This window comes from Lycorma delicatula, chromosome 9, assembly GCF_047948215.1.
Source record: "Lycorma delicatula isolate Av1 chromosome 9, ASM4794821v1, whole genome shotgun sequence".
In the NCBI taxonomy this organism is placed as follows: Eukaryota; Metazoa; Arthropoda; class Insecta; order Hemiptera; family Fulgoridae; genus Lycorma; species Lycorma delicatula.
In genome coordinates this window covers 12331453-12619810 of record NC_134463.1, presented here as the reverse complement: position 1 = coordinate 12619810, position 288358 = coordinate 12331453, and the positions used below count along the sequence as shown (strand labels likewise).

The 288358-nt window shown below is 30.2% G+C and overlaps 1 protein-coding gene across 1 annotated transcript; it reads right to left on the bottom strand.

Annotated features, from left to right (window-relative positions):
- Positions 1–50136: 50136 nt before the first annotated feature.
- On the bottom strand, positions 50137–215185 carry LOC142329990 (meteorin-like protein). Its single transcript, XM_075374988.1, has 5 exons — positions 214516–215185; positions 67559–67792; positions 64198–64349; positions 55747–55803; positions 50137–51318 (listed from the first exon to the last, which is right to left on the bottom strand). Exons 1-5 carry the CDS (start codon positions 214650–214652, stop codon positions 50978–50980), a joined length of 921 nt encoding a protein of 306 aa, XP_075231103.1. The 5' UTR covers positions 214653–215185; the 3' UTR covers positions 50137–50977.
- Positions 215186–288358: the final 73173 nt, after the last annotated feature.

The following is a 288358-nucleotide window of genomic DNA, read 5'->3' as shown; positions in this document are numbered from 1 at the left end:
CATTTTTAATTTATAACTACTAATTATTATTAACTATTATTAGTATCATTATGTTGTTTTGTTATTGATCAGTTGGTAAATGAAGAAATAAAACAAAACACCAGTGCTAGTAGTCCTCTATCATTTTCTATTTTAATCATTTCTTCTTCTTTTTTCAGAAATTATGAAGGTGTTTCTGCCTCGTACAACATTTATTGTGCTGTTTTTTTTTACTTCTATACTAAGATAATTTAAACGCATCTAAGACCAAAGTAAATAGATTGGTTAATAGTACTGAATCCTTCCTTTGTTGTTCGTTGTCGGACAGTACATCGTAAAATATTTTTTTTTAATTTTCTTTTTCTTTTACAAATCTGGTTGTGCTACCTTCACCGGTTGATTTATAAACATTTCACACGCCAAACTTCTTAACATTTTTGCTGTATAACATTATTTTGTATGTAAATCGGTTCAAATTCTATAAATATAAAATGGCACGTAAACTGACTTATAAAATTGCCCATAATTTTGTTCAAAATTTAGATCAAAAATACGATTAAATTTTACTTCTTTCAGTACCTGTGCTACACATGTATGTAGTACATATGTAGTACACTGAATATGTAATATTCAGTGTATTTTTCCTAAGCGTCATATTTTTCGTTTTTTCACACAAAATATCAAAACGCACCAAGCCGTGATAAACTATAAAATTATGAAAAACGTAATAAATCGTATAAAGTGTAGGAGTTGTACTGTTCGTACGTGTATGTAGAATTATATAAATCCAGTTCATATGATATACATAAATAGTTCGCCTTTTCTTTGTAGATAAATATCCAAATACATATTCTTTAAAAATTACGTATATATTACTTACTTATATATATATTTTTATTATGTAAAAAATATATATATAAATATATATTATTCATAGCATATATACTTTATACTTATTATATACTTTATATACTTATTCATAGCAGTTTGTATATACAAACTGTTGCAACTTGTCGTCGCAAATCAGTTGTTTAACAGCTTATTTTCGAAGTCAGAGGTTCAAATCCTAGTAAACGTTACTTGCTTTTATACGAATTTGAATACTAGACAGTGGATATCGGTGTACTTTGGTGGTTGCGATTTAATTAACTACACATCTCAGGAAGGGCCGGCCTGAGTCTGTACAATACTGCACCTCATATACAAGTCGTATTTAATCCACATCTCATTGAAGCGTGATGTGCGGTTGGTGGGGGGGGGGGGGTAATTGCTTGTTGCTTACTAGTTGGAACAGGTTACAACGTATACATTAGCAAAAAAATTAACACAAGAAAAAGACCTCAAAAACTCTTATTACGGTCATATTTAGTAAATTAAATGACTTGGTTTACAAAAAAAGTGTTAAAAAACTAAAATTTCATCATTATTTTTCATTTAAAAAATCTACCAGCAGTACTGGCTGTAGCATCTTTAAAAATAATATTTATTTATTTTTGTATTATTTTCATTTGTTTCCGATAAATGTTTGTTTTTTTTGTCTTTGATTAGCTTTAAAATTACTTTTTTATACATAATATTTTTTTTTTAAACATTAAAATATATGTATTTTTTAAATCTAATTTTCAATCTTTTCTTTTTTGATGAGATTAAAACAATTTTGGTTTTTCGGACTGGAAAGAAGATGGCAACTATAATTTGTTATTTGATTTTATTTAAATTGTTGTGTATTCAGTTTTTACTTACTTATACGAAGTAAAGGATGTATTTTCGCGGAAAATTTCGGTTTTCAGATTTCAACGGAAATATCCATTTTAACCATCCATGAATCCAGTTTGACTAGTTTCGTCGTGAACGTACGTAAGTATCTCGCATAATTCAAAAACTATTTCATGTTGAAATTTTGTGTTTAGGATCGTTGTAAAATCTATTTGTGCACCTCTCCTTTTGATTGCAGTTGACTGGGCCATAAATCGGGGGTGTCAATTTTGAAACGTTTGGATTTTGAACTTTTTCTTAACTGCAGTAATAAGCCCACGTTGAGAGCTTTTCATCGATTTAAGTGGTACTTATTTTCATTGGTTCCAAATAGAATTTTAATTAATGAAATATTTGGATCTTACAAGAGGAAGGCATATCGGTTCGAATCAGACTTCATATAGATACATTTTTTTATCTTTTTTTTAAATTTAATATATTGATTTATTAATCATTACTAACCTCTGATTGTAAAAAAAGTTTTCAATAATTAATAATTCAATCGTAATAAAACAAACAAAAAATATGAAAAGAAATCAGAATTTATTAGTGAAATAAAATTTTACTTTTAAAAATGTGTATATATAATTTAATAGGCATTATTACGTATGTCAATATATAATAGATTTGGTGAAACATCTGATTATTTAATATTAATTGAAGATTATAATTTAGAATCGTATTATTTTTGGATTTTCTAGTTTAATTTCTGTTTAATTTTATCTACAATAATGTTAATTACAGAGCGAGTGAAAAATAGACCCTCACAAGTACAACATATACACTGAGGCATACTTGCCCGATCTTTAATAAATTGCAAAATATTTTTATCTTATAGTTGATTATTTTTCTGATATTGTCGGACAATATTCTCCCTAAGTCGGAGCTAATCGTCATTTCGTTTATTTGTTTTTTGTTACCGATCATTTGATTGCTTTTTAGTTTGATCTTAATTCTTTTGATCTTAATTTGTGTACACGTTCTCTAGTTTTCAAATTTTCTCTCTTTATATTCATCATCCTCTCTTAATATTTTTATTCTTTCCTTTGTCTTAACGTTTTCTACCTCTTTATATTTATCATCTTCTCGTAATGTTTATATTCTTTCTTTGTTTGTAAAATTTTCTTCCTGTTTATTTATTATTTTTTTGGTTTGCATCATTTTCTTCCTTTTTATTCTTTCTTTGGTTTTAACATTTTACGATCTAGTAATACGAGTAATAAAGGGAGTTTTACTCTATCGTAATATTTCATGTAAGATTGTTGAATTAATAATCGTATAAATATTTGATGTTAATAAAAACTAATATTACAGCAGTTGTGTAACTATCCACTTTATTAAAGAATTGGAGGAATGTATCTCACGTTCAAATTAAATAAATTTAAATGAAGTGCAGGAAAAAATTGTTAACCCACCGGTTGGTCTAGTGATGAACGCGTCTTCCCAAATCAACTCGTTTGGAAGTCGAGAGTTCCAGCGTTCAACACCTAGTAAAGTCGGTTATTTTTACACGGATTTGAATACTAGATCGTGGATACCGATGTTCTTTGCCGGTTAGGTTTCAATTAACCACACTTCTCAGGAATGGTAGAACTGAGACTGTACAAGACTACACTTCATTTATACTCATACATATCATCCTCGCTCAACCTCTGAAGTATTATATAAACGGTAATTACCGGAGGCTAAACAGAAAAAAGAAAGGAAAAATTGTGTATATGTAATTTAATAGGCGTACAAGGAAGTAATGTGGTGTCCACATTAGATTTTTTATCGTATGATTGAGAAGAATCTCTTCATACATACTTTAAAAAAAGTTAGCTCAACCAACCATTTTGGTGTTACAGTGAAATTAAAAAAAAAAAAACGTTGCTATACTACACTTTACCGGCATAGTCGGGTGATAATTAGATTAAATTTTCGTATTTTTTCAAAGAAAAGTACGGTAAAACTTTCGGTTGCATAGTAAGAATATTTTTTTACGTTTTCAGGTAAGATTACTAAAATACCATTTAATTAAATGTTGGTTTCCTTATATATTTATTTATGTATAAATTTATTTACAGGCTTATGTTTAAAATTTTGTAGCTCATAAATCTTCAAAACTACTAAACCAATTTCATTGAAATTTATATATGCTGCATTAGTATATTTGCAGTTGTTCATATGAAAATTTGATAAAAATTGATTGAATCGTTCTTGAGTTACGCTCAATTTAAGGTCGATAAAGTTTGAGCGGGACAAGATAGAAGCGTGGTTGGTTATGATGTTGCAAGTTAGATCGTTGACGTTTCTTTATCTTTGATATCTATTGTTATCAATATTAAACCAAATTAAAAAAAAAAAAATATTAAGACCAAATTAAATTAATGAAATTAAATTAATGTCTTCTTGCGCAGAACTGCGCAAGAGTTGTTTTTTTAATTTATATAGGATTGTGTGCTTTGATTAATGTCATATTCATGAAATTAAATCTTTTTTCTTACCGTTTTATTTATTTTACTAACATATAAAAAAAGATCTTAATTTTTATTCATCATTTAATTTGAAAGTGTTAATGGCACAACTGAACATCGATCGATTTATTAACTTCGGTATATCTGCTCAATAGTGTTGTCACATGGCTTCTAGTAGCCCGGCCAAGACTTCCATTGCCACACCTGGGTGATTACATTAGAGTTTTAAAAATCGTCACGAATCAGCGCGGCTTTTCAAATTAGGGTTACAACAAATTATTTAAGTTAATATAATGAAAAAATATTGATAATTTGTTACTCTTTGTCGTAGCCTAAAATTTATAAAATATAATATATATTTATTTATAATATATAATTTATAATATATAATTAAAGCATTGATTTATTTATTAATGATTAAACGTAAAAGGTCATTAAAAACAGATAAAATGTTCAGTTTCTTCATTAAGAAAATAACAGTAAAATATTTTATTGTTTGAGCCTTGTTTTGTTATAATAAAAAGACCATTAGGAGAATATCGTATTGTTTTCTATAAATTAATGTTTACCCTAAAGGTACAATTAAATTTTATAAAAATAAAAAAAAAACAAATTTAGAAGTAATATTATTCTAAACCATTATAAAAAAGGAGGGAAAAATAATTCCAAGTTCAATAAATTAAAAATTTATTTCAATATGTATAGTAATAATCTATACTAGAGAAAGTTATGTTTTATGGTTTATTGTTATACTAACTATGTAAGGTAGAATATGTTAACTGGAGTTAAGGGTCTGGAACCCAACTGAGAGAAGGTAGAAAGGATTCTGTTTTGTTTTTTTTTTTCTTTTTGACCACCTACGAAATCTACACAGGCGCTACTTTATGTAATATAATTTTCAATTTTGTGTTCTAAAAGAATTTAATTCAAATTCCTTTTTTTAAAGGGTAGATTTAATATTTTTATTACACAGTTTAACATACCTGAAAGATTTTAGAAAATAGAAAAATTAATGTGTTGGATACACATTAAAAACAATTTTTTTTAATATTTGTTCGATACTAAATTTCCTCACCTTAAAAAAAAAATAATTTTTAAAGCAATTATTACTTTTATGATTATGATTCACCATTTTTTTCTTACATTTACCTCTTAAATTAATGGATCTATTTCTAACATATGGCAAAAGAGTGAGATAAACAAATGTCATTGTAAAGCCATGCGTAAAAAGATGATGTTGAAAATGTCGAGTAATCAAATTAATATTTAATTTGATGTACTTAAAATACCAGGCAAAATGCTATTCATTTTTTTTTTGAATTGTCAGTCATTGACTTATCAGATGTAAATAGTTTCTATATACTAAGTTTTCTGTTTTATATATCCAATTTTTATCCTTCGCACAGTATTTACCTATTACTCTTCCCTTTATTAATAAATAAACTAAACCCGAAAACTTGGATTAAATATATGATCCACCAACCTGGTTCGTTTCTTTACTAGATATTGTATTCACGAAATTTTTTTTCGATATTTTCGTAAGATTTTCCCGCTTTACTTTCCCATCTAGAGGGCGCTATAACAGAGCTGTAGCTCTAGTAGGGAAGTATTGTAATCGGTCCAATTTGGGCATATAAGGTTTTCACCGGATCTTAATGTATTGACACCTAAGAAGCCCAATAAACCAAAAAATCGAATTTAAATTTTTCACATATTAATGTTCGTATGTACGTGCGTTCGGTGTTGGCCTCTAAATTACCTTATATTTGTAGATCTACTGGAAATAGCAATATTTGCAACAAAAAAGATATGGAAAATCGCACCCCCACACCAAAAAAAAAAAAATGTTGTAATCGTCTACCATGTTGTCACGTCACTGGTGAGAGGTATAATTAAATAAATGAATAATATTTCTTTTCCTGTTTAGTCTCCAGGAATCACCGTCAGGTCTTCAGAGGATGAATGAGAATGATATGTATGAGTGTAAGTGAAGTGTATAGTCTTGTACAGTCTCAGTTCGACCATTTCTGAGATGTGTGGTTAATTGAGACCCAACCACGATCTAGTATTCAAATAGTGAACGGTATCCACGATCTAGTATTCAAATCCGTATAAAAATAACTGCTTTCACTAGGATTTTAATGTTGGAACTCTCGTCTTCGAAATCAGCTGATTTGCGAAGACGCGTTCACCACTGGACCAACCCGGTAGATAAGTAAATTATATTTAAAGTGTAAAAAAGTAACTTGGTCTGGCTGTGTCTCGAACACGTTGCCCGGTTTTTTCCGTACCTGGTGCGTTAAGCCTCGCGGCTATAACAATCTGCCAACCGTACTAGCGAAATTTGTTTTATGTATGTTGTGAAATTATATTAGCTTAATTAGTGCCGACCGTCGCCGGTTGTACCGTCACTCCCGCACGAATTAAACACGATATGCGCACGTGCTTTATTAGTACTTAGAATCATTGAATTAAATATACGAAAAAATACTGTATTTAAATAAAATTATAAATATTTTAAATTAGGTTGTGTGTGAAATCCGTTCACCAGAAACAATCAATAGTTGTAGGACTTTCCCGGAAGCGGCTTTTGCCTCGTGACAGGAAAGTCCTATAACTGTTTTGTCAGCTTTTTTTTTTGACCCATAAATCAATTCACCACAGAAGCTTACAAAGAAGCGTGGAAATATGAAAATGGAAATTTGTAGCGTATGACAAATGTTATGTCAGACCGGGATTCAAACCTGGGACCAACGGATGAAAGGCCGAGACACTGCCGCACCGCCACGGAGATCGGTATTAATTTTAAAAATATTATTTTCCTTTCTTATTATTCTTTGTCCGTAGTTTGCCACCATAAGACGCTACGCCTCTGAAATGTTTTTACGAATTTTTTAATGTTTTTTCACCTGTAATTTATACCGGCAACTTCGTTTTTTCATGAAAGCTGTTTGCTTTAGGTGTCTACTTTACATCATCCATTCACAGTATTCAATCGAACTACTTTTGCATTAATTAATAAAATTAAGTTTATTTATGACGTTTACAAAATTTATTTAGTTTTATACGAGTATACACAGCCGTTTATAACTTAGTCGCTTCTCGCATCCTGACTTCCATTTTTCAAGAACTTGCCGGCCTCTTTCCTTCAAGTGTCTTGGATCCACAGTCAGGTGAACTTATTCCTTCATATCTTCCTTGGCCGTCCACTTCATTATAAATTCGGTTCTTGCTGTGAACGAGGTCAACGTGTAAATTGTAGGACTAAATATTACATGTATTTCGGTTGGGTTTAGAATGGTGATATATCACAGTTTATTCGACCCGCTGAAGAAAGCGACGAGAAATCAATTCACTCCTTATTTTTCCCCTTAAGCTTAACATGGGGGATACTTATTATTCTTCATAATTTATTTTTTGGCGTTTACGAATGTGTTTGTTACCTCTTGTTAGGTTACGCTAGTTGTTTGGCTATAGGTTAAATATATATATATGTTTTTACGTTACAAATATTTGCCTTGTTTTTGTATAAACTGTATCGTTAATTCATTTCTACTTTTTTTTAAATATTCAAAATTACCAATAGGTAGCGTGGAATTAAATTTTATGACATGGATAACCGTAGATAAACAGATTAATTAAAAATAAATTGAATTTATTATCTTCTTCCGTAAAAATTAAATAGAAGTTTTATTTAAAAAACAAATCTTTTATTAATTTAAATTAGAAAAAGTATGAAAAGGCAGAAATTGACTGATATTTATTTTTAACCACTGATCTTTTTATAGGTAATTAAGTGAAGGGAAGGCATACGATGTCGATTAACATCACTAATTTGGAATAGAAAGTAGGTCTTTTTATTAGAAAAAGAATTATTTTCTAATTCTAGTACTAACAATTTTTTTTTTAACTTATTTGAAGTGACACCTGTTCCCTATAAAAATGTAGTTAACATATGGTACAGGTTTTTTAATTAAAAATAAAAAACTTCGTTTATACTAAGTAATTAAATACTTTTTTAAAGTTCTATACTTATCCATTAATTCAAATTCGAATAGTTGTGTTGACCATAAGCTATTCATCCTGGTAAAGGATGTGGATGCACTTACGACTCAAGAGGAATTTGCAAAAGACTTCCGTCGGGTGACAGGGGAGGCGGTGACGCTCGAAGTATTGACCATGCGGCCGGCCTATGAAGCGACACAAGTGGTGACGATGGCTGTGCCACCCATTCTCGCCGACAAGTTGTTGGTAGATGGTCGGGTGCGTATAGGATGGGTGGGGCTTGTATGGTAGTGCGGCAATCCCTGGAGGACCGCTGCTGGCGTCCGGGTCACAGGGCGAAAGCGTATACTGGCCCGGACCGTACTGTTTTAATTGTGAGGAGGTCGGCCACGTCAGGTGGGACTGTCGCTGGGAGGCCAGATGTCCTTCCTGTAATGTGCATGGACATGCCCCCGGATGCCGGGGTTACAAAATTACCTATACGGCGTGAGGATCGGCTGCTGCTGCACCTGGGCAGCAGGCGGTTCCGGTCTGGGACAGCCCCGTCCGGGAGGGGTGGGGTGCTCCGGGGTCTCACTTTCGATAATCGGGCGGGGACTCCTTCCGGAGCCGCTGGGACCTCCCAAAATTAAGACCGTAGTTCCAGTGGGGGATTCCTTCGGGGGTTCCCCATTTAAGGCGAGGCACCGTAAAGATCGGAATCCCGGTGAGGTTATCCCCTCGGGGGTGTCCTTATGTGAGGCATGCCAAAAAAAGAACGAGTCCCGGCTGCCTGGGTGGGGCCTTGGGAACGGCATAGCCGGGCCCAGGGTTATTTCACAGGTGGTTTGAGGTAATGGCACTCCCCGAGGCTGTGATTATGCTTAAGTACGGGTCCGGCTCTGGGGGACGGGGCAAAAAATAAGAAAAACAAAAAAGCTAATCATACTATATCATCTTGTATATATAACTAGCATATCAGTTGCGGCTTCACCCGCGCCATATGGTTACTTGCGTTTGCCGAAGCGGTCAGGAGATGTGTAGCCGGGAAACATTAGTCTAGCCAGGGGGTTGTGCCCCGTAGACCCCCTGCATTCTTTAAACTCATGCTTGTGAGAATAATAATGATAAATAAAAATTGAAACATGTTCAATTTATAAAAACTATTAGCGTTTTGAAACGTCTTCAGAGCAACAGTTTGGTCAGTACAGAGCCCACTAACTTTTAAATTTCCGTCGCGGCTTCGCTTGCGATATACATAACCAGAATTACAAACACAAATTAATATCACAATGTTACCAAATCTCATAAAGATTGATTCAATAGCAGTAACATAAAACGGCAAAAATGTTAAAAACAATTATGTTTCTTCAGCCCTTAAAATATTAAAATTAAAATACCCGAAAATGGTTTTCAGATATTTATGTGAAGAGGAGTTGCAAGCCAAAACGAGTGAATATCTCGTTTAGTTAGTCGATGGGGAAAATTTGCAATCGTTCGATATTTATTTTTTTCGCCCCTTTCAAGGTCGAATATCAGAAAATATAAAACATGGCTTTTAGATATTGATAAGAGCATTACACACAACAAAAAACAAGTTTTTATCTTTATTTATCATCGAGAAATTAAAAAAAAATAATAAAATTTAATGTTACCCCATTTTATTCCTATAAACACCCCGAATTTCAAAAAATCCTTTCCTAGTCTGCACATACACCATAAAAAGAACATGAATACAAATTTTCGTCAATTTATCTTCTGTAATTTTTGCTAGGCGTTGATTATTATCAGTCAGTTAGGACATATTATTATGCATATCTAAACATTACTTGCAACAAATATTATTTTATTAGAATGGAAATTTCCTTTCACTCTAAAAAAATTATTTTTTTAGAAAAAAATTGACTTACTGGAAACAAAAATAATTTACTAGAAAAAATATCAATTCAAATTCTACCGTGTAGAATTTATTCTGATAAAAATCAGGTAATGGTACGTTTATATAATTAATAATCGATGGATTAAGTCATGAATAATACAATCATTTAAGGCTCTATCAAAAAAAAAAATTAAAAGTTATTTAAAGATAACTAATGACTTTATTATTAACCATTATAAAATGTCGGTAATAGATCAAGGTCATATCTATCACGCAGTAAAATCAATAAATATTTATTGCCGCACGTTCCTATAAACAAACGGTCATTGTTTTATATAACGTGTATTGTTGTTTAAAATACGGAATGTTTAGTCCTTTTATGTTTGGCTTTCGTGTTACAGTACGCACGGTGAAAAAATACCTCGTTCTATAAGTACACAAACAGGATTTTTAATTAATATTACTTAAAAGTATAAATTTACCGAATGTATTGTTCAACTTAAAAGAGCCCCAACACTTAGTTTAGTCTATAAATAATAGTTTGTTGTTAAACATTTATATAATAATTTACTGATGGTGTTGGAAAATTATGTCCGTCCACTTCTGTGCACTTCTCAACAAGTTTGACCATTTTCCTGTTTACTGATGTTTGCTGTACCCCTGTCTCCTTTTACTTATTCCCCGTTTGATGGCATTGGTAATGTTTGTCCTCAATCATTGGATTGCTCCTATAAACAATTTTCTTTAAAGTAACCCCACAGAAAGAAGTTTGGACTAGTCAGATCAGGGATCTTGGTGTCCATAATCCTTAAGAAATGATTTCTTCACCGAAAAAATCCTGTAACATTTCCATAGTGAGCGTGTAGTATGGCAAGTTCCAACCAGTAACCAACTCAGAGACCTAAATCTCCGCGTGGGTGATCGCAGACTAGACCGTGTGGCAGTAACAAAATATCTTGGTGTCATTATAGACCCAGCTCTAAAGTTTAGTCCTCATCTCGCACAGAAATGTAAAGAGGTCGAATACCGCAAAGGCTTTAAGAAGATTGTTGGCTGGACATGAAGCTCTACGTGCATCTAGGCGGCGGGTCATTGTCTCAACTTTAACCTCCGTATTATTGTATGTTGCACCTACATGGGAAAAAGCACTTTGTGTTGCAAGAAATGTCGTAAGACTTAGAACTCTGCATAGGCAAGCTCTTATAAACATCACTTCTGCATACCGCACTATCTCTTACGATGCGGCTTGTGTATTATCGTCGGTTCCCCCTATCGACCTCTTAGTTAAGAGCGATCACTTAGGTGTGGCATGCCAAAACAAGAAGCCCAAGCCAACATCAGGTGCATATCGCAGGACAGATGGAATCTTTCCACTAAAGCTACCTTTTTTTTTTCTTTTTCCTGTTTAGCCTCCGGTAACTACCGTTCAGATAATACTTCAGAGGATGAATGAGGACGATATGCATGAGTGTGAATGAAGGTGTAGTAGTCTTGTACATTCTCAGTTCGACCATTTCTGAGATGTGTGGTTAATTGAAACCCAACCACCAAAGAATACCGATATCCACGATCTAGTATTCAAGTCCGCGAAAAATAACTGGCTTTACTAGGACTTGAACGCTGGAACTCTCGACTTTCAAATCAGCTGATTTGGGAAGACGCGTTCACTACTAGACCAACCCGGTGGGTTCCACTAAAGCTACCTGGACCAGGAGATTGATACCCGACTTGGGCATGTGGCTTGATAGAGGGCATGGGGAGGTTGGTTATTATCTTACTCAAATACTTTCTGGGCATGGTAGCTTCGGTTCGGTAGAAGGCCAGCACCTATTTGCATGTTCTGCCAGGATTCGGATACTGCCGAACATACTCTTTTCCACTGTAATAGATGGACTATACATAGACGACGTGCAGGGCTGCAAGAATTAAATCCGGAGAATCTGCTTCTTTTTCTCCTGCGATCCGCTAACAATTGGAACAAAATGGAGGAGTTTGCCAAGGCTAAAGATGATGTAGCCCTTTTAAGAGGCCATTGAGGCCCCGTGGTAACTTAGTAGTTTAATATTTTCGTTAAGGCAAGCAGCTATGAGGAAAAGATCATTCCTTCGTTTGGGGATCATAACAACTGGGTAATGAAAAGACCGAGACCCGGTTCCCTCGGCGGGGGCTAGGGACGGCTTCGTCGGGCCTGGTTCTCTGTCGGGGGGCTTGAGGCAGGCAGATTAAAACAAAAGATCCAACCGGGGGGGCTGACCTGCCGTGCCGGACGTACAGCCGGCGGGTGGGGAGGCCTCCTTTGAGTTTAAAGGACACTTTCCCGGGCTGCGCATACTTGAATGGATACCCGGCCCGGGGAAGTAGGGAAAAGTTCCAACCAATATGGTTCCTGCTGCAACCAGCAGACACGCTCATCCTCTTGCAATAAAGTCTTATTGCAAAAGTCTTATGAACTGTTGAATAATTTCTTGATAAACAGCAGCATCCAGCAGCTTTTCAAAAAGCAAGAGCCCTATTATTCGTCACTTTGAAACCTTACACCATAAGCCTATTTTTTGTGGGTTAGGGTAGATTAAAAAAAAAAAAATGTGCGGGTTTTCATTATCCCAGGTCCGGTAGTCCTAACCGTCAACATACCAACCAAGGTATAATCACGTTTAATCTGTGAAAAACACTTGATATAAAAAACCAGTGTTGGCTCTAATGAAGGTCTTTAACCATTGACAGTAGTATAACCATAATCATTGACCCTTTTAGCATAATCAGCATTAATTAGTTCTAGTGGCGGCTCATAGCTAAAATTAGTGGGGGTGCTGCTACAGAAAGTTTTTTCTGGACCTTTTCAAGGCCATGGTTAAAATTTTCTGTAAAATAAAAGAACCCCCAAAAAAAAGAATCAAATAGAATAGCTGGAAGCAGAAGAAGAATCTAATACACTTTATCATATTCAAGAATAAGGTACACGGTTTTTAAGCATATTGTGCTTAAAAACCGTATTCGGTTTAACCGAATAAATATTAAACATTATCGATAATATAAAGTGGAAATAGTAAGTGCTGCAGTTCCACAGTAACTAAGGCGAAACGCCATTGATTAGCTTACAGAAAACCTGCATTCGATGCGGGTAACATTTCAGCATTCTCCTCACTGCAGTGAATCTAGTAAAATGGTCTTTTACCGGCTTACTCTCCGCATAGATTTATGAAATCTTATAGCTGCCGCTTTAATGTCCTGTCCACTTTTTTTTACCGTCCCCTGAGTCGGACCTACAGCTAAGTATAACTCAGCCCGAAGGAGTGCCCTTTAATTCTAACGGTCCTTCCCGCCCACCAGTTGTAAGTCCGGCAAGGCAGGTCAGCCTGCCGGATGGATCTTTTTTATTGTGCCAGCCTGTAACCCTCAGCGACACCGGATCCAGTTAAGCTGTAACCTTTATCCCCACGCGAAAGGCAGGATCTTGGTCTTGTCTGTGTCTTATGCCTCAAATGAGGAGTCCCCAAGCAAATCCCCCACCGGGACACTGGTCTTAAGTTTCCTCTATTCTCAGAACGATCTTCAGAACGTCGGGTTCTGAAGATCTTCATCACAAGAAGGAACTGTTATAGCGGTACACGTCATGTACATAGTTTCCAAATGATCTTCCGAGCTGGCACACCAAGGCGTACCAGTCCTCACAGCTGAGCCAGCCCAACGCCTCTCGCTAGAAGCCCCTTCTCTGCTCTTCATCATCCTTAGCTCGAACCACCGTCCGAGAAAAGAGGCTGAACGCATCCGAACGAGCCGCAGAAGCAATTATGTGAGTCAGTAAGGTCCTGTACGACTGTGTAGTTAAAACTGAACTGTGTCGGACATGTTGCTAGTCTAACACAAAACCTGTTTAACGAAAGTTTTAACTTCTGAATAACAGTTTTCACAGTTCTTCCTTTTCAGATCTCTCCCTGAACTTTCGCTGACACATAACATGAAATTTCGTTTCTAAATAACTTTCCGTTACGAATAGACGTTCTTCAACAGTTAACCACATTTTAGCTAACAACACACGATTACGCAACCTTGCTCAGAAGCTATTGTTCGACACAGACTGGCAATACTCAAACGTGCAGGCAATAAACAGTCCTCCCTACTCCAGCTCCAGTAGTACCAACATTTTCCACATTATTTTACCCACCACACCAATATATGCTTTTTAACATAAATATGCATTTAATGTTAAATACTATGTGATGTAGCCTCTGTGGCACTCTGTAGAACGCTAGTCTATTTGAAGACTAAACAGACACAGGATTACAACGTAACTACATTACTTCTTTTAAATAGAAACTAATTTTTTTTTTGTTTTGCTAGTGTTTTATTAAAATTTGTGTATTGATAAAATTTTTTTTAATTAAGAATTGTATACAAACGCATCGTACCATTTTCCTGTTTGGCCTCTGGGAATTACCGTCAGGTATTACTTCAGTGGATGAATGAGGATGATATATATGAATGTAAGTGAAGTGCAGTCTTGTACAGTCTCAGGTCGACCGTTTCTGAGGTGTATAGTTAATTGCAACCCAACCACCAAAGAACACCGTTATCCACGATCTAGTATTCAAATCCGTATAAAAGTAACTACCTTTACTAGGACTTGAAAGCTGGAACTCTCGACTTCGAAATCAGCTGATTTGCGAAGACGTGTTCACCAGTAGACAAACCCGGCGGGTTACGTTTATAGGGATAAATTTTTGTTAACTCTGTTGATTATAAAAATGGATTTAATTTGGTAATCTGTAAACATTAATATGTTTACATTTTTTCGATATTATTATCGATTACTGAATAAATTGTATGGCTTTGTAAGTATTAAGATATAAATAATGTAACAGTACGATAAAAATCAGTGTAGTTAAATATAGAATAAATAAATTAAGAAATAATTCTTAATTTCAATTAACAATTTCTGCATAAATATATATCATTTTTATTTCTGCTAAAGAATTCATTATGTTAACATAATTACAGTACGTTTTTATAACTTAGTTTTAATATGACATGTAATGTAAAGAAGATTGTGAAACGGGAGTGACGTACGGATGTTTTACGACTAGTACGCAAGCTCAGACCAACCCACTCTTACCACTTTAGCTAATCTGTAGAATCATTATATACGAATAAATTTCCAGTATTCTAATGGGTATATGGAAACTGCAAAATTTTTAAACGTTTTTCTGTTCTAAAAATTTTTAAATACCGATCTGTTACAATAACTGAAATGTACGGTGTGGTAAATTATTATCTCACAGATATCATTGTACGTACAACTTTACTTACCTATTTGGGTCCTGTAAAGTTTTGTATCTACTTCGTGAAGAAGTAGTATGCGTGTAATATTAAAATTCAACCTAATACGGTAGTACGGACAGAACCAATAAACGAAAAGTAGTTAAAATTTTACTATTACTGCTTAGCTTCGATCTGTCCTATTTATAAAGTCGATTTCCGTGAATCTGTGCTAACCCAGTTTGCTTTTAACTGAGGAAAAGTTTAAATGATATCGATTCGCTCGATTTGTCGAGTTTACACACTAAAAGCCAAACTTTTTACCGTAGGAAATTTGTTGGAGTGATCTGTTAGGATTATTTTTCCTTTAAAAAAAAAATATTAAAAAATAACACTTATAGATTTGTATTTATTTGATTTGTATAGATTTATAGATTTATTTGATTTTGATTATTTTGATTATTTGATTATTTTATTTGATTTATTTATAGATTTGTATTTATTTTTTTAATTCAACAGTTTAAATTTAATCAAATAAAATAAATTTGATTAATGGTAATCAACATTTTTGAATATAAAGTAATTTTTTCTAAATAGAATAATCGGAATTTGTAAGAATTTTATTAAAACTGCTTTCATTATATGCATGAGTGTAAATGAAGTGTCTTTGTACAGTCTCAGTTCGACCATTCCTGAGATGTGTGGTTAATTGAAACCCAACCACCGGTAGAAAGAACACCGGTATCCACGGTGTTCTAATATTAAAATCCTTTACTAGGACTTTACTAGGGCTTGAACGCTGGAACTCTCGACCCCCAAATCAGCTTATTTGGCAAGGCGTGTTCATCACTAGACCAACCCGGTGGGTCCATAAAAATCAGTTTAATCGTACATAAACGAACGCACATACGTACAAACATGATCCCCCACTTTTTTTATTGTTTTTTAAGGTCCCTGGGTCATGAAACATCGAAAAATGCAAAAAAACTCGTACTCCGTTTTTTGACTTACCGTAACTTTCCGTCTTGGAATGGAATGGAATGCAAAGTTGGCAGGAGTCTATTACTCCCTATTTTATCGCAGAACCTGGACAGAGTCCCTTGCTGCTGGATCATTCTAATCGGGCTTGTTTTTAAAAGGGTTATTTTTTAATCCCGGATCTAATTTTTCAAGTTTTGTTTATTATTATTTTAGTGAATTTAAGACGGATTTAATTGCATTCCAATCCGTTGTTAAACCAGCGTTATCGAACCCATTTCATGGGCCGACCGCGGAAGGCTAGGCTTATAAAGCCTGTCCTCCCGACGTGATTCCCCTTCAGACCGTCCACTGAAGTCCTTTCGGTGCTAACTCTTTAATAGGCTAGCAGGAATACGCCACAACGGGGCACTACCTGTAAGGAGGGAGCAATGCGTCTCCTTTTCCGGAGGAGTCGCAATTGCTAGGTTATTTTATCTTACTTTCCGTCTTGCATCATAGCTCTAGAGCTATGATGCCAGGAAAATAAAACACATTTTCCAGCAGGAAAACTTATCGTTGCTTTATATCTGGTTATGAAATTCGTGCTCGTAGATAGTAAAAAGCATAAGGAATTAATTTTTGGACCTACCGTTCCAATAACTCTCCGTTTATGGAGAATAGCGTATGGGTACGCTATTAGTACAGCTGGGGGTAAGAATCACATTAAATTCAACCTCAACAATGTTTAAATTAATTTTTTACAGCATACAAATTAAAGGAAAATTAACAGACATAAAAAGAAGTTTTCAGTACGATCAGAATATATTTTAAAACATTTTTCTGCAAGTTCAAGACTACTTAACTAACAATTTACGTTTTTTTTTCTTCTTTTTTGGAAGAATATTCTCTCACTGTCCATATGTAAGTTTTCTCTAGATTGTTTTGATTGTTTGCAATTGCTATAAAAAATTTCAGCTTACAAGCGATTAAAATACAGTGTAAAGTAGGGTAAAGTTTGAAAGTTCAGGTTATATTTTACTCTCTAGGAGTATAGGCTGGAAAAGTTTATTTTTTAAATTATCCTTTTACAGTTTCTTTTAGTTCAAATACTACTGGCTAATTTTAACGTTAATATGTTTTACGAAGCAAACGTTTCACTTCCAAGAATTCTAAGAAACGTTGAAGATCTTTACGAACCCCCGCTTTATCAACTAAGCACTAAGCACCTAAATCATTAGGATTATTATCCAGCCACCCGATAGAAAATGAAGTCTCCAGTTTACCGGCGGCCTTACCCACTTTACTCTTAGAATGGGCAAGCAATACAGATCTCGGCATCATTAGCGTCGTTCTAACAGAATCCGACTTTTTAAGATATATCTGTTTAGTAATAAAGGACGATCTACTTTATCCATTTATTAGTTAAAGGGGCCACTTAAGACCACGTCAGGCGGTGGAAATCTCCTGCTCAGTATTCCTCAGTAGCAAGGGACATTATATATATGATTTTAGACTCAATTATATAGTAATGAAAAAAATATTGCTTTTCTCTAGAAAAATATGTACTACTCGATCATTTGGAGACAGCCATCAGAGATTATAAAATGTTGGCGTCTTGCTTATCGGGACAAATTTATAAAACTTCTTTAAATATAAACATACAGACATTTCTTCAGTTTTTTTTTTTTTTTTTTTAATAAAAATTGTTACAAAAAATAAAACTAGTAGAAGATTTGGTTTTATTTTGCAAGCTCTAATAGATGTTTTATAGGCATCCTGAATTATATCATGTTTGTATCAAGTTTGTCATAGTTGCCAAAAGATGGACGCCAGAGCAAGGAGATTCTTTACTCAAAAATAAATACAAATAAATTATCAAAAAAAACTTATTTATGTAATTAAGATTATTATTATAAAGAAAACTTTAGGTGACAATTTAAATTCAAAATTGTAAATAAAAAACAAATAAATCATCTTTTTAATAGAAGATGGATATGGAGAATAACTATATGTTTTGACAACTCTTTGACTAAGATTGATGGTACATCTGTTTCCGGCTGCGCTGACACATGACCGATATGCATCGAACGAAATACATAACTATCGAATTGAAGTTTGAATCTACTATAGGATCGAGATTGAAATTCCGTATAAACCTCCGTAACCTTTCTCTTTCTCTTTTCCTGTTTAGCCTCCGGTAACTACCGTTTAGATAATACTTCAGAGGATGAATAAGGAATATATTTATATATAATATATATACCATACAATGTATGAGTGCAAATGAAGTGTAGTCTTGTACATTCTCAGTTCGACTATTCCTGAGATGTGTGGTTAATTAAAACCCAACCACCAAAGAACACCGGTATCCACGATCTAGTATTCAAACCCGTGTAAAAATAACTGGCTTAACTAGGACTTGAACGCTGGAACTCTCGGCTTTCCAAATCAGCTGATTTGGGAAGACGCGTTCACCACTAGACCAACCCGGTGGGTAAACCTCCGTAACCTGTAGGCCAAACAAACTTCCTGTTCTATTTCAAAAATGATACCGCTAAAGCTGAATCAATTAAAAGCGGTGTGCATTGATTTTTGAGATTATCTTTGACGTTTCTTTAAATGACATTTTTTAAGAAAGTAGTAGAAGTTGAAAAGTAGAAAAAGTGGTGGTACTCATTCGGAATTTCCTTCACCCCAAAATTTTTCAATTTTTTTTTAACGATATATGACGAATCGTACGTATATCAACATAATCTACGCTTGGTAACCTCGTTTAATTAACGTTAAATACACAAATTATATTAAAAAATGATGCAATCTTTAATGATTGCTAATAAAAGTTTGTCGGATTCTTATTTATGTAAATTTCTTTGACGTCACCGACATAAGGATGAGGAAGATTTGTTCAATTTGATACTTCAACATATCGGCGAGTATCATCCAGTAGTATAATTATGTTTAGTAAAATAAGTATTATATTGCGTTTATAAAAGTAACTGTAATGTATAATTATGATTTATAATAAATGTTATATTTAAAAATATATAAATTTTTAATTATACTCACGTTTCTCCAAAATAATTTTATCTAATCATTAAAATACATGCATTTTTAAGGAATTATGATATTTCACAATCTTTTACAGATTTATATCGTTAAAAAATAGAAAACATTTGGGGGAAATTCCGAAAGAATGCCAAAGTTGTTTCCAAAAATAAATTTGAGCACAACAAATACTGAGGACCCAAATATATTTGGTTTCTCAATATTAGAATTAAAATAAAAATTTTCATATATCAGACTAAATAGTATTATAATTTTTCTTATTAAAAAACAAATCAAAGATATTAAATTTTTAATTTTAAAAAAGTCACTGAAAATTACTATATTGTAGAATTTTATTCAGGAAGAACGTGAAAATGGTAAGTAAAACGTTTTCCTAATAGATTAATTACAGTATTGTTATAACAGAATCGTAAAATAATCAAGCAACCAACTACATAATTTAAAGTAAATCATACGTTCAAACTTTTGTGGGCCCGATTAATTAAAAAAAGTACATCATGTATTTTCTTCAAAATTTTACTTCTTAAACTTTCTAAACATTTTAAATAAATATGAACATATTAGAAAATCTAATTTTCTTTTTTTTTTCAAGAAATTAGAACAGAATGTATGGTTTAAAAACACGAAAAAAATAGAAAAATATCAGTTTTCAAGCTTAAATACATAGAATTAATGTTTGACCTTGCTACTATGTCAAATTAAAGTACGAAAAAATATCTGGAAGAGGTGGAGAAGATATTTAGTAGTTTAGTCTGACGATGAGGAAAAGACCCACGCATGCTTGGCTTATGGATGTAATTAGCGGTAGCAACTCTTCGTTGTCTAGTCGGATGCAAAACACCAACGCTCTAGTCTTGTCTATTCCCGTCTTTTTCTTTTAGTTTTTATTCTTCTTCATCTTTGAATAACGTCTACAAGAAAATTATGTCCAACTTCTTTCTTATTCTTCTTATCGTTAACAAAGGTCGTAAAATGAACTGGTTCCGCATCTTTTCTAAATCTTTTTTTTTATTTTCTTCTTTTTTTTCTAACAATCAAAAAAACACAACCGCGACCTCCAATCAGTTTATACAAAACAGAAACTTTTTGTTATTTGTATAGCAGATGATGGTATTTCTTTCCAGTTTGGGAATACACATTTTTAATGTTTTATAGTTTATAAAAAGTTTAAGTTTACTATAAACGGTTACGAATATTAATTACCAGATTTTTTAGTAAGATAGAAGACTTTTAAATTATACGACTGTTAATATATATATATATATATATATATTTATTTTATTTGCTTGATAATGACTCATATATCCTTTTCTTCTTCTTCAGTTCTTGTAAAAAACATAAAATTAGTATTTTATATTTTACTAATAAAATATAAAAATAAAAAATAAATTAACCATCTCTTAACTAAATTTGAAAGGATTAAATCTAATTTTTACCATTTATAATGTCTTAATAACTTAGTTTTGATGGAAAATTGGGTGTAAAATTATTTATCTGCATGTTGTTATACGTATTATTACATGAGACTGAGTTCTGTATACTTGAAAAGAATTTGATTTGTGTATACGAATTGTAAAAAACCATACTATCCAAACTGAAATAATCTTTTAGTAAAAATCATATTGTATATTAATATTATTTTGTACATTTTTTTTTTTTTTTTTTTAAATAAGTACAGGGAACGAAGTTCGCTCACAAATTTCTAACCTCGAAAATATATTCCAAAAATTTGGATTAAGAATCGCTTATGAAAAAACAGAAATTATGGTCATTGACCCTCTCTGCACAATAAAATCAAAATGAATCCCATTAATTTTGTCTTTAGTCTAATTTTATTCCCATAAAATTAGACTAGTGCAGCAGTTTAAATATTTAGGGGAAATCATCACTGCAAATTAGGTGTATTTTTCTTCTATATTTGTTTTTGATGCAACTTGCACTTGTATCACTATCTTTAGGTGATCTTCGAAGGCTTAAGATATTTCTTTTTACTAGTTGTTTTGTTGTTCATATTGTATCTGGGAGTGGCGACTTATTCGGTGCAAAAAACGGTTGACCACCATTCTCTCTGGTTGATTGTTTTGAATGAAACGTAAATTGTTTTTCTTTCTTTTGCTGTAATATTGTTCATGGTGAGCCCTTATCGGCATATGTTGGTACTGACGGAGATGCTTGCTTTTGGGTGCAAAAAATTACTGGCACCCGGGTACAAAGCGTGGAACCGTGTAGGACCAGGGAGCAGCCTCACTGCTGAGGGCGTCTGGGTCTAAACCGCAAGCAAGAGTGGTTTAGATCGGGACGTGCTGATGACTTTGAGGACCCAAAGGGATGAGTGAAGGGCGCGCATGACGGGGGGGGGGTATGCGTGGGGGGCATACTCGGACCCTGAGTAGTTGTAGGCACGGGAAGGGCAGCCCACTTGGGGAGGTGAGCTCTGGCCTTCCAGAAGCGGAAGGTCAGAGTACTCCGATGAACCAAGGGGGACCCCGATATTAGGGCCAATATGGGTCCTACGCTAGGGTGGATTTATTCGCCGCCACGGCTCACGGGGGCAACTGAAGTAACGCCTACTAGGCGGATGCTGATTGCCCCCTTGGTTAGTTTAGAGATGGTTGAAAAAAAAAATATTTTTTCAAAAAAAGAATTTAATAATTAAATATATATTCAAACAAAAAAAAAAACTATCGGGAATATGTAGATTGGAATTCTAGAAACTTAAATTCACGGACTCAGAATCTGAAAAAAAAATGATAAAGATACGGGCGCAGAATAACGGTTGGCAAACGAAGGTAACTATCAATATCAGATTAAAGAAGCCTACTTACATCATATTATGACTCCGCAAAGGTAATTGAGTACTATCGGACGATGAGAGTACAAGAAAGGTTTAAATGACACCTGCAACAAACCAACTATTAATTAACTGGTAAAATTCTGATTCGTATAAATTTTAACACTTTATTTTCTACAAATTCGATAGTATCTGTATTGCTTTTGTAAGTTGATAAAAGTTTAATGTCTTCTTAACAAGTTGCAAGGTTTAAACTCGTATATAAATAATTTATTTTTATCAAGAAAAGAAATGACAGATATAGTTGAAAAGATGGCTATTTATAGTTGGATTCTAACGATTGTCATATCAAAATAATTGTTTCAAACATATTTGGCATTAAAATGATGAGAATGAATGAATATAGAAGTTCTCGATTCCGAACGTCGATTGTTTTTTATCACAATCTACGTTACTGCATTACTAATATGAATGATAGTTTATTAATATTCTATCGATTTTTATTTCTATTCATATTCTGTAAATTTTATGGAATAAATGATTTCATTTTGAAAGCGGATAAAAGTATGTGTATATACAAAGTATATATATATATATATATATATATAGTAATACTATATAATATATATATATATATATATATATATATATATATGTGTGTGTGTGTGAGTGTGTGTGTACATAGTCATTAGGATGAAACATTAAAGAATATGAATTTATGAATTTTCAAAAAAATATTACTAGGAAACATGAACACACATTTTTCTTATGACCAAAATAACTAAGAATAGTTCAAAAGTATTATAACATGACCCATATTATAACATGGTTTATCGGCATAATGTTTTTAACCAGATTTGGCTTTGAAATGAAGGTAGACATTTTTTTTTTGTCTTCAGTCGTTTGACTGGTTTGATGCAGCTCTCCAAGATTCCCTATCTAGTGCTAGTCGTTTCATTTCAGTATACCCTCTACATCCTACATCCCTAACAATTTGTTTTACATATTCCAAACGTGGCCTGCCTACACAATTTTTCCCTTCTACCTGTCCTTCCAATATTAAAGCGATTATTCCAGGATGCCTTAGTATGTGGTCAATAAATATATAAATATATATCCAGATAGTTTTAGAATTCTGAAGTTAAGTTTCATTTATCATCTAAAATACAAGTAAATAATATACGCAGATACAGTCGCCGCCAACTAACGGCTAGCTTGGAATGGCAACGATTACTACCCAATGTATGAAAACTATTTTTATTTATACAACATACTTTACATAACTACCAATTTGAAAACAGATTTAGATGCGTTTCATCCACTAGTGAAGAATAAGTAACCCCGTAATTTTCCGTAAGTATAAGAAAAATAAACATTTTTTTTTATGAAGGCCATGGTGTATCAGGAAAAGATACAAAATCTAAATCATTTCAAGGAAAGTATCACCGACGTGATTTATATTTTATATATTTTCCTGTTACACCACGGTCTTGAAAAAAAAGGTTTATTTTTCCTGTTAATGGAAACTTATCGAACACAGTATTTATGCAATTAAAGGATTATTTTTTGTAAAACGATTATTTAAATGCATTTTATGGAAAGGTCTATGCCTAATTCTATTAACATAACCTTATTTTCAAGGTTTACACTAAACCGTGTAATAAAATATATTTCGTTTGCAATAAAATATTTAGTTAATTAGAATACATTAAACAACAGAAGAATATTCTCTGCTTGTATATTTTGTGTTTTCGTATGCGCATTTGTGTGTGTGTGTGTGCGCGCGCGCGCACTGCTTGATAGGTGTTAGATTTATATTTACGTGAAGGCAGTGTTTTTTTTAATAATTATCTTTAACAGCGTTCTTTAATCTTTCATTTAAATCAACTTAATCTTTTGTTTCATTTTCATGGTTTTTCTTTACAAGAGATATATAACGTTAAAATTAGAAATAATTTTAAATTGTCAACAGTAATTACAAATAATTACCTTTTTTTTTTCTTTAAACAATTTTCATTTATTAAGACTAAGAGTATTATGTCGGCTATTCCTTTACGAAGGAAAAAGATAATTTCCTTATACAATATTTTTCTAAATTAAAAAAAGTTTCTTTTTTTTCATAATTTACATAATAATAAAGACAACAATTAGTTCTAATGCCAGTTAATTTAAATAAATAACACGGCAACTTTCAAACGAATATTGACTGAAGAAATTTTTTTTAATCTACGCCTGTATTGTTATTTAATTTTCTTTGTGAACAAATTAACTAATGTTTTTTTCGAAGGAAAACTACAAATTAACATTATTCATCAATTTGTTGAAATTTAATTGTTCGTTTTTGTATTTTTTTTTTTTTTTAACTAAAGAACAGCATATTACTTTAAAGAATACATTCATGTGTGCTCTCACGAATTTATTATCACAGAGCAAGGTCAGATCATTGAGATCCGTCAGTGTCCAATACTGGGCAAAATTAATATAATTTATCAAAAGATTTCAATGTATAGCACGTTTTTATTTATTAATTATAAAAAGAAATGTATAAAATAACAGTTGAATGTTAATAAATTAAACAAAAACAATTATACACATAATAATATCACGGAGTTACTCTGAAAATCAAAGTTTACCTAAGAACAGGAAATTTAAGTTATTGTAACAGGAATGTTAACAATAACTTAAATTTCTGAAGGTTAACAGTATTCATTGTTTGCGTAGTTAAAATAATTTTCAGATATAAAAATTCTGTTTTGATTGTTTTTATAGTTGATAAGTAGACTAATTTTTTACACAAATATGGGCAGCAATAATTTGAAGTACATATTATTTGGGTACGTGACATCACTCTCTGCTAATTTCAAGCAGCTGCCAAATCATTTCCACTAAATTCACTAATAAACTAATATTCTAAAAAAATTTTTATATTAGGTTTTTTTTATTAGGTAGAATATTTTTTTATACATAAATGACATTTTAATCAATGATATATTTATATCTGACACATAGAGTGGGGGAGAATTATTTTCACGTCAGTTGCCCAATACTGGACAATTCCTTTCGCAGAATTAAACTCGTGAAAACAGGTTTTTGCTGAACAAAATTATTCTTTCCTACAGTTTTGAACTCTGTTACTAATCTTACCTTCCTCACTACATTTCTGTTCTGTTTAAACGCGCCAGCATGTGAATCTTGAAAATCTAATGTTTTATTAATCCTTTGTCATCCAAAAAATTATCTTTTCCATATACAGATCTATCCAATAGTAATTAATAAACAGGAAATATCCCTTATTTCCCCGTTCAGTCAGCTGATCTCCGTTGTGAAATAAGAGCATAGCATCATCACCTTTCATTCAAAATTTTCAGGGTTCGCATCCTGGTAAGATTTGGAATTTTAAATGCGATAAAAATATTACCTACCAAAACCTTTATTTTTTGCAACTGTAGTAGTTGTGAACCGGACCCACTTTCTAAGCATTACTCAGTCCCCACTCTGTAAAAGAGGTCAAAAAACGGCCATCTCGTAAATTTTCGACCACACACTTGCAATTAATTGTTCAGAACGATTTTCATGAACTGAATAACACATTTAGGAACAACTTTTGGATTTTATCACAATCTTTGTTTTTTCCCTTACACCCCTGTGCCGGACCCACATTTAAGCGTTGAACTGCAAAGGGGAGTGTCCTCGAAACTCTAAAGACCCTTCCCGTCTACCGGCTCTACGTCAGGCATGAAGGGTTGGTCGCCGGTTGGATCCTTACTGTTTTCGTGCCCGCTCAAATGGAGGTACACTAAATCTGGCTTCCCCCACCTGTTCGGGTCTTTTCTGTTTCCCAATCCTAAAACTCCCCCGGGGTCTCCGATCTCTCATAAGAGACAGCCCACCTCAACGAGCTGCCCCCTCCCTATCGGAGCTACCCGCCCTTCCACTATTGTCTAAACCACGATGAACTTTGCGCACAAGGTGATTCCCTTACTGTCGTCTCTGTCTTTCCGTTTTAGTATTTTTGTGACAAAACTAGATACCGTCTCATACTTGCGTTCGTTGGACAACATACATTTAATAATGTTGTCTATCTCTAAAATGCCCGTGACTCGCTGGCACCTATCTCTCTCCTCTATCCATATTTCACATTCAAAAACTACATGCTGTGGAGAGTTATTCTCCCCACAGTAGAGGCGATTTGCATCAGCAGCTCTTCTACGCCCATACAAGTATGAGCGGAACGCCCCATGGCCGGTCAGGAACTAGCCAGAAATTAATTATTCTATGCGGTCGTACAGTGACCGGTGTCGAAAAAAAATCAGTGTTATTTCTGATCGTGTTGCATTTATTTAACTTCTTTGTCGTTTAATCAAATGTAGGACAAATTTGTTTTTTTTTCTTTCTTTTTGATGAGCGTTCGATATATAAAGTCCCCTTTATCACAACCTTTTTTTCCTTATCACTGGGCTGGTCCTGCGCCGAAGCATTGCGCAGCCACAGCGGGTGCCTTGGCCTCTAACTTTCAGGGGGACTCCATGAGATCCCGCTGGCCGGGACTCGGTTCTTTTTATATTGTCTCGCCTCTAACCGGTTCCCTCCCGTGAGGGAGGACTCCAGCCGAGTACTGTTTTCCAGGAAGAGGGATCTTCGGTCGCTCATCAAAGACGGCCCACCTCACCGAGCCACCATCTCCCGACCAAGGCTACCCTTGAAGTCTCTACCTATCAAACCCCGTTCCACTTCCTTGCATCCCGATATTTAGTCTTAAGAATCCGCGTAGTTAACTTCACAACCGACTCCCACTGTCTCCTTCCAATTAGCATGTATAACAGTTCAATTTTCAGGACTGAGCCAACTCAGCCCCAAACGCTGTCGGATAACGACCCGGTGTAATAAATTACAACGAAAAATAGTATGTTCAGTTGTTGTCTAACATACTACAGTACCTATAGTCAGACGAATCCCTCATACCAAAGCGACCACTTCCGACCACTTTAGGTCAGTGCATTCTTTCTTCCCCTTCTGAATACCTTTGAATTCTAAAGATTATTTCCTAAGCACTCTTCTGTCTTCTAAATCCGTCACGTCTATGTTTGCTACCTTTAGGTTCTCTTTAACTTGATTGAACCATTTAAAGTTCGTCTTGTCACCGTTACACTTGCCAAAAATTGTTTTCCTAAGCCTATTTGAATCCATTCTTGTCAGATGTCGTAGAATGCCAGTCTTCGCTTTTTACGTATGCTTCTGTGATTGTAACTCCCGGTAAATTTACTCATTCTTCCCTAATTTCCAACCACGGTTAGTTTTTCTGGGCCCTTAGATTTTCCTTAGTATCCGTTTTTAGCAAGTTCCAGTTAATCTATTTTCCCTTGGTTTTGAGCTACGAATTCTGTCGCGTATAAAACTCATAGTCGGATTACCGTTGCGTAGTGCCTGATCTTTCCCATCCTTGAGATTCGGTTCTTGTTGTTCACGTCCTTTCGATTGATTTATTAATAAAACAAAAGAAAAAGCGAAGTTATAGGTTCATATATTGAATAAAAGGAATTAAAGAACTGGTAAATCATATAGAATTCATAGCTAATTTTTCGTTAGTTATGAAAAAGACAAAAAACTATAAAAAAAATTTAAGAACCGTCGAATAATTATATAATCTTAAAAGAAGGAGAGGATTTTGAAAATCCTTCTTCAGCTGAAGTGCGTGTAAAGGAAGTTAAATTTTATTTATAATTTGTATGGCCCAGAAAAAATAATAAAATCAAATTTTGTATATTTGAATTCTTAATATTTATAAGAGAGACTTTTAAATTATAATAAATGTATACAGATACATCTTAAAATAACAGAATAACATCTTAAAATAACTTAAATTTTTTAAAAGATATTTGTGTTTTATTCTTGCGTTTAATTTACTCGTATTTTTTAAGTAAATTATCCGTAATAAGAGAGAGGTCGTGGTCTATTAAATGTTGACAGAATCTCTTACAGTTAAAGGGGGATTTTGCAATGAAAGATTTTTTCTTGCTAATTAATTTACGGTCCGTAACGAGAAAATCAACAAATTTTGAAGCTAAGGATCTGTTGGAGAGAAATTTTTATAACAGTACCTTTAATTAATGAACACCCTATTATAAGCTGTGAAGTTGAGCAAGAACATGATTTTAGAGTAAAATCATTTACCTTCCCAGGAAGGTAAATGATTTTTCCTTTTTACTTCCATGTGAAATAAAGGAAGTGAAAAATTTCGTTTTTCAGATGTCAACGGAAATATCCATTTTCACTGGTTTCACCATGACATCTGTACATACGCACGTATCTCGCATAACTCAAAAACAATTAGCCGTAGAATGTTGAAATTTTGGATTTAGGACTGTTTTTACAAGTAGTTTTGCATCTAATTCTCAGTTTTCCCCCAAAAATCTGGATTTTAAACTTTTTCTTAACTGCAACAATAAGCCCACATTGAAATTTTTTCAACGATATATATGAGTATCATAAGTGATACTTATTTTCATTGGTTCCAGAGTTATAGCCAAATAAAATTTTAATTAACTAAATATTGGGATCTTACAAGGGAAGGTACATCGGCTCGAATCAGACTTCATTTCCTTTTTTTTTAATTTTTTTTAACGTAAATATATTGATTTATTAATAATTATTAACCCGTGATTGTAAAACCGTTTACAATAAATAATTATTCAATAGTAATAATAAAAAAAGAAATGAAAAAATCACATGTTATTAGTGAAATAAATTTTATGCATTTTAAAAATGTGTATATATAATATACACATAGGCGTTATTACATATGTGCATATGTAACGTATTTGGGGAAATATCTGATTATTTTATATTAATTGAAAATTGTAATTTAGAATCGTATTATTTTTGGATTTTCTAGATTTTTTCTAGTTTAATTTAGTTTTCTTTTTAATTATATTTAATTATTCTGAATTTCTGTTTAATTTTATCTACATAGAGATAAAATTAAACATTCTGTTTAATTTTATCTGTTAACTACAGAGTTACTGAAAAATGGACCTTCGTAAAAACAACATATAAACTGAGGCATACATGCCCGACTTTTAATAAATTGCAAAAAATTCTTATCTTTTAGTTCATTCCTCCTCTGATAGTGTCGGACAATATTCTTCCTAAGTAGGAGTTGATCATCCTTTCGTTTATTTGTTTTTTTTTTTGTTGCCAATCTTTTAATCGCTTTTTGATTTGGTATAATTTTTGTGATCTTAATTTGTGTAATTGTTGTACTCTTTCTTTGGTTTTAACAATTTTTTCCTCTTTATATTTATCATCTCTTAATTTTTTTATATTCTTAACATTTTCTTCTTCTTCAAATTCATCTTCTGGTCGTTTTTTTGAGATATATTTCTTCATATTATCTTTTTTCCTGTATGATTGTCTCTTTTTCATTTTTGATTATTCACCAAATAATCCAAAAATAACAGCTGAATATTTTACACCGTAAGATCGAAATTAATATTTGTAACCAGTATACAGGAATTTACTAAACGGAATAGTTATTAACTAAATTATTATTAACTTTTATTATTATTATACGACACACCACACCAAAATCTGAAACTTTTCAACTCACGAAGGTACAAATAATACTGATTTAGTAACACGAGTAATAAAGGAACTTTTACGGTATCCTAATATTTCATGTAAAATTGTTCAATTAATAATTGTATAAATATTTGATCTTAATAAAAACTATTATTTCAGCAATTGTGTAACTGTCCACTTTATTAAAGAATTGGAGGATCGTATCTCACTTTCAAATGAAATAGTTTAAATGAAGTACAGCAAAAAATGTGTATATGTAATTTAATAAGTGTACAAGGAAGTCATATGTGTCCACATCAGATTTTTTAGTAGAAGAAAAAAGATTTGAGTAGAAGAAGCAAAATTTCATATAATAATTTTTTCTTCTTCCTCTTCTTAATTTCAAATTGTAGGCGTTTCTGATTTTTTGTGGAATTCTTTCTCTCCGTCTTCCCTTCATAAGACCTTTATTTGTCCTACTAGTTTAATATAACTAAAAATGTGAGTTTTTAAGATCTATATCCGTAACTGTTTGTACCTTTCTTTTTTTTCTATTTAACCTTCGGGACCACCGTTAGGTATTGCTTCAGAGGATGTGATGAACGATTTTGTAGCGTGTGTGAAAATGCCATGCCTGACCGGGATTCGAACCCGGGACCTCCGAATGAAAGGCCGAGACGATACCACTCGCGCCACGGAGGCCGACTGTACCCTTCTCTAGTATGCTGTAAAAATCGACGTATGAATTCCATAGTTATATTTTTACCCGACTATACTAGGATAAGTAAGAAAATAATGTATTCGGATGTACTTGGATAAAAATGGCATTTGTACCTTTTTAACTTTAAAACCACTAGACTGATTTTCAAAAAATTAAAACATTTATCTAAGTAATTGTTTATTAATCTCAATATGTCCGTGTGAGGTAACTGATACTATATATAACTTGGAAGTTCTAACCCGTGCATTGTTTTATAATTAAAATTAATTTGGAAAATTTCATGTTACGCATTCTTATCGCTTCAAAATTACGTCAAGATTTTTATTAAAAAATCGGCAATTTCACTGGTAAATTTTCCTTGCAAATGACTTGAGACGTGTTCCCTGATCCCCAGACTATTTTTCTCTCTTTTGAAACTCTCAACTCCAAATTTTAATAATAACAGTCCCCCACTTTAGAGGTGGTAATGCTAAATTTGAAGACATTTAGTTCATTCAGTCTGAGTATTAACCAAATAAATCTATACGTAAACATACGAATGAAAAAATTACCCCTCCCCCGTTCGAGTTTATATCCTCTTGAGTGAAAAAAAAAAAAAATGATGGTACGATTTTCATATTTTTCAGTTACTGTAAAATATAATTGTTTTATAACAGCCGTGAAATAAACAAAAAAGTTAATATATTCAGTGAAGATCTAATTAAAATATAAAATCAGAAAAATTTGTTTCTTTAACTTCCAAGTTATTTCTAACATCAAAAACTTTTAGAGTAACGAAAAAGGAATTAATTATCAAAAGAAACTGTTATTTATTGTTTTATTTTTTTTTCTACTTTTTATATGATTTGCTAAGAAAACATCGACTCTGGTTTATAAAGAAATGCTTGAATTGGGAAGTTGTCGGACATTTGCTAAGTTTAAAAGGCTGGACACGTTCACAAGCAAATCGCTGCTGTAGCAAAAACACTCTACTAAGTTAGGTCGGTTTGAAACAGGTAAAATATTTTAACCCGGTATGGAAAGCATAAACCTTCGACAACAATTTTTAATCCGGCTCACAGATATGTTACCGCCTTTTCATTGTGACTTCTACTCAGAATTAAACGAGAAACCATAGAAGTGAAACATTTATATAATAATACAATTTAATTTTTATTAAAAAAAAGTAATCGTTTTACTCTGATTTACATTACGACCAAATATTTTAACTAGTTAAAAACACATAATAGGTTAAGGAATAGTTAATATGTATTCATAGTATAAAGATGTTACATATTTTTTTATTAAGAAACCAGTTTCAATTAAGTCACAGATAATAAAGCAATTCATTATTATTAGGAATTGGAATTACATCTTCTTTGAAAATAATTCTGTTTATTTAAATTTATGGTTATAAATTCATAAAAAGTAATTTTAATTCCTCAGTCTTTTCAACAAGCTATTTAATACTACCTGATGAATGAATAATTCAGTAATTACTTTCAGTTAAAATGTATACATCTATTTTCATTTAAATTAATGCAACACACACACATCAGAATTCCCGACGCGGATTCGTCCGCGCTATATTGTTTCTTGCGTTTCCCATCGCGTCAGGGAATCTTTCGTCGATAAACGTGAGTCTAGCTAGGGGGCTTTACCACCTGGACCCCCTTGTGTTCATTATACTCAAACTTGTGTAAATAATAATGATAAATAAAGATAAAAAGATGCCTGTTCAATTAATATTTCAATTGTAATTTCTCCAGAGAAACACTTTGCTCACAACAGAAACCACTAATTGGTTTTTAGATTTCCCGTCGCGGCTTCGCTCGCGAAATACATAATCATAATTACAAACATAAATTACCATCATAATGTTACCAAATCTCATAAAAATTGATTAAATAGTGATCATTTTTTCATAAAAAAACCAAAATGTAAAAAAAAAAATATGTTCTTTTACCACTTAAGATATTAAAATTCAACATCCCGCGAAAATGGTTTTTAGATATTTATCTGAAGAGTATTTGTAAGCCCAAATGAGAGTGAATATCTCCTTTAGTATAGTCGGAAATGGGGAAAAGTTTAGTATTTTGGGAGTGGGATGGCCCAAAAATTTGTATAGTAGTTTGAAATCCTACTGATACAGAATATATAGATATAGAAAACTCCTATTACCTCTTTTTCTGAAGCAAAATATAGCTAATAAATGAAAAATATATGAAGTTATTTTTTGGGGAGGAGATGATTAAAAAATTTTTGGTAATTTCTCGACAAAAAACTTCAACTTATATAAGAAATATTTTTTTCCAAAGTTCCCCAGAAAAGATTTTAAATATTATTTAGGCCGAAATAACTCCCATCGCTTTTTTTCAATCTTTGCAAAAATTTAATAAATTCTTTTCCTCCGAAGGTAGTACCCGTCTATCATGTTTGAAGAAAATCGGTCAACGAGGTCCGAAGTTATAAGACCAAACACAGGCCAACATATTTATATATTTACGATAAAAGTCCGCCTAATAGAATTACATATTTTTTGGAGATGAAAGCATTGGAATAAAATTTTTTTTCGCGGATTATTTACACATTTAAATACTTCTTTTTTTGTTTTGTTAAAATAAATGATTTTAATGTGTCATTCTGGCACAAAACTTAAATAAGACAAACTTTTTTTAACAATGTATTATACTTTCCCGTTAAATCTGTAGCTGCTTAGCAGCATATTTTGCTATAGCCGGGAAAGTTAAAGTCTGCACAAAAAGTTATTACAAGATTACGGTGTTCTTTGATGGTTGAGTTTCTATTAACCACACGTCTCAGGAATGGTTGACTTGACAGACTGTACAATATTACACTTCATTTACATTTATACATATCATTCTCATTCATTCCTTGAAGTAATACCTTACGTTGATTCCAGAGGCTAAACAGAAAAAGAAAGTAAGGACTAAATTGTTTATCGGGTAAATTTTTCTTTAAATACATAACTAAAGAATCCTTCTAATCTAAAAAAAAAATACTCGTAAATGTCTACAAAACAATTTTTAATGATATCGAAAAAAACGTTAAAATTAAACTATTTTAATTACATTTCTACTGAATGTAGAAATATTCCTATTTAATTTTTAAAATTTGGAACTGAAAAAGCCTAGAAAATTTTAAACGATAAAAATCAGGTTGAATATAATTGATTTTTATTCCGGTAGAAAACTGATACGTAATAAAAATGTGGTAATTTTATTTTTATACAATCCATATTCTGCGTTTATTCTTAAGATACCAAAACGATGTAGTACATAATTTTAAGCCGCAACATAGATTTACGATCATTATTATATCTTTTTCAATGCCAGTAGATCGATGACTTGTTATTTTTTACTACTGTCAGGATTATTGTGTGAAGGTCATACTGTTACTTGCATTAAGAAACCGAATGAAAAGAACAAATCGAATTGAAATTCTGCTTTATAAATTATTTTACACCATTAAATCTGCATCGTTAATAATACTACTACAATATTTTATTACACTTGTCATAATATAATTGATTAAATTTTTAATGAAAAAATAAATGGACAGCCAGAATTGAAAAAAAAATTTAATGTTGAAAAGTAAAATCATTAAGAAATAAAAATCGAACTTTATGAGTATATTTTTTTTTAATAACATGCCTTTTAAAGATTAAATCACTAATACGCTCGAGCATATACAAACAGATATCGATTGAATTAATTAAGACGTAAGACCGACTGTGACAGACGTTCCTTTTTTCTCTGAAACCACTTCCAAAAGAAGTACTTTTACTAGAACCAGACAGTCAGATTAATGTGAATCAGTGATAGTAAGTGTAACAGTCTCACTTTGGTATGACCTATTCCTTAACACAGTTGAAGGTAATTCCACTAGAATTAAATGTGGCCTTCCTTATATGTTATTATATTAATTACTGTTTGATCTGCAATCCTCTCTCTCTCGAAAAATAAATAATTTGGATCTTAATACGTTTTTTTTTTGTACTTATTTATCCAATAATTTATTGCTTTCACTTTATAAAGGCTGCTACTTCATGACTAATTAATTAATAAAATTTCAATACATCTTGTTCCTTTATTGTCTCTAGACGTAATTACGGCACCAAATCCGTGTCGAAGTGGTTAAACTGGACAGCCAAAAAAAAAATTTTTTATGCCCATGGATACTTCCATTAACTTATTGTACTAGTAAATCGGCTTAATTTTTCAGTAAACTACATTTAAAAACAACAAAAGACTCAAACGTGGATGTCAGCAAACATCCACATATATTGTACTTACACTTACTACTTATTGGTTTAAACAGTGTATTTACACTTTCAGGTTTAAGCAATTAATTCCCTTTGTAAACCATCATAAATTTTAAATGTTCTTTCGGCTTCATCGAAACGATATCATTTATTGCTGAGCTCTATGTAAGGTATTTGTTTTCTAGATTCTTGGTTATGTAGGGATCGTAGAAAATGAATGAGCTGTCTTTAAGAAAGCTTACAGCCAACTGACTTTTGTGGATATGTTGCCAAATTCAATTTTATACCTACTTTAAGAAGCATAGTTTCTAGACAGTCTGGCAGAACGAATTATCGACAATATGAGAAGGAACGTTAAGGAAACTGTGAATGTCGTCAATATGAGACAGTACCATATAATTATCACTTCTTTTTCTGTTTAGACTCCGGAACCACCGTAAGGTATTACTTAAAAAAAACATTCTACAGAGATTAATGAACATGATACTCGTATGTATAAAAAAAAAAAAAAAAAAAAAAAATAAAGTGTGTCTTGTACAGCCTCAGGTCGACCGTTCTTGAGATGAATGGTTAATTGAACCTTAACCACCAAAGAACATCAGTATCCAAAATCTAGTATTCAAATCCGTATAAAGGTAACTGACTACTAGGATTTGAACCTTAGAACTCTCGACTTCGAAATCAGCTGATTTGCGATGATGAGTTCACCACTAGACCTTTTTGTATTTTTCCTGATTAACTTCCGGTAATTACCTTTCAGGTAATACTTCAGAGGATGATGATATGTATGAGTGTAAATGAAGTGTAGTCTTGTACAGTCTCAGTTCGACTATTACTGAGATGTGTGGTTAATTGAAACCCAACCACCAAAGAACACCGGTATCCACGATCTAGAATTCAAATCCGTATAAAAATAACTTACTAGGACTTGAACGCTGGAACTCTCGACTTCCAAATCAGCTGATTTGGGAAGATGTGTTCTCCACTAGACCAACCTGGTGGGTATCTTTTGCACTTGTCATACTAGGTCAACGCATGAAAGTCTGATAATGTTTTATGCGGCTTTTAGATATTGTAATGTAAAGATTTCTTGTCTCGTTTTTATAAACTGCACTTTTATTGCCTGCAGTTACGCGGCAGACGTGAAAATTTTAACCTGCTAGTAGAATATAAGATAATATTTCTAAATGATAATGAGGAAGAATAGACAAACTTTTTAAATTTGTATAAGTTACTAGGTTGACATTAGAGTGTGTTTTACGTAGATATGCATACACATTTCAAGTCAAGTGCACTTCCAAATTCTTTGGAAATGTGCTAAAAAAAAAAATCAGTCCGATCCGTTCAGTAGAACGTCTGGACGGACTGGTACTTACGTATTAACGCCACCGCAGCTACAGCTTAATTTAAAAACAAAGTAGTCAATCGGATTTCGGTGGAAAATGGGCCGATATAGAGTTTAACATAGATTCAAAATAGTCTCTTTATTAATTTTAATAAATGCTGATTTGGGAATAAAATCTTCCCAAATCAGCTGATCTAGAAGACTAGAATTCCAGCGTTCAAGTCCTAGTAAAGTCAGTTATTTTTACACGGATTTGAATACTAGATCGTGGATACCGGTGTTCTTTAGTGGTTAGGTTTCAACTAACCACACATCTCAGGAATAGTCGAACTGAGACTGTACAAGACTACACTTCATTTGCACTCATACATATCATTCTCTGAAGTATTATCTGAACGGTAATTACCGGAGGTTAAACAGGAAAAAGAAAGAAAAATCTTGTGGCACATACAGTAATAATGACTGTGTTGGTTGGGCCGCCATAATGTACACCGTTGCATCGCTTAATAAATCGAAATTCAGAAATTGCGAAAACGGTTTTTAGATATTTATCTGAAGAATATTTGCAAGTCCAAATCTATTGAATATCTCGTTTAGTATAGTCGGAAATTGGAAAAATTGCAGTCATTGTTCGAAATTTTTTACTTCTCTTCACCCCTTTCATGGTCGAATTTCGAAAAATTTACAAATCGGTTTTTAGATATTATGTGAAGATCATATACCAAAAATCAAGTTGGTATTTTCATCTGTTACCGAGAAATTAAAAAAAATAGCCCGGTCCCAAAAAATTCATTTAATCCTTTAAATTCGGAATTCAATAAGTCTAGAAATTGGTTTAGGTATTTAGATGAAAATTACTCACACTAAAATTCAACTTTATATATTTCTTTATTACCGAGAAATTAAACAAAATATTAAATTTCATTGTTACTCCATTCAAACTTGGAATTAAAAAAATCTATTCTTGTGCACTTACACTGTATAAAGAACGTGTATAAAAATTTCCACCAATTTATCTTCAGTAGTTGTTGATGGGTCTTGATTATAATTCAGTAACGACCTGTTTTATATGTATAGATTATAGACAAAGTTAATATCAGGTTTTAAAAAAAGTAGACGAGAAAAATTTTAAGTTAGATTTTGCAATTTCAGTAAAGTTCATAATTCAGCAAAGGTAACCAGTGTAACTCATGTTAAATTTTTTATGTTTTATAATATTGGTAATTTTTTTTAATATGTGAATGAATGTTTTTTATCAGAAAACAGCATTGCTTATGTATTAAATCATCATTCATGACTAGTGGCACTTAGCTGCTCCGTAGCGTCATTATTAAGCAGTAATGTTATATATTTTAAAAATCTGCTTAATACCTATTCCGGCTAAAAACCTGGTGGACCTATGCTGTTCGGTACCGTTACTACAAAGTAGTAATGTATATATTTAAAAAAATGTTCTAAAAACTTATCCTATTTGCAACAGGTCTCACCGCCAATCCCCTTTGTTTTTCTATTTCCTTTCCTACCGCATGTAAAATGCGTGCTCAAAACCTACTTCGGTACTTACGTATTAACGCCACCGCAGCTACAGCTTTATTTAAAAACAAAGTAGTCAATCGGATTTCGGTAAATAATAAATAATTGCAATAATTACTGAATTTATTAAATACTCAAAAAATTACGGTGTTAATTAGTCAAGGTTAGCGAGCGAAGCGTGCGTAGGTTATCTTAAATTATATTTATAAAATAAATAAATCTAATTAACAATTTATTAAAATTAATAAAGAGACTGTTCATTTTCCACCGAAATCCGATTGACTTTATAATCTTAATCTTAATTGACTTAATTATAATCAAGACCCATCAACAACTGCTGAAGATAAATTGGTGGAAATTTTTATACACGTTCTTCATACAGTGTAAGTGCACAAGAATAGATTTTTTTAATTCCGAGTTTGAATGGAGTAAAAATGAAATTTACTATTTTGTTTAATTTCTCGGTAACAAATAAATATATAAAGTTGAATTTTAGTGTGAGTAATTTTCATCTAAATACCTAAACCAATTTCTAGACTTATTGAATTCCGAATTTAAAGGATTAAATGAATTTTTTGGGACCGGGCTATTTTTTTTAATTTCTCGGTAACATATGAAAATACCAACTTGATTTTTGGTATATGATCTTCACACAATATATAAAAACCGATTTGTAAATTTTTCGAAATTCGACCATGAAAGGGGTGAAGGGAAGTAAAAAATTTCGAAAAATGACTGCAGTTTTTCCAATTTCCGACTATACTAAACGAGATATTCAATAGATTTGGACTTGCAAATATTCTTCAGATAAATATCTAAAAACCGTTTTTGCAATTTCTGAATTTCGATTTATTAAGGGATGCAACGGTGTACTATGGCGGCCCAACCAACACAGTCATTATTACTGTATGTGCCACAAGACTTTTCTTTCTTTTTCCTGTTTAACCTCCGGTAATTACCGTTCAGATAATACTTCAGAGAATGATATGTATGAGTGAATATGAAGTGTAGTCTTGTACAGTCTCAGTTCGACTATTCCTGAGATGTGTGGTTAGTTGAAACCTAACCACTAAAGAACACCGGTATCCATGATCTAGTATTCAAATCCGTGTAAAAATAACTGACTTTACTAGGACTTGAACGCTGGAATTCTAGACTTCCAGATCAGCTGATTTGGGAAGACGCGTTCACCACTAGACCAACCCGGTGGGTTATGTGCCACACGACTGGCTGCACCTGCCTAAAAAAACATAAAATAAAAAGAATTGACTGCGACAGGAAACTAGAACGTAGCATGGTAGTAGCCGCGACGGGGGCTAATATACAATTGTAGTTTTACCATATCAATAACCATTATGGAGATTTTCATCCACCAAAAACTATTGATGCAAATTTTATATAGTGTCTTCAATGGCAGTAATAATAATTTTACTAAATACAATATTTCTGCTTCTACATGACCAATATCCAAAAATCAACAATAGAAAATAACTGTTAATGTAGGATGATTTGAAAGTAAAATTTAACGCAGATCTCTTGAAAAACGGTTTTGATGTCTAATAATATCTCCTGCTGAATTTAAGCAACGTATTAAATCGCACCAGAACACTGATTAGTTGTTATACATTACCTGTTCCAATTTTTCTTATATCTATACCACATGTGGAATAATTAAAGAGTACAGCAAAACTAAGATGTAAACTAGGAGAACAGAGAGCCAGTGTTGAATATCACATGCACTTCATTAGGTTTTTTTGCACAAATCTTTAAGATTAATTGTATTGTTACACGGTGACATAATTGAACAATGACAAAAACATTTTCATTCTTCACTTTCCCAAGTATGATAAGGGAGGTTTGCTATTCCTGACAATAACAATGCCATTTTCAAGGATTAATTTTATCTTATGTTAGGTCATCAATGATCATTTTACTGTGGAACTTGACAAAAAAATAATGAATGTAATGTTAATGGAGATTAATATGTTTTTTCAAGATAGGGCAATGTGCTGCAAGAATGTGAAAGGTTGGTGGGTCAGCTGAACATGGAAAATATCATCGCTAAAATGCTGGAAAACGAACATCAGTTTAACACCATTTCAGTTATTTCACCATTGAAATAACAGTAGTGTTTTCTGGATAACTTCGCAGGAGTTATCCAGAAAAAGGACCAGGAGGCGAGGAGACAGTACCAGCATAATATCTGAAAACGTTCTGGAGTAGGTGAAGAAAAGAACCAGAAAGCAAAAGAGTGAAGGACAGCCCCCTGCGGAGCCATCATTCGTCTGCGCATGCGTGGATGGTCGACGGTGATGAACCATGGGGACATTGGATTCCCCTAGCTCGAAGGCACTTCCCGAGACTGGGAATCTTTAATTCCGGATCTGGCCCCTGGAGGGGAGGATTGGTGAAATGGGAGGTTTAGTCACATGGGAGAGCGCAGACACACATACGCACTCTTAGTAACATTTTGTGGAACCTGTTAGCGACCCCGACACTTCGCCCGTAAATGGGGTTCCTCCAATTAATTGAGGGGGGGGAGATTTTTTACAGTTCTCTCTACCATAATATAACCAATTACTTTACATAACTTAAATTTTTTAGTTATAATAAATAGCAAGGGACGTCAAAATAACATTTTTGTGTTGCAGATAATTTAATGAAATGGATGAAAACAAACCTGGCTATAAAGTATAAATATCGTAACAATTAGTTTAGGCCATTTACATAAAAATGTTTAAGTAGATGTACATATGAAGATATGTATACAAATAAATACACAAAAATTATTATTAGACAGGATCTAGAAATACTTTTTAGAAAATAAAAACAACATAAAATGTACGTATTAAAAATATTTATTTTATTTGAGATCAAATATTAAAGAAATTAACAAATTGACCAAAATATAAGATATAATAAAACAATTTAAACTTCATATTAATTATAAAAAACAAACAATAATTAAATCAGTTCTTTATTAGCATTTTAGCTGATAACACTTGTACTGAATATTGAATAAACCTCAGTAATAAATTTTTATTTTACATACATATATATATATATATTTACATAAAATATATATTTTTTTTATAATAATACAGTATTAATAATCTAATTAATTATTAAAATATCAGGCTGCATAATAAAAAGTTTTATATATCAGATAATTTTCATGAAAATATTCCACATTTTATTATAATTGGTGTTCTTTTATTTTAACATTTAACTTAATAAAGGAAGATTGCAACCACCAAGTATAATTATTATTATTATTAAATTAATTAAATGTTATCAGCTACTAACTTATTTTCAGAAAAAATCACTACTATGAACGTCTACATAAAACAAAAAAATAAACCTTTATATATATATATAATTGTCCATAAATTGTTCACAACAAATTATACCGCATAAGATATTGTTAGAAGCTTGACCTTGAACTGGTAATAGGGTGTTAAAAACTGTATTTTGAGGTTATGAAAGACTACAATTGTGTCTTGCCTGCTGTAAAACCACTGCTACACCGATGATAATGGGGACTGTGTTATTTGTTAGATAACAAAAAATAAAGTTAATTTTGTTTAACATAATGGTAATTTGTGTTCGTACAGTCCATTCTAAAGCATAACAACTCTTTTATTATAAATCAATACATATAAAAAATTTACATTCATATAGATATGGAAACATCATCAGTAAAAGATGGAATAAAAAATAACTAGTTGTACTGATATTAAACAGATTAATCAATATAATAATAAAATGGACCGGTAGAGCAGAAGTTTCTTAGAAATGGAAAAAACTTTTTATTTAGTATGGAACCAATAAGCTGTTAAAAATAACCAGTAAAGTGAACTGTAATCTTCTTTGCAATAAATTATAAAGATCCAAGTGATTTACCTTGGTACATAAGATTTTGTGTTGTAATAATTACCTAAACCAGGTCAAGCTACCTGCAATATCTAACGTACTATAACTTTATTTTTAATAATTATTCACTATTGCTATGCTGAAATTAAAAATATAAAACTACAAATTTACAATAAAATCTACCTGATTTATAATATACAATTTGTCAGTATCAAATAAAAAAAAATTACTTCACAGTGTACTAGTACGGTAAAATATTGTACAACAAAAAAAATGTATTATGTTTATAGAATAACATAAACAAGAACAAATATATAATTAAAAAAAGGCACTTTACTTATATTAAGCAACAATCTATATTATATTATCATTATAATTAACAAATTATATATTTATTATTATAGTAGGTAAATTAAAAATAAAATTAATTATTGGTCTAAATTATTATTTTTATTTACAATAATTAATTATAATATATAATAAAAAAAATAACACATAACACCACTTACAAACAAAGGCTTCTTTTCAAATCACAGTTACTTATTTTTTTTTCTATTACTATAAGTTATCATTAAAGATAAAAAAGGCAATTATTAAAAAACACTAATCTATAAATTTTAATAAAATAATGGCACTTAATAAAAAAAAATAAAAATCAATGCAATTTTCAGATTAATTAAAAAAATGCTTCACGATTAATAATTATTTACTTATTTACTCCAGGAACGAACAGGTTGATGCCCATTTATAGTTACTTGATATTATATGAATTTTGTAGCACGTAAAACATGCCAAATTTATTTGGGATTTGAACCCAGAACTTTCTGGATAAAGTTGGCTAAGGTACTGTCATGAGACCATAAAGTCAAGTATATAATTATTACATGGTTGGTTATAATAATTACAATCAAAGTTATCTTTTTATATATCCTTTTCTTTGCAATTATTTTTTTTTTTTACGAGGCAAAAAACTTTATAATTACAGATTAATAGCATATAAATCACCACCCATTCAACCTATTGCTAAAGTTTTTTCTCTTTTCATAATTCACAGCTAATCATAAACCAAAATTATAATATCATGGCAAAATAAAGGGAAATCATTTAGTAAAATAACTCAAACTAATCTTTTCATTTTTTACATTAATTAAAAGTTCAGTTATATTCATATTTATGTACATATCACATCAGTTATATTCTAAAGATAAATTTGGAAAAAAATTTGAAGCAGGTTACACAGTTCCTTTTAACACTTCATGTCACACTTATATATATATATATTGATTACTTTTCAAAATTCTAATTACACAATTTCTTATGTACAATTTTTTTTGTGTTTGTTCTCCCACTCCCCTGGGCCGGCTTAACAACTCAGCCCAGGGTAGTGTCTATGTGACTCTAATGAGCCTCCTGCCTACCGGCAGTACATCCGGCATGGCAGGTCAGCTCACGGGTCCCAATCTTTTCCTTATTTTCATCTTGCCTCTGCCTCTAACAACTAAGGCCAGGGACAACAGGCCCGGTTATGCCATTCCCGGGCCCTGCCCCAGCAGCCAGGTCTTGGTCATAAGTAACTCCTCCCACTTCTTGTAAACCATCTCCTTTTCTCATATAACCTCAGCCACGAATCTCTCTATAGTCAGCTGTTCCTCTTTACCTCATTACCTTATTGTAGTTTTCAAGGTAATCTCTTTTATTTTATATTTTGCTTTTAGATTATATTTAGGTTATTTCTTAGGTACAATTGAATTTTGACAGTATTTTTATTTTTTTGGTGAAATCTAAAAATTAAATTCATTGACAGTATAATTTTCAGTAATAATAATCCTAGATAGACTTACGACAATAGTTTGATGTAATGGCCAGTTGTTTTTTTGAATAAAATTAAATCTTAAAATTCTCAATAAGAAAATAATAATAATAAAATGCGTTTTAGTCCTGGATTAATAAAATACATCCTCTTAAAACATATTAGTTCCACAATATTTAATGAAGTATGATCCTACAAATTGGCAGATGTAAAGTAAAAATTAAATGCCAAAAGTAAATGACTTAAGTTCATGAAATAATGACTGTAGTTTCATGGCACACTGCTGGCATTTAACAATGAGACTAATTACAACAATAGCCTCAATTTCAAAATTGATTTAGAATGCCATTTAAAATAGAAAGAAAAAAAATATTTTTAATGCTATGCAAGAAGGAAAAAAGAAGTTAAATCAGACAGAAAAGATTGTGACAGATGCCTAATAAGTAGAAAAATACTCAGAATGCAGTAAAAGTAATGGACTAATATTATTCTGGAATATTGAATAGGTCCCTGTAAAAAAAATTCTAATCTTTTTTAAAATGTGTGTGTGTATGTATGTGTGCATGCGCCTTACACATGTTATGACAAAATAATAAAGAGTTTTAAATAAAGGTTGTTTGATTTACTTAAACAATAAATTATATTATAATTTTTTTCTTTAAATGTCACTTTTTATAACTTTTGTTCTACTTTTTCAAAGAATAAGCTACACCACAAAACATAAGTACTAATAAATATTCTAAAACATTCTCATTCTATTTTACAGGGCAGACATACTTTTTTTTTAAATTATTTTATTTCTTAATAGCAACGTACAACATTTGCTGTATTGTCTATTAGCATATTAATACATTTAAAATGAACAATGTTACAAGTAATAATTGTAAAGGACATAACAATGCACTGAAACGTAAAACATTGCATGATTTATTCATGAGCTGCATGGACAAGAAGTTTTTTCTTACCTTGCAAGTAATTTTCTAAATGTTTTGTTTTGTTATGAATAAAAGTAGAGAATAAAGATGAACAGAAAAATAATAAGAAATTCCTCACTCTGTAAATTATTTATTAATTCGTTATTTAATTAACATTATGAACATATTTTTTTATTTTATTATTAACGCCACATTATAGTAAGCATTAATGAATATTCGAAAATAAATTTATTAATGATTACAAAAATTTACAGTAAAAAATTTCATCACCTACAAGTAATTAATTATTAGCAAAGTATGTGATATAAAAATTAAGAGGTTAAATTTGAAATATATATATAATTTGTTCTATTATGATGGTGCCATGAAGGCATAGGACATTTTTCGTACAAATACACCTCCTGAATAAGGATAATAAAAGGTAAAATTATTACAACAAAGGATTTAAATCAAATCTATATAGGTAAAAAAATATGTCAGATAAATATATCATTCCGCATTTATAAAGAACAAATCCAAATTTACATCCAATGAAATGAATTTCTTCGAGACCAAAATGAAATGAACCTAGCTTCATAAAAGTATAATATACCTACATAAAATCCTTGGGCACTTCTCATAATACCTACCGCTAATAGTTAAGAAGGTTTTATCATATCACTAGAACTAAGACAAGGTGATATGCAAGAAATGTTCAAGATAGACATAAACTGAGAAGATTAAGACAGCTGAACAAGATGCAGATGGAAGAATGATATTAAAGAGACTATGAAGGATGCATATCTACAACTAGAAAACCATTACGATTGAAGAAACTGAAGAAAAGCTGTGAAGAAGTGATGACAGTTCTAACAACTCATTAAAAGAGAAAAAATGAAAATAAGATAAATTTACATTTCAAGAACATACAATCTCAATGGTATTTTACTTATCCACATTTAATCTATGATAAGAACTTGAATTAAGCTTTTATAAATTTTATAAAACTGTATGATGATAAAAAAAAAACCATAAAGAATTCTTGCTAATTATTATTTAAAATATGAAGCATTTTCTTATACTTATATTTTTTTATTTAATAATTTTATATAATTATATTAAATAATATACAAATAATAATTACAAATATATAATTTATAAGTTATTAACAATATTTTTTTTAGGTATATACAGATATTTATAAATTTACAAAAAAATCAAATTTTTTTTTAATTTAAAAAAATAATGATATACACGTAAATGAACCAAGAAATGTGTTTTTTTTTTTATGTCTTTAGTATAATTCAATAAAACTAAAATATTTTTAAATTCATATTAAATAATAAATTTTAATTACCTAATAAATTTTTACACCATTTTTTTCCTACTGAATTTCAGTGTTCAGTTTTTTTTTTATAAGTTAGTTAGAATTACTATATAATATTATGTCCCATCTTCATAAATTTTTTTTTCATATTAAAAAAAAAATTTATAAACACTTTTCTTTTTATAAAAAGTTAACATAGTGGACAAATATAACAACTAATTTGTTATTAAAAAATAAAAATAAAAACAAAAACATTAATAAAATGTTTATTGGTCGCATTATATGGAAATTATTATTTTTATTTTTTTAATATATCTGTAAGAGAATTTAATTTTTTTTAAGCAGTAAATAAATAAAATTTCTTGTTTTTAAAACTATTTATTTATTTAGTTTTTCGAACATGGCACCATTTGGTACAATAACTATATATAATTTAAAAAAAAAAAACAGCTTACCAAATCCAGTTTAATTTCCTCAGGCGCTTTCGGCTATTCTGCTATTCTGATGGATAACAGTTGAGAAACTATTACAATACAGATGTATTCACATAGACTTAAATTTTAATTTTTGATGAATAATAAAATGATGATCAATTGTTATATATGTAATTCAATTGTGGTAGTTGTATAATTTGAATCATAATTATAGTCCTCTTGAAGATGGCAGAATAGCCGAAAGCGCTCGAGGAAATTAAATTAGAATTTGGCAAGCTATTTTTTAAAATTATATATAATTCATTTATTACAATAAATTATAAATTTTTTTTAATTTTGTTATTCTTAAAAAGTAAAAATTACATTTTTCAAATTAATAAATCAATATTACAGAAATTGAAAATATTAAAACTTTTTCTAATGGAACATAAAATAATAATTACAGACAATTAGCTGAGAAAAATGGATATAAAATTTACTGGTTTTGCTTCCAAATAAAATAAATTACAAAGCAAAATATATTTTTAAATACAATTTATTATAAAATAATTTATGTCTCTTTTAAGTCTAAAACAAACCTATCTGTATATAATAATGAATAAGTTTACAAAAAAGAATTTATTCTAAAAAAAAATTAAGTACAATTTAAAAATAAAATGGTTGAGAATGAACTGAAACTTAACATCATTATTTGTGTTGTAAGCATTATTTAATTTTCACAAAATTGAAAAAATGGTATTACAATTTAAAACAGTTTTCCATTAAAAAAAAATTAAAAATAATTTTGGGTAGACAATTGGAATGTGTTACAATAAAAAAAGTATTTTATTAATTTTTATTAAAGCAACCCTTATCCTGTTTAGCCTCCGGGAATCACTGTCAGGTATTACTTCAGAGGAAGAATGAGGATGATATGTATGAGTGTAAGTGAAGTGTAGTCTTGTATAGTCTCAGGTCGACCATTCCTGAGATGTGTGGTTAACTGAAACCAAACCACCAAAGAAACCGGTATCGATGATCTAGTATTCAAATCTGTATAAAAGTAACTAACTGCCTGTACTAAGATTTGAACGTTGGAACTCTCGACTTTGAAATCAACTGATTTGCAAAGACGCATTCACCATTAGACCAACCTGGTGGGTCTTATTAAAAAAAACCTAAAAAATGCTATGTATAAATTTTAACAAGGTAAAATGACAAATAAAAAAATTCCACAGGAAATGTAAATACTTCTCTGAGCTAACATGACTCAACACAACAGGCCATAAGTTTCATATAGGTAAGGTTGCCTATGAAAACAAGTCAACAAAGCCACTATGTTTTAAGAAATGACTTGAAAAAACTTGACATAAAAATTTTCCAATTAACTTTAAGATTGGGTGAAAATATCATCTAAAGGCATTGGTTGAAGTGCAAACTAAATTTTCACACGCCACTTTTACCATTGTAATCTTCCAACTATCATGTTATAACAAGCCAGTATTAAAATATTTGCTACTTCCACATAACATTATTGTAAAAACAAACAGATAAGATAGAAAAAGAATATCATATCATAGAATTAAAAAAAGAACCATTATAGATTAAAAGTAACGAATTTTCGCTTTTAATTTATTTAATTAATTAAATTTTTATAAAACACTAATATATTCTCATTATCACAATAAATAGATCTAAATAATAAAATAACTATTAAATAAAATTATAGAAGTTATATTAAATATATAAAAAGAATAAATGAAGGAAATTTTTTTAAAGAAAATTGATTTGGCACTAAGAATTCACACAACTAATTGGCAATAAAAAAAAAAACAACAAACACATATATAAGCATAAGAATAAGCTAGAATATAGTTAAGCAGAATTAATAAAAAAAATAAATGAATTCTACCACCAATTGATGATTAGTTAAAAGTTTTTTTTTAAGGTTAGAGAGTAATTTATAAATAAATAATTCTGTAAATAATGTTTTCCAGAAAAATTACAATATAAAAATAAATATAACTATAAAACTATTGTTAAATTCTTAAATATTTAGTTATTATTAAAAAGAAATCTGTATCACAAAGTAGGGCAATTGAAAAAAAATCACACAACCTGATATCTAGATTTTACGTTACCTGGGCTGCATGACATTTTGATCAATATATTTATGAACTAACGGTAAAAACTGAATTTAAACACATTCTCCATTAGTAATGAAAGAAATTACATTGCATTACAAATAAACCTTGTGTGTACTGATTGCCACAACCTAATATTGTAGTTGAAAATATCAGCAAGTACAATATTTATAAAATTGATAGAACAGCCAAACACATTTAATAATAACGTTAACATTGTAGTACGTGAAATTATAATCTATTTACCTAAATACTATTACTTAAAAATTTATACTATTTACCTAAATTATAATTTCATTTGTAAAAAGACAACAAATTATAATTAAATCTGAATTGTTCAATTATATCCTGTCTGTATTACTTTTTATTCTTAATAATAAAAATAATAATTAAGTATACATGCTATTGTCAATAAAACGGGTTGAAACTTATGATACAGATGAGTTACATATTGGTTAGGTTAACTGAAATTTCCATTTTATTACACAGAAAAAGTAATAACATATAAAAGTAAAAACTAAATTCTTAATATTCATTGCACACAAATATATTGCATCTTATGGTAGTAAATTAATAGTAATAATAATATAATAATTTTTATTTCATATTATTCTAAATTAACAGGTTTTTTTTAATATTATAACAATATGATTATAATTTAATAATAAAAGTAATAAAATTGAAATAATATTAATTAGACAAATTTATACTATACAATTTTATTATAGTATATTTATTTATATATATATATATGTATGTATATACAAAATATTACAATTATACAAAATATTTACAAAAATTATCACTTTCTTCATTAATAATTATACTAATAATATATTTATAAAATAAAATTTTTACTATAGAAGTTTGAGAGTAAATTAAATTACATTAAAATCATAAATAAAATTTTTATCACCGAAATGATTTTTTATGTGGTTTTTACTTTTCTGAAATTAAAATTACTCAGTTTTTATTTAATACATGAATAAAATGAAAATGGACATATAAAATTTTTATTAATTTACAAAAGCAATAAACTTATTTTATGATAAAATATAACTAATATTAAATTCTAAAAAGATTAATTCACTGTATAATATACTTTTTAAAAATTACATTATGGCATAATTTAGTAACGTGTGAAATAGATTAAGTGAAACAGTTTTCATAAATAAATTTAATATTAATCATTAAATATATGTATATAATAAAATAGATTTTTTATTATTATTATTAACTTAACGTAACAAATAAGATTGGATATACGATAATGTAGAAAGACAAGTTCATATATTATTCTGACCTTTTGATATCATTCACTTAAAGTTAATTACATTTTAATCCATTAGAGTAACATAAATAGAATATGAACAATTGTATTAGGTGTTTAAATGGATGTTTATAATCAGTGAAGTAGAAGAGAAAGTTAATTATAAAAGATAATAATGAAATTAAATGAAATATAATTCCGGTGAATTATGGTTCAAATAACACAATTTATATTGGGTATAAAGTTACGGTACATTACTTCTGGGTGGTCTAAAAAATAATTAACACTAAACTTCAGCTCTATCTCATTAAAAAAAGGAAGTTAATCTTTAGGTAAAATTATCCAAATGAAATAAAAAATAAGAACATAAAAATCTAAAGATTATTAACTTTTATACACACAAACACTAATTTTTATTGGAAAATAAATCTGCTTAAAAATTTTATAATTAACAAAACTTAATCTAATTTACACAACCTTGTCTAAAATAAGCTTTTATTTTAATTATTGAAAAAAATAGATATAAACTCAATGGATGATCAGGAAAATGACAAAAAAAAGTTGCCTACAATAAGTTTGGAAAAATCAGTTTGATGTATTGATTATTTATTATTAAATAAAATTTATATATCATATACACATGAAATATTAAAATTGTTCTTCTATCCATAAAGGAAAGAAATTAAAATAGCAATAATTTATATTATCGTATAATTATAATGGTAACTTAAAAAAAATCTTTACTGCTTATTTTTATAACCGTATGTGATTTTTCAAATGTTAATTATTAGTAACAAACTACAATAATAAAAATTATTAATTAATTAAAAAAACGGTCAATAAAAAATTAAAATTATATAATTAAATAAATTTAACTAAATATTTAAGCAAAATAAACAAAAAATACAATCCTGAATAGTGAAAGGAACATCAGCTCAAATAGCTACACAAAATATAAATTGTTGCAGTTACTACTAGTTCACACAATACAGTAATTAACTTAGTCCACAAGAACAGAAAAATTAAATTGATTTTGAATCTATATTTCAACACTAAATTGTCAAAATAGCTTTACAAGATATTACAGAAGTTTTTTTAGGATGAAATATTCCTAACAAATTCTCATACAACTACTATGAAACAATTTTAATTTTATTTATTTTACCTTGAATAGAGTAAAATGTAACCCAAAAAAAAGAAGCATTTTGAATGAACTATTTTCACTACATTCCCTATAAATACATAACCTAACCGTAAAAAATAAACCTATATTTCAGGTTTGGTTATGAAACTCTATACTACAAGTTTTATGATTTAAAAACTAGCATTCATCTTTTCCAAAAAAAATTTCATTTTGTAATAGTATTTATTTTTTAATATAACAAAAAGTCTTCATAAAAAATAACAAACAGCAGTCTACATTAAATATTTCTCATTTAAGAACAAGTTTTATAAACAATTAAAAATTGGAAAAATGATTAAATTTTTAATAAAGAATGTAAAAAAAATTCATCATAAAAGGAATAAAATATTTTAAAAACTATTTCACTAAATATTTTTATAATAAATTTTTAATTTTTACTGACTTTAATGATAAAAAAATTGTTAAAAAATGAAACAAATATTGTTTAAAATGGTATAAGCCATAACAAGAAAAGTAAAACAAGCCAACATACCATACTAGCTATGAAGAACACAATGTGCACTGCCTTTAGCATTTTCACTCCGTACGATTTCTGCCCAATCTTCTAACCTTGGAGCACATCTTAAAACTAAATCTCCTAACTTTCTTCTTCCCATAAATACAAATTCACCAGCTCCTCTTCTTGCACCACAATGTTCTGGAACATGTAATTTAATTTCTTCTTCATTATCTAAACTGCTAATATCATTATTTTCAACCGATTCCTCTAAATCATCACCTGGTGTCGATTCTCGTAATTGCTTTGTTACTTTCACTGTTAATTCTGATACTTTAAGATCTTCTAATGTTTCAACACTTCTTATTATTCCTCTTGTAACTGAAACAGAATTAAAAATATAACCGATTATGTGATATCCACAAATGAGATTATTATAATTTAACTAAAACCGAGCTTAAAATAATAACAAAAAATCATTACCGAATTAATAATTTTATCTAAAATAAAAATAAATTTTAAATGTAAGATGTATATTACAACAATGGTAAAATCTACATACTGAAGTTAATTTCAATTATATATCATACGAGCACACGTAACAGATAAATATTTTTAAAAAAATGAAACAAAAAACTGGTAAGGATTTTAATGCTAAAATTCTTTATTGGGTTATAGAGTTGTGTAGTTAACTTTGTATAAGTGTTTATTTTTTTCTTCAATTGATTTTGATTATTAAAATTTAATTACCATAACTTATCTCTTGCATAATGCACTTCCTACTGATGATTGTTTTGCTACAAGAAATATGAAGTAATATTAACTATATTTAGAATTACGATGGAATCATAGAAACATGATTTTAATGTTACTTAAAAGGGTGCAGGAAATTTAAACTTTTAAGCTAAATGATGATACAGTCTGTGTGAAAATTGTGTCAAAGAAGTTTGTTAAAAATTAAATCAAGAGTATTTGTTGTATAATTATGAATTCCTCGCATTATTCTGCTGCATTTAATTATTATTTTATATATATATATTTTTTTTTAATATGAAAAGAAAGTTAGATAGCATATTACGTTTGGCAGTACTTTAATTTGTTTTGATTATTAGAATATTAATTATATTTTAATACTAAATATTATAATACTTAATATTATAATACTTATATAATATATAATAATACTTATTATAATACTTAATATTATATATTTTAATTGTAAGGTTTATTGGTTAGTTATGTGATGATTAACAGGTCATAAGAGTCATTTAGTTTTATGAACAATATTATGAAGGGTAATGTTAAAGTAGAAGGGTAAGCGTTAGTATAATTGAGTTATATAAGTATATAGTAAAATATTTGTGTTATTATTTTGTTTTAAAAGTATTATAGTTCTGTTATTATTCAAAAAACAATCCGAAACCTATATGCCTCTAGTTTCACTAGAGGCAAAAAATATTTTTAAAATTTAATGTTACTAGAGGCTTAAAAAATAATAAGAATAAATAAAATATATTTATAGTTTCTGGTAATTATAAGCATCACTTTTAACATTCGAAGGATCATATTTTTTTCTTAAATCATGATCAGTCACGTAGTTTATGATCTAATTGGGGAAAAAACTTATATTCATAACCTCCATAGGTACATAAAAAAATAAGTTTTCAATATAATCAAAATGTAATGGTTAATAAAGGGTAAACCTAGAGACACACAATTCATCTCTAGATGCAAAACAGAGTGAAATCAATTATTATTAAAAGACAAAACGACCTACTTAAGGAATAATATTACTTAATTAGATTTATTAATTAAATAATATTACTTTTAAGATACAGTAAATAAAATTTTTTCTTTCAATTTTGCTACAAAAGCTTTTATGCAGAAAAATTCAAGTTTATGAATATAAAAAAAATAAAAGAAAAATCAAGTGTACAAAATGATATGTTACTATTTTTGAGAAATAGCATAATATATATTATTGGACATTAATCTATATAATTAAATGTCACTTAATACAAACAAAATTCTATAACACTCATTACAATTAGAGAATTGTAACAATTATCCATAACAGAGGCATATAAGGCTCTACATCAAGATGATGACAAACATCTGGTCAAGCAATCCAACAATTGCACACTAATACAGGAATGTAAAAATAAAATAACAAGCTCTTCATTTATAATTTTTTTTTAAGAATTTCTCCATAACCTTTATTACACAACTCATTTGACAAGTGTTTTCCTACTTTTTTCTTTCATATTGACTACCATCTATATTAGCTTATTCTCTATCATTATTATTATTACAATGATTTATTTATTCTTTTTTTTTTTTCAATTCTCTAGCCCGTAAAAAAGAAGAAGAAATAAAAATCACATCAAATTTATTAATTAATAATAGGCTAAAAAAGCAAAATTAATCAGTTAAAAATAGATTTTTTTTTTAAATTTCATCTTTAACACATAACTAAAAAAAAAAAAAAAAAAAAAAAAACAGTGTACATACAGCTATATTTTGAAATTTTTTCAATAGGCAATGACACCTAACCAAACCCCACACATACCTACACATGTTCTAAAAAATATGTCCTCACTACCCACATTCGTATAATAATATTTATACTAAATAGACTAACAATGTCCTCCACTAACCACCTAGACTAACTAACCACCTCCAGTGTTAATAAATGAATGCAGCAGCGCAAAATTGTTTGTAGAATAAATTACAATAAAGTTGTAATGTTAAAATTCAGCCTGCATTTTAATGTATTATAAGGATTTTTCATATCAGGTTTTCTACTTTTTAATTCTCCAGTAATGGCAAGGAAAAATGCTAAAATACATTCATTTATTCTATAGGGACAGTTTATTTCGAAGTGTTAATGAACTTTTACAAAATTATTACCTACCTAATGAGAAAAACGAGACATAACTTATAGCCCTAATCTGGGATACGACACATTACTTGTTTGACACATTAGAATAAATTTAAGTTGCCTTTTTTCTCATTTTTTTATCTAAGAAACTTCATTACTGTTTCAACAAACTGATAAAAAAAATTTCAGTTCTTAAAATTATAATTTCTTGAAATTTACTCAAACTAAAAAGATTTATTAAACCTTAATCTGGTATCGACTTCCAAGAATCAAAATTGAAAGACTTGAAAAAGTCTTTATTATAGTTTCCTTTTGAAGTCGATTATAATTTTTTAAAGTTTATTTTATATTTTTCGTTTCATTTTTATTTAAAATACGGGTAGATTTACAAAAAAAAACTTTTCCCACAAGAAAAAGACCTGCATCATGATAAAAAGAAAAAGAGAATAGCGGAGAACAACATCAAGAGACTATTTACAAGCATGAATATATAACTACTCCCTGGTATGTAGAAATATGTATAATTTTTTATTCTGTCTATAAAAACAAGAAAAGTAATGTATGCAAACTTAAAGAGATTGTTGCAGAGCACGAGAATTACCTGAATGACATCAGGCTATGCATCAACATCCAGATTTAGTTTTAAATATAATACTAGGCAACAATGATGACAAAAAAATCTTCAAATCATCAAAGCAGAACAATATAGTGATTTGTTTAAAAATCATCCACATAAATTAATATAGTACTTTTACTATATTTTTTTACATCAGAAATTAGTTTTGTAGTGTGTGAAAAATGCCAAGCCTGATCAGCATTCAAAACCAGGACTGATAGATGAAAGGATGATTACAGCAAAACAGTGTCACTCCACCAAGAAGATACGCTGAATACAGATCAAGAGAAAACTTAACAGTCCCAAGATATAACTGTACATTTGTATCTACAAATGTACAGTAACACCATAAAGAATACTCTCTAACAAGATTAAATTCATAGCATATAAGTATTATCTTAGCCCACTAACATCAGATGTGAAACTTGGATTCAATAAAAAAATTAATGAAAAGTGCCTGATCTATCCAAGAATTAAATTATATGGATAATATTTAGTACAATAAAAGATAAATATAATTAGAGTAAAGAAAAAAACAGAGAATTGAAAGTCTTGGATAAACATCCAAACATTATAGCTGTGGTGAAATCAAGAGTACTGCTCTGGGAAGGACATATAATTAGAAGGCAGAAGCACAAGGTTGAAGGAAGCATGCAGGAAGATGCCAGAGGGAAGAGATGATGGCTGGTAAAGTCAAAACTCAAATGACAGGATCGGACGAAAAAGAATCTTATTCATATCTGAGCAGAACAAATAGTAGAGAAGTGAAAGGTATAGATAGATAAGGTCTACAAGGCCAAGAATCAATTTGGGTTTATGTGGCCAAGTAATAAAGAACAATGCACAGATTTAAATTTAAAAAAAGTTAAATGCACTTGTTTAATAGGAATTAAGTAAAAATTCCTTGGCAGTAAATCAGTGTCTTCCATTAACCCCAACCTTTCTACCATTCTTTGGTAAATAACTTGACATCACTTTACATTTCATCAACATTTTGTACAATTTATCAAATTAGCTTCTTGGTCTATCTTATGATTTCTTTTCAGTTAACCAAAACTTCAAACATTTTCTTAACCAATAATTCTTCATTCATTAAATATCTGAACTATTTCAGCCATTTTTACTCTTATTTATCCTATAGTGTTCAATTCTTATATTCAGCTTTTCATTATAATTTATAAAACCAGGAAAATATTCTACAAAAACCAACTAACAACCTAAAATAAATAAGGTACTATAGAATGTCAACGACCTTCTCAGCTATAAATATTAATAATTCAACATAAGAAAATATTGAAATAATAAAACTTACCAAGGTCACTTGAGCAGAAAGCATGTGTCATTTCTTCTGGCGAACATGGCCTGCATTCTGAAAAGATAAAAAAAGAATAGTTAAAATATTTAGTTACCATATGATAGCTGTTTATGCATAAAGAAAGTGTGTGTGTGTGCGTGCGCACGCTGGATATATGAATGTTGCAATATTTATATTTAAAATTGCTGTAATGATAAAATTCTGAAAATAGTTTATGTAATATTAAAGCAAACAGACTGTAAATGAATAAAAATATTGCATACACTTTTTCTGTACTATGTTAAAAGACATTCATGCATCAATAACTCAACCATGTAACCCAGTGGCAGTCAACCTTTTTATACCTACCGCCCACGTTTGTGCCTCTGTTAGCGGTAAAATTTTCTAACCACCCACCGGTTGCACAGTAATGGTGGTTTATAAAGTAGGGAAGTAACTTTACTTTATAAAATTTATAAAGCAGAGTTACAGCAAGTTAAAGCATATAATAATAATTACTTACCAAATAATTTACGTCAGACTTTCGCTAAGCTTGGCAGAACAAATTTTTATAAAACAACTTACTGTAGTTAAATCTATCTTTTTATTTATAGTTTTCATTCATAGAAGCATGACGTCTGATGACATTATATTTAATTAATTAGATTAATGACATCCCTGAGGCTAATGCTGCGAAACTAAATACAAGATATCTTTCTTTTTTTCCTGTTTAGCCTCTGGTAATTTCCATTCAGATAATACTTCAGAGGACGATATGTATGAGTGTAAATGAAGTGTAGTCACTGGAACTCACGACTTACAAATCAGTTGATTTGGGAAGACACATTCACCACTAGACCAACCCGGTGGGTTAAATACTAAATATCTGGCTCAATTTATAAAAGGAACAAACGAAGGTCTCCTCTTTTGGAAATATTCAGCAGGTTTCTTTCTTTGATCATAATATGATTATCAGCACTAAAGCCTGACTCTACAAGATATGAGGTAGGGAAAGGTATTAATAACCCAAATCTCATTTTCCACATATTTGGATAAAAGTCAGGCACTTTTTTATTTTGCCACAGGTTTTCATATCCACTACTATCGAATTTATGTTTACTTTCTACATCATATCTAATTTCTAACAGTTCTTCTCGGCAAGTTGTATCAGCCTCTTCAATATTTGTGGTAAAAGGATTTTTCACCCAGTCATACACCTGCAATTCAAAAATATCTTCAAATCATTTTTTCATGTTCAATTTAAGTTCGTTGAGGCGGCTACTGAATCTGTTAATATCCTCTGGAGTTCATCATCTTTTGTAGATGATAATTTAGAAAACTTATAAAATTCTCTCTTCAGTAGATTACAACGAAGTAGTTCAAGTTAGTTAATAAATAATGACACAATACTTTGGCAACTTATAAGTTTTATTAGCTCCTTGAAGCTGGAAATTTACATCATTAAATCTCTTGAAAATATCTGCCAAATAAAAGGCATCATTCTTTACTCTTTTTAACTATTGACACAGATTGGTCTCATTATTACTTTCAAAAAATTGTATAACACTATCATATAATGCTACAAAATGGGCCAAATATGTATTCTTTGACAGCCACCGGACTTCTGTGTGCAAAATTAACCTAATAAAATCTTTATTATCACCCTGGCAAAACTGTCAAAACATTCTATCATTTTTTGCATTGGATTTGATCTTGTTTATGGTTTGAATTATTATAGTTAATGATGAATGGACACTTGTACTTAGATGTTTTTCTACAAGGTGTTATCTGTGCACCACGCAATGACTAGATAAAACATTTTGTATTTCTTCCTTCAAATAACCAACAATTCACGATAGCGACCTACCATTGATTGTGCTCCATCAGTAGTGCATGCAACAATATTATTATTCAAAGGAATATTATTTTTTTTAAAGTACGATTTCACATTATTAGATATAGATATCTTCTTGTATCTGTAATGAGATTTATTGCGAACAGTATTTCTTCTCGTAATGTATTGTCTTCATCAAAATAACATACATATGCCATCAATAAAGCATTATTATCTGCAATGGTAGACTCGTCCAATTGCATGGAAAATGAAGAGTTTTGGAGAATACTAAGTTTTTCAACTCATATTAACTACCATTTCTTCAATTCATTGCTTTACTGTGCTATCGCTTAGGGACAACGTTTTTAAAATTTCAGGTACATCCTGATGCGTTTCTGTTGAGATATATTATTTTGTAAAGGGTATTATCTCAGTTTCTTTAATATTATAGCTTTTACTACTTTTTGCAATGACTTGTGAAATACGATAAGCGGCAAATTAATCCATATTCGTTTGCTGCATGTTGTTTCTTAAATGATGCAACGATTGTTGAACAATTTTGAAATTTTGTATGTATTTTCTGAAAATATTCAATGAGCTTGTCCTTATCATTTGGATGCTTTGTAGACAGATGTTCTCGCAATCAACTTGGCTTCATTGCTTCGCTGGATAATGTTTTATGACACAATAAACACATTGGATGTAGTTTATTTATAACAGATTCTATGAAACCCATCTTCAGATACTCTGGCAAATAGTCATGAATTTATATCTTTTTTTGAGACATGGCTCACAATATATTGTTTGAAGCTGTAGGCAGGGTCACTCTCACAAATCTAACTGCATACTGACTAGATGCGCAAGCTATTCTGGGATGAGGTTCTTCTGTTTGCGATTGCACTATAGCACCATTTAGTTTTACTTACATAATGTGAACTACGTGCAGGCGATACAAATAGTATATTTTCTGAAATTTCAATTGTCAAGGGGAATTTTATAAAACCTAATGACAATGTTTTTAAATAATGCTATGAAAATTTTTTAAAGTCAATTAAATTAAAAAAATAGGAAACTGCTACAGTATCAGACAAAACCCCTGCTGCCCACCATGAAAGCTGGAACGCCCACTAGTGGGCGGTATAGGCCAGGTTGACTATCACTGATGTAACCAATAGGTTTTTTTTTTTTTTTACAGTAATTAATATCTTATTACAATATGTCTCAGTCAATCTGAAATTACTACTCTTCACGTGGTTAAGTCTGAATAATAATTTATTATTATTATTTGTTTATGAAAAAATAATAAATTTATAAACCCGTAACTTTCAAATTTTTAAGTTTTCTAAAAATTCACAAATTTAATAGTTATAATTATAATAATTTTATCAAACATGGGTTGTTAGAATGATTATTTAATTAATAATCCACTTAGAACAATTTTTTTATGCGTTCAACCGCTTTCGGAATAGAATTCCATCATCAGGAACTTAAAAGTGTATATTATAATCTTAATAAAACTAAAAATTGGTTGTCATATGTAAAGTATATAAAATAAAGCAGTGGTTGTCACATGTTTAAAATTGTCTCCATTGTTATAACAGTGGAGACATTCATAATGACAGGACGTTAAATCGACACAATTTTAAACACATGGTGACCACTATTGTTATACTTTATATGGTTTACGTAAGACAACAAAGTTTTAGTTTTATTAAGAATATAATACACAATTTTAAGTTCCTTATGATGAAATTCTATTCCAAAAGTGCTTGAAAGCATAAAAAGAATTGTTAGTAAGTTAGAATTACCATTTATTTTTAAATAAAAATAGACCGCAATACTTACTTAACCACAAGTGATGACAAAATTATTGGGAAAAAATTTAAATAATCAAAAATATTCAATTCATCTGGTATAACAAATAGATTTAGATGTGTTTTAAAAACTAAATAATACAGCCCAGAAGAGCATTTTTAAATGCAAGATGTATCATCAAATTTTTTTCTCTTTTTTGTTAAGGGAATTTTTATAGAAGTACTTTAAAAATATCAAATTACATTTTAAGCAAAAAATTCCACAGCTGCAATTTAGTTAGAATTTTTTTTTTAAATTCAATTTTAATAAAATTCCAGAATTATAATTGCATATTTTTAATACTTAGGGTGGAAAATCTTATGAAGTTAGAACTAAACACCGCCACCAGTCACATTTTGTTTTTGGGTTCTAATTAACAATATAGTCCAACCTGGCAATCCACAAATTTAACAAGCTGCAGTTACACACATATTAATAAGGCTGAAACGGCTACCTAAAGGACCTGAACCACGAAAACTGAGTAAATATCTGAAGACTTTCTGAGTATATCAGTTAATCACTCCAAATGTAAGAAATTAATGACATTGTGATGTTACTAAAGCATCCATTACTCACATAATACCAGTTTGATTTATCATTTAAAAGAAATAAAGGAATTGTTTGAAACTTTGGTATTACATTGACTAAATAATAACATTAACATAAATAATTAAAATTCTATCTTTGCTTTCACTCTTTCACCAGGAAACAATGCCGCCAAATTATAAATGTATTTGCAAACTAGGACTTGAAAACATTTATCTGATGTTATATTCACTACATTATCTTATACAGGTTTATCAAGCTCCAAATATATTTATTTTATATTCAGTTTCTTTTTTAAGACGACTAAAATTTGTCCCACTTAAAATTCATAAACATTATACAAGAGTTTTTTTTTTCTTAAAAAAGAACATAAAAAGTTAAAAAGTATAAAATATGTTATTCTAATAATAACAGAAATACTGAATAATATCTGTTGTTAAAAAATATTGAAGATGATGTCATAAAAGTGGTCATTTGAAATATTAGGTTGAAGATATTAGTATACTCTCTCATTCATTTTATACATGTGTGTGCATTTTAAGGAAAGATTCACTGGGTCAATTATATCCAACAGTTTTAAAAATAAATTAATGACCCATTTAATAATTCATTCACAGTTTTTAATTGGTGTAATGCATGTACATTTATAAAATAGCATTTAACACATGCAAGCCTTATAAATTTGGAAAGAAATAAGTACGACAGATGAGAGAGAGAAGAGGGGATAAGATGATGTTTCCAAGCATGCAAGTGAATGATATATAATGCCATACACTAAATGAGACATAACTGAACAATCCAAATGGTTGGTTGAGCCAACTAACAACTAAGTGGTAGAAAAAAGCAAACAGACGGTTTCCTGTTAGTCACAGCTCACAGGAGATGAGCAAAATACTAAATAAACACACATATATACATCACACATACACACACAAATGGTAAATACACGACTAGGGTTAACATCATAATATCCCTGCTTTAATTTCTATCTCTCTTGAATCAACCATGTATAGTACTATTACAATTAGGCCGACTACCAGTACAATAACTAATTCTTCCTCTGCACCTTAATATATCACTTCCCACCCGCTTTCAATAATCCGACAAACCCCACAACTTCCTTTTAAATTATCAATCTGTAGTAGTCTGTCTTTAACAATTATTTCCTCTTTTAAAATTACATTACTAGAATAGAGAAATCCATACACATAAATTTTATTATGTTTTAAAGGCATTATAATTTTGTCTAATGAAAGAAAACAACAAAGTTTGAACCGATATAATTTTATAAAAAAACTCTTTTTCATATAATAAATCCTGTTATTTTCAAAATAATTTAATTAAAACTTTACTCAAACAAGTAAAATTACATTTATATATTTTTTTAAAGTTTAAAATTTTTTTTTTAAAAAAGAAAAGACAGTTCAGTACCATAGTTAACATAACCAATACCAAGAATAACAAGCATCAAATGCCAGCTTTTTAAAGAAAAAAAGTAAAACAGTTTGTCATTCACTTTTCACTAACTGAAATATAAGCTACATATCAGTATAAGCCTACAAAAAAATACATATAGTATTAAACCCAACAAATGACATTTTTACTTTGTTCCACTGCACAGATTGGGTGTAAATATAACATCATTACTTTCAAAGAAAGCAATTCAAGTTATCTTGTACCTCAGATACTTTAAGTGGATCACAGATGTAAGGAAAACTAAGACAGAGAGGATAAATCACTAAGTTATACAACCTTCCACTATTTCAACCATGAGGAAAGACCTTGGTATATGCAGTTAGCATGTTAACTCAAAATACACAGTTTTAGCAAATTTAAAGATTTTTTATGTTAATTAAATTTCTTTCAGTTTTATCCATTACTCTGATGGTAGATTAAAAAACAAAATGACAATTCATCATCTGATATTGCATTGAAGTACTTACTAAACAGCAACTTAAAATTTTAATGACCAATAAATTTGGATTTGTTTGATTATGCTTAACAAGAAAATGAAAAACATAATTTTTTTTTTAGATTCTGAGTTTGTTCTGCAACAAAATCAAGTACATGACAGCATAAATGTACCAGTAAAGTCTCTTTAAAATAAGTCAGAAAATGTTTAAAAACAATTGCTAATGTATTTATTGGGAAGTACCTTGAACAGGTATATATTGTTATGATACTGTAGGCAGCTAATTATTAAACAACGGGTTGAATATTTTTATTACTGAAGCAAAACATAGTTATTACTGTGAAAAAACTTCATTAATATTTGGGGATGGTTTATTTTTAATGTCAACAATCGCAAAAATAATACACAAAGTGACCTTAAATTTCATGAGAGTAATGATAAAAATCCACGTTTTAGCAGGTTAACTGTTGATGTTTTTTTTTGTCAAGATTATGAACATTATTAATCACATAAACTAAAAGAAGTTTTAATAGAAATGATTAAGCAAAAAACAGAATTTTGGATTTGTAAAATATTTTCTTTACAATGATTTTCTACATAATTATAACAATTCAATCTCAGCTGTTATCTTTCATTGTCAAAAATACAAATTCAAAAATGGTGATTTAAAAAGAAACAATTATTATTCTTCAAATCACTTTCTTCAACTCTATATATAATGATAAACTCATATGAAGTTCCAGAAGTCTCCAAATAAAATGTTATAAATATTTTTTGATTAAGGGCTCATAGTCATCTATGTTTTTTCTTTATATAAGTTTATACCTGAAACATGTTGCATCTCTGAATCACCAGACCAATGAAGCTAACTACCATGCCAATTCAGCATTATATAAATGCACACACACCCACATACAACACAAGCATATGCATACACAAATATACAGATCATGAAGGTATACTACTCCATTCTGTCCTTATGGCCAGATCGTTTTTTATCTAGACCCTTTTTCCTCTTCCTTGATTCCTTCTTTTTAGTTGTAAGACCTGTAAATGCAGGTTTGACCCTATTAAGTTTTACTCATTGAAGATATCAGAAATTAAAGAGCTAATGCATTGTTTTCTGGTAGGAGGGTTATACCTACGGACCAACTTGGTAACGAATCTGTTTCCAGTCCAATATCTAGACAACAACCCAAAGTTGAAATAAATATCAGATAGAGCTGAACTCAGGCTTTAATCCTCCCTTCAGCCACCACCCACCCAAAAAATATATCAAAATACAGAAATAATATATTTGATATACTGAAACCAGTTACAACCATCCTCCATTTTTTTACAATGAGAAATGAATCTTGTAGGAAGTGACAAATACCATGAGTATCTAACATGAGAACCTAAAACCTTCATTTGTGTATTGAATGTATATGTAATTCTGCACAAACAAGGAAAGTATGTTAAATACATATTTTAGGTAGAACTTAAACCATAATTATTCACAAATCACAATATCACTGCAGTTTTATGGAATCCTGACAGAAAGGGTAGATCAAAATGATAGAAAAAGCAATTCGCTAACATTTTTAGTAACTAGAGTCTTGAAAGTCATAACAAAAACTGTTGTTAGTATTTATAACAGATAAATTGATGAAGAAATCTCAATTGTAGGTCTTAAACTGACATTTAATAGTATAAGTCAGTACATTTACAGCAAAAACCCATTTATTAAATATCCAAATAGTGAAGAATAACTTACAAATTTTTTCAGATCTTCAGATTTCTAAGTACAATTAGAACATGTAAACAACTACAATTTCAGAAAAACTGTTTCCTATAATCAAATGTTATTGTAATTATTTTAAGTATTTGATTTGTGTGAAATAACCCTGTTTAGAGGTTGCTCTTTCTAAATGTGTAAATACATTAAATTTGGTTATTCAGTACACATTTCCCTTTCTAATTGGTTGTATCATTCATTTTCGGATGGACTTTGTTTAGTTTAGAAGACGTGGGAGCTCTGCTAAATAAAAAAAAAAAATCTGTTAACACAGCTTGGTTTCTTGTTACCAAAACTAATAACAGTAATTTTTCTTTAAATATTGATTTCATTTAGTTACTCCCTTGTCCTTTAATAAATCTTTTTATTTCTATTTCTGTTTTGACCGTAGGAAATAATTAATTTCTTTTTCATTTTCATGAAGGTTTAAATATTTTGAATTTCCTTTTTTTATAAACTACTTTCCTTATGTACAATAATCAAAAAATTCTAATTTAATTATACCTCTTAGATAATGTACAGTCGCTTACATAAAGTAACACTAACCTTGTGATGCATCATATAACTGCCCGCTCCGAGGTAACGCTTCCAAGTCATAATCAAATTGTGCAACTAGTCTTGGAAATGCAGATGGTGTTTTCTGTAGAGCTTCAAGATACAAAGCAACTTGGCCACTTTTTGATGTGAAACACTGAACCCTGTAACAAAAATTAAATTACCCGTAAATTTTAATACTTTTTTCTTTTAATTAAATAAGTAATTCATTTACTGTTAAAAAAAGAAACATGTTAATAAAACATGGGCTACATTAATCATAAAAATCGTCTAAGTCAATGATGTCATCTTCTGTTAATATAAATAGACATTCGTCTAAACTGCAGTAGATGAGATTGATTCTTAACATGCACCACCCTCCACTAGTTAAACCTCAGCTACATTTACTGCATATGAATTGTTCTTTTATCATCTTAACATGTTGGTTTCATTCATCTACACTCTACTGAAGATGTCTGTTACAAATCATCTCTTATGAACTATTACTGCTACTAAGTTGCACTTTTCTTTATATATATATATATATATATATATATATATATATATATATAAATTCAAGGCAAGTTTTTTTTTTTTGTAATAATTGATTCGCGTTATTACTTTTACATCTTTTATCTAAGCTTATGAATACTTTAGTAGAAATTGCTACTTCATCATAAAAGTTATTCACTAATTAAAAATCGTTAAATATACAGAGAAAATACATCTGTATTCTCAGTCATTTTACATAACTAATTATAATAATATTCCAATTGTTTACAAGAAATAAAAACTAATGTTTTTGTTCTTTGTTTAAATGTGATTTAAACTTAAAATTCATTTAAATTTATAACATCTCTGATCCATCCAATCATTGTGACCAAATTTTAGTTAATCATTTTTAATATTTTCATTATGTATAATTTTTCACACGTATAACACTAATTTCTTAATGTTATATTTTATCATTCATTTTTTAATACGATTAGACTAATTTGATTTTTGTTTGTATATAATTTTATTAAATTTTTGTCATATCCACATAAAATTGATAAGCTGTGAAGTGAGATAATTATTATTAAAATATATATATTCTAGCTCTACCCGCCACGCTTCGCTGTGGCACATTATGGTTGCATGGATGAGAAATGAGAAACAAAACAAAGCATACGTTTCATAGAAGTTTAATTTTGCAATACTTGTGGATATACAATATTTTTTTGTTTTTCCGCTGTCTGCATAGATATAGATGAAGGGAAGCAAGCGGTCAATATAATTGCGAATAATGCGCGAATTTGGTTTGGATGTGCAGTGTTGCACGCGTCATTAATACATATATCCCACTGTTGGTCGTTTTCTAATAAATTCAGAGCTTTGTGAAAGGCGCAGCTCAGTCACGACATGATCACACAAAAGTACCTCGATTAAAGTGAATATTTAATTCAGATTGTATAATAATCTGAATCAGATGCAAGTGGAAACATATTTTTTTTTGTTAATATACAATGTAATTGGGAACAGGTATTGTTTCACATGTGACTGCGGTTGTCGTTAGCTAGTATGGCGAGTGTTCCTCGCGCTTCCGGCAGATGGCGCGGTCACTGGTACACAGCTGACCGTTAAAAATTTTCTCGCGGTCGCGGGCATGTGACTGATGCGAAAATTAGATAAAAACAATCTTTGATGCGGGTTATATATCGTGCTAAAATTTGAACATTTTGAGTTTTTGAAGACGTACACAAACGAACTTAACATTTATATATATATATAGTATACCTTTATTAACAGTACAAGATCAATGAGATACAAAGAGGTTGAGTCTTAATTCATTTTTATTTTAAAAAAAGATATAAGAATAATGATTAAAAATTATAATTTAAAAATATTTTTAAATTTCAATATATATATATATATATACACGCGAGGTGCTACCCAAAAGTTCGGGGAATTAGAATTTCGCGGGCGAACCATTGCCGGTACGTCCTGCTGCGGGTAGATGTGGCTAACAGTACTCTTTGTGAATCAGTGTTTCAACAGCTGTGACGGTGGGAGGCTGCATTGTTAACTTTCGTGTGTTGTGTAAAGTGTTTTACTGCTTCAGCGAAGTTAATGGCAGATTTTAAAGAGCAAAGAATCTGCATCAAACTTTGTTTCATGCTTAAAAAACTAATGCAGAAACCCATAGCATGGTTGTGGAAGCATTTGGTGACAATACTATGAGTAAAAGTAAAACTTTTTTGTGGTACAAACGATTCAAAGATGGACGAACGACAGTCGATGACGATGAGCGTTCAGGAATACCATCAACAAGCGCACCACCGGAAAACATCGCGAAAGTGCAAGAGGCTATTGTTGCAGATCGTAGACAAACAATCCACCATGTTTGTGCAATCGTACAAATCGTCATATAGGTCCGTGCAACGCATCTTGTCGGACAATTTGAACATGAGACGCATTCCTGCAAAATTCGTACAGAGACTGTTGAACAGCGACCAGAAACAAAATCGCGTAGCTGTCTGTAGTAAATTGAAGAGACAAGTTAGTAGTTAGGGTAATCTCTTGCTGACCCTTACTTCATCTCCAACATCAGAACCGGTGATGAAACATGAGTGTACAGGTATAACTCTGAAACTAAGCAGCAGTCATCGCAGTGGAATTCGCCAAGTTCACTGCGACCAAAAAAAGCACGCCAAGTTCGCAGCAACGTGAAGTCCATGATGACTGTTCTTTTCGACTACAAAGTCGTTATCCATAAGGAATTTGTTCCTCTTGGTCAAACTGTCTATAGAATGTTCTATTGTGAAGTTTTGAAGCGGTTATGTGAAAGCATTAGGCGCAAACGTTCAGATCTGTGGGGTAACAACAGCTGGGTTCTGCACCATGACAACGCCACCGCGCACACATCTTTAGCCGTTCGGAATTTCTTGGCTTCCAAAAAGACGGTAGTGATTCCCCACCCACTCTATTTGTCTGACCTTGCCCCGTGCGACTTTTTTCTCTTTCCGAAAATAAAATTTCAATTGAAAGGCCGTCGTTTTAACACAATTGAGGAGATTCAGGAAGAAACGCAGAACGTGCTTCGAACACTTACACCTGCAGACTTCCAGGGAAGCATGGAATCATGGGGAAAACGCTGGGGTCACTGTATCAATGCCCAAGGAGATTACTTTGAAAAAGTGGAAATTATAAGTTATGGTAAGCTATTTTATTTTTATGGTAAAATTCCCCGAACTTTTGGGTAGCACCTCGTGTATATATATAGATAGAAGAATAGAATAGAATAAATATTTATGATGATATTAATATAATGATGATATATTTATAAATATATATAGATTTTGATAAATATACTTGGGATTTTCATCTAACTTACCTTGGTGTTGGTTCAGCATCTAAGAGCGAGACTAAACCTCGTGGTCCTTCTAGGAATAGTCTAGCACCAGCAAAATCAGTTGAAGCCTTAATACATCCTCTGAACTCTCGTCCAGATGATCCTAACCTTAATAGCACTCTCAGAGCTCCTCCTGGATAAACCCATGATACTCGGCCTTTCGCACATCTCAAATAAACTGGAGTAACTCCTCTTTGTGGTCCATGGCCCAATCCACTGAAACAAAAATAAAAAGAACAAACCTATTAGTTAAAGATTTTTAATGAAACAAATTGAATACAGTAGTTGAAATCTAATATTTTAGGAAAGATTAAATTATTTTTATCCAATTAACACAAGCCATCAGATTTAATCAGTAGTCATTATACAGAAGTGCCCTCAGATTGGTTCACAGACATACTCATCATATCATACCAGGGATTGACTGGTTTTACAAATCCTGGTATCATTAACATGAATCTAGCAGTCTAACCTAAACTTACAGAATCCAAAAAGTTGAAGAAGGATTGAAAAGTAAGAAAAGTGGATATGAGAAGGGCTAACTGCTGAGAAACCACAGCACTAGACAAACAACCCTATCCTGAGGATAGCTTAAGAGTTGTCCAAGCCACAGGCACCCATCCAGCTCACATATCTTTAGGAAAAAGGGATATATTTATTCAAGGTTGGTAAACCACATTAATAATATTTTTCCATTCACCAACTTAAAAATAGCAAACAAAATAATTACACGAACAACTACGACATAAGCAGTAGGAACTGAATAAATTTTATGTGTAAGTGGTATTAGTTTTTACTTGAAACCTAATAAATTAATTTTTGAAAATCAATGAATTATTTGGTTTAAGAAACAAAGCTGACTGTTACACACATGCTATTTTTCCTGATGGTGGATTTCCCCTAATCAACAAGTTTTTTTCTGAATATGTTATATTTTGAGATAGGCTGGCAAGATTTGGTTTGATTAATTCAGGTTTATTTCAAATGTTTAGAGCCACTAATGTTGTGACAAATCCTTACGTATCTGCCCCAGATACAAAGCTGAACGTATCAAATTAGAGAGCTTGTGAGGATCAATTCTGATTTTGATCTACAAGTAAATTGAAAAACTGAAAGGAAATGGAACATAGGTTCCTGACTTTCTTAAATTCTTAGCACTGTGGAAGATGGCTGAGGGGATCTGATGGTGTTATAAATTTACAGATAGATTAGCAACCCGGGTTGCATTGCCTGGCTGGGTGCTTACTTCGTCAAAATAGGCGTTTTGGCATCGAGCCCCAGTTATCTGAGATATTCACTGTTAGAATGAGATGGATGTGTGGAGAACTCCATCCAGAAAATAGAACTGCAATGTGGGAGGTGTAAGAATTGACCTCACTCCGGAAAGCGGGCCAGAGCATAGAGATAGGGTTTGTTTTATTGGTATGAGGGTAGTAAAACTCAATCAAGTAATGATTTGACTGCATACTCTAACTGAAGTTAGATACAGGAAGAGTTGTACCTAAAAAAAAAAAAACACGAGAAAAAATTCACCAAATTTTTTTACACTTCTATGGATTTATATAAAGAACTTTTTTTGAAATAAAATTATTTTTACAAATATAAAATTTAAATCATTCCAAGTTTTAAAAAAATTACTTTTTTATCTAGATATTATTTTGTTTATATAATAATGTCTTCTTTAGATAAAGAAATAAAACTAACAAGAATAAGAAAATTGGAATTAAAAGATATTTCCAACAAAAAAAACATGATGACACCTATTAAATTACATGTACACATTTTTTTAATACTAAAAGTACATAAAATTTTATTTCATTAATAACTTCTATTTTTCATACTTTTTTTTATTGTTATTGAATTAATTATTATTTTATTGTAAACTTTTTTTTGTAATCTCTTTTTTTTTGTCTTCAGTCATTTGACTGGTTTGATGCAGCTCTCCAAGATTCCCTAACTAGTGCTAGTCGTTTCATTTCAGTATACCCTGTACATCCTACATCCCTAACAATTTGTTTTTTTTGCAATCAGAGGTTAATAATTATTAATAAATCAATATATTTAAATTAAAAAATAAACAAATGAGATGAAGTTTGGTGTGATACGTGAGTTACTTTTACACAGTAGAAGCAAAGTACATTAGTAAAAGCTGGAAGTGTATGTAGAATACACTTCCTTGAGCAATGCTTGTATTTATTGAAAATAGTGAAGACGATTCAGTCTGGAATTTAGCCTTGAAATATCTTTTTCTTAAAAGTTAAAATACCGATAAGGTAGATGCTGATTAATTTTAAAAAGGTTAGTATGCCACACTTAATCTAAAGGCTTGGCAGATATCAAGAAAACCAGTAGTGCAGACTTTTTTTGTCTAAAGCTATCTGATTATTAGCAAAAACTCTATGAATCTTCGATGGTAGTATGATCTGTTTGATAGTCAAACCGGTAGTTAGATATTTGTTTTGTTGTAAAAAGGTTTTAATCTTCTACGTAGAAATTTCTTGAAAACTTTTGAAAGTACAGCTAGCATGCTAGTCGGCCACAATTGGATGTTATAAAAAAATTAGTATTTAATTTTACACGACCAAAAAATCTAATCGTATATTAAAAACAGAATACAATAATTTCATGTTGTCGGGTTGTGTACCTGATTTTTCATGTGTTTCTTATTTCTGCATGCCAAGTCTGTAAATTAAAAAAATTTTTTGAATTAAAAATCTTTTTAGATGGACTTGAAATTAATTTAATATATATTGGAATTAACCCTCACCAGGACATAGCAGTAATTTATTGTTGACACTTCTTATCTCTTTTGAGTTATTTAAAGATATTTTCTGATAGTGTTTGGTCTTACATCTTATTCCAATCTGCATAAAGGGGTGCGGGTAATTTTTTCTTTTTTTTTGTCATTTCTGGATAAAAATCACGTTTTTGAACTAATTATTTGATTCCACTACATTATTGTTACTTATTGTTATAGGAAGGCGTGGGGATCGTCCTTCCATGAATCGGTTAATTTGATAGTTGAGGGTTGTAAGTTACGGTAGTGGTCTTGGTTGAAGAGGCCATACGGAGGTGATAGTAGGTTGTGTAAATACACATAGAAATTTATGCAGAGGCATTTGCATCCGTGGCATTCTGACAGAAGCCAAATTGATGACTGTTGTGTTATCAAGTTTAGAGGATCTATAACATGACCACCGGTGTAAGCCCATCAGGGCTAGAAACTGAGGGGGTGGTGTGGCGAACGTGATCGTCATAAAACGGGTGTCTTCCCATATGGAGATCAGGATGTTATATTTTTATACTATGGTCTGAAAAAAAATAATACCAGCAAGTTGTTTTCTCCTAAGATACAACTTTACACTGATGTAAATAAGAACAATAATAATTTCAAAATATTTTAAATTACACTATTGCAGTGATGCTAAGTACACTGTGTTCTGGAAATTTTTTTTTTATTTTAATGTAAAGAAGCAGAGTTTCTGTAGTTTTTTTTTTAAATTTAACCACCTCACTTGATATGTTTATTTTTATAGCAACTACATCAATGTGATTAACAAAACGTCTTCTTTTTTACCGATAAAATATATATAATATTTTATTTTAATTTATACAACTGTTAAGAATGTAATTCTTTTACGTACAATAAAAGTTTAGAGGCAAATTTGTTTCGTATTTTTACTTCCTTGTACGAAGTAAAGGAAGTACTGTGATCGCAAAATATATCGGTTTTCAGATTTCAACGGAAATATCAATTTTGATCATTCCTGAATCCATTTTGACTAGTTTCGGCGTGACATCTGCATGTACGTACGTATATACATATTTCGCATAACTCAAAACCGATTAGCCGTAGGATGTTGGAATTTTGGATTTAAGACTGTTGTAACATCTATTTGTGCATCACCCCTTTTGATTGCAATCGACTGAAACAAATTTCTAAAATATCTCAAAAACCGTATTACTTATTTAAACTTTCACATATTCTAACTAGCAAGAGTATATAACTAGCGGAGTATACTAAACTAGGAAACAATCATGAATGCGTAATCATTTTAATTTCTTAACTTAATTTTATAATACTATTTTCTTCTCCTGACATTGGTCTAGAGTGAAAGATCTAGAGAAACACATTTAATTTGCCGGTAAGGTGGATTTTCACTTTTTTAAATAATTTTCAATAGTTTAAAAAGTTGTTAAATAATTTTTTTTATTGAAAGTAAACAGTTGTATGGTAACATTTCGACGAAGCAAAATGATAAATTTAAATAAATTTCAGAAGTTTGTGTAATTAGTTTTTTTTTTTATAAGTCTCGTAACATGTTATAAGCCATAAATGTTTTGTTCATTATCATCTAATTGACCGCAGATTTATATTAATTAATTTTTTTTAGAAACAAATTTGTTAAAGAAAGCGTTAATTTATTCTTCTTACACACAGTGTTGTTAATAAGTTTATACCCAAATATATATGTTACCGAATATTATCCCACGGTTCTTATCATTTACTTAATTAGCATGATAAAATACACTGTTAAAAATATATGTATATAAATAAACAAATAAATGTACGGACGTATAAACAAAATGTAGCATTGTGGTTTGTGGTTTAGTTAGCGTCCATGAGAACTTTGCAACCCGGATTGTCTCGCCGAAGACTTATTCAACTTGTGATTTTTATTTGTCCTCACAATATTCCATGTGACAGTCGAACAATAGTATATTTCCTATTGAGAATTTCATATCCATAATTCAACCGTATCATCGATTGATTGTAATTTATGCTTTGAGTATTCTGATTGAATTTTGTTTTTTTTTTGTAGTTATATAGGTTATTTGAAATATATGTAGTATGTCTGATAACGAATGATCAACTCTTAGAAAATTGAGATGTATATTTTTATCTTTATTACTATCATTATACAATGCTGTGGAATTGTAGTTTATATTTTTTAGAGCCAAATAAATTGTAATAAAGCGTTCAAAATTAATATATCTTTTAAAAGTCGTACGGTTTAATTTTTTGAAAAATCAATGGATTTCATTTTTTTGTTTTACAAATTTTTTAAGGTTTTTCATATATTGTTTCTTCTACGTTGCCTAGAATTAATTATAATATGGTTAGTTAAATAAACACTGAATGAAAATTTTTAATCGAATAAATAAAGAGTAAATATTAATTTCAATAATTATTTTTCATCTTATTTCAATATTTGAATTTTTATATAAAGTAACTATTTTTTTTGTAAATATTAATTCTTTTAATTCGAAATAAAATGAACAATAAAAAATATTAATAAGACTAACTTACAAAATAAATAACCCTAGTTATCGATAAAAATCTTATAAGAACGAACATTCTTAATTCTTATTATGTATTCAATTATTATTTTTAAGAACTTTATAAGAAAGTTATTATCTCTAGCTTCTACTTCCCGGTATATACGCTAATTTATTTACCTCGTGTTTTGCAGTTTTATGGGAATTTCGTTTTATTAATGTTCGTATTTTTTTTTTTTTAATTATTAAAAATTTATTTTTTTGCAATTTTGAGTTTATATTTGATTTAAAAAATTGATATTTATATATTTGATGCGTTTTAGGAAATCTTACAGTAGTGCGTTTCAAACAATTTGATAGCTTACACGGTTATTGCTTAACGATTATTACAAAACTTTAATTTTAGGGACCATTTTGAGATGAAACTGACGCGGCCGTTCGCTGCAGTTCGTGTATTTTTTTAATCCTCTAACGATGCTTAAATCCAAATCCGAGACAATTCAATTATGTACGTTCATATTGAATCCATCAACCTTGGTTGAATATAAAAAAATTAATACCTTTTTCAATTATTGTTTAAATATTAACTAGAAAAAACATACAATCATCATCATATTACTTGTACATAATTTGAAACGGACTTCAAAAAATAAAAATTTAAAGACTGATCGAAAGATATTATTTAATATTCAGTCCATTTTTTTTTTTATGTCTAAAGTTTATTTAAATTTAGACGTGCCTAAAAAAAAAATCACCGCTCCCAAGAAACGCAAAAGCAAGAAACCTATGTGTTGATAAAAATAAGAAAATAGGATTACAGAGTAAAACAGGGAGCATTAGGTGTAGACTCAGGTATGCGGGTATATATATATATATTATGTGTATTACTACAGCTTGATAAAAATTGGAAAAGGAATGCAGACCAACAACATAACAACTACAGTGTGAGCTAACGTTGTCTGGATTTGCAAATACTTATTATTTTATTCTTATACTAAATTTTCTAGCTAATTTTCGCTTGAAAATATTTTAAATATCAGATTATTATAAATCAATCTATTTCTAAACACTAATGAAAAAATTTATATATATTTACAAAGGTGATTCACGAAGAATATAACAAACTTTCAGGACACGTTTTATACGTTGGTTAAAATATAGTAAAACGTTCATATAAACATCGATTCGGAATCATTTCGTTAGCAAGTATCGGCTGGCGAAAGATTTCACCCGAGATTTCTGCGTCTTTCGGTCAAATTAAGGAAAAATATTATTTCTAGGACCCAAATTAAGTGGTTTTATATGAATTCCGATCTAAATATTTGAAAAAAAAAAGAAAAAATCGATCCCAGAACTGTATTTCTACTAATTTTCGAGAAATTTGGGTAAAAGACAAAAGATTGGGATCGAAAAATACTATTTTTAGTTTGAGGTAAAATTGCTTTGTTAAATGGGTAATAAACCATGAGCCGGATAGACCTATCTCAGCCAGATAGGTCAGGAACGTGAAGGGCAGCCTCCCCACCGAGGGGATCTTTGGCGGTCCTGAACAGGTTGGTTTGCTGGGCATTTCTCCTACCACCACTCCATTCGGTCGCCCTAAAGGATAAGATCGAATGTCTGTACCACAAACGGTTACTGAGCCTCAATACAGTTTAGCGACCAGAATCCTAACTAGCTCCTTCAGCTAACCCAAAAGGGTGAGCGGAATAAGCGTGGTGTCATACACCATTCGCTTGCGTGTCCCAACGCCCACTTGTCATATATCAGTAAAATGGGTAGGCGTACCCCGTAAACTACTAAAATATTTATGTGTATCCTGACTAGTCCTGAACAGGTGGTCGAATTACCCCTATGACGCAGGGGGGACTCCGATGGGTTAAGTTCTTCGAGACAATTTAACGGGGGAGTCAACTGCCACGGCATCCTGTGGCGACTGGTGTAATGCTTAACGGCGTCGGTTCTGGTTGCCCCGGGGATGCCTAAATAGAAAAGAAAATAAGAATATGGGTATTGTGAGGACTTTCTTTTTTATTTTTGTGCAATTTTTAATATCAGGGTCCTTTACACCCTGTAAATGTTTAGTGTGTTTTAATATACGAGTGATTAAATAAATGCTTTGTGTAATCAATTTTAGTGCTTTTTTTAGATAAAATGTAAGGATCCTTTACACCCTTACATATGACGAACCTGATGGTGATTTAAATCTGTTTTAAAGGATATGACAATGGATAATGACCTTAGAAGTTGATGCCCGTATAAAAAAAAATGTAGAGAATTCGATTCTAAGTAAAATTTTATGAATTAAGGCCACAGAAACAAAATTCAAACGTAAGAATTTCGAAGTTTATTAAAAATAAACCGTATCAAAATATGGCAAACTTTAACTACGTAGTTAACGAAACAGAATTTTCAATCATTACATCAATGCTAACGAAGCGTTGTTTAATATAAACCTACGGTTATATTACCCTTCATATAAACCCTTATATATAACCTTTCATGTAAATCTACTATGTTTATATGATTTTTTTTTTTATTTCCACTAGTAAAACATGTCATGAAGATTTGTTACTTTCTTGGGGAATCACTCTGTATATTTCTTCAAACAATGTATTTTTCGTTTAAAATATCATCTACGTATCCTTTTCCCTTAGGAAAAAAGGTTGATAAGAAAACACCTCCAAAGGAATCATATTTAGAAAAAAATCATAGAATTCGATCCATTTGGTAACGATTAAATCCTTGACGCATATAAAAAATAACCTGTTCTAATCAAATTAGAAGCTCTTTTATTGAACTCTGTTAAAAAGATAAACGACAGTAATTTATTTATTAATGTATCCAATATAATTTAATAACTTTTGGTCTGTATGATATAAATATATTAAAAAATTAATTCGTGCTGATGAATAAATAAATCCATAGATCTGTAACTATACTTGTAACTTGGACTTGTCTGATAGACCTACTAAATGAAATGAATATCAGTTCGTCGATTAAAAATGATACTACTTATATAGGTTGATCATTTCTTTTGATTACAATTTTAATGAGATCGATTTTCAAAGAATTACAGTTTTATAATAAACATATTTAATAATTAAAAACAGATTTCTCATCTATAAAAGTATACCGTATTCTTTTATAATTAAAGATTTTTTTTAATATTGTATTTAATCTCTTGAAATATTTACTCGTGAGTGTTCAATTATTTAAATTAGACGTTACGTTTGGTGAAACAATTATTCTAATAATTTGTTCTGTATATTCTATTTTTTTTTTGTCTTCAGTCATTTGACTGGTTTGATGCAGCTCTCCAAGATTCCCTATCTAGTGCTAGTCGTTTCATTTCAGTATACCCTCTACATCCTACATCCCTAACAATTTGTTTTACATATTCCAAACGTGGCCTGCCTACACAATTTTTCCCTTCTACCTGTCCTTCCAATATTAAAGCGACTATTCCAGGATGCCTTAGTATGTGGCCTATAAGTCTGTCTCTTCTTTTAACTATATTTTTCCAAATGCTTCTTTCTTCATCTATTTGCCGCAATACCTCCTCATTTGTCACTTTATCCACCCATCTGATTTTTAACATTCTCCTATAGCACCAAATTTCAAAAGCTTCTAACCTTTTCTTCTCAGATACTCCGATCGTCCAAGTTTCACTTCCATATAAAGCGACACTCCAAACATACACTTTCAAAAATCTTTTCCTGACATTTAAATTAATTTTTGATGTAAACAACTTATATTTCTTACTGAAGGCTCGTTTAGCTTGTGCTATTCGGCATTTTATATCGCTCCTGCTTCGTCCATCTTTAGTAATTCTACTTCCCAAATAACAAAATTCTTCTACCTCCATAATCTTTTCTCCTCCTATTTTCACATTCAGCGGTCCATCTTTGTTATTTCTACTACATTTCATTACTTTTGTTTTGTTCTTGTTTATTTTCATGCGATAGTTCTTGCGTAGGACTTCATCTATGCCGTTCATTGTTTCTTCTAAATCCTTTTTATTCTCGGCTAGAATTACTATATCATCAGCAAATCGTAGCATCTTTATCTTTTCACCTTGTACTGTTACTCCGAATCTAAATTGTTCTTTAACATCATTAACTGCTAGTTCCATGTAAAGATTAAAAAGTAACGGAGATAGAGAACATCCTTGTCGGACTCCCTTTCTTATCATGGCTTCTTTCTTATGTTCTTCAATTGCTACTGTTGCTGTTTGGTTCCTGTACATGTTAGCAATTGTTCTTCTATCTCTGTATTTGAATCCTAATTTTTTTAAAATGCTGAACATTTTATTCCAGTCTACGTTATCGAATGCCTTTTCTAGGTCTATAAACGCCAAGTATGTCGGTTTGTTTTTCTTTAATCTTCCTTCTACTATTAATCTGAGGCCTAAAATTGCTTCCCTTGTCCCTATACTTTTCCTGAAACCAAATTGGTCTTCTCCTAACACTTCCTCCACTCTCCTCTCAATTCTTCTGTATAGAATTCTAGTTAAGATTTTTGATGCATGACTAGTTAAACTAATTGTTCTGTATTCTTCACATTTATCTGCCGCTGATTTCTTTGGTATCATTACTATAACACTTTTTTTGAAGTCTGACGGAAATTCCCCTTTTTCATAAATATTACACACCAGTTTGTATAATCTATCAATCGCCTCCTCCCCTGCACTGCGCAGTAATTCTACAGGTATTCCGTCTATTCTATATTCTATTTACGGGAACATTTATTTTCTAATTTAATTAGGGGGTTTTTTCAGGTATCAATTATAGAATTACGATTCAATACGGACTTTTTTTTTAATTCAGTACTAAAGTCAATAAAAATAAGTAATGTAACATGCAATAAATTAATATTTTTAATTACGTCAGCACTTGTTTTTTTTTTTAATTTTTATTATTCTTTTCAGCTTATTCAGATTCAGATTATACATTTCCTATTTTATCGTAAAATATTACTTCTTTTAAATATTAAATTAAGGAAGAGAAACGTTTAATATTATTATTATAATAAGAGATAACTTCATGTTGGTTAGCTGTCATCTTGAAATGTAATTGCGGACCATTACAACGTGCGGCGTGACAGACACTGGATAGAATTGAATTAACTTAACACTCAACCGTGAGCGTGTTTAATTTCCCCGGCAGTGATAAATAACAGACTTGCTGCTTCTAGTCTCAAATTGGATGACGACACTGCCATTATTAAACTATTGGTTTTGTTGTTTCTTGCTTTTGTATTACATTAAGTTAAGGAAATAATACTGTTTTCTAAGAAGAATATTATTTATTATTATTTTTTTGTAGTTATTGGATACATTGTCTTATTTACTGGTGGAATTTATTTAAAATAATCTTTACGAGTGAAATATTTATTTTTACTTTTAAAAGATAGTTATTCCTTTTTTTTCGTTTATAATATTTATTTGCGTAGGTTTTTAAGCCTGTCTACCAATACTAAAATACTACCAATACTAAAGAGTTTATTTATTAGAAAAGTGCAACGTACTTTTAAAGTGTTTCATAAAATATACAACAGTAAAAGGAAAAAAACAACTATATTTAAAGCTTTTTATATTTGTTCGAGATTAAAGTCAAGCGACTGTAATCAGCCAATCGGAAAGTATTTCTAATGTTTTTCTTAAGTTACCAACCGCATACGAGTTACCGGTATACATTTATGCAAGTACAATACAAATAGATTGTAAAAACTACATAAACAGTCTAGTTTTTATAAAACAGAATTAATGTAAAGTTATCGGTAAAAGAGAAATAAATTTAACGCATAAATAAATAATGAACGTAATTCTATTGAATCCACGAATAATAAAAGTTACTGAACTACATTAAAAAATCCCTTTCGGCAAGCCAGAAGGCGGAGGTAGATTTCACCGGTGCTACGTAGGGGGATAAAAAAAATTTCCACCTTAAAGTTAACAAAAACTTCAAATTTACTCAACACGACAGTGGTTGCATGTGAAAAAAGTTTCACATGTTTAGCATACGATAAGCCAGCAACCTTACAATTCCAGTAATATGTTGGTCATCTTTTACCGTAAGGGTTGGTCATATGAAAAATTGTTTCAGACAAAAGTTTTAGGTAATGATTAGAAAACTAGTGATCACTTTAAACCGATTTGATACTGTGCCTATTAATGGTGGTACAGTTTTTTTTGTATTCGAAACCCTATTTTCTCCATCCCCTGGACCAATGGTTGGTGATATCAAAAAACTTTACTCAGATAACTTTTAGGCCCTTATCCAAAGAATAGTAGGAACTTTAAACGAATTCGATATTTTACTTAATAAGAAAGTTATAGCGATATTTTGTGTTTTCGAAAAAGCCCCCCCATTTCCACCCCCATGATTCGATTTTGCCCATTAACGAACTCGACCAAGATTTTGGGTCGTTATATTTTATGTTTCAATTTGAAAGTGACTGGCGCAAAATTACGGCAGTTATCGTATCCACAAGAAAGTGAAATTATACATAAACTTTTGAACGGACGGTGGTTTTAAAAGTCTGGGGGATGTGAAACGCGAAGATATGTCTAAATTTTCCGGAAGTAGAATCATAGTACCCATTATAATAGGTAGCTTTCTAATGAAATCTACCTAAAAGAAAAAACGGTTAAAAATAGTTACGTAAAGAAAAATATTATGAATTTATAAGATATTAAAAAAAATAATTTTACAAACCTTGAGCAAGTTGACTGTTGGAGAACTGTAATTGGTAGAGAGTAGTGTTTTCATTATTCTAGTGCAGATGTTTTATTATTTATATGAAAAGATCAATCCCTCGTGTATTCTCTATAATTTATTAATGTCAGTCTCTATTAGTAATGAAACGCGATGGGACACAAGTTATCAGATGTTTTTAGTAGGGCGCATAGTGCGAGTGGACTGTACTCGCTCCCTCTACGTTTTAAATTCTATTAATCCTATAAATATGCGGCCTTATAACATTCAATGAATATTTTAGATTAACGCTTACTAATCCTTGCTTTTACTAAATAAATGTTTTTCTGAAACATTTGATATGAATCAAATCGGTAACAGAATTAATGTTATCCCATTGGAAAAAATGGCATGACCAATTTTTTTTTAACTTAAAAATAAAAATCTGATGTGGACATCACATGACTTCCTTGTACTTATAACACTTTTTCATATTTTTATTATTATTATTGAATTATTATTTATCGTAAATTTGTTTCCAATCGGAGGATATAGAATTATAAATTCCAACATACTTTTATTTTTTCGAACATTTTTTTTAGATTCAGTAGTCTATTACAAATTAAACATTTCGTGTAGTACATAAAAAAGTTCTTTAATACCCTCGGTAATATGTGAACTAAAATTGTAAAAATATTTTCGACCGTATAATGTTTTTTTTTTTACTGATTTTCTACCATAGAGTTAAATTTCTCAAAATTTTTATAACTTACACTTACACGGGGAATAAAAGTCTGTATTAACTTAAACTCCTGTTATTCGTCAATACTGTAATTCATTTATTCTCAAACCTTTTCGTCAACCGCCCACATTGAGAATCAAAAATTTTCTAGCGCCCCAAAATTTTTAATTTTACCATTTTAAAAATCATTTGCAATTTTTACTTTTACATAATTTGCGAAAAATTAAGTCCTTGAGATTACTTTTACCAACAATACTTGTTTGCAATATATATGTTTAATGATAATTTTCTTGAGTTCGCTATTTTTCATTTCTGAATTTTATATAATCATTTAGCGGTGCACGATTAAAATATTTTTGTCAAAAAAATAATTTTTCAATATTTTAAACGTAATAATATCATTAATAATTTTAATAATTTTTATAAAAATCTAATAACAAGAATTAATTAAAAACCAGTTGTCTTTAATTGAAACTGATTTGTATAAATTATATTCGTATTTGTTTTTTATAGTAATAGGAGAAGGAGTGAGAAGGAAATAAAGCAAGAATTACTATAAACCATTTACTTCGTTCAGACAAGACATTGAATTTTCTAATTTAAATGTACTTTCATGTTTACATTAATAACTCTCAATTTGTGCCTAATATACCGCAAACTTTATAGTATTTATAACAGGGTAGAAAAAGAAGATGAATCTACGGGGTCATTAAGAAGAATAGAAGTAGAAATATTGAAAGAAGAAAACGAAGACGACGCAAAGTAACCGACAAAGAGAGTAGAATGAGAAAAGAAATTGAAAGTGGACTCAGGTAATGGAGATTTTCTAAGAGAAAGATGAAGAAAAAAATATTCAACAACAAAAAATAAGAGGTAGCAATTTCCGTACGGTCAGATTTAGTCGGATACATCATCTTACATTAGCTATTTCTTGCCCGTATATATAATATATATGTCCACATAACTAGGGAAATAAAATAGGAAATAATCTTAACTTAATGTAACGTACCAAACAATACAGTGATGCCAACCTTCTCTTTTTATTACTATAAAAAAATATCACTAGGAAAAACACGTCTGGACAGATAATACGAAACCATTTTTTCCCTTTCATTTTACATAATAGCTTCAGACACCGGGCAAATTACCATTCGATTTATGTGGGCAGACTGTCTTCTTATATCATATCCCCTAACGCTAGCTTACACAATACATCGTATTACAGCAGTGCCTTTTAATTCAAAACACATCTAATCTAAACATTTAAAAAATTAAATAATAAAGACTGCAATAAAATATTATATTTCCTCAATGTAATGTAGTGTACCAATCATATAAAACTACACAATTGTATAATATATTTCTATATATATATATATATATATATATATATTTTTTTTTTTTTACTGACCCCAAACACAAATATCTTACATTTGTTTTAGACAAAGGTTTCCATTCATTCTTTTATTAAAAAAAGAAAAATTACGAAAATAATTTTAATTTTCTTTTAAAAAAAAAATATTTTTCTGTAACTTATTTAATGTTCAAAATGTTTAATACGTACAGCTCCATTTATTTATACAGGCTACTAATGAATAAGCTCGTCGCAGGCAAAATATAAAGGAATCCATAAAAATGTAGTAAGCATTTCTTACATAAAAAAGATAAGTTCGTTAAGCAACAGCAAAAGTTCGTTAATCCTTTCAAGAAAAATATTTCCCTTTCCCGTGTTTCTAATTTTTTATAACTAATTTCTGATTTTTATGGTTCAATTGTTCCTTAGTATGAATCCCTTTATATTATACACTTTTTTTACAAATCACTCAAAATATTTATTTATACACTTTTTTGTAAACATTTTTACCTGAATCGGGACGTATTTTGTTTTCCTCTGGTTCATGAACAACGTAAATTTATATAATGAAAAGATGTAACTTTTAACAATGTAGAATTAAGGGAAAGGATAAAGTTTAATTAAATAAGTTTTGAAGTCATCAAAAAAAAAAAAATGATTAAAGTATCTTCAGTGAGGTAGATCTGAAAAGAAATGTTTTTTTACGTTTAAAAAACAGTGTAGTTGTTTAAAGAAAAAATGTCGGAAAAAAGTTTTAATTTCTAAGACATATTTCTGTAGCGGAAATAAATGAACAAACGATTGTACAACTTGACTTCTGAGCTACAACTCGCTTGAGTGAAATGTAAACCTCAACTGAAATGATAGTAATTGTTTGAATTGTTAATATTAAGATAATTATTATTATTATATGTTCTGCTAGAACACTACAATTTCTATGTTGAGTAATGTTTCTCTTAGCTTCATTCTTTTATTATATGTTGACGCGATTCGGAATAACCCCATAGTCAAGACTCATTCTACTGATACTATAACTTTAGTACCAAGCTTTCTTTTTCCTGTTTAGCCTCCGGTAACTAACATTTGGATGATATGTATGAGTGTAAATGAAGTGTAGTCTTGTACATTCTCAGTTCGACAATTCCTGAGATGTGTGGTTAATTGAAACCCAACCACCAAAGAACACCGGTAATCACGATCTAGCATTCAAATCCATGTAAAAATAACTGGCTTTACTAGAATTGAACGCTGTAACTCTCGGCTTCCAAATCAGCTAGCTGATTTGGGAAGACGCGTTCACCACTAGACCAACCCGGTGGGTTTCAATACCAAGCTAAGAATGGTAAACAGTACTCAATATAATTGTTTGAATTGGGAACGAGTACGAGAATACAATCTAGAATGGGGATTTAATTAATTTGATAAGTAGGACAAACAAAAACGGATCGGGTATTACCAACTGAAGAAACTTTTTAAGAAAGTTTGCGACAAAAATTTACGTACGGATTTTACACGTTTTCACAAAAAATATTTCCCGTAATCTAGATCAGGAAATGTATTTTAATAGTCCCACCTGATATCTTCTACGATTAAGGAATTAATTAGATTTTTCCAGAAGGATTTCCAAGAACAGTACATTCAATATCATTTATGTAAAAAACGTAAATACGGTTCATCTATTTATAATATATTACATAAAATGAATACATGAATATATAAGGAGAAAACCTTTAAAGTTGATTAGAATTTATTGTAAAAATTAATTTTACAAATTTAATTTAAATTTATGTCCGAAGATGACACATATGAATGTAATAATATTTAAATATAATCTTACCTACGGTTTAAAAAAAAAACAATCGTTAAATTAAACTAATATTAAAATACATAGAACTATTTTTCCATATTTGAAAGAAATATAATTCCGAAAAATTAATTTAACAAACCTTGGCTTGTATGACATTCCATCGTGATGTAATACGTATATACATATATATATCTTTTCAGAAGCCTTTATTATAATTACCATAAGAAAAAAATACTAATAAAGGTTTGAGAAACAATCAGTTTTTTAAAAGCAGAGGTTAAACTAATGTGAACAGCGACAAAGAAAGTATATAAACACAAGTTAACGAGTTTCCGACTTAAGTTGACCTGATAGTCATCATTACAGTATCTATATAAACGAACACGCGACAATTAAGGGTCTGAAGTTACCGACCATAGATCCTCATTAATAATAGTGGAAGAACTCGACTAAACAAGCAAAAAAAAAAAGCAGCCAATAACTAGGAACGTGACAACCAGTTCCGCTCCAATTGAGGGACAGAAGACCGTCGAATGCTATCAGTTTCGGTCAGTTTAACAATTTTAAATTATTAATCATTACGATTCTATAAATTATAAATCCAATCCAAATTTACATAAACGTTTAAGTTTAGTTATATTCAATATAAATAGGTTATTTTTAAAAAAAAATAAAAAAAAACTATTTCAAAACACAGCCACCCAAATGGAATTGTCAAGGTCGTCTACTTATATTATAAACCTCACTGGATGTTACATTTCATTTCCCCTAAACTTTAATAACAATAATAAATAATGATTCTCTTTCTAGCCGTAAAATTAAGTTAAATATAGAAGAAAACTATAAAGAAATAAACGATCAGTTGTAAAATAGATTCCATTAAATAAACATAAATTTAAGGGTTTTGACGTGCTGGCCTCCGTGGCACGAGTGGTAGCGTCTTGGTCTTCCATTCCAAGATCCTTGGTTCGAATCCCGGTCTGGCATGGCAATAAAATCATTCATCTCATTCCCTGAAGCAGTACTTAACGCTGGTCTCGGAGGCTAAAAAAAAATATTAAACGTATCGTACTTTTAGGGACCGTTTAAGAAATTTTAAACAATTAACTGATACGTCTTTCATTAAATTACAACAATTTTTTTTTTATCGGACAACCTACCTACTATTCTTTGGATGACTTTTTTTAATTCGCTTATGATGTTTTAAAAAATTAACAAATTAAAAACAGAATATCAAAAGACAAAAATTAAATAATGGAATTCCAGTGCATTCAAGGGGTTTTACTAATTCGATAAATTGATTTCGAGAGATATTGTATACCCAACTATACCAACACTTTTAAGCGGGTAACGATTAACATTTTTCATGGATCTCTAGAACTGATAAATATGTATAAGAAAAGAATAAACTCACAGAGAGGAACCAATATCTGACCTGGTCTATGTTACCTTTAATATGCTTAATAATTTTTTTGTTATCTTAAAATCGCTTTGAAATGTATTTATCCTATAGAAAATATTACTTATTACGCATGTTATTTTAGCAGTCAAATTTTAATGTAAATCTAACTATCAAAATTACGTTTAGAAATTTATTAAAACTAATTTGTTAAAAAAAAAACCCGTGGTTACTAATAAATCAACCATAAAGCAGAAAAATTTCGTAATTAAATTCTTAAAATAAATCAGGTTAAATTAAACATAGATCAGTTAACTTAACATAAACAACTGTTCTGGTCTAGCGGTTAACTCATGGTCACAAATTAAATTACAGCTGATTTTCGAAGTTGAAAGTTCTGAATTGCAAATCCTAATAAAGTTTAGTTGCTTTTATACAGATTTGGTACTAGACAATGGGATACCGGTGTACTACGGTGGATGGGGATCAAATTAACCAAACGTTACACCTGGGTCGACCTGAGTCCGTACAAAGATTACACCTCATATACATGTCAAATATATCATCCTTATTTAATTGGGCCGTGGGGGATTGCTTATTGATCACTAGTTGATCAGATCGCAACGTACATATTAGTAAAATAAATTAAATTGATATTAATTTACATATTTGATGAAACAGAAAGGTTTATTACTCAGTTGGAGAAACAGAGGAATTGGTTTTCAATATTTTGATTAATATTCAGCCCGATATCAAAAAAAAAGCTGACAACAAAGTTAGGTTTGTTTCTTGATGCACGGTGTACACACACAATTTTATATTTATCATTTAAATAATTTTTTCGTTAGCTTAATTCAATGATTCCAATTAAAGCGCGCGCGCATACCGTATTTAAATTGCGCGGGTGGGGCGGCGGTACTAGCGGCGACGGTCGGCACTAACTAAACTAATGTAATTTCACAACTTACATAGAAAAAATATCGCTTGTAAGATCGGCAGACTAGTGTAGCCGCGAGGCTTGACGCACCGAGTACCGGGTCAACCGGGCCGGTTAGACCCAACCAGACCGCGTTACTTTTTTCTACACTTTAAATATTCATCATTTATTTAATTCTAACCCTCACCTTTGACGTCACAACATAGCAGCAGTTAAGAGCATCATTTTTTGGGGTGGGGATGCAAAAAATATATTTTTGCAAATATTGTTATTTTTTAATCGGTACAAACATGCCTAAGAAAAATATTACTTATAATTAGGTGAAATCTCGAGAAACTGAGGGTGACCTTTTTCTACAGCCTCACCCTCTTGACCTTTTAAGTTGAAAATTTAACGGCATCAATTCTCCACATATGTAGAACTATTCTGACCGAGTTTTGTCAAAAATTGGTCCAGTAGTTCTGGAGGTATAAGCTGATTTAGAGGCCAACAACGAACACACGTACATTAACTCCAGGAAATTTCCATCCGATTATTTGGATTCCTGTAGTGTCAAAAAAATCATGATCCGGTGAAAACCGTATAAGTCCAAATTCGACCGATCACATTACTTTCCCTTCTAGAGCTATAGCGTTGGACGGGAAAGTAAAAATGTAGCATTTCGAGAAAATATCACCTGTGTAAAATTATATCTGTATAAAAAATGTAATTGAACTTATTTTCTGTGGCAAAATTTCTCAAATTGACGATCCATACATAGAAGGCGTGATTATAAACATGATCAAGAAAGTTTCATAATACCTAAGGCGACATGTATTTTCTAATCCTACACATAACATTTCCCAAACGGTAATACATAAAAAAATAAAACATGATACCGTTAAAATGGGATCAATGAAATACCTTTAAAAAAAAGTATTCGGCTTTCTAAGATCAGAGCACTTAAAAAGAATTCGTAATTAAAAACTTTGGGGGAATGCACTCTACCCGTTTTATGTAAACTACATTATTAGTATTTTTAAATACAGTTAATTACTGCAAAAACAGTTTTTTTTTTCTTAAAACTTCTACTCATTATTTTGTAGTCGTGATACTTATATTTCTTTTTTATTATGACAGCCGTGATGAAATTATCAGTGTAGGCTAACATTAATAACAGTAAACAGTAAATTCCATAAAAAGCATCTCGTTTTTTTTTTCATTTATTTTTTTCTTTGCAACGATTATATCGTTAGATATACCTTGCTTTGTACAGAATACCACTATAAAACCAAAACATGTACAACAGAATAAAAAAAGCCACGGTTTCTTTGCATAGTCTTTCTACGATAACTACAACATTTATGTCGACAAGTAAAATCCAGTAGGTAAAACATAATGTCAGAACAACAGGTTTCATTAACCTTTCTTCGTATTTCATGATTTAAACATCTAACAAGAATTTATTATTTTTTTTAAAAAAAAGGTAAACAAACAAGCAGGTGCAGCAAAGTTGATCATAAATTAGTAATATATAGAAATTTAATATATTAGGACTGATATTCCTGTCGATTATTTTAAATAAAATTGAATTATTAAAAAAAGAAACTTGAAATTTCATATGAAAATATAAATAATAAATATATAAAAACAGTTAAAATGAATAGATAACTCTTTTTATCCATCTATTTATTGCCTTAATGTTATTACTTATTAAAAAAAAAAGATAATTTCATACGTGTATGTAGTATAAATTGCTATTTTTTTTTTCCGTTATATTCTACTTGTGACTTTACTTCCGCCGATTAACATGACTAAGCGGTAGTATATTTATTTGCCTTTCATCCTGAGGTTCGGTGTTTACGTTCATGGTCAGGGATGGCATTTTTCATACGCTACTAAATTCATTACTTCATCGGAAACTGTTTTGAAAGGTTTCAATGTATTGATGTTAACTAAATGTAAATAATTTTTTTAAAAAACTAATCAATTTAACCGTTACCGATGAAAAAATGTTATGGATGCTAAAAGTTAGAATTAATGTATAAATTTAAGTATTTTATTACAAGTACTATTATTTTATCATTATTGGATGATTAAATATGAAGTAGAAAAAAGTAAAGTAACAAACAATTCGAAAAATTTCAACCTAATATAAGGAATACAAAAAAAAAAAATTATAAAAGACAAGACGACTGTATAAAAGGATTGAAACATGATACAGAGCAGAACGTTTAAGATTACCAATTTTTTGTTTTAAACGAAGTCTACTACTTGTTATACTTGACCGGAAGTATTCTCTAACGTCCATACAGTTTAAAAATCTTGTTTTTGGGAAAGTAGCGTCGTAGGGGTAGTTAGGTCAACATTCCTTACCACCAAATATTCAAAACGTACTATAAAATGAATCTTAATATTTAGTGTTTTTACACGGAAACGAAGACTATAGCAGCAGCAGCTCTCACGATTTTTTTTTCTTTATTTATATAAAAAAAAAAAAAACTAACACCGTGAGAACAAAACGTCCTATTTATTTTACTTAAATATTCACACTTGAAAATCTGTCGTCACATTGTGATTTTATTATTATTACTCCTTACTCCCCTGGGCTCTCTCTCTTTTCCTGTTTAGCCTCCGGTAACTACCGTTTAGATAATTCTTCAGAGGATGAATGAGGATGATATGTATGAGTGTAAATGAAGTGTAGTCTTGTACAGTCTCAGTTCGACCGTTCCTGAGATGTGTGGTTAATTGGAACCCAACCACCACCAAAGAACACCGGTATCCACGATCTAGTATTCAAATCCGTGTAAAAATAACTGGCTTTACTAGGACTTGAACGCTGGAACTCTCGGCTTCCAAATCAGCTGATTTGAGAAGACGCGTTCACCACTAGACCAACCCGATGGGTCTACTCCCCTGGGCTGGACATAAATTGTTGTGGTACGTTTTGTTTTTAATAATCATTGAGATTCTTACGTTTGTATTTAGTTTTTTGGACTTTATTCATAAACAATTTTACACAGAATCCGAATTCTCTACAAATTTTATTTAAACTTTCATGTGTTTATTAAACATTTATCAAAGTTATTTACGTCAAATATAAAGGAGCGAGTTTTTCAACCCCAATCTTTTGTCTCTTACCCCAAATTTCTCTATAACTACTAAAAGGACTAAATTTAAGCCTGTATAGAAAATTTATTGCTAGATTTTTCACAGATAAAATTTCTCTCGTTTTCAAACTTTAATATTAAAAAAAAAAAAGTATAAATACTTTTACAGATTTTTAAATAAAAATTATTCTTTATCGTAGAATCATGAAAAAATTGTTATATATCCAAAATAATATGAGCCATTCCATAAAACTTCATCTGAAAACCGTATGGCTTTGACCTTACATGTACGAACTTCATATGTTATGTTTATTCCGTACAAATAATTTTTTCTTTTCGTTTAAAATGAATTCATTCTTATGCTTATTCCAGTTTCGAACATTTAAATAAACCTGATTTCAGTACAAAATGAATAATTTAAAAAAAAGAGAAAATGTTGTTAGTTTGGATGAACTACGTAAGAAAATTGATAGTTTACTTAAAAATAAGGACGAAAAACAATGTTGTACTTGGAAATATAATTCATGTCATTATTATAAAATTGATGTACAGTCATCTTCATATTAAAATGATTCGTTTATAATGTCTTCAGAGAGCATTAAATAACAGCAATCTAATCCTATTATAAAAAAAATTATTTTTGATAGTGTATTTATAATCGTTTCCCTTAACTCCACTCATATCTTTTCTAAATCGCTGAATGGCTAATTATAACCATTGGTACCAGCTAAGAGGTAGAAGAGAAAAATCTGTACGCGTGCGATTTGCTATTGTAGATTCATTACACATACGACTATTGTTTTTGTATAAATAAAATTAAAACAAAATGTTAAAAATAGCAGGTACATTTAATTTTAATCTGTACACGTATAAAGACACAATTTATGGAAGTTATACAATGTAATACTAAAGCACGTACGGTTCAATAAATCCATATTTCAAAAGATATACTAACAGGTCGCACAATTTTACAATTTTATCATTCAATTTTATTTTGTCAAGAATATAAAAATATATATATATATATATATATACACGTAAGTTTTAGTTCACAACCTAAATTTTATTTTTAAGTATTATTTCTGGTTTTCTTTTTTATCGACTTATCGAAGAAAAGTACGGTATTGCTTTCGGTCGCATGGTGGGACTAGGGAGTAAAAATTAATTTCTTTACGTTTTGAGGTATAACACGAAAGTACCATTAGCCTAAATTGAGTTTTATTTTTATAAATATGGAGCCTAACTATATAGGCCTATATATGGCTATAAGTCTGTCTATGTATGTACACACACACACACACACACACACACACACACACACACACACACACACACACACACACATACACACACACACACACACACACACACACACATATATATATATATATATATATATATATATATATATATATATATATATATATATATATATATATATATATATATATATATATATATATATAAAATATTATGGCTCAAAAATCTCCAATACTACTCCATCAATTTCACTGAAATTTACGTATGTTCTAATCCTCTATCTGAAGGTTTTCATGTGAAAATTTGATTGAGACTAGTTGAGTCATTCTTGACTTACGCTCAATTTAAGGTTGAAAAAATTTGAGCAGGACAGTTAGAAGCGTGGATCGTTATGATGCTGCAAGTTGGAACGTTGGTGTTTATATGCGGTGTATAGAAAAAAAAAAAGAAGAGATTAAATTAAGGAAAAATCAGAACACAACTGCCCAAGATTTTTTTCATTGTGTTTGTGTACTACGCTATAAATTTAAACATTGTAATCAAAACGTAAAAGTTTTTTTTCTTTCTTTTCTCTTTTTTTATACATCTTTAATATAAAATATCCATTATAATACGTAATTTATAACCGAAAATAATATAAATACACATATACAGAAAATAATTCAAATTTTATTGCCTAATAAACTCGGGCAGGTTTAAATTATTATTTTAATTTTATTTTTTTACGAAAAAGCGGTTTAACTACAATTCAAAAATATAAACTCCTTTTATTAATATAATATAAAAGGAAATACAAGAGTACTTATTTTTTCAAATTTTTTTGAAAGTTGTTAACTGTAAAAGTTTATTTATAGTTCTGTCTTATACAAGATTCTTCCGGGATTTTCATTACCCATCTATTCGTGAAAATAATGGAAACAAAACGTACGTCCTAAAATGCTTCGTTGCCCGTTACCGTTAGTGAAAAATTTCGCTCGGATTTCACAGCTACCCAAGTAAAATGAGGACTTAATTAAGGGGCATAATTGGTGATTTCTTATAATTTTTTTACCTGAAAAAGAAAAAAAAGAAGAAAAGTAGGTTCCAGAATCATATCCTCGGTAGTTTTTGAGAAATCTGGGGTGAAAAACAATAAATTGGTGTATAATCCACTGTTTTTTGGGTTTTTTTTTTATGTTTGACGTACAATGACATTGTTAAATGGATAATAAATGTATAATACCTTTAAAAAAACCTTGTAGAGAATTTAACTCTGAAAAAAATGGCGCAAGATAAGTTTAATAAAATAAAGAACTGTTAAAAAAATTCAAGTTTTATTTAGAAGCAATTACTACATTTGTCACTTATTTAATGTACTTATTTAATGTAAATAAAAATTAAATTCTTGTTTGGTGTTGTGAAAAATTTGTAAAAACAAAATTTTCTGTTAAAAAATAATAAAAAAAATGGAAAATTACAAAATTATAAAATTAAATCTCTACAAATTTTGTTTAAATGTTTTATGTGTTTATTACCTATTTAACAAAGTTATTGTACTTCGAACATAAAAAACAGGGTTTTCACCCAGATTTCTCAGTAACTACTGCAAATACGGTTTGATCTTTCAGGTTAAAAACCATTAAAAAAAAATCACCAATTCTGCATCTTAATTAACATCCTAAAATTTTCAGTTCGTCATTTCATCAGGGTAGCTGAAATCTGAGCGAAATCTTTCACTAGCCGTAACTCGCTAATGAAACATTTTAGTACGCATGTTATATGAACTTTTTTCCATTATTTTCACGAGTTGAATAAGTTATGTAAATCCCGGGAGAACTTCGTGACAACATCCTGAATATTAATATATATTTTATTACATTTTCGTTATAAAATTTAATTAACTTTTATGTGAATTTGAAATGTTTAAAAATAGTCAAATATTTGTTAAATATTATTTAGAAATAAAAAAGTAAGTAAACATCATAAACCTGGGTTGTACGTTTTGAAAGTCTTACGTAATGAATATTAATGATAATTATACCTAACTTAAAAAAAAATTAACTACAACTATAATAATATTTATAGGCAATCTTTTTATTTATTTATTTTACTTATATGTACGTTACAATTGTTCAACTAGTGAACAATAAGCAACCCCCGTCCACGGCCCAATGAGAAGAAAATGATATGTAAATGAGGTGTCGTCTTGTACAGACTCAGGCCGATCATTCTTGAAACGTGTGGTTAATTGAACTCCAACCATTAAAGTAAAACGGTATCCAGAGTCTACTATTCAAATCCGTATAAAAACATTTAACCTTTACTATGATTTCAACCTCAGAACCTGCGAATGAAAATCAGCTGTTAAACAACTGCTTTGCGACGAGTTTACCACTAGACCGGCTCGATGGGCTATTTACAGGCAATGGGGCAATATTTTTTTTAATTTTTAACTTGCGGAATCATCCAAATAAAGGAACCATTATCCTCTTTATTTTTTAATGGATTACGGCAATTCCAAATATATAACTACATAAATAATACTTTTTGATATTTTACTATTAATGTATAGTTAATACATTTTAATAAATTCATAAAGTGATCATTTTAGACCAGATTACGTATATACAATTAATTAAACGAGGGATAATCATGTCATACAATTTAGAATCTAGTTTAACTAAAAAAAATCAACGTAAAGTGAAATCGCAACATATTACAGTTAAATACGGTAATAGATAATAAAAACTTTGTAACCTATGTCTTATAAACTATTTTTTAAAAGTTAATTTTATAAAAAAAGACAAAATAATAAATTAAAATGCTTATCTGTACCGATTTACTTCATTTGTTTATACATCTTTTTTCGTAACGAAAAAAAATTATAAATTCCAGTCCAGTTGAGTTGATTTTTATCACCTGTTCTTTTATATCTTCTCTCTTTTAAAACCCCTTCATGCGTTATATAATAATCTTTTAATTTAAAACGACATTTATAGATTTGTAGGCACATAAATTTTAAAAAAGTACAAGAAAAAAGAATTAATAATACAAATACTAATCTTGGCTTTTTTTTAAAGATAAATCCACTTATCTTTACAATGACTGAGAAGGAAGAAAATGAAGCACGTATTTAAAAAAAATAACTGGAATTTTTTAATTATCAATTGAATCATAAAATCTATCTCTTCCGATTAATGTCTCTTAAATCTTCTTTTTTTTATTTTACCTTTGTTAGAAAATTCAAGGTAAATAGAGTGGTAATTCCTTTCTGAGCAATTTCCTTAATTATAATTGAATTTCTGTCTTTAAAAAAAGCCATACGTTGTGTGCGTACACGTGATTTATATTTTAAGCGTTACATCTTTTAAGCTTAGTAATTTGTATCATACGGTAAAAAAAAAAATCAGTATTATTTTATCAACAAAAAATTTTTCTGTTAACCTACACCGTTTCAATTCATTACTGAAATTTTTCTTCAAAAACCGGAACGAAATTTTAAAAATAATGCCCTATTTTGACTACTTTGTAATCTAATTCAATTTTACTTCCGCGCGAAACGGGCGAAAAAGATAGCTAATGAAAAAAAAAAATGTTTAGTAGCGGATGAACTGATATTTTAAAACGAAGCTTTAATACTATATTTGTGCCAGAGCCAAAGTAAATCTAAAAAAAATAATTATTAATACGAGCATTATCTCGTACAAGCAACTGTCCACAATAGTAACATACACTTTGTTATTACGTGTTTTTATTACGTGTAATAAACATTAAACATTACATGTTTATTACAGCAATGTTTCAGATTAGTGAAAAAAAAAAAATATTTTGTTAAATAACGATTTATTTCTGTTAGTATTGTATATTTTCAATCACTGTAAACATTTTCTAAATTTTTAGAACATCAAATAAACGAAACGGTCCTTTTTAACTTTTTAAAAATAACTATTTTCATTGAACGTGTTACTATTTTTTTTAAAAATGGGTTGATCCTATGGGTAAATGAAAATCGTAGGCCCATATTTAGAAATGATAATGAAAAAATAGGCCACGATATATGCTTATATTTTTTTCTCGATTTATATAGGCGTAAAATGAAATTCAATTAAAAAATATTTGTTTTTTTTTTTTTTTTTTTTTTTTTTTTTAAAGACTTTTCGAAGAAAAGTACGATATTACTTTCGTTCGCACACTAGAATTGTGAGGGGGGGGGGTGAAATTTAATTTTCTTTACGTTTTGAAGTATGAAGAATACGAAAATACAATTCGTGATTTCCTTTTATAAATATATATATATATATAATTTGTCTCCGGAAAATTTTCAAAATTACTACATCAATTTCATTGAAATTTAGATATGATGTAGTAGTGTATCTGAAGTTGTGGGTGTGAAAATTTGATGAAGATTGGTTGAGTCGTTCTTTACTTACACTCAATTTAAGGTACTCTCTTTTTCTGTTTAGCCTTCGAAATCACCGTGAGAATTACTTCAGAGAATGATATATATGAATGTAAATAAAGTGTAGTCTTGGACAGTCTCAGATCGAACTTTCCTGAGATGTGTAGTTAATTGAAACCCAACCACTAAAGTACACCGGTATTATGAAAACTAGATCCACGATCTAGTATTCAGATCCGTATAAAAGTAACTGCCTTTATTAGGATTTAAACCGTAAAACTCTTGACTTCGAAATCAACTGATTTGCGATGACGAGTTAACCACTAGACCAGCCCGGTGGCTCAATTTAAGGTCGAAATGACATCATAACCTCATTTTGAGGTTATGTTGAATTTGTATGGTGTATTTCTAGTACGCCTTTACGCGTGTCTCATTGGTGAGCAAGCTTAAAATTGATGCTCATGTATAAATTACTTATTATTTTTAATTATTCATCAAATTACGGTTATAATAATTTAATTTTCTTATAAACAAAAAAGATATTTTAATATTAAATAAACAAAAAAATTATACCTCTTTTAGTTTTCTTATTTAATTTATGTTTTGTATATTTCAAATGCGAAAGATTATACAAAATAATATAATGAGATTTCAGTTTTCTTCTCAAAAGAACAAAGAATTCCGTATTTTTAAAAAGATTTCTTTTAATAATGAAATGAAACTGCATATGTCAATAGAAAAGCGTGTGGTGATAAAATACAACGTGCCTCATTTTTTTTAATTATTATGAAGCGAGTTATAAGCTTAAATTTTTATCAGCAAAGATACAGCAGATTATTACAGCCGATTTATTCCGTTTTGCCTGGGAAAATAAGTGTATTTAATCCCTTTTGAATTATTATTTATTTATTATATTTATATTAATATCTTATTTTATTTAATAATAATTAATAAAGCAATGTTATATCTTTAACATTTACAAAAAAAAAAAATAATACTAGGAAATTGTTTTTTTCCATTAACTTTATTCATAACTTATACAAATTATTGCGTTGTAAAAAGATTACAGAAAAGTTTATTTAGATTTTTTCAACCGGTTATTAACTATTGATTAAAAATAGATTACATTTTAGGAACAGTTTAAAATTAATAAAATCTTGTACAACTTAAGCCTAAAATTTTGCATTGTTATCTGTCCCCTAATAACAATTTCTTAAAATATTCTAATACTTTAATAGATGTATTATTTTAAAATAAATATCAATTATGAAAGCAGGTGTAGCTGCTGTTTTAAATCTAGAATTTTTTTCTATCTAAATTCTTTGAAGAGAAAATAATAAATTTGTGATCGTGTGAACTCTTTTTAACGCATTTTTTTCTCAACACTATTTTGATTAAATAAAACTTGATAATTTTAAATAAGCAAATACATTGAATTAAAATTTTACAGTTTAGTACAAATATATTTTTCATGTTTTAACGAAATTTTTAAATTATTATTCTTTAAAGAATTCCTAGTTTTATTCCATAAATTAGAATACTTTTTTGTATAATTAATGTATATTTTTTTAATTTTAATAAAAAAAACACTGAAAATTAAAAATATTCTCTCACTGAGTTAAGCAGACTATAATCATTAGATGGAAATAATTATGTCGATGCATCTCTAATAATGATTATTACAAAAGAAATATTAAAAAAAAAAAAAAAAAACAGTTAGGAGCAATAAATGAGTCCATTCGGCAAGGTTTGTTGTAAATCAATTTTTATTACCTCATCAAATTCTAATAAATATTGACTGACATCAATTAGTTAATAATTATCGATTTATTTCTTTGTTTTATAAGAGAAAAAATTATAAAATGTTAGTTAATTCCAAAAATCTTCTTCTTAATTACTAGTTATAACGAATCGTTTTTTTTTTCCTTAATTTTTTTTTCAGTTTGAGTAGCTACTACACAAGCCGGAGGGTGATACGGTAAGGTGTTGCAAGATAGGCCATCCTTAATACGCCCGCAGCATATGTCGTTGTTTACCCTGCTACACTGACCCTCCTACGTTTCTCTAATAAAGGGGCGGTTTTTGGGGAACTTGAGACAAGGTCCTTCCGCCCGGCTTCTCCTGAACTCAATCTCTCCTTTTTTTTATTTTATACGGTTATGTGGACAACCAGTAAAGTACCTGCCAAGGGATCGTCCTCTATTTTTAACAACAGCAGTGAAAAATGTTTGGCTTCCCTTTCACTGTTTAGTTTATATTATGCTCAGGATCGTTTTTAAATCTATAAAATATTTTTTTTTGTCAACGATATCTATGTTTTTAAATTTATCTTTTATTTAAACAACAACAGTTTTTTTATCGGCAAAAATTCTAAAGCTAGACAATGATAATATCCAGCTTAAATATTAATCGTATATTACTGGAATATAACCTTTGTTTTAATTAATTATTTAATTATCTTAACTAAATTAAAAGAATAATCACCCCTTTGTCAAACGGTTTAAAATTAATATTACACTAAAACTTACATACAACAGCAACAAATGGATATAGTTAAATAGATTTTATTTATTTAGTTTTATAGGGCAATAATTTATTTTAAAAAAGCTGGCACCGATGTTACTGAACTTTTAAAATGTTTGCAGAAAAATTAAAACCGTTCTAAAAAATCACGAAAATAATTTATTTGAACAAAAAAAAAACTAAAAATGATAAATTATGATACTATTTCCATCGTATAACACTTTTTTATCTTAAGTAATCCGATTTTTAAAGATAATCTCTGTAGCGGTGTGGTAGGCGCCTCGGCTTTTCATCCGGAGGTTCCGGGTTTGAATCCCGGTCAGGCATGGCATTTTTCATACGCTATAAAATTATATTTTCATATTACCAGACACAAGCTTCAAGCTTATATGGTAAAATCATCAAGAAAAAAATAACCTATTCCATTTAATTAAAGAATTGAAAACTTTGCCTATCCTAAAAAATTTACATCTAGTGGTAATATTTAAAATATTTTTTTAAACGTGTAAAAAGAAATTTGATAAAATTCAACCGGTTATGAGAAATAGAGTAATCAGTCAATATCTTTTTACCTGCTCGTCCAACTGTTAAAAAATAGATAAGATTTTAATCGTAAAATTGCAACAAATTATTTGGTTATAAGATAAATCAATCATGAGGTATGATTTAAAATACATACACTAAAACCTATCCTTTTCTCGAAATTTTGAAAAATATAAAAATACTGGAAGAATTATTTTTTTCTTCAAATATTCAAATTATTATGTGAATAATGAAATATTGAACCGTCTTTCAGCAGAAATAATACTTAAATTTATTGTTTTTTATTATGCGTACCATCATTTTTTACTACAGCTGTGTAAAACAAGTAAAATATAAGAAGCATTATTAAGGGTTGCATTTTCTGAAAATAATAATTTTCAGTGTAGCGAATCCCTGTGATAAACAAAATAAAGGTTCAATTGTAGAGGTGAACATCTCCTGCATTTAGATCGGTTTGGCATGCCGACGTGTGATATATATTTGACTTACTAGAAAAAAGCAACGACATATCACTTTAAATTTAACTTTCCTTAGTAAACCTGGCATGAGTTGCTTATTCAGTTGAGATTGTTATATCGGTTTTAGAAGTAACTTGTGTTTCATATCATTACGTATACAAGTAACTTGTGTTTCATGTCAGAATGTGTACACTCATTTTACTTACGGCATTTCTTAATCGCAGGCGGGAAAATAAATTATTGGGGAAATGACAAAAGGAGGTTTTTCTTTATAATTTACCTTTTGAAAAATACTTTTTGTGTCATTTTTATTTTCCTATATTTTATAGGTAACGAAAAAAACCATAGCTCTTAAAAAAAATAAATGTAAAACATGTTAAGCAGATAGAAACTTATTATGTAAAATTTAAAATAATTGTTTGTTATTAGTGTTTTATACTGGTTGCTCAATTTTTTAAATTTATTTTTATTTTTTTCTTCTAACGTGTAATAACCGGGATAAATTTCAACACACTTATAAACTCTCTATAATTAATTAAATACAAAAATCGTTACATGTCAAAAAACAATACATAAGTAAAAAAAACAAAAAAAAAAACAGTTTAACAGACTGTAGAAGTAATAATCGGTGTATAAATTATTTTTTAACACTACGTTACAATAAATTTATTAATCAGGTTTACCAGATGACCTTCAAAATACGTATTATAATCATAATAATAATGAATTAATGTAGGTAGAAATTGGTATCAGGTTTCATGTAATTACACTCGCTAACATCAATTAAATGTAATAAGACAAACGTAATTTAAAACTCATCTTGTCATAGTTATTCAATAATGAATATTTTGATATAATTCAGTTTGGTAATAACGTAATACAGGAAATGTTATATATTATACCAGTATCCCCCACCGTCGCGGCTTCGCTCGCGATAAATGGTTACTTGCGTTTTCCGTCGCGGTCAATTTTTATCTTTATTTTCTGTTTGTTAGTCAAGTAACCGGAGGCTGTCGCGTCGTACATCCAGTAACAGCGGCAATGGCTGTGGTCGGTTGAGCAGCCGGCGCGTTCACCCTCATCCTCAAATCGGTTTCGCATCCCTCAAATCAAAATTCAAAACCCTCGAAAATGATTTTTAAATATATATCTGAAGAATACTTGCAAGCTTAAAAATATAGGGCATCCCCGTCGCGGTTTTGCCCGCGCTATATAGTTAATTGCGTTTCCCGTCGCGTTCAGGGGATATTTGCCCGATCATGACTCGTTTAGCTCGCCCTTTCTGTCTAGCCAAAAGGTCCTGCTCCTTGGACCCCGCTGTGTTCATTAAACACATTCTCATGAGAATAATAATGATTAATAAAAATTAAATCTTGTTCAATTAATAAAAATTATCAGTGTATTGTTATTTCTTCAGAACAACAGTTTGGTCAGTACAGGACCCGAAAATTTTAGCGATCTGAAGAATATGGGTTTCAAAAAAATCGACCTCCATTTTAAAAATATTATTCATAACTGGTTACCCCTACTTTGTAGGATAAAAATGTATTTGGTGCGGTTCTTAGCGTTAGCCGACAAACACCACTAAGCGGTGACCGTTCTTCATTTCTCTTTTCTTTTTTTTTTTCTAATTACTTTTATGTTTTTCAGTCAAGCAACCGGAGTCAGATGTAGCCAATGGCGTTGCACACACAGTAACAGTGGGTGTGTTGGTTGAGCAGTCGCGCCGTACACAGTCTCACCACATAAAAAATCGAAATTAAAAAAATCCCAAAAATGGTTTTTAGATTTTTATCTGAAGAGTATTTACAAGCCGCAATCTAGTGAATACCTCATTTAATATAGTCGAAAATGGGGACAATTTACAAATCATTAATCAAATTTTTTTTACCTTTCTTCGCCCCTTTCAAGGTCGAATTTCGAAAAATCTATATATTAGTTTTTAGATATTCACATGTAGATTACACTCGCTAAAAAACCAAGCTGATATCTTAATTTGTTACAGAGTTATTAAAAAAGTAGTAAATTTCATTGTACTCCATTTTAACTTTTTAAACTCGGAATTTCAAAAAAATTCTTGCTTGGTGTGCACTTCCACCTTAAGAACACGTATACAAATTGTCATAATTTTATCTTCAGTAGTTTTTGCTGGGTTTTGATGAATTTGTCAGGACAAGTTACAGCTACAGGAAATTTAATTTAATAATATAGTAAAGATAAAAAAATTTAAAGCTGAATTATTACGATATGAAACAAATGAAAACTTTTATTTTTAATTTAATCTATTAAACAGTTTGTAACATGAATGGCAAATTAACAATTTTTGTCATTTATTTAAATGTACAACGTAGTATATAGGATACTTTTTTCAGTCAAACATTCACGCAATATTTATTCTTCTTTTTTATCTACATTAATTTTATCGCAATTATTAATTTTCTCTAGACATGAACAGAAGGATTTTGGGTTTTTTTTAAGGTGAATGTTCTTCCTTACGCCAATCTGCTACACGGAAAATTGTTCCTATGGAAATTTATACAGCGTTACAAATGTCACGTATAACCTTCATCCAATACAGAGATTAGTTACATTCGTAATTTTTGCTTAAGGCCTACATCACCAGCATTTTCTAAAATAATTTTATTATTTTAAAATCAAATTGATCTCTTTTACGGTCTACCAAAATTCTTTTTTCATAGAAAATAATTTTTATGATATAGAATTTATAATTTTTTTAGTTCATTGTCGTAAAATTCTAAATAAATTCCCTAATATCATTTTTCAAAATTTTATTCCAAGTTTTTGTTGGGCAATGATGGATTTCATTCCTACGTGAAAACCTTTTTCAGGTTTTGATATGTTCCATAATTCATTCATTCTTGGTAAGTTTTACAACAAAAATAGCAAATTATTTGGTTTCTCGGACTTATTCCATTTTTTTTTTATAAGTGGTGGATTATTCTACTTTTAAAAAAATTCGGATTCCCTTTATTTTTTAAGGAAACGCTGAATCTTAATGAATTAAGAGCTGAAATTTCTTCCTTTCCTCGCCTGATTGATCACAGTTTTTTACGATTTGTTTTTTCTCAGCGTTTTAATATTTATTTCAATCGTCAAATTCCTTTAATAAATACAATGACCTGCAAGACATTCCTTTTTCTTCAACTTGGCTTTTAAGTTCAACTTATGGTTGTGTCTGCCCCTCTCTCTCTCTTGTTAATATTATGTTATACAACATAACTGTTTTATATATATATATATATCTTTAAAAATACTTTTTATTAATTCGCCCAATCTTTGTAACTTCGGTATCTGAATAACAAAATTCTTCTAGGAGAATTTGTAAATAAAAAGACAAATTAGTTAATTAATTTAAAAGGTGAACAAGTAATGCCCACCTTTAAATTATAAAATGATTTTTTCTCGTATATATATATATATATATATATATATACCTAGTAAATTAGTAGAACAATTTTTTTAATTTTTTTTTCTTATGAAAGAGCGGGAATCAACAACTATGATCATTAGCCCGATCGAAACTGGTAGCGTATGAAAAAGATGCCATGCCTAACCGGGATTCGTATCCGAGACTTTAGCACAGAATGCCGAAACCGCTACCTACTCAGCCCTGGAGGTCGGCAATTTTTTAATGAAAGAGCGGGCGGACTGCTGATGTCTGTTTCATAGAGAAAAAAATTATAAAATTATTCCGGCATATAATGTCAAATAAATTAAAGTTTGAATTTTTCTTCCTAAACATATCTTAAATAAAAAAAATAACCATTTAAAATAATTATCAATAATTTAATAATAAATCAGAAATATTTCCTACATAAAAAACAAATAATTTTAATAAGTATTAAAATCTAAAATAAAAAAGAAACACACAAAGTTCTGTAACCAATAGTAAAAATTACTCATGCGGAAAACTGTCAAATATAATCCCTACTAATAAATTTTTTAGTTAATTCCGTTGAGATTTTTAAGAAACACAGAGTAACATAACATCTAAAACATTTTTTTTTTTGTCTACTGCATCAAGATAAGTGAACAAAAAGTTTGGCTTGAATGACCCTCTACTCACTTCTTCATCAACCACACGTAGGCTGACCAGTAATACAGGCCCACCACTAAATCGTTACCTGATCTCTTTTATACTTTCTAACCAATTCGCCACGATGTAACTGGATATACTTTTATAACAGATGAGGCAGTGTCTTTTTCTTTAAAATTACTTGATAAAATATACTGTTAAAAAATAATGAAATATTAAAACTTCTATATCATGTTTTCTATTAATAATTTTTTTTTTGTTTTTCGGAAAAAAATCCAATGTAAATTGATTTAAAATAAAAATGAAATTAAAAAAAAACATTAGATTTAAAATTTTTTGAAGTTATGGAAGGGAAATTTGAATGTCCATGGTTTATAGTTACCATATCTAATAATTCGATCAATAATATCAAAATATCACATGAACATAATCGCTAGCCATCATAAAGGAAGTCGGTTTTTTTTTTTAAATGAGTTTATGGTTAACGATTTTTTAAAATAAAAACGCAGAAAAAATGAAAGTGTAAAATCTTAAATTAGATGAGCATTTGGGAATTGCTAAACAATAGTTTTCAGTGCGTACATAATAAAAATAGATTATTTATTTATTACTTATTTTCCTAATGTACAAGTTGCAATCTGTTCAACAAGTGAATAGGCAATTGGCCCTTTCGCCACGGGGGACATGACATACATTTCGTCCGCAATTTGATGCAGACGATATGTATGACAAGTATATGACGTGTAGTCGAGAATAGACTAAGGTAGACAATTCCTGAAACGTTTGATTAATCGAATCCCAACCACCAAAGTACATCGGTATAATATTCAAATCTGTATAAAAGCTTTTACTACCTTCGAACCTCAAAATCTTCGACTTCGAAAATCAGCTATTAAACAACTGATTTGCGAGGACGAGTTAACCATTAGGCCAGTCCAGTGGGCTATTAAAAGATCAAGGCCGGTATAAAAAGACCTGAGTAACAAATTCCAGCCGATTAAGAAGAAAGTAATAGAAAATATAATAACGGGAAGAATCCAGAAAGGGGCTAAAAGAAACCCTTTTAGTAAAGGTAAGAGGTCCGTTCAACATTCGTCTTTTGTAATACCGCTAACCTACACACCTAAACACATGTTTATTCCATGAGAAAGTTAACGGACCAGGGTAGGAATTTCATGGGAACGTGTGAGGGGGCGGACGATTATTATCATGTTTCGAGTTGGGTTCCGTCCGGCAGATAAAAAAGATAGGAGTATAAATACTCCCAAAAAGACCAGTTGATATGAGTTCTGCGAAATGAGTCTAGGCGAGACGTTATGATGCGAGTCTGCGGGATATCAGTTCTGCGAATCTGAGACGTTTGATATCAGTTTCCCGAGATGAGAGTTCTGCGAATCGGTCTAAGCGGGACGTTACAACGTCGGTTTGCGAGATGTCAGTCAGCGAGAGTGTTCTGCAAGGAGGTCTGTGAGGAAGCGAATTTCTAGTGAACTAAGTTCGGCGCGATTACGGTGACGTTACAAGTAATTTCACTAAATGAAAATAAGAAATAGTTCGGTGAGTTACTGTAAGACTATAAGTGAGACAGATAATTTACTAAATTTCGTTCATAAACTGTTAGGATAGTTTTATTTGTGAACAGCAAAGTGAAGAAATTTTATACTTGTCTTATTTATTGTAACAATTGTAGTTAATACAAGCTGGTGGTTAAAAGTGTTTAGAATAGCGGTCGGTCATGCAGTCTTTTGTCAATTGGACTGAATTCTGGTTTTCATTATTTATCTATCTTGAATAAATACTTAAGGTTACTATAAATTCCGTTTTGTATGTATTCTCTGTTTATTATTATTATTATTATTATTATTGTGGTAGTGATTACCGCAATCATTATTTGTTATTTATTACAGTATATTAAATATTCTAATTATTAATTCTAATTAGTGAGTTGTTTATTATTGTCGCTTATTATCATTACTATTGTCATATCGATTTTTTTTTTCTTATGTTCTTTAACTAATAAATTGTATTATATTAACATTTTCAATTGCCAATATCACAGTATCCTGATCGAACCGCGAAAATATGAAGATAAATTTACAAAAATAAAAATTTTAAAAAATAAATTCAAAAATATTAATAAATTAAAAAAACAATTCTTATGAAATATTAGAAAAAAAATGTTACAATATTACTTCGGGCAATCCAAGTTAAGTGAAAGGGTAAGCTTTCACTTTAAAATCACTTGGTCGATACAAAATGATGTTCAATTCTTTCTGAACTGTACATCATATTGTATCGACAAAGATAGCACGAATATTTTTACCGACTATCATGTATATGAGGCATTATCAGGATGGTAACAGTTTTATATTCTTATCAAAAGATGAGGAAATATAACCTCTAACTGTAAAAGCATTATTAATTGTATATTTTTTCTGCAAATTTTTACTTTTCTTCTTTATAAGGAATTGTCGTAGTGGAAATATTTCTTAACTTAATTAAGGAAATTTTTAAGAAAAACTTTTGGTTGAAACATCCCAAATTATTTTCGTCAAGATAAATTATAACCTAAAACAAGGGACTGACTGGTTTGGTTAATTTTTATAACTTTTTACCTGGTTTAACAAATCATTCTACAACGATTATTCTGTTATTATTAAAACAAATAATAAGTAAATAAGAATATAGGCAAGGTCATTAAGATAATAATAATTTTCAACTTTAAAATCACCAGCGCAGAATAAATTTTTAATTGCTAAACAAATGCGAGGAAATTCATCAATATCGATAACAACAAAATTAAAAACAATTTAATAACCAACTATAAAAAAATAAAATATAATAATCCAACAAATCAATCGATAATGTTTTTTTTCAATTTTTTTAAAATTAATAATAAGAAATCAGATGTTGACAACACTTGACTTCCTTGTACGCCAGTTAAATTTCATTTACACATTTTTTTAAAATTAAAGTATATAAAATTTTATTTCATTAATAAATTCTGATTTTTTTTATTATTATTGAATAATTTATTCATCGTAATTTTTTTTTTAAATGAGAGGTTAATAATTATTATTAATAAATCAATGTATTTAAATTTAAAAAAAAGGAGATGAAGTCTGATCGAACCGATGTGCCTTCCCCTAAGATCCAAATATTTTATTAATTAAAATTTTATTTGGCTATAACTCTGGAACCAATGAAAATAAGTACCACTATCATTGAAAAGTACCACTATATATCATTGAAAAGCTCTAAATGAGGACTTATTACTACAGTTAAGAAAAAGTAAAAAATCCAATTTTGTTTTATTTTGGGCTTTTTACAACACTTTTGATTCAGTCGACTGCAATCAAAAGGTGATGTACACCTTTTTGTTGAAATCCAAAATTTCAACATCCTACGGCCACTCGTTTTTGAGTTATGTATTATACGTACAGACGTCACGCCGAAACTAGTCAAAATGGATATATCCGTTGAAATTAGGAAACCGAAATTTTTCGCGATTACAATACTTCTTTGACTTTGTACAAGGAAGTAAAAATTATTCCAATATTCGTAACAAATTATAATTTAAAGTAATAACCTTGATTTATTGACAGCATTACTATAACTTTTTTTTTTACAACTAACTCAAAAAATTATGAATTCGGTTATTTAGAAATTCAAACAACTAATTTTCTGTTAATCAAAGTGCATGTAAAATATATATTTATTTAGATATGTTAATATTTATACATTGCACAAAGTCATCCTCAACTAAACCCAGTCAATTAAAATTAAAAAAGAGACATGTACACACACACACCACACAATTGATGGAATTCATTAGCAGGCATACGAGTTTATTAAATAAAATTTCATTAAATAATACACTCCATGTTGAACTAATAGGCAACTTAATACTTTTTTGTTTTTGTATTTTTTTTGTTGTAAATATTGCTATAACTTGGTTTATGTAGTAATTTCCTTGAATTTCATAGTTTACGAACAGTTTTTTATAACCTATCTTAAAAAACAAACCAGTAACTTTAAACCAATTTTTAAACAGTAATTAAATCGTTGCCTTTAAGTTAAGCAATACAGCAATATAATTCATACAATTTTTTTATTTTAAAGTAAAAATATTAATTAAATTAGTCCATAATGTTTATAACTATACATTAGAAAAAAAATATTCGTCATGTTTAATAGTATTTTACTAATTCTCACGGCAATTTACAACCAAAAAAATAAATACTACCTACGTTTTAAATAACAAGAATATTACAACACATTAGTTGACAACGTATTTTAACATATTATTGACAACATATTTAGCAACATATATGTTGCGTTGTACTTATTTTTGCTCATCAGTTTAAATATACGAGAATGATCTGATTTTATTCCTCATTCTTTTTTTTTTTTTTGTAATATAACTGTACAATTATTACCACACATTTTAATTGCTTAGCTAATGAATCGTACAGAATTGCCGGTTGCGAAACAATAAAGTGAACAAAATATTAATAGGTTAGACTAATTTATTTGAATTGAAAAACAATTATTTTTTAATATTTTAAGAACCGGCACACCATATAAATTCTTACTAGTAATGATTTAATATATTTTTTAAAACTTTAGGTAGTTAACTTTTAGGATCTTTGCCGGCCTCTGTGGCGCGAGTGGTAGCATCTCGGCCTTTCACCCAGAGGTCCCGGGTTCGAATCCCGGTCAGGCATGGCATTTTCACTCACGCTACAAATCATTCATCTCATCCTCTGAAGTAATGCTTCGCTGTGGACTCGGAGGTTAAAAAAAAAAAGACATGTTACTCGTTTGATGAACCGTTCAAGACTAAAGAAATAAACAGTTCATTAATAGTCATATATTATATAAGTATAGATTCACAGGAATCTTTACAAAATAAAGAAGAAATCAGTATTTGATTTCACGTCTGAACAGTAATATTTCATTATTAAATTTCACCTTATACTGAAGAAAACTTGTTCCTTTTACTTCCTTGTACGAAGTAAAGGAAGTATTGTGATCGCGAAAAATTTCGGTTTTCTGACTTCAACGGAAATATCCATTTTAACCGTCCCTGAATCCATTTTGATTAGTTTCGGCGTGACGTCTGTACGTACGTATATGTCGCATAATTAAAAAGCGATTAGCCGTAGGATCTTAAAATTTTGGATTTCGGACTCTTGTAACATCTAGTTGTGCACCTTCCGTTATTAGTGCAATCGACTGGACCAAAAGTGTCCAAAAAAGTACAAAAAAAAAAAATGATTTTGGACTTTTTCTTAACTACAGTAATAAGCCCTCATTGAGACTTTTCAACTATATATTATAACTGATACTTATTTTTATCGGTTCCAGAGTTATAGCAAAATAAAATTTTAATTAATGAAATATTTGGATCTTAAAAGGAGAAGGAACATCGATTCAAATCCGACTTCATCTCCTTTTTTTTAATTTAAATATACCGACTTATTAACAATTACTAACCTCTGATTGTAAAAAAATTACAATAAATAATAATTCAATAATTTTTTTTTTTTGTCTTCAGTCATTTGACTGGTTTGATGCAGCTCTCCAAGATTCCCTATCTAGTGCTAGTCGTTTCATTTCAGTATACCCTCTACATCCTACATCCCCAACAATTTGTTTTACATACTCCAAACGTGGCCTGCCTACACAATTTTTCCCTTCTACCTGTCCTTCCAATATTAAAGCGACTATTCCAGGATGCCTTAGTACGTGGCCTATAAGTCGGTCTCTTATTTTAACTATATTTTTCCAAATGCTTCTTTCTTCATCTATTTGCTGCAATACCTCTTCATTTGTCACTTTATCCACCCATCTGATTTTTAACATTCTCCTATAGCACCACATTTCAAAAGCTTCTAATCTTGTCTTCTCAGATACTCCGATCGTCCAAGTTTCACTTCCATATAAAGCGACACTCCAAACATACACTTTCAAAAATCTTTTCCTGACATTTAAATTAATTTTTGATGTAAACAAATTATATTTCTTACTGAAGGCTCGTTTAGCTTGTGCTATTCGGCATTTTATATCGCTCCTGCTTCGTCCATCTTTAGTAATTCTACTTCCCAAATAACAAAATTCTTCTACCTCCGTAATCTTTTCTCCTCCTATTTTCACATTCAGCGGTCCATCTTTGTTATTTCTACTACATTTCATTACTTTTGTTTTGTTCTTGTTTATTTTCATGCGATAGTTCTTGCGTAGGACTTCATCTATGCCGTTCATTGTTTCTTCTAAATCCTTTTTACTCTCGGCTAGAATTACTATATCATCAGCAAATCGTAGCATCTTTATCTTTTCACCTTGTACTGTTACTCCGAATCTAAATTGTTCTTTAACATCATTAACTGCTAGTTCCAAGTAAAGATTAAAAAGTAACGGAGATAGGGAGCATCCTTGTCGGACTCCCTTTCTTATTAGGGCTTCTTTCTTATGTTTCTCTTCGAAACTAGGCCCATTATTAAGCGATATTAATAAAAAATGAGAAGATACAAATGCAATACAAGGCATACAAATTATTAAATACGATTAAACGTCTAAGTATTAGGAATTTTATTTACGTAAAATACAGTATAAAAGTTACATAAACAACATTATTAGTTTGTTTTTGCAGTCTTAGTATTATTAAAAAAAATAAATAAATAAAATAAAGCTTGATAACGAAATAGAGGTACAAGTCGGCAAGACGAAGTTCATATACTACGTGGAGGACCGCAGCGCAGTCGTTTGTTTGGCTATAGACAGAGATGGAAATATAACCCATCGGGTTGGTCTAGTGGTTAACGCGTCTTCCCAAATCAGCTGATTTGGAAAGTCGAGAGTTACAGCGTTCAAGTCCTAGTAAAGCCAGTTATTTTTACACGAATTTGAATACGAGATCGTGGATACCGGTGTTCTTTGGTGGTTGGGTTTCAATTAACCACACATCTCAGGAATGGTCGAACTGAGAATGTACAAGACTACACTTCATTCACACTCATACATATCATCCTCATTCATCCTCTGAAGAATTATCTAAACGGTAGTTACCGGAGGGCTAAACAGTAAAAAAGAAAAAGAGATGGAAATATAATAAATTAAATCCTACTGAATTAAGTGACATGCTTGTCAATCCGGTCTAAACAAAATGAGGGCAGTTAAAAAAATACGTACCGTATATTTTTTGGAACCTGTAATTTTATAATTTTTCTTAGCGTTTCCCTAGTAGCGGTAAAATGCAGCGCAACAAATAATCGTGTAATTTTCGTATAGTAGGTATCTTCTTATAGAATTCGAAATATTTAAGACATTCTCTGTAATAACACGCCTGTCGAAATCATCTATTTCATATTTATTATGAGGAGTATATTTCTTTTTTTTATTTTCATTGGCGTCTGAAATTGAGTATCACTAGCCTCCGTTTCGTATCCGATTTCCCCGATGTCAATTACTGTACCGGCATAAGTTTAGCATTATACAAGCACGTGGCTTCGCTTTCGCAAGAGGGACCAATAATCCATTTTTTCTATGTCTGTGAACTTAATATTAATATTACACGCGAGACGACGCGCTTGACTACGAAGAGGTTTTCCGCGTTCACTTGCCATTTTAACAGGACTATTTTTAAACAACAACTTTTGCAATGTATAGAATATTTGTTTTTATTAGTAATAACACGTCTACAAATTACGTAATGCTTATAACTTATTAACTGCACGTCTATTTTAAACCTTTACCGGTAATTCTATGACTCCAAGTGTGTCATATCATTACTTAAACCAAAACAAATGATGTAAGAAATTTACTTCTACTTGATATACTATTTTTTTAGTAGCATTTATATTTTCATCGTGCTTGCGTATTAAAACGTACTTGACTAAGAAAATAATCGATCTTATTACAAAATATCAGGGCAAAAGATAAAAGTCATTACTTATTCAAAAATGGTAATAATTAAGCAGAAAAAACCCGATTTATTATTAAACCCTAAAATTAAAATGACATCAATTAACTCATTAGTATGAAATTACATAAAGAATAATAGATAAATATAATGTTAACTTCATCGTGATACGTCCATACACACAAACAACAATGTTTAAAACAGTAATACAGTCTCACCGCAGAAGTCGCAATCACTTTACTGGTACCATTGGAACGTGACTGAACACAGACGGCAATAATTCGTAAACTCTCCGAATCTGCACATCGTCTTGTCGGCCAGTAAGTCAAAATAATGGCTGCCTTTAATGGTCAGTAAAATACAATATTAAGTACTTGATTACACTTAAAAAAATCCTTATTTTGTTCTGTCGTCTCCTCCGTTTCACCTTCTTTTTTTTCCTATTTAGCCTCCGGTAATTACCTTTCAGAGGATGATATGTACGAGTGTAAATGAAGTGTAGTCTTGTACAGTCTCACTTCTACCATTCCTGAAATGCGTGGTTAATTGAAACCCAACCATCAAAGAACACCGGTATCCACGATCTCCCTTTCATTACCTATAAATTTTGCACAGACTCACAGTAATGCTAGCGGGGGCTTCCTTCACTGCCTCTTGCGTAAAATCCTGCTGAAGTCTCTCGATGATTTTTTTCATCTTGTGTAGGTACGTGTTTGACTTCGGGTTTCTCTTCATCATCTTCAACTTCATCCGGTTTTTGAGTAATCATTTTGATTATTTGATTATCGTTCCCACACAATTTTAAATTACGTACAGGGCAGACCAGTAATTACAAAATATTTCTCCTAGTTCTTGAGAAGTTATCTCCCTTCCTAAACCGTTTAAAAGACTGTTAATGAAATACATTACTAATAAAATTGTGTTATTTTAGAATAAAAAGAAACGACTAGTCAGCCTTAAAGCGGCATCTTGGGCGTAGTTTTAAATAAATTATACCAATGTTTCTGTTTTTACAAAACTGCCCAAATTAAACGGCTGCCCTGAATAACTGATGGACAATTAACTGGAATCCATTGTATATATTTTTTCCTATTACATAAAATCTGCTTTCATAATCGGATATTATAATATTTTATTATTTACCCGAAATTATAAACAAATAATTTTGATTTCATAAAATGGAGTATATATATATTATTTTTTACTACGTTTTCAACTGTGTACCTAAGTTGTACATTATTGGCAATATAAACTAACTAACTAAAACATTCTAAAAACTAATTCGATAACAGAATAAACTTTAAATCAAAATTTGTCGGTCAAAATACAAAGTAGAAAATTTATCAGTTCTAAAAATAGAAATTATCAAACACTTCGACATTCTTTATTTTTTTCATATAAAAAAACTCCTTTTAGATATACATATTTTACATATTAAAATGATATACATATTTTGTTTTATCCGAACAACCCACAATTTATAAGAGAAGAAAATAATACAATAATTACAAGTTATATATATGAATTCAAAATCTCTTCTTAATAAAATAAATAAAAATAAAATGAAAAAGTATATAATCTTCAGTTATATTTCAAGATAAAAAAAAATAAACATCATATATCTCAGTAAGAATAAATAAAATATATCTTTAATAAACAAATACATTTAAAAAAGTTAATACGTAAAAAATAACACAGTTATATGTCCTTTTATATAAATTATTTTGTTCCTCACATTACATCTTTTATATATATATATATTAAATGTTTCTTTGTTTGTCCTGTATGCGTTCCTATACCATTCATCCGATTGCAATGAAAATTTGGTGAGTTGTTCGAACGCCCGGGAAAGTTTCTGAATTAGTTTGGACCCGCTAGGTGGCGCTGGGGTCGAGATATATCAAAAAATTGTATTTATGGACAGATTTGACTGATATTCAGAATATGTGTTACATAGAAAGAAACACCTCTCCAAAAAATTGACTCGCTAGTTGGCGCTGGGGTTAAGATATTTGGAAAAATTGCATTTATGTTCGAATTTGGCTCATATTCAGAATACATAATAGTTACGTAAAAAGAAAAAATTTTACAAAAAGCTATACTCGCTAGGTGGCGCTGGTGTCGAAATATTTACGAAACAAACAAATTTTCTTCTATCTTTACATAAGGCAATGTTCGTATGCGTGTCCGCTATGACTAAAAAACTGCTAGACCAATTTACGCGCGGAAAAAGGAAAACGGGAAAAGAGAAAAAAGAAAAAAGGCGGTAAAGGGAGAAAGGGAAAAGTGAAAGGTTAAATTTTATGAAGGTCCGTAATGTTCAGTTTTTTAATGTTTCATCAAACTTTCAATCGTGTTTATTTTATTTATATATATACTCAAATCTAGCAATACCGAAACATTGACGGGTCTGCTAATATCTGTATAAATTTATATTATTAACTTGGCGTACGAATTGAAAAGATTTTTCATCGCGCCAAAAAATTTAGGGCGGTCTTATTTTACTTCCAATTTTTTTTTTAACATATGCAATTTTGGTTTATTTCTAATATTTGGACTAAAAAAAAAAAAAATAAATAAAAAATCTGAACTTTTTTGGCCCCCATTTTTATCCCACCTCGATTCAGAAACCTATAAAAACACGCATAAATATTCTTAACATATTCCCTATTAAATAATTTTTTTAAACAATTTTAGTTTTTCTGGATCAACTGCTCCGCTTATCAAACATTTTTTCAGTAGTAACTATTTTAGTCAAGAATATATCATTTACTTAATTAATAATGGAAATGATTTTTGTTTTAAATAAATTAAATAAGAATACATAAATATTAATTAAAATTATTTTAGAACGAGGAAGAAATTATATTAAAAACAAATTTTGTTTGAATAATTATCTGTTGAGGGGAGGAAATGATTACTTAATAAACTACATACATAGCTGTTTATTGGTTTACCTGTTGAAAATTTTCTTGGGAAAGTTACTTACTGTACATCAGCCATACAAGTACACAAAACTTATCTTCTATTTTTTATTTACATAAATCACTTCGTCCACACCGTAATAAATGGTCCTTTACATTTATACAAATACGTATTTTATTATAACTTTTAAAAATAACTAATAAGCAGAAAAACGTTAGCAACAAAACATAAAAATTAAGCAAGGACAATGAGGAAATGTTGGACAATAATTTAATACGGCGTAGACTTTTTTAATCGTAGGGCACGGGCGTGTAGTATTAAATATACTTTTCTTAAGTTTTTGATGTAAAATTTTAGAAATAAAAAGAGATACTACGACGGTATAATTAAGTTTTAAATTCGTCGATAAAGATGCAATGGATAGTATACTGTTCTAATTCTTGATCCAGTACAATCAAAATATAATAAATATCCTATGTACTTTGTATCGCTTAGTTAAATATTACTTAGTCTTGATAACATATGATAAACATTTGCTCTAGTAAATAAATATATTTCAGTTTTCTTTTTTCCATTAAAATATTTATTTTCATTAATTCGATAATAATATTTTTTAATTATTAAATGAACGAATGAATTAATTCCAGTTTAACATTTACAAATAATATTAAACGTAGAATCATATGAAATATAATACCTGCAAAGATACGAGTTACTACTACTGTACATTAAATTATATGTAATGTTGTGCGTAAATTTTAGTATAATTAAATTGTATTGTATAACATTAAACAAACAATTTTAATGAATCTACCAAGATTTAAGAGTATACGCGGGTATATCAAAGTAAATGAGGTTTAAATAGTCTTATTTTTGTTAATGTATAATAATAAAATTTTAATTTAGAATCGCCTAACGGTTAAAACTTTAAATTTCATGAATAAATCCTAACTTAGGATTTATCTAGGTCTACCTAGTACTGCCGTTAACAGATATTTTTGAATTACATAAATTTTATTCAAATGAGCATTAACGGCACCTATTAACACGACACGAATCCCATACTGAAGAGAAGATTGCCTATAAGCAAAATAAACAAGTCTGGATAAATTGAAACGTCTTATCTGTTTATATTATAAAGTTTGAAAATTAATGTTTTTGTCTCCTGCATAAATTACCAATATGCATATCCCACCGTAAATGTGGCTGAATCTAGTACGACACCTAGATATTTCATTTGTTTAATTCTCTAATTTTGAGCGATTTACGTTAAGTTGATGTTTTATACTTATATTTTTCTGTAAATATAATTTTTTTTTACTTATTCTTTTTGAAAAAATTGATACAAAACTCATAAAAAAAGATGCAAAAAAACAGGGTCATCAGTGTTATTGATATTTTGAACCAATTTTCGGGCATACTTTCATATAAACCTATATAACAGATAATTTAAGGGAGTATATCTTTCCTATTGTTTATATGAATATTCACTCCATCTGATAATGTTATTTTGAAATACACCATATGTTATATCAGGAAGATCACTCAGAACTTTACAGCGTTTAGTCACGAAAACTAAACATCAATCTTTTTTTTTAACGGGGTTAAAATCTAATGACCGATTTAATGTTATTTTATGTTATTTCTTATTTTCTGATAGCTTTTAACCTAAAAATATTTATTACATTCTAAGTAAGAAATTTAAGAAGGGAGAATTCTATTAACAAAGAATAATTTCGTCAAAAAAAATAATCGCCAAAATTATCGATTTCCAAAATAAATAACTAAACTAGTTTTTTGAATTAATTGTAGAGTAATAAATGAGTCAAAAATACATTTTTTAATATTTATTTATAAAGAAAACAGACTTAAAAAAATATAATTTTTTCCTCAAATATTCCTCCTCTCCGTAAAGGAGAGAAAGATGTTATAATTTGTAATATATTTTTAAAATAGTCGTAAATTTAACCCGTTAAATAATTTTTTTTTTTTAATTTCCTGTGTATAACAAAAGAATCGATGAACTTCTAAGGCTTTTTTATGACTATTATTGCAAAATCTTCAGAGTTTATCCTTATTTCTGCTGGCTAAAATAATTACCATGTATATATGATTTGATTATAAGCTATGTGTAGTTGTAATACATTTGTTTTCCCCTTATGAAACTACGCTATTAATTAACAATTATAAATCGCTATAATTTTTTTTTAATAAAATATAGTTTGTTTTATACATATAAATTATGAAAAAAGGCAAATAAATTTAAATAATATGAATGAAAAAAAATCGCTTTTAATCCTAATATTTTTAATTAACAATAAAGAAAATTATCTAATGACCACCTTGGTGGCAACGTGTTTACCTGTTACAGTGTAGATATCAGTTCGATTCCCGGTTAACGTTAGGAGAATTTGTTACAAATAGAAGCCTGATTTATCATCCACTTTAAAAAAACAAAAGTCCAGTCAATATTATATTTAAAAAATATAATAAAAATTAAATTCTTTATAAAATGTTGTAACTAACATTAATTGTTTATCGGATTGTTTAAAAATTAAATCGTTCATTAACCGAAACCGGATAAAGCCTATACAAAGAAAAAATCCACTATTCACATAATAGAACTACTAGACTAACGCAACTATAATTATATATAAATGGAACGGTAAAAAGATAAACCAGAAATCAATCTTTACTGAACGTTGTATTTAACTTAACGTTGATTCTTTTTTATAGTTATCCTAATGATACTTCAATAACCTAACGCACAAAATCATTTCTCAAAACTTGAAATGAAAAAATTCATTTAATTTCAACCGTTTTGAAATCACGTAAATCGTTCTAATAAATAATGATAATAAAGCAACTCCGTTGAATTTTTAATACAATCATTCGTGAAAAGAATAAAGAAGTATACTTAGTCGTTCCTTTTAAAATTACCTGAGGCAAAATTTCAAAAGTAAAGTGACCTGAAGAAATGCTTGAAGCTATTAAACAACCAAAACAACAACAAAAAGATCACACAAACCTTGCCGCGCTAAGTTGTCATTAGTTGCCTCCGAGTTTGTGTACACCCTATGTTTAGTGCTAAATATTCGACCTGTAGTTAAAAAAATAGAAACTCTCCATTGTTGACTGTCGAACTACCTACGAAGAATAGGAATTTTTAAAATAAAATGATAAAAGCACTAAACAAAAACTATTGTTATTCATTTGAATCGACGATATAAATATGTAGAATGTGTTTTTGTTTTCCTTTAATCATCGTGAAATACAATCGACGATAAAAATATAGTACTTAAGACTTTCAGATGGAGAAATCAAAAAATTCAACCGTTTAAGATCGAAGTAGTTAAGAAAAATATTTATATATTCAAAACAGTTAAAGGCCAGAAAGTTTTTACTATCAGCTCATACTATTATTATTCTGCATTCAGCAGACCCAGCATAGGGAGCAAGGTATCAAAATATACATCATGATGATTATTAACCGGTCGTATTTGATCCTCGGCGATTCCATACGCAAACGTTCTCCGCGATTGTCGATCATTTACGGCTTCTTTAAGTTGTGCTATTGTCCTGCCGGTGTTGCTTTTGATGGTCACCGTGTCCGTGATCGTCCTCTTTTTCTTTTTCCGCTGACCTTATTGAACATAATCAAAGTTTCTAAGCAATTTGCCCCCATGAAGTGACCAATGTATACATAAAAATATGTAAATGATAACAAACTATGATTTACCCGTGTAGAAACTGAAACAAGATATGAATCCCCCATCTCTTAAATCTCTTCTCAAGGCGGCCGTTTCCTTCTCACGTACAACCGCTTAAGAGATATCAAAATGTTTCGTTCAGGATATCAGATAAAAGATAACTGAACAGTTCTGTGAAAGCTTAAATAAAATAAATAAATGAAAGAAAATCCAACAAAATGTACATTTTTTGTTGTCGATTTTTGTTGGATTATTTATTAAATATATTTTCTCCGGAAATTATAAGATCCAACCGAGGACAAATTTAGGTTTCCTGAAGGAAAACTATAACCGATCTCTGGAACCGAATGGCAGATCAAAGTGAAATTTAAACCATTCCGTCAGATTTCCGACAAGAGGGTAACGGAGCATCACATTGTGTTTTTTTTTTTGTCTTCAGTCATTTAACTGGTTTGATGCAGCTCTCCAAGATTCCCTATCTAGTGCTAGTCGTTTCATTTCAGTATACCCTCTACATCCTACATCCCCAACAATTTGTTTTACATACTCCAATCGTGGCCTGCCTACACAATTTTTCCCTTCTACCTGTCCTTCCAATATCAAAGCGACTATACCAGGATGCCTTAGTATGTGGCCTATAAGTCTGTCTCTTCTTTTAACTATATTTTTCCAAGCGCTTCTTTCTTCATCTATTTGCCGCAATACCTCTTCATTTGTCACATTATCCACCCGTCTGATTTTTAACATTCTCCTATAGCACCGCATTTCAAAAGCTTCTAATCTTTTCTTCTCAGATACTCCGATCGTCCAAGTTTCACTTCCATATAAAGCGACACTCCAAACATACACTTTCAAAAATCTTTTCCTGACATTTAAATTCATTTTTGATGTAAACAAATTATATTTCTTACTGAAGGCTCGTTTAGCTTGTGCTATTCGGCATTTTATATCGCTCCTGCTTCGTCCATCTTTAGTAATTTTACTTCCCAAATAACAAAATTCTTCTACCTCCATAATCTTTTCTCCTCCTATTTTCACATTCAGCGGTCCATCTTTGTTATTTCTACTACATTTCATTACTTTTGTTTTGTTCTTGTTTATTTTCATGCGATAGTTCTTGCGTAGGACTTCATCTATGCCGTTCGTTGTTTCTTCTAAATCCTTTTTACTCTCGGCTAGAATTACTATATCATCAGCAAATCGTAGCATCTTTATCTTTTCACCTTGTACTGTTATATTGTGTTTATATTTTACAATTGTGTTTATATATTTATATCACATTGTGTTTATATTTTACAATTAAAAAAATTATTTGAAAATTAGAAAATAAGATTTTGGTTATATTGTAATTTTGGATAACTGTTATCAGATAACAACTTGGAAACCTTTTTTTTTTTTGTTAAGAGCATAAATTTTTTTTTTGCTATTTATGATCACAGTTAAATCATTTTTTTTTTAAATCAGTAAGCAATTACAATATGGTAGCCAATGATTATCGGCTACCATATTGCAATTGCTTAAAATTGTGTAAATTATCACAATTTCAAAAAAGAATTAAGTTATACTGTATAAGTTGTGTTCTGAGTTATTCAGGTTATCTTTTTTATTTTTTTCCATTACCATAGCGACTAGCCATTAAGTAAATTTTGCTAGTAATTTTATTCTTTAATTTTCTAAAAACTTCTGTAATCTTCCAAAATTAAAAATAAATTAACTGACGGTTCATTCTGCTTGCATCATTAAAAGTGAAATTAGTTTTTATTTATTTCCTTCTTTTCTTAAATAAAACTGTATAAAATTATTCGCGTCATTTAACGCTCTCTCTTCTTAACAACTCCCTAGACAAAAACTCGTTTCACGACACAATCATCCAACATAGCCAAATTAAATTTTAAGTTTTATTAAAAATTAATAATAAAACTAATAATAGTAAAACAAATATAATTTATATAATAAATATTACCTCTCGGTTAATTGATCTAAATAATTTATATATATATATATATATATATATCTTTTATTACATTAAATTTCTTGTAATATTACAGGAGTAAATTCTAAAATCCCTTGACATGTTTGGTGTTATTACTACCAGTTTCAGATCTTACTGCTTAAATAATTAAGCGAATACTTACAACTAGAGACTATAATATTTCCGACTGGAGGTTAACAAAACAATACAGTTTATTTTACAATTTAAAAAATATTTGAAAAATAGAAATATGATTTTGGTTATATTGCAATTTTGGAGAATTATTAAAAGACTATTTACAGTAGAAATTATTCTATTTACAAAAAAAAAAGTAACGATTTTTATATTAGACTGAAGTAACGTAATAAATCCAAAACCCTTGATTTAATCCGCATGTGATTACCAGAAAACTTTTTTTAATCAATAATATATATATATATATATTTTTTTTAGAGGTGAGGAAAAAATTATTTTAAGAAAACCTTTCCTAAAAAAATATTCATTATAGGCTAAGCTTATCAAATTTGCTTAGGTAAAGATTTCTCTAAATCTAACAATAAAAGCTAAAATTAGAAAAAGATAATGTATAAAAAAAATGTTCTACATTTAAGGCCTGGGTCTATAATTATAAAAAAAAATGTAGATATTTCCTCATAACTCTATATAACTGAGATATAAACTTTCAAAACATTTTTTGAAAAATATTTAAACCGAAGAGTGATAAAACAAAGAAACATAATTTCAATTTTAATAGGTGGGGGTTGATTTTTTAATTTTTCTTTTATTATTTATAGATGCATTGTAAGTAAAAAATTTACTTAGATAACTTTTTCTCTGAAGAAAATGGAAATTTTTTCGCGATACCCTGTACCCCTCTAACGCATTTTTTAAAAAACCGACGTCTCCCGAAGTATCGTCTTTTTGCCTGTCACTTGCACCGTTACTAGGAAGTAAAAAAAAAAAATAATTTAAAAAATATGTAATAAATAACAAATAGGTTTTCTTAATTTTTTTGGGAAGGGGAGGATTTTGGGGTATTTTTTTTTAAGGGTAAGCTAAGTATGTATTCATGTACTGAATTTTATATAAAGCCTGATTATATATGCATACTTATGAGAAAATTAACCCCCAAAATTTTAACAACAAATTGCCCCATGTGCAAGATTGTTAATACAATATTTTATCAAAATAGTTTTATCCATCCAAAAGTTATTAAGATTCAAACACGCCAACACACGTACATACATTACATACGTAAATACGAACATTACCCCTCACTTTTTTTTTTGTTTTTGGGCCCCTGAATCATGAAATGTTGAAAAAATAAAAAACCTATATAGCATTTTTTGACCGATTACCATATTTTTCTTCTTGCAGCATATTTGTAGAACTATGATGCCATTAAAGTGAAATTAATATGATCGCACTGATCATATTAATTTTATGTACAGAGAGGCACTCTCTCTGTACATAAAAATATTTGAGCCAAATTGGTTCGGTCAGTCCTAAAATATTATAAGGCAAAAAGCAATGTGACATATGCATATTTTTAATTTTTTGCAGCATATAAACATATTTTTTTGTCTAGATAAACTAGCTGGACCCTAAAAAAATTTGCAAAAAAATCTGACACCCCATTTTTGACACGATCACCATCATACATTCTCTTTTAATATGGTTGATCTAGTTATATATGCCGGAAAAGTAAAAATAGAAAACATATACGTAAACTCTTTAAAAGAATGTAGTTCAATATTAAAAAAGGCCTTCACAGCCTTGTTTTTTTTTGTCTTCAGTCATTTGACTGGTTTGATGCAGCTCTCCAAGATTCCCTATCTAGTGCTAGTCGTTTCATTTCAGTATACCCTCTACATCCTACATCCCTAACAATTTGTTTTACATATTCCAAACGTGGCCTGCCTACACAATTTTTTCCTTCTACCTGTCCTTCCAATATTAAAGCGACTATTCCAGGATGCCTTAGTATGTGGCCTATAAGTCTGTCTCTTCTTTTAACTATATTTTTCCAAACGCTTCTTTCTTCATCTATTTACCGCAATACCTCTTCATTTGTCACTTTATCCACCCGTCTGATTTTTAACATTCTCCTATAGCACCGCATTTCAAAAGCTTCTAATCTTTTCTTCTCAGATACTCCGATCGTCCAAGTTTCACTTCCATATAAAGCGACACTCCGAACATACACTTTCAAAAATCTTTTCCTGACATTTAAATTAATTTTTGATGTAAACAAATTATATTTCTTACTGAAGGCTCGTTTAGCTTGTGCTATTCGGCATTTTATATGGCTCCTGCTTCGTCCATCTTTAGTAATTCTACTTCCCAAATAACAAAATTCTTCTACCTCCGTAATCTTTTCTCCTCCTATTTTCACATTCAGTGGTCCATCTTTGTTATTTCTCTACATTTCATTACTTTTGTTTTGTTCTTGTTTATTTTCATGCGATAGTTCTTGCGTAGGACTTCATCTATGCCGTTCATTGTTTCTTCTAAATCCTTTTTACTCTCGGCTAGAATTACTATATCATCAGCAAATCGTAGCATCTTTATCTTTTCACCTTGTACTGTTACTCCGAATCTAAATTGTTCTTTAACATCATTAACTGCCAGTTCCATGTAAACCTTATGTATGTATGTATGTAAACCAAGCCTTATGTATAAGATGGAAAAAATTTAATGATAGCAATATTCTTACATAAAATTTGAATAATCAGGAAGAAAAACATGAGAAATATTTTTAGGCAGTAACATTTATAAATATCATTCCTGCATGAATAAATTTTACAGAATAACATGTAATAAATATAACTTACTGTAATACAATTTATCTTTTCATTTTTCAAAAGTATATGGAAAAAAATTGTTATTTTATTACGTACAAGATAACATATTCATGTTTATGAAAATTTTATTTTATTTATTTTTTTTTTTTTTAGTACTCTTCATGTGCAGGTGAGCGAATATACTTCAGTTATGATATATGAGACAGTTAAACAAGCGCGGTTGTTTGCTATTCGAGAATGCATCCACCCAATGTTATATCAACATTCAACTACTACTTTTGTTGTCTGAACTCTTCTCTACCTAAAATTCTTTCGTTCCTGAGACACCTTTTATAAAAACAAAAATGAACCCACAAAAAGTGTGGTGTAAATACAAATACACCTTACCAAACAAACCCTTTCCTTTTTTTCCTATAAGGTATTATAAGCATTAAGCGTTTCTGTACTTTGTATTAATTTCCTGCTGATTTATTTTAAAATCACAACTTTGTAATTTTTTGATTATTTTTAAATGATAGTAATCGTCCGATAAAATAATCACGGTGCCTTGGTTTGTTTGTTGAATGTGCTCATATTTTTAATTCGAATGAAGCGCATGAACCTTCATTCGTTCGAATGATTTATCTAAAATTATATTTGTGTTTTTATGATAAAAAAGGAAAATATTGGAGGTAATGCTGTGTTAAAAAATCGCAACACAAGAAACTGGTAAAAATGTTAAGAATTTTGAAGCTTATCGTTGTATAAGTTTCTGTTGTTTACGCTAAATTCATGAACGTTCTTTAGTTACAATTGGCAAAAACATTTAATAAAATCACGCGTAATGAAACATAAATCATGTAATATTTTAGCGGCGCCTTTTTTTAGTTTCGAATGAATAATCCTACGTTATGAAATCATATTTACAAAATTAAAAAAATAACTATTCTAAAGAAATTTTAATCCCCTTTATTAAATGTTGATTTGTATACTTAAATCCCACATAAAACTTTTAATAAATAACTTATTCTAATTATTGTTCAGTAAATGTAATGTAAATCTCATTTTATAATTCTTTATTCATAATCTTTTCTTTGTTTTATTTAATTTTACAAAATATAATTGTCTATACTTCAAAAATTATATATTTCTTGCAGTAGTGTTGAATATAACAGGGAAAACATACTGTAATTATATAATTGCTTTGAATGTAATAACGGTTAAGATCATATGACAAAAATATATCTGTTACAATTACGTAATTAAATAAGGAAAATTATTTCTTAGAAGTACTCCAAATCGAAACATGTTTTTTTCATTATTACTTTTTATTATTTACAAAGATTTTATTTATCGTCAGTAATAAAAGATGTATTGATATTTAAAAAAAATTAATATAATTATTTGTGCACATTTTTTACATAAGATTATACGAGAACCGATTTAATTTTCCTTATATACTTATTACACGTTTTTGAATAAAAAAAAAAATTGTAATCAAAAATTTTAATCAGTAGTAATAAAAAGAAATCAGTTAAAATTATAACAAGATAGATGAAATCGTAACATGTAATCTTTAATCCACAAAAATATTGTTTATTCTAATCGCATGCATGAATTATATACCAGAATTTTTTTTAAATTTATTTAATTTTTTTGTATCTTGTATGTCATCTTTATATTACATAAGCTAAGCTGGCGGTGTTTAGTTTCTATGCCGACATATCAACCAACAACAAAATAATATAAACACGTACTTAATACAAAAAAAAAATATTTCTTAACAAAAAATAAACATAAACACTACTAAAATTATAATAAATCCACAATAATGTAACCATGACGGTTGTTGTTTTTTAGACACTATCATGAGTAATTTTTTTATGGTTAGTCGCTGAAAAGAAAAACCCGTATATAATTTTTTTTTAAGTAATTTTTAATTTTTTACTGTTTTTAATCTTTTATCACAGTAATTTATCTAAAAAAATATGCTTATTTAACAATGTCATGGACGCTAGTTGTCAAGAAATAATTTCAACACAAAATGGCGTATAATTAAAAATGTAATACGACTAGTTTAATATTTATGTTTAAAAAAAGGCTATATCTCATCGACCACAATATTATATACCCATTTTTGTTTTTTAATTAAATCACCATATAACTCGAAGTTTTTACGTGGGAATATGGAACAGAAATTTTTAACATGCGAAAACTGCTATACTTGAGCGGGATTTGAATTGGGAACCTTCTGGATGACAGGTTGAGATACTATCACTCGGAGGATACACTACACGTTGGTCAACATACAAGTAGCGTTTTATCAAAGTGCTATTTATTATATTAACTGATGTTTATAAAGATTAAACGTATATAATTAAAATAATTAACATAATTTTTTTTTAATTACTCACCGGGTATTTCTGATATGATTATTTGTTAAATTAATTACTTCATAAGAAACAACTGAGTACTAACCTGAAAAAAAAACAAATATTTCAAATTAGATTAAATAACTTTTAAATATTTCAACAAAAACGAAAAGTTTGTATAATAAAAAAAAGAAAATTTATCAAGTTAATTAAAAATAAGAACACCTCTGTAATTTGGTAACCTTTCTTAAAATAAATAACTGATATTTTAATTTTGATCTTATTCATTACAAAAATAATTCAAAGCACAATAACATGTACGTCCGCGTTGGTTGAGTGGTAGCATCTCGGCCTTTCATCCGGGGTTCCCAGGTTCGAATACCGATCAGACAAGGCATTTTCGTACCCTACAAAATCCCATTTCCATATTCACACGTATAAGCTGCAATAGCTTCTTTGGTCAATTAAATCGTAAGAAATAGAGTAATAATAATATTTTTTAAAGTTTAATTTTACGTAAAGGAGAAATGATTTCATCAAATCGATAAGAGTAAATGTAAGAAGAAAACGTTGTGATGAAGGAAAGGTTTCCTTCGCAACATATGTGACATATTTTTGAATTCATTTTAAAGCCACTTATCTGTCGCCCACTTTTAATTATCTTAATACAAAAAAACTTGTGCGTTCACGTAAATAAAAATATGAGTTTACGGAATTTATATGTTCTTGAAGAACGGTATGCTTCCTGTAGGATTACCCGTGCATCCTTTTAAGCCATTAGACTGAGAGTCAGTGTAAATGATAAATCAAGAGGAAAATTCATTCGGTGATTCTAATGTAAATGGCAATAAATTATTTGCAATTTTAGAGGTTGTCAATAAATTACGTAATCATAGTTTTTATCATCCTCTCACCCTCTCAAATTTCCGTTATATTTTATATTTCCCAAATCACATACTTAGTACATACAATTAATTTACTTCAAAAATAAAATTAAAAAGTATGAGGACAATGAAATAATTTTTGCAAAAAAAAACCGAGTTATTTTTATGATTTCCAATTGTTGGTATAATATAAGAATTAGACGCTTACTTTAGGTTTTAAGTTAAAGATGTAAATCATTGTATAATTTTTAGGAAAAATGTGTACATAGTGATTTACTTATTTTTAAACCAAAATGGGTACATGAGGCGTAGACACCGGCGGGTGGTGTACATCGTCTGCGGCGTTCACGATATGTGGCATGGAGAGCCACCGGACTGAGGGGTGTGTGTGTCATCACCATGAGAATTTCTGAGTCGTCACGATTGTGTGTGTGTGTGGGGGGGGGGGAAAGCAAGGGAATTGTGGACAGCTCCCTGCGGAGCCACCGTTCGTGCGTGCTTGCGCGGGTGGTCGGTGGAGATGAAGCACGGGAACTCCCACACCTTCGCGCTGAAAAAGACCGAGCCCGGCGGGGCTGCCCCTTCCGGGGTGTCCCTGTTAGAGACATTGGCGTAACGACCGACTCCAGGCTTCTGAGGTGGGGTGCAGGAACGACATAGTCGGGCCTGGTTACCTTATTCTGGTTGTTAGAGGCATGCACCGAGGAAAGATCCAATCGGCGGGCCGACCTGTCATGCCGGATATAGCCGGTAGGCAGGGAGGCCTGTCTGAGTATATGGACATTCCCTGGGCTGTGTTATACTTAGCTGCAAAGATCCGGCCCAGGAGTGAGGGGGGAAAATAATGGGTGACCCTCGAAAATATAATTTTTTTCAATATGTATAGGCCTTTTATTTGATTTTTTAACAACAAAATCGTTTAAATATTAAAATTTTATTTATATTTGTTTTTATTAATATGTGCATAGATTAGCATTATACACATGCCTTGAGTTAATTAGGTATACGTTACCCATTTTTTTGTAAATATAAATTGAATCAAAAATATTTTTAGACCGCTTCAAATTTTTAACAGGTCGTTTGATTCGGTTTCAATCTAAAAGAAGCAAATAATCTGTAGACATCTTATAGGTTATTAGGAAAAATATAAACTCCTCCCACTCGCATGTAAAATCAAGTAAGATTAGTTAAACCCCCTCTCATCTTTATATTTACGTTATTATTTACGGCTTCTTATAGGAAACGCAATTCAAAACAAAATGAATTTCATCAAACTATATTCGTTGCCTTGAAACATAAATATTTGCATTTTTTTTACAAACATTTCGAAGAAACATACGGTATTACTTTGGGTCGCATGGTGGGATTGCGGGGTGAAACTGAAATCTCTTTACGCTCAATTATGAGGACTACGATAATACCGTTCACTTAAAAATTCCCTTATATGTATATATAGTCCTATGTACAAAATTTGTGGCTCGAAACTACTAGATCAATTTTATTGAATTTTAGATATGCCGTAGTAGTATATCTGAAGTTGCGCATGTGAAAATTTGATGGAGATTGATCGAATCGTTCTTCAATTACGCTCAATTTAAGGTCGACTACAGGCAACAACCTCAATTTGAGGTTACGTTGACTACGTATTTGTGTATTTTTTATACGCGCTTATGCAGTGAGTGGTGGTAGATCAGTCAACAGGGCTTTTTATCATGATAGAATTTCTAGCCGGAAACCCATTGCGGAATATTTTGAAGTAAGTTTCGTGTTTTAAACTCGCAACTAGGTGTAACAATTGTTTAAACAACGTTTTTGTGCAAAAAAATGCTTTTATATTCGTTTTTACTTCCTTGTTCGAAGTAAAGGAATACTGTAATCGCGAAAAATTTCAGTTTTCGGATATCAACGGAAATATCCATTTTGACTAGTTTCGGCGTGACGTTTGTACGTACTTACGTATGTATCCTCGCATAACTCAAATATCATTAGCCGTAGAATGTTGAAATTCTGTTTAGGAATGTTGTAAGATCTAGTTGTGCAACTCCCCTTTTGATTGCAATCAACTGGGCCAAAAATGTGTATACAGTCGGACCTATTAATAAAGAGGGGTTGCAATTTTGAAACATTTGTATTTTGGGCTTTTTCTTAACTGTAGTAATAACGCCTCGTTGAGACCTATTCAACAATATATCATAAGCGGTACTTATTTTCAATTGTTATAGAGTTATAGCCAAATAAAACTTTAATTAATGAAATATTTGGATCTTACAAGGGGAAGGTACATCAGTTCGAATCCGATTTCATACACATATAGTTTTTTTAACCTTTTTTTTTAATTTATATATAATGATTTATTAATAGTAGTTATTAAGCACTGAACCTGAAAAAATCTCAGAAATTATTAGAGAAATAAAGTTTTATGTACTTTTCATTTTAATTCAAAAATTTTTACAATCGGAGATTAATAATTATTAATAAATCAATACATTTAAATTTAAAAAAAGAAAGAAAAGTATATGAAGTCGAATTCGAACCAATGTGTGTATGGTAGGGAAATGGTTACGGATTCGATATGTTCTCACTTATATAACATAACTATTTGAGCGACGTGAAACAAAATTAATATATAAACTAATATAAAGTGCTAAGGAAATTTTTAGTGCCATTTTTTTTTTTTTGTATTAGTATAATTGAATATTGCATGTTAGTATTTTGTGATGAAGACGCGTAAACAGTGTACATGATCTGAGAACTACTGAAAAATTACGAATTGTAGTAACAACTGTTATAAATTCAGAATAAAAATACAAAGACAAAAACCGTACAACACAAAACTAAAAATGTTAAAAAAAGTAAACTAAAAATTTAGTAACCTTTTCCAATTTTGTTTTTATTTTCATTGAATTTAATGAAATATTTATATATATATATATAAAATGACAATGAAATAAGATATGCGTGAATAGGTAAAACTTAACTTGGTTCTCAATTTTTTCTTTTTAAATACATAATTTTTTTTTTTATTTATGCATTTGTTTCCAGCCTACTTGATAATAAATGTCGTTATAAAATTCAGTAACCTTCTCCTGTTCCGTTTTTGTTTTCAATTTGCTGACGGTTACATCATAATAATTTAAAAAACATATTATTAGATAGATATAAGACACACATTTATTTGAAGAGTAATAAAGGGGGACTTTTACTCTATCATTATATTTCAGGCAAGATTGTTGAATTAATAATCGTACAGATATTTGATGTTATAAAAAAACGAATAGTTAGCAATTTTATGATTGTCCATTTTATTAAAGAATTGGAGGATCGTGTCACACTTTGAAATGAATTAAGTTTAAATGAAGTGCAGCAAAGAATGTATATAATTTAATAGGCGTACAAGGAAGTCATGTGGTGTCCACATCAGATTTTTTTCTTATAAAATGAAACCGTTCGAGCAATAACAATACATTCTATACAAAAGTTGTAGAAAATTGCAAAACCTATAAAAGGAGACCTTTATACGTTTTGACTGATGCGTTTACCGCCGAGAAAATACAGAAAAACTGCTAAAAATTGTTATTTTTGCGAAAATTCGCAACTCGCTTGTTTTTGCGTTTGAAGCATCGGTCTATAAGGAAAATATAGGCGTCTTATAGAATATATGTGCAGAAGCAGGATTCTATTGAATGCATCCTTTGTGGACAATAGGTATTATAAAATTTTCATACCTTTATTTTACAGTATTCATTCTATCTTGTACGATCGCTTAAATAAAAATTAAACACGGATTCGGAAACTAGAGAAGCTAAACAATTCATTAATTAAAGCCGTTAAATTGCTTTAAAATGTACCCAAAAGTCGAGTGTGACAAACGTGCGAGCGCGCCGAGCGAGGTGGTGGTAGTGAGTATACATTTGGGGGTATATGCTTGCTGGGGCGCCGTGCATTAAATACAATTTCAGTAATCTGTTTTTGTAGTAATACCGATTTCACTATTTATAATTCTCTCCCATTTAATACTTAAATCCATTCAAGCCAAGCTTCATCCTAAATTAAACGAGTTTTACAAACTACACAAAACAACATCGTTAAATAATCAGTAGCTGAAAAATTTTATTTCATTTTTTATAGGCTACTGAACTGCCGGTTTGGTAAGTTATTACATCTGGTCATACAGCATACTTTGCGTAAAATTTATGACATACTGTGTATGTAGACTCTATATATATATATATATATTTATGTGTGTGTGTGTGTGTGTGTCCACACACACACACACACACACACATCACAGAAAGAAGAGTGACGGGGGTGTGCTTTTTATAATTATTTATTCAGATAATTAACTTGAATAAATTAATCCAACCCGATTTAATATAATTAAGGAACGAAGACGTTTCTATATTAAAAAAAAGAAGAAAATTACAACCGGTTCTATTCTAATCTTAAGCAAACAGTTAAGATATTATACTAATAATAAAATCACTTTTATAATAACAAGTTATTAAAAATAAGTATAATTTTTATTTTTTTACGATTTCATATTTTTATCACGAAGAAAGGACTATCTCTTTAATGTCATATAATTTTATTTCTTCCTGTTTATGTTTTTTTCTTCTTCCAATCAAAACTGTAGTTTTGAATAATTTTTGTCTGCAACAACATTTATTATATTAAGCAACTGTCAGTGAAAGGTAACTAATATTTAAACTGTCCTTCATGCTGTTAGTTTGAATAAAATTTATGAGCTTTATTCATTTAACAGGCCAAGAAAACTAAACCGATTTATTATTATATGAATATATAAACAACATTGAGCCTTTAAAATTGTGCGATATAGATACACAATGTAATATTTATGTTAATACTTCTTATAAAAAAAATGTATCAAACTTTAAAAAATTTCATTTAAAGATTTATTTTAACTCGCCGGTCTATTTAATAAAAACTGTTTTATACGAACCCTTTTTCTGAACAGCACCTTTCCTTCTGTTTTCTAGCATACGAGAATTAACGAATTTTTTTTTTAAGTTACTTAATGTAGTCAAAGTGGGGTGATTGTAGGAATATGTATGTATTTAAAACACTCAAGATAATAATAAACTTCCACTTTAACCCCCCGTCACTCATCCCACACTAATACTTTAATCACTCCTACTACTTAAACCACTTACAAATTTTTCATTACTTAGCGATCAACCGGAATCGGACAACCAAGAGCATTCAAAAAGATACTATGAGAGATTTAAACGAAGAATTTAACTGAATAAAATCTAATTTTAACAAACCATCATATCTTCAAATATATTGAGATTTCCTAATTAGTTTTGGTTGCTGATTTTGACTAATCTCTGATTAATCAGTCTTTCCCTTTTTTATCCGGATTCGAATGCCGGTAATGTTAGGTATTTCTCATCGTAAAAAAAAAAGAAATAGGAGATTGTAAATGGGCTAAGCTTGTTGTTGATTATATGAGGTAATATTTGTAGACCCAAGATTGGTAATAAATCAAATAAGTAATCGCACATCAAATTTGATAATGGCAAGTTGTGATCCGAACCTAAAAGCAATCTTTTGTTAAAATTGCTATGGCAAGAATAAAAATGTTATTTTTTAGAGTAGTAATTTTTTTAAAGAAAATATGTTAAAATTACTGAAACTTTTACGTAAAAACCCCGTGTTTTTCACTTAGTTTTCCATTAGTTCAAATTTCTAGGTACCATATTTTTGTTATATAGTAGTATTTCCCATCGCGGCTTCGCTCGGAAGGGAACGCAAAGATAGCGGGAAATTTACGTATCTCCCTACTAATCGCAGAACCTGGACAAAAGTCCGTTGCTGCTGTTCTTTCTTTTATCAGGCGAGTAATTATTTACGTAAAATACTAATCAGAATTTGAACATGAACATAATAATTAATTTCTCAACGCCAAGCTTATTTTATTTTTCGATTATAAAAAATGACTAATTATACAAAAATACAAAGTATCTTTAAAAAAAAACAAACACAAATAGTAATATAAGTGCCCGAGCTGAGAAAGATAGAAAAATAGCCGGTCAGGATTCGCTTCGCTCTACCATCTCGTCTAGTCACTGGACCCCCTCTACCCTCTCTTAGAAAACAACCAAGATTTCCAGCTGTTTTAATAGAGATTCTTTTTTTGATAACTCTTTATCCAGTGTAATAATAACTAAAATTATAAAACTGTCTACAGTGATTGACCTGTTAGTGGAAATTTTTTTTATTCTTACTAATGCCCAGAACCAAATATATATTTTTTTAAAATTGGGCTGAAAACCTATTTCCAGTCCGTCTAGGGGTTCTGCTGGACGAATCGGGCTTGTTTTTTTTTCATTCTACTCGTGTAATGATTGACAGATATGTCATCCAATCGTCATCTGACTCCAAACTTGAGTCTCCACTGAGAAATCCTCATTTATTCCTTAACTAAGCAATTTCCGAAGTTATTCCTCACAGGATAATACTGTTAAGTCCATCGATGCTTGATGACATATCTTCGGGACATCCCCAGAAAAATAAAATATCTCTTGTGGACACCACGTAACTTCCTTGTACGCCTATTAAATTACATTGTACACATTTCTTTTTACAATCAGGGGTTAATAATTGTTAATAAATCAATATATTTAAATTTAAAAAAAGGAAATGAAGTCGGATTCGAACCAAAGTGCCTTCCCCTTGTACGATCCAAATATTTCATTAATTCAAATTTTATTTGGCTATAACTCTGGAACCAATGAAGATAAGTACAGTTTATGATATCGTTGAAAAGCTCTCAATGAGAGCTGATTACAGCAGTTAAGAAAAATTACAAAATCCAATTTTTGGGGGATTTTCGACTTTTTTTGGACACTTTTGGTCCAGTCGATTATAACCAAAAAAGGAGGTGTATAACTAGATGTTACAGCAGTCCTAAATACAAAATTTCAATATTCTACGGCTAATCGTTTTTTAGTTATGCGAGATACATACGTACGTACAGACGTCCCGCCGAAACTAGTCAAAATGGATTCAGGGATGGTAAAAATGGATATTTCCGTTAAAATCTGAAAACCGAAATTTTTCGCGATAACAATACTTTCTTTACTTCATACGAGGAAGTAGAAATAATCATCCCGATCCGTCCAGTAGAACGTCTCGACGCACTGGAAAAGATTTTGAGCCCACATTTTACCTGTGGTAGGAAAGAAAAGAGAAAAACAACTGTATTTGGGGGGGGGGGTGAGAGGTGTTGTAAATGGAACAATCTTTTTAATCAATTTTTTTTAATTATATAATGTTATTTGTTAGAATAACGCTGCGAAGCAGTAATGGTCAACTATTTTTATAGTTATTTTATTTTTTTATTAATCTCTACATTAATGAAATCGATCATCGTAATAAATTGTTAATATGTAATTAATCATCTAAATTAATAATTAAATATGATGACATGTAAATAAATAATCCATATAATGGCTTAATAATGTCATGGAATATTGAAATTATACAACCGGAAAACGGTCGATAAACGAGACACTTTTGATGCGGTTTTTCGTAAATCGTATATGTTTTCTTAAAATGAATTGAATTTCTCAAGCATAACACAGAAAATAATAAGGCTTAATGTGGTATAAAACTCAATTTCTTTTATCAGATGATTTTTTTTTTTAAATTATTACTTTTCAAAAATAAGTTCTTTCGTGTTAATATAATATTTTTATTTCATCATGGCTAGATATGCACGATCGGCGATGTGCCTAAAGCGAGGTATTGCAAAAAAAAACTCTAATATTGACAGTTTATCATCGTACAAAGATCTCCGTAAATATTTAAATTGATTTTATCTATTAATTTAACAACAAAAATTAATGAATTAATATTATTATTATTATTATACTGATAACAGAATTTATAATTATTTGTATACAATTGCTGCAATTAGCAAAATTAAAAGTTTCAATTTACAATTTTTTTAACAAAATTATGTAATTTTGGCCGCTTTGCGGCAAGCATTTCAGCATATTTCTTACCATGTTATACTATAGGGAAAACCAATGTTCGCTCATATCTCGACTCAGGGTCATGTAAAAAATCTTTGGTAAGGCCTCATTAGGTGTGACTTAATTCTCAGAAAGTTTAAATGTTTAAATGCCCGTTCCAGTAGATCAGCTCGAACAGTAGATCTCGAACATTGCAATTTTGTGTTTTCAGAATTTTTCTTAGCATAATATAATATAGAACAAACGAATGATCGCTCATACTTGACACAGCGTTGAGAAAAAGTTTGGGGCGAGGTTTCATTAACTTGATTCTACGAGTGTTTGAAGCCACGGCCATTCCAGCAATCAGTTAGTTCTCGAGTTATTTCAATTTCGTGTTTTTAGCATTTTTCTTACCATTTTATAAGATAGGGAGGATGGATAACGTCTACAATACGCGAGTTGAATGTTTGCCCCCTCGAAAACTACTGTCTAGTCTCTAGTATAGTGATAGTTACGTAATACGTGAATGCAGGTCTGTATTAAACTATGACATCCCCTACACTGCTCTTACGACACTCAGAGTCTTCTCACACCAACAGCCATAGTAGTGTATCCCAAAGTCTCATCAATTAATTTGCAATGAATTGCACCATATCTAATTATGACATCACTGTTATAGTAACGAAATATGTTCCGGTAATTAATTAATACAAATAAAATTATTTATGCCTAATATTTTGTTCAAGATGTATATGAAGCGATTTATTCGTTGAAATTATGTTCTTTTTTTCATTATGTTAAACAAAGGTTTTGCAATAAACAGTAACAATAACATTACAAAGTATATGAAATGAGTTGTTAATTTATTATTGGCTATAATTTTACGATTTTCTTTGACGTGGCGTAGTTATTTACGAAAATTATTTTTTTAATAGCACGTAAACAATTACTTTTGTTGCAACCAGTAGTATGTTATGCATGCCAGGTTATAATAGTATAGTCAATTTGTATTTTTATTTGAAAATCCTTACCTTCCGATTGATGTTTTTTTTTCCATATGTTAGGGGTCATGAGGGAAGACTCTAGATTTTTAACATCCCCCGTCCCATAGATTTTTTAAAAACTCAAAACGTTTTTGAAATGCGTTTTTCTCTGAATCTATGCATTTTAGAGAAAAGTTTTCAAACAAAAAATGTAGAGGACATTCTCCTCTAAAATTAGTGTCTTTGAAGTTATGCCGTATAATTTGAAATTGAAATACTACGTGGCGCTGAAGTTGTAAAAAACGTGTTTTTCGGTTTTTTTCACCGGAAAAAGTTGTTTTTCGTCTGTATTGCATTTGAAAAAGTTGTTAATCTCAACAAAAAAACAACAGACAACTTTTATTTAAACAATGTTCTTGTACGACTTACGGTTTTTGGAGCTGTAGCTTGAAAAAGTGTGAAAATGTTGTAAATTGGGCACGTGTTCGAAACCGGTCTAGTCGTTTACTCCTTCGTTTACAAGTTTTTTACAACTTCAGCACCACCTAGTATTTCAATTTCAAATTATACGGCATAACTTCAAAGACATTAATTGTAAAGGAGAATGTCCTCCACATTTTTTTGTTTGAAAAACTTTTCTCCAAAATGCATAGATTCAGAGAAAACCCCATTTCAAAAACTTTTTAAGTTTTTCAAAAATTCTATGAGAGGGGGATGTTAAAAATCTGGAGTTAAGCTTCCCTCATCACCCCTAACGCATGGACAAAAGATCAATCGGTAGGTAAGGATTTTCAAATACAGCCTATTTTGATGACAAATTGTCTGTACTATAAGGAGTGGTTTACAGGAAGCAAGTAGAAATATCTTGAAGGGAGGACCCGCATTTAGATTTTACTTATACTATAGACATTGTGTTGTACTAGTCTGTTGTGTTTGCCTTTTTTATACAAATGTGTAATCGGGTGATATCATCTGGTTAGATAGTACAACAAACACTGCTCGCCCGTCCCGCCAAAGGCAGCCGACAGTTCGGTTGACAAAAGACACTGGGGAGACAAACCTTCAGCTCACTTTTAGTGTACCAGATTTCAGTGTAATTTACTTAAAACTTCTCCCCGCAAAACCAAAATATAACAACATTTATCATCATGATCAGTCCAAGGTAAGAGTTAAAATATGCGTATAAAAAATAAATATTGATAGCCTTAAAAGTAGATATTTTTCTTTTAGCTAATTGGACTATTGTCAAAGTAGCTTTTCTTGTAATATTATAGATTTTATTCTTGGTAAACATTAATAATACTGAATAATAAGAAAACAGATGTTGTTTTAAGTACTACATATACCAGAGTATATAAACACATTACATTAAGAGGAAAAAATGGCACATTTGTACGTGCTGTAATAAGAGACATAAAATATGAAAAATAGTATTGCATTAATTCTTGCTGCTTAATCAGCGTAATCAACTGAACATATATTTATAAGTATAGTATAACAAAACACGCAACAGCTATTGTTAATGTAATAACAATGAATTTAATGCTACAGATGTAAAAAGTATATAAGTGTGGAATTCATTATTATTATTATTATTATTATTAAGTTCATTGTCACAGAAAACAATCATTTTTACCCAAGCAAAAAAAAGTCAGATCATTAACAAGATCGTGTTTTTCCTCGTTTTACTTTACTTTTGTAAAAAGAATGTGTTATTACGTTAAAAAATATTTCTGATACATCTTCATAAATTCCAAAAATAAAGTTTAATGATTTTAAATAGTATATTAATGCGTAATGTATATTAATTATTATTATTGAAAATATGTAATGAATTTTACGCTGGTAATTTTATTGGTTAAGAATTTTTTAATCACGCATTTAAAAACGAACCATAAAATAAAAAAAATTTAAATATTCCGCCTACAAATAATTTTAAAATAGTCAACTATTGAGTTGTACAACTGATCTAATTAGATAGATCTGTAGCAGTTTGGCAAAATTACTTCACAACTATTGTACTAGTAATAAAAGTCGTTTTAATCATACCTTTAACAATAATTTATGAACATTAATTTTTATCAGCGCTATACGCTTTGATGTAATGTGAAGAACTATTATTTTAATTAGCAAAAACTCACCTTCTTATCAAAAATATTTTATAACTTCATTATAACATAAAAAACAATGTAGGAAGTTAAATATGGAATATAGAGGGTGCAACATAAAACCGAACCCACAATGAAACCGCTACCCAACATTATTTATGAAAAACACACAACTAGCGCGACTACTGAATGTATGTATTACTATTGATTGTTGCTGCCGTTTGTCACATGGTTACGTGTCAGTGCAGTACACGTTTTGTTACAGTGCAGTATTGTGAATGCAGTTGTGATTGTGCGACCTACCGGGTTGATCTAGTGGTGAACGCGTCTTCCCAAGTTTACTGATTTGGAAGTCGAGAGTTCCAGCGTTCAAGTCCTAGTATTCAATTATTTTTACACGGATTTGAATACTAGATCGTGGATACCGATGTTCTATGGTGGTTGGGTTTAAATTAACTACACATCTCAGGAATCGTCGAACTGATACTGTACAAGACTACACTTCATTTACACTCATACATATCATTCTCATTCATCCTCTGAAGTATTATCTAAACGGTAATTACCGGAGGTTAAACAGAAAAAAAAGAAACGTTGTGTTTGTGTAAAATGCCTTATTCAGTCCAGGAGAGGATAGCCATAGTCCAGGCCTATATTCGTTCTACATCGTTTGAAGAATCACGTCAAGTATTCGTTGAAAAATTTCCGAATGCCTCTATCCCAGTGAAGAGTAGCACACACGAATTAATTTTTAAAAAAATGGCGTACAACAGGTTCAGTTTCAAATGCAAAACGAAATATTCAACCTTCCATTAGGACTTCACAGGACATTGCCGATATTAAAAGGAGAATTGCTGCCAGTCCAGATCATGCCACTTTTGGAGAATTCTATGCGCAATTAATTGATAACGAAAAAGAATACAGCTTCTTCCAACAAGACGAATCAACGTGACACACATGAAGCGTTTCACTGAATCGCGTTCATGCAGCTTTCACAAATCAGCGAGCTGTCGGCAGAGGACGATAGCCTCCACGTTCCCCAGAGTTGTCTACTTGAGAATTTTCATTTGGGGCTACTTAAAGAAGAGTTTATGTATCTAATTCCCACAATATTCATCAACTGAAGGTGAAAATTCAAAGAGAAATCAACGCAACTGACAACGTTTTGCGTCAGACGACTCTCAATATGATCAGTGGAGCAAAAAGTGCATCGATGCCCAGAGTGGTCATTTTGAACATTTTTTGTAACAATAAGGTAAATAAATGCAACATTTAAATTAGGTTTTATGTTTTTCTTATTAAATTTATCCGTATCGTTCATAAAATTTCATTCAAAAGCAACCTACAACGGTTACGTTATGGTTCGGTTTTACGTTGCTCACTCTGTATATTACCCGTGGCCCCTTCGGCAGGTGTCCACTCTTTTAATAAAATTTTCAAATATATATTAAAATGTTTAAAAAATAACATTAACTTATAAATACAACTCCAAATTTCGCTTTTTAATGTAGGAGTTTCTGTGGGTTATTGGCACACACGTTACTCTTCAAATAACACCAAAAAAAATTAAGTAATAGCAACGTGTTAGATCGTACGATCTTGCTGACCAGCTCTGATCTCCAAAACAGAGATTACATGACCGAAAATTTGGTTCGCAATAATTGGACGGTTTCACGTATTTTGTGGTAGTCGTCCTGTTTGAATCGCACATTTTCCACGTCCAGATCTGTATGGCCGTGGAAAATACAAAAAAAAAAAAACATTTTCGAGCCATTGCACAATAACAAACATCATTCACCGTAACAATACGAGTAAAACAGCGTCGTTCTCGAAGAAACAGGGTCCTGATCTCTCCCCACCCAAAATTGCGCACCATACCGTCACTTTTGTGGATACATGGCATGCGGTTTGAACTACTCTTAGATTTTCAATGCCCCAAAATCGAAAATTTGTTTGTTCATAAAACTGTTATGGTGGAAATGATTCTCTTCACTTAAATTCCGTTGAAATTCCACTTCCCTGTTTTAAAATCCAACACGAGGTCTTTTCAATGTTGATGGTCTCTAGGAAGCAGATCTTGCGTCAATTAAATTTTTGTATACATGAACGGGGCGGTATTTTATTAAAATTCGTTGTACTGTAGCCTGTGAAATGTTTAATTGCGTCTCGATGGCGTATTGTGGTTTTAGAATAGTTACACTCTCAATCATCGCAGAGAAGTTCCGTGCAGACCGATAGGAAAGTTGAAGCGCACGCGGTATATCATCTTCGAAGGATACGTTTATGCAGAAATCTTTTAATCAATTCTTCCACAGTTCACAGAGATGAGCATTGTTTCTACCAAAATGAGTACGTAATTTTTTCATCATTTCTGCCAAAAAATACCCAATTTTGTTATGGGTTTTTACAATAAATACATTTTGTTGCTCCAACCTTTAACGTTGAATTTTTAATAATCTTTTAATGCCCAGTAAGATAGATATCAAATATGGCGGATTAAAAGTTAATATTTCAAAAATGGCCGGGTGTTACTGAGATAGACTTTATTTTTTATTAATAAAACAAGAAATGGATGTGTTATCGGAAGAAAAATTTACTTAACGCAAGTACTGGTATATGAACTATATCAACATTTTTCGAAGTCTAAGATAAGAGCCAGGCTTAACTCAACCGTAATTAATACCAGAAGCACAACGATAACTTATCTCATTTACAAACAACTTTAACAATACCACCTTTAATTGGCGAGTGCATTTACCTAAAAACTAGCAAGTGACAAGGTCACTTTGACGACAATTTAGTATGAAGAGCGAGCATGATAATAGTGACAGTTTGTAGTTGTGAATACGAACAACTTCTACTGAGCAACTGATAACGGCTAGTTCTCTAAATAATACCGATAAAAATAATCTCGCAATTTTTATTATATCCATAAAATTTTATGTTCAATCCGCGATAATATTTATAATTTTATAAGTGCTGCATTTCATTTACAACTACATACATATAAAAACACAAAAGTATACCTTAGTTATCAATTTTGAACAAAACTTATAAGCTTTTTAGTATATATATATATTATTAAGAACATCAATAAATAAATACTTATTTTTAACGAATATATAATGTTTACAGATATTTAGCGGATTTTATAAGTACACCTGTACAAACAAGTTTTATCTTTACTTATAGAACAGCATGTCCTGGCATTCATAATCAACGCCCAGTAAAACTACTTAAGATAGATGTAAATTTGTATACACTTTCTTTTTACGGTTTAAGTTCACACCAAGAAAGGATTTTTTTAAATTCCGCATTTAAAGAGTTAAAACGGAATAACATCAAATTTAATTTTTTTTTTAATATCTCGGTATCAAATTAAGATATCTACTTGATTTTTGGGGTTTGTATCTTCATGTGAATATCTAAAAAACGATCGTTCTTACGCTAGTATATTTTTATATATAAAATAAATTATACTTGTGTAGTAGATAGGTAGAAATGGCATACTGTTTTATATTTTGCACATCATATTATATTATTTTACCAACCTTGCATTTGTTTATTTTAATAATCAAAAATAAATTTTAGTCTTCAAAACCTATCAGTATTTATACAGAAAAATTTGTATTTTATATAAAATATATATTTTTGTATTTAAAAAATAATAATTTATACTTCATTTTAAAAAATATACTTCTTATTTAATATTTTTTATTATTTCTTAAACAATAAATAATATTTGTTTCTTAAAAAAAAAAACTCGACGTTAAATAATTCTAAATACAGTTTTATCTACATCACGGTAAAATAATATCGCTTATGGTATAAACAAAAAGGAATTATCTCTGTAAGTATAACTTAGTTTATGAATAAAAGTAACTTATTTTTAAAATATAATCCGTTATTATAGTACTAGATTTATTTTGATAATGATGTTAAAAACTCTTTTAATTCTCGGTTTGTTTACGTCTTTATAAAATATATTTTATGTAAATAAGCAACTACCAATTACATATGTAAATTAATAACCTACATGCATATGAGAGTAAAACAGAATAAAAAAATTAACATTAAATTTAAGACAGTTTATATATTAACATTACTTATTAAACATAAAATCTTTTAAGAATAGTAACACAGAAACAAATTTCATCTAGTAAAAGAAAGTTAGTTGTTTTAATTTATGATTTCGTCTCGTGTTTTTATTTATCTTACATATAAAAATTTTAAATATTTAAGGATATAATTTTTTTCTTCAAATAATTAAAACCAATCTGTAACTTAAAAATAACATGTTAACATAAATTTATTTAATTACAAGTCAACAAGTGAATTGAATAAGGTATAATTAATACCGTACAAATAACCTATATTTCTAATGAACTAATACGCCAGGTGAAGGTTCTACCCCAGCCGTAACTAATTACTTACTTTTCCGAAAACTCGGTTAAAAAATTATAAGATAAAGTAAACGTCAAATAAGTTTTACCCCATTATCTTTTAAACAATTGAAACGGAATTTTCTACCCATCCGGCTACATAATTTTCCTAATACACAACAAATATTATATTTAGGCTTAATTATGGATAAAACATTATCATATGATTAAAAATGATATATAAAAGGATGGTATTTTACAAAATTTCAATCTCTCTGAATTTATACAAGACATGTTGTAGTGATTAAAATATTTGAGAATTTATACAGAAATGCACAGAAAGACAGAATGACTGTTTTACTGTATTTCCTAAAAAAAAAACTTATGGTTACGAAATATAAAAGCATATTACTTTTCTTGGGATGGAAAGAAATGTAATTTTTAATTACATTTAAAAATTTTGTTATGCTTAACTATAAGCATAACAAAATATTTAAATAGAATAATTTGGAGTGGGTAGTAGATGAAATGCATTTACTCATGGAGTGTCAGACTCCCACCGTTGATCTTATCCAACCGCCATTAGCAGACTACCACCTCCCCCTTTCTGTCAGGACTAGACCCGGAACTGTTTTACATTCCTTCAGGCCGAGTCCTTATATCCTAGCCTAGAAGGCCGCTATCTAATTTCCACCTGATTCAGGACTATCCAGGTCGCCCTCTGAGAATGCTCCTGACGAATCGGGCCACTTTCCCAGCTACTCAGGTCACAGAGCAACATAGCAACCGCGTTGTGGGGGCTCAGAGATCCGCTTCTAATATCCCTCGATCTATCATCGTCCGAGCAAACTCGAAAAAGGTGTGCTCGGGGTCGTCCCGTACGCCGGGAGACGGCGCTTTCCTTATGGCGTGGAGATAAGCACGGAAGTACCCGTGACCCGTTAAAAACTGGGTCACGCAGTACTTCACCTCTACATGCCGCCGCTCTGTCCAAAGTCTGACCAGAGGGATAAGCCTTGCAGTCCATCATTCTCCCAGTCTTTTTCCATGCGAGGAACGGGCGAGTGCGTTCTTCCTCGGTGAGTCTCCCGGTTTTCGTCTTAGCAATGAGTATAACACCAGTACGGTAGGCTCGGAAACCGTCCGATACACGGATGTAACACGCAAAGCCGCTGTGCGTTGCACTTGCGCTAACCGCTTCCGGTTTCTCTCGAATCTTAACGACTGGACTCGTAGTATTAATAAAAATAATTTTTGTTTGGGAAAAGAGTTAGTGACCATAGCAGTCGATATCCATAACCTCTGGAAAAAACCGATAAAATGAAAATTCTATTAACGAATACGTTACCGTTAGGTTTTAGAGCTATTTTTTGAAACTTTTGTTTATTTACGCCGTAAATTTAAGTACCAGTAAATTTCAAAAAAGATAAGATGTTTGATTTTATTTTAGCAATTGTATAAAAGAACTACAACAGGTGGTTATCATAAAGGTTTTGCTAAATAAAAGCTGACAGATGTAACGAACAAATCTCTTTACTTACTACCTGAATGTATAACAACATTGGACAACCAATCTATAAAAGAATAAAAGAAATAGTACAAGAGAATGTACAGTAGAATAAAAAGATAAATCGAAATAGAGAGCGAAAAGGAGAGTAAGAAGGAAATCTAAAAGAAGGACAAGGGCCTTTTTATAACTGATGAATAATTCAATGGGAGCCATTTAAAACTGTTCCACCTCCGACTGTGTTATTTACATAATCATCTAGATACAGCCACACCCTTGACTGCACAAGTAGCTATCTACAGTAGCACATAACGTATTTAAATCCATAAAATAGAATTTTTTTAATAAAATGAAATGAAAGAAAAGGTATTATACGTCGGGCAGAAAATATTATATTTTAAACTTCAGGAATTTATATATGTATATATCAAATGTACATTTAAGATTATTAGGTAGAATAAGGCACAAAAATATACATCGCATAACATCTAAATGTACAAACATATTTGAAAGTACTACAATTTTGTCGTCAAATTTTTTATGGAAAAAATAATCGTTTAAAAAATAAAACTCCTGAATATTTTAATGCTCATAAGAAAAATATTTTTTAAATCATAGAAATCTGGCTAAATACTAATTATAGATAATTATTCGTATATTACGGAGTGTTGTAAGCTAAAGAAATGTAACTATTAATATTTTTTTTGTGAAAATAGATGACTTTTTATCACCTTCGACCGATTGATTAATTGATAATACATATTATGGAGGTGTCCAGTTATCTAGTAACGCTCTTGTGATTCTAGGCCGATAAGCATCTGCATTCCTTGTCGCATAATATCTGTAGCATATCTGTAGCTTGCTTTTACACCCACGGATCGTTACAACTAAATGTTAAATGTTGGGTTAATTAGAACCCAACAGCAGAATGGAGGCTAGAGAAAGTATCCAGGAACCGTTAGTGCTAAAATAAAACTGGTTCGTCCAGGCGTTGCGTCGTACAACCACCAATCTCCCGTACGATAGGTAAGCAGTTTTAATCATGCGTGACACTAAGTGTCAGGTTTGATAAATGTGAATTGTAATTTTAATTACGTGTATCTGTCAATTTTAATTTGACCATGTTGGGAAATTGTTATAAATATCAGTCGAAGTTTAAAATTAAAATTTTGTATTTTCGCTTAAACTTTTTTAGAACATATTTTAAAGAAAAATTGTTTTTACTGAAGATATAATAAAAACAAGGTAACGGCTATCATTTTTGTGAGTTATTCATAAATATACTGATCATAATAGAATAGAAAGGTAGAGACTATTTTCGTGGTGAAATGCTAAACATAGTTTTGCGGAATTCCATGACAGCCCACCCCAATAACAATTCGTTTAAGGGAAAAGTAGCAAGCAACCTTGTGGGATGAACCTTGATTCAACCTTGTTGAATTGTCTTGCAGGTTAAATTTTAACCCTTTTTCCTTAAGGATAGAATTGGAAATTATTAATTTATATTGTTTTGATATATAAAGAAGTAATTAAAAAAATGTCTTGAACGGTTTGCTAAACTAGTAAAACGATTTAAAAATTAGCACTAATTTAATCCAGTAATAAGTTATTATATTCATAGATAGGACACCTCAGGTCAATATTATGGACTATTTTAACAAAAGATTTTTAATAAATAATTTTACAAAATTTAGTCTGTTTGCCTCTATCCCAAGATATACACATTTTTTCGCTTTAACTTCATTTTTTTTTTTTTTTAATTAATTTTTGAGATCGAAAGTAAAGTCCCTTCAAAACGTGATGTAACCTTACGGAAGAATGTTTGTTTTTTTTCTTTTGTTCCATGTTCAATTGAGGAAAATTAAGAACAAATGGATTACACAATGCAAGAGAGAATGTTTATTCTTTCAATAAATTAGATGTGCCATTATGCCAAGCCCAGAATGCCTTCATAGAAAAGCAGGCTGTGAGTGCACAAAACAAGTCCTCTAACAAGCGGCAGTACGACATGTTCCACGAGACAGAGAATGTGGCAGTGCAATCATAAGTGGTCGACCGAAAGTGTTAAACCAGAAAAGTTGATCGACGTGCAAGTTCATATTCTATTAGTCCCAAAAATTCTGTACGATGCCTATCTAGCCAGTCTGGTCTCTGGCTAGATAGCGAGAGACCAGGCAAGTTGGTAGTGCAAGTGTTAAAGCATTGTGAAAGTGTTTAAAGATGCATCCGTACAGAATTCGTGTTGCTCACTTGTTACTTGCAGACATTGGAAAGCGTGCAGCTTTCTGTCAGTGGTTCATGCCAACTGTAACGCGACTGGGAAGAACTCGATGTTTGGTGTTGGTCTGACGAGGCATGGTTCCACACTTCTGGATTCACGAACGCACAGAATTCACACATTTAGTGTACAGAAAATCCACATCTGCTGCACGGACAAAAAGTGGATGTTTGGTGTGCAATGTCACATAGGCGAATCTTCAAGACATTCTTTCACGGCCCAATGATCCCAGAGTCCTACATACAGATGGTGCAACAATTTGTGAACACTACCTACAGACCGGCTAGAGTATACGTGGTTTCAGCAGTACAATGCTACGGCTCTTACAGCCAACAACACTACGATTTTCTTAAATCACTGTTTTCATGGGCAAGTGATTTCCAAAGGGTTCTAGCCCCCTCGATCTCCTGATTTATCCCTCCTAACTTTTTCTTGTGAGGATACTTTAAGGATGCAGCTTACAAAACTCACCCTCACGCCATTCCCGAATCGCGGAGCGAAATTGAACGATGTGTCGCTGCAAATCCTCAAAAAAAGGTTACAACACTCGTTTAAGAGCACGCAACGTCATATTCAATTATGTGAATCGTATAATGGGAGAGGCCACTTTCAACTACTATTGTAACTCACTTATTTTCCTCTAACGTTTCATCACCTTTTGAACACTCTGTATTTTCCATTTAACTAACCCTCGTATATAACCCATGAGAACTTTATAAACTTACTGGAATAATATTTTTTAAATAATTTTTCTATAGATGACACGTTTTCTTGGTGGGTACAATTTTCAACCTGAGTATAAAGATGAAAACAGAAGAAAAGTGTAGAAATATGACGTAATTAGGAAAAGATGGTTAAAATTCGGAACGTCTTATAATCAACCATTTAACCAGATGTAGTAATCGCATTCAATATACTAATAGATAATATAGTTTGTAATTACTCACTACATTTTATTTCAGTCAAAGAATGAAGTAGTGTACTTCAATTCGTAAACTACAGGCGTCATTGATTATATAATTTTTACTTTTGTAATCTAGTGAACACTTCGTTTTTATTTTATCATAAATTTTAAAGATTTAATCACACAAGTTAATTCTAACCTTTTTTTTTCCAGTTTAGACTCCGGGAATCACCGTAAGATATTACCTCAGAGGATGATGTGTATGAATGTAAATGAAGTGTAGTCTTGTACAGTCTCAGGTCGACTGTTATTGAGATGTGTGGTTAATTGAAACTTAACCACCAGACAACACCGGCATCCACGATCTAGTATTCAAATCCATGTAAAAGTAACTGCCTTTACTAGAATTTGAACCTTAAAACTCTCCACTTCGAAATCAGCTGATTTGCGATGACGAGTTAAACACTATACCAACCCGGTGGATAAGTAAATTCTAACCACATTATAGTCAACTTTAAAAATCCTATGGTAATTTTTTCATTAAATTCTTACAAATTAAGAAAAAAAGAAATAAAAATTTACATCTTTGCTTGAAATAAGAACAAGATTTGAAAAGATTTCAAGGTGAAAATGTAATATTAATGAATAAATTATGTAAAATTAAGGAGGCAACATTTTTTAAGTAGTAGTTTTGACTCGTTTTTTCTGTTAAAAAATAATATGTATTATTTACAATTTTTAATTCAACTAAACAAACTTATTTAACGTTAATTAATTAAATAACAGAACATTTGTGCTAATATTTTTAATATAATTAAGTGAAGAGAATACGTGTTAATCAACATACAACATGTAAATTATTCCAAAATATTTTTTGTTACTATATATATATATTTAATTTCAGTTATTACATATTCAACAACTCAAGATCAAACAAGAAACAAATATTATTAAAAAAAACTGCTGACCGCAAAGCCAGTTTACATTCTGATGTAAAAAGTTATAAATAGTCTATTTTTCCAACAAGTTTTTAATTCTAGTTCATTGTTCCAAACTGAAACTGACCACTTTTATGCGTGTGCAAGCGTACGCGCACGCGCGTCTGTAACTTATAATTTATTATATTTTAACGGTCTTGTGTCATAATTTATTACCAAATATGTTATCACCTGAAAAGTAATGTCAAGTTGAAACTTACGACCAGGCTGATGAAAAAAATAGAATCGTAAAAATTTACATGTCAAATGAAAACATAATTTTATTATCATTTTAATTACGCTGAATTTCGCCATGATGATGATGATGATGTGAAAAAAACTGTAAAAAGAAAAACACCGTTTTCACACTTATAACTTAGTTACGTTATAACTTTAAAGCTTAATAACTTGCTTCATAATAATAATTAAAATTTTAGGTGGTCTTATTTAAAAAATTTTCATTTTTAAATTTGAAATTAAGCAATTTTTATATAAATCTGTTCATTAGTTAACCTTTTTTAAAAAGAATTTGAACAAAAATTGTTTTTCTTTTTGACGTCGAATATACTTCTGTATAAAAACCCAAAGTAAATTTTAAAAATGTGTTCCATTAATTAATTTTTTTACGTCTACTAATTTAGGATATCTTGGATCAAAGTTTTCCCAATTATTTTTATATGGTTTTTCCCATATAACAAGTATTTTAATTAGGAATTGATATTTTTGAAATTCCAAAAAAATGTAAACATTATTACAGACGGGAATAATAAATTTTAGTTTTTTTTAATGATACTAACTCCTATGGATAGGAAGAAGTTCTGTGACGATCTCGAAAAAACAATAACAACGAAATAACAAGCTGTTGATGAATTGCTCATATTGACTTTATTTTTTATTTTTTTGTAAATTATAACAACCAAAACAAACTTTTATTTATAAATATAATTTCATTCATGACAAAGTTTCATTATTATTACATAATTTTCTTATTCTTTTTCAACTTACCTGAAATAATTGTAAAATAAAAAAAAATTACCGTTAATAGAAAAACCTTTGGTTCAAAAATGCTAAAATTAAAAGAGAAAAAATGTGAAATAATTAAATTATTGTGCAGTTGAAAACATATTTTTAAAATTTTCGTTGTGCGTTTCACCCAAGCATAACATTAAATTAAAAATTAAAAAAAAAGTTTGTGAAATGTAATTATAATAATTAAATAGTATAAAAAAGCAGGAAATAAAATAAAATCAGCCGCAACATTTTACCGTTATTATGAAGCGAATTATTAAATTTTAAAAGTCATCAATAAAAAAAATATTTTTTACAACTTGAATCGGTTAATCAAAAAGACTGAACAATGGGTAAAGAGATTGAGCGATAAAAGCACCGTAAAAATGTTAATGCACCCTCAATAAAAAATTTTATATGCTGAGTTTTTTTTTTAAATGTAGATATAAAATATAAACTGCTGATTATTTGCTGAATCATGATATACGTAAGCTTTATTTTTAATTTAAATGAAAGCAGAGGAATTTTAAACAAAATCGTTTCAATACACATGAAAAAAGATAACTCAACAACTTCTTTAGAAAACTGTGCAAACAGCCCAAACTAACTGTGCTGTTTGGATCATATGAAATCATATGCAGAAGGATTGTGATCGAATGCTTTCTATAATTTACATATTTATTTAATATTTCGTGAAACATGAAATAGCTTATTTTTTCTTTTTTTTTAAATAAATGCTGAATTCATTATTTATGTGTGGTTTTTTTAGCGGATTTCCAAAGAATTTCGAAATCGCCACTGCACCCGGTCATGTTTATATACATACTTATAAAATCTTTTCGTTCGCTCTACCGGACGCAAATCTTAATTGATTTTGATGAAAACTGGTGGAGTAATAGAGCCCTATCGATTTTCAAACGAATCGGAGTTCAAGAAGAGAAAATCGTGATTTTTGGGTTCATTTTCAGCTTTTTTTTTTTTTTTTGTTCTACTGTGCCCAAGCTTTTTACATCTTCTTTTATTTTCTTAAGAATTAATGATTTTAAGAGATATGAATGGTGTGATCCATCAACTATTCTATTCAAAGCCTATATAGCACTGGCGAATATACAAAATACTTTTACTGTCATAGGTAATATTTAAATAAAATGATAATAAAAAATAAACTAAATTAACGTATGCAGTTACAAATATTTCTCAAGTTTTTATATCCTAACCGAGAAACTTAAAATACTTAAACAATAGTAAATAAATGTTATTTTTTTAGCAATTTCCAAAAAAATTTGGGTGGGGGAGCCAAACTTTCTTTACGGTTTGGAGTCTCCTGAACAAGATTTGCAATGTTTCTGTACATTTGTATATGTATGAATAAGATATTTTAATTTGCTCTATTCAACGAAAATCTTAACTGATTTTGATGAAACTTTGTAGGTGTCATGTAAACCTATTGGGAATAGAGCCCTACTGATTTTCAAGCAAATCGGTTCAAAGGAACCACAATTAGTGCCCCCCCCTCAATAAACGAGGAATTTGGGTAAGGTTTCAACCTTTTTTGTTCTATTGGGCGCAATTTCAATCGATTTTGATAACACTTGGTAGGATGATGTAAACTTCGTAGAAATAGAGCCCTGTTTATATTCAAATGAATCGGTTCAGAAGAACCGTAGTTAGAGGCAAAAACTTACACGTTTTTGGGTACGTTTTCAAGGTTAACTGAAACCGGAATTCCGCCCTCCTAACGCACGTACTGCGACAGATTTTTTTCCTACCATTATACATGAGAAGGTTTATAAAATATTTGTTCTGAAAAAGAGGGCAATAGGAAAAATGTTGGAAAAACCCGATTTAAACATCTAAAACAAAGCAAATTATCTTAGGAAGTTTTTATTTATTTTTTTGACTTTTTAAAAATAAGAAAAAACTATTTGAAATTTAAAAAAAAAATATTATCCAACCCTGGAGATTTTAATACGAGAAGTTGAATTTATTAATTTTTAGGAAGGGTAAATAAGTTTAACATTTTAAAGTAGGTAACCCTACTTTAGTTTTTCTGAGCGTCCTCAAAAATTTTTTTCGTTTATCTTTGTTGCGTAGATTATGGATCGATTTTTATTACTAAATAATTATGAAATTTAACAAGGCAATGAACGTAATAATTATTACAGGCTATACGAACCATCTGTTATATTTATAAAATATTATAATATATTCATGATAATGTAAGAGCGCAGTGGATGAAGTTACATTATAAAGATAAAGGGTAAAAAAGTATTTTAAGAGATAATGATGAAGTGTTGCCACAGGGCAAATCTATTATACTCTATACAACGATATTTATAGTTTTAACCTCTTGTCTACCTCGCTATAACCACCACCAAAAATCTTGTCTTTCAACCCTTCATAATGAAAAATCAACCCCCTCTAAAAAAAAATATATAACAAAATCCGACGAGAAAAAAATAACTTCCACACATTATGATTTGAACCTAACCTTTTCCTTTTATATTGTATCCTTTGAATACAAAAGTTTTTAATAAAATGTTATTACAGTCTACTACTTCATCATTCTTTCATAAGGAAAACCTAACTTTCTCCTATAATTAAGTAATTATTTTTCCCTAACTTTTTATAAATTTCATTTTTAAAGAATTTAAGATTGTTTTTTTTTAACGCGTCTTTACCTAATCCATTTTTTTGCGTCATTTACGCAGTATAAAAATAATAATATTAAGTGCAAAACAATCTTTTATCGTGAAATAAATAAATTTTTTATCATGCTTAAATAAATTCCTTTTTTGTTAATCGTTCAGACCCGACATAATGTATAATAGATCGTATGCAAACATTGTCCTAACTAAAATATACGAATAATCTACTAAGCATTTGGCACCGTCGGTATTAATACAATTGTATACAATACAATGTACAAGAGTGTATTAATACACTTGTATTGTAAGTTCCACTTGGAAATATATTTTGGAAAAATATATTTCCAAGTACTTTCGGAGTCGTTACTCCATCATCAGGAATTTCTTATGAGATGTTAATTCAAAATTCAAATGTATAATTATGTTTAAATTAAAAATTGTTACGTTCATGATAGTAGGTAGTCAAAAAATAAAAATAATTTGTACGTCAATAAGACTGTAACGTCATGCCCGTAAGATGCTTACGACTATTGTAAAGAATAGTCGCATAGTGGTAATGGGTTGGGGGTGAAAATGACTTTTCTTTACGTTTTGAGGTATCGGGATTACAAAAATATCATTAATTTAAAATAAGGTTTCCTTTTATTTATATATACATACATACATAGAGGCCATATAAAATTTTATGGTTCGAAAATCTCCAAAATTACCAGGATCAATTTCATTGAAATTTAGATATGCTGTAATAATGTATCTAAAGTTGTTCACGTGAAAATTTGATGATTAGTTGAGTCGTTTTTAAATTACGAGTAATTTAAGGTCGAAAAAATTTGACCGGGATTAAAACAAAACTTAGAAGTGTGATTCGTTTGACGTTTCAAGTCGGAATGATGACGTTTCTTTATCTGCGGTATTTATTCTTAGCAATATTAAAAAAAAAATTGTAAAATATTAAATCAAAATAAGTTAACGAAAAGTCGATCTTGCGCAGAACTGTACAACTTAATAATTTGAGTTTTATTTACTTCATAAAAATAAAAACGGGGAGAAGCTTAAATAGTAAGAACCGATAATACAAAACAAAAAATAATTACTGGATGAATAAAATTAGATGTTTATAACGAAATATGTAATTTTCTTCTTCCTCAAAGAAATGAAATCACTTTATTAAAACTCATTAACTACATAGGCGATAACATAAGATAGTAATGCTGTCTAACGCTACCAACATTAAATGTTAAATAATACGAAAGTGAAATGGCTTTCGTTTTCCTCAGAATTTTAAATATTAAATACGCATATGTACTAAAAGGTTTTTTACTAAAACTTTTAGCATTTTTGAAATAAATTCTTTTTTTCCTTATATTTTTTCCAAACAGTTATCTTTGACATTATAAACTTTACAATTTGAAGCTTTTGTTCTTATTTAGTTTATTCAGTAGTCTATTATTTTTAACTGTTCGTGTATTTTATTTTCTCCAGTCACCTCCATCACCACACTTTTAAGTACTTTCCAACCTTTCTATCTCTCTTTTCCTTAATATCCATATCCTACATTCCTATAAACGTACATTATAAAAGTTACAGTTCACAAGATTTTTTTTAGTTTTTCTTTTATCTATACATAAACTACTGTAACTATATTATAGAATAACTTTTACTTATTATTACGTGTATTATTTCTTAACATTATTATTTAAATTTGAATAATTATTTCTTTGTTACTTTTACGATTTTCTTTTATAGTGATTTAATTATTTTTTACTTTTTTATTTGTTCGGTATTTCCCTTTTTATTTTAAAATTGTGTTCATTCTGGCAATGAATCGCTATTACTAAATTTGAGTATATACACAGATTAAATGAAAACTATTGAAAGTTTGACAAAACATTAACAAAATGAACATTACGGAACTTCACAAAATTTAACCTTTCCCTTTTACCCTTTCTCTCTTATCCTCATTTTCCTTTTTTCCATATTCCCTTTCCCCAAATTCTCTTTATTTCCCTTCGCCCTTTTATTTTTCATTTCCTTTTCCCATTTTTTCACTTTTCCGATTCTTCCCTTTCTTCCGCTTTCCCCGCGCGTAAATCGGTCCAGTAGTTTTTTAGTCTATAGCGGACACACACGTAATGGAAACATTGAAATGGAATCGTAAATTATTTAGTATAGCGTGAGTTGCTTAAACGTTCAACAGATGGCCCTGTTTTTAAAAATAAAATCACGATTTTACCTTCACACGTGTGACAACTTAGGTATATAAATAGTAGGTATATAAAAACACTCGTGTATTCGATTGCAACTTTTGGATATTTAAGATTTTGAACAAACGAACATTTTTATTTTTATGTAGATATTTACCGGATTATTTTATCTGATTCTTAATATTTATACTCGTATCCCATTTTTTTAACTAAATTTACAATTTTGAAAACTGTATAACCTTGGCGTTTCATCTCTTACAAACACTAATGTCGTTACATCTTAATGGTTTATACCACCGTTCTCAACCCTTTTTTTTTTTTATGGCAGACCGGAAAAATTATAGAAAAATATACAGGGACCGGCAGACCCGAACAGAATAAAGAAAATCAGCCCGATCCGTCCAGTAAAACGTCTAAATGGAATGGAAATAAATCTTCTTCATCAAAACTCCCGTAGGAGAAGGCACCCACCTTGTGACGACCCCGTACATAGCTCTGATGGGCTTCAACGGTGTCGTCTTTTGACTCTCTAACTGATTACATATCACAGCCACCAGCCCCAGGCCTTAATTGGGATGTCACCGATGTAAATGCCTCGGTAGACATTTGCTTCAGTAAGTTTTGACTCGGCCTTCGCTTTCACTGTAGACTTCTTTCGGACTCTTCTCTACATCGTTGCCCTCTTAGCTAAACGAGTTCGAGGAAGCACGAACCTTTCGCCTTGTTCAGTACTTTAAACAAGCTGCGAATGATTGTAAATGTGTCATTAATACAAGTCTATTTCAGTAATAATAATGCTTACCACAAGAAATGTTTTTCGCAACAACGAAATTTATACCTAGTTCCCTTATCGATTTTAAAAATAGGTCTTCAGTACGCATTTTTTCTTGATAGCAAAGGAAAGAGAAAAACAAGGGATTTGGGGGTAAAACGTGTTGTACATGGAATAGGTTTTTAGCCGATTTTTTATAAAGTTTACTTTGTATTACGGAGCAGCAAGGGGCCGCTAGTTTGTTATAACAATCTTTTCGTTAATACATTTTACGAGTAAATATCGTTTGTTGTACCGATTTGCTTGACCTAGATATTATAAAGATAAGAATAATTACTCTGTTTAATAAATTATAGGTAGTATTGTACGAGTAATTTACAATGTGAATAGCAGACTATTAATATCTTATTGAAAAGATCATCATCTCCCTCTTTGTTTTGCTCATTTCTTTTTTTACAATTTAACTTCCCCTACTCAATTCTTATAAAACATTTTTTAATTTTATATTATATATTAAGATTCTAAGAGCTTATATTTTAATAAAAATAACATTTGCATAACTACATTTCATTAATTCTTTATCTTTAAGTTATAAAAAGAAATTAAAATACGACAATTTTATCGATAATACATTAGACAGAATATATTAAAATTATGTCACGCTCGGACAAGTATGAAATAATTTATTCGTATTTATTTGAAAAATCTTTTAGTTTAACAGCGCTAATATATCTAAAAATTTTTACTTCGATTCTTTTATCAACCACCTGACGTTTAATATTAGTTATACATATGCTTCATACGAAGAGGGTTTTCGATAATACTATATTATTGGCAACCTGTCAACATTATTCTTAGTTAATTCAATTCAACATTCTGTGCTATATATACTAACAACAGAACTCGTGCCGCATTAGCAATTCACACCATACACCGTGTTTTGTCTACCACACGTTTACACAAGGTCATTCAATCCATGTACGATGGTCGCTTTTAAAGACGAACGGCTATATAAAATTTTAAACTGCTTCTTCTTTTGACAAAGTATACGTTGTATTATATACGATCGTAAATTTGATATACAGCTTAGTAAATACTCAAGGAAAGCAACATTATAGGCTAAAAATTCTCAACTGTAACGTAGAAAAATAAATGTAATGACATTTAAAAAATACTTGATCTTAAAGTTTACTACACGTTAATATCCGTTATAAAGAAAAAAAGGTTAAATGTGGATTTTCCCATTAAAATAGAACCCTCAGATCATCGAAATAAAAGTAACACAGAAATAACCACGTTTAAGCGATTAACATTATCTCGTTTTTACTATATAATTTGTGATTAAGGCAAGAAAATTAACAATAGTTCATGAAAGCAATTACATACATACATTTGTTTTTTGTTTTACATATACATGTATGTATTGTTTATCATTCTTCGTTGACTAACTTATTAGTATTAAAATTAAGGGGCAGATAAAACAGTAAAAATTTCTATAAGGAAATTTATTTTTTGAAAATATAATACCGAAATTTCTGAGCCAATATGAATATGAATTTAACAAAACAAAACATTAATGACTGATAATTAAATTTAATTCTATAACGGGAATCGAACCGGGTTATATTAATAAATATTCCTTATCGGCTACGGATGATGTTATTACACTACGACTATTTATATTTTTAACATAGTTTCCGGTTCGCGTACTTTAAACACTCTTCAAAAGATGAAATATCCTTCAAAAAAAGCAAATAATCCTATCATTATTTATAATAAATAAAATCTAAGTCCTGTAAACATTATTATAATTAATTTGTATTTATAATTTGTCTTTAAAAATATCATCTCATATTTATTTTTTCCTTAATAGTAATGAATGATTATTATAAAAAACATTCTGTAATACGATCGAAAAGCCAAGTTATCAATTCAAACCGTTAAATTTATGATTTTCTTACGATAATGTCACGAAATATATAGGTAGATAAAAACCACTTAAAACTGATTTAAAAGTATTACAAAAAGCAGACACATATTTGTATTTTAAAGCAACACTGTTGCGTTTCTAATAGAATGCTTACAATTAAATCAGTAACAACTGGCTTATAGCAGTCGACATTTCATCAAAACCCAAGTGAAATCCCAATTGTCAGCTCGTTCTTAGATTTTTACTTTCCCGTCTCGTGTTATAGCAGACCTATAGGTTTAGAAGGGAAAGTATTGTAATCGGTCCAATTTGAGCATATGCGATTTTCACCGGATCTTGACGTTTTGACATCCAAGGAACTCAAAAAAACCGATGGAAATTTTCCAGATGTTAATGTTCGTATGTTCGGTGTTGGCCTTTAAATCACCATATTCAGAACTATTGGCCCGGTTTTGACCAAACTTGGTCACATTATTTCGATATACGGGGCATTAATATAATTACATTTTCAACTTAAAACGTTAAGGGAATGAGGCTGTATAGCAAGGTCACCCGCAGTATCTCGACATTTCACCTAATTAAAGTCTTATTTTTCTTAGGCGCATTTGTTAACAATTAAAAAATAATTTTTGCAAAATCGTACCACTAGCCAAAAAAGTAATATAAATAAACTAACGACTAAGTGTATATACTGCCTTAATAGTGACTCCCTCTCACCACAAGGAGCGCTAGTGTTGCACTGACGTAAACGTGTTGTAGTCGAATGTTATGTTGTGACGTCACAGGTGAACGGTAGAATTAAATAAATGAATAATATTTAAAGTGGCCGCTAGTACTGCCATACCCCGCGTGAATGAAATACGGTTTGCGCACGCGCATTATTAAAACCATTAAATTAAATAAACAAAAAAATATTAAACATTTAAATAAAATTATAAATATTTTAAAGTAACTTGTGTGCGTAAGCCCCAGGATCAGAAAAAAAGCTGCGTGAAGGGAAAGTACTGCAGTTTTGAAATAGTGGAATCAAATAATATACAGGATATTTTCTGTATTTAGGAAATTATTTCTACATTACTTTATGTAGAAAATAAATTTAATTTTGTTGAATAAGATTATACTTACTACAAACGTCATTAATTACTTTTATGATTACATGAAATCATTACGTATTTACTTTATAAAATACTTCATCATAAGTTAGTTTAAAACGTTAATAGTTTTTTTTTTTTATTGTTAAATACACATATTCCGTCATTTTATTTAGAATAATGATATTTTAGGCTAGGAAATGGCGACGACCTCATTGCCCAATATTGTGAAATTTCAGTTAAAACTGTCGAGTGACTCACGAAATAACGAGTCCACTTACCGTCAACTGCCAATGGTTTCTTTGTAAAGCGGATAAGTGAATTAAAGGCATTCTTTTACTCTTTTGATGATATCGTTCCTAAAGGTAACTACTCTGGTTGGTTAGAAGAAAACCACTGTATTAAACATCCGCATGTATGTCGTTTAGTTGAAATTATCTTGGCAAGGCTGTATTTCTTTGATAATTGCCAACTTTCGTAATAAAGATAGCAAGTGAAGATGATTGTTTTATATAACAACCCAATACTAAACTTTGTTTAACAATCGAAAAAAAAATCATTAATAATAAATAGGACATTTAAGTTATTTATATTAATTCAATATTTTTTAATTTTTATTATGAAGAACGAACATCAACAGGTATGGTCAATAGCCCGGTGGAAATTGGTAGCTAATGAAAAGATGCCATGCCTATCCGGGATTCGAACCCGGAACCTTCATACTAAATGCTGAGACGCTTCCTACTCAACCACGGAGGTTGGCTATTTAAAAAATCTATTTTAAAAACATACAATAATAATTATTTGTCGATTAATTAAAAACTTTTTCGCAGAATATTAATCGCACTAATAGTTTTAATAATAATAAAACTGGAACGATGATTTTTTTATTTTTATAACCACTTCTACAAATAGAAACAAGTTTTGTTTGCCGAAAGGAAAACATGACGGCAAGATTTCGTTAGGATATTTACTTCACTGTATGGTATAAGAGAGTATAGATGAATAGTCAAACTTCTTTTAGAATCCATTAACTTTTAAGAATGTTGTTTTCATATTACACAGTAATGGACTGACAGAGTTAGATGCAATGTTACTTCTACATCAACCACTTCTTAAGATACTACATTAGTTATGATTTACAATCTTAATACGACTCGGTTCGGATAGACAGAAGTTTAGTTCGTTTTATCAGTCTACATTCGTTTATTCGTTCAGTCTGAGTCTGCATATTAACTTCGCCTCCGGCTTTTTTTTTTCAAATGGTACTCTACTATTCCTCTTTATATCGCATCGTAAAACCGACAACACTTAGTTCAAACGTTGATTCAATATAACGAGCTGACACAAACGTCCATCAACCTATTTATTAAAGTAATTTTAATTAAATAAAACGTATTTTCAATTTAAAAAAAAAAATGTAACAAGTCACCACTATCACCAAATGATAGATTAGGTTTTCAAATAACTTTTCCATACATTCATTGAACAGCCACATACATACATTCATTTATTGCTAAGAGTTCACGGGAAAAACTAATAAAAATATCAGAAGATTATACGCTGCCGATATAAAATTAATTTTTCAATTTTTAACTAAATCTCATAAAAAGTGATTAATCTATTTTATGGACTACATTTTTTATAATCTTAATTATTAATCTGGAAAATAAAGTTAATTACTACAAACTAAAGTATAAAATCAAATGAATTTTAGTAATTGGAAAAGAACGAAGTAATAGAAAAACGTAGAAATTAACTTACTGATCAAATTATAGAGTATGAGGAAATTATCAAAATAATAATTTAGGGAAATTAATGATTGATAAGGACACCAATATATAAAACACGTGATGAGGCAAAACAGTTCACTTGGAAATCAATTGCCAATTAATCTATGAATTAAGAATAAAAGGATAAAAATTAATAAAAAATCTTTTATCAATTTTTTATCTAACAGAAAAAAACAGAAATATATATATATTTAACGTGGTGATGTTCGAAGCTATTAAATCGGATGATATAGTTTGAGATCATACGGCTAGATTTTTTTTGTATAAACCAATATGAGAGAGAGAGAGAGCTGGGAGAACATGGGAAGAGTGAAAGAGTTTAAACGAGAGCCATCCATACAAACAAAATCTGAAGATTTTCAAACGATACAGCCTTTATAAAAATGTATAAGTTTTTATTGTACTGAACTTGGAAAACTACCATATAGTAAAATGTATTAGAATTTTTTCTTTTAAAACAGGATTTCTTTTAAAAGGTTTTTTTTTTAATTTTTGGATATACTTTAAAAAAAAAAAAAATACTAATAATTTATACAAAACACGTTATCCATGAAACAATTACACCTAATTTACGTCCCAACCTTTCATTCGAGTTCGAATCCCGATCTGGCATAGAATTTACGCTACAAAATTCCATTCCCATCAGGTACAAGCTTTAAAGTTTCTTGAATGAATTAATCACGCAAAATATATATACCGTAACTATTGCCCTGCTAATGAAATTCTTTCTTATGTAGAAATTGCACAACCAACCTAACAGATGAAGTGCACGTTGGTAAAACTAAGCTTCTTCTGATTCCCCCAAAAAACTGATGAATCTAATAATACAGCAATTCATCGTGGAATATATTTTCTACACTGCTATATCTTGTTCCTCTTGAACAATATTATTATGCCGTGTTGTAATGTGTATTATGTTGTAAGTCCACTAGTTATGAACAATGCCTTTGCTTCAGCTGCGTTCATCCAATAACAGAAATAGCGTTAATTTCGTTATTGTTCAGCAGCTATTTCAAAAACAGTTCAGTATTCATCACAGTCGCGCTGTTTTATCAGTTTATGTTCTCTCAAGACTTGGGACGGACTTTTCCTGTAGAATTATTAGTTAAAAAAAAAAGGAATAAAAAAGGAAATAAGAAACGACTATCATTATCACTAGAGCATATTATATTAACTTAGGTACAATTTCAATTCCTTAACTCCCTTTACATTCACTATATTCTTTTTAACAGAACAACAAGCTATACGGAATGAGTATTAAAAACTGTTTTGCAGAATTTTCTTCCTTATCATTTTACCTTCTGAAACGAGGGCATGATGTGGCTGACCAGGCCACCTGGTCAGCATACATTTTCTTTCTATCAAGTTTTTTGAAAACTCAAGAATTCAGGAGTAGAAAAGTTGAATTTAATAAGAACTTAATTAAATCCCTGTAGAGATGTCGAGTCCATTATGCAAAATCCTTACTAAAGCATACAGAAAGCTGTTCACCTGAGACATTCCTTAGATGACAAATGGCAATTTAAATTGCCAGTAATTTAAATAATTATTTTATGTATAAAATGTATTTACCTTATTAATAATTAAGATCTGCCATCACTACTTATTGTACAAAAAAAATAAAAAGTAAATGTTTTCAAAAGTTTTATTAAACTAAGGATTATTTTTTAATACAAATCGTTTAGAAATTATAAGTGTTTAATCTCATTACATAATCTCAGATTTTTAAATAATAAATATCCAAAACCAAAAATATTTTCGTGGTGAGGGCCCACCACCCCACCACGCTTAATCCCACCCCGCCCATATCGTTATGGTTCAACCATTTTGTTTGTCTTTTCTTTTACTTATACTATCTTATCTTCGTTTAGTTTACAAATACCTGTTGATGTTAGATCTGTTCCTGTTACTTCAAGTTTTTTGTGATGTTTTTCCTTCGATTTAGTTTCTACTTGATGTTATTTGAAGTTAAATGTTTTCTTGCGGTTTCTTTTTACTTTATGTTCCTTTCTTTTTGTTTCTGTTCACCTAAAGAATCCTTTTATAGGTGTTTTTTGTCTTAAAGAGTTATTAATTGATTAAGTAGATTATCTACTTACAAGCTTTATAAGTCTGAACTTTGTTAAGTATAAGCTTTGAGAAAAGTTTAAAAGGTGTACTGTTCCTGGTACTTCTAGTTTTTTGTGATGTTTTTCCTTCGATTTAGTTTCTACTTGATGTTATTTGAAGTTAAATGTTTTCTTGCGGTTTCTTTTTACTTTATGTTCCTTTCTTTTTGTTTCTGTTCACCGAGACAATCCTTTTATGTGTTTTTTGTCTTAAGAGTTATCGGTATTGATAAAGTAGATTATTTACTTACAAGCTTTATAAGTCTGAACTTCGTTAAGTATAAGCTTTGAGAAAAGTTTAAAAGGTGTACTGTTCCTGGTACTTCAAGTTTTATGTGATGTTTTTCCTTCGATTTAGTTTCTACTTGATGTTATTTGAAGTTAAATGTTTTCTTGCGGTTTCTTTTTACTTTATGTTCCTTTCTTTTTGTTTCTGTTCACCGAGACAATCCTTTTATAGGTGTTTTTTGTCTTAAAGAGTTATAAATTGATTAAGTCGATTATCTACTTACAAGCTTTATAAGTCTGAACTTTGTTAAGTATAAGCTTTGAGAAAAGTTTAAAAGGTGTACTGTTGCTGGTACTTCAAGTTTTTTGTGATGTTTTTCCTTCGATTTAGTTTCTACTTGATGTTATTTGAAGTTAAATGTTTTCTTGCGGTTTCTTTTTATTTTATGTTCCTTTCTTTTTGTTTCTGTTCACCGAGACAATCCTTTTATAGGTGTTTTTTGTCTTAAAGAGTTATCAATTGATTAAGTAGATTATCTACTTACAAGCTTTATAAGTCCGAACTTCGTTAAGTTTAGGCTTTGAGCAAAGTTTAAAAGGTGTACTTCTACCGATAGTTCCAATAAAAGTAAATAAAAAAAATGTTATAAGTTACTACGTAACTGATAAAAGCATTGTTAAGAAAAAAATTTTTTTTTGTTATATTTTTTTAAAATTTAATTCTTGCAATTAAACGTGCATATATATATATATATATATATATATATATTTTATGTATGTATATATGTATGTATGTATGTATGTATAGTTCTTATTTTAATAGAGTTCAGTAATTTTTACTGTTTGTAGATTCAACTGAATTACATTCATTATGTACTCATTACATGGATTATTTATACTAGGTAATTCAGTATATTCTATATACTGTATTTCTTAGTATAAGTATACAATATAACTATACTTAACATACGGTATAATACTACGGAATAACATGAAATATATATATAAGTGTTTAAATATTAACAATATATGCAGTTAATAAGCAATGTACGAAAAATATCCTAATTATTCACCATTCAGATTCAAAATGGTCAGAAAGAAAAAACTGCATAAGGTTTTAGTATTAAATAAATAATACATCAAATGAACGGGTTCTAATGAGGAAATACATTTATATCATCCTGAATATCATGATAGCAGTTTAAGATTGTAACAGTCGTTCAAATGATATTTTTGGCACCTTAATCAGCGGCAAAGCACTAAAATGTTTTATATTTTTTTTTAAATGTTACTTTTGTTTCATCAAACAAGGTAAAAAAAAACAAAACTGATATTACTTATCATGGTGGAATATTTTAAAACATAAATATCTACATTGTTAACATAATTTTTTTATATTATACAAATAGATTTAACGATATCAGATAATCAATCATAAAGGACTAATAATTCACCACTTAGCAAAAATATTTTTGAATTTACATCAATTCCTTGGCTTAAAAGTAAAGAATTATCTTAATGTTCAAGCTTATATAAGAGAAAACTATATACAAGGATTATCTCCACAAACAAGTGAAAAGACAAGTTGTCAAAAAGTAACTTTCGTTATCTAAAATAACAATATATAAAAAGTCTACGTAAAAAATATACACATAAACAAGACTAAACAGATTTTTTGTTAATAATTTTTAAGTGAATTCCTTAGGCTTAAGATAAGGTGATGTAGACAGACAAGAGTGTAGTAAAGAAAGAAAGTGACGAGGAGGGAGTGAGAAAGAGTGTTATATTAAAGAAGGAAAGAGATACAAAAAAGTAGTTTTATCATCTATAATCTCACTAGTACTAGTCCCTGACGCCAATCCCTACTATCTAAAGAGAAAAAAAAATAGGGTGGAATTTTAAATGATTATTTAAGGGTGACTCTCTAGTTTTACCACCCACGAAAGAAATAACACTCTGATCTTATAACCTGAACTTTCAAGATTTTTTTTAAGCATTATATTTCGTGATAAGCAATTATATTTGTAGTAAGATATATGAAAAGAATACTGTATATTTTAGATTTGTTGAAATATAAATGTCAACTACAACTTATCCACGGAATAAGATTTAAAAAAGTGTTAATAATAAATATGTTAATATAGTAACAATATAAAGTGTTAATTAGAAAACTAGAAAATAAATAAAGCCTGTACTATTAAAAAAAAATTATTATAGAAAGTATACAGAGGGGAAAGTCAATTCTATTTACAACAGTTCTGATGAGTATGACATCACCACCGTTCCCTTGTACAATTGTCTATTGTTATATTTCGTCATCAGTACAAATATGAAAATATTAAAAATATTCTTGTATGCACAAGATACATTTCCTACTTCATCAAATAAAATTTACTCGACTACTCTTCTAATATAATATAAGAAAAACGTTTCACTCAATAATACACAATAAACTTATATTTAAGTTACGATTTTTTAAAAAATTCTTAATGTGAAAATAGGAGGAGAAAAGATTATGGAGGTAGAAGAATTTCGTTATTTGGGAAGTAGAATTACTAAAGATGGACGAAGCAGGAGCGATATAAAATGCCGAATAGCACAAGCTAAACGAGCCTTCAGTAAGAAATATAATTTGTTTACATCAAAAATTAATTTAAATGTCAGGAAAAGATTTTTGAAAGTGTATGTTTGGAGTGTCGCTTTATATGGAACTGAAACTTGGACGATCGGAGTATCTGAGAAGAAAAGATTAGAAGCTTTTGAAATGCGGTGCTACAGGAGAATGTTAAAAATCAGATGGGTGGATAAAGTGTCAAATGAAGAGGTATTGCGGCAAATAGATGAAGAAAGAAGCGTTTGGAAAAATATAGTTAAAAGAAGAGATAGACTTATAGGCCACTTACTAAGGCATCCTGGAATAGTCGCTTTAATATTGGAAGGACAGGTAGAAGGAAAAAATTGTGTAGGCAGGCCACGTTTGGAATATGTAAAACAAATTGATAGGGGTGTAGGATGTAGAGGGTATACTGAAATGAAACGACTAGCACTAGATAGGGAATCTTGGAGAGCTGCACAAATGACTGAAGACAAAAAAAAAAAAAGAATTCTGATTAGTGTTAAAAAACATTTTTATAAATAAAAATGTGTATGAATACTTCCACATAATTTATTATGATTTAATAATGTAAGATTACGTAAACTCTTAAATTTCATACAATTATTTTTTCGGGTAATGTTATTTATTCGTATATCAAACAAAATTATTTTAGATACAAACTGATTCACGAGGAAAGGGAAATAACTTGGAAACCGATTCTAAAAACTAGAAAAAAGGAAAAACGTTCATATAAATATATGTCCGAAAACGCTTTGTTATTGAGTTACGGGTAGAGAAATATTTCGCCGAATTTCAGTTCCTCCGGTGAAATGTCAACTTTTTTAAGGCGTTGTAAAAGAGGTAAAATTGATCGTTTCTCATGTTTTTATATTAAAAAATCGAGTAAAAAATATACGAGAACTGTATATTCCGTAGTTAATATAAAGTATAATATTTAAAGTAAATCGAAAAATTCGATAAAAAAAATCGTTTTTTAGGTTTGAAGTACAATAACTTTGTTAAATTACTAATAAATTCGTAAATTTTATTATCAAAACTTGCAAAGAACATAATTCTGAGAAAATTAATGTAATAAATTTATGAAAAACAAAAAAATAATTAATTTGTATTAATAAAAACAGAAGAAAAAAAATTGAAAAATCCAATTTATGACTGTAAAAACATTGTTTTATTAATTTAAAAAATTTGTTTATGGTTTTTAGTACAAAAATTTTAATGAAAAGAAATCTTTTGATTGTTTAACGTAAATGAATAACTGAAAATAATTGCTCAGTATTATCTTCCTTATAAATTCCCTATTCTGTTTATAAAGCTTAGACGAAAGCACTTGGCCTTAATGAAAACAATATCATCAGATATATTTAACGTAATGTTCTATTATTACTGAAGCATGAAAATAGCGAATGATACATACGGTTGAAAAAATAGTTAAGTTCTATATTTTTCATATACCACTATAGGACAACAGACTTATTTTGATATAAGGTGCATATCTTTTTTCCCACCTAAGCTACCACCGCGTAAGCGAAAACAGAGTAAAGTAATGTGGAAGAGAAAAACACAGGGTTTGTCAACACTGGCCGTAAAACGTAATAACATCGTAGTATAACGCAATGCTATTTACTTGGTACACTCTGTAGTGTTAATTGATGTTTCAACCGATTTATGAAATTAAAAAGTAATATAATCGCCATTCAATTTGTTAAAATTACCTTAGATGTTTATCAAATTTGTGCAGACTCTAAAATTTTCATTTCCTTTCATTTTCAAGGTTCCTTTAGTTTCCACTTGATAAAAAGAAATCTACATTTTACAGGAAATAATTAATCTTTATTTTTTGTTTGCAGTGTATATTGAAAACATATAGCTATTCTTGTAGACTGCTTTCTTGCTTAATACAAATACAAAAGTAACAACTACACAAAAATAGCCAATCATACGTATTGTTTCTTTAAAACAATTGAAAGAAAGAAAGAAAAATTAACTTAAAATAAAAACCACTGAAAAAAAGAGAAACAAAACTAACTCAGCTGCAGTGATCATTTCAAAAAACTTAAAAAGAAAAGTATAATAAATACTCAGCAGTGTTGCACACTAAAATTACAATAATCTAAATATTTACCATGAGAAAACTTTCTCTTTATAGATTCGTCATCACAATAAATAAATATTATAATGAAGGCATAGTATGGTATTCAATGGGTTGAAGAACCAACTGATTCAGCAATAAAGTATGAGGGGTGCTTCATTGTAACCAAAATGAGTGTCAAATGCAGTCAGTAACAAGCGATAACGTGCTGATGTATTTCATCTTCGTATAATTTTATATTCAAAATTATATTTAAAAAAATTATTTAGAAGATACTTAATCCAAAATAAATAAATACTTGATTAATCAGTTATCTTATTAAATATAATGAAATATAAGTTTATAATTAATTAATCTACACAAAATCAAATGCATAAATAAAATCATTTTTTTTTTAACACGACATAACTGTACTTGCAAAACCAAATGAACATATCAATAAAATAGGCACGCGCATGCGCGATACGGAATGATGGATTATTGTAGTAAGTTGACAGCTGACAACACAAATGAATCATTTATTATTATTATTTATTAAACTTTGTTCTCCCTTCCTACTCATCCCCCCCCCCCCATTCTCTCTTAATCACGCTTACTAACAAATAAGCTGCAGCTAGCTATACAATCAATATGAAATAAAAGAATAAAAAAGAAAAAAGTTAATTAATTTATCACGTTTATAACAGACTGATGCCTTATAACATAAAGGTTAAGGGAGTGAAGAAAGAACGGTAAAAATATATATATATAAATATATATACCATATAATTTGAAGAAAAAAAAACTGCCTTATAATCTTTACATTAAAAGTCCAGTGTATGCAGTTGCTTTACTTAACTACAGAAATCGACATATAACGTTATTTCGAGATAAAGAGGTCGATTTGTATGTTTCAGCTTAAATGAGTATTTTACAAATTTTCTACATTAGCCTAATTTATTGAAATATAAAATGTACTATAAGTGAATGAATCTTACTGAACTTTTATTTTTTTTATTAAAATAAAAAGTAAAAGAAAATAAATAACTGAAAATAATTGCTTAGTATTGTCTTCATTATAAATTCCTTATACTTTTTATAAAGCTTAGAACAAAGCATTTGGCCTTAATGAAAACAATATCACCAGATATATTAAACGTAATGTTCTATTATTACTCGTGCATTAAAATAGCGAATGATAGATATGATTGAAAAAATAGTTTGTTAGCTTGTATATTTTTCATATACTACTATACAACTTACAGACTTATTTTGATAAGTGAAATTCTTTTTTTCCACTTGAGCTACTCCGCGTAAGCGAATAGAGAGTAAGATAATGCGGAAGAGAAAAACACAGGGTTTGTCAACACTGATCGTAAAACGTAATAACATCGTCGTATAATGAAATGTTATTTACTCGGCACATATTGTATTGTTAAAAAATCTTGATTACGTCTAATAACCTATACAAATGTACATTATGGAATGTGAAACATTAGCCATTCATTAGGTAAACCCGTTTTCTATGTCAACCACGTGTTAAAACACTTGTCCGGATCGCGTAGCATTTTTGAACGAGACATTCTTATATTAAAATTATATGAAATATTTACAATGTTTCAATACTTTCGAAAAAAAATCGTCTAATAAGTATCGCTCGACTATTTATTTGTTTTTTTAAGAATGTAAAATTTAAAATAAAATATAAAAACAAATATTATGTTTAACAACGTCAGCGTTAACTGATAAAAAAAAATCCAACAATAAATATAAAATATGCTATAAATTTGGACGATAATATAAATTTGCAAAGTTGTACAAAAATGGTACCTATGTACACCTATGTATGGTCACCTATGTCACCACAGTACATAGGTGACCATTATATATATATAATATTATATAATATATATATATATATATTATATTAGTTTGTGTTAAGTAGTTAATTAATATAAGCTACATAATTTTTTTAAATTATACGGTGGATCTTTGATCAATCATTTGAAATGCCCTTCAATAAATTAAATTTAAACTATACATAGGTATTTTATGGTACAATAATTCATACATTAATAGGTAGACGATTGTGTTCAAACCACATTATTCACATTATTTAAACGCAGTCCTGTATGTGTGAAAAATAAACTTGCTTATTATTATTATTATTATTATTCCGTGTTACAAATATACATGTTACCGTGAAATACCGATACGTAGCAAATGTCAATATTCTCCGGTGAATATACCAAATACGTCGATTAAAGACCGAAATAGTTGCTTATTCGGACCTTCGCTGATATACATTGACAAACAGAGATAAGCTCGGGTGATGGGGTCGAAAAGATAACTAGAAATTAAGAAGAGATCATCCGATACCAATTTCTGAAGTAAATAAATTACGAGAAACCCTCGTAAAAAAAAGGGAAGTTAAATTTAAGCCAAATATAACCTACGCTCGCTTTGCTCCCTAACCTCGTCTAATTAATATATAAATTATAAATGTTCCCTCCTCGAACATTGATGGCGATTACTCAATTCATCGAATTAATAAATAAAAAAATTAATCAAATTTTTCGCATTTTATGAATTGAAAGCATCAATTATGATTTACAGAACATGTTAACTGCATGGATGAAGGATAAAAATACAAATAAATGGTCAAATGGTTCGCCCTTTGTTCAATTTTTTTATAAAAATATTTTTACTTAATTTCCATCAGTGCATACTGAATGTAGCGAATTTGATTAATCGCCTCCAATGTGAAGAATACAATTTTAAAGTTAATTAGACGAGCTTAGCGAGCGTACGTTATGTTTGGCTTAATTTAAACTTCCTTTTTTTATTTATAAATGCGGTGAATTGATTAATCGCCACCAGTGTTGGAGAATAATTTATATATTTAACGTTAATTAGACGAGGTTGGCGAACGTACGTTATGTTTGGCTTAAATTTAAACTTCCTTTTTTTTACGAGGGTTTCTCATAATGTATTTTCGTTAGAGATTGGTATTAGGTGATTTTTAAAATTTGTTATTTCTAGTTATCGTTTCGACCCCCACCAGAGCTTACCTGTGTTTGTTGGGGTATACCGGCGAGGGTCCGAATGTACAATAATAAAAGCAAATATTTCGGTCTTTCACCAACGTAACTGTTATGTGTCGACGTTCACTGTAAAATATTGACATTGTTTAATTTCCATCTTTCACGGTAACATACTGTTGCGTGTTCGCGGCTCGATCAGGATATTGAGAGATTGACAATCGTTTATATAATTACAATTTATTATTTAAAGAATATAAGTAAAACAAGACAATCAGTCAATAATAATTATAATGACACTACCAACAATAAGAAGCGACAATAATAAACAACTCACAATAACAATTAGAATAATAACAATAATGGCAAAAGCAAACAATAATAATAATAAATGTCACTAATAAACAAACAATAATCGTACTAATCACTACCATAAGAACAACAATAATGGTAGTAATAATATTAACAGAAAGTGATTACATACAAAACAGAATTTAAAATAATTATCAGGGTTTATTCACAGGTAGATAAATAATGAAAGCAGAATTCAGTCCCGTTGACAAAAGACGTTAGAATGACTACTAATCTTAACGCTTTTAACCACTAGTCTTACATTATACAATAGTATAATAGATAAAACAAGTTAAAGTTCTTCTACTACAAATATCTTTGCCGTTCGCAAATAAAACTATCCTAACAGTTTACGAATGAAATTTGGTACATTATCTCTTTCACTAGTCTAACAATAACTCACCGAACCATTTCTTGTTTTGATGTACTGGAATTACAAGTGACATCACCTTAATCGTGTCGAACTTTGCACACACTAGAAATTCGCTTTTTCACTGACCTCCTCACAGACCACCATCTCGGAGACATTAACCTGCCGGACCGGACCCAAGTAAAAAGCGCGAGAATTATAATCCACCCCCACACATTCCCATGAATTTCCTACCCTGGTCCGGTAACTTTTCTCACCGAATGACATCTGTTCAGTGCGTCCTGGGCAGTACTACAAGACGATTGTTAAACGGACCTGTTATCTTTAGTAAAAGGGTTTCTTTTGGCCCCCTTTCTGGATTCCTCCCATTATTATATTTTTTATTACTTTATTCTTAATCGGTAGGAATCTGTTAGGCAGGTCCGTCATAACGGTCTTGTTACAATGTATTTATATGATGTATATTCATGCATACGAGTATACAGACACAACATTTTATTCGATATTTTTTGAATTGGCTTTCCATTTACACCATTTTATATGTAAAATTAGATTCTAAAATGATTTTTAGATATCGTTTTTGTGTTTTACTCCTTGAATATTTTTTTTTCTATTTTTACAGGATACCAGAGGCAAAACAATGGTGTCTAGCTTGTAACATTTTTAATAGTAGACAGTAAAATACAAAAATAAATTACAGTTTTATAGTATAAATTATGAAACAATTTGACCGTCATATTTTTAATTTTAAAACTTGTATTTTATTAAACTAATTAATTTCATAAATTACCCCCAATTGTTAAGTTTTATCAATCCATTTTTATTAATTAATATAAAGGACTATAATGTATACCAAAAAAAAAAACTAAAACTGTACCTTTAATTTATAAAATTGTACAAGTAATTAGTATAATTAAGAAGAAATTAAAAAACTCGACCAAATCATATCTAAACAATTTTTTTTTAACAAATCAAATTTTTTTATTCACAAATTTTTTAAACTTACTTTGCCTGTTTTAAAATAAATTGGGAAGAAACTTTTGTAAAATTAGTTCTGCCTGACTTGACACAAACTAAGGGGGGAAATATTTATATACCTAACAACAACAGTTTTTTTTTTTTTTTTTGTTATTTATTAATAATAAAAAACAAAATGTTTATTACAGAATGAAGATAATTACAAAAAACTACATAAACAACATTTTTTAGACGTGACCATTAGTCGTCTGTCAAGTTGAGTTCTAATATTTAAAAAGTCTACTGTAAACAAACACAAGCTTATAATAATTTAATGATTATATATAAATATATATAAAAACGACGCAAAGTAATAAATAATTTAATTCCCAGAAGTAAAACATTCTACTCCCATTAACGGCTAAACGAAAACAAACTAAACTAGACATAAAAAAAATAATAATCGGTACAATACAGCATGTACAAGATAACCATCAATCCGCCCTCAGTCTAATGAACATAAATTTTATTAATGTAGTTTGATAATGAACCCACCTTTAAATATATGTTTCAGTGCAGCGGGACTGAGCGATATATGCTTCATATTCGAAGCACCTGGATAGCACACCCACGCATACACATACCTCCATATTGGACTCGTAAGTATTAAATTCAGTAATTAAACTACATCAGTAAAACCAAGTACACCTAATAAATCCTATCAGCCTTTACCAATCCTTTCCATTAAGTAGATTAATTATCAGTTAACTGTTAAGACACTGCTGCCCAGTTTAGAATTTTTTATATGCGCTAATATCGGGGACCTTCCGATAAAATGTGATATGTCTTCTTCCTCCAACCTATTGCATAATGTGCATAACCGCTAAAGGACTTTTATAAACTAGATAGTGTACCCGCGTTCTAAATATTTCCGAAATTTGGCTCCTATTAAATTCACCAGTAAAATAAATCCGATCTTTACATGATCCAGAAAATGGTAAATATTGTGAAATAACGACTTTTCCGCACGCGCCATCCATTTTTTCCTTTAAATCCTTCTTCATACATCATCATTCACACCTTTCAGCTGAACATTCCAATCACAGGCGCCACCCACATCCTCGCTAAATTCACAACCATACCTTTCCGTCAATGACTTCCACATCCTATACCATCAGATATTGTGCTCGATAACTTTTAAGTTATTTATTAATCTTCTATATTATTTTTTTAAATATGCAATAATTTTTTTAAATTGATTTTTAATTTTAAAAAAAACCCAATTCCAACAAATACGAATGATAGTTATTTGGATTAAATTTAACACAAGACATAAAAAGATAATTAAAAAATAACAGTTATCCAGATGAAACATAAAAAAAAAAGTTTACTTTAAATTCTACAAAAGATTGTAAAATCTCACTTTTTTAAATTTAGTTTTTTCTTAACCTCCTTCCCTTATTTTAAAATTTTTGTAAATTTTATTTTATCAGATTTGATTCATAAATTGACTTCTTGAGATAATAAATAAATACTAGTAATTAAAATTTAACTTTCTGCACCACGATATGAATTAACTTTTAAAAATGTTAAATAATTGAAAAAAACAAATTGAAAAATATTCAATTTTCTGTTATTTTATCCATTTTTATGACGCGAGAAACGGCCAAAAATTCAACTTTTTTATTAAATGGATCTATCTTATTAAATAAGCAAAGAGAGAACAGTTCGTATCACTTTGGCTGAAGCGTGGAAACTAATATCGAATAGATGTCACCATTAAATACCAGTTTTCTAGTTATTTTAATTTTTGATTGAATTATTTAATTTTTATCCAGGTGTCAAACAAGTTGACGGTTATTTCTCGGTATTGACACTGACATGGCATGATATATAGGTTTATTAAACAGTAAATGAAGGAATACATTTTCTATATAATTCATATCAAATATATGCAAATAATGTTTTTTTTTTTTTCGAAAAACCGGTCCGTAATAAAAGAAAGAAAGCGTTATTTTTAGATCCTAAGTAACACTGTTAATTATCCCGATCAGAAGCAGTCCGTTTGTGAGTTGTCCATTTTCTCTACTTTTTTCATCTTTTATTCCTTCTTCCTTGGACGAATGCCGCAGTAAATGAGCCAATCGCCACTCTAGTTCCATCCGTATCATCATGCTCGCACTATGTACTCGTATTAACCAGCATGACCAAATAATATTCTTCATTAGGGCTCAGAAGAATAAGCGGCTCTCTGTATTAGTGGAACAGTTCAAGGCCTCTTATTTCGGATGTTGCACAAAAATTTTAATTGGCAGTATGGATAGTCTATTGGGTAAGCCTACTATTATAAAAATATATTAAAATCTAGATACTTTAAATGAGGTATTATAGGATTTAACAAACTTAAGCTATCTCATGGTTGTACTAAATTGAGAAATGGCATAAAAAATTGCATTAGGCGAGTATATAGACAAGAAAAACATATAACTTAATTAAAGCTTTTCAAAAACTCATGTCTTGGTAAAAAAAAAAACCATATATATATATATATATATATATATATATATATATTATTATATAAAGTCGAAGAGGATTTTTGTTTGTTCGTGATAAACAAAATATTACCTGACTAATCGCAATAAAATTTTTATCCATATTTCTTGGAATAACTGAGAGGTTATAGATATATCTCATCTCGAAAAATCTGGAATATATATTTCTTTTTTGTCTTCAGTCATTTGACTGGTTTGATGCAGCTCTCCAAGATTCCCTATCTAGTGCTAGTCGTTTCATTTCAGTATACCCTCTACATCCTACATCCCCAACAATTTGTTTTACATATTCTAAACATGGCCTGCCTACACAATTTTTTCCTTCTACCTGTCCTTCCAATATTAAAGCGACTATTCCAGGATGCCTTAGTATGTGGCCTATAAGTCTGTCTCTTCTTTTAACTATATTTTTCCAAATGCTTCTTTCTTCATCTATTTGCCGCAATACCTCTTCATTTGTCACTTTATCCATCTGTCTGATTTTTAACATTCTCCTATAGCACCGCATTTCAAAAGCTTATAATCTTTTCTTCTCAGATACTCCGATCGTCCAAGTTTCACTTCCATATAAAGCGACACTCCAAACATCAAAAATCTTTTCCTGACATTTAATATATCATCAGCAAATCGTAGCATCTTTATCTTTTCACCTTGTACTGTTACTCCGAATCTAAATTGTTCTTTAACATCATTAACTGCTAGTTCCATGTAAAGATTAAAAAGTAACGGAGATAGGGAACATCCTTGTCGGAATCCCTTTCTTATTACGGCTTCTTTCTTATGTTCTTCAATTGTTACTGTTGTTGTTTGGTTCCTGTACATGTTAGCAATTGTTCTTCTATCTCTGGATTTGAACCCTAATTTTTTTAAAATGCTGAACCTTTTATTCCAGTCTACGTTATCGAATGCCTTTTCTAGGTCTATAAACGCCAAGTATGTCGGTTTGTTTTTCTTTAATCTTCCTTCTACTATTAATCTGAGGCTTAAAATTGCTTCCCTTGTCCCTATACTTTTCCTGAAACCAAATTGGTCTTCTCCTAACACTTCTTCCACTCTCCTCTCAATTCTTCTGTATAGAATTCTAGTTAAGATTTTTGATGCATGACTAGTTAAACTAATTAATATATATAGTACTGAATATTTGCCGGTTGGAGCACAAACTTTAATGAATAGAATTAATGAACTGTGAATCTCTATCACTGTGCGAGTTGGGTTTGAGCTGAATGATTCGAATCAATTGAATGAATAATATTACGAAAATAATAAAATTAAATTTACGTTAATAAAATAATATTAAAAAAATTTAAAAACTAATTATGTTTTAACAATAATGGGCTTCCTGTGGGGACAGCGTGTGATTCTAGAATGATGTAGTATGCGAGCACCTCGCTGGAGGCTAGAACAATCATCAACATGAATTGGAAACATACGAGGTGCCCCTGGGGTGCTGTTTTGGGAGGTGCAATGGGGTGCTCTCATAATATCTCTGGAAACAATCATCCGATTTTCAAAATTAAATCGGGGTATCTGTTAGTAGGTTGAAGGCTAACTTCTACATGCATCCGGTTCATCTCGACCTAAAAAATCACGATTAATCGGAAATGTGTATGTGTATATATATATATATATATATATATATATATATATATATATAAAGTTTGTCCGTTATCGTATCACGCGAGAACCAACCGACCGATTACTTTCAAATTTGCAAGATACATTCGTGTTATCGACCGAGGCCCTAGCTCCCTTTAAGTAATATATTAAAAATATTCATTATTTCTTAGCCGCCAAGGAGGGTGAAGTTGTGAATTAAAGATATTCATTCAGGAAAAAATAAATTAATCTATTTACTTCATTATTATATTTCTGCCTCCATGGCAAAGAAATAAGTTCTGAATATTTCGTCGTCAAAGTTATTTGTGCTTTAGTTACAATTATTCTATCTTTTGTAATTTAGTTTCTTTTTCAGGTTTCTATAAAACCTGAATACTGCAATTATTATTTATCAATATTATTCTCACAACCGTGAGGATAACGTACAATGCGGGGTTCCAGGGGGTGAAGCCCTCTGGGTAGATGCGATTGGCGGGCGAAGCGAGTTCTGCAGCCATAGGGGTAGACCCCTTGGTCCCGGGTTACCCCTGAGTTGGCTCCGGGATTTGCCCGGGGAAATCTGAGCCCCGAGTGTTCAGGTTCTGGCTAGACGGGAAAGAAAGCGTATTTTGTAATTAGACTCACATTTAAGTATAAAAAATAAATCATTAAATAAATGAAAGTTTTCTTCTTTTTCCTGTTTAGCCTCCGGAAATTACCGTTCAGGTATTACTTCAGAGGTTGAGTGTAAATGAAGCGTAGTCTTCTACAGTCTCAGTTCGACCATTCCTGAAATGTGTGGTTAATTCAAACCCAACCACCAAAGAAATCCGGTATCCACGATCTAGTATTCAAATCGTATAAAAGTAACTGCCTTTACTAGAACTTGAACGCTGGAACTATCGACTTCCAAATCAGATGATTTGGGAAGACGCGTTCACCATTAGACCAACCAGGTGGGTTAAATAAGTGAAAGTCTAGTTTGATTTTAGTTTAAGTTGTAACGTATGGTTACGAAATTATTTTAAAGGATAAATTAAATAAAAGAAGCAGAACATGCCAAGTAGATAAGATGATAAAATGAGTAAGGCTAAGTAAGATATTGGTAATCTTTATAGAGACTGAAAAAGATCGAAGAGAAATAGTCTTAAAGAACAGTAATAAAGGAGGCACAAGCTCGTAATGAGCCGACTGTATTACCGAAAAAAATAAGATAACAGTTATTCGAAATAATTCGTAGAACTTTCCACTTCGTATGAAAATTCCGAAATAAAAACTTTACATTCTAAACGTATTTTTCGGATTAATTAAATAAGGAAAAAAGGTAAAAATATATTATCGTTTGTAATAACAAATTATTTCACCTTAATATCTCCTGAAAGTATATGCGTGACTATTAAATACATCTATATACAGTAAAGGGGATTTATTTATATTTTCTTGTTGAAACGATTATTAATCAAAAGGGGAAATTTAAATTAAATTAACTTTAATAGAATGTTAAACTGGTTTTAACAAAGAAAAAAATTATTTACCACACTGATAGATTTATATCGTTTTAAGACATAAACTGTACTTATATCCAGCGCATGCGTCACATGGTAGATAAGTAGTTTATAGGCTTGCAATGCTACATATATATAAATCGCAATGCAGTCGTAATAATAGTAAAGCTATACAATAAAATATAATTATTTAATTGGTCGGCGCCTTGATATTTACAACCGTCTGACCTATTAATAACAAGTACTCGATAAACGACCAATAGCATAACAAATGCTATACAAATCGTTTTAATGTTACAATATATATAAAAAAAACATACACTCAATCCTATCATATATATTGTAACTAAACACAGAAATGTTTTATACTATACATTTATTTCTTATTAAAGGGTAACGTTTCTTAACACGCAAACAATAATGAACACAATGCCTTTTTCAATGTAGTAATTATTATCAGTCTGTATTTACTTTCATTAGATCTGTTAAAAAGGAAATAAGCACGATATCGTGTAGAGTATAGTTTACAAATAAAGTAAAAACAATAAAAGATATTTTATGTAATAGATATAATACATAACATTGTACACCTAAAAAGCCGCAACTATACAATTTACTTTTTTTATTCCCCGACTTTTCGAAGAAAATTACTTTCGGTCGCAAAGTGTGATTGGTGACTGGAATTGAATTTTCTTTAGGTTTTGAGGTATGATATATACGAAAATACCATACACTTAAAATTAAATTTTCTTATATATATCACGTTGTCTAAAAAATATTGAGCCTTTGGAGTTCAAAATTGTGAATACTGTTATTGGAAAATAAGGTTATGAGACCACACATGCATCATTTTTTCGATAACCTTCTGCCATTTTTCCGGTAATACCATAATCCCGTAGCTAAAAAACTTCTGTAGTTTCTGGTCAAAAAATTTTGACACATGGTTTTCACAGGCTTCTTTTGAAACTAATTTAACACCATTCAGGAAGTTCTGCAGAGGTGGAAACAAATGATAGTCTGACGGTGCCAGGTCCAGGTTCTACGGTAGATGCATTAAAACAGAAGAGACAGAGAGAGGCCCATATATAAAAATTATGGCAACTCGAAAATCTCCGAATTATTCGATCAATTTCATTGAAATTTAGATATGCTATAGAAGTGTATGTGTAGTTGTGCATGACAGTATTTAATAAAGATTGGTTGAATCATTCTTCAGTTAACGCTCAATTTAAGGTCGACAACAGACAACATAATCTCAATTTGAGGATATGTTGACTGTATTGATGATTTTTCATACGTGCTTATGCAGTGAGTCACAGTGGTGAGTTTAAACTTTACGCTTGTGTGTAGGATCTAGTCTTTATTTTTAATTATTTCATCAAATTAGTGTTATAATAATTTCATTTACATATAAACAGAAATATATTTTAATATTGATAAAAAATAATTATACCTCTTACAGTTTCCTCATTTAATTTAGGTTCTTTATATTCCTTGTGCAGAACTGCGCAAAATTATTTTTTATCGACAATTTCTAAATTAAATAAAATAGAATGTACCTTACTTGAGTATTAGTTAACCATGTACACCCCCCCCCCCCCGGCCAAATTAATCCAAAAATTATTTTCTAACAATGGATATAAAGTACGAAAAAACATATTCGGCTTTTTCATGATGTCCTTATGGATAAATAAAGTAAAAAAGGATAAAAAGTGTCCTTAAGAGTAATAGTAACTACACAAGAAAAGTATTGGATGATACCCACTTGGTTCTGGATTGGTGAAATGCATCTGTGTAAGATCTGACATATCCTGACCCTACATATATTCGTATGCTGTAGAATGTTTAAATTTAAGATATCATACAACCTAACACCATATTTAGCTATGTTTAAATGTAAATATATCACAAATAAGCCAATTTTTTATAACTGTACTTTTTTTTTCATAATAATATTTTATATATTCCATTCTTCGTATTTCTTTCAAGTTTTTACTATTATGCTTTCCCGTCTCATAAAATTTACTAAAAAAAAAAAAAAAAACTGCAACATATTTTTCAATGTCATATTTTCGCCGTGTATGAAGGGATCGCTAATTTGAAATATTCTTTTTAACTTTTTCGTATATTTTATCCATAATATGAAGATAGAAATTATTTAAGACCGAAAAGTTTCCTCCAATTAAACTTTTTGATACCAGCTCAAATATTATTCAGAATATTATAAAGAGATTATTCTAGGTATTGCAAATTTCTAAATGTAATTCTATATCTATTACAATAATAGCTGGTGTATTAGGAGTACATTAAAAAAAATTAATACAAATAACTGGTTCAGTAGTTTAATCACCATTAAAATAAAAAAAATATATATTTTTTTAAATAGAATTTTTCACAGGTTTCCAAATAACTTTTTGATGATTTAATCTAAGTCACAATTTTACCGGATATAAAAAAAATGTGTGTTTATTTTGACAATTTTCGAATTGCTAATAAAAAAAATTGTTTAATTAAAATGGCAATATAGGCCTGATTTTGCTTCTCCCAGTCACGAAGTTCTTTCTTTCGTTAGATAAAAAGGAATCTGGCGGAATCTTCATACTAGTAACTTATCTTGTAATTTTTAATAAAATCACTTCATTTCGGATTTTATCTACACATAATCAATTTTTTACTTTTAATATACAGGTACGGTAATGAGATTTTTTGTAATATCTACATTTATACTTGATACTAGAAGACTTCTTCTGGATGTAAGTTCTTCTTACTTACACTAATCTACTTTTAATACCTTCCTTCTTCATCCATCATTTGTTATGTTACAATTTTTATTATTATTTCTGTTATACTAACGTATCCAACCTCAATATTTAATTTGTCATTATCCTTATTTCTGCCACATCATCATTTTTTTCTCAAAATAAAGTTTTTTCCTACATATCAAAAGTTTTTAAAACTTATTTTTAGTTAATGATAAAAGGGCAATAACATCTACAAATTTTAAAAGAAAAAAAAATGTTTTTAATTTCAATTAATAAATCGTATTCAGTAAAACAGAGATTTTATGTTAACAGAATGTAATATTTCATTTTTAACTACGTAAATTTTTTCATCAATTAATAACAAAGACTAATATAGAATGAGCAGCTATTAACTAAAGAAATATATAACAGTAATCAAAGCAGTGTCGTGTGCTGAAAGACGTTGTGAGCAACGGTTATTAATAGCAATACTACTAGAAAGGGTTAACTATTCTTAAACAACTGTCAAGGCAGTCGTTGATTAAAACAATGATCATAATTTTAAATATAAAGTTGGGTTTTCTTTCTTTTTTTTATAACAGTAAATTATTTATTTTCTAGCAACATGTTTATAATAAAAATATTAAGTATAAATAGTACAAAGCACTTTTAATTACTACGTACTTTAGAACTTTTAACTAATGAAAATAAATTAACTAATTTCCAATTATATGAATTGTAAGAAAATTTACATGTTTCATAAGGAGTGAAGTGGAGTTACACTAAACATTTTTAAAAGGAAGGAAGGACTCTTAATTTGTTTTAATTTAATAATTTAAAGATAAATATTAAGAAATGAAATAAGTTTTATATATATTAGATTGCAAATAAGTAGTATAATAGATAAGGGGCTAAAATAAGATCAATCAAGATTATTTTCTTTTTAACGGTTATAATGTAGTAAGTTATTAAAGTTAAAGCTTTATACTCAGCCGAAGACACAATAAGACCTACCTACAGTAACGTATATATCCACGCGACATTATGTTACAGGCTTTATTCTTTCCGTTATCTTATAACAGATATTTTTCCTCTAGTGGATTAAAATAGCTGTGCAAAAGAAATAAAGACAGAAAAGGATATCGTAGAAAAATTGTTAAGAAATTATAAAAATATTTTATGTCAGCTATGTGATAAAAAAAGTGCGTGCATATATATATAGGTGTGTCACGAAGTTCTACTTTCATAACCTATTCTACTTGTGAAAATAATGGAAAAAGTTTATAAAAACATATATCCTAAAATTCTTCGTTTGCGAGTTACGGTTAGTGAATGATTACGTTCGCATTTCAGCTATTCCGGTGAAATGAGGTCGTACTGACTTTTTTTGGAAATTAAGGAGCAGAATTAGTAATTTCTTATGACCTGAAAAATCAAATAAATTAAGTCCCAGAACTGTAACTGCAGTAATTTTTGAGAAATCGGAAATGATAATAAAAAATTGAGATAAATTGAAAATTTAGAAAAATTCGAAGTTTATTTAGAAACAGTCGTGCTACATTTGTCAGAAAACTACGTATTTAATGGAAAGAAACACATCTTATCTTACACAATTTTGTTGAGAATTAAATACTTTACAAGTTTTGTGTGTTTATTACCCCCATTTAAGAAAGTTGTAGATCAAACGTTAAAAAAACCAAAAAAAAAAACAGTATTTTTACCCCAATTTATTGGTTTTCACCTCAGATTTCTAAAAAAAAACTACTCGAGATACAGTTGTGGAACCTATTCTATTCGATTTGTCATTTCAATAATAATAAAAGATCACTAAGTTTGTTCCTTAATTCAAGTCCTAAAGATTTCAGTACGATTTCATTTCACCAGAGTACCTGATCTCTGAGCGAAATCTTTTACTAGCCGAACTCCAAACGAAGCATCTTAGAACGTATTTTTATATGAACTTTTTTCATTATTTTCATGAGAAGAATAGGTTTTGAAAGTCCAGGAAGAACTTCGTGATGAACCTGTATATCGTACCGCTTTATTTCCGAATATCGTTTGATTAAATAATAACGTAATCGGCTAAGAAAATTTATTTTTATAGATTATTAAGAGACGTGGTTAATCAAATTATTTTCATCTTGCCCTGGTGTTCCTTAGATTACTTCAGAAAAAATTAGCTGAAGAAGGAAGTGACATCTAATTCTAAACTATTATTCTATGTCTGAAGAGTAATGATAGTTTTTTCGCCATTTCCGGTTACATATGAACAATTTTAGATTTTGTAATACTTTAGGGACAAAAAAACCCAAAACCAGCTATACCCCAAAAAACAAAAAAATTGTAAAATGTTCATACGTTGGCGTGTTTGTTAATAACTTTTGACTGGATAAACCGATTTTGATGAAGTTTTGTACAGACTCGTATATACTCGTATACACGAAATAAGATTTTGAGATCAATATCTCTAGGAAGATACAAAATTTTTTAGCCCAAGCTCAGTACATCGGTACATATCTATTTAACAATTTTAACAAAAATTTGCTGCAAAATTCTCACAATCAGAAAATTTGAAAAAGCTACCTTTTTATGTATTGCATATTTCTTAGGCCAAATTTTTTAACATCTTCATAGGCATAGTAGTAGTGGTGCAAGCGATCCACAAAAAATTCTTTAGGGCAGTACTGTGGGTGGAGGAGAGGATCGGAGTTTAAAAATATCGATTTTATTGAATTTTTCACGTTTTTTTGGTTTATTTACACTTTTAATATTATTAAAACGTTTAAAAAATAAACTTATAGTAGTAATATTACGATAAAACTTCTTCATAATTCACTCCCACCGACAAAAAAAAAAAAATCTTAGTAACGTTTTAGTAGTTGTATTTTTGAGTTCTTCCATTTAACACAGTAAAGGTAGACAAATGAAAAACATTTTTTTGGAGGTGATTTTGGTGGTGGAGGAACAGAAAAAAAATACCGATTTTTGTTTAATTTATTTAAACACAATGATAATTTTACAATAAGACTATACCATAAGTTACCTGTACCTCAAAAAAGAAAACTTAGGTAAAATTTTCCCTGTATAATTATTTTTCCATTATATAAAAATAAATAATGCCAGGAAAGATTATAACTAAAATGTCAGCTTCTTTGTAATTTTCAAGCGTTACTAAAAAAAAAAATGCACCGAAATCGATAACGATTCTTGTTTTATATTGTAGAGGAAGTTCCTGTGACATTTGCGCAATAAGTTTATTTTTTATAAATCAGTAGAACTTTTTTAAACGAAAAATTATATCGTTGAAAATTTTTAGATATTTTTTTTTTACCTTTTACAGTAATTATTGCTTTACATAGTGTATTACTATTGTAAAAATAATAATCTGCAGTTTTAACTCAGTTTAAGTATTTTTACATGAAACCTCAATAAAATAATTTTAAAGAAAAACACAAAACTACATGTTTCAATAGTTAACTTATTTTAGTGCAAATTTCTTTTCTTATATTCAAGGCGTGCAGCTTTTTCTCACGTTCTACATTTTTCCGAACGTTTTCGTTTTTCACTATGATTAACGTTTAGTTGTAGCTCTTATCATATGGTTTAGATTAAAATAAAAATTAATCTTTAAATAAAAATCATTCTAACAAATTTGGTCGGAATATATATATTTCCGTCATTTAAAAACTTTTAAGTCGATAATAGGAGTAATATTTTCGAACTAACCAGATTAAAAACACAAACTACTAATTACAAAATTCAATACGTATTCACCATTTATCTAATTGTGGTAGGTTGGTATCATATTTTAGGAAAGTTTAAGCTTATTAATATAAGAAAATTTAGATTTTCGTATAGTGGCCGTGTATAAGAGGAAGGATTAGTTTTTTTATTTTACTTGATAAGAGGTGATGACATAACGAGGGATGTTACATTTGAAATGGTACAAATAATACGAGAGAAAGATATTTGTAGAAAAAAAACTTCTGGTTATAAAATCACCCTATCCCAAAAAATGATTTTCAGACTAGTTTTAAAATATTATCACAAGGTCAGCTGATATATATCTAGATACACTGATCAACACAAATAAAATTAGATAAATATCCTGAACTAGGGATATTTATCTAGAAGCTAATAAATATTTCAACCCTTAAAAAATAGGAGTTTTATTTACTTATTTTTCTTTTGGTTGTTTCGTCTATTGAGTTGAAATTTTCTAATTTCTTTTTTCTAAGTGAAGAGTGGTTTAAAATATTTTTCATCTTTTGTCACATATGTTAAGGATGAATTTTCTTTTTTTAAATATTTTAATATTTGTTTCTTCGATTATTCGAAAAAAGTACGGATTACTTTCGGTCACACGGTATGATTGAGGGGGGGGGGGTTAAATTGACTTCTTTACGTTTTGAGGTATGAGGAGTACTAAAATATCATTCACTTAAAATTAATTTCCTTATATATATATATATGCCTATGTATAACATTTGAGGCTTGAAAACTACTGGATCAATTTCATTGAAATTTGAATTTTCTGTAGTAGTTTATCTGAAGTAGTAGTAGTTATTATATTGTTCTTCAGGTACGTTCAATTTAAGGTTGACAACAGACAACATAATCTCAATTGAGATTATGTTTTATATTGGTGTATTTTTCACAAATGCTTATGCAGATAAGTCACAGTGGTGAACGAGTTTAAATTTGCTTGTGTATAGGGTCTGCTCGATATTTTTAATTATTTGATCAAATTACAGTTATAATAATTTATTTTTCTTACAAACAGAGAATATATTTTAATATTAAACACAAAGAGATTATACCTCGCAGTTCTCTCATTTAATTTATGTTTTGTATATTTCTTGCCCAAAAAATTATACAATAAGTATTATACAAAACAAAATAACAAAAAGCGGTATTCTTGAGCAGAATTGTCCAAGAATTTTTTCCTTTGCTAATGTGAAAGGTGCAATCTGTTAAACTAGTGAACAATACGCAACTCCATCGCGGCCCAATGAGATGAGGATTATATACATGTAAATGTGTAGTCTTGTACCCCACATTCACATTCCTGACGACACCACACCACATTGTGGTGTCATTATGACACCACAACATTCCTGAGACGTATGGTTAATTAAACCCCAACCATCAAAGTACACCTGTATCCACTATGTAGTATTCAAATCCGTATAAAAACAAGTAACTTTTACTATGATTTGAACTTTAGAACCTTCGAGTTTGAAAATTAGCTGTTAAACAATTGATCTGCGATGATGGGTTAACCCACTAGATTAAGTGGGATATTTTATAATATAACATTTTTTTTTTTTTTTTTTAATAATTTAAGGTAAAAATTTTATTAATCTTGTCATTGAAGAAAAGGTAAATTTTAAGCTAAAATTTATATGCAAATGTTTTTGCAACAAATTTTATTTAAGATGAGATTTATCAGTTTTATCGATATAATAAAAAAAAAATCATTTTTTGTTCTTTTAAACCTATGAAATATTCCGTTACTGTAACTTTCATAATAACAATTAGAGAGCTTTTCTTTTAATTAAGAAAGTTTATTAACTGAAATAAATTATAAGATTTAGAAATATTTCTTATAAGATAAAAAAATTAAATTATAAACTGTAAGCTCGATCATGTTATAAAAATTTAGCAACATTTTTGCCATCTTTTTTTCATATGAGCAGGGAAATTAACTTATCTGAACTTTATTTCAAATTAACCGCTATTATTAATCTTCTTAACACAAAAACAAACATCATTACACATTGATGTTATTAAGAGTTGAAACTGGTTACAAGGTTGTTTAGTTCGTTTTATTATTATAATCTCTTGACTACTTCATAAAAAGCTGTATTTTCTTCAAATTTAATTGGCAATGTTTTGTATACTAACAGTAATTTGTGATAACCAATTTGTTACTTTTTTTGATTTATCATTAAACTACAGAAACTACGATTTGTTTCAGTATATAAGAACGAAACAAGATAAAAAATAAATCTTTTTTTCAATTACTATTTTATACTATTAATTTTTTACTTTCTCTTTCATTTTCTCACAGTTTATCTATTCGTCCTATTTAATTTACTAACAGAATAAAATCGTTTATTTTATTTATACAAATGTATACATTAATGACCGATAGTATAATAAGTTTCTTCCGCATAAATAAAATCGACATCACGATATTTTGTATAAATAGTACGGAATAATAACGAAATAGAATAAAAATTATTTATATAACATTATATATAGTTAATGATTCTTTAATGTTATGTAAATATAAAACTGCATTAATCCGTTAATGGAACTCGCATAAAAAAATTAATTAAATATTACGTTTTGGAAATTATAACTAAAAGGTTTTTTCTTGATAAAAAATTTCAAACTACGTAATAATTTGTAAATTATCAAAAACAAACTTCAACATATTTTCATATTATTTATAAACTTAACAAGAGTATGTTCCATGAAACATGAAGGAAGACTTTCTGCCAGAAAAAAAATCCCTTTCGGCATGCCGGAAGGCGGTGGTAGATTTCACCGGTGCTAAATACGGGATAAAAAAGATATCCACCTTAAAGTTAAAAAAAACTTCAAATTTAATCAATACGACAATGCCTGCATGTGAGAAAAGTTTGAAATGTTTACCATACGACAAGCCCCAACTTCTTACAATTCTAGCATCATTTTGGTCATCCCTTGCCTTAAGGACTGGTCATATCAAATATTGTTTCAGACAAAAGTTTCAGGTAATGTTTAGAGGACTAACGACCACTTAAAACCGATTGGATACTGTGCCTATTAAGGGAGGTATGAATTTTTTTTGTCTTCAAAACCCCATTTTTTCCACCCCCTTGGCCAACGGTTGGTAATATCAAAAAAAACTTTACTTACATAAGCTTTAGGTCCTTATCCAAAGAATAGTAGGAACTTTAAACGAATTCGATATTTTACTTAATAAGACATTTATAGCGATATTTTGTTTTTTTCGTAAAAGAACCTCCCTATTCCCACCCTCATGGTCGATTTTGCCCATTTAACGAACTCGACCGATATTTTGAATCGTAATATTTTATATATCAATTTGAAAGCGATTGACGCAAAATTACAATTATCATGTCAAAAAAAAAGTGAGATATATTTATAAATATATAAATGTTCAATGCAACTTTTAAACTGACGGTAGTTTGTGGTCTGAGGGATGTGAAACGCGAAGACATGTCGAAATTTTCCAGAAGTCGAATCATTAACAAACCATTAACAATAGGTAGTTTTCTTATGAAATCTACCTAAAATAATAACAAATTTAATGACTGTTGAATGGTAGCGTAAATAGGCTTAAATCGACCCACTACTATTAGGAATTAGGATTATCAGTGGTAGTAAGAGTTAATAATAGATAATCATTGTATATCATATATATATATATATATATACACCTAATTTATCTTAGGGAATTAAAAAGATATCTTAAGGGACTAATAAATACGATTCTAAATAGATTATTAAAAATTTACCCTGAATTTTAACCAAACGTTAAGTAAAATAAATTCGCAATCTTTTAGCTACAATAACAATATATTATCATATTTAATTAAATCACTATTCATGAGTTTAGAAAGCTTAGTTGATATGCAGGATGGGGATGGATTGCTTCTTGCTACCTATGACATCCTGTCACCTCCTCCTGACACCCTCACCACCACCACTGTACTATTAGCAATACCAATACTATTTCAGACATTCCATATAGACCTTTTTTTCCTGTTTAACCTCAGGAACCACCGATTACATCAGAGGATGAATGAAGACGATATATATGAATGTAAATGAAGTATGGTCTTGTACAGCCTCAGGTCGATCAGAACTATTGAGGTGTGGTTAATTAAAACCCAACCAAAAAAGAACACGGGTATCCACGATCTAGTATTCAAATCCGTATAAAAGTAACTGCCGTTAGTAGTATTTGAACCTTAAAACTCTCTAATTGGAAATCAGCTGATTTGCGATGATGAGTTCACCATTAGACCAGCCCGGTGGATTATTCCAAATAGAACTACTCCGTATTAAAGTGTTTACGCTATTAAACTTTTGACGAGTAATACTTCCCACCAAAAATCAATCTTTTTTTTAAATTATGTTAACTTTTTTTTAACTCTCCTCTTTCTAACCACACGTCAGTATAGTTAATTTACTATAACGGGTAACGTAATAAAAAAAAATTATTAAACTGATGATCCTCCTGGATTATCTCAGTATTGATCAGTAATATCTTGGATATAAAATATATCGTGAAATAAATATTAAAACAAAACAAATTTGTTCATTTCTAAGCTTACTGGTACTCAAATATAAAGGATTGAATAAATGTAAGAAATCTTAAAAATAAGAAGTTATTTTTCATATTAATCATACCAGATGATTAAAAGATGTAATCATCGGATAGGAAATATCAAAGCGATAAATAATACTCATAAAAATAGTATTGAAGAATGAACAGGAAAATGAGATAAACAATTAAGAAATCAAGGAAACTTTGGTAAAGTCGTATACGTTTACGTAGACTTACGGAAAAAATGATCTGTAGGTGACATATGATAGAAGTAATTGAGAATAGATCAAGGCAAACATGAAGTTACGTAAAGGAAAGTGGAAATATTACAGCAGTAGATAGAGAACCAATACAATTAATTTATAATAAAAGGCTTACTCTATAGTTCTATACCGATAAGAAATAAACACACACAACAAGAAAACATATCGTAAAAAATATTGTCTAAGTTTTTATTGATTATGTTGCACGATCGATTATAAAATAATGAAAAGATGTTTCATTTTGTACGGCATGTTAACAAAACAATATAAAATAAATCAAGATGTAAGAATAAATTTATCAGGTAAATTCTCATTATGACAATGATTACAACTGTAGAAATAGTTTGTTAAATTAAAAATGGTAATCTATTATAATAAAAGAATCAATAATGGAAACAGAAGGGTCAAAATGATTTTTTAAATATATTTCATAGATATTTTTTAAAATATGTTTTAAGTTCTTTTTTAGGAAAAGTTTTGAAAAAAACGTTTGCTTTGAATGTTAGTGCCACCTTGATTTAACCAAAGAACATTTCACAGTTATTAACAAATGAGATCAATTTTTTTTTAATAGGGGTGGCGAAAAAAGATGTGCGTTATCAACGCCCAGAAACAATTTTAAAAAAATTAAATAATTATAAAATAGTCGAATACAGATGTGCACGGCCGTAAGAATCAAGATATTCGATAATATCATCGTATTGTTTCCTACAATATCTTGTGTGCTGGCTCCTAATTTAAATTTAAGATGCAATGCCGCATAACACCCACAATCCCCAAGAATATGGTGTATCGTTAGTCGACATTTACAGCGAACACAATCGGGTGCATCGGTCTGATTAATTAGGAGTCCGTGTGTAAGATTAGTACGTCGTAAACGGCAAATAATAACCTCTTCTCTATGGTTATTCCGGATTGAAGGGCTTCATGGCAACACAGTATTATTTACTGTAATATACCAGTCCCCTTGCCACTTTTTTCGAAAAAGTATGTTTAATAGAATTAATAAAATCGGAAGTAGTAACATGAGTGATGAAAAACGGTTATCTCCATGCGTCTTTAGCAGCGGAATCCGCACGTTCATTATCCGGGATTACCATATGACTAAGATTCCTATAAAAATGAACAAAACGTACAGGTTAACTGATTAGAAGCACAATGAAATTCAAAAAGTATAGTTTAAATTTACGGATCTCCGCGAGAGGTAGCGTCTTTTATCCAGAAAGTCCCGAGTTTAAACGATGACCATAGCATTTTTCATAAGCTACATAATTCTCATTCCATATTCCACATCATGTGCTCATGTATTGAATTAATCAATCATCAACCAAAAAAAATCGATCTATAATTTATAACAAATATTATTCTAATTTACATTCCTATTTTCTAAAACCCAAAAAATTGTTGACTGATTTTTTAATTTAAATCTCAAAACTATACACATGATTTATAATAAATAAAACTTTCAACTTCAATATTAATTAAAAAAAAAAACTGAGATGAGTTTAATGTTTGTTCATATTCGTTTCTTTCAACAGAATGCTTTCGCTTATATACTCGTATTTGAAAAATATGAAAAAAAAAATTTTTCTTGGTAGTTGTCCCTACAACTCGATGACAGTAATCTACCTACAGGGCAAAAAATATAGTTCAAGTTTGTGAAAATCAAGTTTTCAAAAAAAAAAAATATATATATATAAAACCTTCATAATATTTCAAAAGTTAAGTTTTGCACCTTTTACTAAGCTCATTTTTAAAAAAGTTAGAATTTTAAATTTTTTTTGTAATTTTAATACGTTTAGTAGGTACACTTTCGACTCAACCAAATTTTTTAATGTTAAATTCGTATTTAGCTCCTCAATTTATATATTCTCTATAGAACCAAGTTTTATACTAGATGACCTTTGCTCTTGAATTCAACATCAGTAATTTTTAGGCAAGCTTTATATTAGCTTTTAACCTAGGCCTTTCGATAATACATAACAGATGAAGGACATTAATAGTAATTTCTAGACCCTTAGTTAGATTATTATGATTAGTAAAAATTTGGTACCACTACCCCACCTGCTTCTAGCCAATATAGTGTGAATTATCTTTAAATTATCCTAAACGTTTTAATCATTATATCTACCATATGGTCAGTGTGTAATAATGTCTTTGATCTTTTTTATTCGACAAACTAATGGATTACTGGTGGAGGGGATGTTTAATTTGGTCGTTTACTTATTATCTATCAGTGCGGGCAATTTAAAATTATTATTCATAATTAATAAGACTTATATAACAGCACATCTGTTCACGTTGATAATAAATAAATTAAAGTAATATTCCAAAATATTGATAAAAATTACTTTGTAAAGAAAATGTAATAAAATATTCAAATGCTGATTCAATATATTAATATATTATTTTCATTTAGAAGCGATATATTGACTTTGCAAGTATTCTAATGACAATTTATATATGCAGTGTTATTACAAAAAGGCTTTTTATGCGAGCGAGTGTATTTTAAAAGGCTGTAGCTGTAAATCTGGTTTTACAATTCAGGGGCGCGGCGTATATAGACGGACACGGTGAGAGGAGAGGCCGAACCTGAGTGGCAATTAGAACAAGAAGGCATTGACGCAACGAGAGCCGACCGACCAACTCTCCTCTAATGGCGATCTGGAACTGCCCCAGGCTTGCTAAAGAAATGAACAAATGAGCGTTTCTTTCTGCTCTCTACGCAGCGTTATTGTAATGAACAACCCACAAGGATGCCGAGTTATCTGTATTACATTTACAACGAAAAAAAAATTACATATGTATGTACTAATGTGAATAGTATATAGAAATAATTATTAACAACTAAAAAAACACGTGTCTGAATGTACAATGGACCATTGTTTTCACATCTCCATTATATATATATATATATATATATATATATATATATAAAATAATGTGAGCGGAAACATCTCAATCCATACCACACTTTTATTTATTTGAGATATAGAAACTCATAAACCAAAACAAAAAAATTGATAAAGAATTCATCTGTAGCTAGTAATTTAAAGAAAGTATTATTTCTTTTTCCTATTTCCATTTTTGTATTGTGCCGGGAAATTCCTCGTAAATTAAATTCAAAGCTAACAATTGTTTTTGAAGTAGCTATCCGGAAATAACATTTAGAAAGTATCAAAACATGATAAAAACAGAAGTTACATATTATGAATTAAATAAATTTTGTCATCATAATTAACTTTCTGATTGTTATATCTAGAAAGTTATATCGTTAAATATAAATCTATTAAGCATTAGTCTGCTCTTAGTTATTTTTTAATTTCTCTTTAACTTTATCGCGTTAATTCAAATTTTATCTATAAAAATTAATTTTTGCTGAAATGAATATATCGGCAGTTGTCTTAATTAATAATAAATAAACATCAAAGATTTTTTCGGCGAGTAATTGTATCTTCCTTTCGTAGGATGTGATGATACGTGATAAGGTAGATGATACCTACTTAACATGTGAAATGATACGCGATTAGGTACCTATCGTCAACTTTTAATAAAATATTATGGCTCCAAAAGGAAGATAATACTTATAACTGATAAAAAAGGACAGATTTTTATAAGATTATCGATAATTAAGCCTCCTAAACGATCCGTAATAGAATGTACGCAATTATAGATTTTTATCGTAATAAAAGCCACAAAGTTATCTGAAAACGCGATCCTCTTGTATTAACACGCTACTTTCTGTGGCGTTATAAAAGTTGATTATATTTTTTGTACTTAAGTTGAATTTTTAATGTGATATTGCTTTTCATATTTTCAAAATCCTATTAATAGTTTTAAAAAATCAAAAATAAATCGATAAAATAAAAAAAAAATCTAGCATCAATTTAATATAGCAAAGATATAATTAAACATAACTTTGAAAACAATCACATGGGAACGGATGTTAATATGTTTATCAGTTTTTTTTTTTTTAGGAATGATTTATCTTTTTTTTAATATTTTTTATATATCTCATTTAAAAAAAAAAAAAACTTAAATCTAATTAAGAATACTAAAATAAACAACTAACTATTACGGGAACTGATGTATTTTTCAAAATATTTCATTAAAAAAATTAACATTTATAATTTTTTCTTATGAAATAATTGAAAGAAAAAAATCTAAAAATTATTTTTGAGATGATAAATTAATTATATATATAAGTCGTTTCTTACAAAAAAAAAGCTTGGTTACAAAATGTTGACTGCCATGTAATAGTTGTAGAGATCCCCACACAAAATGATATAAAAACTACTGCTTCAGTAATATAGCAAATGAATGTAATAGAAGCTGTATTTATATTAAAAAAAAAAAAATTGTATTTTAAGGGATATAAAATCTTTCCAATAAGTTTTTGTTCATTAAGGTAATTATAGTAGTTCTTATTTGATTAACTTCTAAGGTCAAGATTCTAGACACAAGTTCAATCAATACTACTTTCATAAATATATTACACAGAACCTTACAAAAAAAAAAAACTATTACGTCATTTATTACTGATAAAGTCCAACATTTCTGAATTATTAATGTGTGTGTATATCGGACGGATCTAACGATCTGATTAATCACTTTCTATATCGATGAAAAAATTTCTTGTATTTTTCCAGTAATAAAAGTGGCATAAATCTTCCAACATATTTCGTATATTTTTTAAAAATTACCACAGAATTTTATCAACGTTTGTTTAATTTTTATTTATTTTTTTTATAAAAAATGAACTTACTGTTGATTCAGTTACAAAATTATACAAGATATGATAAAAAAAAAAAATAATGAAAATTTTAATTTTTATCAAAAAGAATTTACTTCTATACTTATACTCTTCCCTTAATGCAAAGCAGCCCCTCATAGATAAGAAAACCTTACCTCAGCCTTTATTCCAATCTTCATTATGATTTGCAGAATGTTATGAAGAGGGAGAACAGCACTTCCAACCACTTGTCTACAAAAAAAAAAGTTCTTTTCTTTTTTTTCGTACTCACCTCCCTTGTATATATTTTATTCGGTGATGAAGTCAGTGGAAAACTACTTCATTCCTCAGCAGCCAGGGTTGCTTTTTATTTAACTTTTAAATAACATTTTATTCACACAAAAAAAAAAAACAGAATAAAACGCAACCACGGTTGCTTTATATTCTGTTATTTTTTTGTTATTCTGTTCTTTTACTGTTATTTTCAAATCTAATTATGTCCTTTCGCTTAAGGACTAAACTTCATTTAGCGATTTCTATTTCATCTATCGTAGTAATTCGCTGAACTTTTAATAATCAATGAGAATAAATAAAAGGTTACAGGATACCAAGTCTAAAGAACACGTAGGCTTCAATATGATGTTATTTTTGGCTAAAAATCACAAATTAAAAGTTACGTGTGAACTGGATCGTTATCCTTGTGCAAAATCAAAGTATTTTTTACCTAAAATGGTCGTTTTTTTCAAATTACCTTACGTAAACGGCGTAAAACAGCTAAGTAGTACTGTTTATTTACCGTACAACTTCTGGTGAAGATTTCACAACAGACAAGAGATTGTAATCGAAAAAAGAGTAAAAACATCCTTAACATTCAATTAATTTGGCGTGCTTTATCCGGTATTGATTTCTCAGGAAACTTCCATCGGGATGATTTGAACTTCGTTTCAAGATCAACCATACACCCAGGTTTCATCACCTGTTACGATACATTTGAATAATTCCGAGTCTTTAGTGATATCAGTTAACAATTATTCTACGACGTTTTCGAGGTTTCGCTTTTGTTAAAAGTTAAATAGTTTTCGAACAAATTTTTCTATAACTCGTTTCATACCCAAAACATGAGTCAGAACTGTTTCACCGAGCCGTAACAGATTTTCATCTCTTCAATAACTTCTCTAACGGTAATACGACGATTGCTGATCACAATGCGCTTTATTTTACACAAATTCAAATATTTGCTGTCTTTAAAGGTGTTTTTGAAACAGTTTGTACCTCTCATAAGCCCTTGGAATGGACATAAAATCCTCACAAAAAATTTTTTAACGAAAAATTAATGAAAATCCTTTGTTCCATAATTTTGAAACTAAATAATTCACCATTCATACTGAGATACAACCTAATTACTCGGCTAATATGGTTGAAAATATTGACAAACATTAAAAATAGTGCAACCATCGGGTGAGAAAACGACGACCACAGCCAAAAAGATATAGCGGGCAAATTAAATTTTTTTTTCGTCACATCTCATGCATTGTTACAAACGCAACAAACATTAATTTGTCTAATTTTAGAGCATCAGAATTTGTTTTTTTCCAAAAAGAATAGAAATATTTGGGAAAAAAAATGATTCATCGTTAACCATAATTTATCATTATCAAAATATTTTTATTTTTATATCCAGTACTTACGTTTTTTTTTGTACGTCTAAGAAATATAACTTTTTAATTAAATTTACTTCACCCTAACTTATTCTCCACATTCTTAAAAATCTTTCATCGAATTAATTTTGAGTGAAATGTTAAAGGCGTGACACACACGTAGAAAGCAAAAGAAATCTTGAACCGACCCCTATAGTTATGTTATGGTTATAATCATCTTTTATATCGTATTGGTCAGTGAACTTATTTAAAAACTACCCTCCTGTCTTGTTCGTCAATCCTGCCTGGCCACCTAAAAGAAGGATAACATAGTTTTCTCCACCCTCTCAGCAGATGTTTATAGTCAATAAAGGACAACTAGCGTACATCTGCGTTCTGTCAAAAATAAGGTCCAGTTTAAATAAAAATGTTGATGACAGCTGATTTTACAATTTTAGAAGTAAGTAAATCGTAACAAAACACGTGGAAACGCAGGTGGGTTATTATTAATCCTTGATTTTATAGAATTATTTTTTTCTGACAGTACAAAGAAAATGCGAATAAGGATAATTCTCATTAAATACAATATTAAAGAGAGAGAGAAAATACAAATATAATCCATCTAGAACCGGTAAGAACCTTGATTATTTATTATACATTGTTAATAACATACATTGATTCACTTTCAGCATTATCATACAGTTCACCCATAATTCTCTGTAACTTCTGATTCTTTTTTGTATTTAAAGTGTTATCCGATTGCTTTGACAATCGGTCACTAAAATTGAATACAGAATGGAGCAAACTACAGTTACATTTTTTTTTTGATTTTATTGATTCAAACTGGTTTATTGGACTTGGAATTTCACTATAGATTTTTTATCTTTAATTTCCAATCTGAAATTAATAGATTGCTATTCCCTGAATTATTCCAGATGTACAGAGATTTTCAGGCTATAAAAAATATGCAGTTTACAAACTTAATCATATTCTTCCAGCGTTTTTTTTAACTCCTTCAATTTTATATTACTATATAGTTTCAAGAATTTAAGAAGTCATTAAAAAAATTCTTGGATATTTTAAAAATATATTTTACAGTTCTAAAAATAATTATATTACTTGGTAAATAAAATATTATTTTTATCTGGTTTGAAATAAAAATTATTTTACTGTTTATAAATTCCATTACATATGTACTTTTCGCTTTTTATCGTAATCGTTTTTTTTTTTTTTTTTAATGATAAGTAAATAAATATTATACAAATATCAATTTTAATAAATTTCTTAAGTGTTCAATCATTATATAACGGGAGAAGTTTTTTATTGCTTAGAAACGCTTTTATTTTTATACGTACTTCCTCCGTAACTTATATTGATAAGATTTCATTTTTGTACAATTATTAAAATAAATATAAATACATATTATTGTATAATATAAACTATATTATTTTTCATTATCGTACTAACAAAAATGATAACGAAATTAATTCTGAAGACAAATAAGTTCATTTACATTTTCCTGAGTATTATTAAACGATAAATAATTACAAAAACAAGATATTTATAGGTATTTGATTAAGTAATGTGGATTTAATAAACTTTAAGGGATACGATTACGTTTAATGATGATTAAATCAACAATACATCCCCTTGTTTTTATTTATATTTTTTTTTTAAAGGACCAGTCGTCATTGTCATAATGGGTCTCATTTATCCAATCGCTTATTTATAATAAATTTCAAAATCAATAAACAGAAATAATTATCCCGCAATATTAATTTATAATATAAATTCAATGGAATTAATTATTTATAAGATTATTCATTTAAATGTAAATGTTCTTGATAAGAAAAATATAATAAACGAAGGTTAAAAATCCTGTTTATTCACGCAAAATATAAAAGTAAATTACAATCATAATAAATAAGAAATTATGTTTATAAATTTTAACTATTTCTAGTTTATATAATTTGATATCGCCACTTAGAACTCATTTTTGGAGATGAGCAAATGTTTCCCAATAATACAAAAAATACAGATTATACAACAGAAATGGATTCCCGGTTAATCTAGTCACGCTTAAATAATTAAATAAAGGTTTTTTTATAAGAGAAAGGTTCAGTTAATAAAAAAACCAATTCGGTTTTTTTATGGTCCCAAGCAGTGGCGGCTCGGGTATAGGCACTGTGTAACTGCAGCACCCCCCTATATCCACTTGATTATCGATAACATTTAATACAATGAGTCCTTTTTTTCTTTAATTCTTTCTTTATACTTGTACAATGTATAGTTCTTAAGCTTAATGTCAGTAGCCATCCCCCAGTTTATGAAAAAGATAGAAAAATCTTTGTACGGAACTGTGCGCTTCATAGTTCCGGCGGCGTGGTGTTTGGCTGTGCTCATAGAAAGCTAGACGCGAGATTGCGAGGGAGAGAGAGCACTGTCGCTCCCGTAGTGCCGACGTGCTGGTTGAAAGTAGTTTTTTTTGTATGGAAGGTTTCTTGTTCGTTCCCTTTTCTAGTTTAGTCGGTGGAAGGAATATGAAAATGATTTAGTTGTGTTTTTTCAGTAGTCATCAGAAGATGGTAGAAAGCAAGGGCTCTTTGATTGTCAAATCTGTCTAAAAACACGCTAGATGGGCGAAAGCGAAGGTAATTAGTAAAAATTAATTATGTATTTGATTCTCTGTACGTAGAAATGTAAATTAAGCACCATTTGATTATAGTGTTTTTAAGCGGAAATTTTATTAAATTAGCTAATAATACTAAAAAATATTATCTGTATTGACATTTTATTATTTATTCAGTTAAACCGAATACGGCTTTTAAGCACAATATGCTTAAAAACCGTGTACCATATTGTTGAACGTGATAAAGTGTAGAATTAGATTATTATCCTGCTTCCAGCATTTGATTAATTTTTTTTTTTTTTGGTTCTTTAATTTTACAAAAAAACTTTAACCGTGGCCTTGAAAATGTCCAGAAAAAATTTTCTGGAGCAACACCCCCACTAATTTTAGCTACGAGCTGTCACTGGACCCAAGTGAGATGAATAAACATTTTGAAAATTTACTTAAGTAAAACAAAAAATCTGTTAAAAAATAACATCATTTCTCAAATCTTTCAAAATTTTACGTGCACTAAAAATTGAAAATTTTGAAGGATATACATACTACTCTTAGTAATATAATTTCAAACTTTCGCTTAAGAAATTTGATGAAATATATTTATAAAGCATTTTTATAAATATCCGAATACCTTACAAATATAATAAAACAGCTTTTATTTATTAGTGACATTAATTTGTTATTATGATTTTTGTAAAACATGTGATTACCACTTTGTAAAAAAAAAAAATCAATAACTCATACGCGATCATTTATTTCTTAAGTATTTAAAAGGCTATATAAAGTTAATCCAAATAAATATCTTCAACTCTTAATTAAGAATTAAAGTAAAATGATACTTGTTAACTCGCTAAAACAATGGCTGAAAAATCCGAATTCAGATTTAAATTGAAAGTAATTAACTGATATGTACGTAAGATAAATAATATATTTCCTATCCGTCTGAGCGTTCTACTGGACGGTTCAGGCTGATTTTTTTTTTCTATTCTGCTAGGATTGACCCATAAATATACCGTAATCGGATCGGAAACTGAAAATTCCTCAAAATCCACATTTATTACCTTCCGGAACTTTCCAAGGTTAGCAGGAAAATCACTTTGAAGATCTTTGTTGACATATCTACGGGCTATTCCGAGCGTAGCCCATCGACTTACTACCTACGATCACCCCCATTTCGTTACTACTGTAATGTTAGCAGTACCAACACCATTTCAGACACATCAGGTAGAACTTCTAAGAACCTTTATGTTTAAGCTTTCTAAACTTTGTCGATTTGTATTTACATTTTTAATAAATCATCTTCTAATCTGAAAAATCGTGTAATGATATAAGCAAAAAAAATTAATAAAACAAAATTTATATAAAAATTTTAATTAATATTTAATTAGTATTACTGCAAAAATATTAAAAAAATTTGCGAAGTATTGGGTGACTTTCCCGGCTACGCCATTTAAGTTACGCAATATACAGCATGTTCATTACAAAACCTCTTGGCAATTCAATTAACTTTTGTTTTCATAATAACGTTTAAATAAGTAACAATCCGATTTTTTTTTTAATTTTGGGACCCCTGTATCAACGGAACATTTTTTTGGTCAATTATGATTACCAAAATAAGATTTAAGCATCAAAATCATAAATTTTAAATAAGAAAATATTTGATTTTTGGGAAGAGAACCTTAAAAAAGTAATAAATAAATAAATTCAAAAAACTATTAAAATATATTGACAAAATGAAGTATATAACTTTTATTACAGAAAAAAAACAAAAAAAAAACAGTGAAAAAAAATTGCTTCTTATTTTGCGTCCGGAGTATATTAGAGTCCAAAATTACTTAAACTGTCCTTAACGTAACAAAAAAAAAAAAAAAAATTATTTTTTTAAATAAAAATTGAAAATGATAAAGCCCAAAAGCAGAATATTATATTTTTTAGAGGTGGGAAATAAATTTAAAAAAAAATTAAAAATATTCATATATATTTATATTAAAAATATATATATATTTATATTTTAAGCTTAACCAATTTACTTAAGTTCTGTATAAATCAAAAGTTACAAAATAAGTAAATTATTTTGTTGTTATTGTTTATGTTTTAAGCAATAACAGCTCCATAAAATAACAGCTAAAACACGAAGGTAAAATTTTTCAAAAAATATTTCTCTATTTAAGGCTTGGGGTTTTTAATTTTGGAAAACTGTTAACATTTTTTGATACATCTAATATATATGATGTACTTAAAATGCCAAAAAAATTTAATATTAAACATTTTTTTATATATCTATATTGTATGATTTATATAAAATGCAAAAAAATTATTATTATAACCTAAGGGAAATAAACAAGAACAAAACAAAAGTAATGAAATGTAGTAGAAATAACTAAGATGGACCACTGAATGTGAAAATAGGAGGAGAAAAGATTATGGAGGTAGAAGAATTTTGTTATTTGGGAAATAGAATTACTAAAGATGGACGAAGTAGGAGCGATATAAAATGCCGAATAGCACAAGCTAAACGAGCATTCAGTAAGAAATATAATTTGTTTACATCAAAAATTAATTTAAATGTCAGGAAAAGATTTTTGAAAGTGTATGTTTGGAGTGTCGCTTTATATGGAACTGAAACTTGGACGATCGGAGTATCCGAGAAGAAAATATTAGAAGCTGTTGAAATGCGGTGCTATAGGAGAATGTTAAAAATCAGATGGGTGGATAAAGTGACAAATGAAGAGGTATTGCGGCAAATAGATGACGAAAGAAGCGTTTGGAAAAATATAGTTAAAAGAAGAGACAGACTTATAGGCCACATACTAAGGCATCCTGGTATAGTCGCTTTCATATTGGAAGGACAGGTAGAAGGAAAAAATTGTGTAGGCAGGCCACGTTTGGAATATGTAAAACAAATTGTTAGGGATGTAGGATGTAGAGGGTATACTGAAATGAAACGACTAGCACTAGATAGGGAATCTTGGAGAGCTGCATTAAACCAGTCAAATGACCGAAGACAAAAAAAAACCTAAGGGAAATAGAAGAAAAAAACCCATATCTCAATATTAAGAAGTAGAGGCTGATTTCTTCTTTTTTTTTTTGATTATTTATATATGTAATGCAGGTGACAAATTTACTTTAATAACCTTAACATACCTCTGAAGAAAATCGTAATTGGTTTTATCACGATCCCCTGCACCACCTAACTCATTTAGAAAAAATATTAATATGACCAATATCCCCGCGTATAAAAATACTTGTCAGATTTGAAAAAATCGGTTTGTTCAATCCTGAGATATAAGGCCAAACGCAGTGCGACACATATACGTACGTACATACATACTTACAACATGTGTTCATTTGGTCTAGATCATCGATTCTCAAACATTATCGCCCACCGCCCACATTGAGAATCAAAAATTTTCTAGCGCTCCCAAAATTTGTAAACTTACCATCTGTTAAAAATAATAATTGCAATTATTGTTTTTAAGATACGCTCTTAAAAATAGCATTTTCAATTATTGTTTTTAACGTGGCATCTTATTTCTGGGTTGAAACTTACATCAAGTGAGAGCAATTAAGATGCACATTTAATCATATATTTCTGTGGGCCTTCTACCGCCTCCAGCGCTCTAAAAAAAGTTAAAGGACCAAATTGATAAAATAGAACGAACTAAAAAATTAAAACACCAACACTAAATAAAAGATTTCCTTCCAAAAGGGGCATTATTGCCCACTTTGAAAACGAATGGTCTAGATGAACTAGTTGGACCCAAAAACTTAAATTTAGAAAAACCCAATAACCCATTCTTTTTCAAGTATGATCATCATACTTTTCCTTTTAATGTAGCTATTTTAGCTATATTCGCCAGGAAAGTTGAACGGTTGATATACAAACCGATTGTATTACTGAAAATTAACAACTTTTGTGGAGACGTGAACAAAATATAATGGTGAAGTACATTTAGCGGAAATATATCAGGGGAAAGAAGAAAACTATTCTTTAAAAATCAGTTAAATTAAAAACACAACATAATAATGATAAAATCCCATTTATTCAGCATCGAAATTTTTCCATTATAATGAAATACATAGGTAATAATAAAAACCTAACGACTTACGAAATTCTGGTTTCTCAGAAATAATAATACGAGAGTATAACATTATTCTTTTAAATCATTTGCAGAAGTATACATAAATGCATACAAGTAAATTTAAATATAGTACACCATAATGATAATGGACTCGTCATATAATTAAGCTTTTATATATAGTATAGACCATCTAAGATAAATCTTTACAGATACTGCCATAATATCTTAATAGTAGTTATACGAAAAGGCATACATATACTATTAGTATTAAAAAGAAACAAAGCTTGAAAACAAGTTTCTTAAAGTTTCAATTCGACAGACTAATTCATCAGTTTTATATAACCTAGTCCATTAAGCGAGTTCTATAGCAATCTTTATTCTTATAATAGAGAAAGAATGAGAAGGAAAAAACAAAACAAAAAAAAATGTACAGCAACAATTCTATGTTATTTCTTTTCTCTCTAATCTTTATCATTTTATTTCATTCGGTTCTGTTTCAATGGAAAGTAAGTAATGTAAGATAGGTAGTTTTTAAAGGGAGGTAGGTAACCAAGCAAAGCGATTCAATTCTGTTTTCATATAAGGATTACCAAGGACCGTTAATGTATTCCATTAAATTTGATGTGTCAAAAAGTCAAAGCTTTTAGATGAGCATTCCTTTTATAGCATCCATCTATATATTCGTGTCTTTTATTTCTAATCAAACATTAACTGTATTATATTTTATTACATACATATATATATATATATATATATATATATGCATTCACATATCCATATATAACAGATAAAAAAAAGTTCATGTTACGTTTCATTATTATACTGCAAGAAAATAAAAATTTCAACCCGGAAACTCGTTTTATGTATATTTATTTTTAATAATAATGTTGTTCTTCACAAATTTACTTTTACAATTGTCGTTTTTTTTCCTATTTTACTATATCTTCCATGATTATTTTTAATTTATAATAATTTTTTTTTTTTGATCAAATGATAACTATATCCAATATCACCGTTACGTACGGACGAATGTTATAACGGCTAATGTACAAAACCAGTCGTCTCTTTTTTTCTTGCGGCTATATATACATTACATATATATTCTTTCTTTAATAAATATACATTTATTTCCTCATTCTTTTTAACGCTTCCTTATTTGTACAATAATAAATTGTTTATTTCAAAGTTTGTTCGACTGTTTTGCTTGTATTATTTATTTTATTTTTTATTAAAAAAAAAAAAAAAAAAACGGAATAAATTTGCATTAAGATTCTTTTTAATCCAACATATTTTCTGAAAAAAGTCAATAAAAAAAAGTCAACTGTTTTAAATACTGCCGAAAAACTCATTTATGTGACTTTGTTTGAAATCTGTGACAAAGTTAACTGCTTTATTATTACATTATTTATCTGTTTCCTAAATTGTGTTTACTATTAAGTTAATTAAATTAAATAAATAAACCTTCTCTTTTTGTATTATGAAAACTTTTTTTAGATTTATGCTACTCATTTTGTCAATTTTACTCCAGAAAATTTATAATTAAAAGATAATGTATTATAAAAACCTATACCTTCTATTATAATACAAATTAGGCAACACCGTTTTCTATAAATAAAATATTATTCCAAAAAAAAGAAACAAAATATGATGACATGGCATATTACAAGTATAACAACACATAACATAACTAATGATAAAATACTTTTTACTCGACTAGTTACATAGGGGTAGTGGTATGTTCCTTTCTATAGCTTCACAGATCCAACCAATTACAATCAACTTTTGGGTAGTAACACGTCTTCGGTCGGCTAAACTTGTCTTAACCAAAAAAGGGACAAAAGACTAAGGGACTAAAAGACTAAAAGCTACACTGGAGTGTCAAAATTAAAAAAATTACGCTAATTTCAAATTTTAATAAAGGTATTCATAAAACGATATAAAGGAACACCTTTTTCCTCATGTGATTTTTTTGGAAAAATTCATAGTTCTCGAAATAAAAGAGAAAAATTCTCAGCAAAATGAAGCAGGAATGCATCGCGGCTAACTGCATTACACGCATATAACATTATCGATGATTAACAGTTAAATTTCTTTTCCTGTATTTCATTCATGTATATTTTTAATTTGTCATCATTAAATGAACTAATTCACGGATTCATTATAATATGATGAAAACTACTTTGAAATATTTTTGTTTGCCTTATATACAAAAATAATCAAATTTAAGAAAACAATATATTTTTTTCATTCAGAGTGACAATAACGGTTACCTAACTCTATTCAGAGCATATAACAACATTTTATCTTGACATATATCTAGAAATACAAAAATAACTAACCTGTTCATTAAAATCAATAACCGGTTGTTATAATCAAAGCTACATATATATTTATTATTATTATAATTGAATATATTATTACTTCGCTAATTTGCATCATATTAAGGAAAAAATACGATTTTTTTTACACCTGTTTCTTACATACTTTTATAAACGTAAGGTTGAAATAACGAACGACTGAGGAAAAAAATAACTTGAATTAATTTCCATGAAATATGTAAATTTTTAACTGCTACCAGAGTTTTAGCAAAATAAGTTGTTTTGAAGTGTTAATTAACGATGAAAGGATTACATCCTTATAGTGAATGCATCACTGTCTATTTCAACTTTAGACAAGAGCTAAAAGGATTCACACAAGAGTAGAAGGGAAGGTCAAGTATTTTTACAAGACTGCCAAAAAAAGGGGTGTAATGTAAAGGAGAGTATATGTATGTATGTTTGTTTGTTCCACCGTAGCAACTCAACGACTGAACCGATTTAGATGTAAAACCCCGCATTGGAATCCTTATGTTACCGGGAGTGATCATAAGCCATATATATATATATATATACTAAACTGTATAATAAACTTCATACAAAATTGTCAACTGCAATAATATTATATTAAAGAGCAATGTTTGTCATACACACGCACGCATAACGCCCAGAGGAATTGGCATGGGTCAAACAGTTTCCAGGCGGTTGGAATTGGTTCAGAGAATACCGGAAGTAGTTATTAACTTTTACCACTTAACTACTTCCAATCAAGGGTAATGAGTAACAAAAGGAAATAAACCAACTAGTATTTGTTTTAATCCCTCCAACTGTAGAGTTCCATAAAGCACAGAAAAATGTTTTTGTTTGTGGTCGCTTTTCCAAAATGTAGCCGAGCCTAATAATATCGTTCAAAACGTTCACCTTGTGATGCGTAATAAAGTCGGTGTCTTATTGCGTAAATTGCGCCACAGTTTTTTATTAATATTTTCGCATAAGCTTAAAGCTTACCCGTGGGATTTGAAAATGAAATTTTGTAGCGTATGAAAAATACTTCGCCTGACCGGGATTCGACCAGGGACCACCGGATGAAAGGCAGAGACGTAACCACTTCGCTACGGAAATCGGCAATTTTAATTACTAAGAGTAATCATACTTTGTAACATTATCACGGAAGAAAAGTATTTTAAATTTAATGGAAATATCGGTAAAGTTTTGTAATGTCGCTGCCTGTTTTAGGTGCAACAAAGAATTGATTTTCTTTTTTAACAATAATATCAAACATTTCACCTTCAGAATTTTTATTATTTATTACATGAAGTATTGTTTCCTTAATAACATAGAATTACAATGATGGGGGGGGGGATAATGTCCCTTTAAGTTTAATGTTAAACTTAGTTCTGGTATATACTTACGATAAAACAATATAGCGGTTATGCAGGTCGACGTTCTCATTGGTCATACTTCAAACACTGTGGTTAAATGGGGAGAGTCCGAAGCCGGATTTATCTTAAGCCAACCAACACCACCACGGTCGGTTTATAGTTGATGTCGTGTCGTGATAAAGTACAGCGAAAATGTCAGAACATACCCTCTGGACAATACTAGGTCGTGACTTTAACGTACCTAAGCCACAATACTAAAGTTATATCTAGTTTTTTAGTTTAGTCTGCGAGGTGAAAGCGCGCAGAATACTATCCAGTTCGCTTCCATTATATTAAAACCCTCCCTCCTTCTCACTACTACAAGCAAACAACAAAACAATCTTTAACCTTCATATCTACATACCTTTATATTCTATTTTAAATTGGTCTAAATAAAAAAAGCTCACGTGGTTCATTATATTTTTTAATAAAATTCATTTACAAATAAAATTTTCTGAAAAAATAGAACTATAAATCTTGTTTTTTTTTTTTTTGTTTTTTTTATACTTGGCCTTTCTACGGGAATCGCCTTTAGCTAAACAAACATGTTTACTTCCTCTATCTGATACAAATTACAAATCCCCTTCCAAAACACTTGCACAAAAATTCATATATCACAAAACTGTGTTGTATGAAATGGAAAAAAAATATGTATATTTTTTTATTTATTGTATTGTGTCTGAATTTCAGTCTCTAATATGTATTTAATATTATATTTCTAGTAATACCACAATTTTGAAACATTTTTAACATAAAATTACGAGATTATCACATCTTATAATTAATTACCCTGCATGTTAATCCTACATAAAAAATTCTTACCGATGATGAATCTCATCGCTAACATGATATTTATATCTTTGTTGAAATAAGCAGAACCATCCTCAAGATAATCCCGTGCCAGATTTACTAAGGAAATTAACCCGGGTGATTTCTCAGTGAATTATCATCGATCCATACATTCATGAAATGTAGATTTTCAGCTTTACAAGTGGAACTTCTTTATGTTTAAATGACTGGCTGCCCATTAAGAAAAGTTTTCAGAAGCTACTACTACAATTTGTTTCTTGTATATATCTCAGATGCTGCTTTACATCCACCACAGCCATAAAAAAAGGCTGCGTCTGGAGTGAAAAAAAATTAATATATCAAATTGCTTAAACAAAAAAAAAAAACAAGAAAAAAGTACTACACACATTTTCTCGAAGTGAATGTAATCTTTATTTCTCCGAAAAGTTAATTTAATTTCAATTTTTTAATCTTTTATGTATTTTTTTTATTGTCCTTTCTTATTAATTTACAGTTCTTTAACCATAAAAAAGGATAAAAAAATAAAAAAAAGACTGAAAATAACATTACATGTATCTTATGCCGGATCTCTGTAATGTAATGCCTCCTTTAATCTACTCATTTATTACCCAATTTCTTTTAACTTTGTTCTTGTCTGTATTACATTCTTTTTAATTTTTTTACGCAATTTAATTTATTTTTATGTTCATAAATAAATAAAACACTTTTATAACCAGTTTAATTACTTCTTTTACGTCTCATTTAATATCTGTTATTTTTTTTATAATCGTTAAATATTTTTTCCCCGTTAGTGAAGTGTAGAAGAAAGCTGTATATGAACTTCTTTGGTAAAGTAATTTTACGTTCATTTTATCATCAGCCTAAAAATTACATCATATCATAATCAGTTATAACATTTTTACTTAAAAAATATTTTTAAAATGGTGATAAAACGATCGGGTTCTTTTCTAATATTACGTGTGTGTTAACATAAAATAAATACCTTTATCTGTAAATATGTTCATTATTTGCTTTGCTAACATATTTCCTTAATGCGTTATTAAACTTTAGCACTCAAGGTTAAAGCCCTTTTTATCTATATAAACAAGTTTTATTATCGTTATCATTCATCGAATTTTAATTGAATGGTTTATAATATATTGAAGTTTTAGAATTGCTTCTTGCATTTAATGATTATTAACTGAAACGGTGCTTATAAAATAAAAAAAATATGCTCCAATGTCCTTGTAAAAAAAAAAAAAAACGTTAGAAGATACGAGGAAAAAACAGTTGCATAAAAAAAATATCTTTTTCAAAATAGCTATTCAATCTATCACTCACTCATTAAGAGGTTGTATGTTTGAGAATTTTATACAGATTAGTGATACAGAAGATAAAAAAAAAACCAGTTCTTAAAAACATGAGACCATCTAAGATGTTGTTTAAAGTATAGTTTTCATGTAAATATAGACTACATGAAAACATAACTTCACAATTTTCCTAATCAAATATAATCTTGTTCTATTTTACAACTACCACATTAAAAAGATCGATCATTTATTCATTAATTTCAAATTACAAATCCTATCTTATATACACCATGAAATGTTTAATATATATGTAATATCCATAAATTTTGCCAGGCAAACTGCGTTTATTTAGCGTCAATCAGTCCTAATTTGCAATTCGAACGGATGAAAAATACAATGCTACAAAAAATACTAACTGTCCGTTAAGAATTTAAAAAAAGTATAAAAAAGAAACCGGAAAAAATGTTAAAAGAAGAATTGTTAGATTCATATATTCTGGCAATCTTATATATTCAGGTAAAAATGTCCCTTGTTTACGTACCTGTATCTTGTAAATCCTTTTAATTGCCAGACAAGGATATTTTGTTAATTAAAATTCAGTAATAGATTGGTGGCTGCTAAGAAAAGGTATCCGACAGTATTGAACTGGTCCGGCCGGACCTGAAACTGTCAACCTTCCGCACACAAAGACTATTTATTAATCGTACATGCCACCCCGATAGAGCTATTCAAAACATTTCGAACAGAATGTTTAAAATTTAGATTATATAAAAAACATTTTAAGAAAAAAAAAGTAATTTTATCTCGTTTCTTTTTTCTGTTTAGCCTCCAGTAATTACCGTTCAGATAATACTTCAAAGGATGAATAAAGATGATATGTATGAATGTAAATGAAGTATCTACAGTCTCAGTTCGACCGTTCCTGAGATGTGGGGTTAATTGAAACCCAACCACCAAAGAACACCGGTATCCACGATCTAGTATTCAAATCCGTGTAAAAATAACTGGCTTTACTAGGAATTGAACGCTGGAACTCTCGACTTCCAAATCGACTGATTTGGGAAGACGCGTTAACCACTAGACCAACCCGGTAGGTTGGTGAATACCTCCTAAAAGAACGAAACTTTACGGTATATTATTTCTAAATATATAATTAAAAACAATTTGTTTTTGGTTCAATATGGATTAAATTTTTAAAAAATCATAAGGGGATATTGAAATAGTAGCTAATAATTTGTAGACCACTCAACGTTTGTATTTTATTTTATAAAATTACAATTACATTTCTGTTTAATTTATACTGCGAATCATTTATCATTTACTTCTTGCATCTCCGTTTCTTTACTGTCCAAGTAGGTAAATTATTGCACTTTTTAATTTTTCTATTATATTAAAAAAAATTGCGCAATTCTGCGACAAAAGACAAATTTTTGGTTTTTTCATTTTGTTCCCACGTACCAACTTGCAGTATCATATCAAACCACACTTTTAACTTACCCCGGTCAAATGTTTTCGACCTTAAATTGAGCGTAACTCAAGAACGATTCAACTAATCTTTATAAAATTTTCAATAACACAATTTCAGATAAACTACTACAGTATATCTAAATTTAAATGAAATTGATCTAGTAATAACTAAATTAAATTTTTTCCAACTTCAGCCATTAAATAGATAATCGTATTAAAGGTATTTTACGAACCCTTTTAATCTTACTTGTACTCGGATGTTTAAGTTTTGAATTTTACTCAGATATTATTAATTCATTCAAAAGTCTTTATTTGTTTGGAAACATCCATCAGTGATGGGTTTGATATCTCAGTTCCTTTCCGTTGTTCATTAATATTTTAATTTCAACATATTTATAATATTCTACATTGTTAATTAACTATTTTATATAGACCTTTCTTTGTCTTCCGGGTAAATACATCCCTGAATTATCAAATTAACTGAAAAATTAATGTCTTCATAAATGGCTGGAGAAGATTTTACTACTAATTTCTTATCTCTCATATTCGTTTTAAGATCTCTTCATTACGAAATTTATTGACACCTAATTTTCAATATCCTATTGTAACATCAAATTTAAAAAATCTCCATTTTTTCCTTTCGTTATAATTAAGCAATACTCTTTATATAACAATTTCTTTTTATTTTTTAGATTTATAATTGATATGATAAATTGTTCATGAACGCTTTCTTATCTTGTACAAAACTATGTTTGATGTCTATACTAATTCAACTATCCTTCATGATTTTAATACCTAAATAAAAAATTCTCACATTTATACTACTTCCCTTTTGAATATTAATCTTGGTAATTTTGAATTTTTTTTTCTTTCCTAATGTGTACGTCGCGATCTGTTCAAGTAGTAAATAATAAGCAAAATCCTCCCACACGCTCCAATGAGGCAAGATGATATGTATGGCATGTAAATGAGCTTATACGTATGACATGTAATGAGGTTTGGTCTTGAACAAAACAGGCCAAACATTCCTGAGAAATGCGGTTAATTGAACCCCAACCACCAAAATACACTCTCTAGAATTAAAATCCGTATAAAAGCAACTAACTTTTACTAGAATTTGAACCTTAGAACCTTCATCTCAGAAAATCAGCTGTTAAAATCTGATCTGCGACGAGGTAACACGACCAGCCCGGCGAGCTGTTTTTAAATATTAAATTATCTTTTTTCAAATATTTTTAAAAGAGATTCTATAAATATATTTTTTTTTATTATAAAGAATTGTGTCATATGACATAATTCTTTTTACCGAAGATCCGTTTATATCTAAAGTTTAAAAAAAAAAAAGATAGACCCGTCTATAAAACCTGAAATTTACGATTTGCAAAATTTAATTTAATAGTTCCCACCTGTTTCTGTTTTAAATTAAAATCTAACAACCGTCTTGTTTCCATCAACGTGAAATATTAAAAAAATAGAACAAATCTGAGATAGTGAGAGAGAGTAACAGAATAAAAAAAATAGAAGAGTGAGAGGTGATATGCTGAATCACTGCCTAATGAAAAGCAATATAACTATACGACTAGGGACATTTTTTTATCTGTGAGAATGTGGCTCAGTATGGTGTTCCCAGTCGAAGTATGAAGCACATGGCCTCCTCGTAGTCCTCCAGTCAGTCAGTCAGTCAGTCAACCAACTTCTTTTAACCCTCTCTCGATCATATGTTTTAGTCTCATGTGTATAATGCGTGCACTTAAAATGGATCTACCAACTGTTTTCTCACACGTTTGCCTTGTACCGCTGTAACAGTGTATTTAATCTATATTACAGAATCTTGGCCTACTTAAAATATCTGTTTTACTTTTTTCAGTTTTATTTTTTAAGTATAAATTAAATTTTGTCATTTATACTTGTAAAGCACTTACTTAAGTGGTTTTATTATAAAAAAATTCATACGAATATTCCCGCTGATGAATAAGCCTACTGAATTTAATTCTCACAGAATACATTACAATATACTTTTTAAATTTTTTATACAGTACCTAGACCTTTTTTCACTATGAAAGTTATTTGTTTTTTTTCTTCCTGGGCGCATAACGAAATGTTATCAGCGCCCGGGTATAATACATTAAATAATATATTTAATATTATATAAATATATATTTAATATTAATATACTAAACAATTAAATATTAAAAACTAACAATCAAAAATTAATTAAAAAAATAAACAATAATAACATAAAAAATACAGTAGATGTAAAAACTTACGTCGTATGCTAACGGCGAAATAAAACCACAATGGAACTTAAAACAACAAAATTACCATCTGTCATAGGCCAAATGGCGTAAATGAACGAAAAGCATTATACGAATAATCAAATATTTTAATACAAATCTACAGCCATTCGATAACATCATCTCATTGTTCAATAAGATATTTCGGATGCGAGTCCCCTACCTTAAACTTCCAATGTAATGCCGTACGACATAAACGGTCCACAATGTCGTGTACCATTAGTTTGCAGTCGCTGCGAACACAAATGGGTGCATCAATCAGATTCATTAGGTATCCATGAGTAATTTTAGAGTGCGCTATTCGAAAACGGTAAATAAGAACTTTCTCACGACAGTTATTTCTGTATGAGGAGCTTCACGGTGACACAGTGTTCATAAATGAGCGAATTTTATCGATGATTGTAGCATTCCGTTCATCAGAAACAACGCGATTAGCGACAGGAAGCTGCAAACAAGCCTCTTTTGCTGCAGTATCAGCTCGTTCATTGCCTGAAATTCCAATACGGTTGGGAATCCAGGCAGAAACACACGCTTGAGTTACAAAGTCATTTCAGAAATAATACTGCATATCACGGAAAACACGGTATCTGGATTACATGTCACCAATCGTCTGCAAGGCACTCATTGAATCTTAACAGACAATTACGTGTCAATATGTTGGTCTAATTATTATTTTTACAGCTTCGCGACGAAAATTCTGGGAAGACCAGACATGTAAGTTTTATTGCCAGCCGTAAAAGCACAACCAACAGAATTATCCTGTTCAGAGCCGTCTGTATAAAAATTTCTCTTAAATCATTAAGACCAAGGGTGAATTCTTTAGGTACGATACAAAAACATGCTCCCGCTAAAAAGAATGAATTTCAATTGTTTTTAGAATGTTACAAACAAAACACTGAAAACTTTTAACGATAGTTTTAAATTTTTTATGTTTCCCTCCAAAAAACAAATGATTTACTATAACAAGCAGATTACAGTAGACATAGCTCATTTTCTACTGAATTTAACAAATTCAGCAGTTTACTTAAAGCTCAAAATCAAAATAAGTACAAAACTTACTGTCAGTAATTAATTTTTAACGGTTTAGCAAGCACCATTAATAATCTCACGCTAATATCAATATGATAAAACATTTTTATCACGGACACTGGATATTACAGACAGTACCCGCCGGGTTGGTCTAGTGGTGAACGCGTCTTCCTAAATCAGCTGATTTGGAAGTCGAGAGTTCCAGCGTTCAAGAAAAGTCACTTATTTTTTCACGGATTTGGATACTAGATCGTTGATACCGGAGTTCTTTGGTGGTTGGGTTTAAATTAACCACACATCTCAGGAACGGTCGAACTGAGACTGTAGAAGACTACACTTCATTTACACTCGTACATATCATCCTCTGAAATAATACCTTACGGTGATTCCCCGAAGGTTAAACAGGAAAAAGAAAGGATATTATTACAGACAGATGACTGACAAAAAGGAGTTAATTCTGCATCCATGATTTATTTTTCATTTAATAATATGTAGTTAAGATGTCCGAAAATAAATAATAAAAATTAAGCGATTGAAACCAATATTTATTTTTATCTTTTTTTAATAAAAAGGCAAGATGCTGTAATGTAGTAAAAGAACGAACTCAAGAGATAAAAATTAAGACTTAAAAATGGAGTAAATCGTAGAGAAGTTTCTAACTCGTAGCATCAAAAAACAGATTGGAATTGGCGTTCAATAGATCATGATTGTATAAGTGAATAAAATGAATAAGTTTCGTTCTACAATATTGGTTGATTGGCTTGAACTTACCCTCCCCAGCACTACATCAACCTTGATCTATGAAAGACTGATATTTTGAAATGGAATAATTTTATGAAAAAATTATTACACATACGTTTTTCCATCTAATTATTAAGGTAACTTTCCATAGGAATTTTAATCAAAAGTGAAAAAAAAACGCAGTTTATCGAAAACGAAAAATGCAAGAAAGATAAGAATTAAAACAGGATGTCGTCTCACTCATTTATCTTTAAACCAAAATGACACATCAAATTTTTTAAATCAAGAAAACACCTATTTCTTACTTAAAACAAGCAATAAAATTTATTAATATGTAAGAGTAAATTAATATGTTAGAGTTTATTACTATGTAATTGCCAAATTATTTGACAGATGTAAAAGAATATCTTGATAAGATACTTTTATATGATTAATATATCTACTGCACATCACCCTAATATAAATTATCTACTTTCAATATTTTTGTAAGTCTTTAATGAATAAATTTAAAATAATAAAAGCATATTAAGCGAAATATCTTCAGAAAGTTCGATGTAGTCAAGTGTTTAGTTTAAATATACAGAGCGATTATTTAGAAATTTAGTTCCAACACATAAGCATTAACAAATAAAAATTAAAAATCACAATTTTCGTTTATATTGTTCTAGTGCTTGCAAAATCCTAATAAAAATATCAATATTGAATCACGCGGGTAGATAAAGGTATATTTTTTTAATGAAATTATTTAAAATTAATATACGTTAAAAAATTTCATTTTTTAAATAAGTTAACCGGTAACAAAATGTACTAAAAAAAATGTGTAACAAATATTATTTTAGTAAAAATAACTTTAATATAAATAGAACATATAACTTTTATTAATTTACAAAAAGCATACGATTCGGTAGGTAGAATATCACTTTTTTCAACATTAAAAGAAATAGGTTAAAATAACAAAACGGCAAACTTAATCAAACCAACATTAACTAACACAATCCAAAATATAAATTTCTGGTAGAATTATCTGATGTTTTTCCTATAGAAACCGGCGTAAGACAAGGAGATGGATTTTTCCACTACTCATTAGCTGTGCTCTTGAAAAAGTAGTTAAGAAAATGGAATAAAATTTAGACAAAAATAGTAGAATAAGACTGGGAAGTAAAGGACTAAAGATTAACTGTTTAGCTTTCGCTGATGATATGATATTATTAGCTAAAAACTGGAAAGAAGCTAAACAACAAATTAAAGAATTAGAAAAATAAGCTGCTAAAATGGGACTAAAAATTTTGTTTGAGAAAACGAAAATTTTCACTAACGATAAAAATTATCCGAATTTATTTAGTATAAATAAAAAAGTAGAGAAAGTGGATAATTTCAAATATATCGTAAAATGGATCAGTAGGAATTCTTCAGTTAAAAAAGCGTTCACAGTTAGGGCTAATAAAATCGAATTAGCTTTCCAGCAAACGAAAAACGCATATAACAAACAGTCTTTATCATGAAACTCAAAATTTCGACACTATAAAATTGTGATAAAGCCGAAACAAATACTGGGCAAAAAAGGTCTACAAGAAAATCTCGAAAAAAAAGAAAAGTATAAGAAAACGTTTAGGTCTTTTAAAATAATTATTTAAAAATAATCCGGTAAAACTAATTCCAAAAAAGACTTTATACTGAAATTGAATAACTATCAAACACGATAAGGAAAAGACAAATTGTATTTTACTCCCACTTTTATTTAAAATAAATACAGTAAATCGATAACAAACAACAAATTTTTATTTTCTTCCACAGTATAAAACTAAGAAAAATGGTTAACACAAGTCCAAGAAGACATAAAAGAACTGAAGAAATTATAAGAGAAAGAGAATATTAAAGATGAAAATAAAAGACTCCAAGAGCGCCAAAACGCAAAAACAACAGAGCAGAACTTTATGAAGAACGAAGGAAAGAGATATCAGAAACAATGAGAAGGCAAAGGGCATTTAGAAAAACAGAAAAAAAACAACCGCAAATAAATAAATGCTCTAACGTGTTCCAGGGTGAACTACTCCAGGGGGGGGGGGATATCAAATATTCTCATAGTTAATAAACATTTTATTAATTTCATAAATAAACCAATCATTAGATTGGTTTATTATATTTTTTATATTATTATATTTATATAATATATTATATTATTATATATAATAAATTATTATTTATATAGTTATAGATTTTATATATAGTTATATTATTTATATATATAATAAATCTGAGTACCTGATATTACAATTAAAAATGAAATTTTTACAATATTCAAAAGAAGGCAGTAAATTACATAACTGAAATACAAATTACTACCCTGAAGTTAAATTAAGTAAAAAAAGTTAAATCATAGTATGATAAAAAAATAAATTACTAATCATTTTTTAAAAAAAAGAGAAGGTATGCTGCACTCAAATAGGTTCAGTAATTTAATTTAATAAACATTCAGGTTAATGATATTACCAGTAGCGACAAATAAATAAAAAAGCAGAATGAAGTACACAATTTTACTTCCTAGACGTGAGAAGGATAAAATTTGTATACATATGTATAAACATTTAACTTTATATAGACCCTTTAGAAATATGTCATAAAGTGTATCTGACCCAAAAGAGTTCAACGGCATACGTGTGAATAAAAAATGACTTTAAACTATTCACCCATCTCTCAAAAATTTTAATATAATGCGGGCCGGCCATGCGGGTCATATAGCATAGTATTTTACTACATATTTATGTTAAAAATAAAATAATTGAAGAAATTCTCATGAGAATTTAAATTAGAATACCGAATTTCATAACTGCATGATAAAAATATTATAAAGTAGCTTTAATTCTAATTATCTACAATATACACTTTATGAATGTAAACATTTAACATTAAGTTTATTGCTACTAATATGTATATGTGTATAAAAAAACAAGCAAAAAAAAATTCCCTCCAAAAACAAAACTTACAATAATTTATATCTGTTTAGTTTGCGACAGTGTTATACTCTGAAAGGCGCGGTTATTAAAAATAAATGTACGTACGATCTTAGTAAAATGATATTAGAACAGGTGGTCTTGATTTGTCTTTCGGGTATTTTAGTTAATTGGAATCTTTAACGTTAAAAAATATATCCTTAAAATCTAAATTAATATCAACAAAGAATTTATTTCATTTTTAACAGTGGTACTGTAACATTTCAAATCAGGTGTCGTAACAAATAAAAGCCAACATTGGGTTTATTCACCTAAACAAACGGTTTCTTGGGTAATTAATTATTTTTTTGCAATTTTTTTTTTTTATATTACAATTATTAACAATAACCACTTTGGTCCTAAATATACAGCACGCGCGCCCGTAATTTTTTCTTTTCATAGCCATTTTTTTTAAGTTTTGTCAATTATTCATTACAAATATTAATATATATATTATTTTTAAAAATGATTTTATTTTATTTATAAGATGAGTTGAAAGAAAATGTTATTTTTCGTTTGGAATAAATTATGCACAACACACTTTAATTCTAAATAACTAAATATACCATATTTTTCAATAAAAATTTTACTTGAACTAGTAAACGTAATAACGATTTTGGTTACATCAGCTGGAAATTAAAAGATCAGCAAATATCATTTTTAATTTTTCCCCAATAACTAACCTAACTAAAATAATAAATATAAGTAAATTAATGTAAACGAATGATAAATTACAAAACCTAAATTCAGACTAAGTAGGAAACTGAAATGCTATATATCGATACAGAAATAATTAATTTACTACAGTCTGAACATAAGTAACAGACTAATTTAACGAAGATTTTTAATATATAAATTCATATTTATAGATATAATTAAACAAAAATTCATATTCGGTTCAATATTTCAAGTGAATCCTAATATATAAATACCCAATAACGTAGAAAATGAAATATAAAAAAAATAATAATAGACTCGAAATAAATAGTTGAGCAACACCCAGGTATTTTTCTACGAATAATAGTAACGCACATACAACAAATCAAAATAGATAACCAATAAAATTAAATTTGTAATTATTGTTAAAATTAACTCACCTTCCATTCCAGTCGCATTCCTCTCCTAATACAAAAGACATTGCAGGAACACCGAGTAATAAAACTATAAATGAAAACAGTAATTGTAAGGCGCAGGGATTCGATCCGCGACCTTTAAATATCAGGGCCACCACCATCGTTGGAGCAAATAATTATAAAAGCACTCTTTTAAAATCATGTCACACATTACGTTGATGTAAACATAAGTCAATTTATTTTAATTTTGTTTGTTTCTTTAAGTTTTATATTCAAGCGATAATAATGAAATGTTACATCACTTTACAGAAGAATGTTCTAATCGAATAAACATGTAATATTTTGATTAGAGGATAAATATAAGGATACATAAACAATTCCTAAGTAATTAATCATTTGCATTCCAACAAATAAGTAAAATTTATATTAATAATTATTTGAATTAATTTACATTTTATTTACGTCCGATTTATCGATATGTAAACAAAACAATGTTATTAATTTTGAACTTCGTAACTTCAAAGATAACGATAAATCTTAACATTACTCATTAAACGAAATCACTTAATAATTTTTAACAAATACAGTAACATACGAAAAAACTAACAGTCTTACATAAAATCAAAAGTAAATAAATATAAGTAGAAAATCACAGTTAAAAAAAAATATTAATAAATATACTAAAGAATATATTACGACGCACCACAACTAAAACTGGCAGAAGCCCGTACGCAACTGGCGGGTCCCTCAACAAGTGATTCAGTATTCCCCTCCAATCAAAATCAACCATGCTGCCAAGTAAACATATACTTTTAAAAAATAAAATCCCTCCGTTGAGTGGGTTATTTCCCTCCAACAACATCACTGATTATGCATTCATTTTTTCAAGTTGCATGTAGTTCAGTATTTATTCATACGGTACAATATTTACTAAAATTGGATTTCAATAATTCATTTTTCAGTTTCCAAAATCATTGGCAATATTTCGTTTAATAAAATAATTTTCTTACAAGTCTCATTTAAAAATCTGGCAATTGAAATTACATTCAGATTTTAAATGTGTCCTCAAATAAATTCATAAAAATAATGTTAATGCACAAAAATGATCAAAATATCATTGAAAATGAGTTTTTTCGTCGTTAAATAGAACTGCTAAATCATTATTCTGAATAGTACTCGTTTAAATAGATCGAGTCATAAAATCTAAATAAGATTAAATTCTATTCACTCTAATGTATAAATCCACCCACAAGTGAAAAATTGACAGAACTGTTTACACAGTTCAATTGGATACTGCACAACCCACCGGGTTGGTCTAGTGGTGAACGGTTTTCCCAACTCAGCTGATTTGGATGTCGAGAGTTCCAGCGTTCAACTCCTAGTAAAGAAATTTTTTTTTACACGGATTTGAATACTAGATCGTGGATATCGGTGTTCTTTGGTGGTTGGGTTTCAATTAACCATATATCCCAGAAATGGTCAAACTGAGACTGTACAAAACATTTCACACTCATATATATCATCCTCTAAAGTATTATCTGAACGGTAATTACCGGAGGCTAAACAGGAAAAAGAAAGAAAGGATACTTGCACAAACCATCCAATTCCGGAATTAAGAAATTCTCTTCAAAAAACAGATTCTCGATTCAGTTGTCTAATTTATATGTGAGGGAACCTCTGTTTGTTCAAGCTACATTAACTAAAATAATTGATCAACATGTGTTACTCCCATACTGAATAAAGATACCCAGACTTCTTGAATTATTGGCGGGATGGATTCCTACTGTCTGGATATAATTCTTGTAGCACTTTTTGGGTATTGTTATTTGTCTAATTTTATGATCTGTGAGTAGATCGTCCCTTATCAATGCCATTTTTATTTTCCCGTAATCTTATCCTCCACGATGATTTTCTTCTTGCTACAACTTGGATTCGTATCAAGGATAAAGAATCTCAGATTTACTGCGTTCTAGATAATTATGTGAATTAATAATCTCTGCTTCTAATCTAGAAGTACCTGGTAATTTTGATTTCTATCTGGTGGCAAACATCATAACTAAAGTAGCACTAATGGGTTATTAGGAGACCAACATACGACGAAAGTATTTATTGAATATAACTGTTTGTTAGTGTTTTCCTATTGCAATAAAACCGCTTGAAATCATCGGAAAATGTTCAAATGTGAAAAAATATATTAGACAACTATAATCGGTTAAGAGATACTAATTTATTTTTTAATATTACATTAACTTTATCTTTTAAAAAACTTACTTTCAATTTTCAACTCGTTTTAGGATTGAACAAATAGGTTCATTAATAGACGAGTCAAATTTATTTTATTAATTATCAGTAGATATACTCAATACCAGAAATTTTACAGAAATTTGATAGTGCTTATTAATATACTTAAAATGTGTTAAAATTTTAATTACAGACGTTAACTTATTGAAAATTGGATTTTTGTCTAAAAATCATTTTATTTTTAGTTGAATAAAAACTGAGGTACGATTTTAAGAAAAAAAAAATTAACATAGAGAATTTTTTTACTAAATTTATTTTAAAATTTTAAGGACTGGTTATGTATTATAGAAATATGAACACAAACATGGCTAAAGTTTAGGGATTATTCCTACAATCAACCGATTCATTGTGACTATTCTACCATGTTACTTTTATTTACAAAACAGTTGAGGTGAACACGTACAAACAAGATAGACAGGTAGTTAGTTATTAGTTAGGATAGGTTAGGTTGGTAGGTTTGTTGGTGGTTCAGGTTTAAATAATAGAGATAGATTATTGACAGCTGACCACCACAATTCTTCAATGTTCAATACAAACTACCGTGTGGTTTATTACTGTTATCTACTTTTATAAACTGACAATCGATGAACAAAAATAGTTTTCTGGTTATAATAGATTACTTATATCGGTTCTAGATATATTTTTTATCAATCTGAAAATTAAACTTAAATATTTTTAATTCTGTTAATCTATTTTTCATTGCTTAAGTGTCCTTGTGAGAGAGAAAAAAATTACGAAATTGTGTCTATGGATATTTTAAGCCGATATATTGATTGGTTTAATACTACTTAAATGGCACTATATTTCTGAATTTTATTACCTTTTTTCTTTTTTTTAGTAATTTATTCTATTTATTTAAGAATTTGTCCCGTATATCTTGCTCACAACTACTTGACTAGGCCGTATTGTTATTCTTATCGTATTTTTAATGGATTACGGAAGAAGTAAAAATTAATTAGGAAATCTATTAATAATTAATCCTTTTAATGAATTTATTAATGAAAAACTCTGTTTAATATTGGTGTAGCGTTTTCGTGAACGTTTCAGTAAGAATCCTTTTTATATGGAAACCTAAACTAAATAGGCTTTTATAATGCTGATTACACTTCTAGATTTTATTCACCTTTAACAGGTCGACTATTATGAGACATCAAATGATGTCACGGCCGTTTACCCATTATTGCTATGAGACATCATTTAATTTCTCAGTTTCGCAATCCAATACTACTATGAGACATCAAATGATGTCTTAATGTAATGTCACACTTAAGATGTGACATTACATTATTGTTTATTTTTAATTTTTTTTTTTGTATCAAATTACATATTATTTTAAAGATAAAATTCTGTACATTTTGTGTTGTATATAGCATAGAAGTTTTTCTTTAAATTTGAAATTAAAGAATGTTTATTGTTTGAAAAATCACCAAATAAAAACAACGTAAACATAATTGAAAAGTGTTGTAATAAAATTTGAATTAATTTTAGTTGTTTACTGACAAACTTTAGTTAGATTTTAATATCAAGTACTCTTAAAAATTCTAAATTCAAATTTTACTTTAAAAATCTCAGTTAAAATATAATTATCAATAAAATGTGATTTTATTACAGAAGAGAGTGAGTTTTAGTAATTTATGTTAAAAAAAAGTATAGCAATAAATAAAAAAGAGTTGTAGAATTAAAAATAAACAGTTGTTAGTAAGTAAAAGATATTATAATTAAATTAAAATATTTTAAAGTGGCAAAGTGAAATTGGTATCTAAAATTAGTAATATAATAACAAAACCTTTAAAGAAATTGAAAAAAAAATAGCAGCACTGGTGGATATATTTAGCAAAATAAGTATAACAGCCTTGGAAATGTTGAATTTTTCCGTGTGGCAGTCAACTTGTTAAATTAACATTCTCTATAAATACAAATATATAAATTTTTTAAACTATTTATGCATATTTTAAAGCGGGGTTTATTTTTTATACATTTTTAATAAATTATATTAATAAAAATTATATTAATTTTATACAATTTTAAATAAAAAAACCCTTTCGGCACGTCGGAAGGCGGAGACAGATTTCACCGGTGATAAGTAGGGGATATAAAAAATGTACACCTTAAAATTAAGAAAAACTTCAAATTTATTCAATACGACAATGGTTGCATTTGAAAAAAGTTTCACATGTTTAGCATACGACAAGCTTCATCTTCCTACAATTCCAGCAATATTTTAGTAATTCCTTGCCGTAAGGGTTGATCATATCAAAAATTGTTTCAAAAAAAGTTTTAGACAGTGTTTAGAAGACTAAAGACCACTTTAAACCGATTCGATACTGTGCATATTATAAGGGAGGTATGTGTTTTTTGTCTTCGAAACCCCATTTTCCACCTCCTGAACCAATGGTTGGCGATATCAAAAAACTTCACTTGTAGGCCCTTATCAAAAGAATAGTAAGAACTTTAAACGAAAACGATATTTTACTTAATAAGAAAGTTTTAACGATATTTAGTTTTTCCGAAAAAGCCCCCTCACCATTTTCACCCTCATAGTCAAATTTTGGCCGTTAACGAACTCGACCGACATTTTGGAACGAGTTATTCTTAATGTACAATTTGAAAGTGATCGGCGCAAAATTATGGCAGTTATCGTGTCCATAAGAAAGTGAAATAGATTATATATATATATAAACCTTTGAGCTGATGGTGGTTTTGGGGTCTGAGGTATGTGAAACACGAAGATATTTCGAAATTTTCCAGATGTCGAATCATGGAAGCCATTACAATAGGTAGCTTTCTTATGAAATCTACCTAAAAAATTCAATTGTGAGTAATTATTACGAACATGGATAATCCTTAGGGAAAACTAAAAATTAATCAATATTAAAAAAGGTTTTATCTGAATGAAGTATTCATCTTGAGAAAAGTTTTGTATTAAAATGTACCTACGCTTCCGATGAAAAAGATTACATCTTATACCGAAATACAACTTGTTATTTTATGCGTTATTGTTTTAAATTTAATTTCATTTGAATGAAATAAGTAGGCATTAGGTAAATTACACATAAAAAGTACTTAAGTTTGTCACCTGTTTTCCCGCGTGCGAAATTTTAACATTCCATAACTACGATAAAAGTTACATCTAAAAACTACTCTTTAAGAGTATTTAAAAACAGAGTTCAAATGTAATCTATTTCAGGTCTGTTATTTAAGTTGGTTTTTCTGATCGTCTTTATATATCATATAATTTACATATATACTCGCACATTATATATATTATTTATATAGATGATATATAAAATATCTAGTGCGCGCGCACGTGTTCTTCCGCATGTTTGTATGTTCCTACTAGCCGGCCGCCGTGGCGCAAGTGGTAGCGTCTCGGCCTTTTACCCGAAGGTCCTGGGTTCGAATCCCGGTCAGGCATGGCATTTTTCACACACGCTACAAAGTATTCATCTCATCCTCTGCGGAAAAAAATGCTTAACTGCAGGCCTGGAAGTTAAAAAAATTTAAAAAAAATGTTCCTACTAAACATCCACCGTCATATATTTAACGAAAAGCATTTCGTTTGACCATTTTTTCACAAACCTATTTGTATTATCTTTTCCCCGATTTGATCACAGAACTACGATTTCAGTGAAAGATTATTAGTGTTTCAGAGATGAAATTCAAATTTACAATACATTAAGTAATGCTTGATATTTACATAAAAGCAAGAAAGAATTTGAGGTAACTAATTAATGTCTTCCGTATCATGTCGTCCAATTTTTTTCATAAATGTAATTTAATCAGTCAGTTCCTCAAATATACAAAATACTGTTTTAAATTTTTATTGGAGAGGAAACGATTTCGTAAGTAAAACGTATTTTGGAAATTTAAGAAAGAAATAAGGAAACCTGAAATTTTTAATAATTAAAAAAAAATGTTTCATTTATTTTCTTAAATTTATATTTTATTATTTTATAAATCTATAAAAGATTTTTTAAGATTCATTAAAAAGATGTTTTACGATATACCTTAGTGTTTACAATATTCTTCTGAATTAGGCTGCATTAAATACAATAATCTAGAATTCTAGATAATAAAATAGAAATCCAAATTAACCTCCTCACTATCAAGCTCACCCGTGCTCTCTCTTAAAAAAAAAAATTAGGTTATCAAACAGGCCGTATTATTGTTCACGTATGTACACAAAGAGACGGAAAGTTGTCTAAACAACTACCCTATACTATTTTCTATAATTTCTCCCTAGCGGTATTTCGATCCTTAAACCTTAATACAGGTAAAATTTACTTCCGGTGGGGAAAGAAATAAAGATATTATCACGGTAAATTAGGGAATTTTTGCAAAAGACTCTAACGGTACACCTATTGTCGTTTCCTTTACACTTTAAATTTTAAAAACTCCATTGATGCTGTACACCTGTACAAAAAAAAAAAATTGCTAAACAAATCAAATTTTTTAATGAGGTTTTGGTTTATTATAATTAACAATAAATCTATCCCTTAAATTTGATTATTAAGGAATAAATAACATTTAATATTTTTTTAACTGTTCAAAATAAATATCCAGTTTTTATTTTTGTTATGATAAGAAGAAATGTTATTTTCGTGAATTTTATAATCAATACCTTTCGTAAGAACTGCTTCAGAATTGTGTAACTATGTGCAGGAACTTATATATTAAACATAGCATCATTTGCGAGAATTAATCCTTACATAAGATAAAAATAAATACTCTTTTTTTTTGTTTTTATCTTGTGTGTTAATAATAAACGATTAATTTTTTTTTTTAAATATATGCTGCACAGTTAATGTGATGTCAGGAATGTTTTTTTCGCAACTGAAGAAGATCAACCAATTATTTTTAGTAAAAGTCCGGAACATGGTGACCCTAAACCATTGGTTCACATATAGTTCATTAATTGTATAATTAATTTTAAGTTTCAATGCTCACACCTACCGGGTTGGTCTACTGGTGAACGCGTCTTCGTAAATCAGCTGATTTCGAAGTCGAGAGTTCCAACGTTTAAATCCTGGTAAAGGCAGTTACTTTTTATACTGGGATTTGAATACTAGATCGTGGATACCGGTCTTCTCTAGTGGTTGGGTTTCAATTAACCATACATCTCAGAAATGGTCGACCTGAAACTGTACAAGACTGCATTTCACTTACACTCGTACATATCATTCATCCTCTGAAGTAATACCTAACTGTGATTCCCGGAGGCTAATCAGGAAAAAAGGTTTCAGTACTCCGGTTAATATTTATTATTAATCCACTAGATTCCATTTTCCAAAATAAATTTGGGCAGTTCGATATTATATTTTTCATATTTCGATTATCAAACTTTCGGGTAACCCGAACTAAGTTATAATCAGTAAAAAGTTAATTTATTAAAAGTTATAAAGTTAATTTATAATATGTTTTGACCTATAAAATAAACACTAGAATTATAAACTACTGTGTATTAAAATTAGATGATTTATAGTAGGAAAGTATATTTGTAAATACATACATAATACTGACATTAAAGAAATTATTCATCCCGCTGTCGGCAACAAAAAGATGTAATAAACATGCTGTTTCAAGTATTTCGTAACTTTCAATACAATACAATAGATTCAATACCCGTGTTTTTTTTTCCTGTTTAGCCTCCGGGAATCACCGTCAGGTAGAGGATGATATGTATGAATGTAAATGAAGTGTAGCCTTGTACAGTCTCAGGTCGACCGTTTCTGAGATGTCTGGTTAATTGAAACCCAACCCCCAATGAACACCATTATCCACGATCTAGTTTTCAAATCCGTATAAAAGTTAACTGCCTTTACTGCGATTTGAACGTTGGCACACTCGACTTCGAAATTAGCTGATTTGCGTTCACCACTACACCAACCTGTTGGGTAATATCCTATGATTTTTTTTCTGTTTATCCTCCGGAACCACCGTTAGGATTACTTCAGAGGGTGATATGTATGAGTATAAGTGAAGTATAGCCTTGTACAGTCATTTATGAGATGTTTGGTTAATTGAATCGGCATTGCGGCAGCCACAGTGCTCTCTCCCCACTCGTAGCCTCGCGTACAGCTTCCTATGTGCGCATGCGCACAACAGCCAAACACCACGCCGCAAAGATTCATAACTTTACTAGGACTTGAACGCTGGAAATCTCGACTTCCAAATCAGCTGATTTGGAAAGACGCATTCACCACTAGACCAACCCGGTGGGTTGCCAGGATCGGCACTACGGGATCGACAGTGCTCTCTCTCCCTCACAGCCTCGTGTGCAACTTCCTATGTGCGCATGCGCACAACAGCCAAACACCACGCCGCTGGAACTATGAAGCGCACAGTTTCATACAAAGAATTTTCTATTTTTTTCATAATCTGTGGGATGGCTACTGACATTTAAGCTTAAGGATTATATATTGTACAAGTATAAAGACATAATTAAAGAAAAAAGGACTCATTATATTAAATTTTATTGGCATCCAGAGGAAACAGGTGGTGCTGCAGTTCCACGGAAGGTTCCGCGAGCCGCCACTGAAGTTGACTGCTGCGAGACCCCTTTCTGGTACAAAGTTATATGTGCAGCTGGGCTGTGAGATCTGTTTCGATATTTCAATTAATGGCTTTGAAGCTATGCCGTATAATTTGAAATTGAAATACTAGGTGGCGCTGAAGTTGTAAAAAAAAACGTTGTAAACGACTAGACCGGTTTCGAACACGTGCCCAATTCACAACATTTTCACACTTTCACAAGCTACAGCTCCAAAAACCGTAAGTCGTACAAGAAAATTGTATAAATAAAAGTTGTCTGTTTTTTTGAGAACAACTTTTTCAAATGCAATAGAGACGAAAAACAATTTTTTCCGCTGAAAAAACCGAAAAAACAGGTTTTTTACAAATTCAGCGCCACTTAGTATTTCAATTTCAAATTATACGGCATAACTTCAAACACATTAATTGTAGAAAAGAATGTCCTCTACATTTTTTCTTTGAAAAAGTTTCTCTAAAATGCATAGATTCTGAGAAAAACGCATTTCAAAAACTTATTGAGTATTCCGAGTTTTTTAAAAATCTATGGGAGGGGGATGTTAAAAATCTGGAGTTAAGCTTCCCTCATCACCCCTAACATATGGAAAAAACATCAATCGGTAGTAAGGATTTTCAAATAAAAATACAAATTGACTGTACTAAGAAAATGCATGTACGAAAAGAAAACAAATTGTGGGAATAAAAATCTTGGAGTTGTCATGTGAAGGACTGCTGTTTAGGGTGTAGCAGTAACGCTGTTAATTTATGTAGACACGTATTTAGAATGCGATCGAAAAATGAATTAGATTTGATTATGCCTGTTTGTTATATGTTTATATATTTCATAATGTTTAAGAAGTGTTCCATTCTTCGTGTATGTGCAGAATATCAAGGTTGATGTTCATCATCAATGTTGGTAGATAAATCATTTGTTTTATGATTTATTTGGTTTATAATTCCTGTGCAGAATTTTGTAATGTTAATTATGCGATTCTTTAAAACTGAGACCCGTTTTAACCAAACTAAAACACTGCAATCAGAACAGTAATATATATATTTATATATTCTTTTCTCAAAAAAGAAATATAATTTTTCTTTACGTACACAAATCAATTTTTTTCTGTTTTATCGGAGTTATCTCGTGAACAGTGACCTAAATAGCAAGTTTCTGAGACTACAATCTTAATTTGACAGGATTAAATAATAGTAATAGTAGTAAAAATAATGAAAAACTAATTATTTTAGCCTTAATCTAAAATAGCGTTCGCTTTTTTTGGATTCTAAATAGCGAAAAATTCAAATACTAGTCTAAATTTTGGTAAATAATTTAAAATTAATACATAAGATAAACTGCACGAGTAATTTTGTTTAAAATTATGAAACGATTGTTTTTTTTTTACAGATATACGCCTGCGTATAAAATTTGTAGCTCGAAAATCTCCAAAACTTCTGCATCAATTTCATTGAAGTTCAGATATGCTGTAGCTGTTTGTTTGAAGTTGTACATGTGAAAATTTGATGAAGATCTGTTGAGTCGTTCTTCAGTTACGCTCAATTTAAAGTTGACAACAGCAAACGTAAAAGTTTGAGTTGATACTTGCTACTTGTGTGTATGATCTGCTCGTGATTCGAACGTATGTAATGCGTTGTACTATGAAAATTATTGCCTTTCTGATTGCGATATAGTGAGGGTGTCGAAAACTAAAATTTATTTGTTGCGTTTTTTATTTTCCTTAGTGTCGTAAGAAGAATTTGGTTTTAAAATATATAAAATTATAATTATATATTCTTCCTTTAAAAAATAAAATGATGCTTTGAGTTACGTTATTCTGTGATAAAGATTAAGTTCTTTGACCTCTAAAAAATAACAGATTTTTCTTGGATGTAACTGAAAAGAAGTCAACTAAAATTAAAGGAATGATAAGTTAGGTCTTCTTGGAGATGTCAAACACCAATCTATGTACAGAGTAATGTTCTTCATTTCTACCGGTAATAACAAACGTTTGACCTTTCTATAAAGTAATAAAAAGTATACGCTTTTTCCTTATTGTGGTTGTAATAAGTAACTTTTATTTTTTATGATAACGGAAATATAGAAACTATAATATGCCATTGAATTCTGTTATAAATTTTTTACGATATATTATAGCATTACAAATCGTGATATTTCAACTTAATCTTCTTTTAAAATAATTCTATAATTTAAGATATTTGGTAATACAACATTTTATTGCAAAACCTTAAGAAATATTATGTTATGTTGTTATTGATTTCTTGTTTTACCTCAGGTCACGAAGATCACGTTTTTTTTTATTATTAGAAATGTTTCGATGGACACTTTAAAGGGGAAAGTTTTAAAATAGCAAAAATTTTACGTCACGACCGGCATAGTAATAGTCACGATAAATAAAATAAAATAAACGTAAATAAAATATTATGCTTTTAAAGAGTTACTCAACATAATTTTTTTTTTATATAAATCCTATCTATACAAACATTATTTTACTAACACTTGAACGGTAACAGTAACGTAATTTTTGTTTAGCATTAGTCGAGCACGTAAGCGATTTCCCAATCTATGTATAGGTTTTTTTTGGCATAGATAAGAATTCCGGACCGCTTAGAGCGTTCCTAAGGTTTAAATTTGTCAAAAACCGAATTTATTTAAGTTAAATTAGTATTTGAATCATAAATGTGCAATAATCATGAAAACAGGTCCCAGAACTGTATTTTTCTTGGTTTTCAATACATTTTTCTTGGAACAAATTTTCTTGGTTTTAATACATGTTTTTTTTTTTTTACACTGGTACGAAGTGATGTGTAAAAAAAATGTAAGCAAAGTAAATTCGTTTACAATCTTGATTAATAAATATTGACAAGTTTTTTCTTTTTCAATTTCGACTGAAACATCGGGGTCCCCTCCAGAGGGAGTCGAAGTTTATAAAAATGGCATCGTTAATGTTGAAAATACATTTAAGTATGCCCATATATGTTTGAAAAGGACTCTTAAGTTCTGTCAATTCACGCAATTCGATAGAGATAAAGGGAGAGAATGAGAAAGAGATAAGATACGCCCGTCTTAATTGATTACTCCATTTAATTAGTATTTCTGTTCCTTATAAAGCGAAATTTCTTGGTATTTAATTTTCTTTGGATGATCAAAACGTATTACGTATTATTATGCTTTGTAAAACTAAACTTGTCATCATTATTAAACATTTATTACACCTTCATAAATTATGTCGATTCATCTTTTGGGATTTCCTCAAGATACAAAAATTGACTGTCAGACCATTATTTAGTGACCCGTAAATGTGAATCTTGCAGATCGATACTAGTTAAATCATAACTTAATCTTGTGTTTATATTCATGAATATGTAATTTTTGTTAAAAATAATATTTATTTTTTAAAAATCAGCACATCATCGGTCACATACTAAGGCATCCTGGAATAGTCGCTTTAATATTGGAAGGACAGGTAGAAGGGAAAAATTGTGTAGGCAGGCCACGTTTGGAGTATGTAAAACAAATTGTTGGGGATGTAGGATGTAGAGGGTATACTGAAATGAAACGACTAGCACTAGATAGGGAATCTTGGAGAGCTGCATCAAACTAGTCAAATGACTGAAGACAAAAAAAAAAAAAAAAAAAAAAAAAATCAGCAGGTTTTAAAGGGCAAAGTAGCCCTTTATCAAACTTGACTATAGTCTGGCATTCTACTATCTGGTTAACCTTGTTCGTTAAACTTAACACAATACTTCGGTTACTTCGGAAACGATCGTGTTAAGATTCTGTTGGTAATTTATAATTAAATTACTATACATTTAAATAGTTGTTTCATCAATTTATTTAAAATACAAATAAAAGGTTTTCGGTCGTAGAATTATTTCGTTGAATTTTTAAAGAATACTAATTAAAAGATTTTTTACAGACTTTTCGAAGAAAAGTGCGGTACTACTTTCGATCAAACGGATGGATGGAGGGTCTGGTGGTGGAGTTGAAGTTAAATTTTCTTTACGTTTTACGCACCATTAAAAAAAACTGACTTAAAAAAAACTGAAAATGGTTTTTAAATATTTACCTTAAAATATTTTTATATTTTAAGAGTATTTACGAGCCCAGTTCAACTGAATATCTCCTTTAGTAGTCGAGATTGGGAAAATTTGCAATTATTGTTCAAACTTTTATTTTTTCTTTCTTCATCCCCTTTCAAAGTCGAATTTCAAAAATCTAAGAAATTGGTTTATCGACATACACTAACCAAAACTCAGGTAACAAATCAACCTGATTTGTTACCGAGAAATTAAAAAAATAACAGGGTTTGAAAAAAAATCAACCCTTGAAAGTGGAATGAAACTCAAAAAAATCCAGAAATTAGTTTTTAGATGTTTATAATCAATCAGTTCAAATCCAGCTCGCACAGTTTGCATTCATTAAAGTTTGTGGTTGAAATACAAAAGTTTGTATGAAAATACCATTCACTTGAAATTTAATTTCCTTATATGAATAGGGTTTATAACAACTCCTCGGTTTCAACTATTATTTAAACAACATCATATTTAAAGTAGTATTAATTACGCGAGTATATATATGCTGATGGGTAAATTCTGAAATTTTTTTGGTGTTTAATACACTTCAATATATGCATTATTCATTGTCGTGCACACATCCAGACAGTAATCCAGCTCTTCCCACGTACTTACCAGCATGTCACAGGTGTAATGGATGCTACTTCCGCTACAACTCTTTCTCGCGTAGGTGGTTGATGTCAAAGATTTTCTCTGATTAAACAATGATTTTTTTTTACACGCCCCCACAAAAATAAATCTAGTGGGGTCATGTCTGGGGTCATTTTAAGGCTCCTTGGTGGCCATGCGATGGGCTCTCCTCTTCCAATCCACCTGTTTTGAAACCGAATATTTAACATAGCACGGACACTGATGCTCTAATGCGGTGGTGCGCCGTCTAGCTGATGGAAAGTTAATGCTTTTTCCTTTTAAATATCGAGCAAAGTTTGAGCATATCATAGAAAATATTCTCATTAATTGTACTTTCTACAGAAACGAACAATATCCCTCAATACATCATTCATCAAACATTGATTTTGGGGAGTCACACTTTTGTTCAATAATTTCATGTGGTGGCTCTGATCCCCAAATCCTGCAATTGTATCGATTTACTGACATCTGAAAACATGAAATTTATCATGTAGTACTCATTTTGATCAACGTTTTTAAGTATTAAACCTGCAAACTCCAATCTTTTCATTTTGTCATTGTGCTTGATTTCATGGAAAAGTTGTATCTTATACGCACTTAGTCTAAGCCTCTTACACACCACTTTGTACACTGAAGATTTAGGTATTCCTAACCCTAAAAGTGAGTTTTGCTAATGACTTTTCGGGCTACGTGTACAAAATACTCAGATCCGATCCCGATCAATTATCTGTTCTGTTCAGATACGGACTACCCCTTTAAGACAAAGTCTATTTCCTTAAACTGACTAAACCACTGAAATATTATTTATTTTTAAGCGCAGCACCACTATATTCACGTCGATAATTACGCTGAACAGTGATAAACGATCACATAACATTAATATATGTAATCCTGTGTATAAAATTTATGGCTCGAAAATTTCCAAAACTACTAGATCAATTTCATTGAAATTTAGATATGTTGTAGTAGTGTATCTGAAGATACATTAAGCTCAATTTAAGGTCGACAGACAACAAGTTCATATTGGGGTTATGTTAAATTAATATTTGTGTATTTTTCATACGCGCTTATGTAGCGAGTCACAATGGTGAGCGAGTTTAAGTCTATAAAAGTGTGTAGCTCTATTCGTTATCTTACTTATGTCATCAGATTAAAATATATTTTAATATTAAATTAAAAAAAAATTCTACCTCTCATTTAATCTGGTTTTGAATTTTTTTAGCAAAAAAAATCCGTTCATTGTGTACATAAATATATACCAAAAATAATTTTCATTAAATTTTTCTTCTAAATTGCGATTTTTTTATTTTTTATATTTAGTACATTCAATATTTAGTACCTTTATATTACCTTATTATTAATTCATGGGTATAAATTTTTTTTTATATTTTTTTTTGTGTTCAGTCATTTGACTGGTTTGATGCAGCTCTCCAAGATTCCCTATCTAGTGCTAGTCGTTTCATTTCAGTATACCCTCTTCGGTATTACATCCCTAACAATTTGTTTTACATATTCCAAACGTGGCCTGCCTACACAATTTTTCCCTTCTACCTGTCCTTCCAATATCAAAGCGACTATTCCAGGATGCCTTAGTATGTGGCCTATAAGTCTGTCTCTTCTTTTAACTATATTTTTCCAAACGCTTCTTTCGTCATCTATTTCGATTTTCTCTTCATCCTAACCTTGTTAATTTTAATTAACTTTTTATGTAATTTTCTTCATCAGTGCTATTAAAACAGCACTGCGGATTTCCCCTCAAGAGTAAGGAAACCCCTAAAATTAAAATCTTTTATTCATAATTTCTTCATCTATTTGCCGCCGTACCTCTTCATTTGTCACTTTATCCACCCATCTGATTTTTAAAATTTTCCTATAGCACCGCATTTCAAAAGCTTCTAATCTTTTCTTCTCAGATACTCCGATCGTCCAAGTTTCACTTCTATATAAAGCTACACTTTACTTTCAAAAATAAACCAAACATATACTTTCAAAGATCTTTTACTGACATTTAAATTAATTTTTTAAACTTCTAACATTCCACGCTCCGACTCTTAGAATGTTATTTTTTAATTTTCTGGTGACCCCTTCCTTAGTAGTCCCCACCCGGAGATCCGAACGGGGGACTAGTTTACCTCCGGAATATTTTACCAAGGAAGGCGCCTTCATCATTGCTATATGAAAATGCAGAGAGCCACATTTTCTTTGAAAAAAGCAGCTGTAGTTTTCCATTGCTTTCAGCTGCGCAGTACTCAGAGGACCGAGTGATGTTGATATGGCCGTTTAAGTCATTCTGACTCACGCCCCTAACAACTACTGAAAGAGCTGCTGCCCTCTTTGGGTATTAATTAACATGAACTTTTTATTACATCTATTATTTTATAGTGCTACTCCGGTTCTTTTGATCCATCCAGAAAATGCTGGGAATTTCTTTTTTTATCCATAAAGAAGCGTAACTAAAAATTCTGATGCGATCAGTATAACGTATTAGGTACTGATTAGACTAAAAGATTTAATTTTTTATAGTATCAAATAAAACTAGTAATTTTCTAAATCATTGAGATGTATATAGTTTGGTTATACGGATTGAAAAGAACAAACCACGTGTAATTTCATTATTCATATATTTATATTATGTTAATAATATATTAATATATGTTAATCAAATCCATACTTTAACTTAATAAAAAAATTAACTTAGTAATATAAAAATATTTTCAATATTTTTGAGGTATATTATACGTCAGGGACATAAAAATTCAACAAAATATCAACTGTAGAGATTTATTTCTTCTTTCTTTTTTCTGTTTAGCCTTCGGAACCACCGTAAGGAATTACTTCAGAGGATGAATGAGGATGATGTATGAATGTAAATAAAGTGTAGTCTTGTACAGTCTGAGGTTGACCATTCCTGACACGTGTCGTTATTAGAACACTACTATCCACGATCAAGTATTCAAATCCGTATTAAAGTAACTGCTTTTACTGGGATTTATTTAAATGAAATAATCTAACCTTGAATATTCAGTCTTAAAACCGACATTTAATACTAACTTCGTAAGTAATAAATATTACATATTCATATTTCATGAATAAATTGATACATATTATATATGTTAAAAACTACTATTTCGATCTTCAGATTTATTTTGCGAAATCTTAATAAAAAAAAAGGCAAAAATCGACTTGAATTAATGCGAAAGCAGTCTCGGCCCGGGGAAAACGTGGGTGAAAGAAGTTTATATGGGAAGAATCCTACACGACCAAACGATACCACTACGGCCGGTGCCTTTGGAAGCTTTTCCCCGGAACCTTTTTTCCTCTTCCCAGAAAATAAATACGGTACATTTAATGAACATAATTATAATTAATATATATTTATTTTCACACCCTATACAAAATTATTTACAAGTAAATAAAAATAAATAAACGATTTTTATATAAATACTGCAAAATTTTAGTAATTATATTAAATATTGCGTATACTCGTATTTTACACTAAAGGTCATTCATTGCAGCACTATTAATAATTTCAGTATTTAAAATATTGAACAAAACTGTTTATATTTTCATGTAACTATACAGTATGTGTTCACTGTATTCTTTGAAATTGATGGGTAGGCAGTTATTGTGGTTACCAAAATGAAATTATTAGTTATGATGTATGTTACACCTGAATTTTGGTGAGCACGGTATTTTTATGTGTAGTAGGATATTCCATTAGGTGAAGAAGGAAATTGGAATACAGTGGCATTAGAAGCTTATTATGCTTGAAAATGACAATATAAGTTTTGACAGTTACGTGTTTCTTTTGTTTCATGGTAGTTGCTACAGCGATTTGATTATTATGAACGACAAAAAATTGTTAAAACAATAAACGAAATCAAAAATGTATAGAACTAACTTTTTTTTTTTACAGACGTATGTTATTGGATAAATGGCAGGCGATTTGGGATGCTTCGAGTAAGGGAGCCTGGACCAGGTGTCTCATTTCACGAATAGAGCCGTGAGTCCGGAGGAGCCATGGGGAAGTGCCTTACTTCCTCGTACAATTTCTTTCATAGGATTTGGTTTGCACGTGTCTCGATTCGGTATACGGACCACTTCGGAGTGTTTTTATTGTGGCGAAGAGGACTCTCCGCAATACAACACCAGAAGACGTCGTGGAGTGTATGCTTCATAGCCGTCGGTAATGGGATGTAGTATCCTTACTTGCCTCGAATATACATAAGACTAAGGAGCAAGAGACAGCCAGGTTGGGCGCCGACTGAATGAAACTAAGACAGGAGTCGACCTGAAATGCTTGTGTGTGAGGGCGTGAAGGACAGCCCTCTGCTGAGCCGAATGCAATGGATGGGCGGCGGTGATGATGTACTGGGACTTTGGATCCCCTGAACTCAAAGGCACCTCCCAGGGCTGCGTAATGCTTAATTGCTGGACCAGTCTCGGGAGGGAGGGCGCAGGCACACATGCGCACCTTTTAACACCTTGTGGAACCTGTTAGCGAGTCCGTAAATAGGGTTCCTCCGACTCTTATGTTAAGGTTTGAAACTGTTCCTACTCTATCAGCTCCCTATTTATAGAAGTTTTTAATGTATAAAATAATGTTACTTTGTTTTTTTAAGTAGAATTCATAACTCCCTTGGATAAGAATTTAGATGTGTTTACAAACTGATTAACTTATTTTGAGAAAAATATTTTTTTTAAAAATGTAATTCGAAAGTAAAATTTGGAAAATGTTCAGAAAAATCGACGAATTCCATTTTTAGAGTAGAATGCTTTAAGAATATGCTAATTTTAATGACTTTAATTAAATTTAAAAATAATTCTAGAGTTAAACTTTCAGTAAGTACAAACATACAAACACTCCAACCGTATGAGATTGAATCTCTTTCTCTTGGTAACTGCATCAATTTCGATTTTCTCCCTAGTTACAGATATTAGCCATAATTTCTGCTTTAATCTTTACGTGATACCGATTTAACATTATACTAGCAGATAAAAGAAAACAAGGTACAGGTATCGATTGATTGCATCGATAAAACTCAGGAATTTTCAGTTATATACTATATTAACCCACCATTACGAAGCAATCTTGTTACTGCATGCGATTTTAGCAGTTGTGTAAAACACGCTCTTCGAACGAAGTAGCGAGGTGACAAGCTGACTGGACTGCCACAGTGGATAATAAACTCCGATACATTAAAAACACTGTTTTGCCGTGGGACTCTCCTTTTAGAAAACTCCGTCGAGAGGAAGTAGTCCTTTGTCGATTGCGGCTAGGCCATACTAGAATCACACACGGATGTCTAATATCCAACGTAAATGTACCAACATGCGTACGATGCAACTGCCGCTTGACTGTGCGTCAAATCCTTGTGGACTGCATTTGTTATGCGGCATTGCGTCGTAAATTTAAATTGCTCAGGAACATTCGTCAAATCTTGGGCAATGATAAGGAATTTTTGGACCTGGTGTTTTTATATCTTAGAAGTATTAGTATTTTACATACTTTAATGGTACTACGTATTTTTACTGTTATGTGTTTGATTTTAAAATTATTATTTTTTTTGTTACCCGAGAAGGAACCTTTTACACTCCTCTCGGAGTTCATTGTATCTAATTTTTATTTGATTTTTATATATACTCATATAATTTTATGTAGTTTTAAGTTTTTCATCTGTAACTTTATTGTGTTTTAGTGATATTAGTAAGTATTTTGTGATATTTAATGCTATTAGTTTTAGTTTTTTATTTTAATTTTCTAGTCTTCCCCTTATTCCAGTAGGGACTCCTGCACCCCCTTGGTTTTTTTTAAACTCTTATTTTACTTAAATTTTACGTTTTTAGTTTTAAGCTTAATTTTATGTTTTACGGCTGTGATTTAATTTTAAGTGATTTAAAAATAAATTTTTCAGCTGTGATAATTGTCAGTTTTTAATTTTCTTTTAATTTATTTTTACTTTGTAATGTAACTTTTTTTAAATATTTTTTTTCTTTCATAAAATTTTATTCCGGGAGATGATAACGCCAAAGAGTTTTTCGCCCACAAATAAACACAAAAAATAAAATAACAAAGAAGCGCGCGCACACAAGCTGAATAAAATTAATTTCGTGAGTTTTTTAATTAATTAACCTTTGTATGTTTGGAATCAAGGACTTCATAACGTCCAGAATGAAAAAAAATAAAAATCTAGGGATACTTTTTTATTATTTAGTAGATTTTAATCGTTTAATTTTAGTATCATTTAATCATTCTGTATATTTAACAAAAGTTAACTGTCAAGTTATCGGTAAAAAAAATTTACAGATGGTTTTAAAATTTACAAAGATTTGTAATTAATAAAGACAAACAAAAACATTCCTAGGCAGGAATATTGGGTTGAATGCTGTGTATTAGTTACAGTTGTACGTATTTTACATACAATAGACCGCTTATTTTGCCTGCTGGTTTTGACATACACTGCGCTTGCGCAATGCCAGCTGACCGTTCTGTATGCGTACCTGTCTGAACACGTTCACAAGACGATTTGCAAGTAAACAACGTTATCTCGCGTTTTTGTCTATTTACTCCTACTGTTACAATTTAATTTGTGTAAAATCAACTACTATTCGTAATTTTCTACGCCTGCTGCAGTATTTCTTGAAATAAAACAGATTTGTAAATAATGGTAAGACATTTTAATTTACATTTATACTTATACAGTAAGGTTAAATCTAGCAATTTTAATTAAGCAGCGTTTTGTCTATTAATGTTAATTAAAACTAGCTCTTATTCAATCAAACTGAACAATCGTTAGATTACGACCTTTTTATTGTTTGGCCTTTCTTTTTTTTACTTAGAATATTAAATAACTGTGAAATGTTTAGGTCTAATTTGTTAGGACCTTGTATCAAATTAAGACCTAATGAAAAATTGAGAAAAGTGATGAAAAATGAAAATGAAAAACTTAACTAATTTGTTTTTAAATTTGTATATATATTACAAGTATTAACTTACACGGCCATGTATAAATACGCAAATGAATAGAATTCGTCTGATCATCTTCTTTTACAGTACAACACTTTTTAGTTTCTTTATGAAAGTGAGGTTAAATATGTCTTAATTATGGTTTAATATGTCTATAATTTATAATATTATTATTTTTAATAAGATGAATATTAATGAATTATTTTAAACTTTACACTGTCCGTTCTAGTCTCTCTACGATGAATGTAACAACTTAGAGTGTAATCCACCTTAATCCCAAATTATAGTTGATTGTCAAATCATTTATAGTGGAGTTGAGTTGTAAAATAATTTTCGATTCGGTGAAAAAAGGCTTGAGATATCAATCTGCTGTTTTCCCAATATGTCGGCTATATAATTTTCGAGTGTTAGGCCTATTTGTGTGTCTCATATGCGATCACCTGTAACTATTCCATTATGGCGTTTAACAGACAGAAGAACTTAAAACTATCAGCTCAAGGCAGGTGTGTGCGTGTGCATGTGAATGTGCGTGTGTATGTTCGCGCGCGTATAATATAATAGCTACAATAAAATAGAAAACGTTTAGAATAGCTTTTATTAAAGGGAAAAGTATGGAGATACATGTCGAAAATGGCGTATCTGATTTTTTTGCAAATGATCTTTTATGGTCCAACTAGGGACTTCTTTTCCGTTTTCTCCCACAATAGTTTTTATTCGTTAGGTATTAGTAATTGGTCATGTTTAAACCAATTGTGGTATGTAACTAATTAACTGTGTGTGTATCTAGAGTATTTTTATAATTTTTTTACGTGTAGCACATCTAATTTTAAAATGTTAATATGAAATGATTATTTCATTTTTAAATGAAATATACACACTGTGTCCTATATTTTATTTAAAAACAGAGCAAATAGTTATTCTTAAATAAACCATTGTAGGGGATCAGCAGAAAAGATCCCCAACTAGTACATCTAAATGTCTGCGTGTCGCACTGCTTTTGGCCATATATATATATATATATGAAGATATATGTATAAAGGAGATGGAAGATACAGCGAAAAAACAATTTTCTTCATAGGCATGTAAAAAACAACTTTATTAAAGCAAATTTGTTACCTACATTACATTGCATCTTAATTAAAAAAACATTTTTTTTTTAAAAATCAACTTCCAGCTCTAAAAATATATTTTTTGCTCTATTTTGTATCTTCCTTCGGTTTAAATATTTTTTTAAGTTTATATTTTATATATAGAGCTATCAAGAAATGATTTTTTGTTTATTGTAGACCCGGATCTAAAATGCAGGAATTTATTTGAAAATTTCTTTTTCTTATTTTATACTTTATTGAAGGCCGTATTAGATATACAGAAAACTTTACATAAGCTAATTTGTTAAAATTAACCTATATATGAATATTTTTAGAAAAAGATTCTTAAAATTTATTCTCCACCTCTAAAAAAAATATATATATTTTTTTATTTGGTTCTAACCTTCAGTCATTTGACTGGTTTGATGCAGCTCTCCAAGATTCCCTATCTAGTGCTAGTCGTTTCATTTCAGTATACCCTCTACATCCTACATCCGTAACAATTTGTTTTACATATTCCAAACGTGGCCTGCCTACACAATTTTTTCCTTCTACCTGTCCTTCCAATATTAAAGCGACTATTCCAGGATGCCTTAGTATGTGGCCTATAAGTCTGTCTCTTCTTTTAACTATATTTTTCCAAACGCTTCTTTCGTCATCTATTTCGATTTTCTCTTCATCCTAACCTTGTTAATTTTAATTAACTTTTTATGTAATTTTCTTCATCAGTGCTATTAAAACAGCACTGCGGATTTCCCCTCAAGAGTAAGGAAACTCCTAAAATTAAAATCTTTTATTCATAATTTGGGAATTTTTATACTTAATCTTATTTTGGCAATTACCAATTATGACTTGACTTGCATATCCGGGAAAGTCATGCATTACTTGAGTTAATAATTTGTTGGCAGTTTTTACTGTTTTTACTTTCTTGTACTTAAGGAAGTATTGCGATCGCGAAAAATTTCGATTTTCAGATTTCATCGGAAATATCCATTTTGACAGCCCCCGAATCCATTTTGACTAGTTTCGGAGTGACGTCTGTAGTACATACGTACGTTACGTACGTATGTCGCATAATTCAAAAACGATTAGCCATACGATGCTGAAATTTTGGATTTAGAACTGTTGTAACATCTAATTGTGCATCTCCTCTTTTGATTGTATTCGACTGAAACAAATGTTTAAAAAACCCCAAATCCAAAAATTTGAATTCTTTACTTTTTCTTAACTGCAGTAATAAACTCTCATTGAGAGCATTTCAGTGATATATCATAATTGATACTTATTTTCATTGGTTCCAGAGTTATAGCCTAATGAAATTTTAATTAATGAAATATTTGGATCTTACATGGGGATGGCACATTGGTTGAACCAGACTTTTTTTTTTTTTTAATTTAAATACATTGATTGACCTCCGATTGTAAAAACGTTTTACAATAAATAATAATTCAATAATAACAAAAAAAATATGGAAAAATATCAGAAGTTATTAATGAAATAAAATCTTATGTACTTTACATTAAAAAAAAAAAAGTGTATATGTAATTTATAGGCGTAGAAGGCCACATCAGATTTTTTTGATACGAGACCACCACATATCAACCAGCTTGGCAACTCGAATATTAAAAACTGAAAAGGTAGAGAGGGTAGAAGTTGTAGTACAGTATGAGTGAGGTTTTTTTATATCAAAACTTTTGTTTTTCAATGCCCTTTAAAATTTTATATCCAAATTTGATTCCTAATACGGGCCTTGTGCTGTGATAGTTATATTCTCAAACCAAAAGTAAGATTTTCTATACTTCATTTTTCTACTTTTTACTGTTTGATAGTTATTTAATGGTTGGCATATTTTGTGATATGTTCGCGCGTGTTGTGTACAAACTTTACATTTTAACAAACGTTTCGATTTTTTATTCAGTTTTTGGAAGAAGTTCTTCCAAAACTGTAATTTATTTTTTGAATATAACTTCAAAAGGCGAGAAACTTGAATCTGATAAAAGTAAACAAGAGTGAACAAGTAAGGCTAGAATCGAGCGTGGAAGGCTGTTAAGTACGGAAATAAATGCTCTATTTAAGTTTTCCTTAAGTTTCCGATTTTAATACTTGGAATATTATGATATATTATTAACACCCTCTACTAATGAACCATAACCGAAAAAAATTCATTTAAAAAAAAAATAATCTTATATTATTTAATATAAATATTTTACTTTTGAAAAACCTAAGATTATTTAAAAATAAAAACATTTGTTTTTTCTGTCATGCTTCATTATTATAGCGTGTTATTAATATAATAATATTCCAAGTATTTAAATTTGAAACTTGAGGAAAACTTGAAGTATTTATTTCCGTACTTCACACCTTCCGAGCCTTCTACGCTCGATTCTAGCCTTACTTAGTTCACTCTATTTACTTTTTTCAAATTCAAGTTTCTCGCGTTTTGCGTTTCTAGCCTAACGTTTATTTGTAGAGTTTTCCATATTTAAAAAAAAATTGTATTTTTTACGTATTAACGTATTACGTTAACGTATTAACGCCACCGCAGCTACAGCTTTGTTTAAAATTGAGTAATTATTAATTTTAAGAAATGGTTATTTATATTTATTTATTCTACAAATATAATTTAACCAAACCTAACCTACGCTCGCTTCGCTCGCTAACCTTGACTAATTTTCACCGTAATTTTTTGAGTATTTATTTAATAAATTCAGTAATTATTGCAATTATTTATTATTTAAATAACAATAATTGCTGAATTTATTAAATAAATACTCAAAAAAATAAATACTTCAACCTTTGCCGGTTGAAGGTTAGCGAGCGAAGCGAGCGTAGGTTAAATTATATTTACAAAATAAATAAAGAGACTGTTTTGAATCTATGTTAAACTCTATATAGGCCCATTTTCCACCGAAATCTGATTAATTACTTTGTTTTAAAAGCTGTAGCTGCGGTGGCGTTAATACGTAAGTACCAGAAATTTAATCCATAAATTAAATTAAAAATAGTTTTATATGTTCTTTAAATTTTTTTAAAATGAAATCTGCGCCAAATTATAGATTGATTAATGGTTGGGAATTGTTTGTTTTTAATTTTTCACCCTAATTTAAACAATATGAAATGGAACAATTGAAAAACATTGCATTTTTAGTTATAAAGAGTGATTTTTTGGTAGATTTCATTATTATTTTATTGTTAAATTAATAACCAAGAGATTTTATTTTTTTTATATATATATAAAATTGATTTAATAATTAGACCATAATTAATTTTTTGATCAATCAGCATAAATCTTGTTTAAAGCTACGTGATTTATAGTCATTTAACAGTGTAATAGACTATAACAATAACACAGAAATATAAGGTTACCGAAATAACTAAACGCTTAAATAAACTACGGTTTTTAAGCTGATTTGTGAAATTATGTAAGCAGTATGAGAAAATCTTTCGAACTATGAAAATAAGTCAGAAAATTTGGAGCATGATGATGGGGTGGGCAGTATTTTTTAGTCGAATAAAGGTTTGTACCTACTTAGAACTTATATATTTGAATCAATATGCCTAAAGAAAATCTGGTAACTCTATATCAGAACGTGTGGAATAACAAACAGTAGTTTAATCTTTCTTGTTATCTCCGCTTCCTAATATATTACGTCTAATACCTCCTTCTTTGGTAAAACCCCTACAACTAGTTCCTGTTAAAAGAATCCCGCCGTTAAGAAATCATGTCTTTCTATAAAATTAAACTTTTCTATAAATTTAATTGGTACTTACGTATTAAAGCCACCCGCAGCTACAGCTTTATTTAAAAACAAAGTAGTCAATAGGATTTCGGTGGAAAATGGGCCGATATAGAGTTTAACATAGATTAAAAATATTGATTCATATAATTAAACCAAACTTAACCTACGCTCGCTTCGCTCGCTAACCTCGACTAATTAACACCGTAATTTTTTGAGTATTTATTTAATAAAAAAAATTAAATTATATTTATAAAATAAATAAATATAAATAACCACTTCTTAAATTTAATAAAGACTCTTAAAATAAAATACTCAATTTTAAATAAAGCTGTAGCTGCGGTGGCGTTAATACGTAAGTACCATTTAATTTAATTTCTATAAATTAAATTTTCTTCTATAAAATTATGTTATCTATATTTTCTACAGGCGTTCTGAAATAATTTTATAAAATTAAAACATAATAGTTTTACGATAGTTTTTCTTTTGCTCTGTTTTCCTTTTCTTCTTTTATTAATTTTAATCTTAATTGTTTTTTGTTTATATCAATACTATTATATAAAGAGGAACAGGGTTTTATTTTACTCCGCGTGTGTATGGAACGTCCATTGTTCGTTTCCTTTTCTAGTTTAGAATCTGTGGAAGGAATATGAAAGTGATTTATTTTTTCAGTAGTGATCAGAAGATGGCGGAAAGCAAGGGCTCTTTGATTGCCAAATCTGTTCAAAAGCGCGCTGGAAGTGCGAAAGAGCAAATAATTAGTAAAAACTAAATATATTTGTTTAATTAGTAAAAACTAAACATGTATTATGTTTCTGTTTACATAGAATTAAATTAAATACCGTTGGATTATAGTGTTTTTAAGCGGTTATTTTATTAAATTATATAATAATACTAAAAAATATTACCTGTACTGACATTTTATTATTTATTCGGTTAAACCGAATACGGTTTTACCGTATTAGATTATTATCCTGCTTCCAGCTATTCTATTTTACAACCATGATCTTGAAAAGTCCAGAAAAAATTCTCTGGAGAGCACCCCCACCAATTTTAGCTACCGAGCCGCCACTGGTTAATATGTAGAATGTTTAAAATGACGAAAACAGCATGTTATTGTGTTATTTCTCTAACCTGGTTATTGTTAATCAATATTTCCTGCTAATTCGAGTTATTTGTTTCAATATCAATATTTCCTGCTATTTGGAGTTTGGTAATATAAATGGTTATAACGGATTATTGGGCTATTTCTCCAAACTGGTTATTGTTAATATCAATATTTCCTGCTATTTTAAGTTACTTCCAGGTGTAAAACTTGCAAACGTTTGGGTTATTGTTCAATATTTCCTGTTATTTGGAGTTTGTTAATATAAATGGGTATATCGGGTTATTGGGTAATTTTTCCAAACTGATTATTGTTAATATCAATATTTTCTGATATTTCGAGTGAAAGACTTGGAACGTTTTGGGGGGGAAACCTTGAAAAAAGAAGAAAAAAGTACCTTGAGCTGATGGATTATGAACATCTAAAAAAACAATTTCTAGATTTTTTGAGTTTCATTCCGAGTTTCAAGGGTTTTTTGAATATTTTTTGAGACCCTGTAAATTTTTTAATTTCTCGGTAACAAATGAAAAAATCAACCTGATTTTTGGTGAGTGTAATCTTCATGTCAATCAACCAATTTCTGGATTTTTGAAATTCGACCGTAAAAGGGAATGAAGAGAGTTCAAAATCTTCGGGATTGAAAATTTTCCCAATCCCGACTATAGTAAACGAGATATTCAATTATTTTTTGGCTTGCAAACAATCAGATAAATATTTAAAAAATATTTTCAGTTTTTTAGTAATTCCGATTTTTTTTAAAGGAGTATGAAGGTATGTGGCTCAACCACCATTGCCACCTTTACTGTACATGTAACCTCTGGCTGCACCTGCATCCGGTTACTTGACAAATACACATAAAATAAATGATTGACCGCTACGGGAAACTAACCATCTAGCGCGGGCGAAGCTGTGACGGAGAGCTAGTTTATTAATATTGCTAAAGGAAAAAATAAATAAAATGGCAAAAAATGAGGCTTTTTAAAATTTAAAAAACCATAACTTCATACATATACGTGATATTTATTATTATCTCGTATATTTAAACTTATAGATATAAAAAAAAAAACGATATTTTAATCTATTAATTACTACTCTTAACCGAAATAAAACAAAAATGCACAAATGTTTTATACTGATAAATAATAAAGCAATAAAAAATCCGAAATAATAGTTACGGGCGAGGGGAATGTGAAAAGTTAGGAATAGGATTAGTGAAAAAAAATTAACTAATTAGTGAAAAGGATGAGATAAAAATAATCATAGAGTAAAATCTGTTAAATTAAAGGCAGTTTTCAAATTTTTTACACTAGTGCGCGCGATATTAAAGAATATCCTTTTACCTCACTTGATGGCTATTTTGAAAAGAATACTGTTACATAACGTAACCGCACCCACCGGAGAATAGTAGGTACTTGTCGTAGGTGTTTTATCAACTTCTTTTCCATGATACCAGCAATTTCTTTGTCCTTTATAAATAAATGTTTAATGAATTCACAATAGCTGACAATATTAGTGGTCGGTAAGTGGTTGAATCGGTGGGGAAGATAGCTTTTCATACGTGAATGATTGATGGTCAAACAGAACCCCCTTGGGAGGAGAAATAGACACGACTCCCTTTTGACGTTTAACATAACATGTTTGTTCTTTAATCTCTATTATACAGGATAATTTTTTAGTCCTGTTACCCAAATGTTAATTTGGTAATTTTTTTAAGAAAGGGAAATTTTGTTTTGTGACACGAAGTTGGTAGCGTTACTCGACCGGTATAGATACGGCAGTGTGAGTTGATTCTCCTTGAGCTGTGTAAACTTTTGTGTCATTTCCGGTCGTGTTAAGAACAAAATGTCTTTTACCATAGAACAACGAGTTTTCATTCTTGAACAATATTTTGCTACGAAATCGTACGCGAGTGTAAAAGAATCATTTCGAATTAAATTTGTCGGTGTTCCTCCGCCAGAAAAAATGTCAATTTCTAGGCTAGCAAACCGATTTCGAGAGACAGGTAGTGTTTGTGATAGAAAATGTAATGGTCGACCGACTCGCTTGACAGATGACGTTTTAGAGAATGTGAAAACAAGATTGCTCAATTCTCCACGGAAAAATTTACGAAAACTTTCCACGCAAGTCGGTTTGTCATATTCGAGTATTCAGAAAGCTGTTAAAAAATTGAAATTGTATCCGTATCGCGTACGATTAGTCCAAGAGCTTCAGCCTCCAGATTTAAACAAGCGATTGCAATATTGCCGTCGGTTTAGGTCTCTCGTAAACAATAACGGAATCGAATTTTTAAACACAGTGTTATTTAGTGATGAAGCTTGGATCCATCTTGATGGTTACGTGAACAGTCAAAACAGTCGAATTTGGGTGGTTGAAAAAACTAACATTTGACAAGACAAATCTTTGCATTCTGAAAAAATTGGTTTGTGGTGTGCGATATCTCGTCATCGTATAGTCGGACCCATATTTTTCGAACAGACAATAAATGGTGAAGTATACAGGAGGAATATTGTGCGCCAATTTATGTCCCTCCTGGAACCTCAAGAACGGTATTGCTGGTTTCAGCAAGACGGCGCTACATGCCACACGTCTCGAGAAACCGTGGATTTTCTGCAAGAGTTCTTTGACGATCGAATAATAAGCAAGGGCTTATGGCCTCCAAGGTCCCCAGACCTCACATCTCCTGACTACTTTTTGTGGGGCTATATTAAGTCCTAGGCCTTCAAAAACAATCCTCACACTATTTATGACCTTTTACAGACTTAATCACGAATGTTTCCGATGCAACTCTTAAAAAAGATTTCTGCTAATATGCTGAAAAGAGTCCGTGCGTGTATAACTGCAAGGGGTGGGTATTTTGAGCATATTCTTTAACAGTTATGTAAGTAATAGCTTTTTATTAAATCTCTTTTGTAAGTAACAAATACATTTTTTTTCCCCACCTAAATTTCCCTTTCTTAAATTACATTTAAAGTTGGGTAACAGGACTGAAAAATCATTCTGTATTAGAGCAACATTTTCGTCTTAATGACGATATTATAGAGGCAATTTTGTTGTAGTGGGTACCGTGCCCCAAAAAACGTACAACTGAGTTCTTTATCTAAGTTTTTTTTTTAACTTATTGTCCTTGAAGCAAGTTTGGTTTCAGTACTTTTTTCAACATTCTATTTAAAAGTAAATGCTTCTATTGTAATTTAATTAGATAGTACTAAAAAATAACTACTGGTAATAGATATAAGTACAGTTTTTATTAAATTACATAAATACTACTCTTAAATAATTAATTTGTGTTTTTTATCAGATAGTTATACCGAAATTATTTTAACTTTTATTTTGCTGGCGTCCATAATTTTAAAAAATGAACTATTTCATTATTTTTACTTCGTAATTTTCATTAAGTTACGAATAACCTAATTTTGAAAATTATTTATCAATCCATTATTAATTCAATTTGAGCTTTAGTCAATTCCTCCACTAGTAACAGAACTTTTACTTACGTTATTACTTCTTTTGTTTTCATTAGTTTTTCCACTCGAGGTTCCGTGATCACTTTTTATTTTTTTACTAATGTTGCTAGAAGAACTTTTCTGAATTTTCCTTTCCTTATCATAATTTTTCGTTTCATTAATACTTTCTTCGGTAGAGATTTCGTGATATTTTATTTTATCACCAAAACTAGCACGTTTGGTAGTTTTCTTTTCAAAATTTATTTTTTTACTGTGGTCGCTGGAACGTCCCTGACTTTTTTCTCCATCAACACCAATTTGCACGTCAATATTTTCACTAGACATTTCGTGAATTCCCTTTTCAGTACTAAAAATAAAACGTTCGTTAATTTTCTTTTCAATATTTGGAGAGTCTCTTCTTTCTCCACTACTGATAGAACTTTTACTTCCATTACTACTTTTGCTTTCAATAATTTTGTTTATATTAATTTTTCCACTCGAGGTGCCGTAAATTTCTTCACTGCGAACATCTTTATTACTGCTACTAGAGCTTCCTTGAATTTTTCGTTCAAAAATATTTTTCACTTCATTAATACTTTCACTAGACATTTCCTTACTTATCATATCATCACTGAAACAGATACTTTCGCGAATTTGCCTTGCCTTACCACTTTTTCCATCAGATAAATATTCTCCACCTTGGTCTATTAAAGTAAATTCGGTTGACTTAACACTTGCATTTCTGACTGGTAGTATTTCTTCTTCATATTCTACATCAGGAACATTAAACTCAATCATGTTCAGCAAATGTTTAATCAGTTGTTTATCCCTTAAAAAAAGTTTATTAGTAAACTTTAAAATTAATAATGTATTAGGATCTTATTTAAATAGACTAAGGTCAATGAGTATTCAAAATGAGAGTTAAAAAATACGAATGTTTCGTGATAAAATATTATTTTATTGAATGATCGTTATTCATTACTACCTTCCAACTTAAATTAAAAAAAAATCCTGGAATGTAGAAAAATCGTATCATTGATAAAAATGTCTACAGATTTTATAAACGTGAACTCATTTATTGTATTAACTGTATCTCGAGTTTAATTACGCATTCGGGTTTAATTGTTGTAAAGGTGTGATAGAAGTACAATCCCTGTTTAAATATACGGTGCAATCCTTTGCGATGCAACAGAACAACGTAAAGAACAGAAATTGGTCTATTTAACGAGACGTGGTTATTTTTTCCCTCCTACCTCCCGAGCTGGATACCGCAGGATTAAGCCTAGCACAGCTCAGGAGGTTGTCCTTTTAACTCAAACGGGCCTTCCCGTCCACTGGCAGCACATCCGGTACAACAGGTCAGCCCGCCGGTTTGGATCTTTTATTTTTGCCTGCCTCTAATCTTTAAAATGAGGTGGCCAAGCCAGTCTATGTCGTTCCTGTGCCTCACCCCAAAGGCTGGGTCTCGGTCTTTATGCCTCGTGCCTCTACCACGTACGAGGCACGACCCACGGGTCTTTTCTTTCCTGCAAGGGGTTTGGAATCGCCCTTTTTCTACAGTGTACGTTATTGTCTGTAGGGCTATCCCTCAACGGGACGTGGTTGGATTATTGTAAGTAACCTATTCCATAAGATTGCATTATTTATTTACTACCGGTGTAAGAAAATTGCCTTACCGAAGTCTGAGCCGACGAATACGCCATAGGAACAAAAGTGCGGGTGGTTTGTATTCGTCTCTTAGTTATTAAACCGGTGAGAATCGATGAACTTGGACGCACAATAGAATTCGATGAATCGCGATTCTCTAGCAAACAAAGTAGACCGGATTTGTCCTACTCAGTGGGTATGAGGAGATGTTTGAAAAAGAAAAACGTGTATTTCTTGTATGCTGGGCCGGACCGGTCTGCAGAAATATCTACAGAAACGATCACAGCCTGTATACTAACCGGCACAATGTTATATCTGATAAATGGAGGCCATAAGAAATGTTCCTAGAATGCACTTCGAAAACTACAGTGACAAAATCCAGAGAATTTCGTTTATCTTGTTACGGTTGCGTATACTCAAAGGATTGAATTGCTTTGGGATGCTGAAAAACGTAGGAACAATCGAGAATGTGGAACAAACAGGATAATGATAGATTCCTACTACTTTTTGTAGTTAAAATTAACCTTAACATCAAAATGTTCTGGAAAGGACTGTTAAAATTAATTAAAATGGATTCTGTTTTTACAACGCCTATTTACTAAAAGCAAAGGACATTATAAGGTCGATGTCAGAGTAGGAATTAATAATCACAGTGTGAAAATAAATAGGCATGCTGTGTCTTACAGATGATATTGCGGTTATTACAGGAAATTATCTTCCATATCCTGTTTATAAAGTATTCATTATGATAAAAAACGGGTGAGATATTTTCTGAGACTATAATGAACGATCCAGAAACCATAATTATTTTTTATGTCCAGGAATAGATGCTTGCAATAATAAAAATAAGAAACAAATCTGAAGACTAAGTGGAAATTTTAAATACCTAGGTAGAAGCACAACTGCATGTAAGTGAAGGCTGAATAACAGTGTATATGTTTATTTTTCTGGAATAGGAGGATTAGAAAACTGAAAACGACAACGAAATGTCAGACGGGTGGTAGAAGTAAGGATGGACAGATAAAATATCTGATGAGATACTTGCAAGAGAAAATTGTAGGAAATAAGTCACAATTTTAAGATACGATGGATTAAAAATCATTACCGAAGAAATAATAAAAGGAAGAACCATAGAGGAATATGTGAAATAAATTACGAATTATTTTACCTGCCCAAGGTAAAATAATTGGCAAACCAATTCTGGGTTGACAATCCAGGGAGATGTGCTAATGGATTGGCAACAATTTAGTATTAAGGCAATTTTTCATCCAAACTGTTTAAATTCAATTAATTTACTTATATTATTTGGTTATGATTATAAGGGATCTTTCAAATTGGGCGCTACTTGATATACATCTTTTCATATAAGCTAAATCATTTTTGGCTTGATGGCTTTGTAAACAAACAAAATTGCCGTATTTTGAATGATTTCAATCTTTAAATGATTCAACAACAATGACATCTGAAAAAATCTATGCTTAGTGTGAATTACAGGCTGGTGGCATATGAAGCCATTTTTTCGAAAATAAACAAGGAAATGCTGTACAGTAAATGATGAACGCTATCGAGCTATTTTTTTATTTGAAAATTTGGATTATTTTGATTATTTCAACGGGTGCTATTTTTTCAATATACACAGCTGCTGAAAAAATTCAGTTATTGCGTCAAAAGTTTGTCGATTCAATAATCACTTTGGTAACGGCAATTGGCTGCAACAAAGATCGTGTGATTTGACTACCTTATTCTCTGGGGTTACTTTACATCACAAGACTGTAACAAAAAACGACTACTATTGATGACTTTAATGCAAATATGTAACGCATTATTAGCGGTATTCAAACCGATTTGTACGAAAAGGATGCAAAAGTTTGTTGATAGACTTGGCTAAGTCAAGCAAAGCCGTGGAGCTATATGAATATTTTGTATTGAAACATAAGTTTGAAAATATTTTTTTAAATTTGGTTGATATTATGCGTAATTTTTGTTTTGTTATTATTTTACTTTTTGCGCTGAAATTGAAAGACCCTTTACAATTAACCAAAGAAAATCAATAACTGTTCTATAATTAAATACTTACGATTCATTTAAAAAAATCTCTTTCTCTACCATGCCTTCTTCAACCATTGCTGGTTTTAGATTGTAATTAGTAATACCCATCGTCCTCAAGCCTGGTAAAATAAGAAACAATTTTATAGTGCACTTAAATAAAATAATAAAAACGAGGGCATTGGTCCGTGGACCATCGAAGAAGCAAAGCATCTTACGCAATATTATATAATTATAATATTATTATTGATGGTTCAAAGTAAAGTATATGCAATATACACAAATTATAACGTTTTTTATTAAGAAATATAAACTAACAGTGAAATTCACTTATAAAAAAATATTTATTTTTGAAACACGTGTGTGTTTCGATTGTAAAACCAGAGCCGAAAAAACAAGGAAATAATTTTGGCTCTATAAGGAGAATCTGGGAGAATTTCGTTGCCGCAGTTGAACTGTATAAAAATCTGGATCCATCCTGACCATTAATGAACAGTTACTCGCATTTAGAGGGAATTGCATATTTAGGATGTATATGTCTAATAAGCCCAAAAAATATGGATTGAAACCGGTTATAATGTGGAACACTGCAACACAGTTTATGGTAGACGCAATACCTTACACACGCCGAACATTACACACAGAAGGTTTGTCTCAAGCGGAGGTGGTTTTTATCAAGAAGTTGTCAGTAACTTGTCACGGTTTCAACAGAAATATAACTGTTGATAATTGGTTTACCTCAGTACTTCTGACAACATCACTATTAGAACCACTAATGTCAGAATTCTTAGAAAGAACAACCGGGAAAATCCCTCCGAAAATGAGGAATCCCAAAGACAAGAATATTGGGTGGGACGATCATGTTTGTATCGATGGAATGAAAATCAAGGTTTCTTATAAAGTGAAACATTCTAAAGTTGTTTTATTGTCGTCGTGAAAAGTTTCCGATTGACCTCAAAAATCTCGAGTAATCCTCATATCATCGAAACTAAAAGTGAATTAGACATCTTGGACCAAATGTATAATCAGGTGGCATGCAGCCGAAAGAAGAAACTGTGGCCGCTTTCCATGAAATGGTAATTATCACGTTATTTACGACAACATGGTAAAACTGTGTGGTAGACGTCAGTTTGCAAAAGAAGTCCGTAATGAGTTGATAAAACTACCGCTACAGAATCTTATTGGATAGTCCAATTTACCACGAAAACTCCGGCAATCTATCGTTGATATATTGAAAATACCGCTACCAGAAAACAATGTTGATCATTCGCAAAACCAGCCACGCATAATCTGCGTAATTTTCCATCAGCAAGAAGGAGGATGACGTCATTGTACTGCCGCCGTTGCAACAAGGCGACCTGTGGGGAGCACCGGGAAAAATCCTGTTGCACTGCACTGATAAACTTTAAAATATTTTTTACAACCAAAATATTTGTCATGGTGTAATCTTCGTGTTCATTCAATTTTTTTTAAAACTTATTGGTTGTCACAAATTTTTTATCCCCTCGTAAATTTTAATCAACAAAAAGCCGATATACGGAAATTTAATTATCTTTTTTTATTATTCTTTATTTTATTATTTTATATGTTTATACAATGAAATGAACAAATATTATCTATTTACATACTATTTCATGCGCGTACGCATAAGCCGTGTGTAAGCGTGTGAGAGAGAGAGAGCGAGCACTTAACGAACACGGTTGTTAGTATCTGTATATAACATGCGGTAGGCATAGCGGGTAAATCATTTAGCGCGTTACTTTTTCGTGTCGCTCTTTTTTTCTCGGTTGATTTCCCATCCCAAATATAATTTGTATTAAGAAGCTTCGCTTCTTATTAGAGGCCTGGTTTTACTCGAAGTGGGCTTCACTAGTTAAGCTTGTTGTACAGTCACCACCAGACAAGAAAGAGTTTTCTTCAGCAGTCTTTAGATAGCTACCTTCACTAGAAAGTATCGGATATGTACTTTTCTCATAGGTTCCAGAAATCTTGGCGTAGATCAATTTCTCCAAAATTGGAAATCTTAAATCTAAACTGATAAATAATATTTCAAGATTAAGAAGTAAAAGACAAAGAGGTTAAGAAAGGATTATCTATCCTGGAGGAATTGGAATTAACACAACTAGCCCCGTATATTTCAAGGAATTTTATCGGTGCGTCTTCCCGTTTACAGGAAGGGATGTAAGGATATATTTACTCAGAAATCTAGAAAAAAAGCAACTGATCAATAATTTTGCGTTAATTTCCTTAAAAATATGGATCAACAAAAATTGTACCTCAACAGAATTAATAAAGGAAACAAATCTTTCCAATTTTTGGAACTGTGTTGAAGTTTGAATTAGCCATCAAAACGAAGAGATATGTCCAGCCCGTTCAATCGAATGTACACCTATGTAAAACATATAACTAAAATTTTGTCCTTATATAAACCAATAACTGAAACAACCAATGCTAGTCGATGTTTCGGTCTTTCTTATCCGGCATTCTGATTAGTCGGTAAACAACCAATGGCTATCGTTCAATCAGTTAGTCGTAATTGACCAATGATTAATTTACAATGGCTTGATCATGTGATATGTTTAATGTTCATATTGTTCATGAACAATTTAATTCACATGATATTCGTCTATTCAAACTATTATTACAGTCGGAAGACAACCTTTACTCGTATCTACATCGTCTGCTCATTTGCTTTATGGCAAAACCTGGCGTGGCAGGTCATTTTAATTGTATAATCTATTCTATTACTCTTAAAGTTTTCGTTCTTTTTAAATCAAGTATTCTCTTCACAAACAGGCACACAAAACTCCCGAATTAATTGACAGGTACCCTACAGTCATATTGACCGACATCTTAACTTATGTTAGTTATCCTAATATACTCTTTTGTTATCGTACTTTTATCCGCTATTCAATTTGTTATCCTACTATATTATGCTATTACCAACTAATTAAATACGTAGTTTTTCCGTTTAATTAATATTATTTAACCGGTTAACATTGTTATTAAAAAGATTCATTTTATTTTGTCTGAGCTGACAAATATAAAAATCTAAGTCGCCCTTTCTAGAACCAGAAATGATCTTTAGAATACACTTCATACAGTAACTTAGGTCTGCAGTTACTCAAAAAAAGTATCTAAAGGTTTTGTCAGTTTTTCCGATTGCTGGTTACTATAATAATTTTATTTGTTAGTTATTTACACCCTAAAATATACATACTCACAAGTAAATGTAAGTTCATGAATAAACGAAACAATATTTCTCACCAATGCAGTACTGTTGGAATGTTATTCTTCCAGTATTCTTGGGATCCATTCCACGATATATGATTTCCTGATGCTGCTGGTCAAATAACAGAGGAGGGTTCCCGTCTTCATCCCTGAATTCGATGCATTCTATTAGTAGATCAACCAGGAAAGAAATCGGGTCCTCTAAAGAAATTAAATAGTAATTTATTATATTATTAATTTAAACTAATATTTATAATATCTTTTAAAATTAATAATTATGGGTTTACGCTACAAATCTTTCGCCTCTCTTCTGAAGCAGTAGCTAGCGATGGTCCCGGAGGTTGAAGTATTTTACAATATTATCTGTCGCAATTGAAATTTTCGAGATTAAAATTAATACTTATTTCTGTTGTTTATAGGTAGAATTAAACAAAAATTTCGCCAAAGCCGAAATTTTCTTTGATAAAAGAAAAAAAGGTAATAAAACTTTATTGCAATAAAATAAATAAAGCAATAAAACTTTTATTGCTGAAGTAATTCTGCAATTAATGTATTGGAGATTCGTAGGATTACTGAATTTTTTGTTTTCTAGTTATTACAGAAAGTTGAACCTAAAAGTTAAAACTATTAGGAACAAATCCTAGAAGTTTTAAATATACCGAACTAGTTTAACAATCAAAGTTGATGAATATTTAATTTACGGTTGCACATTTGTCTCCCTCAATCATGAGCTTCTTGAGAAAATATGAACTTAATTAGATCGAGAAGGTATCTAAAATTAAATTACAACCCCTTATTATCTTCTTGGAGTTCAGTTGTCAATATAATTTAATCTGTAATTATTTATTATATTTTCTGGGATAAGTTTCAAACAATCAGTTTACCAAAAAAGGTAATAGTGATAATGTACTTATTCAGGATTTTACCATCTTCCAACACATAATTTTAGAGCCATGCTGCAAGACAAATATGGTAACAGTAAAAAAAAGGGGTGTTTTTTTTTTGAGTTCTCGACGTTTCATGATCAAGAATAGTATTTACAGGTAAATTTGAGCGTCATTGTTTGCAAAATAGCTGACGAAAAGTTTTTAAAAAAATCATCAAACTTTGTTAACATACAGTTATGAATCAATCATCTTATATCAAATGACTCAGAAAATATTGAAAAATAATATGAGAAGAAATTCCAAAAAAACTATTTTTTTGATCCCTTAACGGTTTTACGAGTGCCCATAAATTAACCTCACCCCAAAAAAGAAATCTGTGGTAACTTTTCATGTATTATTTTCCAATAAGAATAAATAATCAATACCAGGAAAGTATTACAGAAAAATATAAATTTATACGAATTTTTAATATAAATATAGAGTAATTTCTCATCGCATAAATATACGGTTATTTTTAGTAATATTTCTTTAGACTTCTATGAATTTTTTACTTACTACTTTTCTTGAAATTTAAGATACGATGTAAATGCAAATATATCTATATATCTATATTTCTACATAACTTAAGACAGCGTCATGTTTAAAATATTTTTTTGTGTAGTGATAAATTTGGATGAAAAATCGTACCCAGTTTCTAAAAATGAAAAAGATTAAATGCGGCTTAAATTTCCTTCTGGTTTTTTCAATTACATAAATAGAGTTCTATTTTTTCACATTTTTTTATAGGTTGACAAGTAACGATGAAATTTTTTGTGGAAGGTACATTTATATAAATGAAATTTGAGATTTTTTTTTCGGTAGTTAAGAACTGGTTATCAAGGAACACGGATAATTTCACTTGTTCATTTGTTATAAATTATGTTTAATTTAATTCTTGCGTATAAAAGGATTTACATGAGAATTAAATTACCATGTTTGAAAATCGTGAAAGAAAAACAATTCTAAAAAAAATTAAATAATTTTTAAAAAATACAAAATTAAATTTTAAATTAACAATTACATAGAGTAATAACAATTCGTCATTTTATTTATTTATTAATTTTTTTGGAGTTTTTTTCTAAATTCATTATGAATTTAATAAATATTCCTTTTTTTAACAAATATAACAAACAAATTTTAAAATATTTCATAATGATGGGTCTGTTGTAATTTTGCTCTAAACCAGTATTTTCGTAATGACACTCAAACCAGCAGGAGCTTGATTAGTTTCCTCTTGAATAAAACAAAAAATGTACGCTTTTGTTATTACTGCCACTCAAGGCTAAACAACAAAAATTATTTGTCAATCACTTTCGCTTGAAAACGGAAGATCAATTTAATGAAGCGGCATTATAAAAAAAAAAAGTTAGAACACAAAAAGCTTATTTATATTTTTTATAATTAAAGGACATATACCGTAGGAGAATATTGAAGTATTTCCAGTTACAGTATAGTATAATTATATATCGGTTTAAAAATTAAATCCGGTCAGGCATATTTTTATTGAAACTTGGATGATTTGCTCTTATTTCAGATTCATACTTTTGATTATATAGTATTTAAAAAATTTGGCCAAAGTTTTTCTCTCCCCTCATGGCGAGAATGTCTTTTTTTAATCGTTTTCTCATCTTTATTAAACAAAATAATAAATTCTTTTAATTTTGAACTAACAAAATTTTCGTTAAATCCTTTTTCCAATCATTTTTATGTCTACATGTTGTAGAAAATACTTGTTTTGTAAGTAAATAATTTATAGACGCAAACAAAAGTTCCTGATATCTGATATATAATGGTAAAATTATAATTTATTGAAATTCTTGGGACATAAATTATGAAGAAAAATTGGTAATTTGATTTGTATATTGATATGAAAAAATCAGGCCTAGAAATGTTTCTTCGTTAGTTTCCGAGAATAACTACTCTAAAGAAAACTATTAATTGTGGTAAAATCACCAATTATTGGAACCTGAAAAAACAGTTATGTATGTTTCACGTAAATTGATTTTATAAGTGTCAATAAACAAACAAAATTATGACAAAAGAACTAAAAATAGTAAAATCTAAGAAAATGATACAGACCAGAACTTGCCAGAAGAATGTTTTAATTCATATCAATCATACAATCCTAGATAGTCCAAAAAAAAATGTCTAACTAAAATTACTCAAAATAAATAATAAAACCAATTAATGAAAAGTCTAGTAAAGTACTTTACAGAATAAACATTCTTATTATGTATTAAGGTTGCATAAATTTTTAAATATAAATATTTTTATGTTTTAAAGTTCCCTTAGGTCACGTGACCATTATTTAGTGGTCGATTAAATCGGTACTAATTTATAGTCTCATATGACATATTGGTTCCTTTCCTGTTATCTAACTTTTTTTATATCTGTAGGTGGCGCAAATGAGTCTGTTTTGGTTTTAATAAATTTCTATTTGAGTTCTAAGTTAATAAATACATAAATAAATAAATTACGATGCATGTAGTGTTTTTGCAGTTTTATGGCAAGTTTTTTACAATTATTAAAAAGTAAGTTTTTCCGGCATTTTGAGGGCCTTAAACTTGATTTAAAAAAAATTATATTTATCTCATTTATGCATTTTAATAAACTTCACAATAGTATATTTGAACCAAATTGATATTTTACACCGCTATTGCGTAATCATTATTATACATTTATTAATTTTGGCCACCATTTTGAGGTGAATCCGTGGGCCGATCGCGCCTATTCGTATGTTTTTGTAATCCTCTAACGACGTTTAATCAAAATCAGTGACAAAAAGTGTTCAAATACAAACACATATTGAATCCGATAATGAACTGTTCGTTCGTTGAAAATAAATAAATATAAAGTTATATCTTTCTTATAAATAGTTCTATAAAAATCTTTTTGGTGGTTCTCTGTTTAACATCACAATTTTGTTTCCTGTAACTTTACTGATTTGCATAATTTTCATTACGAAGAATAAAATTCTTCTATTAGGAATTATTTTTTAACACAAGATGTGACAGTTGGCACACTTCTATCACGAAATCTGTAAACAAAATTATTTCTACATTGTTCTCTTATTAGAAAATTGAAAAGGTATTTATGAATGTAATATATTTTATTCAGTTCTATAAAAAAATTATTCAAATGCAGTATATAAAAGTTAATTTTTTAGTTGTTAGTTGTTAACCAACGCACGTTATTTTTCGATTAAAAAATATGAAAAATTTCTGAAATAACTTTCTTTTTGGCCACTCGTTCAGTAAGACGTTACGAACGACTACAAGATCACGCAAGTACGTTCGTGGTAGCGCGTCTGATCCCATGTAGAGTGCAACGGAACCACGGTCATTGCAAGCAACATTGAGCGGCCAATGTACAACTGGCTACACAAGCAACAAGCGACAGATCGTCTTGGATTGGGATTAGTACATTACACGGTTCATTCAACCTGTTTTTTTCGACCATCTGTTGCAAAACAGATTTTTTTATTTAAACTATATTATTATATTATTTTTACGAATTTGACATGAATATTAATTGATAAGTGAAAAACAGATTAGTGCAATTTGTGAAAAATTACCTGTATAGAATGAGATAGACGAACGTCATTTGGGTATATACAAAGCAAACTATGAGGGACAGTAACTTTTTTAATATTGTACTTTACAATATTCTAAAAACACTCCAGACACAGATGATATAAATAACATGTAACCTTTTTACAAACGCCAATTAACAGATGCGTGAGTTAACCTGTGAAGGATGACCCGATTCTTTCATAGTCGTACGAATGAAAGTTGGCTGTAGTCGCGTGATTTTGTAGACGCTCGTTGTATCTTCCATTGAACGAGCAGCCTTATTTGGTATGTAATTTAATTTTAAATTTAATTATCTTTAGAAACTAACTGTCATTTTATTTATTTTGAATAGTTAATATCACTACAATCTTTCTGAAATAGACAAATAAAATTTTAATTATCTTTTAAAATCCTAACATTTATTTAATAGGTTCTGTTTTATTTAAAGAAAATGTTGAAATTTCTTGAAAATGTTGACTTAAATTTTTTCATCGAATTAAATTCTTTAGTTTTAAAATAATTTATAATTTAAAGTTTTAAAAACTTAAAAAATTATTTTCGGAACCAAAATTTAAGGCAAATTTTTCAGAAATTATTGTAGATAAAGTTTTGGGGTCATATATTATTACATATATAAAACAATTTTGTAATAATACAAAACCAATTAATGAAACATATCACCAATATTTTCAAACCGATCCATATTTGAATTTATTTTTTCTATACTACGTCCAATGTAACTGTTATACACTAGTATATTTTTGTTCCCTTCTATGGCTTTACAAATCCAACCAATTAAAACCATTTTTTGGACAGTAATAAGTCTTAGGTCTGGAAGTAACATAGGCTATCTTAAATTTTCTTATCTAGTAGTAGGGGGCGCTACACTGAGGGACAAAATTAAAAGTATTCCATCATAAAACGATAAAAAAAAACTTGTGCCTCCTCTGTCATGTTTTCGAAAAATCCATCGTTCTCGAGATTAAGCGAAAAATATGCTCAGCAAAAGAAAGCAAGAATGCATAGTAGTTAACACATGAATGTACATAGCATTGATTATTAACATTCAAATTTCTATTTAAATAGACCAACCTTTCAAAAAAAAAAAAAAACTTAAAAAATCTATTATATTACTAGTATATTAAATCGTAAATTAATCGAAACAAAAAAAAAAAGCGCTAACTAAAATTATTAAAAAGAAGAAACCCAACTGCTATTATGGAAAAAAAACAAAAAAATCTTGACAAACTTTTCTTTCTTATAGGCTTTTTTTCAGGAAAGTTAGTCAGCGATGTGAAATTTAATATTACTTTACATTTTAGTTGATTATCATTTTAGTGCTTGTGTAGGCTAAATGAGATGGTAATTTTAATGCCTCCATTTTGTGAAGACTTACTTATATCCTGAAAAACTTATGTATCCTGATAAAATACCTGTAACAAAAGAAAGAAAAACAGTTTAACTGTTTCTTTGTTATTTTTTCGTACAATTAGTAGTCGGGATTTTTGTTTTTTAATAATTATTCTATTTCATTCTTTTAATCAGAAGATTCACCTTTAAAGACTAACGAGAAGTTGCTGGAAACCTGTGTAGATCAACCTGTCGCTATCATATTTTCAACACTAATGTATTATATAAATATATAAAATAAATAAAGGAATTCGTTTGAAACGTGATTTAAATACAGTTTAATTTTATAATGTCATGATTCTTTAAACAGGTAATACGTAATAGGTATGGAGGTTTCCTAGACATAAATATTCTCAAAAGGTTTTCTCAGATATTTCGAAGGTAGTTTTTCATCTGTAATTCTTAGTATTAAGTAAAGATTGTGGTAGACTATTTATGGAAGTTTTTTTCTACGGTTGTGTTAATAACGTTTGAATTACGCGGCTGGAACCTGTTTTATAATGAGGATATCACATTATGAAACAGATTTTCATTATGATTCTTGTGTTCAATCAATCGTAAGCCTACCACTCTTTTCAACCACTTTAATGTGCCAGCTGTTTTATTACTTTTATTTTAATCCTTAGTAGTTAGCTAGTAGATGTGAAAGTACACCAATAGGTAACTTTACTTTCTATATTACACTGTTTATCCTTTTATTAATTATGTCGTATTCTGAGGAAGAAATGTCTATAACATCGACCGATATTAAAGAAAAGGCAAAACTTATGAATAATAACCCATTGCCACAGAAATGTATTGTTTAACGTACTTTTCGGAAAAATTGAAAAAAATATTCCGTGAACAATATATTGATAAGCCGTTAAGAAAAGTAATATTACAGTGAGGGGTATTTAAGATATTCTGTCTCTTTTTAAACATACTAAATTGTTTCTAAAACATTGCCTCAATATAATAACACATTCTTAATAGTACAGTCAATTTGTATTTTTATTTGTAAATCCTTAACTACCGATTGATGTTTTTTCCATATGTTAGGGGTGATGAGGGAAGCTTCCCTCAGAAAAACTCAAAAAGTTTTTGAAATGCGTTTTTCTCTTAATCTATGCATTTTAGAGAAAAGTTTTTCAAACAAAAAATGTAGAGGACATTCTCCTCTACAATAAATGTCTTGAAGTTATTGCCGTATAAATTGAAATTGAAATACTAGGTGGCGCTGAAGTTGTAAAAAACGTGTTTTTTCGGTTTTTTCACCGGAAAAAATTGTTTTTCGTCTGTATTGCATTTGAAAAAGTTGTAAATCTCAAAAAAACAGACAACTTTTATTTAAACAATTTTCTTTTACGACTTACCGTTTTTGAGCTGTAGCTTGTGAAAGTGTGAAAATGTTGTGAATTGGGCACGGTCTAGTCGGTGAACAATGCCGATCACCCCGGCTACAGTACCAAATGCGTTGCCATTGCAGACCGCTGCGTTGCCATTGTACCGCTATAACTCTGGAATGCTAAGTCATACAAGAAAATTGTTTGAATAAAAGTTTTTGAAACAGATTTTTCCGGTGAAAAACCGAAAAAAACACGTTTTTTACAAATTCAGATCCACCTAGTATTTAAATTTCAAAATATACGGCATAACATCAAAGACATTAATTTTAGAGGAGAATGTCCTCTACATTTTTTTTTTGAAAAACTTTTCTTTAAAAATGCATAGATTAAGAGAAAAACACATTTCAATAACGTTTTGAGTTTTTCAAAAATCTATGGGAGGGGGATATTAAAAATCTGGAGTTAAGCTTACTTCATCACCCCTAACGGATGGACAAAAGATCAATCTGTAGGTAAGGATTTTCAAATACAGCTTATTTTGATGATAAATTGCCTGTACTATACTAACACTAATTTAACGAAAATAAAAATACATTTTCGAATACCACCGAGACGAACCCAGAAATAATTTCCGGATGGAAGATCAGAGCAGTAGTATAACCATTAAAGGTTATATTACAAAAATAATCGGAACAAACACTAAAAAATGTTTACCAAAAAAATTAGAGAATGACATTTTAATCCGATTACGTTGAACTAAAAACTACAGAGAATTACATCCATTTAGGTACTTTCTGTAATACATTTTGAACCACTGAACCGAATTTGATGATAATTAACTGACATAGGCTATAATTTTAAGAGTGCTCTAGAGAAGACTACATTTTGTACAATAACAACTGAAAAACATCAGCAAGATTTGCTTAATGCAATTTTTGTTGATGAATAAAGGAACAGCATAAATATTTTAAATTTACACTTTTATCACTAATTAATACAAAAAACTATAAAAAATAATTTTAAAATACTTTAAAATACCAACATTAAAAAGTAAAAAATAATATTTTCATTTTTACGAAGTTTAGGTAGTCAATGTTTTCTAGGTGGTAAAAAACCCGCACACTCTTTGTTTTTTTCTATCAATAAAATTTACCGGCAAGAAGTTCTCACTTAAAAATCATCCATTATATAAAAATTTTCGTAAAACATTAAGATTCAAAATCAAAGAACGATTACATCATATCCTTAATTAAAAAAGCTGACACCTCAGTTGTAGGACTTTCTCGTAGCCGCGTGACGGCTACAACTGTGGGTTGTTACTGATGCACGGCTTACACACACAACTTAATTTAACATTTTATCTAAATATAATCTTTTTTCGTTTATTTAATTCAATGCGCGCGCGCATACCGTATTTAATTCGCGTGGGTGTGGCGGTACTAGCGGCGACGGTTGACACTAACTAATGTAATTTCATAACCTACATAGTACATATTTCGCTTGTATTGTTAACAGACTGGTGTAGCCACAAGATTTAACGCACTAGGTACCGTGTCAACCGGACGATCGAGTTCTAGACCCAGCCAGATCGAGTTACTTTTATACACTATAAATATTATTAATTTATTTAATTCTACCGCTCACATGTGACGTCACAACATAACAGACGACTACAACAGCATGTTTAGAAGTGAGGGTGCGATTTTGCAAAATTGTTTTTGCAAATATTTTTTAATTGTTAACAATTGTGAATTGATGAAAAATATGACCTTAATTAGGTGAATCTCGAGATACTGTGGGTGACCTTGTACTATAGCCTCACCCCCTGACCTTTTTAATTTGAAAATTTAATGGCATCAGTGCTCCATATATAGACTAACCTAACCAAGTTCGGTCAAAATCGGTTTACTCGTGTAACCTTTGCTCGTATAACCTCAGCCACGAATCTCCTCTATTGTCAGCCATTCCTATTTATCTCTCAGCATATACTTGCTTGTTAGTTTCCACAGTTTTTCGTGACACTACAGTATTATTTTGCGGCTCTTTCGGTTGCTTTAGTTAGTGGAATCGTCAGCCAGTTTAATTTTTTCTCTTCCTTGCAACAATCTATGACGTGAGCAGTTAATTCTGTTTACCTCGTTAACTCTTACACAACTTAAAAAAGTTGTGGAATTACAAAACAAATATTAAAAAATTCCTTTTGGCACGCCGGAAGGCAAAGGTTGATTTCACCGTTGCTAAGTAGGAAACTAAAAAAGATTTCCACCTTAATTGTAAGAAAAACTTGAAATTTACTTTTGTTGCATGTGAAAAAAGTTTCTCATGTTTAGCATACAAGCCTCATCTTCCTACAATTCCAGCAACATTTTGGTCATCCCTTGCCGTAAGGGTTGGTTATATCAAAAATTGAGGGAGGCACAATTCTTTTTTGTGTTTGAAACCCCATTTTTTTTTAACCCCTTGGGCTAATGGTTGGTGATATCAAAAAACGTTTACTTAGTAAGTTTCAGGCCCTTATCCAAAGAATAGTAGGAACTTTAAAAGAATTCGATATTTTACTTATGAAAGTTATAGGGATTTTTTTTTCGTAAAAGCACCCCCATTTCCATCTCTAGTCCGATTTTGGCTGTTAATAAACTCGACCGAGATTTTAGGAAGAGTTATTTTTAAGAAACAATTTGAAAGCGATTGGCGCAAATTTACGGCGGTTATTGTGTTTATATAATATAAGAAATATATATATATATATATATATATATATATATATATATATATATATATATATATACACACACACACAAAATTTTGAGCTGACGGTGGTTTTGGTGTCTGGGGGATGTGAAACGCGAAGATGTCGAAATTTTCCGAAAGTCGAATCATAGTACCCATTACAATAGGTAGCTTTCTAATGAAGTCTACCTAAAACACTACTTTGTTATTTCAATTATATTTTTTAACTCTACAATTTAAAAAAAATAAGTTATAATTTTGAAGTTTAAATTTTACATGCTTCAGATTAAAGGGCATATAAATTAAGAGAGTTTTCTTAACATTTAAATGATCTTATTTTTTCTTTTTATTAATAATCATACTACTTGTGTTTTTTATTAATAGACTGATCTAGTTTATGGGTGCTAGGGTACGGCTGAAATAGTATATCTTCATATAAACTGCACTATTTGACATCTAGGGCTGCATCTAATAAAATGTCAGGTTTCATCTCCTTCCGTCTTGGATTTTTTTACGATATAAATGATTATATATTCATGTAACCCTAACAGAATAGGTTTACCATCTGTGCACGGTGTAATATGTACGATCACTTTAAAAAAAAAATATTTTTTTAATAATAGTAGATAAGTTTCTCAGATTTATGATCCTTTTTTTGTTGTAAAAGATTAATTTATCACAAGTGTTTAAGATTATGCGTGGGAATATGGAATGGAATTTTTATCTATGAAAAATGCAATTTCTAATGGGGACTCGAACCTGGGACCTTCCGGATGAAAACTGAAGCGTCTCAATTTCTTGATAAACAAGTATTCATTTTGTTACCGCGTGAAAAACACGGTGAGATATTACGAATTCCTTGATTAATAGTAATTTTTTCTTTCCCAGCGAATATATAGGTGAACAAAAAGTGACGCAACCTTTTTGGAAAATGAGTTTAAGTTACAATAGCAGTTGAAAGTGTTCTTTATGCGATTCACTTAATTGAACACGACACGTTGTATGTTGTTAAATACATGTTGTAACATTTGTCGAACTGCAGTGTTAAATCGAATGGTGTGAAGACGAGTCTTGTAAGCAGCATACTTTTACCCCACAAGAAAAAGTCAGGAGGGGATAAATCAGGTGACCCGAGGGGCCACATCTTCTTCGAAATCACTTATCCATGAAAACAGTGATCCAAGAAAATCATAGTGTTGTTGGCTGTATGAGGTGTAGCATTGTCCTGCTTAAATCACGTGTACTCTAGCCGGTCTGTATGTATTTTTTTTTTTTGTCTTCAGTCATTTGACTGGTTTGATGCAGCTCTCCAAGATTCCCTATCTAGTGCTAGTCGTTTCATTTCAGTATACCCTCTACATCCTACATCCCCAACAATTTGTTTTACATACTCCAAATGTGGCCTGCCTACACAATTTTTCCCTTCTACCTGTCCTTCCAATATTAAAGCTACTATTCCAGGATGCCTTAGTATGTGGCCTATAAGTCTGTCTCTCCTTTTAACTATATTTTTCCAAATGCTTCTTTCTTTATTTGCCGCAATACCTCTTTATTTGTCACTTTATCCACCCGTCTGATTTTTAACATTCTCCTATAGCACCGCATTTCAAAAGCTTCTAATCTTTTCTTCTCAGATACTCCGATCGTCCAAGTTTCACTTCCATATAAAGTGACACTCCAAACATACACTTTCAAAAATCTTTTCCTGACATTTAAATTAATTTTTGATGTAAACAAAATATAATTCTTACTGAAGGCTCGTTTAACTTGTGCTATTCGGCATTTTATATCGCTCCTGCTTCGTCCATCTTTAGTAATTTTACTTCCCAAATAACAAAATTCTTCTACCTCCGTAATCTTTTCTCCTCCTATTTTCACATTCAGCGGTCCATCTTTGTTATTTCTACTACATTTCATTACTTTTGTTTTGTTCTTGTTTATTTTCACGCGATAGTTCTTGCGTAGGACTTCATCTATGCCGTTCATTGTTTCTTCTAAATCCTTTTTATCCTCGGCTAGAATTATTATATCATCAGCAAATCGTAGCATCTTTATCTTTTCACCTTGTACTGTTACTCCGAATCTAAATTGTTCTTTAACATCATTAACTGCTAGTTCCATGTAAAGATTAAAAAGTAACGGAGATAGGGAACATCCTTGTCGGACTCCCTTTCTTATTAGGGCTTCTTTCTTATGTTCTTCAATTGTTATTGTTGCTGTTTGGTTCCTGTACATGTTAGCAATTGTTCTTCTATCTCTGTATTTGAACCCTAATTTTTTTAAAATGCTGAACATTTTATTCCAGTATACGTTATCGAAAGCCTTTTCTAGGTCTATAAACGCCAATTATGTTGGTTTGTTTTTCTTTCTTCCTTTCTCTTGGAAGTTGTCGTACAGCCGTTTGAAAGACTTGTTTGGTGCATACAGACCGTACTTTTCTGTGAAGGCATTCTGGGTCTGGGCATAACTGGCGCATCTATGAATTGGGAGACGATGAATATTCTCTGCTGCGTTGTGTAACTCATTCTCAATTTTCCTCAATTAAACATGCAACAAAAAAGGAAATATTAAATAAGGTTGCGTCACCTTTTGAACACACTGTAGCTAGAATAGTTACATTAAAGGGGAAGGGGTATGGTGATCGTGTCAAAAATATGATATCAGCTATTTTTGCGATTATTTACTTCTTGGGTCCAGCTAGTTCATCTAGACAAAACAAGAACATATAGGTATACATGTATGTTCGTACATGTGTGTAGGAACTGCTTTTGGGCTTATACTTTCGTCAAATTTGTCTCAAATATTTTTGATTACTTTTTTTTTAATTTACATAATGGAGTGAGGGATATCCCGAAAACCCAATTTCGATTTTCTTCAGAAGAATTTCAGAGAAACTTTTATTAAAGAAAATTTTTTACCTCCAATGCACATATAAATACAAAAAAAATGCAAAAATCAACTTCTCCGACTTCTTAAATTGTAATAAATGTTTTTCTTCTGTTGCTCTGTCTCTCTTGGGTTTAAAGATTTTTCAAAAATTTCTTGAAAGATTATATAAAGCTATCAAGAAATGTCTACAATTTTAAAAAATAGACTCCAGACCTGTGCATAAAAGTATTTTATAAATTTTATCTTTCTTCTTTTAGCTTTTATTGAAGCGGATGTTAGATTTAGAGAAGACTTTATTCCCAACCTCTAAAAAATATGTATTAAAAAAATTTCTTTTTTTTCTCTAAATGGAATAATTCATATTGGTAACTTTTAAATCGAAAATTCTGTTACCTGATAATAATCAGTTATCACCTTGAGTATGTCGAATTCGTATCGCGTAATTTAATATGTTGTTTTTTAGTCTTCTTTTTTTTAGTAACAGGTATCATTATTACATTTCATCTAGAATTTTTCACATTTTTGTGAATGTCATTAATAGTTAACAATAGTATTAATTACATAATAAACTTACCGGGCACTCTAACAAGAGTATGTGCTATTAAAAATCTAAAAAGTTGTTCTATTTTTTTCTCTCTTAAATATCTGAATGCGTCCTTCTGAGAATTTGTCAATTCGGAACTACGTATCTGTAACAAAATAATGTGTAAATAATAATCATTAATAATTAAAAATGTTAAAAGTATTTTTTTATATAATTTAAGATTAATAAGAAAAAATTATTAGGTAAAAAGATATATCTTTCACATTTTGGCAAAATCTGTTGCTAATTTATAGAAAAAATATATTTAACATCTGCTGTACGTTATTTAACCCCAAAGTCGGATTAGAAAACTGAATATCCTGGGGAGTGTCCTAATTGTTTCCTTATTTGACGTAGCCATAAATAGTATAACAAACTGCGTGCGAAAACCCGTTAACTGTTTATTTGTTCATGATTTCTCAATTTACGTAACATCTAAAACATTAGCTACTAGGGAGAGGATGTTCCAAAATACAACCGGTTTATAATCGTGGTGTAAAACGACTGGATTCACATTTTCTCCGGCGAAAACGAAATGCATCTTCTTTTCACGCTTGAGGGAAGATATTGACAAAGTGTTTTTAAATGGTGAACAAGTTGTGAAGCATACACACGGGTTAGATTTTTAGGAATGTGATTTGAAAAACGACTAACGTGGATAACACATCTAAAGGGGCTGAAGGCGAAATGTTCAAAAATATTGGACATACTGAGAGTATGTCATCTAATACTCGATGGGGAGCTCGAGTATACATGTTGCGCTTCTGTAGATCACTAGTCCGTTCCCGCTTGGACTACGGCTATGTTGTTTATTCGTTCGTTCGGTCAACCGTTCTTAGAATGCTAAATGCAATCCATCATTCATTCGTTCATCCGTCTTGCTACGGGTGAATTTTTCAAGCACTTGGTAAGTCTACCAGAGGATAGTGGCGAGCCATCCCGTTCGAACAGACGGTATCAAATGATCTGCACATACGTAGCTCGTATTAAGGCGCAACGAAATCAATTTTTGATGCGGTGTTCTCTAACCAATATCTGATTCGATACTAAGAATAGCCAAGTTCTACTGCTCCACTAGGCATCAGAGCTCACAGCCTTTTCTCAGCTATAAATATTACATATTTATATAATTACATCCAGTCCTTACTGATTCTCCATTTTATTATAACTCTTGGCGGCCTTCTCTCGTTAATTACTCCTTTGATATTTTTCAGTATAATAAACAAAACAAAAATCTGTTATTTTGTGAAAAAAATGTTATAATATTATATTAATCCTGCCGCTACAGCTTATACGAATGGCTTTAAAAACGTTAACTCTGTGGGCTGAGCTTTTTGTGGTAAGCAACAGAAAGTACATTTTTGGCCCCCCAGCATCGCTAGTATTTTCATCGCCGAGCTCTTTAATGTAATTAGCCTTAAATTTAATTAGACCAACATTTCGACATGTACTCGTTTACTCTGATTCCATGAGTGCCTTACAGGCAGTTAGTGACGTGTACTCCAGACACCCTTTTGTCTGTGAAATTCAACTATTGCTTCTCGATTGACTAAACATATCACAGCTGTAAGCTTTTGCTTGATCCCCAGTCACATTGGAATTTCAAGCAATGAGCGCGGTGCAGCAAAGGAGCATTATTTCCAGCCTCCTTTCACTGATCGCATCACTTTGAACGATCTTCTCTGTTTCCTGAAGAAGATGGTTCATGATGAGTGGTAAAGTGAATAGAATGCTACGATGAACAATAAGCTTCACCCAGTTAAGAACACTGTTTTACCGTGGAACTCCTCATGCAGAAATAACCATCGAGAGGAGGTTATTATATGCTGTTTGCGAATAGGACACACTAGGCTCGCTCATAGATATCTTAACACTCAAAACAGATGCAACAGTTTGTGCTCGCTGCGACTGCCAACGAACAGCAGACCACATTCTTGTGGATTGTATTTGTTATGCGGCATTGCGTCGCAAGTTTAAATTAGGGGCTAATATGCAAACTATTCTAGGGGATAATGAAATGCAATTTCTCAGGGCCATCCGTTTATATTGAAATAAATTAATTACTATAGTGTATTCAAACTATTCATGTCTGCTGTAAAGCAGATTGTAATTTTATTATTTTGAGATATATACTGCGATATATATTTGTGTTTTTATTTCCCTTTTAGCATGCGTTACAGGAATTTTACTTTCAAAATGTATCTTTGCGTTTCTGGGTTTTTCGTTTTTTTTTAATTAATTTTTAATTGTCCATTTTTTTTAACATTTATTTTTTACAATAAATTTATCGTGTCCGGGTGATAACACGAAAGCATTTTTTGCTCAGAAAAACCAAAAATAATGTTATGGAGAGTGTAAGAAATTTATATATATATATATATATATATATATATATATATATTATGTACAAGTTATAGGCTACGAGAAGATTATAATAGCGGGAAAGGTAACCGAGGTAGCGATTGACTCGAAGCAGAATCATGCGGTCGCCAGAGTACGGCAAATACTGCGATACATTGCATTATTCCGCATTGAAGCCTCTGCCCGAATGATCATCAGATTTAACAGATTTTTGCTAGCTGTTACAATTACTTCTTACAATGATTGGTGCGCATGTTAGATAGGCCAGACTACCTGAATCCGAAGGATCATTGCCTTGTGTGACTGACTGTGAACATGCGTTTGACATGCAAGTTCAACCGTTATGTAGTCGACAGACTTATCAATCCCACTGCGCTTGAAGAATTACCAGAGGGCTACTTTAGCAGTATAGAATCTGAGGTCGAGCACTTCTTCCAGAGCCATGAGCATGGGATCGTAACCTGCCAAAACCAGTCGCTATTTTTAAGGATAATGCTCATTTCCATATCTTTGACTCCCATTTGAGGGGGCCAAAAGTATTTGTAGCGTTCATCCGCTGCAAATCCTTTTTTACGAAAAAGGAACGTCAATGCTGATGACGATCGTCCGATACTTATTTATCAGTTTAAGCCTAAAAAAGCTCTTTCAATCAGCGTTATGAGAGAAAAAAGGCCAAAGGATTTGGCATGGGTCAAACTTTTTTCAGACTGTAGAAGTTCAACAATGAAAGATAAACCTCTAGATTGTGTGCGGATCGTTCGTACTTCAGATAATATGAGATTATTCGAGTTGTCATAAGTTCATATAAATATCTTTATAGTAGCATAGTTCAAGTGTTCCAAACATATTTTTTCAAGATTTACTTTGCCATCCGAACAAGTTGCAGATCGTCCAGAGACTGAAACTGAACTATCACATAATGCGTCATAGATTCTGTGAACGAATGATTGTAAAGATAAATCAGGACGCTGATTGGTAGCAAATTGTATATGTCGGACGAAACCAATTTCCATTGTAACTGATTTGTTAATAAACTAAATTTTCATTTTTGAGCACAAGAAGTCCTTTACAGGTACACTAGCGCCCCCTACACCTCAAGTAGTGTGTGCTCTTTCATCATGTGGTATAATAGGCTCTTATTCTTTTGAAAACGAATATGAACAAAACTTAAAAACATTTTTTGCTCAAAAATTACAGAAATTTTCACAGATTGTTGACAACGCTTGATTTAAACAAGATGTATCACCGCATAGCACAAATATGCCAATTTCCTGATTCGTCACTGTGCGATTTTTTCTTGTAGGATCATCTTAAAAGCAAAGAATATAGTAGTGCACCTGTTACGACAGAAGAAGTAAAAGCAAAGAGCAATTGTTGAAATATCACTCCAACCGTGAAAAACTTTACTACGAGATTTCAGGAATATTTACACAAAGACCGAGCTCACCTACAAGAAATGATATTCAAAAATTAAATTTTGCATTTTTATTAATAAAGGGAATGTTTTTTCTATTTAAACGTGGTAAATAAATTTAACCGATTTAATTTTTTCAAACTCAAAAATTATATTAAATTTCCCTGAATCATTCTTTATGTGATTGAAAGGAAGTACTGTAAATGAAGACAAAAAATGTAGTTATATAAAGATAATTTAGGATGTAGAATGAAGTAAATATGTTGAAGTTGAAATATTAGCAGAGACCAGAAAGAAATGGCGAATAGCATCAAATCAATCTGATTAGTAAAAAAAAGTTACAAAATAGTCAGGCGTTACTACATGATTAAAGTAAAATTCCCATACGAGTATGGTGTAGTTTGTTATGGTTAGTAATCGTAAGTCAATTATATGTTTTTATAATAAATAATGGCAGTTTCCAAAAAAAATTACAGTTAAATTGGTCTACAGTGTCCATATTAATCAGTTGTTATATACACGGTATTATATTTTAGGAATTGGATTAATCGTTGGTAGTTGCTCGTCATCCGAGCAAAAAATATTACTCTCAAAAGTTGATTTCTGAAAATCATAAAATATAGGAACGGGATTTTAATAATTCTTTTCATGATCTAAGGATTTAGATTGGTTAAGCAAAGGATCTCATTTAACAAATCCTACCCTAACCGATATTGTATTAATCAAGTTTCCGAAAGACTAAATGATGTAGGCATAAATCTCCAAATCTTAAAAATGTTACTTAAAAAAGTAACTAGAAATTAAATGTTTTTATGATGTAATAAAATTTAATAATAATGGATTTAATCCGAGTCGAAGAAATTGTTCTTTCAAAGAAGTTTGTTCTTTTGATAATTGTTAGTACGATAAACGAAACGTATCCTCTGTTTCTACTCTCAGTAAAGATATTTCAATCTCCCGATGGATTGTAGACTGGATGGACGCAATGATTATAGAGAAAGCCGATATATTCGTTTAGGAGTAGTTATTTGCCCTAAATTCTCGATCCCTGTATAAATAGATTGTCCATTTATCATTTTCCATCACTTTTCCTAATCCTTGATCCTTTCTACGCCGGTGATTTTTGGTTTTCCTTGTAAATAAGATAAGATTTCTACGAGTGTATAAGGTATATACAGACTTATTTGATATCTGTTTCCTATCCGGTTACTGCACAAAAAACGGGAGCTGAGATATTTAACAGATAAAGTTGAGTGTAATTTATTAATAGAATTTATTTAAACTTCATAATTTAGAGTATTGTATTTTACTAAAAAGTTCAAGATATTTCTTGCTTTAGCGAAATCATTTTCATTTTGTTTAAATAATAAATTACTTAAACAATTCAATCGGAAAGTCTCGTTGCAGTATGCTTTAGAATTATGTGGTGCATTCTGTTCATTCGGCCTAACGTTGGTTGCCCTATGGGTTCGTTAGGCGTTGCTCAGTAATAAACCAAGACGTCAGTTGTTTAGTTGTGATTGAACTTGCTTTGTTTCGTTTATCGGAATCGATGGTTGCGAGAAACGTAATGGTTCTTTCGGTAGAGGAACGAATTTTTCTCGTTGAACACATCTTTCGTGAAGATGAGCGAGTAGTATACTGATTTAGTGAAGCGTAGTTTTTCTGAAAAGTTTCCAAATACTCTTGTTCCTTACCGCAATGCAGTTTTTACTCTTACAGAAACGTTTCCGGGAACAGGCTCTGTTGAAGACGCTGTTCGAAGTGGAATTCCACCTAAACAAAACGAACAGAAGCTGCTTTATGTTTTGGATGCTATGACCAAAGGTCCATCAAAGTCAACGCGTAATTTAGCACAGCAGCAAGGTATCAAGGCTTGCTATCGCACATAAAGCTGAAACTTTTTCCATACAAAGTAATGCGTTCAAGAACTGAAACCTACAGGATCATACCAAAAAACTAATAACTTATTGTCAATGAAGTAAACGTTTCATCGATAAAAGTTCCGTAGGTATCCTTGACATTACGTTTTTCCAGATGGGAGTGTATACTAAAATTCACAGAATCCACGAATGTGGTCAACTAATCCCAGTGAATTCCACGAACAATCTTTATATGAAGCGAAGTCGGTGTGAGTTGAACGGCATTGAGGGTCCAATCTTTATTGAAAATACAGTTAATAGTGATCGTTATTGCGCTGTTTTAACAAATGCATTAGTCAGTTAAAAGAAGTGGAAATCAATCACGGTTGGTTCCAAAAAATGGCGCCCAAGCGCACACAGCAACAGGTCAGTGACTTTTTTACCCGATCGTCTTTGGCGAACGAATTATTTCGAGGAGTTTTTAGCCTGTACAATCGCCCGATCTAAGTCCCACAGATTACTCTATATGGGTGCAGCAAAATAAGCGAAGTATCGCAACAGACCACGCACGATTGACGAACTAAAAACCGCAATAACGGCATACGTAAGAGACATTCTAGTATATCAGCTGGTTATAGTATTTGAAAATAAATAGAAATGTGTTCAGTATTGTACTGATGTTGGAGGAGGTCTTTTTCAACACCTTTTATAAACTATTCCAGTAATTGCAATATATCAATTTCTATAAAATAATGAAATAAAAATACAAAGTAATAATTAAGAAAGTTTCGTCATTACACTTCCGTAATTCCAGTGCACAACAACTTTTTTGAAAGTTGTATTGCATTCGGAAAGTTGCCGTGCAATTATTCTTTTCAAGCATTAAAATTGGGTTAATTGTATATAGAAAAAAATTTGAGTAACAGCGTGGTATTAATATCAAACTTTTTCTTATTACAACATACGCCCAAGTAATCATTTAGTAACTTAACTACACGTACTGTATAAAATAATTATCCATTTACGAAAAACAAGAACTTACAAAAAAAAACAGGTTCATTAAAAGTACTACGTATTATTACTCTTCTCTGCTTTTAATATTTTTCCATAACGCTTAATCAAAAGCAGTGCAATTAATCACTGTCAGTTTTTTCTAAATTCAATCTGTATATAGATATTTTATTACTGTAATTTTTAATGAGTTCCGAACTGCATGTACCTAATCATTTATAATTATTAATTATTGCTGATTTGTTGATATTGTATTTTTTAATTATTTTTTATGTCATTCATACTTACTTGCTGGCGTGCACGTACACACAAAAACACATACAGTAGAGATTACAGATTTTTGTTAAATTTAATTTTAAATCAAAATTTGGAATGCATTGTATCTGCTTTCCTATTAACGTAAAATTTCGTGAAAATCTTTAATCATATATTACTTAATTCACCTATTGAATCTAATTTAAAAGGAATAAAACCAACTTTTACAAAAGTTATTCTTGTTTTACTCCCTTAAAACTTCTTAAAAATTAAAAGAAATAAAACCAACTTTTACAAAAATTGGTTTTATTCCTTTTAAATTTTTAAAGATTTACAAAACATTAACGTAAAATAATTTATTTTGTTATTTTACGCATTTCAAAATTCATTCTTTAGTTCTGCCATTCTCATGCTTCATATCTCCGTATCATTGGATAGGTCGTGAGAAGCCATAGAATGGCCTGCCAGGTCTCCAGATCAGTCCTCTCTAGATTATTATTTTCAGGGTTACTCAAAACATATGTATACGAAAAAACCTTTAAATATTGACCACTTTTATTGGCGTGTAATTGAGTGATACGCCAACAAACAAGTTATACAACTATACTACAGGGGGATATTTTCAGCGCAGAAAATTACAGTAAAACCAAAAGTACGTGCAGTAACAACCAAATTTTTATTTTTATTTTTAAACTTATATCTTTACATTAAGTTCGAAAAACAAAATTGTTCATCTGGCCCCTACGGCTTTACTTGACATAGCCTTTCGACAAAATTTTCATCGATCGTTAACGGTTCGTTGATGTAGGTTTGTGTCTCATATGCCACGGAGGTAATCAGGAGTAAAAATCAAGAGGAGCGGCGCCGGGGCTATTAGTATAGGAACGGGAGGACAGTCCCAGAGGTGAGGGCTGGCATGCCCAGGTGTGCAAGTGCCTATGATCCTCTGGGGATTCCAGGGGACGCTAGGACAGTAACACGCCAGGACACAGTAACAGAGAAAAGACCCGGTGCTGTATTTTGGGCAGATATATCCGTACACGGCGTCAAGAAAGGGCACAATAAAGACTCCTCAAAAGAGCTGACCGGCGAGCCGACCTACCATGCCGGATATACAGCCGGTTGGTGGGAAGGCTCGTTAGAGTAACCAGACACTCCTCTGGGTGGAGTTGTACCCAACTACCGACCTAGAGGAGTAAAGGAGAAAAAATGTTTGTGTCTTAATAGTCCCAGAAACAAAAGCCTGAAGGAGTCAAATCACACGATTTTGGTGGCCAGTTGGCATTACCAAATTTTGACGCAATAATTAAATTTTTTCAGTAGCTGTCTGGTATGTGGCACCATCCTTTTGAAATCGTATATCATTCATATCAAAATATTCCAAATATGCAACAAAATCACGAATCATAGCTCGATAGCGTACGTAATTTGCTGTACAACATCTCCTTGCTCATTTTCGAAAAAAATGGTCCAATATTGCCACCAGGACATTATCCACACCAAACGATTTTTTTCAAATGTAATTGTCGTTTTTGAATCATTTGTCGATTGGAATCATTGCAAATATCTGAAAAGATGATTTTTTATGAAAATTTCTATCAACTTCGAAATTCTCTAGAGTCCAATCAGAAGAATACAGTCTACTCAAAGAATGGTTTCGTGGCTTTAATTCTTGAGTTACTTGAATGGTATATGGGTGTAGACTAAACTCTGTATGCTAAATTTGCCATGTTGTTGTTGAAGAAAGGCCCAGAGTTCATGTGAACGATGTGAAATCGATAAATTTCGATTTTTCCGAGTATTTGCATTTACAGCAGAATTCTATTCGAATTAAAAATTCGATTAAAAACTCAATCAAAGTATGAATTGTGCTTTTTTTGGCCGATTTTAGACACCATAAATATCGAAAATGCATAATACGTAGCTGCAACAGATCTCTTATTTCGATAGTAAATCTTTATGATTTTATAAATGTTATTGAGGCGTGTTGCGTTCCACGATGATCTATAAAACTACTGAAAAACATTATGCTTGAAAAAAAAATCACGACGCAATTTAGCGCATTTCCAAGCTGTTGACAGGAAGCATTTTGAATATTTCTTGTAAAATGATATACTTTCAAGATTTATTTTAATAAGCAATTTTAATAAGGACCGAAAATATTAACTACATTTTAAAATTTTATATTGTGATAATTATCATTGACTTAACCATTTAATTTGTAGTAGTGTTGAAAATTATTAGTTATTGTGCATTATTGTTATTGTTTAAGATTGTTATTGTGTTTTGGCCATTAATTTCAACATTATCGGATGTATTCTGAAGGTAACACTGAATAAAAGAAGTTACTACTGGACGGTTTAACTCGTTTTATTAATATCGTGATTTTTCCGTTTTAAAAATTTGATTTATAACTCGAAAATGAACGCATTTATCGAGAAACGGTTTTCGCCATTCAGCTTTTCTCATAACCTTTTACATTAAAATTATATATCATATTTCCACCTTTCTATCTAAAAAAAAGATTGATTCAAAATGACGGATCTAAGGTGGCGTACAAAATTTTCAAACGCACCGTAGTATTAATTTTGTAATTATGTAAGTCCATACTAGTGCTACCTCTTGGTACACCCACAGTTTCCAAGTATGAGGCCGTTTTCATACCGTGAGACAGTGTTGTTTCAAAATTAATATCGGCGTTTTAAAGCTATGTAATATTTCTTCAGTTTCACATGGATGATTAATTAATGATACGTGAAATGAAAGGAGCAGCTCAACAGTTTTAGCTGTCTGCAAGCTCAAAACCGTTTCCTGTTTCTTCCGCTTGAAAGCCAGTAGCAAAGATGGCGACCTCCCAGTAGCAAACCCACGCGTTCTGTGTTTTACGGTTTGCCAAGTGTGAATCTGTAATTACCGTTCAACATCCGTTCCGTTGTGATCATTCGAGTGACAGTAACATTCGTAGATGGTATAAAAAATTTGAAACCGCTGGCTGTATTTGTAATGTTGAACGTGTAAGAAAATCTTTGGTGTGTAGTCCTAGGAAGTCTGTTAGGACGGCTAGCCGCGAATTAGCAATTCCAGTGACGTCTGTGTGGAAGGTTTTAATGAAACGTTTACTCCTGCGTCCGTACCGTTTACAACTGTTACAAGCTCTAAAGCCTTCAAATTATGTTTGCGTGCTAGTTTCGCAATTTAAACTCAATGCGCCTATCTAGGGATCAGAAAATCCTCACGAAATATTGCAGTGTGAACGAGACTCCCCAAAACTAAATATTTTTTGTGCCTTATCCTGTCGGCAAGTTTACGGGCCCTTATTTTTCGCGGAAGCCATCGGGTTTGGAATGAACTACCTTGATATACTACAACTTTATTTGGCAACAAGATGGTGCGCCTCCTTACTGACATAACACTAAGTAATCGGTTGAATGAAATTCAATTCGGGGACCAGATGACAGGGCTTGTTTGCCGTGGTCTCCACGTTCGCCCGATCTGACCCCGTGCGATTTTTACTTCGGGGTTTTTATAAAACATCAAGCGTATGTTCCACCGTTACCATCTGGCCTATTTGAGGCACAGGATTGAAGCAACAGTCGCATCAATTACTCTAGTATTGCTGTTATGAGATGAACCCTCCTTTCAGCTGGATGTGTACAGTTTGACAAATGGTGCTTACACTGAACACTTATAGAAAACTGTTTAATTTTTGTAAGTTTTAAGTTTTTATGTAAGTAAAACTTAATAAATATTACCTAACTTTAAAATACCGATATTCATTTTGAAAAACACGGTACTTTAATGTCAGTCTGTATATGTCGATGCTCATTCACAAACCTTCTTTCAGTACATTTTTGTTACGTTTCCCTTTTCGCATTTTTTACATAAAAATTACTTAATGTAACATGTTTTATAATTATTGATTAAAAAAATTAGAGAAAACACACTAACGTGCCGTATTATACCGGTCACTTTAACATTCTCCATATTAACATATCTGTTAAGGTTAGCGAGCGAAGCGAGCGTAGGTTAATGTCATGTGAAGCAACAACGGATTGGAAAATGTATCAGAGAGGTGTGTGTGCTGATCATTTATTAAAAAACCCAGAAAAGGTAGGTGGTCCAGGAGTGACAGTAGAAATAGACAGACGACTTCTCATTTTCAAAAAGGAAGTACAATAGATGCAGATTCTTGAGGCGATACAGGCATTCTTCCAAATTAGTGGATATTTGGAAGTATTTGCAGAGAAATTATAAATATATTCTAACCAAACTTAACCTATTCGCTTCGCTCGCTAACCTTTCCTAATTAACAGTAATGTTTTAATTATTTAAATAATAAATTCAGTAATTATTGCAATTATTTATTTAAAGAATCAAAATGTTACTGTTAATTAGTCAAGGTTAGCGAGCGTTGGTTAAGTTTGGTTTGATTATAGTAATTATAAGCAATAATGCTTATAATATCCAAAATGTTATTAATATCTAAAATATATTAATATGGAGAATGTTTAAAATGACCGGTGTAAAACAGCATGTTGGGTGTTTTCTCTAATGTGTTATTGGGTTATTTTTACTGAGTTATAGGGTTACTATGTTACCCACCGGGTTGGTCTAGTGGTGAACGCGTCTTCCCAAATCAGCTGATTTGGAAGTCGAGAGTTCCAGCGTTCAAGTCCTAGTAAATCCAGTTATTTTTTACACGGATTTGAATACTAGATCGTGAATACCGGTGTTCTTTGGTGGTTGGGTTTCAATTAACCACACATCTCAGGAACGGTCGAACTGAGAATGTACAAGACTATACTTCATTTACACTCATACATATCAATCCTCATTCATCCTCTGAAGAATTATCTAAACGGTAGTTACCGGTGGCTAAACAGGAAAAAGAAAGGGTTACTATGGTATTTCTCTAATGTTTTATTTATCAATTATATTAAGTAATTTTTACGTGAAAAAAATGCCAAAAAATGAGGGGGGGGGCAAAAAACGAAAAAGTATCATCTTTTTTCTATGCAGTGTTCTTGGATTATTTTCGATCGAAAAAACTGTTCCTGCCGAAAAGTTTTACTTTTTTTACAGTTTATGATTACCGATAATATAAAAAATATGTAGTTTCACCACATAAACTGGAAACTAATGTAAGTAGTATATGAAATATAAATTTTGCAGCGCAATCCTGTATTTTTTATTTAAGAAAAAAATTGTATTTTAATACCAGCCAATAAAATAAATACAAATACAAATACTTACAATAATTGTCTCTGATGTTTTATCAGACTCTTCTTTAAACCTTTCCTCAGATTCCATTGTTAGAACTGCTTCCATTAAACTTTCTAAACCTAGTAGATTAGTTTCTTCCGAATCATCGGAATTATTTAGCTCCATTTTTAATTTATTTACTAAAAAAATATGATTTTTCACAGAAAATATGTTTTTTATTTCTTAATTATAAATTTCAACTAAAATAAAATTTTAACTATTTATTCGTTAATATTATAAGCTATTTAAAATTCACTAATACATCAAAACAAACATTGGTTTTATTTGTTTATCATTACATCCAACACAACCTACTACTAGATAATCATGAACTTTATTTCTTCTTTTTTTTTATATAACAAAAAATGGGTCTATTTATTTATATTTCTTGTTAAATTTACTTAATATTTTTTTCATTTCACAGGAATTTGTTGTTAATCTTAAGATTTCCTTTATAATATAAGCTAGATTTTAATTATCTTTCCTACTTAAGGACTTAATTTATGGAGATGGCTACTCAAAATTTATAAATAATGTCTTTTTTATGATTTATCCATATTATTTTTCTTTTAATAACTGTTAAAAAAAGGAGGAGGTTTTCAACTTGATCGTGTATTCATTATTTTATTTGCTCAAGTCTTTCTTGTTACAAAATGAAACGAGACTTTGATTATATTTTTTAAAATTTCTTAATGTTGAAGTTTTTACCGAAAGTTACATAGATAAAAATTCTGTTTATAAAACTAAGCAAGTGACATGTGAAAGTAATTAATAACTAATTTCAATTAATAAAAAAATTTTTACTTTTATGTTAACATAAACGCACAATTAGATTTAAAAATCTGGTGTGGACTACATGACTTCCTTGTACGCCTATTAAAGTACATATACACATTTTTTTTTTTAAATGAAAAGTACATAAAATTTTATTTCATTAATAACTCCTGATATTTCTTCATATTTTCTTTTATTGAATTATTATTCATTGTAAAATTTTGTTTACCCTGAGATTATCAATAAATCAATATATTTAAATTAAAAAAAAAGGAAGATGAAATCTGATTCGAACCGATGTGCCTTCCCCTAACATCCAAATATTTCATTAATTAAAATTTTATTTGGCTGTAACTCTGGAACCGATGAAAATAATCACCACTTATAATATATCGTTGAAGTTGATTGCAATCAAAAAGGGAGGTGCACAATTAGATGTTACGACAGTCGTAAAAACAAAATTTAAACATTCTAAAGCCAACCGTTTTTGAGTTATGCGAGATACGTACAGACGTCACTCGAAAAATAGTCAAAATGGATTCAGGGATAGTCAAATTGGATATTTCCGTTGAAATCTGAAAATCGAAATTTTTCGCGATCACAATACTTCCTTTACTTCGTACAAGGAAGTAAAAATGTTGGAAAAAAGTTGCATAAGAACTGTAGCTACTAAAGGCTTTACCCTCAGTATATCATAACTTCCTTGAGATGTTAATTGTGTACAAAATTAACTGGCATCAGTGACGTATATTCAAAACTTTACCGTATAAAATTTCATAAAAATCAGTTTAATTCAGTCTAAAGCTACCCAGAAAAAAATAATTGTTCGAAAAAACAGAATAATTAAGGTTGTTTTCCCTCACCACTAAATAAGATTGTCCAAATACATAATTAATGTTACATATTTTGGTTATGGAAATAATACAAGAATATGACTGAGTTCAGAAAGGACAAAAAAAATCTTTTGCTCCACCCTTTTATGGGTTTTAAATAAGTTCAAATACCATCAGAAATTATCTTAGTTATCTAAGCGGAATTTTTTTTTGTGTGCTAATTGGCCAACTAGACACCACGCAAATCTCATTTCCTTTTAATTATGTTCTTTTCTTTATTCTTTTTCCATAGATCTTTTATTCTTTGAGTCTTTTCCCTTCTTCAGTCCATTTGTTGCCAACGTTTTTTCTTATATTCCACAAGAACCTTATAATCTTTCTTGATGCGCTTCTAACTTCATCTCTATTTGAGTAATCTTCGTCATTAATTTTAAGTTTTTGGAGTTCTTTGAATTATTTGGTGTAACCTCCCATACTTATTTAAATAGTTTTTCAAAAAATCTGTTTGTTGATTCTAACCATGTGTCTTTTTTTGTGTTGTGGTTTCCAGTTTTTCTAGTTTTTCATAAATTTCTTTGTTCAATTTTAGCGGTATACTTAAGTGTTTTTAACCCGTGGGTCGCGCCCACCTAGGGGTGCGTGATATCATTAAATTAGGGCGCAAGCATATCGAAAAGAAAATATTATTAAAAAATTTATTAATTTACTGAAAGTAAAGTAAAACAAAATACATTCTGATATAATTAATAATAAAATACACATTTACACTAATATAATACACTTATAAATTGGGTTGTATCAGTACTACACAATGTACTTGTATTTAATAATTAATTTATCAATACTAAATTAAAAACAAGTTTAATAATTCCCTTGGGTCAAGGAATTGGGAGTTAACAAAGTTTAACTCCCTTGGGCCTGTCTTGCGGAGCAAAGTCTTTCGAAGGTAGGTTTAATATTAGAAATAGACACTCTGAGTTCTTTTTCTATATTTAGCTGAAATTTATATTTGTCTTCAAAGCAGCCACCGTAGAAAATAGCAGCCACCGGTTTCGCAAAGATAGGATGTTGAAAACGGTAATATTATACGAAATTCTCTTGTTTTCAGTGCAGAAAACTCAGCATCCACCCCTACCTAAAATTCAAAGAGTGATTTATTACTAGATTGTCTTGTGATTTCGTTAATTGATGTGAAGTTTATAAAGATTTCTTCTTCAGCAGTTGAGCACTTCGGGAGTATTTTAAAATGGAGCGCTAACCCACTCGTAACCTGCTACCAAGTTATCGTCAGCAAGAAAATAATTCTTTGCCTGCATGGCTAAATGATACTCATCGGTTAAAAAAACAACTTTCACATGCTCTTCAGCCTTGCAAGTTTTAACACATCTATCCACATTTACAAACATTTCTAGGTTTTTGCTCGCCAAATATCAATTCATTTACTAATTCTTGGTAATTTGTAAGGTTTGTAATTAAGATCGTAGCTTTACCGTCAAAATACATTATTGTTATTGTATGACAGGCGGGGCGCAATAAAATTATTATTGAAAATTGCCAACTACTGAAAGGTTGAGTAAAAGTGCTATACTCGTTTTGTGATTTTGGGTCTATGGATTCTTCTCAGTATTCTTCTTTCAATTTTTTAATTTTATAGGTTGGGTGAGCTGGCTGTCTCTATGCCATACAGGATTACAGGCGTAACTACGGTATTCTTATATTACGACCTATTATACTTCGGTGTTGTTATACAGATTCTTCGGCGCTGGTTTACAGATTCTTCTTGTTGTAAATATTCTTAGTCACGAAATCTAGATTATCTACTTTGAGTTTTTCTTGATTCGATTGTTAGTTTGTATTCTCCATTAAAGTTCCTTCCTTTTTTCCTGTTTAGCCTCCGGGAATCGCCGTCAGGTATTACTACAGAGGATGAATGAGGATGATATGTATGAGTGTAAATGAAGTGTCTTGTACAGTCTCAGTTAACCGTTCCTGAGATGTGTGGTTAATTGAAATCCAACCACCAAAGAACACCGGTATCCACGATCTAGTATTCAAATCCGTATAAAAGTAACTAACTGCCTTTACTAGGACTTGAACGCTGGAACTCTCGACTTCGAAATCAGCTGATTTGCGAAGACGCGTTCACCACTAGACCAACCCGGTGGGTTCTCCATTAAGGTTAATCTGTCTTGAATATTTAAATTGGTTTACTATCTTGATTTTCCGTATTTTGTTTCTGCTGTTTTTGGATGTTCTATTTGGCTAGTCATCATTTATGCTTTTGGGACAGAAATTTTCAAGCCCGTTCTTTCACCGTTTTCTTTAAGTTCATTGATTTGAGCAATTGCTTTTTGTTCTGTTTCCGCTAAAGGAGCTAATTCATCTGCAAAAGCATTGTATTTTACTTTAAGATTTTTACTTGAGTTCCTATTATAGTGCCCGAATTATCTTTTTTCCCAGAAGGCCTTCATAATTTTGTCTTAAAACAATATTGAAGAGTGATTAATAGAGGAATTTATTATTTGAAAAAATTTTCTTATCTGAGTAAACTATTTACCGAGTAATTTTTTTATCTTAGTAAAATTTTAAAGCACGGAACCCATGAGATCGGTATTTCCTGGCCCCTTGAACGATCGTGACCAAAATTAATTGTCATCAATGTCCTATATATAGATTTATCATGTCAATTTCATCCAGATCAGTCCATCAGTTTGGAGTTAAGAAGCAAAAAATAATCCAACATGCACAGAAACCTCTACGTATATACATAGACGTCAAAAGGTACAAAAATTCCGATATGCAAAATTTGATCCGATTATTTGCTCTAATCTATTATTCTGTATAGCTACACTGTATACCTACACATCCGGATAGTAAAAACGATAAAAAAAATAGCAATAAATCTAGCTGATTATTTTTTTGTATTTACAGTTTCATGCGTATATATTCATAAATATTTTGTTTGTAGTATATTAGTATATTCAAATTTTACTTTTTGCTAAGTGTGCTTTTTACAAGCATCATTCTCAGGGGTTCACTCGTAAATTTTCCAGAACCGGAACGTTTGATGCTGTGTTATAGCACATCGCAAGAATATGGTCGACAGCCACAGGCGGCTGATTATATTACAATGTTATGAAAAATGAACATTCATTTCGATGTTTATATTGATAAAATGCAAAACTTACCTTTTTCATATCAAATGCTGATAAGAACGTGCTACAAAAATTCTAAAAGTGAACATACTAAAATGAAATAAAATGCTAAAAATAAACATGTTAACTTTTTCGTCAGTTACTTAGCGATTTATTTAGTCGCCGTTTGCCTAAAAGCATCCAAAAGCAAAGAACATTTTCTTGCGGTCTGATTTTTGTAACTTATATTATATTTTTCAATAATAAAAGTTTCTTAATAATCGATATATCAATAATAAAAATAAAAGTGAAATGAAGGTTAAGAATGAAACCAAGAAATTTTAATATCCACAAAAAAATTTAATACATGAACGTTCGTGTTACACACCATTTAAGAAATTGATAATTTTTTCCTTAAGAGACACGATAACAATTCTTAATTTTATATATAAAGCCGAAAGTTTGTCTGTCTGTGGGTTTGTTTGTTTGACCTCTGCAGCCCTGGAGTAGGTCCCGTGGCGCCCTCCTGATTCGTCCCGGCGGTCCAGGGAGAGGAGCCCTCTGGGTAGTCGGTTGGGCAAGCGAAGCGACCCTCGATCGATTAGTGTTAAAATAAAACATAGGCCAAACTTTAACTTACGTTGCGGCGAGTCAATGTGGCGTGAGCCGCATTGTCGGATCGTGTGGGAGTTCCTTGATGCCGTTGCTTTGTTCAACCTTCATCAGTAGTTTAAGGGATATAAGACTCCTACCGCTTGCCGTAGAATCTACTCTCTAGAAATGGCTGACCATCAGTCAAAAATAGCTCCAAACGCTATAATGTGGTGGATAGTGATGGCATTCAGCGACCTAGGCGTGGCTTGCTGTCCTTGACAGAATAAATTTTAATTTATTGACAAGTCATATATTTTAGTATGTATACGGGGTGCGCCTACCCATTTTAGTAATTTATGACAATTGAGCGGTGGGACACGCATGCGAGTGGTGTAGGGCACCGCGCTTATTCCGCTCACGCAATTACGTAAGCTGCAGGAGTTAATTAGGATATTGGTCGCTAAACCGTTTCGAGGAACAGTAGCCCTTTGTGGTACGGACATTCGAACTTATACTTTACGGCGACCGGATGGGGTGGTGGTGATGGGAGAAATGCCAGACAAACCATCAGATACTTTACGTTAAAACTAATTTTTTATGAAATTTTCTATTTCTTTCTAAAAGCATTACCGGATCGGCGTTCCGGCACTAGTTCACCCTAATGGTTCTTTATAAGAATTATCGAAAATGATTTCTTTTAATTCTGATTATTCTGGGTACGATATCTAAAATTAGTAACAATGATTTTAATCACAATTCTATCATAGACAATCAAGTTTATTCTATGAAGTAGATTGGTAAAAATCAATTAAGGAAGGGCAAAAAAACTTTTAGAAGGCATGCTAGAGTTGGCACCATGTTAGTTCTTATTTAAGAGTTGTTAGCAGAGATCATTACTTATGACATTTTTATTTCTCGTGTAAAATTGAGAATTACATATATGTAGTCATAAAGGATTCCGTTCATTTGTTAAAAAAATAATCCAAATATATAAAATACATATATACATATATATATATTTTACTAGTAGATTTATTTTTTAAATGCTAATAATATTAAATCCATACAGCTTATGCTGAGAAATATTTTTATATAAGTGTTTATAATTAAAATATAAATGTATGCGTGTGGCGTTTCGGTTATGTTTTTATAATAAATTAACTTATGTGAATATCCGTTGGGATGTACACTCACTATTAATGAAATCTATCCATTTGACATTATCTCATGGAATTAATACTGGTATCTTTATGTTATAATTTTATCTTGCATATGAGTTTTAATAAAACATAACGTTCACACGGAACAAACTATTATGGTTACTACGGCGGTTCCAACACATGTTGAGCAGAACACTTTTATTTACTGTTTATTATTAGTTAAAACGTATATAAAATATGTAGAAGTTATATAAAAGAAATACAGGCTACAAGTAAAATATTTGTTATTATTTTTGTTTGTTGATTCTAAAAAATAATAATAGTAAAAAAGTTAATTAAATAAACACTATATGAATTAATAAAAATAATTTTAACATATTAACATTTTCAGTCGCCTTTCTGAACTTTGCCACCATCTTCATTGACTAGAGCTGCTATTTTCAACCTGGTGTCAGGTGAAGTTACTATTTTTTTTCGTAGAAGGAGGAAAAATGTGCAACCAAACACCCAGAAGCACGCACTGCTGGGCGTGTGTGGTTTTCCGCCTAGTGCGGTGACCCGCTAAAAACATCTCCCCCTTATAAGAGCAAACCCCAAACCCGCCTTACCGGCATTACTCGGGTCATACTGTATTCACCACGGGCTTCAAGAATGTAGAGGGAGTCCCGAACGGTTCATCAGCAGTAATGGCCCGACTATTCAAATGGCCACCGACCAAATCTCAGCCTTGTGGCTCAAGAGCTCATTCTCAAAGATTCATTCTTCTCTAACTTTTGCCATGAGAACACTGTTGAACCGCTTAGAGCAGATACTTCACCGTTGTTCGCTACCCAGCATCTTCCTTATTACCCATCTTCAGGGTCCTGATATTGCTCCCCTAGCAGCCTATTTTCAGCCCATCTCGGGCACTGAAAAAAACGTATGGAAGACATCATCTACCTCGCAATACTTGCAGAGCGGCGTCGGGCATCTTCCTAAGGCGTGGAAATACAAACCGAACGATAAGTATCCAGTGAGCCATCGGGCCACATAGTGAGCAATCTTCCTATGCCGTCTGAGGACCCAAACTTCAATGGACGGTATCATTCGGTAAGTCCAACGACCCATTACAGGATCGTCCCACCTATCCTGTTATCTATGGAAAAGGTTCTTCCTACCTTCTTTCCTTTGCCTTCGGAAATCTCCGTCCTCTCTATTATCGTTAGGCTTAATGGACGCGTTCCAGCCACCACCAACACCACCTCAAGAGAGAACGTACGGTAGGCCCTAGCCACCCTTATGGAGACCATCCTCTGAAGGCCCTCTAATTTCTTCTGACATCTTCGAATTTTCATCGCCCTTCTCCAGACTGAGGCTGTATAAAGCACCGCCAAGGACACAACAGAGGCGATGATCCTTCTTTTCGATATTCCAGGACCTCCGACATTCGCCATCAACTTGGATGTGGCTGTGGCTGTCCTTCCCGCTTTCTTAACAAGCTCATCGATGTGCACCACAAACCTTTTGTTCTTGTCCAGTCAGACACCCATATATATTTACCTTTGGTGACCCTTACAGAGAATTCCTCCGGCCTTCTCCTTCTTCTGCCAATGCAGATGTCGTCTTCTCTGCCGCTAGGAGCAGCCCTTTCCACAGGAGACAACCATAAATCAAATGGACTGCCAAATTTTCCCTTACTAAGACCTCTTTGGCTGTCACTATGAGGAACAGGTAGCCCGCGTAGGCCACCATCTCCAACCCTTTTGACATGTCTAGTTCAAGAATCCCGTCGAAAACGAGGTTTCACAGCACTAGTCCCAGAACTGATCCTTGCCGGACTCCACATTGCATCTTGATACGAACCTCCTCATCTTCTGCACAGGCTGTAAGTGAACTTTCCTTAAACCTATCCTGCACCAGTCTGCAGAGGTAAGGATTGATGCTCTTTCGCTGTAGATCTTCCGTAGCAGCTGTCCAAGAAACACTGTTGAATGCGTATTTTACATCCAGCAGTATTACTACAGGGCTCAGTCTTGTAAGTCTGGTTCCGTTGGCAGCCTCATCCACTACGGAAATTACCTTTTGGGTGGCATCCAGATTTTACTATCTATATAAAAAATCGTTAGCGGTATCAGATGATTCCAAATTAAGAGCAGCTGCATTACTGAAGAGGTCGTAAAGAAAAATTGAATCATTTCCTGATTAGACTGTAGTTACCTAAAAAGAAATAAATAAATGATTATTATTGCCGATCATTTAAAAAAAAATACAGCATTAAAAATAAATTTACCATTATTGCTAGTATACCCGATATAAATCTCAACTACTCCTGCATTTACATCGTTCATGCTGTTAGGAAAATAGTTGAAAGGAAAAATTTACGTACAATAATCATAGGAAAGAAATAGTACAAATATATAACTTACTAGTATCTCATGTTGCGTCTTCGCCCGCGCTATAAGCAATTAGAAGTTAAAAAATTGGAAATAGTTTCTAGTAATTGTGTGTGGGGTGTTCTTTCAGTTATAGCTTTCAACGTTACCAGATAAAACAGAATATTTAGATAAAGTATACGTTTCAAAATAAAATTTTTAATTAAATCAGCTGGATATTAATGTTGTTCAAAAACTACTATGCTCTCGCAGTGATAGCAAATTCCAGGAATTTCATCATTCCACTTTTTTTTTTGATATTACAATGGTTATATAACTTTCAAATTCAAATAATCAATTTCTGATTGATAATCAAAAGCTGATTTCAGACCTAACATATTTTTAGAAGGCTGAATTCGATTTTGAGCCGAGTGTATATGTTGCTCTTCAAGCCTTTGAGAACGTTCTGGCGTAGTTTCACGTTGTTTACGATTATAAATACTAGTAGCCCTAGAAGTTCTTCCTATCTGTGATTTCGCCGACCTAGACCTTATGAAAATATTAATACCAAATTGAAAGTCGAATCCATATGGCTTACCCTGCTTCTTAGTTCAGGATATAACAATTTATACATGTTACTTTGCGTGTATGAGGATGAGTTCTCGCGAGTCGCCGCCGGATTAGACAATAACATTAAATTTTGTAAAACACATAACTTTGTGAAGAAATCGATATTAATATTGAAATTCAGTATTCTTCAAACCATCCAAACTGTTATATTTCTAAATAGTAGTTACTCCTTTTAATTTTTTTTATCAAACCAACTTGTTTTTATGTATATTACAATAATAAAAATTGATCTTTTATAGACAATGTCATTAAATTTAGTAAATTATCTAACCACCTCTGAAATGGTTATCGACATAACAGCATTCGATATAGACAATGACAATCTATATAGAAAATATTTATCGATATATACAATGACATTAAATTTAGGAAAAGAAATTGTAGGTTATTTATTTATAACCCACCGGATTGGTCTACTGGTGAACGCGTCTTCCCAAATCAGCTGACTTGGAAGTCGAGAATTTCAGCGTTCAAGTCCTAGTAAAGTCAGTTACTTTTATATGGATTTGAATACTAGATCATGGATACCGGGGTTCTTTAGTGGTTGGGTTTCAATTAACCACACAGGAATAGTCGAACTAAGACTGTACAAGACACTTCATTTACACTCTTATATATCATCCTCATTCATCCTCTGAAGTAATATCTGAACGGTAATTCCCGGAGGTTAAACAGGAAAAAGAAAGGTTATTTATTTATACGTTTTTTTTATTTATGGATTGTATAGTAGTGAGAGTGGTGAGGTTTGAACTGTGGTGAACATTCTGGGGATTATAAGAAAGTTAACAGTTAAAATTTCGTAGTTTTCACAGTTTTCGGGAGCATTAAAAAAATACATTGTCTATATATAGTAGTGAGATAAGATAATAGTAGTAGGGTACCTCTATGTTGCCGGCCTCCGTGGCGCGATTGGTAGCGTCTCGGCCTTTCATCCGGAGGTCCCGGGTTTGAATCCCGGTCAGGCATGGCAAAATCATTCATCTCATCCTCTGAAGCAATACCTAATGGTGGTCCCGGAGGTTTAAAAAATATATACTTCTGTGACTGATTTCAGGTTCATTAATTGCGAAAAGTGCAATTTTTCCCCCCAAAGATCTGTTTTAGGGTTATAAATATGTATTTATTTACAAATTGCAGAAAACCGTCATTATATGATTTTTTTTTCTTTATAATTTTACGAGTATTATTATAATAACAATAATAATTATCATTTAGGCTTTGTTATTATTGTACAAATAGGCTTTAAAAAAAGATAACTAATTTTTATAACTTGGTTCTGTTTTATCTAATGTATTCCGAACATTCGAATATACAGAACTAAATAAACAAACTTTATCTTTTTATAAAATGGTTGACCAATTAAGGAGGTGATTAGTGTGCTAGCATCTGAATTTCAAAATGCGCTCAGGTTTCGATTCCAAGTATAAACGTCCGCACTTCTTATAGACATCAACTGCATAGCTTATGCGGCCCAATTTATACAGTTTTTCCATTATTTTAACTCTAGCTTTATTACAATTAGCAATTAATATACGTTACGGAAGATTGAGCACAGATAATGATCTTTTATATTTTTTTTAAAGAGCATACTATATTGTAAATTAAAATTCTTTGACGTATCCGTGAGTTACTTTTACGAAAGTGTGTGAATGTCTGTGTATCTGTATGTGCGCGCGTGTTTGTTAACTGATTTGGTTACACTTTTCAGTAAAAAAAAATCTGTTACAAAACTATACTATTTCTTAGTTTATCCGTCTTTTTTAAGTACATATTTTCAGATCGCAATTTATAAATCTTTTATTTTAGCTGTCTTCTTTGAGTTAAAAAAATATTTTCATTTCCATTTTTTTAAAATACATCGTGTATCAAAAAGATTCTTTTGATTTCAAATATCATTTGTTTTTTTTAAACAAATTAACGTATAAACTTGCGGTGAATTATAAAATACATGTTTGAATACGCTATTTTACTTCGATTTC

Bases quoted from the DNA above. Each gene is read 5' to 3' on its own strand.
- LOC142329990 (XM_075374988.1), bottom strand. From the start codon at position 214,652: ATGGTGGTGGCCCTGATATTTAAAGGTCGCGGATCGAATCCCTGCGCC. The intron at 67,793-214,515 runs GTGAGTTAATTT...TTTTTGTTTCAG, and splicing joins GAATGCGACTGGAATGGAAG to TGGATTGGGCCATGGACCAC. The intron at 55,804-64,197 runs GTTAGTGTTACT...TTATCTTTTCAG, and splicing joins GTTATATGATGCATCACAAG to AATGCAGGCCATGTTCGCCA.